The sequence below is a fragment of the Hylobates moloch genome, unplaced genomic scaffold, assembly GCF_009828535.3.
Source record: "Hylobates moloch isolate HMO894 unplaced genomic scaffold, HMol_V3 SCAFFOLD_18, whole genome shotgun sequence".
NCBI classification, from domain to species: Eukaryota; Metazoa; Chordata; class Mammalia; order Primates; family Hylobatidae; genus Hylobates; species Hylobates moloch.
In genome coordinates, this window is record NW_026652293.1 from 1,436,738 (window position 1) to 1,680,530 (window position 243,793).

General features: G+C 45.3%; 3 protein-coding genes, 3 long non-coding RNA genes, 1 other non-coding gene and 1 pseudogene across 11 annotated transcripts; 3 read left to right on the forward strand and 5 right to left on the reverse strand.

Annotated features, from left to right (window-relative positions):
- Nucleotides 1-19,986: 19,986 nt before the first annotated feature.
- Nucleotides 19,987-33,607, forward strand: BATF3 (basic leucine zipper ATF-like transcription factor 3). 2 transcript variants are annotated; one of them, XM_058430895.1, is made up of 3 exons: nt 19,987-20,034; nt 23,123-23,227; nt 33,084-33,607. In XM_058430895.1, the coding sequence occupies exons 1-3, from the start codon at nt 19,993-19,995 to the stop codon at nt 33,270-33,272; spliced, it is 336 nt and encodes a 111-aa protein (XP_058286878.1). In that variant the 5' UTR covers nt 19,987-19,992; the 3' UTR covers nt 33,273-33,607. The 2 variants fall into 2 exon arrangements, with proteins under 2 accessions (XP_058286878.1, XP_031993106.1); XM_032137215.2 differs by lacking the exon at nt 19,987-20,034 and adding an exon at nt 20,221-20,501.
- Nucleotides 27,840-27,943, reverse strand: LOC116458128 (U6 spliceosomal RNA). The gene has a single exon (XR_004245202.1). It is a non-coding gene; the product is annotated as a U6 spliceosomal RNA (small nuclear RNA).
- Nucleotides 33,608-62,369: 28,762 nt separating the features above from the next.
- On the reverse strand, nt 62,370-63,657 carry LOC116457949 (riboflavin kinase-like; annotated as a pseudogene).
- Nucleotides 63,658-63,670: 13 nt separating this feature from the next.
- On the forward strand, nt 63,671-80,145 carry LOC131381843 (uncharacterized). The gene is made up of 3 exons (XR_009210831.1): nt 63,671-63,806; nt 67,449-67,585; nt 80,010-80,145. It is a non-coding gene; the product is annotated as an uncharacterized LOC131381843 (long non-coding RNA).
- Nucleotides 80,146-84,089: 3,944 nt separating this feature from the next.
- On the reverse strand, nt 84,090-85,435 carry LOC131381884 (uncharacterized). Its single transcript, XR_009210911.1, has 3 exons — nt 84,971-85,435; nt 84,519-84,686; nt 84,090-84,210 (listed from the first exon to the last, which is right to left on the reverse strand). It is a non-coding gene; the product is annotated as an uncharacterized LOC131381884 (long non-coding RNA).
- Nucleotides 85,436-86,138: 703 nt separating this feature from the next.
- On the reverse strand, nt 86,139-88,411 carry GARIN4 (golgi associated RAB2 interactor family member 4). Its single transcript, XM_032136742.2, has one exon. The coding sequence runs from the start codon at nt 88,007-88,009 to the stop codon at nt 86,225-86,227; it is 1,785 nt and encodes a 594-aa protein (XP_031992633.1). The 5' UTR covers nt 88,010-88,411; the 3' UTR covers nt 86,139-86,224.
- A 4,001-nt stretch (nt 88,412-92,412) lies between these two features.
- ATF3 (activating transcription factor 3) lies at nt 92,413-243,508 on the reverse strand. Of its 4 annotated transcripts, none has more exons than XM_058430773.1 (5): nt 104,201-104,402; nt 98,117-98,159; nt 97,916-98,025; nt 94,939-95,046; nt 92,413-93,814 (listed from the first exon to the last, which is right to left on the reverse strand). In XM_058430773.1, the coding sequence occupies exons 1-5, from the start codon at nt 104,381-104,383 to the stop codon at nt 93,617-93,619; spliced, it is 642 nt and encodes a 213-aa protein (XP_058286756.1). In that variant the 5' UTR covers nt 104,384-104,402; the 3' UTR covers nt 92,413-93,616. The 4 variants fall into 4 exon arrangements, with proteins under 4 accessions (XP_058286756.1, XP_058286758.1, XP_031992636.1 ...); XM_058430775.1 differs by having other exon boundaries at nt 97,916-98,029; nt 104,201-104,330; XM_032136745.2 differs by lacking the exon at nt 104,201-104,402 and adding an exon at nt 243,380-243,508 and having other exon boundaries at nt 97,916-98,159.
- Nucleotides 196,992-197,830, forward strand: LOC131381850 (uncharacterized). Its single transcript, XR_009210839.1, has 2 exons — nt 196,992-197,184; nt 197,399-197,830. It is a non-coding gene; the product is annotated as an uncharacterized LOC131381850 (long non-coding RNA).
- Nucleotides 243,509-243,793: the final 285 nt, after the last annotated feature.

Here is a 243,793-nt window from a genome sequence, read left to right on the forward strand (position 1 = left end):
CTAAGAAGCCTGTGCTCCTTGAGGAACACCATCCGCAGGACAGGCTCCCTGCCAGGGAACACGTTGACTGGGGTCTCTGGGGTCTGTCTTACGGTCTTTGTGACCATCTCTTTGTGACCAGGTGCATGTACGGAGAAGTGGCTGGGAAATGGGCAGGAAGCCTGCGTTATTTTCCCTGCTGCATCCACCACTACTGAGTAAGCAGCAAATTCCTGGAACTGCTTTTACTGTTTTCTGTGACTCTTATTAGGAACCACACTCATGAGTCATACAACCAGTAAGGCTTACCAAATATTTGCCATGAGCAGAATCCTAAGCCAGGTCCCGAGAGGGCCCACATAAAGTCAGAACTGAAAGGAAGTCCCCAAAGTTATCTGATCCAGCTTCCTGCTTTCAGGTAGGTGAATGTCAATAAAGTGAGCTAGTTGTTAGAAGAAATATGCCTTGCGCTGAGCCTCTTAGAAGGCTCAAGGGATGCCCCAAAGTGGCAAAGCAATTGGAGAATGAGACTCACCTGCCAAGAGGAAATACACTGAATTGATTCACCCCTGAGGAGAGCAGGTTAAGGTGTGGTAGTTTAGTTCTGTAGGAAAATCATAGGCAGAGCTCAAGGCGAACGCTTCTCTGCCTCTGTTGGGGAAAGAACAAGAGGAAATGGGTTTGAAGAACAATGTGTAGGACCAAAAATAAACGCAAAGAACTGCCAGTCATCAGTGTTGTTAAGTCCTGGAACGCTGAAAGCAGTGCAGAGTCCTTCCTTAAAAGAAAAACAAAAACCAAACCTCAGGTATAATCTTGCCTAGACGCAAACCAAAAAAAGATCTAGGACAATCTCTCTAAGATCTATGTTATCAGCAGTTGTCTCTGGGTAAAGGGATTATTGGTAGTAACAATAACTTAATTATTTTCACTATGTATTAATTAAATATATAATTATTATTAATGATCAACAATTATTGCTGTTTTCTGAATTTTTTAATTTTCTGTAATGTCCCTTTTTATAATGAGAATCTTCATTTTTAGGAATCTCTTCTAGTCTTCTGTGACTTAAAAATTTATGATTCAGTTTTTAATAAAGTCTGGAATTGCCTGGTATATAAAATTGTATCCATGCAAAATATAAAAATTCATGGCTACTTTTATATATAGATATGTTGTATGAAACTTGCCTGAAATCACTTACTTTAAAAAATGACATAACATTCTAGCTCTTGGGAACTTTGTAAATAATAGTAATAATAAAATAATAATGATATAAAGGTGTATTTAGACTTATTCTTTGTAAATCCCTTTATATTATGCAGACCACTGAAACTATCAGCTAACAATAATTACTCCAAAATCTGCCATCAGCTAACTAGCTTGAAGATACAAAAGTTCAAAATTCAGTGGAGTGTTGCCCACTTTGACTCACAATAAAAGTCAGACTTTTTTTTTGAGACGGAGTTTTGCTCTTGTTGCCCAGGCTGGAGTACAATAGTGTGATCTCGGCTCACCGCAACCTCTGCCTCCTGGGGTCAAGCGATTCTCCCGCCTCAGCCTCCCAAGTAGCTGGGATTACAGGCATGCGCCACCACGCCTGGCTAATTTTGTATTTTTGGTAGAAACAGGGTTTGTCCATGTTGGTCAGGCTGGTCTCAAACTCCCAACCTCAGGTGATCCACCTGCCTCGGCCTCCCCAAAGTGCTGGGATTACAGGCGTGAGCCACTGCACCTGGCCAAAAGTCAGACTTTTAAAATAGAGTTTTTGAAATGCTCAACACCACTAATCATCAGAGATATGCAAATCAAAACCATAATGAGATACCATCTCATACCAGTAAGAATGGCTATTATTAAAGTAAAAAAAAAAAAAAGATGTTAGGTTTCATGGAAAAGGAATTCTTATACACTGTTGTTGGGAATGCAAATTAGTACAGTTCCCATGGAAAGCAGTTTGGAGATTTCTCAAAAAACTAAAAGTAGAATTACCATTCAACCCAGCAATCCATTACTGGGAATATACCCAAAGGAAAATAAGCCATTCTATCAGAAAGATACCTGTATTCATATGTTTATCACAGCACTATTCACAATAGCAAAGACATGGAATCAACCTAGGTGCCCATTAATAGTGGATTGGATAAAGAAAACGTGGTACATATACACCATGGATTACTATACAGCCATAAAAAAGAATGAAATCACATCTTTTACAGCAACATGGATGCAACTGGAGGCCTTTATCCTAAGCAATTTAATGCAGAAACCGAAAATCAAATGAACTATCATGTTCTTACTTATAAGTGGGAGATGAACATTGGGTACACATAGACACAAATATGGGAACAATAAACCCTGGGGATTCCAAAAGGAGTAGGGGAGGGAGGGAAAATGAGTTGAAAAACTACCTATCATGTACTATGTTCACTACTTGGGGGATGGGATTCTTAGAAACCCAAACCTCAGCATCATATAATTTACTCATGTGGCAAACCTGCAAACATACCCCCTGAATCTAAAATAAATAAACACACAAGTAAAATACATTTTTTCAGTTGCTTTGCTACTGATAGTTCATCTCCCACATCTAACTGACATGTATATGGAAATCACTTCATAGCATGAGTTTACCAGCATTCTGAATAATTTGTTCCTCCAATCTATCATATTAGTAATATTTCTGCTGAACAAGTTGGCAGTTTGTCCAATACACCACTTTTGGTGGATATAGTCATTTGAGATGGAATTTTAACAATGTTCACTACATGAGTTAGAATATTAATAAAAGAAGCCAGGCACAGTGGCTCACACCTGTAATCCCAGCACTTTGGGAAGCTGAGGCAGGCAGATCACCTGAGGTTATCAGAAGTTCGAGACCAGCCTGGTCAACATGGCGAAACTCCGTCTCTACTAAAAAGACAGAAACTAGCAGGGTGTGGTGGTACACACCTGTAATCCCAGCTACTCGGGAGGCTGAGGCAGGAAGGCGGACGTTGCAGTGAGCTGAGATCGCACCACTGCACTCCAGCCTGGGCGACAGAGTGAGATTCCATCTAAAAAACAAAAGAATATTAATAAAGGAGAGGCACTTTGCCTACAAGTCAATAAAATAGATGTAAAGAAACAATAAGACACTTCTGCTGAGTCACTGAGACCACCCAGTGGTTTCCCAGCTGTGTGCATTATGATACTAAACCATGCAGTCATTATACGACAGACGGTCTACAATCTGTTAAGAGGAAGAAGGCAATCACTTCCAGTTGGAATGATCAAGCAAGTCTCCATAGAGGGAGCATTTGAGCCACATTTAAAGCATAAATAGGATTTTGGTTGACAGCATTGTATTCAAAGAAAATGACATGGCCAAAAGCGTGGAGGGAGGAACAAGCTGAGCTGGGAAATAGGGAGGCATTGACGCAGCTGGATTAGGTAAATTTAAAGTGTGCCATATATGACTTAAAAGTCAGCCTAAAGTTTTGGATTATATTTGTCACAATATGGGGAATAATTGAAGAGTTTTGACCTAAGTGTGTGTCTAATTGCTTCTGGCACTGTCCCAGGTAGAGACACACAAGGAGAATTACCCATCTCTATTCAGATCCATTGGCAGAGGTCACTACATATGTAAAAACAAGAACAAAAACAAAACAAAAACAGGAAAAAAAATAAGGAAAAATAAAGCAATAAATTTGAATAATTATTAGGTTGGTACAAAGTAATCATGGCTTTTGCCATTACTTTTATGGCAAAAAACTGCAATTACTTTTGCACCAACCTCATGAGCTATATCATTGGTAAAGGATCAATGATATATTTTTAGAAGTACAATTAAGGGTAAAAACATAATTTGATAACCAATCTCACTAGAACTCAAGGAAATGCAAATGAAGATCGCAATAAGATAACATTTTACACCTCTTAGATAGGCAAACATTAACAAATCTGACAATGGTTGATAGAACCACTAGACAAAATATCAGCAAGTCTATAGATCTCAGCAACATCATCAACAAACAGGATCAAATCTATATTTATAGAACACTCCACCCAATGACAGAAGAATATACATTCATTTCAAGTACCCATGAAATGTATACCAAAATAGACTATATCCTAGGCCATAAGACAAACCTCAATAAATTAAAAGAATTAGAATCATACTGAGTGTATTCTCTGACCACAATGGAATGAAACTAGAAATCAATAACAGAAAGGTAAGAGGACAACAAGATAACACTCTTCGAAATAATCCATGGGTCAAATAGGAAGTTTCAAAAGAAACTTTTTATAAAATGCCTTGAACTAAATGGAAATGAAAGCACAATATATCAAAATTTGTGCTACAGCAGTGCCAAGAGGGAAATTTATAGTATGAAATGTTTCAAAACTTTCACCACAAGAACCTAAAAAAGAAGAGCAAAATAAGCCCAAAGCAAGCAGAAATCAGAAAATAGTAGTAAGAGCAGAAATCAATGACACTGGTAAAAAAAATAATAATAATAAAGCAAACCACTGAAACAAAGAGCTGATTCTTTGAAAAGATCAATGAAATTGACAAACCTCTAGCAAGTCCAATGAGGAAAAAAAGAGAGAAGACAAAGGACACTAATATCAAAAATGAAACGGGGACTATCACTAGAGAACTTGCAGATAACAAAAGGATAATAAAAGAATATTAAGGACAATGAAACACACATAGATTTGACACCTTAGATCAAATGGACCAATTCCTTGAAAAATACAAACTGTCACAACTCACCCAATATGAAATAATTTTAATAGTCCTATTACAGCTAAGGGATTTGAGCAATATAAAGAATTCAGCAGTATATATATATAAATTGGCCAGGTACAGTGGCTCACATCTGTAATCCCAGCACTTTGGGAGGCTGAGGTGGGTGGATCACCTGAGGTTGGGAGCTTGAGACCAGCCTGACCAACACGGAGAAATCTCATCTCTACTAAAAAAAAAAAAATACAAAATTAGCCAGGCGTGGTAGCGCATGCCTGTAATCCCAGCTACTCAGGAGGCCGAGGCAGGAGAATCACTTGAACTTGGGAGGTGGAGGTTGCAGTGAGCCGAGATTGTGCCATTGTGCTCCAGTCTGGGCAACAAGAGTGAAACTCTGTCTCGAAAAAAAAAAAAAGAAAAAAAATTTATAACTAAGCAGAGTTTATTCCAGGAATGGAAGTCCGGTTCAATTTTTGAAAATCAATGTAATCTACCATATTAATAGGCTAGAGAGGAAAAAATCACATGATCATATCAACTGATACAGAAAAAGCATTTGAAAACAAAATCAACAATAATTCATAATAAAAATTCCCAGAAAAGCAGGAATAGAGGGGAACTTCCTCAATTTGATAAAGGACAGCTACAAAAACCCCACAGCTAGTATTATTACACTTAATGATAACAGATGGAATGCTTTCCCCTCTAAGATCGGGAACAAGGCAAGAATGTCCACTCTCAAAAGTTTATTCAACATAGTGCTGGAAATTCTAATTGGTGAAATAAGGAAAGAAAATAAAAGAAAAAGTGTATAGATCAGAAAGGAAGAAATGAAACTGTCTTATTTGCAGATGACATGATTGCCTACACAGAAAATCCCAAGGAATGCACCAAAAACTCCTAGAACTTACTAATGAGTTTAGCAAGGTCACAGGACATAAGATGCACCTACAAAAATCAGCTGTATCTCTCTATACTAGCAATGAACATGTGGACACATAAATAAAAATACAATACCATTTGCAATCACTCAACAAAAAGCGGTTGGGTGTAAATCTAACAAAGCATGTATAGGAATTATTTGCTGAAAGCTACAAAACATTGATGAAGGATGTCAAAGATATAAATAAAGAAGAGACACAACATGTCCACGGATGGAAGACTCAATCTGGCCAATTCGCTCCAGATTTATACACATATTTAATGTAATTTCTATCAAAATCCCAGTAAGTAAGTAAGTAAAATCCCAAAATATATATACACAAGATTATTTTAAAATGTATATGGAAAGGCAAAGGAATTAGGATAGCTAAACCAATCTTGAAAAAGAAGAAAGTAGAGGGAATCAGTCATCCAATTTCAAGACTTATTATACAGCTACAGTGAAGACTGTGGGATATTGGCAGAGAGGTAGACACACAGATCAAGAACACACAGAATAGAGAACCCAGAAGTAGACTCACACAAATATGGCCAGCTGAGTTTTGTCAATGGTTCAAAAGCAATTCAAGGAGGAAAGATAAGTCTTTTCAACAAATGGTACTGGAACAATTGAGCATCCATGGGTAAAAGAAACAAACAACCGGCCAGGTGTGGTGGCTCATGCCTGTAATCCCAGCACCTTGGGAGACTGAGGCAGTAGATCCCTTGAGGCTAGGAGTTCAAGAGCAGCCTGGCCAAGATGGCAAAACCCCATCTCTACTAAAAAAACAAAAATTAGCCATGTGTGGTGGTGCATGCCTGTAATCCCAGCTACTTGGAAGGCTGAGGCGTGAGAATTGCTTGAACCCGGGAGGCAGAGGGTGCAGTTTGAGCCTAAATCGGACCACTGCACTCCAGCTTGGGCAACAGAGTAAGACCCTGTCTCAAAAAAAAAAAAAAAAAAAAAGGTAAGGAACATCCACCTAAGTCTCACACTTTATGGAAAAATTAACATGGGTCACACACTTAAATATCAAATGTATAACTGAAACATTTAGAAAACCTAGGAGAAAATCTTCAGGATCTAGGGCTAAGCAACGAGTTCTTAAATTTGACACCAAAAACATCATTCATTTTTAAAAATGGATAAATTGGATTCATTAAAATTAAAGATTTTGCTTTTTGAAAGATGTTAAAAGGATGAAAAGACAAGCTATAAAGTGGGAGAAAATATTTGCAAACCGTATATCTGACAAAGGATTAGTATCTTTAATATATAAATAACTCTTGGCTAGGCATGGTGGCTCATGCCTGTAATCCCAACACTTTGGGAGGCCAAGGCAGGAGGATTATTTGAACCCAGGAGTTCAAGACTGGGCAACAGAATGAGACTCTTATCTCTACAAAAAGTAAAACAAAACAAAACAAAACAAAATTAGCCAGGAGTGGTGGCACACAGCTGTAGTCCTAGCTACTTGGGAAGCCAAGGTGGGAGGATCACACAAGCCCAGGAGATTGAGGCTACAGCAAACTGTGATTGCACCACTGCAATCCAGCCTGGGCAAAAGAATGAGACTTTGAAAAAAAAAAAAAAAGCCTCTCAGAACTCTGAACTGTAAAACAGCAAGCAACATAATTATAACATGCACAAAAGACATAAACATTTCATGAAAGAGCATATATGGATGGCAAATAAACACCTGAAAAGATGTTCAACGTTAGTAGTCAATAGGAAAATGCAATTTAGAACCATAATAAGATATCATTACACACCTATCAGAATGAATAAAATAAAATATCATGACAATATCAAATGCTGGAGAGCATGCAGAGAAATTATATCACTCACATATTGCTGGTGGGAATTAAAAGTATACAGCCACTCTGGAAAACACATTGGCAGTTTCTTAGAAAACTAAATGTTCAACTACCAAGTGTCCCAGAGCATTTATCCCAAAGAAATGAAGACTTATGTTTACACAAAACTCTGTACACAATTTTTTTTTGAGACGGAGCCTCACTGTGTTGCCCAGGCTGAGTGCAGTGGTATGATCACGGCTCACTGAAACCTCCACCTCCTAGGATCAAGCAATCCTCCTGCCTCAACCTCCTGAGTAGCTGGGTCTACAGACATGCACCACCATGCTTGGCTTATTTATTTATTTATTTATTAGAGACAAGGTCTCACTATATTGCCCAGGCTGGTCTAGAGCTCCTAAGCAGATGAAATCTTCCTGCCTTGGCCTCCCAGAGTGCTAGGACTTACAAGCATGAGCCACCATGCCCAGATACACAAATGTTTATAGCAGTTTTATTTGTAATAGCCAAGAACCAGGAAACAGCCCAGATGTCCTTGATAAGGTTAAACAAACTGTGGTACATCCCTGCCGTATATGGAATACTACTCAGCAACAAAAAAGGGATAAACTATTGATACAGGCAATAACTTCCATGAAATCTTCAGAGAATTGTGAAGAAAAGCCAATCTCAAAAGGTTATGTGCTGTAGGATTACATTTATATAATGTTCTTGAAATGACAAAATTACAGAAATGGAGAACAGATTTGTGGTCACCAGGGGTAAAGGAGCGGGTAGGCAAAGCATGAGCAAAAAGTGGTTGTGACTAAGAAAGGGCAACAGGAGAGATCCTTGTGGTGATGGAAATGTTTTGTGTCTCAGCTGTATCAATGTCAATATCCTATCTGATTGTGATATCATACAGAACATAGGTTTGCAAGATTTTACCATTGGGGGAAACTGAGTATAGGGCACATGGGATTTCACTGCAAGAGAATCTACAAATATGTCAAAATAAAAAAGTTTAATTTTTAAAAAGTGTTAAAACTATAAACACGAAATTTAGGATAGACAGATGGGGGAGAAAGGGGCTGGAATAGTGAAGAGAACAGAGGTAAATAAAAGGGATTGTCGGTGTTCTGGTTCTTGGATTAGGTGATGAGTTTAGAGATGTCTGTTCTATTATTAACAAACAAATGAGTAATAAATAAACACAAGAAGTATATTCATGAAACAACGATGTCAGAGTATCAGGAACCAAGGATAAAGGTTAATCCAATTTTGCCTAAGTGAGGTCTATTGGAGGAAAATAACAAACTGGCTCTGCTCTTTTGAAAAGAAGACTGAGATGCTAATTTTTTTTTTTTTTTTTCCTGAGACAGTCGCTGTGTTGCCCAGGCTGGAGTGCAGTGGCATGATCATTTCCTCCAACTCCTGGGCTCAAGCAATCTCCTGCCTCAGGCTCCCAAGTAGCTGAGATTACAGGTGTGTGCCATTTTTCGTAGAGATGGGGTCTCACTATGTTGCGCGGCTGATCACAAACCACTGGGCTCAAGCAATCCTCCTGCCTGAGCCTCTCAAAGTGCTGGGACTGCAAGCGCGAACCACTGGCCTAAGGCTCTTTCTGCCCTAAACTATCAAAGAGCATGGGCTATTGTTAAGAAAGAAAAGAAATTTCTTGAAACAGCCCCAGGCATCCACTTTGAGTGTTGGGGAACTACCAAAGTTGTTAGTGTCTTTCTAAGGAAATCCACTGCTGGCCGGGCGCGGTGGCTCACGCTTGTAATCCCAGCACTTTGGGAGGCCGAGGCGGGCGGATCACGAGGTCAGGAGATCGAGACCACGGTGAAACCCCGTCTCTACTAAAAATACAAAAAATTAGCCGGGCGTGGTGGCGGGCGCCTGTAGTCCCAGCTACTCGGAGAGGCTGAGGCAGGAGAATGGCGTGAACCCGGGAGGCGGAGCTTGCAGTGAGCCGAGATCGCGCCACTGCACTCCAGCCTGGGTGACAGAGCGAGACTCCGTCTCAAAAAAAAAAAAAAAAGGAAATCCACTGTTGCCAGTAGAAGTCATTCGTGGTTTATTCATTCAGCAGATGTGTGACCAGGATTGTGAGCACAGCTTTCTGCCAGGCACAAGAAGTTGGAAATGGATCCAAGGAAATGCAAATTAGTTGTAGGTGGTAGTAGATCCTATGGGAAGTGAGTGAAATTATTTTTTTAAGTACGTCACAAATGGCACATATCTTATTCATGGTTTAAAACAGGATAATGAGCAATCTCTTCAGATACTACACTACTATAATTCCTATGGTGTGGCATCATTTAGGGCTTCAGTAGAAACCAGCATTGCATGACTTTAGCAAAAACACATTTTTGCTAGGTGCCTCTCCCTTAGAAACAAAATTGGGGAAAATAAGAAAAAATAAGTTATTGTTGGGTGTGGTCCCAGCACTTTGGGAGGCCAAGGTGGGTGGATCTCTTGAGGCCAGGAGTTCGAGACCAGCCTGGCCAACATGGCAAAACCCCGTCTCTACCAAAAATACAAAAATTAGCCGGGAGTGGTGGCACACCCCTGTAATCCCAGCTACTCTCGAGGCTGAGGTACAAGAATCGATTGAACCTGGGAGGTGGAGGCTGCAGTGAGCAAAGATCCCACCACTGCACTCTAGCCTGGGCAACAGAAAGTAATAATACTTTCTTAATTTTCGAATGAAGTATGCCACCATCATGCATGTAGAAGTCATTAAACATTCTCATGTGTACTTTGATAGTATGTGCTGGACCTCTTTTTGGGGTAACTCTTCTATCTAATCCAAATGTCACTTGCTGCAACATGACTATTTATTCATTATTGACCAATTAAAATTTTATTAAGTGCATGCTCTGCCTGAGTTTGAATCCCAGCCCAGTCACTTCTCTGGGTAATGTGGGCAAGTTTCTTCAATTGTCTGCGCTTCAATGCAATCATTTCTAGTGCTGGTTATTACTACAGCGAGCACTGAGTTGGGAGGGGCCAGCATAACGAAGACATTGCCTTTGTCCTCATATGGTTTGTAATCTAGGAGGAGGAGACAGATTTGTAAATGAAGAGTGTGTATATACATATTATAAAATCTGGAAGGATACACACAAAATTAATGACCAGAATTGAAAGTGATGATCATAGCTGGGCACGATGGCTCACCCCTGTAATCTCAGCACTTTGGGAGGCCAAGGCAGGCGGATCCCTTGAGGCCAGGAGTTCGAGACCAGCCTGGCCAACATGGTGAAACTCTGTCTCTACTAAAAATACAAAAATTTAGCAGGGTGTGGTGGCGGGCGCCTGTAATCCCAGCTACTCAGGAGGCTGAGGCACAAGAATCGCTTGAACCCGGGAGGCAGAGGTTGCAATGAGCTGAGATTGTACCACTGCACTCCAGCCTGGGCAACAGAAGGAGGCTCCATCTCAGAAAAAAAAAAAAAAAAAAAAAAAAGTGCTGATCACTTTCTATTTATCTTTAATGGTTAAATTCCATTTTATTCTGGGAATGCATTCATATATTTCTTTTAAAAAATGTTTTTCTGTACTTGCTTCCTTCACATATATTTCTTATTAAATAAAAACAAAATTTAAAAAACTTTATAACAAAGTAGAGTAGTGGAAAAAAGAAATATGTGGTTAATTCTACTTGATTGTCAAGGAAAGGCTTTCTGGAGGGAGAGATGTTGAAGCTACTTCTTCTTGAAAGAGGAGTACATGTTCATGAAGCCGACTGAGTTAGGGGTGGGGAAGGGATAAGCGTGGAGAAAAGAAGAGGGACCAAAAAAGACAAAAGCCATAGAGAGTAGAGACATCTTGGAGTGGTCTAGAAGTTCCCAAGCAGTCCTTCTATTTCATGAGCATGAGGGTGAGGCGAGTCAGGGGAAGGGAAAGTCAGAGCAGCCTCTACAGAAAGTGGGAGAGAAAAGCCTGCCAGATGAGAAGTTTGGATGGAGCAAATGTGGTGACGCATTTTGGATTATGCAGAACTAAGGTTGCCTGCCCCTTGGGGAATCCTGGGCTCCAGGGACACAGCTTCAGGGAGTCAATGTAGAACTGCCTGTGGAAGTTGGATGGGGGCGGAGGGTGGGGAGGTCCCCATCGTATATTTAGCTGTTCCTGATTTCTTCTCCTTCATCAGGATTCAACAAGTGATCTGAGAAACAAGCTGAGTTCTTCTGATCTTGAAATACAGCCCACCTAAAAATGTTACCTAATTAGGTAGTAGGATTTTCACACAGTGCTGACAGGACTCTTAATTGCAAGGCCATTTGGTAATATGTGTCCAATACCTTGCAAATACAAATATTCCTTATTCTCAGCAATTCTACTCCTAGTGATTAAACCTAATGCCTGTCTGGGTGCGGTGGCTCACGCCTGTAATCCTAACACTTTGGGAGGCTGAGGAGGATGCATTGCTTGAGGTCAGGAGTTCAAGACCAGCCTGGCCAACATGTCCAAACCCCATCTCTACTAAAAATACAAAAATTACCCGTATGTGGTGGCGCGCGCCTGGGATCCCAGCTACTCGGGAGGCTGAGGCAGGAGAATTGCTTGAACCCAGACAGTGGAGGTTGCAGTGAGCCTGGGTGAGACTCCGTTTCAAAAAAATAAACAAATCCCAGCACTTTGGGAGGCCAAGGCTGGTGGATCACAAGGTCAGGAGTTCAAGATCACCTTGGCCAATATGGTGAAACCCTGTCTGTACTAAAAATACAAAAGTTAGCCGGGCACGGTGGCAGGTGCCTGTAGTCCCAGCTACTTGGGAGGCTGAGGCAGGTGAGGCAGGAGAATCACTTGAACCTGGGAGGCAGAGGTTGCAGTGAGCAGAGATTGTGCCACTGCACTCCAGCCTGGGCAACAGAGCAAGACTCTGTCTCAAAAAAAGAAAAAAAAAAAAAAAACCCTAAGGCCGTAATCAGACAAGTGCAGACATATGTGAGTACAATGATATTAACAATGTTGTTTCATCATATGTAAAAATTAAAAACAGAATAGTAAGGACTTACTTAGAACATCTATGGCATATCTCTGCTATGGAAACTGTGCATATTTAAAATAATGACAGATGTATATTTATTGTCATGAAAAGATGCTCGTAACACTAAGTGAAAAAGCAGCTTAGAGTATGATTTCTTTTCTTTTTTTTTGAGACGGAGTTTGGCTCTTGTTGCCAGGCTGGAGTGCAATGGCGTGATCTCGGCTCACCACAACCTCCACCTCCCCAGTTCAAGCGATTCTCCTGCTTCAGCCTCCCGAGTAGCTGGGATTACAGGCATGCGCCACCATGACCAGCTAATTTTGTATTTTTAGTAGAGACGGGGTTTCTCCATGTTGGTCAGCCTGGTCTCAAACTCCCAACCTCAGGTGATCCACCCGCCTCGGCCTCCCAAAATGCTGGGATTACAGGTGTGAGCCACTGTGCCTGGCCTAGAGTATGATTTCATGCATGTAAGTACATATGTAGTATATACTTGCATAGAAAAAAGTGGGAACGCAATAAATGCCAAAATATTAGCAGTTATCTCTGTGTGGATGCTTGGATTATGGAGAATCTTTTTCTTCTCTATGCTTTTCAATTGATTTTAGATTCTATTATTATGGATAACCAAGTATCATAAAAATATGGACTGTTATGGCTCACATCTGTAATCCCAGCACTTTGGAAGGCTGAGGTGGAAAGATCACTTGAACCCAGGAGTTTGAGGCCAGGCTGAGTAACATGGCGAGACTCTGTCTCTACAGGAAATACAAAAATTAGCCACATGTGGTGATGTGCATCTGTAGTCCCAGCTGCTCGGGAGGCTGAGGTGGGAAGACTGCTTGAGCCTAGGAAGTTGAGGCTGCAGTGAACCCTGAGCATGCCACTGCACTCCAGCCTGGATGACAGAGCAAGACCCTGTCAAAAAAAAAAAAAAAAAAAAAGAAAGAAAGAGAAAGAAAAAGAAAAGAAAAGAAAAAAGAAAATATGGAAGGTTGTACAGTTAGCTATTAGATGCCGCCCATCTCTACCATAGTGTCACAGACTGTCGAACAGGGCTCTGAGTTAGGAAAGTAATTTTCTCATTCTAAAAAAAAAGTACAGGGTCAGGCAAGGTGGCTCATGCCTGTAATCCCAGCACTTTGGCAGGCCAAGATGGGCGGATCCACGAGGTCAGGAGTTCGAGAACAGCCTGGCCAACATGGTAAAACTCCATCTCTACTTAAAAACAACAACAAAAACAAAACACAAAAAATTAGCTGGGCGTGGTGGCGGGTGCCTCTAATCCCAAGTACCCGGGAGGCTGAGGCAGGAGAATTGCTTGAACCCAAGAAGGTGGAGGTTGCAGTGAACTGAGATTGCGCCACTGCACTCCAGCCTGGGCAACAGAACGAGACTGTCTCAAAAAAAAAAAAAAAAAGTACAGCAGATTACAAATTTCAAAAGCTGACAAACACCAAAAATATTAGAAAATCAGGAAAAATACTGTTTTAGTTAACTTCTCCACATACCTCTTTAATACTTTTTTCTTATAGTATACTTTTTAGCAGCATGCTTTTGTTCTCCTATTCATAAGACGATGATTCCATAATACCATTTTCTACAGACTAGCAAGATAATTCAGTCTTTCCATGTAATGTGTGAAAAATTAATGTAAAAAATATTCAGGTAATTTTGTTTCAGCTTCAGAACACATTCTTTATTGGTAGTGTCATATAATTTTTAAGAATTGTAGGGCCGGGTGTGGTGGCTCACGCCTGTAATCCCAGCACTTTGGGAGGCTGAGGCAGGTGGATCACCTGAGGTCAGGAGTTTGAGACCAGCCTGACCAACATGGAGAAACCCTGTCTCTACTAAAAATACAAAATTAGCTGGGTGTGGTGGTACATGCCTGTAATCCCAGCTACTCAGGAGGCTGAGGCAGGAGAATCGCTTGAACCCAGGAGGCGGAGGTTGTGGTGAGCCAAGATCATGACATTGCACTCCAGCCTGGGCAACAAGAGCAAAACTCCGTCTCAACAACAACAACAAACAAAAAGAATTGTCAGATTTGGAAAAAACCTCTATTTTTTTAAATTTATGAGTTGTAACATTTCAGGGTATTTCATATTTTCTTTTCCAGTGATTCATTTTAAATATTCTTAGAATTGATGACACTCATTAACCAATTTGTTATAAATGTCCTCACTGTGTTGGCATGTTATGAGCTTGGTATTATCCTCATCAATGTCAATATTTCATCTGAGAGCAGTAAGAATTGTAAATATTTTCCTATTGTGTTTATATGATCCATCCTTCCTCATTATTGAATCATCAAACAACCCAAAAGCCTGCTCATTGCTTCCATTTGACATTTATCTTTTTCTCTGAATAAACTATTGCTTCTAGTATAATCTGAAATATGTTGTTACAAATTGTTTATTAATATCAGAAACATTTCTGTTGATTTCAATTGCTTATCCTTAGGTCTTTCTTACATTTCATTAATTATATATATTTTTTTCTTTCAGTTCTTTAACACACACATACATTTAGAGATGAAAAAGGATGGTGCTCTTCATATATGAACAAATGTTTCACAACGCATTTCCAACAGCAGTTAAAAAGTCAAATATGCAATTCCAGATAACAAAGGAAAAAACCCCTCTGGGTTTTTCAAAATGCAATTTGTCACTGTATAAGCCGTATTGTTGCTTTCATTCCCGACAGGAGATAATTTGGTTTTGACTAGATGCAAATAAGAAATGAATCCTCTGTTTACAACTTAACACGTATGTTGATTTGAAGGATTTTCACAGACTGCTTCTGGGACTCCCCTCCACCAGCTTGATACGTATATGTCTGGTGTAGGGCAGTGTAGGATATATGCATGTCTCAGTACAATAGACGTTGTCGAGTGAATTAGCACAGTGGGCAGTCGGAATATTCCTGGAGGCCATACAAAATGTGTAGCAAATATGTGACTGTATACAGGGGTTCCTGAAACCCACATACCCTACTATATTAATGTATCTGATTAAATCTTCCTTTGCTGCGTCCCTCAGATGTCCATAGCCATTGCAATACCACTAGATATGAAGAGACTGGGGGATGTTGGGGTGAAAAGAAACAGTGGCCTTCACAGCTTATGGTTTAAATATCCCATTTTTGCGCATTTTATTAAAATATGTCACCATGCGGACACATTGCCAGGGCCCCTTCTGAGCTGTCGTGACAGGGGCCTGTGTAAGTGAGGTGCCCTGAAGCTTAAGCTCTTTAACTTCCTGGCAAATTTGCCTCGGCCTTCCCATTGCCAACATCTTCCAAGCCCCCATCCCGGCTGTCCTGGACTGCTGCTGTCATTTCCTGTTTCTTCCTTGCCCCTGTCAGTCTGTTCTTAACACAGCAACCAAAGCGATCTCATAAAAAACTCAAGTCAGATCACGTCATATCTCAGCCCAAAGGCTTCCAGTGTTTTCCATCTCATGTGCAGTAGAAGCAAGTAGCCCAGGAGGTTCCGCAAGACCTGGCTCTTACTGCCTTTTTGACCTCATCTCTGGGCCTCCACCCCTTCCTCACTCCACTCCAGCCACATGAGCCTCCTGCAGTTTCTGGAGTGGCCAGGCAGGCTTCACAGGGCTTTTGCATTTGCTGTTGGTGCAGCCTGGAGCACGTCCTCCAGGTATCCAAAGGGCTCCCTCTCTCACCTCCTTCCAGAAGGCTGGCTGGACCTCCCTATTCAAAAATGCACCTCTCCCCACACCTAGTCCCTATTCCCTGCTTTGTATTCTGCCATAAAATGTACCACCCTCTGACACACTACTAAATTTTGTTTATTGTCTGCCTTCCTCCACTGAAACGAGAGCTCCGGGAGGTGTGGACGGTTTTTTGTCCACTGCGGTATCCCAGTGCCTAGAACAGGGCCCGACACACAGTGGCTGACTTCCGGCAAACACAGCGGATTCTGCCTTCAGCTTTCTATTCTTCAGCCCCACCAGGAGCCAGCAGGACCACCTTCTAAGGAAGGGCAATGAGACTACAATGACTGAAAGGCCAATTTTCCTAAAAGAGAGAAGCAAAGGTGAACTAGTGACAGTGTTTGCTAGCACCGGAGTGATGCATTTTTATAAAGAGCCGTCTTTTGTGAAGTGAATCACCAGAGGATTTGGTCACTGAGCTATAAACCTCTTGCATCCCCTCCCCTCTCCCCAAAGATATAATCCAGGGTAATTGTGGTATTAATTGGAAATTGCCAAATCATATAATTTCTCTTCCCGGTTCAAGGAAAATAATACAAATAAAAAGAAAATAAAAGGCAGAAGAAAAGGAGACATTTGAAATGCTTATTCTTGTTTATCTTTTCTTCATTTTCATTTTTCTTTCTCCTTCTGACTAAAGAGAATAAAACAAACGAGAAGATAGTACAGAAAAGCAAGGAAAAGTCTGTGAGAAGTGCTGGCATTCTGGTGAGGCCAGTGAGCTTAGTGCCATACAAATATATTTATATCACTTACACATATGAAATGTTTTAAGATGCTAACATAATGAAAACAATTTTTCAACAAGTACAGGTAAAAGAAATTATAATGCCACCATTATAAGAGAAAGGCTACCATCAGGGTACGTTTTCTTCCAATCTTTTCTCATATGCATACATTCGTACATACTGTTCATGTCATAGATGTACTTTTTGTATCCTGATTTTTTTTCTCACTCTACTTCAGATCAAATAAACATTCCATGTGGCAAATTTGTCTGCATGTTTGTAATTTTTTTTTTTTTTTTTTAAGAGACAGGGTATCACTCTGTTGCTCAGACTGGAGCGCAGTGGTGCAATCATGGCTCACTGCAGCCTTGAACTCCTGGGCTCAAATGATCCTCCCACTTCAGCCTCTAGAGTGGCTGGGACTACAGGCGAGAGCCACTGCATCCAGGCTGCATGCTTGTAATTTTAAAGATGCATAACATTCTATCCTGTGGCAATAACATATTTTGTTTAGCCATTCAACTGTAACTGGACATTTATGTTGCTTACATTTTTCACCCTTAAAATGTTATTATGAACTTTTAGTGCATATAGTATTTTTCTCCCTAGTATTTTCAATGATCTTCCTAGGATGACTTTCTAGTAGTAGGAAAAGTGAGTCAAAAGTGATGACTCTTTTATGGTTCTTGAAAGTGACAGTAAAACTGCTTTCCAGCAGGTTTGTGCCAATTTACAATGAAGCCAGTGAAACATGTGAGTACTAGTTTCACCATACTCTCCCCAGCATTTGATATTACTACTTTTTATTTTGCTAATTTAAAAAGGATTCTTATTTTAATATGTATTTTCCTATATCTATTTTCCTTGATTATTTCTTCTGCTGGGAAATGCCATTTCATCTCCCTTCTCCAATTTACCTTCGTGGGTTGTCTCAATATTCTTCTTATTCTTTTTCATGGGCTGTATATTAACCCTTTCTCATATGCACTGTATTTATCCAATCTGTTTGTTTTACATTCCTGGTTGTACTGTCATTTAAAACAATTTAGCCCTTTTATGTAGTTCAGATCTTATCAAGTGAATTTCTCCTATTACATGCATTCTTGTAAAATCCTCTCCTTGTCTTATCTCCACAACTTTATTTTATTTTATTTATTTGAGATAAGGTCTTGCTCTGTTGCCCAGGCTGGAGTGCAGTGGTGCAATCACAGCTCATTGCAGCCTCAAACCCCTGAGCTTAAGTGATCCTCCTGCCTCAGCGTCCTGAGTAGCTGGGACTACAGGTGTTCACCATCACACCCAGCTAGTTGATTTCTTTTAATTTTTGGTAGAGATGGGGGTCTCACTATGTTGCCTATGCTTCCATGACTTAAATAAGAATTTAATTCTGCTTTAGCTCTCTGATTTTCATTTCTGTATCTAGCTATTTAATCCATTCATTTTAATGTATGATCTTTACATCAAATTGATCTCTGCCCTAAATGCTACAGTTAACCAAGACTAGATGTATTTGAAGAAACCCTTGCATAACACAAGACAGTAGACTATGCCTGTATAAAAAGTTCGTGTGTGCTGGGGCATGGTTCCAGGCTCCCTGGGGAGAGACAGGGAAGAAGCAGCCCCAAAGGACTTAAAATGTGATGTGGTTCAGTGAGAGAAGTGGGCATGACGAGAATAAAGCGTAGGAGTGCACGGGAATGTTCCCGAGGTGTTTCTACCTTGCCCTTTCTGTGCATAAACAACACTGGGGAATGAAGTCACTGCTGAAAATGATAACCGCTTGACCCAGAGGTTTTCCTAGCTCGTTAGAGTCCTTTTAGTGCTTCAGGAATGAGAACTCTCAGCTGACCTAGTGCAATACATATACTGAGCACCTGTTGAGTGTATGCAGCGTGCTATGCTAGGCACCTTGTGTGGGTACCTTGTGGGATGCAAAATAGTCCTGGGGCCACCACGAGTTAAGCTGAGTGATGAAATAACGGAGATCAATCCAGGCAGATAACCCAGCGTAGCGCTGGCTCTGCCGCGCAGCCTTGCTGGTGTGGAGTGTGGCGCTGCACCTCTAAATGGCTGCGTCCGCCCTGCGTCTCCCTCCCCACCTCTCAGTTGGCCGAAGCTTCTGATCACAGACAAGAATCTCCGCTCGCTTTCCCGCTGGCCGCCAGGCAGCCAAGTTCACTCAAGCTCTCTCAAAGCTTTTGCAAGAGTGGGTCTTAAATCCCGGCGGGGGGCACGTGCACTCATTTAAGACTTAAAAAGGAATCGGAAACACCTGTCCCCCATGCCCACTGCTGCCCACAAACCTGAAGACCCAAGCGACCGCACTTGGTAGGCACTTCTGCCCTTCTGGTCTGGTTCCCACCCGCCCATCCCGAGTCGCGGTTCTTTCCCGGTGCTCACGGCAGGCAGACCGCAGCCTGTGGCCGCTCGTGTTTCCTTCGCTAGGACCACATGTCATTGTCTTGGCTTCGCATCTTTTGACGGGCAGGCAGGTGGACAGGGACTTGCCCTACCTCAACCCGGTCCCCAGCTTGGCACGAGCGGATAAATCTTGAAAAAGAAAAATGATCTGGGCCATTTAACCGTGGCATGGCGGGTCCAGATCCCCAAACCTGCCACTAGTGACGTCCCACGTGGCAGATTCGCTCTCAGGGAAGCCGGTCACCGTTTTTGTCCGGGACATCCTCCCCATGCCCACCCTCCGCTCCGGGAATTCACCCTCCGGGCCGCCCCGCCTCGTTCCCTCCCACAGCCCGGCGGACCCAAGACGGGAAGGGCGGGCACTCCCTGCAGAGCCCCTGGGGCGCCCGTGGCTCGGGGTGCGCGGTGGCACTCGGTGAAGCCGGCGTCTTCGCCCCAGAGCCGCGGCTTCGGGGCCGCTGGAGGAGCGAGAGTGGCGCCCGGATGACTGATCGCCGCGGAGAAAGTCCCCCGGGACTGTGACCCCCGCGCCGGGGGCGGGCGCAGGGCGTGGCTGAGGCGCAGGAAGATGCCGCGATGGGACCGGGAAAAAAAAAACCACCGACCCCAAAACACCCTCTGTGTTTCTCAACCTGAGCTCCCCGGCAGCGGCCGAAGGACCCCAAAGGCTGCATGGCGCCCCCCTGGCCCCCACCGGCCCGGGCGTCGCCTCGCGTGGGTGGGCTTCGCGTTCCCTCCGGGGTTTCAGAGCCACCACGTGACTTCCACGAAGCGCGGGGCGCCGGCGGAAAGCCGCAGCAGGGGTGGGATTTGGGACCCCGAGGTGCGGAGAGAGGGCGGGCAGAGGAGGAAACGAGGCGGGGGTGGGAGAAGGAGGGCGGGGCAGACGTGGGACGGGAAGGACGGCTGCTGGGACTGGCGCGCGGGGACACCGGGCCGACGCGTGGAGGAGCGGGGAGAGCGGGAAGCCTGAGGGGGCGGGGCCGGCGCGAGGCCGTGGGTGCGGCACCAGGATGCCCGCGGCGGGACAGCGCCCGTAGGCAGCCCCACGGGCAGGGCGCGCGGGCGGGGCGGGCCGGGCTGGAGGAGCGCCCGGCATGTCGCAAGGGCTCCCGGCCGCCGGCAGCGTCCTGCAGAGGAGCGTCGCGGCGCCCGGGAACCAGCCGCAGCCGCAGCCGCAGGTAGAGGGCGAGAGGCTCAGGGAGGGCCGTGGGGTACGGGGACCCGCGCGCCGCGGGGGGCGAGGAGGTGGGTGCCGGAGTTCCGTGGTGGTGACCGCGGAGGTGCAGAGGTGGCGGGTGCGGCCGGAGACAAGCAGAGGTAGGGGCGTGGGGGCGTGGGGGCGATCCAGGGATCCTGGCGTGCGCACAGTGTCGGCGGCGCGTGGAATGGCTCCCGAGCCAGCTCCTGCGCCCTCTGGGGGAAGAAGCCCGAGGGCGCCGACGCCTGGCTGGGCCGGGCATGGCCGGTGCTCCCCGGCACGTGGGCTCCGCACTGCCCCAGGGGCCGCCCCATCCTGGCGCAGCCGGCGACTGCCACCCCACCGCCCGCGCCTGTAGCCCCTCCAGGATTCCCCCGGCGGGGAGAGGCTGCCGCGGGAATGGAGAACGTGGGACTGGTCAGCCTGGGCGGGGGGGACCCACAAAGGGCCGACTCCGCCCCCAGCTGGTGGAAACCCTTCGCCCCTTCCCAGTTCGCTGTCCCCTAGCAACGTTGACAGCGGCGCAGTCAGGAAAGAGACCAGGTTGGCCACAGGGACGGCCATCTGGAAACTTTGCCTGGGTCTTGGCCACCTGCCTTACGACGAAGACTGGGTCTTTTCATCCTTACTCCCCACCTTCCCAATTCAGCGCCCGGCACGTGTCATTAGGTGACGCTGGAGTGTCACAGAGATCTGAGTTTGGGCCTCGGCTTTGCCACGTACAGGCTGAGCAGCCTTGAGCAATTTGTTTAACCTCTCGGACCCTCCGTTTCCCCATCTGTCAAATGAATATAATAACATCAACCTCTCAGGATTTTTGAGACTGAATCAGATATGGTTAATAACGTAATACTATCTCTAACTTTTGCTCACCTCTTTCTGTCTTGATGAAATGTTTCTGCTGGGTTGGCAGGTGTGATCATGGTGGTGAGTCCGGTTTAGAGTCAGCTCCCCGAGGGCAGTATGCAGGCTGCTTTCTTGTGCTAGTGACTTTTTGATTACAGAGAGCAAAGAGGCATGAAAAGCACTATGCAGAATACTTTTTTTTTTTTTTTTAAAGTAGCAATTTCAACAAAGGCAGGTAAGTTCTTGAGGGCATACTGTGTGCTGGGAGCTTTAGGACAAAATCTCATTTCATCGCATCCCAATCCTAAGCATTAGGCTGTTAGCACCAAGTCTGCAGAGTTCACTGACCCTTTGTTTAGGGCTTGTATCCCCAGTGTCTAGAACAGTGTCTGGCACATGGTAGGTGCTCAGTTAATACATATTGAAAGAATGAATGAATTATGCTTACAATAAATGAGAAAACTGAAAATTTAGAGAATTTAAACCATTTACACAGTGTTGACATGTTGACACTAAGAGACAAAACTAGGATCTGTGTGATTCTAAAGCTAAAGAGCTGTCTTCTAACCACATGTTCCACTGTAATGTTCTGGTTTTGTTTATCAAGACTTCTTTGCCTCTCTAGAAGACTCTGTTTTCATACTTTGTTCCCTTAAGCTTCTATTTGCTATGTATGTTATTTATTCCCCTTCTTTTTATACCTTTATATTCTTGCATATCTGAACCTTCTTACCTGCAGTAACTTGGGAAGATGCATGTCTTATTTGGAATACAAGATGAGATCAAATGATAACTGAAAATATCCTTTTTTGTGTTATTAATATTTGCATTCCATGAATATTAATAACTGAGTAGTTTTCCTGTGTTTGTACCTCTTGGCTCTTAAACTCTGTAAGTGTGGTATTTTTCCCGCTTGGTGGTGTCTTCTCATGGGGTTCTAGAAAGCAAATACTGCTCTCCTTTTTCATGTTTTCTGTAGCTGATTGAAGTGTTTTTACCATGGTCGGTGCATTTTTCCACCTGCCTGTTTCATGATCACTCTTGGGCGATTTGACTGAATTTGGTTAAATCTTACATATAGCTAACAGCTTTCAAGACACATCAAAAATTTGCTTTCTGATTCACTCTGACTTCTGAAACAAAATGTCAGCCAAGCATTGTTCAAATGAGTACACTGTCAGTGGAGTTTAAGATCATTTGGTGTGTCTGTAGAGTTATGTGGTTGCAATTAGTTGTAAGTGTAATCATGATTTGCATGGAGTATCAAAAGTACCTTTCATGCATGGTGGTGTAAGGACTGGCAAACAGCAAGTTCCAGAGAGCAGATCTCTCCACTGCCCCCAGCCCCTGCCCAGCTTTCCAGTCTCAGATGGACAACATTGACACCACAGCTCTTCCAAGCACACGCCCTGTGGGCTAGAGGTTTATGAACGTTGGTTTGGAGACCAACAGACCTGAGTTCCACTTCCCACTCACCCACTTAGTGGCTGTAATACCTGGAGCAAGGTCCTTAACCTCTCGGAGTTTCTTATTCCTCATCTTTTAAACGGCAGTCACACCACACACTTCACACACTCACATGGTGAATGCTCCTGGGCAAAGGGCTATTGGGAGCCCATTGGTGTAACAACTAGTGCTGCTCTCTACTGCAAAGCAAATGATGAAGCTCAGTGAACAACGCTGAGTGATGAGACAGGGCAGAAAAGGGTAAGGCGAGGGGCCATGACATCACACCCACCCAATGTTTTCCCCCAGAGCCCTGAGGATGATGACAGGAAGGTCCGAAGGAGAGAAAAAAACCGAGTTGCTGCTCAGAGAAGTCGGAAGAAGCAGACCCAGAAGGCTGACAAGCTCCATGAGGTGAGACCGTGGTGGGGTCAAAAGCCACTTTAGAGCCACACAGCCTCTGCCCTTGCACGGGAGTGGGAGTGATGACATCACTGTTCTCTTTATCACGATTTCAGCAACACTCATATCTAATTTCTGCCAGGTCCTTCCAGCCCAGTGTTCTCACTGTTTGCTCATGGACGTGTTCATTTCTCCCTCATCCACTGAGTGCTTCTTATGCTCAAGTTTCTTTCATTATAAAACAAAACAAAGCCTCTTCTGGACCCTGATTCCCTTTCAAGTTCTTGCTCCATTTCTTTTCTTCCCTCACACCCTTGCTTCTCGTTTTGTTTTGTTTCCCTCCAAAGTAATCCCTTAACATCCTTGCTTCTTAAAAAAGAGTAGTTACACCTGTTGTCTCTGTGTCCCTGGTTCCTAGTTATTCCCCAATCCTCTGTGATTTAATTTCTGCTACCCCCTTTCCACTCAACACACATATATGCACACACAAACAAACACACACATCCACACATGTACCCAACGTGTGTGTGTGTACACACACACACACACACACACACACACATACACCCCACAGAAACTGCTCCCATTGCAGCCACCAATGCCCTGGCACTGCCCTGTCCAGGACTCTTTCTGGTCTCATCATCCTTTACCTTGTTAGAACATTCGACAGTTTGGACCCATCTCTTCTTAAAGCTTTCCCCTCTTTTGCTTCTAAATGACCACATTTCCTAGTTCCTGACCCTCTTCACCAATTTTTTTCTCCATTTCTTTGTTAGCCTTCTACCCCCTATTTCCTTACATGTTGGTGGTGACCAGTGTTTCAGACTCTACCCTTTTTTTTTTCTCACCCTGGAAGACTTAATCTATTAATCTGTTCTCCCAGCATCAGCTCCCAACATTGATTGCTCCAGGCAGGCCCTCTGTCCTGGACCCTAGACTCCATAACTTCAGCGTCTGCTGAGCTGTTTCCCCATGGGTCCACTGCAGGCTCCTGTGATGTACCACATCCATAAAAGAGTGTTATTGTCCATTTACCCTGAGACTTTCTCTTCTCATTGTCTTCAAACTGTAGTTAATGGAGCGAACTATCTTTCTCATCACTCAAATTAGAAGCCTAGGATTTATGCTAAGCCATTCCTTTTCCCTCCGCCCTCATGCATACACCTGCATGATCCTGCAGTTGGGACGTGGAGCTGCTCCATACCAGGAACTGGCCTCAAAAGCATCCAAGGATCTATCTGAGGAATGGGCCACCGTTCCATGTTCTTGTCTTTGTCGGGGTTGGTGTGCATAGTTGAAGATTTCAGTTTAGCTCTCTCCTGCCATACTTTCTTGTCTTTTTGAGACAGGACCTTGCTCTGTTGCCCAGGCTGGAGTGCGATGCCATGATCATGGCTCACTGCAGCCTCCACCTCCCAGGCTCAAGCAATCTTCCCCCCTCAGCCCCTTATTTTTGTAGGTTTTTTTTTTTTTTTTTTGAGACAGAGTCTCTGTTTGCCCAGGCTGGAGTGCAGTGGCATGATCTCAGCTCACTGCAACCTCCACCTCCTGGGTTCTAGCGATTCTCCTGCCTCAGCCTCCCGAGTAGCTGGGACTACAGGCGCCTGCCACTACACCCAGCTAATTTTTTGTATTTTTAGTAGAGATGGGGTTTCACCATGTTGGCCAGGCTGGTCTCGAACTCCTGACCTCGTGATTCACCCACCTCGGCCTCCCAAGTGTTGGGATTACAGGTGTGAGCCACTGCGCCCGGCCATTTTTGTAGTTTTTTAGAGATGGGGTTTTGCCACAGTGCCCAGGGTAGTTTCAATCTCCTGGACTCAAGCGATCCACCTGCCTTGGCCCCCTAAAGTGTTGGAATTACAGGCACGAGGCATTGTGCCAGGTCTCCTGCCATGCTTTTCTCAGCAAGGCCATTCTGGGGCATTGGCAACTTGGAAACTCTGAGGTGTGTTGGGGAGAGAAGAGGAAGAGGGCAATCTTAAAACTCTAACAATGAACAGAGAACAAATTTAGAATGCACGTACTCCACAGAGAGGCGACCTTCTGATATAAATTCACAGTGTGGCATAAATCATAAATGTCAGATTCTTTCCTGGAAGTAAGAAGGCTGGGCCCTAGAAAGAGACTGGGGTCTCTAGACTAGTGTCACAGAAGGTCCCTCCCAGCCTTTGTTCTGAAGAATTTCCACAGAACAATGGCAATGCCCTTTGCCTCCTTTCCTTCTCCCCCCTTGCTCCTGAAGCAATTGTGGTTCTAGCATCATGTTACCAAAATAGCCCCCAGAGGGGACCTGTGGCTCCCAGTTAGTGCATGGCCCTGCATTCAGACCACATGTGCTGCTGGATGGCCAAGGTGTTACTCCTGAAGAAGCTCCTAGTCCCAGCCAGGTGCATTAATATTTTTAAAAACTAGTTTTAAAAACATCAGTTGTAAATCTGGACTGAATATGTATCTGGAGGACAATATCTTGGACAAGATCTTTCATGGAGCACGGTCAAGTAGATCCATTTCGCAAATACCAAGGCCTTGCCATTGGGTCACAAAATACAAAGAAAGGAGGAAGATCTCATGCCTTGCCTGTTGGTGGGAAGCCTAGAATTTCCCAAGGAAAGGATGTTAATTTCCTACTGCTGCTGAAACAAACTCACACACATTTGGTGGCTTAAAACAACACAAATTTACTATCTTACAGCTTTGGCAGTCACACATCAGAAGTGGGTCACATTGGGTCAAAATGAAGATGGCAGCAGGGCTGCCTTCCTTCTGGAGGTTCTGGAAAAGATTCGTTTTCTTGCTTTTTCCAGCTTCCAGAGACTTCAGTGTTCCTGGGATTGTAGTCTCCTTCCATCTTCAAAGCCAGCAATGGCTGGTTGCGTTTTTCTCAGGCTGCATTACTCTGGTGCTGTTTCCATTGTCACATCTTCTCTGACTCCCCGACACCCTCTTTCACTTACAAGGACCCTTATGATTGCATTGGGTCTGCCTGGATAATCCAGGATAGTCTTCCCCATCTCACGCTTCTTAATCACATCCACATAGTCCCTTTTGCTATGTAAGGTGACATAGTCACAGGTTCAAGAGATTAGAATGTAAACTTCAGTGAGGGGCGAATCGATCATGCTGCCTGCCACAGAAGGTAATGTAAATACTCACGGAATTTGACTACAATATCAGAGAAGTACCCGTATGAAGCATTGGCTCTCTCGCACTTGCTGTCACTGCTGCATTTGATAACCGGGTGAACCAGGTGCCTGGGAGCTTCAGAGTGGTGCCACGTTTACCCCTATCTGACCTCTCTTGGAACTGTGGGGTGGAGACCTCTTCTGTAGGGTCCCTGGCCTGCTCTCCAACCCAGAGACTGTGTTGCATGACAGTCATGCCAGCTGCCCTTTTCAGAAATGGGGTGGGTTGATCTGAAGCCCAGACCCTCCATGGAAGAGCACCCCCTTCTCCTCTCTCTCGGTGGGGCTGAAGGAATGGGTCAGGATTACTCAGCACTGGCAGATCACCTCAGCAAGGCCAGCTTTATTGAGAAACACGGGGTCAAAGAGGCCAGGACAGCAGCCCCACCTGTATACAGACCCCAGAGCTGTAGCCCTCACCTTAGCCTCACTAGCTCCACACAAGTGTCGTTGGTCACAAGTGGGTGAGGAAGCAGACGACTGGCTTAGGAAAATGGAAATATATCCCAAACCTTCTGCAGAACCAAAGGAATATCATCTCTGAACCGAATCATTACTCACCACGTGAGTAATCCCTTCCCTGTTCCTTCCAGGAGGGCGTTGTAGCTGTGGGGACCATTGGATGACTAAATCTACTATTGGAGGCAAGTTATCTGGTTTAAAAATGGTGTAAAGAACCCTTTTGCCAAGCTCCAGTGAGCTGAGCACAGAGCCCCTTGCACACTGCTGCGGGCCATGACAGAAAGCCCCTTGGGACCCCTGGACCTCCCAGGCCAATCTGGGATGGGGACACCATGCATAGGAACCTCCTCCTCAAATCTGGAGTGAGGCCAGCTCATTGGGAGACACCAGAGGACCCAGAAAACAGCCACTGACAGCCACTGCCTGCTGCTCCCTGGAGACTGTAGCGCATCAAAAGGGCTTTCTTCATCAGTTCCTGTATCCCACACTGCAGGGATTGCATCCCTGAATATCTCAAAGTAACTCAAGCTCTTTACTTGCATTTCTTGAATATCCTGAGGGGGGATATTTGGAGCAAACTTGTTTGAAGTTTCCACTTTTTGGTCAGGCACAGTGGCTCATGCCTGTAATACCAGCACTTTGGGAGGCTGAGGCGGGTGGATCACTTGAGGCCAGGAGTTCAAGACCAGCCTGGCCAACATGGCGAAACCCCATCTCCACTAAAAATACAAAAATTAGCCGGGTGTGGTGGCGTGTGCCTGTAGTTCCAACTACTCGGGAGGCTGAGGCAGGAGAATCGCTTGAACCTGGGAGGCGGAGGTTGCAGTGAGCCGAGATCACACCACCGCACTCCAGCCTGGGCAACAAGAGCTTCCACTTTTCTCTCCTCACCTCACTCACATACTCCACCTGTACTTGAGCCTCTGGTTTTTTTGGGGGTTTTTTTTTTTTGCTCTTTCATCTTCCTGGGTTTTAAAAAAAATATGGAACACTTTATGAATTTGCCTGTTATCCTTGCTCAGGGGCCATGTGAATCCCTGTGTCATTTCAATTTTAGTGTATGTGCTGCCGAAGCGAGTACTTGAGCCTCTGCTGCCTCCAACACCCTGAGAAACTTGCCCCAGCTGTAGCTCTTAGGAGTTTTTCGGCCACCTCCCTTCCCTCCTTGTTCTCCATCTCCAGAGTCCTAGGAGTGTCCGTCAAGGCGAGACCTCTGTGGAGGGGAGAATGGGGGAAGAGGCTGCACAGGCCAAGCCAGAGAGGCAGGGGCTGGGGTTCCCCTTCACGTAGAGTTTTCTGGGCAGTGGTTGCTGGAAGTCAGACTACAGTGATGAGAAGCAGTTCTTAACATGTGTCTGTAGACCTCAGAATTCACTGTGGGCTTTCAAATCATCCCTTCAACCCGGCTCACACCTCCCATGGGGGATTTCGACCTGCATTCATCTCTGAACACTAGGCGCGTGCTGAAGTCCACACTGACAAATGAGAACCAAAGTGAACAGTCAGGGTCTCGTCTCACCCAGGCTGAAAGGTGGCTCAGAAGTGGGTCAGACTGGTTCGACCAGGCACCCCAAAGGTGTAAGACTGAGAAAGAATTTTGAGTCAGAAAAGGAAAGCAGCAGTGCCATCCTCAGGAGCCCCAAATGTCACAAACTGACAAATGACTTGGGCGATGTGATTGTGGTGTGTGTCGCCATGGTTTTTTCAGATATTGCATGTTCTAAGAGAGAGCTTCATGCCCCACGTGGCTTAGAAACTGATGATGACACTCATTTGTACAGCCCTTGCTGGTAACACAGTTTTTCTGCTGGGAAGTGCATCAGTGAAGGCTTGGGAGTAGAGTTATTCTGAAGTCCTGAGGTCTTATGGCCTCTTACTTCTGGTAACCATCATGGGGAAATCTGGCCCCAGGCACTGCCAACCAAAAGCAGAATTGTTGATGCTACAAGAGAGTTGCAGTTGACCTTGAAGTTAGGAGTCAGATCCCAAGTCTATGTGACCTTGGACAAGTCATTGTACCTCTCAGAGCTTCAGTTTTCTAACTTGTGAAATGGGGTCTGTGTGTGGCTGTGGCCTCCTGTTGGCCTGTTCCTACTTCTTTCTTTCTCACCTTAGTTGTCATATCTGGTCCCTGGTACCCACTTCTTTATCAGTCCTTGATCCTGTCTTCAGCCTCAGAGGCACCCTGGACCCTACGTATCCCACTCACCTTCTCCTAGAGGCCCAGAACAGGGTTTCTCAGCCTCGACACTGTTTATGCATGGGGCAGCATAATTCCTTGCTGTTGGGGGCCTGTCTTGTGTGCTGCTGGACGTTGAGCAGCACCCCTGGCCTCTAGCCACGTGATGTGGTAGCACCCCTGACCAGCTGTGATAACCCAAACTGTCTCCATACACTGCCAGTGTCCTCTGCAGACTGCCACAGTTGCCCTACTTGAAATCCACTGCCTTAGGCAGCTTAATTTCTGAGGCGGAGCTGGGATCCACAGTGATTTCACCACCTCTAATTTTTGGGTGTCTGCTTTGAAACTGTCCCCGGCAAATACCCAGAGAGGGAGCATAGCAGCCTCAAAGCCTCCCCTAGCAAAGGATTTGGAACTTGGCAGAATTCAAGCTAGAGGGGTCATATTTTTGGAAATAATGAAGGGTTTAATGTTCTTCGCTTGCTTTTTGTTTGCGTTTACTCCAGGAATTTCTTCTGGGTGTGAGGTGGGTTTCGTTTCCTCCCCGTTTGCTGCTATTCGGTGTTCTCTGGCCTCTTCTTTCTTCCCTCCCAGCTCCTCTTTTTATTTTCAAAGGATGCGTCTCACCTAAAGATTTTGACTTCTTCTCTTCTTGTTATTACCTCAGCTCAATAAAAGTCCCTCAGCGGGTTTATGAGTAATGCTTAAATCCTAGAAGAGAAAGTCCCTCTGGAGAAGGCAGATGAGGGGCCCGTGGGGCACCTGTGACGGGCAGCCCTGAAGACTCTGAGCAGGGGGTGGGGGAGGGCAGTGGACCTCAGGGGAGCCTCAGGCCACAGGGCTGCGCATGGCTTCCAGAGACAAAACTGGGAAGCTCAGAGCGTCTTGCTGCGGAATTCAGTATATGTAGAAAGGCAGCTTGGAGTATTCTACCAAAGGAAGGGGGCTTCCTGTCCTTTGGAATCTACTTAAAATGTTAGCATGTTGGAACTCTTCAAATGTACTCTCCATTTTACTTGAAAGTGAAGGGCATTTCCTGCTGCAGGGTAGAGTGTGTGTGTGTGTGTGTATGTGAAAGTGAATGTGGGGAGTGTGCGTGTGAGTCTGAGTTTTTGTGAGTGTGTGTGACTGTGTGAGGTGTGTATGTGTGTATGACTGTGTGTGACTGTGAGAGTGTATGTGTGACTGTGTTGGGTGTGTATGTGTGTGACAGTGTCTGTGACTGTGTATGGGAGTGTGTGTTTGCAGATGTGTGTGTGACTGTGTGTGTATCTGTGTGTGTCTGTGGTTTGTATGAGTGTGTGTGTGATAGTGTGTATGTGTGTGAGAGTGTGTGAGTGTGTTTGTGAGTGTGTGTATATGTGTATGTGTGTAAGAGTGTGTGAGTGTGAGAGTGAGTGTGTGTTTGCAGACGTGTGTGTGCCGCAGCTTTTCTCATCCCTCTGCTGCCTGCAAGATTCCCTTGACGCCTCGGCTTCCATCCCATCCTCCCATCCAGACTCTCCCCTTGCCCACGGAGGGCTTGTGGCTGGGTTTGTAGACAGAATTCTGACTCCAGAACTAGAGCTTGTCAGAGGTCAAAGGAGGGCATGAGGGCTTGGGAGTGGGAGGCAGGGAGGAGGATGGAGGCAGAATGGGGCCAGAGTACTGGTGAAGCCACATGGCCCCAGAACAGCTTGCTGCCCTGGAGAGTGCTCCAGACCACCCTGGGAGCCTGCCTGGGGAATGGCTCAGATAGACCCTACAGGCAGCCCCGCCAGACCCCTTGGTTCTTAAAGGGAGGAAGATGCTGAGAGTCCCATCTGAAAGGAAAGGATGGGGTTAAAGAAGAGACAGAGGATGAGGGCTGAGGAATCACTGAGCGTGTAGATGCTGGTGCTGTGGCGCATCAGGCCGGGGGGTAGAGGGGAGGAGTGGCAGAAGTTCCTAGGTCCTTTACATTTCTGATCTTTGGGGAGAGACATTACTTAACATGAATGAAGTTGAATATGATACAAAATAGAATAGAACGCATAATAAAAGATGTGGTTCCTGTGGGTTAGGGAAGCCTTCCTGGTGGTGGTGGGCTTGAGCTGGACCCATGTAGAAAAGGAGGAAGGCAGTCCAGTTGAGGATAACTGCACGAGCAAAGGGGCAGGGTTGAGAATTTGCATGTGTCTTTGGGGGCTAGAAGATCACATTTCTTTAGTGATACTCCCTTGAAATTACTAGTCAGAGAGAAAGTGTGATGAGTAACACAATTGGGCCCTGAGCTTGGGAAATGTGTGGTGTGCATGGTACAACAAAGCCTTACTATAAACTAGAAATGAACGAAAACACTTCAGCAAGATTTAAATGAGATTGCCAGCCTAGAGAGGGTCTCTACCGGCATGCCGTAGAGCTCTGCTGTTGGCTATTTATTGTAGAACTTATTAATGACTTGGATGAAGAAAAGGAAGACCTGCGTGTTAAATTAGTGGATGGCTTAAAGCTGTGTGCTGTCACCATTCATGAGATGATGCAATTGAGATTCCAAAAGATTTTGCAATTTTGCTGGTCTGGAAGATGTCCAAATAAGGAATGAAATTCAGTGGAGATGGATGTAAAATCCTACCCTTAAGCCCCGTAGCATCCATCATCATCCAAGGACAGACAGAGCAGCAGCACCTGCAGATAGAGCTTGCGTTTCTCTGCAGGCTCAGGGAGAATCCTCAGCAGCTTGGGCCCAGCACAGGAGAGGTCACTGCCACACATTTGCCCTTGGCATGGTCTCCAGAACCATGCATTGCATCCTGGGAGCAACATTTTCTGGGATATTCTGGTAAATTGGAGTGTGTGTTGGTGAGGGTCCACAGAACAGCAAAGAAGAGCCCGATGCAAGGAACTCAGAGGACCTGAGATGCTGTATCCTAACATTTCAAGAACTGCGATATTGAAAAAACCATTAGATCTACTAGATGTGGTTCTATTAAATGGAACCAAACCCAAAAGGTACATTTGAAAGTGAGAGCGTTTGGATCAGTTCAAAGAAGAGCCTTTTCTTTTCTTTTTTCTTTTCTCTCTCTCTCTCTTTCTTTCTTTCTTTCTTTCTTTCTTTTTCTTTTTTTTTGAGTTGGGATCTTTCTCTGTTACCCAGGCTGGAGTGCAGTGCTGTAATCATGGCTTATTGCAGCCTCGAAATCCTGGGCTCAAGCAATCCCCCTGGCAGAGCCTCTCGAGTGCCTGGGACTATAGGTGTGCATCACCATGCCTGGCTAGTTAAAAAAAATTTTTTTAGAGATGGGGTCCCACTGTGTTGCCCAGGCTGATCTCAAATTCCTGGCCTTAAGTGATCCTCCCACCTTGACCTCCCAAAGTGCTGAGATTACAGGCATGAGTCACCATGCCCAACAAAGAGGATTTGTCTAGTAGAGCAGCCCAGAAATGACAGAGTCTGTCCATTGAGGGCAGAAGTGCCCAGAACAAGTTGGATATAGATGTTTTCTACATTGTGTGGATTGGGCTAAGGGACCTCTCTGATCCCCTGCAGTTCTACACCTCTGTAAACCCTGCAGGAGAGGAAACTGAACAGGTGAGTGCTGGCGCAAAGCCAAGGCAAGGGATGTTTTCGTTCGTTTGTTAGTGCAATCAACAAACATTTGTTATGTTCCGGGTACTGTTCTAGGTGCTGGGGGTATAGCTGTGAACCCAACAGAGATCTTCGGACAGCACATCAGCATTTGCGGGGGACTAACTGCACAGGGGCATGAGGGAACTTTTTGGAGTGATGGAAATGTTCTGTGTATTGATCAACACAGGTGTATACATTTGTCAAAACTCACTGGATCATACTTAAAATAGATACATTTTATTTTATGTAAGTTATACCTCAATAAATTGTTTCTCCCAGTGGGAGGGGAGACACACTCATCAAATAGACAAATATCTGCATATCTGAGCGGTGGAGGGGACATGCGTAATAAGACAGCTTTCACGGGCAAGAGGCGAGCAGCGCGGCACAGGAGGACGGAGGAAGAGAACACCGCATCAGAAATGATTTTGCCCATTCTGTCTCCCCCAGGAATATGAGTGCCTGGAGCAAGAAAACACCATGCTGCGGAGAGAGATCGGGAAGCTGACGGAGGAGCTGAAGCACCTGACAGAGGCACTGAAGGAGCACGAGAAGATGTGCCCGCTGCTGCTCTGCCCCATGAACTTTGTGCCAGTGCCTCCCCGGCCGGACCCTGTGGCCGGCTGCTTGCCCCGATGAAGCCGGGGACACTTGGTCATTTTCATACCTGGGAGGAAGGCTTTCCCTTCACAATTGTATACAGGGGGCACCTGTGGCCAGGCCTCCTCCTGGGAGCTCCAGGACCAGCCAGCTGTCTTCCCTGCAGACTGGACTCAGCCCGACATCCACCAGGCGCCAGACTCTCAGAGCCCTTGTGCAGATCCAGCATGGAGACCGCCCTCCGGAGTGACTTCTCATCCACCCTGGCAGCTAGTAGGTTCTGCTGTTATGCAGAGCCATTTCCTCTAGAATTTGGATAATAAAGATGCTTATTGTCTCTCCCTTCTCCAGTTCTTGGAATTTAGAGGCACAATACACTTCCTTTTCCTGGAGAGGCCGTCTTCTGTCTTCTCTGGGTGTTCTGTGGCTCATGGGTCTTGCCTGCCTGCCTGGCTACTCTCTCACAGCCACATCCACGGCAGACAGGGGAGGTGGCTTTAGGGGGCTGTGGTGGAGCATAAGCCAGTGGGACTTCCTTGCCACTTCTAGGCCTTCAGAAGTCTTTGACCAAGCTAGATCACGAAGGTGCATGCTGGGTGTGATCCGTTTGTTTGTCATGCTCTGCACAGCCTTCCACCTTGGCCAACTCTCACACCCATGCTGGACTGACGTGGGAGATTTTCTATTCCAGGTTGGTTTTCTCAACTGCACCGTCCACTCCGAGGCCACTCTTGTTCTATAAGTAGGTGTAGGATATAGGGGAGAAACTTTGTATTAGTCTGAGTCACAATTGAGTGGAAAAATTTGTCTCCTTATTTAAACAAATATTTGGGTAGATGAGAAGAGGAGCAATTTCTTTTCAAAAAGCCCTGTCTGCCGACTGTCGTCTTTCGGGAAAATCAGAACCAAGCCAGCTTGAAGTTGGCCCCAGCAAGGAAAACCAATTGGGAAGACACTCCCCATCCTCCAATTCTCTTTTTCCCTGGAAGAGAGGTGGTTCTGGAGGGTGGAGCCATTCCATCATAAAGGGAACAAGAAATGGGAACAGAAAGGAAAGCGCTTGGTCGTAAATCTAGATGGTTAAAGAAGTAAAAAACAAGAAAGAAATAGAAGGCAGCCCCTCCCAGGGGTGAAGGACTTGCTGACTCTCGGCTACTCCTCTCAACCCCCCTTTCCTAGGGAGAGTTCCCCTTCCTACTGGAGGCCTGCCTGGTCTCTAACACTCACAGGCTGAAGGCTGCAAACATGCCCTTGTCAGGCATGTTGGAAGGCTGCTGTTAGAGAACAGGACTCATACCTGCTGGGAGTTTGGGGGCAGAAAGCATAATGCAAGGTTTTAGAACAAGAGACATTAAAATCATCCATTCTGACCCCTCCACTTTGCAGAGAACGGGCTCAGGTGCAGCCAGGGGAAGAGACTTGCTCAAGGTCCCCTGTGGGTGAGCACCAGAACCAGGCTAAGACCTCAGGTGGTCTCCCACCTGATCCTCTAAGAATTGAGTCAGGCTGATGTAACAAGGAGGTAATCTGGGTGCGGCTCAGCTAGTGTCTAAATGTGGCCTGTCCTTCCATCTGCATGGTTCAGATGAGCACCCTGTCTGTGATGGTAGACTTAGAGCCAGGGTCCCAGGGGTCTCTGCAGTGGTGAGTGGGAACACACAAAGTGTGTGCCTGGCACATGCAGGAGTTTTGCTGCTGCTGACTTTCAACTCCAGGAGTTTGTGGCCCCGCAGGAGTCTCAGCCTGATCCTGCAGAACTTCCAAGTTCTCCAGGCTTGTGGACCTGGACTCTGGCTGACCTGACTTCCAAAATCCAGCTGTCCCTGACTGTCTGCTGCCCTGCTCCGACTCTTGTGGTCATTGCTGTTCTACTGCCTGCTCCCCTACTCCACTGCTGACTCCAGGGTGTCCAGGCCTGCTGGCCCCATTGGCCTGCTTATCCTTAAGCCCTATCCAGCCTGACCTCAGGTGTAATCCCCAGGCTCCACGTCATAATCCTTGTTAGTCCCCTAGCTTCCATTTGCTGTGCGCCCTCAAGGCCTTGCCGTCCCCCAGCCCCTCTACTCTGGCTGGGAGGCTGGGGAGGAGAGGGTCCATGGGGCGTGAGGCAAAGGACTATGTCCTGGAGGTGACGGTGTATCACTTCCCCACAGTTCAATGGCCAGAACTTGGTCACCTGGCCCCATCCAGCTACAAGGGAGGTCAGGAAATGAAATTTAGCCAAGCGCTCAGTGGGAGGAAGAACTGGGTTTGGTGAATATCTGTCAGGCTCTACCATAAGATCCAGACGTTTCTCTCACCCCTTCACTGAAACTGCCTCCTTGGAGTTTACCAGTAAGCTCTGGTCACGAAATCTAATGGTCATATCTCAAGTCTTATTCTCCTTTACTTCCCAACAGCCTATGACAATGGCTTTTACCTTTGTTCTTTGTTCTACCTGCTTCTTGTCAGCCACCATCTAGCTCTATGCTGGTAACTTTCCCATCTGTACCCAGAGCCCAGTTCTCTCTCCAGGGGGCAGCCCTGTGGATCCATCCAGCTGCCTGTTAAGTGTCTCTCAGAGGATGTTTCACAGCACATCCCACTCAATGACTCACCGTGGCACAAGATACACTAATGATCTCATCATCTTCCCCTCAAACATGCTTCTCAATCTGTTTTTACCTGTTTAATCAAGGGTCCATCACCCACCTGGCTAGAAACCTATTGATTTCTCTGTGTTCCCAACTAATCTACCAAGTCCTGTCCATTGTGCCTCCTAACTGTCTCCCAGATCCAGCTACTTTGCTGCAATATGTCAATTGCTTTATCTGCGATCGAGAACTTTATTCAAATTAGCCACTGAATCAGGCATCCTCCTCCCTAGCTGCTGTGTTGAGCTTGAGGTTGAGCTTGAATTTTGGGAGGATCAAAACTGCCTCCACTTTCAATGTGAAAGCAATACATTTGGAAGCAGGGAACCAAAACTAAGGCAGCCCATGGTGCTGAGGGTCATGTCCCCTCCGAGATAACTGGAGATGGGACCAGAGTCCTGAAAAACAAATGTCCCCTGGGCTACTCCTACCTGAAAAAGTAAAAATTCTGCAGAGTATAAGCCTGAGAAGGTGCTGTATTCTTCCAGGAGGGACTAGGGGAGTACACAAGGTGCTGAGGACTGGATTTGCGTGGTTCTATTCGTACTGCTGCTGGGCACCAGGCCTTGTGCTGGGCATCTGCATCTCAAGTCTCAGAGCGGCTGCCTGCTGGGTTGAAGGAAGGAAGGCAGCCTGAGAAAGGCCCCCTCGGCATAGAAAGTGTCAGAGAGGGAGGAAGTCCTTCCTTCACACCCACGTAGCCACACCACTTCCTGTCCGCAATCCTGCCCTGTATTGCACCAGCCAGCCTTGAACCTTGGGGTTTCCATTCAGTAAGCAGGACCCAATTTTGACCCCAAATCTTGGTAAAGAATGATGACTCTAACAGACAGGAAAGCGAGAGTCCCAAAAGCCCCTCTCTTCTTTCCCACCAATGCTGGGGTCTCCGCCACCCGGGGGGTATTTACTGACACAGAGCTGTGGGCTTTGCCCCAGCAAGAACTAGAAAAAAAAAAAAAAAAGGGAGGCCCCAGCTCTCAGTGACACACCTTCCCTCTCTTGAGGTCCAGGAAGTCCTGGCAGGGTCATCCGTGCTGCCTGAAGGAGGCTTGTAGAAGACAGCCAGGGAGCAAAAAGAAAGAAGCAAGAATGGAGAGGAGGAAGGGAAGGAAAGAGGGGTGGAAAAGGGAAGGAGGGAATGGGGATCCTTGTTCTCTGAATCTAAATCATCCCTTCTCCTGGGAAGGTTTTGCTGAATCCACAGGAGGGTGTGCTGGGGGAAGTTCCCCCACACCCCCATAATGCTGCATAATTTGAGGTTTGAAGGTGTGGCCAACCAAGGCCCGAATCTTGAAACTGTTGTATGCTAGGAGTCAAGGGAACTTTTCTGGAGCTCCCGTTTGGAAATGGACCACCTTGTTGAAAGTGTCCCACCCTATCTATGTGAGACAAAGGACATAGGTGTGGTCAACACCACCACCATGGACATCATCACCATTAGCGTGACCCACACCAAAAGTTTGTATTTAGCAGTGGTAGTGCTCTTGGCGGGGTATGCTTGAAGGGCTTGAACCCTAAGTCCAAGGCTGTGTTCAGGACAAACTGCCCTTTGAAACAGCTCGCCTGCTCTCTTGGCTGTTCTAGCATCATCTTTTTCTGGTATGATATTCTTGAGAAGACCAGAAATACCATCACAGATCAGAATGAAGGCTACTAGCCCAGAATTCTAACCACAGCCCTGAGGGAAAGTGCAAGGGAGAGTCCATTGTTTGCATTCTACCACACCATCCTGAAAGGCCAGAGATGGGCTCTGGAACTTCCCTGATTTCCCTTAATAACCTGCTACTTACCTATTCATTTCTTAGTAGAGACTCCTCTGGAACTGGGTTAAGTTTTCAGTTGCCTTGTGTAGGATATAAGCTTCTGCTGTGCTCTGAATTGGCCCCTGTGTTGTCTGAACTTGGCGGTGACAGGTTCTTGGACAATGTGTAATCATTACTGTTGCCCAGAAGCCTGAGAGGAAGGACCATTTTCCAAGCATCCTCAGCTTTCACAGAGCTTCCTTAGGCTTTCCTTCAGGCTAATGGCAAGACCAATAAGTACCTTCCAGAATGTCACAAACCCAGAGAAGGCTCAATTCACCAGGCAGTACTTTCTGAAATTGAGAAAGCAAGAAAGTTTGAGAAACACCAGTGGTGGACAGCAACCTGAGGCTGAGAGTGGAAAGAATAAATGAAAGTACCTCCCAGAAGGTCTTTAATTGTTACAGCTAATTTGCAAATTAGCTGTAACCATTTGGAATATGGAATCTTTATTATTAATAAATTATTTATGCTAATCATAAATCATATTAATTATAAATATTTAAATATTATTAATCATTTATGCAAATTATAAATAATATTACTTTCAATAAACTAATAATTTTTATAGAAATAAATACTAATAATATAAAATAATTACAATGCTGATTAGTTATTAATTTACAAATTATTGTTCAAACAATGAAAGTTTAAGTACCCATTGTGTACATCGTGGTGAAACAAGACACACAAGGGAAAGACACATCCCTCACTCACATACACCTTAAAGGGCCCCCTTATCATACAACTTCTGAAATCTCACCTCCAGACCTGTCTCATTTTGATCAGAGGAAATCTAATGCTTTCCCCCATCTGGTCTGAATAGGGAACATGCCTACTAAGATTGTAAGCAACAGGTCAGAGAGTATTCATTCCTATATGCCTGGTTGCTTAGCACCATGCCTAGCACATGGTAAGCACTAAAAAAAAAAAAAAAAAAAAAAAAAAATCTGTGTGACTGACTGACTGAATGGGTTCTCCCTCCCTAGTTGTCTTCATCCCAGTGGAGCCTTCACCCCTACTCCAACCCCTACAAAATCGCTTTCATATTTGTGATATGAATTTCTCATTGTTGTTTCCCCATTTAAGAGCACGGACGTAACCTACCTTCTTTGCGCCTATAGTTCATCATCTAGGTCAGTTTGCCTGTTGTAAATGTGGAGTTCCTATAAATCATCAGTGACGTGGCTTAAGAAAGGCCTTGTAATAACAGTGATGAAAGTGACAATAGGTTGATGATGATGATGGAGATGCGAGCCAGAAACAGACACAGGACACAAATCTCTTCAGTTGTTAACTTTAATTTCATTTAAATGCTGTAAATATAGTTATCACATTTCTATCTGTTCTACATCATTACCGTGTAAGTCCTTAACATTTGCTTAGGATTACTTCATTTATCATGTGTACACAGAGGAGTTGGGTACAAAAATCACCCGTGGTCCTGGCCACAGGAGACAGAAAGCAAGAGAATTTGACAGGCTGGCCATGTAGGGAAAATGTGCAAGAGAAACTATGCATTGTCTAGGGGACACCCCTCAGGTTATCTGATAAGAGTCTTGCAGTGTCCTTGAGCTTTGACAACTCTGTTAATTGTAGCTGATTCATAACGACGCAAACTCATTATCTGTAGACATGCAAATTATGTCCTGCCCATAGATGATCAATTTATTTTCCTCCTCCCTCTCCCTTGGAAAGACCAGTTTGCCTCCATTTGCACATTCATATTGATATTCCAAATCTGGAAACATGCCTGTTTTTCAGATTATCTTTTGAACTGGTTACAACCGCTTGGCTCCCTCATTGATTAGTGATTTCCAATAAATAAAAGTCTTAACACTTGTATATTTCACGTATAAATAAGAGCATGATTTTGCCTTTTTAAAAAAATATATACTTAAACAGTGTCAAATGAAACTAGTGTTTTTGGAAGATGTTTATTTACCCCCAAGTGCATAGAGACACTGAGAAAGTCAGGGCATGATGTATTGACTGTGTAATTTCCAAGGAGCAGAGAGTCCCCGGGCCACCTCACCTGTTCTGCTGTCCTGGGCTGCCTTGTCCTGAATTAGGCCCTCATAGCTGCTATTCCTCCCCCTCATTTCTCTCCAACTCCTAAGCACCTTTAGGGCACAGGTTAGACACCGCTTCCTCGGAAGACTTCTGTGATCGCTGACAAACGTGATGAGAAGCTTTTCCCAGGTGATTCCCTTGACTCTGAATCACAGCATGCATCCCATTATGTTGGTTGGGTTTGTTTGTTTGTTTGTTTGTTTTTGAGACAGTCTCACTCTGTCACCAGGCTGGAGTGCTGTGGCGTGATCTTGGCTCACTGCAACCTCCGCCTCCTAGGTTCAAGTGATTCTCGTGCCTCAGCCTCCCGTTACAGGTGCGTGCCACCATGCCCGGCTAATTTTTGTATTTTTAGTAGAGACGGGGTTTCACCATGTTGGTCAGGCTGCTCTTGAACTTCTGACCTCGGGTGATCCCCTTGCTTCAGCCTCCCAAAGTGCTGGGATTACAGGCGTGAGTCCCCGCACCCGGCCATATTGTTGTTGTTTATTTAAGTAAATGAGTAAACAAATGACTGTATCCTGATGTGGAAGATGCCACAGCATCTTGCATCCACCTCTTCCAGTGTCTGGTGTCTGACTTCGAGGAGAAAAACGCCTTGGGCCTCAGTGAAGTCTTGGTGGTAGCGTTTCCCTTTCCTCTTCCTCCGTGGACGCATCACCTTCTTTCTTTATTATGTATTTCCACATGCTTGGGAACCCTTACTAACCACCTGTTCCACCTTTTCTTTTTCTTATTTTTCTCTTTGTCTTTCTTGTTTCCCTCCTTTATCCTCTTTAAATAAACTGCAGAACACATATTTGAACGTGTATTTGTGACCGAACACTTTGAAGGCAGCAAGATCCCAGTCTCTGCCTGTGCTCCCAGAGGACAGGGACACTTCATGGGCACAGTAAGGGAACGAGCAACTCCCTGAGCTTGACCTGTGAGTGACTTTGAAGCCAGTGTGAATAGGCCCCTCCCACCTCCAAAAGGAAACAGTAGCATGTGCTCCTATGAGGCATCTGACCCTGTAGAAACTAGGAAGGTAGAAAATTGTAGAAAACTAAGAGGCCCTCTGGACCCAGGGCTGACTGAGCAAATCTGTGCACTTCCCTGGACCAATTCTCTACATTAATAAGGAGAAAGATGACACATTTTAGAAATATCGGGACCCCCTTTCAAACGCGGATTCCAGAGATACTCTGCAGTGCAGCCCCATTTCACCCCAGGGCTGTGCAAACGTGGTTGGTGGTCACTGAAGCTTCTTTGCCTCCAGCTTATTGGGTAAGAAAATATGGAATCCTGTGTCTTTAAGAACTGAAACCATCTAGAAACAGGATTTGATACCCTGTAGGAGACAGGAGAACTTCCCTTTTACTGTTCAAGTTTCATCTTCAGTTATCAGGAACTTAGCAGGGGGCACCAGGACTTGGAGCTACAGCAACACAGGTCTGTGAAACCGCTGCTCTCTGGAGATGAATACTCTTCTTTCTTTTTGAATATACCTCACCACCGTGAAAAGTACGTTTAAGAAAAGTCCCTTGTTGACTCTGCATGTCCCATGGGTTTGCTGGAAAAGAGGAGCATCAGCTCTAGTCCCAGATGCTGGCCAGTCCCAGGCCTCCCCGGCACTCCCCTCGCTCATCACTACTCCTCTCTGCCTGGGGTCGAGCCACAGTCTGTGCTTGGTGGGAGGGCCAGCGGACTTACAGCAGGGTCAGAGGACTCGCTGTGGAAGGCCACAAAGTTCACTCAAATGAATGGTCCAGCCTACTCATTTTGCAGCCAAAGCAGTCGAGGCCTAAGATGCCAGCAGCATGCCTCCCAGGATGCTCAGTGTGCGTTGGGGCAGGGATCCAAGAGTCCTGACTTCTGTGCTATGGTTTTTCTGTCATTCCTCTGAGTTACCCATGCCCCTGCTTTTACACAGGCCGTGTTCCAGTGTGGCTGTGTTGGTATCTTGCTTGCCCCTGACCCCACACACCTGGTCCATTCCCTACCCTTCTTTGCTCATGCTCCCCGATTGCTGGCTTCCAATCGGCATTAGCCAGTGGGAGGCACCAGCTGGAGACTGAGGGGTAAGGAGGGTGGTGATGGAGGGTATTTTTTGTCTGCGCCCTCTTGATTCAGAGGCTTGGCCTGGCAGTGGCTGCATTCTTCCAGGGGCCTAGCTCCTCCTCCATGGCTCTAATCTCCACTGGGCCTCAGTAATACCATCCTCTTCCTCTGCCCCTTCCAGCCTCCATGTGGTAATAGCTTCCACTATGGAGAGCTCCTGTGTGCCTCCACATCCCTGGTCGGCTCCCTAACCTGGCTCTCATCCCTGGAAATATCCCTTTATTAAAATCTCTTCAGTGGAACACTGTGAGTAGAATCCTGGAACTGGGCTCCACTGGTCAAATTTGTTCCGGCATTCTAAACCAAGGGACAATTGTCTAGAGGCTAACAAAGTCCATGCTAAACAACAAAACCATGGAGAAAAGTGCTTTATAGTAGCTCAGAGCCCTAAGATTCAGCAGCTGTCCAACTAATGCTCAGAGCACAACTTCCTCAGCAGCAGGGTCTGCCCCATGGAGGCAAAACCTAAAGGGCAGCTGGGGTCAGCCTGTCTCCAGCTCTCTGCCCTGCCGGACCCACTTGGGAGGACTGAGTTTCTGAGCTCTCTGGAGGGCATATAGAGATCATTTTTCTCTCAACCTCCCTCTCATCCCCACTGCCATGTATAAAACTAATTTGCTTTCCATTTCCCAAATCCTGGAATATGAAATCACTACCCGCCCTGTTTCCCAAGCTGGAAACCGGAGTTAATTGGATTTTTTTCTTCCACCAAGTCCAGTTGGTGTTCATATCCATCCTGTCTTCCATCTGTTCTCCCTTCTCTGTCCCCACAGGCATGACCTTGTTTGAACCCGTAGTTCTCAACCAGGATCAAGCAGGGAGTTTTTTTTCAAAAGTCAGATGCTTACCTGAGCACCCAGATGCTGGCGCTGTTCAGTCATCTCCTTTGAGGAGCCTCCCTCGAGTCACCTAATCAGAGCTATTCTTTCTTCCTCTGTGCCATTGCAGAACCTCATGTGTGTCTCTGTCACAATCTTGGTCTTATTTTTTTCTATTTTAGATTCATTGTATTATTTTTAAAATTCTATGTAAATGTACACGTCAGAATCAGCTCGTCAATGTCTAAACACTCCAGCTGTTTTCACATAGGATTGTACTGAATCTATAGATCAATGTGGAGGAAACTGACATCCTGCTAATAGTGAGTCTTCACTATTCATAGGTGGTAATACATCTATTCATGTATTTAAATATTCTTTAACTTTTCTTAGTGATTTTTTTTTTTTTTTTGAGACAAGGTCTTGCTCCACCACCCAGGCTGGATGGAGTGCAGTGGCATGATCTCCTAGGCTTAAGAGAGTCTGTCACCTCAGCCACCTGAGTAGCTGGGACTTCAGGCGTGCACCACCATGCCCGGCTAATTTTTGTATTTTTAATAGAGATGGGGTTTCACCTTGTTCAAGACCCAGGCTGGGTCTTGAACGTCTGGGCTCAAGCCATCCCCCCACCTCGGCCTCCCAAAGTGCTGTGATGACCGACATGAGCCACCATGCCCAACCTCAGTTATGTTGTATAATCGTCAGTGTAGAAGTCTTACAAATCACTCATTAGACGTATGCCTAAATATTTCATGCTTTCCAAGGCTATTGTAAATGGGATTTATAAAATTTTAATTTTTCAGTTGTTTGTTGCTAGTGTATTCATTTTTATATATCACCCTGATATCCTTTAATCTTGCTCAATTCACTTATTAATTCTAGAAGGATTGGGATTTTTTTTTTTTTTGGATTCCATAGGATTGTCCATGTAGACAATCATATGCTACCTGTAATTAGAGAAAGTTTTACTTTTTCTTTCCAATCTTTTATGTCTTTTATTTCTTTTTCTTGCCTTAGACATTGCTAGGGGCTCCAGCACAATATTTCATAGATATGTTCAGAGCAGTTGTCCTTTCATTGTTCCCTATCTTAGGGGAAATCATTCAGTCTTTCACAATTATGTTGTTGGCTGTAGTTTTTTTCAGATTCGCCCTTTGTCAAGTTGAAGAAGTTCCTGTCTATTCTTAGTTTGCTGAGAATTTTTATCATAAAGTAATATTAATTTTGTCAAATGCTTCTTCTGCATCAATTGAGATGATTATTTGATTTTCTCTTTTATTCTGTGGAGAATTATTAATACTTGATTTTTTTTTTTTTTTTTGAGATGAAGTCTCGCTATGTTGCCTGGGCTGGAATACGGTGGCAGTTCACAGGCGTGATCATAGTGCGCTACAGCCTCACACTCCTGGGCTCAGGTGATCCTCCTGCCTCAGCCTTTCAAGTAGCTGGGACTACAGACATTGATTGATTTTTTAATGCTGAGTCAACCTTTCATTTGGTCATGCATATTCATTTTTTATATTGAGGATTCAATTTGCCAATATTTTGCTGAGAATTTTTGCATCTATGTTCATGAGGGATATTTGTCTGTATTCCCCTCCCCTCCCCTTCCCTCCCTTTCCCTTCCTTCTTTCGACAATCTTGCTCTGACGCCCAGGCTGGAGTGTAGTGGTGCGATCTTGGCTCATGGCAGCCTCTGCCTCCTGGGTTCCAGCAATTCTACTGCGTCAGCCTCCTGGGTAGCTGGGATTACAGGTTCACACCACCACGCCTGGCTAATTTTTGTATTTTTAGTAGAGACGGGGTTTCACCATATTGGCCAGGCTTGTCTCGAACTCCTGACCTCAGGTGATCCACCCACCTCAGCCTCCCAAAGTGCTGGGATTAGAGGCGTGAGCCACCGCACCCAGCCTATAATGTTTTTCTTAAACTGTTTTTGTCAGATCTTAGTATAAAGTTTTATTTTTTAACATTACAATTTAATTTTTGATCAAAACATACATAATTTAAAAATGCAATAGTGCTAGAAGGCTTATGGAACAATTAGAATTACTTTTAGCAACAAAAAACAGAAAACCTGAAAATATTTGTGCTTAAACAAGATATATATATACATATATTTTCCTATAAAAGCAGACTAAGAGGAAGGTAGCCAAGCTGGGAGCAGCTCCACTGTGTCATTAAAGGCCCAGGTTCATTTTCTTTTCTGTTCATCCTTAAGGTCACTTCATACTCCAAGATGATTGCCAGAGCTCCATCCGTCAGGTCCACATTCCAGGCCAATAGCAAGAGAAAGGAAAAGAAAAAGAAAAGGGTGTCTGCTCCTCACTTTTACAGAGGCTTTTCCAGAAGTCTCACATGACTTTTCTATGCATGCTTCATTGGGCGTCATTTGGTCATACGGCTACGTCTAGCTGCAAGGAAGGCTGGGAAGTGTAATCTTTCAGCTGGGGTTATTGCCCAGGATGCAGTTACTAAGGAAGAAGGAGAGGATGGATGTGATATTATGCTGAGCAAAAGGGGCCAGGACACAAAAAGAGTACATAGTATATGATTCTAATTCATAGAGACAGAAAACAAGATCTAACTTACAGTGACAGAAAGCTCATCATTGATTGCACACCATGATGGAATGAGACAAAGTACAAGGAAACTTTTTGGGATAATGGAAATGTTCTGTGTTTTGATTGTGGTGATGGTTATATGAGTATATAAATTTGTCAAAATTCCTCCAAATGTATACTTAAAATAGATGCATTTTTGCATATAAACTATACATCAATAAAGTTGATTTTTATAACTATGGAAAATCCCAATTCTGTAACATAACTACTCTTAAATTTTGTTCATTTTTCTTTGAGTCTTTTTTTTAATTTACTTATTTTTACATAGATGACATTGGAATGCACGTACTGACTACAGATGTTCGCTTTTCTCACTTTACATCGTAAACATTTTTCATGCTGCTATATTAATCTTCATAACCATAATTTTTAAATGACTATATAATCCTTTGGGAATTTAAAATATAATATATACAGACAGTTAAAAAAAAAGTCAAAAGTACCAAATATTACACGGTGAAAGTAATTCTTCTCCCAGCTCCGGCCTTTAAGACCCTTTACGTGGTGGCGCACGCCTGTAATCCCGGAACTTTGGGAGGCTGAGGTGGGTGAATCGCTTGAGCCTGGGAGTTCAAGACCAGCCTGGCCAACATGGTGAAACCTCATCTCTACAAAAAATACAAAAACTAGCCGGGCATGGTGGCGTGTACCTGTAGTCCCAGCTACCTGGGAGGCGGAGGTGGGAGGATTACTTGAGCCAGGAAGTTGAAGCTGCAGTGATCCGTGTTCATGCCCCTGCACTCCACCCTGGGTAACAGAGTGAGATGCTGTCTCAAAAAAAAAAGACCCTTTGCTTAGAAGCAGTGGCTATTCCAGGTTCTAAGATATACAACCAGCAATATTCTGTGCACATAAAGACTATACATGAAGATCGTTTCCTCTTATTTCAGGCACAAATGAGGTAATACTAGATACAGTTGGCCCTCTGTATCTGAGAATTCCACATCTGTGGATTCAACCAACTGTGAATTGATAATATTTTAAAAACCCAATATAATAGTAAATAATACAAATAAAAAACAACATGGTATAACAACCACTACATAGCATTTACATTGTATTGGGTATTATAAGTAATCTAGAGATGATTTAAAGTATACGGAGGATGTGCATAGGTTATATACAAATAGTATAAACCATTTTATATAAGGGACTTGAGCACTTTCAGATTTTGGTATTCTTGCATTGTTCCTGAACCAATCTCGTGTGGATAAGGAGGGACGACAGTATTTGCTTTCTCATGTAATACATCCTGGACACTATCTCATGTTCACACATTGAGACAGGCCCTATTCTTTTTAACTACTGCCTAATATTCTATGGCATGGATGTTCTATAATTTATTGAACCAATAATTGGTAAACACTTAGGGTTTTCCCAGTTCTTTTTCTATTATACATGCCACAAGAGGTAATGTTGAAGTTTTGAATCAGCTACCAAGTTATAATAGATGCTACTTTCTAAAGGCAGTGCTAGGCTGTATACAAAATTTACTACAAGAGAAATTTAAGACCGGTTACCTGACTGGTGAAACCTCTCAGTTACACTGAAGATATAAAAGAGTGGAGACAGGAGAAGATTGCAAAGGGATTCGTGAGGGCTTCCTCCTTCCCCTGATGTCAAGAAAGGGGAATCCAACAGGTAACTCAAGAAATGTCCTTGTTGCTCCTCCTGATCTGGAGGCCAGCTGCCAAGGTCAAGGTGTGTGAACCCACCCACTTGATCTGTTTTTGAGGCCAAACTCCAACAAGGTCTAGTACCGGCTGTCCTCAGAACACTGCCACTTGCTCAGAGAGAACCAGCCCTTCTAGCATCATTGGGAGCAAAGCAAAAACTCTGAAAGTCAGGTCATTGCCCCTGAGGACGATATCCAACAGGTGCTTCTTGAACTTCATTGTGCATTGAAAGCGCCTGGAGATCTTGCTAAATTGCAGCTCCTGGACCAGGAGAATCAGGAACTGAAGATTCTGCATTTCAATCAAGCTTCCAGGTGATGCCAATCCTGCTGGTCTGCAGACCAAACTTGGAATGTAGAAGACTTACAAATGCATCCCAAATAATACATTCCAAAGTCACTTTATAAAAGCATTCTTTTGAGTTATCTCATTCATTCAGAATAATTGAGGTAGGGAAGATATTCTGAAAATTTGAAGAAGTAAATCATTTAAAAATTGTAAAACACAAGTGCCTTTGTTTTATTTTTGAAGGCTATATATTTTCATTGCATGGAGTGATAGAGGTTGACAAGAAGGGGGTTCTGTGAATCTACCTCAATAAAGAGAAAAGCATTATTTGAAATTTCTAGGTCTGTTTTTTTACTAAACTCAAGACCCTTGAAACAACTTGAAAATGCCTAATTCTCTCCCATAGGCTAGAGGGCTACAGCTGATTTTTCATGCTAATAACAGCCATTTTTAGGGTTTTTTTTTTAAAAGCTCTCCTTTATTGTGTTGTCATGTATACATTGAATAAATGAGCAAATAGTTGAGTTCCTTTGCTTATAAATTAGTTCCCTCATAAATGGCACAAAAGTAAGCTTTGGTTCCATCACGAAGTTGTTACAAAGTCTGTGCACTGTCCAGAGGAATGACACTTTTCTAAGACCTGAGCCAGCCTGGCACCAGTTTCCTTCCCATGCCCCACATGCCCAAGAGTTAGCCAGGGCTGGGGGAGTGTGTTCTCCTGAACAAGGCTGAGCAATCATTTTCGCTGCCCCTGCAAAGACAGCTGGTAAGAGCCTGCTTATTATCACCTCCCCCTGCCTGTGCGGGGGTGCGGGTGGGTGAGGAGGGTTGGCAGGGAAGTGAAGAGGCTGCTTCTGGAGCCTGCTAGGTAAATTACTGTGTGGTTTCTCCCTGAGTCATCAGGGCAGGGATGAGGCTGGAGGAGCGGGGTTTTCCTACCAGTATTTGTGTTTTCTTTAGGTGTGAGAGGACACAGATGGCTCTGGCAACCAGGCCTACAGCTGCTGCCTCATTTCCATGATGGTTTACACGGCTGAGGCTTGGACACTCAAGGGTAGGCATTTTTCTAAGGTGTTTAGGCAGATTCCTCCTTTATGCATATATATGCAAGTAAGGAGTTGTTCGGGGTGAAGAAGGATCAGGGAACCCTGTTTTTGGCTGTTTCCCCATTTCTGCATTTCCACCAGCGGTGCCAGCTGCTGATGTCGTCCTAGCTGTGAAGTTGCAGCATGGAACCAGAGCCTACCCTACGGAGAGCTTTATGTGAGGCTCTTGGAGTTAGAGAGGAAGGATGTGAAGAGAACTACTGAGCACAGCCTTGGCTTTTGAGGAACAGACAGGCAGGAGCAGAAGCAAATACAGATCCTGAGAACCCCATGAAGGAGCTTCTGTGCAAATGGGTGTAGAGGGCACAAGGGTGGTGACCACGTAGAAAACTTGGGTGCTATGGCTTGGGGAAAAGCAGAGATGAATTCGCTGTGGCCTCTAGGTCTCAATTTCCTCCTGGTACAGTGAGACTAATAATACCTACCTTGCTCAGTTGCTCTGAGGATTAAATAAGATCATGAATGTAAAATGCCTAGAACAGTGTCTGGCTCTAAGTGGTATCTGTCATAATATCAATTATTATTAATGAGATGAAACCATGGAGCAACCAAGATCCTGCCTTGCATATCCTACTTCTTTGCTGCCTTTTCCTTTGTGAGAAAAGCCAGCCTTGAGCTCCCTTACTCCTTCCAACCTTGGGTTCTCTTTGGGATCTGCAATATCAACAAATGGCTGGACAGACTGCAAGGTGCCATCTGTGGCCCCCAAACGGGACAGGCCAAGGTGTGACTGAGTAGCTCACTTGAGGGTAAAACCTGGGACTTCAGCCTCAGGGACAGCATAACTTCCCACTCTGCAACCAGCAGGTTGTAATGAGTTGGGAAATTGGGGCTCCACGGTAGAGTAGAAAGAGCGCAGAACAAAACTGCTTTCAAATCTCGGCTCTGTCACCAGGTGTATGACTTTGAGCAAGTTGTTTAACCTCTTTGTGCCTTGGTTTCTTGATGTGTTAAATGGGGATGATAATAGTACCCACCTCATAGGGGTGTTGTGTGAATCAAAAGTGTTAACACATACAGTTGTCTCTCAGTATCTTTGGGGGATTGGTTTCTTTGGGTAAAGAGAACCCAAATACTGGCAGGAAAACCTCGCTCCTCCAACCTCATCCCTGCCCTGGTGACTCAGGGAGAAACCACACAGTACTTTAGCTAGCAGTCTTCACGGACATCAAAATCCAAAGATGTTCAAGTCCCTGATATAAAATGGCTTAGTATTTACATTAACTGATGCACATACTCCTGTATACTTTAAATCAACTCCAGATTACTTATAATTCCTAATACAATGTAAATGCTATGTAAATAGTTGTTATACTTTATTGTTTAGTGAATAATGACAAGAAAAAAATGTAGATATTCAGTAGAGATGTTTGGTTTTTTAAAAATATTTTCTATCCACAGTTGGTTGAACCCACAGACATGGAGGGCTCAATGTGTGAAGTACTTGGAACTGTACCTGGCCCAGAGTAAACCCAAGACAAATGACCAAATTTGGCTTTTGATAATTTTTGATTGGTGGGGGGTGACTAGGGTGTGAAGGATGTGTGGCCAGAGGACTGAGGACAGCCGGGTCGGCAGGCAGAGACCTCCACTTGCCATGGTTTATGCGTCTTTAGGGAAGGCAAGGACAAAGACGGTGGCTGGGTTGGAGAACGACGCGCTTGTGCAAAGTCAAACAAACCTCCCAAGGACTCTCACTAATATCCTAGGAGCTTCCACAGGATCTCAGGGCTCTGCCCAGGCCACTATCACCTCATCCTGCAGAGGGAGGATGGCTTGCATCTTCGTGACCCCTCTGTGAACCAGGCCTGCCAGCTGCAGCCTGTGCTGCCCAGCCCCGCTGGCCTGCTTCTCCTCGGGTATATTGGTGCATGAACCTTGCCCTGGGGATGTCTGATGTCTCTATCATTATTTTTCCTTCTTTCCATTTCTGCTTTGCTTAAAAAAACTTGCTGAATGATGTGTATTAATATTTGATAAGCTATCTTAGGTTATTCCTGGAATAGGCAGAGAATAAAGAAATAAACCACCTAGTTCCTAGAGTTTTTATTTAACTTTCTTAAAGTTTTTATAGCAGTGGTTTTCAAATTCCTTTTTTTCAGAGGATCCCCCTTTTAAAAAATGAAATCTTTTCTAGAAACCCTAACATATGTAAACAGCCGGATCAGGTTAAAGCAGGGAAAAGGACCTGAGCACCCACCTGCTGCTCACTCCCCGGCCACTCCCTGCCCGCCTTGCCTACTCCCTTGTCCCCCAAGGTGTCTTTACCAAGTCATATCTCTGAGGGACACTGTTGTAAACCATGAGTCCCTTCCATGGAAATCACACTGCAATGTTTGGTATGTCATTTTGGTGCAAAAATAAGGAAGTGAGATGGTTTCCTATGACCTTTTGGACAATTTCTAATTATTGCTGCTAAACAGCAATATTTATACCTGCTAGAATCATGTCTGCTATATAGACATTAACTGCTAAAGAATGAATATTAGTTAACCTCTAACAGGAAATAACAAAATAAATAAAAACAAAAGTCCTGTTTACCTTTCTATTACAGAAGATAATCATTTGTGAGTTTAAGAAACAATTGAGCTTTAATTATCATTGACAGAATGAAAACAAGTAACAGATGCAGATCTTCAATGTGAAATACAAACAAAATACAATTCAAAAGTGTTTAGAAACTGAGTTTTAACTAATAATTAATACAACCTCTACATCAGCTACCCCCAGTCTCCCCCAATACAGGGAATTCTCCATTCCTCAAATTGTCTCTACTTTCCCATCCTTTCACGTTTAACCCTCTCCTCAAATCCCAGCTCCTTCGTGAAGCCTCATGGGATCTACCTAGTCCAAGCCCACTGGCACTTTATTAAATACAAGTCTTCTCTATCTTAGGGTGTGGGCTTAGTCCCCTCAGTGAGGGGGCTGACGTGGCATCTGGGCCGCTTTCACACAGTGGTCAGCCTCACCGAGCACAGTGGACACCCAACCACTGCTCCTTCCATTCTCTCTCTCATCCTCCCTGGTACCCAAGACGGTGCTGCTTCTGAAAGAGTTAAACTTTATATGACTGTGTTGGTAGAAAGACAGATACATTAAATTCTCTTTCAACATCAAGTTCATTTTTCCTGATTTTAAAAGAAATTAAAATATTTACACAGGCCCCTAAAAGCATGATAGGCCCTTGGTGATCCTACTGTGCGTGTATATAAAGCTGTCACTTTACTAGCTATGTGGACTTGGGCAATTTACTTAACCACTCTGGGCTTTAGTTTTCTCATTTGTAAAATGGGGATAATGATAGCACCCAATTCGCAGAATTAAATGTCAGCTATGACTTGCCTGCATTGCAAAGTTAAAAATAGGGAAACACAAAGGATAATATCTTCTTGATTTCTTTTTATGCTCTGATCCAATATCAAATCTAGCTTTTCAACTTATTTTTGGCAAACATAAACTTCCTATTTCAAAGGAAAAGCACTAGAAAGAACAAATGAAACCAAACCAAAAGCTCTTCCGAGACATCCAAGGACTCTTGCCAAACAGCAACTTGATGAGTTCACAGTAAATGAATCAGAGACATATGGTTTAGATTCCCCACTCAAAGTCCTCAGGGGGAAACAGGAAGGCCGAGGACTCCAGAGAGCAGCTGGCCGTGTCAGCCCCACTCTGCCAGCTGAGCAAGAGATTACGATGCCCTGGAGCCCCTCAGGCATCTCCCGGATGATCCTTGCCCCTGGGCTCAACTCACGTTTCTCATTTGACTCTGTTTTCCCCCAGAAAGAAGATGTCACCCAGGAACCCTAACTGGAAACCGGATAGTTACCAGGGCACCCAAAACCCAATATTTGGTTATTACTTCATCCTTGACCTTCATTCCATTCATTCCCAGCTGCAGACAGTAGGATTTGTAAGGAAGAGTTAAGAGGGTAGAGGTGGCGGACTGTCGCTCTGTGATTGCTGTTTTCCAGGAACTCAGCTTGTTGCCAGAGAGATGTCACACACTAGAATGTTCCCAGTGACCAGCAAGGGAACTCTGGAATGACTCATGTGAGGACCTGCCCCAGGAAAGAGAGGGTTATGGCCTAAAACCCCACCACCCCCCTCATTGTATCAAACTGCATCCTTTCCAATGACAACTTCAGCCCCTCCCCTTCCCCCACCAGGAAGCCTCTCTAGATGAACCAGAAGCACTGTCTACCCCAAGCCACCCTCGCACCTCCAACGCTTCATTTGCATATGTGGTTAGCTTTTTAATGATATCAGAGCAATCTGAACAGCTTCAGCAGGGGGCCCTCTGGCAGAATTGAATAAATTGAATGGTTAAAGATCTGATTGAGGCCAGGTTTGTTGGCTCACTCCTGCAATCCCAGCGCTTTGGGAGGCCTAGGAGGGAGGATTGATTGAGCCCAGGAGTTTGAGATCAGCTCCAGGCAACACGATGAGATCCCCATCTCTAAAATATAAAATAAAAATTAGCCAGGTGTGGTGGCAGGCACCTGTAGTCCCAACTACTCAGAAGACTGTGGTGGGAGGATCGCTTGAACCCCAGAGTTCGAGGCTGCAGTGACCCATGATTGTGCCGCTGCACTCCAGCCTGGGCAACAGAGTGAGACCCTGTCTCAAAAATTAAAAAAATATATGTATGACTGAGAGCCAGCTTGGTAAAGCCTTCAGAGCCAATTTGTCCAGCAGTCAGTCAACACACATGGAATGATTGCACACTGGGGAACTGCAGTGCAAGACAGAGATGTGGAGGAAAGACCTGACTCTCAGAGATAGAAAAGTCAGGAAAGACACAAATAAAAACCCCAAAGAACTCCCAGACACAGACCTCTACAAACTGACTTGTTAACCTTCTGGGCCCGATCACAGCAGAAGCAAGGGCTCCATACGAACCTGGGTCAAGGTTAAGGTGCCGGGGCCGGGTTCTTCTCCTCTGCTCAAGCAGGCTTTATGCGGAGCACACTCTCTCTAGGACACAAAACAAGAACCATGCCCCCTCCACCCTGGCCCCCCTCACCCTCTCAGAAGGGGCTCCCTGGCCTAGCAAAGAGCAAAAGGCTACAGCTCTCACCACTCAAAGCTGGGCACCACTCGCCCCAAAGCAGAGATGTGGAGGACAGGACACTAGGTAGCTGCGCTAGCAGGGTTGCGCATGAAGCCAGCACCTGAGAGAAGACAGGAGGGGGGCAGAATTGAAGCCAGAGGCTGTGGTTTGTGGTGGTCACTATGGCCCATTCTAATTACTACGCACCAGGCGAGAGCCTGTGCTGGGTGCTCCTGAACATACAGATATGCAAGACACGGCCCTTGGGGGTGGGATGTCCTGTAGGAGAAATTAGCCAAAAACCCAAGGCTGCCTGCATTGAATGCCACATGATGGACACACACCATAAGTGTCGGAGGGAAAGAAATAATATTTACTGAGTACTTACTATGTGTTAAAGCACCTCTAAATGGTTTAGATGTATTTAATTTTTCCAACAGCCCATGAAGTGATTACTAGTATTATTTCCACTTTATGGATGAGAAAATTGAGGCTCAAAGAGTCTTAAAGAACCTGCTGGGTGTCACACAATTTTTCACGGTAGAGCCAGGTTTTCAACTCAAAATTCTACCTCTCCAAGTGCGCGCGCGCGGACCCACGCACATGCATGGTTTTCTTGATGGGAGAGGACTTTGGGAAAGAGAGGTGACACCAGGCAGGGGACTCTGGCTCCTACGCATAACTTATTTTTGACACATAGAGGGAACTTCGATGGCTACGTTTTCAAGCAGAGGGATGTCTTCTAACGAAGAGTTCATTTTCGATGTTTAGTTGTGCAGTCGTTAAGTCTGCGAGTTGCGATTCTGCTTCAGTTGTGCTGTGGGAGCGCAGTGGCCCAGGACTGGCTGGCCGGGCTGGGGAGGAGCCCAGGGAAAGAGGAAGGGAGGGCAGGGGAGGGGAGAAGCAGCTGTCCCCGGGCTGCCTGGGAGTCACTGGGGAGTCCTAGCCCGCCCTTGGGCCTAGGGCTCCCTGATGCGGCCTCCATTCTCCGCAGGGCCAGGGGGCGAGGAAGGAGGAGGCAGGGAAGAGGGAAGCTGGGGAGTGGGAGGGCGTCCTCCACGACCGCTTGGGTCCTCTGCTGGGCAGTCTCGGAGAGGGTCGCTGCAGGGCCCGGAGTCGCCTGGATCGCAGCGCCATCTCGTGGCTGCTGGCAGGTCTGCCTTGGGCCTTCTTGGCGCACATAGGAAAACAGGAGCGCTTCCCATCAGTGGCAGGTGCCCGCCGGCCCGCAGTGAGTCCCAGGGGGCTTTCTCCTGCGTCAGGGAGCCAGGAGTGGAAGGCAGCATGGGTGCTGGGGCCAGATTTGCCTGGCTCTGTGCTCCTGGGTAAGGACTGATTGTCAAGAGTGGGCCTTCAGTTCTACCCCAGGCCCTGAGGGCCTTGTCCTTTTGCTGGGAGCCTCCACCGTTCTCCCCTACTCCCTCCTGTCTTCTCAAAGGATAGCATAATGGAAGAAATCATCCTTAGAGTATGCAGGCCAGAACTCTGCCCCGTTGCTTATGAGCTGTTGTCCCCGCGTCTCTCTGAGCCTCAGCGGTCTTATCTGTTAAAGGGCATAATAACACCAGGAGGAGAACATATTGTAAAGCCTCTAGCACAGTGCCTTCAAGTAGTAGGAGCTTAATCCATCCTTGAAGGCGACATCATCAACAGTGGTTATAACAGGTCTCAATGTTGCGGAAGCTCATGCTTAGCAGATGGTAGGTGCTCTGGGAATATTGCAAACTAGTAGCGATGTCTTCTTAGCTCCAGCCCAAGAATGGGACAGTCCTAGTGCTAGATATTTGCCTAGTTTCATAGATGATAACAGTCCAGCTGGTCTTGCAAACCTAGTAAAAATAAGTGTCTATTCTACCCATCAGCCCAGGAGAATGCTCCAGTGTCACCAGTGACTCCTGCTCCCACATCTGCCTGCAGGAAGCCCTCTTGGAACAAAAGCATCTCACTTCTGGGAGGCATCGAGGTAGTGAGGGGAGAGGGCAGTGGTGTGGGTTACACAGACCTGGGGCTCCCTTACCAGGTGAGGACCTGGGGCAGGCCACTAACCTCTCCAAACCCCATGTTTGTCATCTGTAAATCAGGGATATTATTATACTTCCCACCTCTTTAGGCTTGTATGGAATTGAATGAGATTATTCATGTAAAACACTTAGCACGGTGGCTTTAGTGTGCATCAGCATCACCTGAGGATTTAAAATAATAAAATATGAGTTGCTGGACCCCACCTCAAGTTTCTGAAGCAGTAGGACCGTGGTGAGGCTCAATAATTTATTTGCACTTCTAATTTGCATCTCGGGGGATGTTGGTGCAATCTGTCCAGGAACCAGACTTTGAGAAGGACTAATTAGCACATACTAGACCTGCAATGAATTTTTTTTATTATACTTTAAGTTTTAGGGTACATGTGCACAACGTGCAGGTTAGTTACATAGGTATACATATGCCATGTTGATGTGCTGTACCCATTAACTCGCCATTTAACATTAGGGATATCTCCAAACGCTATCCCTCCCCCCTCCCCCCACCCCACAATAGGCCCCAGTGTGTGATGTTCCCCTTCCTGTGTCCATGTGTTCTCATTGTTCATTTCCCACCTATGAGTGAGAACATGCGGTGTTTGGTTTTTTGTCCTTGCGATAGTTTGCTGAGAATGATGGTTTCCAGCTTCATTCATGTCCCTACAAAGGACATGAACTCATCATTTTTTTATGGCTGCATAGTATTCCATGGTGTATATGTGCCACATTTTCTTAATCCAGTCTATCATTGTTGGACATTTGGGTTGGTTCCAAGTCTTTGCTATTGTGAATAGTGCCACAATAAACATACGTGTGCATGTGTCTTTATAGCAGCATGATTTATAATCTTTTGGGTATATACCCAGTAATGGGATGGCTGGGTCAAATGGTATTTCTAGTTCTAGATCCCTGAGGAATCGCCACACTGACTTCTACAATGGTTGAACTGGTTTACAGTCCCACCAACAGTGTAAAAGTGTTCCTATTTCTCCACATCCTCTCCAGCACCTGTTGTTTCCTGACTTTTTAATGATCACCATTCTAAGTGGTGTGGGATGGTATCTCATTGTGGTTTTGATTTGCATTTCTCTGATGGCCGGTGATGATGAGCATTTTTTCATGTGTCTTTTGGCTGCATAAATGTCTTCTTTTGAGAAGTGTCTTCTTTTGAGAACTTCTTTTGAGAAGTTCATATCCTTCGCCCACTTTTTGATGGGGTTGTTTGTTTTTTTCTTGTAAATTTGTGTGAGTTCATTGTAGATTCTGGATATTAGCCCTTTGTCAGATAAGTAGATTGCAAAAATTTTCTCCCATTCTGTAGGTTGCCTGTTCACTCTGATGGTAGTTTCTTTTGCTGTGCAGAAGCTCTTTAGTTTAATTAGATCCCATTTGTCAATTGTGGCTTTTGTTGCCATTGCTTTTGGTGTTTTAGACATGAAGTACTTGCCCATGCCTATGTCCTGAATGGTCTTGCCTAGGTTTTCTTCTAGGGTTTTTATGGTTTTAGGTCTAACATTTAAGTCTTTAATCCATCTTGAATTAATTTTTGTATAAGATGTAAGGAAGGGATCCAGTTTCAGCTTTCTACATATGGCTAGCCAGTTTTCCCAGCACCATTTGTTAAATAGGGAATCATTTCCCCGTTTCTTGTTTTTGTCAGGTTTGTCAAAGATCAGGTGGTTGTAGATATGCAGCATTATTTCTGAGGGCTGTGTTCTGTTCCATTGGTCTATATCTCTGTTTTTGTACCAGTACCATGCTGATTTGGTTACTGTAGCCTTGTAGTATAGTTTGAAGTCAGGTAGCGTGATGCCTCCAGCTTTGTTCTTTTGGCTTAGGATTGACTTGGCAATGCGGGCTCTTTTTTGGTTCCATATGAACTTTAAAGTAGTTTTTTCCAATTATGTGAAGAAAGTCATTGGTAGCTTGATGGGGATGGCATTGAATCTATAAATTACCTTGGGCAGTATGGCCATTTTCACGATATTGATTCTTCCCACCCATGAGCATGGAGTGTTCTTCCATTTGTTTGTATCCTCTTTTATTTCATTAGGCAGTGGTTTGTAGTTCTCCTTGAAGAGGTCCTTCACATCCCTTGTAAGTTGGATTCCTAGGTATTTTATTCCCTTTGACGCAATTGTGAATGGGAGTTCACTCATGATTTGGCTCTCTGTTTGTCTGTGATTGGTGTACAAGAATGCTTGTGATTTTTGCACATTGATTTTGTATCCTGAGACTTTGCTGAAGTTGCCTATCAACTTAAGGAGATTTTGGGCTGAGACGATGGGGTTTTCTAGATATACAATCATGTCATCTGCAAACAGGGACAATTTGACTTCCTCTTTTCCTAATTGAATACCCTTTATTTCCTTCTTCTGACTGATTGCCCCATCCAGAACTTCCAACACTATGTTGAATAGGAGTGGTGAGAGAGGGCATCCCTCTCTTGTGCCAGTTTTCAAAGGGAATGCTTCCAGTTTTTGCCCATTCAGTATGATATTGGCTGTCGGTTTGTCACAGACAGCTGTTATTATTTTGAGATACGTCCCATCAATACCTAATTTATTGAGAGTTTTTAGTACAAAGCGTTGTTGAATTTTGTGAAAGGCCTTTTCTGCATCTATTGAGATAATCATATGGTTTTTTGTTATTGGTTCTGTTTATATGCTGGATTATGTTTATTGATTTGCATATGTTGAACCAGCCTTGCATCCCTGGGATGAAGCCCACTTGATCATGGTGTATAAGCTTTTTGATGTGCTGCTGGATTCGGTTTGCCAGTATTTTATTGAGGATTTTTGCATCGATGTTCATCAAGGATATTGGTCTAAAGTTCTCTTTTTTTGTCATGTCTCTGCCAGGCTTTGGTATCAGGATGATGCTGGCCTCATAAAATGAGATAGGGAGGATTCCCTCTTTTTCTATTGATTGGAATAGTTTCAGAAGGAATGGTACCAGCTCCTCCTTGTACCTCTGGTAGAATTCGGCTGTGAATCCATCTGGTCCTGGACTTTTTTTGGTTGGTAAGCTATTAATTATTGCCTCAATTTCAGAGCTTGTTATTGGTCTATTCAGAGATTCAACTTCTTCCTGGTTTAGTCTTGGGAGGGTGTATGTGTTGAGGAATTTATCCATTTCTTCTAGATTTTCTAGTTTATTTGCATAGGGGTGTTTATAGTATTCTCTGATGGTAGTTTGTATTTCTATGGGATCGGTGGTGATATCCCCTTTATCGTTTTTTATTGAGTCTATTTGATTCTTCTCTCTTTTCTTCTTCATTAGTCTTGCTAGCAGTCTATCAATTTTGTTGATCTTTTCAAAATACCAGCTCCTGGATTCATTGATTTTTTGAAGGGTTTTTTGTGTCTCTATTTCCTTCAGTTCTGCTCTGATCTTAGTTACTTCTTGCCTTTGCTAGCTTTTGAATGTGTTTGCTCTTGCTTCTCTAGTTCTTTTAATTGTGATGTTAGGGTGTCAATTTTAGATCTTTCCTGCTTTCTCTTGTGGGCATTTAGTTCTATAAATTTCCCTCTACACACTGCTTTGAATGTGTCCCAGAGATTCTGGTATGTTGTGTCTTTGTTCTCGCTGGTTTCAAAGAACACCTTTATTTCTTCCTTCATTTCATTATGTACCCAGTAGTCATTCAGGAGCAGGTTGTTCAGTTTCCATGCAGTTGAGCGGTTTTGAGTGAGTTTCTTAATCGTGAGTTCTAGTTTGATTGCACTGTGGTCTGAGAGACAGTTTGTTATAATTTCTGTTTTTTACATTTGCTGAGGAGTGCTTTACCTCCAACTATGTGGTCAATTTTGGAATAAGTGCAGTGTAGTGCTGAGAAGAATGTATATTCTGTTGATTTGGGGTGGAGAGTTCTGTAGATGTCTGTTAGGTCCACTTGGTGCAGAGCTGAGTTCAATTCCTGGATATCCTTGTGAACGTTCTGTCTCGTTGATCTGTCTCATGTTGACAGTGGGGTGTTAAAGTCTCCCATTATTATTGTGTGAGAGTCTACTCAGCCAAAAAAAGCCAGATGGCCCGTCTCAAAAAAAAAAAAAAAAATCTTCCACTCCTGCTCTGAAAAAGAATTACTTAGTCAAAATTTATTTCAAGGCCTGAAAACATTCAGACTAATCAAAATGGCACTACTGTAACTTCTTTTTTTTCTTCTTTTTCTTTTCTTGCTTTTTTTTTTTTTTTTGAGACGGAGTCTTGCTGTGTTGCCCAGGCTGGAGTACAGTGGCTTGATCTCAGCTCACTGCAACCTCCGCCTCCTGGGTTCAAGTGATTCTCCTGCCTCAGCCTCCCGAGTAGCTGGGATTATAGGCACGCGCAACCACGCCCGGCTAATTTTTTGTATTTTTAGTAGAGACAGGGTTTCACTGTGTTAGCCAGGATGCTCTCGATGTCCTAACCTCGTGATCCACCTGCATCAGCCTCCCAAAGTGCTGGGATTACAGGCGTGAGCCATTGCGCCCGGCCTTGTAACTTCTTATAATAGATAATTAATATAAAACTTTGAAAAATGTAGATACAGTTAACTAACCTCTGTGCACCATACCATCCATCTTAAAAGCAATGGCTATTTAACAAAATGTAAGGTGACTATAAAGTATAAAAGAACATTCACACACTTAAACAGAACATAATTAACAGCAAGCTAGTCAGACAAAACAAACACAAATATTTTCACATTTTCCATGTTTGTTTTTAACTTTGCTTCATGAAGCCACTTATAATTGAGGCTTCTTTCAAGTATAGGATTTCTAATATTAAAAATAGTATTTTCTACATAGCTCTATAAAGAAATGAAAAGCCACAAGCTGCATTGTTTGCCATGAATTCATACACCAAAAAGTAAAACACAATCCAACTAAATTTATACATGTTTCCCTCTTCTCCAACAACTGCTTCAGATGTTTTTCTATGTACTCTCAAAATATTTTTATTAAAGTCAGTTCAAACTCATTTATGCAGATTAGGAAAAAATGATCCATAGTGAATTATTTTTAAAATTACCTTCTATATACTTCTATCCCTCCACCAAACCACCCACCAAATCTATTGCTAAAGTGAACAATAATGCAATATACTGTTTGAAGGGGCCCAACGCAATCTGTAATCTTAATTTCCTGAATATCCAAAGATTTCAACTTTCTGCCAATATCAACAAAAAGACTCAAGGGCCAAAAATCACAGTCAGTAGGAGGAAAAAAATCTACAGTGTGAAGATTGTTTAACAAAACCTATGCCTTTCTCTCAAGCTACAAGCATTCTTAGACTAGCATTAAATTACATTGTGTGTATACAACTACACCAGTTTAGATTTGTCCTGGAACATATAGTTACATTAAAAATAAATAATTTTCTAAGTATTTTATAGTTTAATTGGCTCTTAAATAGGCTAGAGGGAAAACAAGCGTGTGTGTGTGTGTGTGTGTGTGTGTGTGTGTTTTAAGAAACTGGTATATATAAACGAATGGCTATGTGTTCACTTAAATCTTAAGGAAACCTAAAGATGAAGTCTGTTGTGTCTTTGTTTTTCCTAAAAAAGGAAAAAAATCAAAGTCAAAAAAAATGTTAAAGTCTTATAAATATCTACAAGAACATCTACTCTGAAGAAGAAAGAAGTGTTATCCAACAAAAAGGAGACCTATAGATTCAAAAAACATTTATATTACTGTCTTAACAACAATAAAGGTATGCAGAGGGAGTCTAGACCACTTAGAACCGAAGCAGCTCTATACAAAAATGAAAATGGTGCAATGTTGTGACTGCCCACATAATGACTAAAGGCCAGGTGCAGTGGCTCAAGCCTGTAATCCAGCATTTTAAGAGGCTGAGGCGGGAGGATTGCTTAAGCCAAGAGTTTGAGACAAACCTGGGCAATGTAGGGAGACCTTGTCTCTACAAAAAATTTTAAAATTTAGCTGAGCACGGTGGCTCACCCTGTAGTCCCAACTACTCAGGAGGCTGAGATGAGAGAATTGCTTGAGCCCAGAAGGTCAAGGCTGCAATAAACCTTGATCACCATTATACTCCAACCTGGGTGACAGGGCAAGACCCTGTCTCAAAAAAATAAAAATAAAGGCCGGGCGCGGTGGCTCATGCCTGTAATCCCAGGACTCTGGGGGGCCGAGGTGGGCGGATCATGAAGTCAGGAGATCGAGACCATCTTGGGTAACACGGTGAAACCCCATCTCTACTAAAAATACAAAAAATTAGCCTGGCGTGGTGGCGGATGCCTGTAGTCCCAGCTACTCGGGAAGCTGAGGTGGGAGAATGGCATGAACCCGGGAGGCGGAGCTTGCAGTGAGCCGAGATTGCACCACGGCACTCCAGCCTGGGTGACAGATAAAATAAAATAAAAAAAATTAATTAATTAATAAAAGAAAGAAAGAAAATGACAAAAAACAAAATTTCACAAATGTCTTCATTCTTATATATTAATGCATCATATATCACAATATAAAGTCTGGAGTTTTCCCCTTAGGTTTATAATAAACTATAAAACTCCTATTTAATGTATTTACTTTTATAAGCCTTCTCTGTTTAGGAGTATATGCTATACAAGTACATACATGCTGGTTTTTTTCCATGAGAACTACAGTTCTCATCTCAAATTAGTGACTTGCCTCTTAACCCATACTTATATACATTTCATTTCCATTATAAGACACTTAATACCCTTCTAGTGGTACATTCTAATCAACATAGTTTGAAAATCTTGATTTTTAAATAAAGCTTTTTATGTATTTAAATAAATAAAACCTGTTAATAATTTAACAGTTGAAGCACAATGTAGTAGCTACGTTGTTTTGTTTAAACTAGTTCACAGCTGTAGGAAAATGTTTGATTTTAAAACTATAACCAAGGTGAGACTGGACAGCTGTAAGCAGTGAAATACTAGAATACAGTGAACGAATAAATAAGATTTTTTTTTTTTTTTAATCAGTGGCCATTCATTATTTTGCTTTAAGGAACCTGAAAGAAATGCTCTTCTTTTTTTTTTTTTTTTTTTTTTGAGACGGAGTCTCGCTCTGTCACCCAGGCTGGAGTGCAGTGGCGCAGTCTCGGCTCACTGCAAGCTCCGCCTCCCGGGTTCACGCCATTCTCCTGCCTCAGCCTCTCCAAGTAGCTGGGACTACAGGCGCCCGCCACCACGCCCGGCTAATTTTTTGTATTTTTAGTAGAGACGGGGTTTCACCGTGGTCTCCATCTCCTGACCTCGTGATCTGCCCGCCTCGGCCTCCCAAAGTGCTGGGATTACAAGCGTGAGCCACCGCGCCCGGCCGAAATGATCTTCTTTAAGTTTCAAATGTTCTGGTAAATGTAGGCGTTTCTTAGTTTCCTCAATATCACCTTGAATTGCCGAAATAAGTGACTCTAAAGAATGAAAGTTCTTTCAGGTCTGAGGTAGCCAAGGATGGACACATTGAAGATCTCGCCACGGAAGTCCTCTTTGAAGATACCCATGATATGCGTTTCCATGGAGTTCTTTGTTTTCGTAGAGTATGGGTTCCATCCTATCCTCATGATCATCTTACAGACATCTCCACTTCCAGCACTGGCCCAACCATAACAAATGCCAGTGCATGCATCAGCTGGAAGAGTACTACTTGTTCAGGAAAGTTCGCTGTGGCCGTGCCCAGTGCTTGGATCCACAGCACCTGGCCTGGGTAGAAGTAGAGCAGGTGCCTCAGAATGCAATCTGCTCGCTCGGGCACGGGCTGTGGCCCAGTCCACGCATGGCTCAGAGCCCCGCACAAGGCCGTCCATCGGGGAACAGGGCGTGAACTCTGTGCTGGTACAGACGCCCACGACACGCGGTGGTGGGTGGTTCCCTCACGCTGCCGACCCCAGGAATAGTTTCTGAGGCAGCTGGACTAGGGAGGACTGTGACCTGCACCTGCTTCTCCCACACACTTCTCTGATGGGGGTCCCCAGGGACGACACCGATGGGAGCAGAGGCTTCTCAGGGATGATTTGGAGGAGGAAGACAGAAGCAACAGGTGGTCTTGGATTGTGTAAGTTCTACTGTATTGACGCAAATCTTGGATTCTTCCGAAACACCTCCATTTACACTGAATCAAACACGTATTCGCACAGCATCAGTTTCACCACGCCTGAGGCCCCGGTCGGGGCGAGGTTTGCCTAAGCGTGCTTGGCAAGACCGCGCGCAGCCAGCGATGTGCATGCGCACACCCGCATCCGCACACCCGCATCCGCACACCCGCATCCGCACATGCGCACACAGCCCAAACGCGTGCAGGCGCACAGTGCCGCCTCTCAGCCAACTGGGAAGTGAAGTGAGACCAGAGCCGGATGCCAGGCCAGTGAAAGTCCTGAACTGGCTGCTCCTGGCTCCAGAGAGGGCAGATTCATAGGGTATGTTGAGGTGAAATCCTGGATTTTAATCTGAAAGGGGCTGGGCGGAGACCGAACTACACCGGTCACGGTCAAGAGATCTTTATTGGAGGTATCTAGTGGCACCACGCAAGGAGAAGGAAGAGAAGAGAGAGAGGGCTGCTGCTGTGCTGGGTTTTATATCCCTTGGGCCTACGTGGATTGGGCTAGGGGCGGCCCCAAGGGAAGGCGGGAGATGCTTCTTTCTGATTGGCCCTCCTTTGGCGGGTTCAGACAGTGCCCGGTCAAGGAGGGGAGAAGAACCCGGAACCGGCCCCATCTTAAGGTACGGCGCCATTTTAAGGTACCCCATGTTACCTAACATAATCTGTGCTAAGTGACCTCTTTGATGGAGGTTTCAGGGTAAGGTTCAATCCTTACACTTCATGACAGCCCTAGCTCCCACCCCGGCCATCATCTTAGGACACGTCAAACGTCCTCTCCAACAACCACTACAATTCAGACATTTCAGATATTTAAGTTATTCCCCTTGGTGCAAACAAACTCAGCAATGGTGGTTATTGCCTCATCTAAAAAGAAACATTCTCTTCTCAATTAAACTCATTCTTGAGTATTCCAATCCAGTGACTAGGCAATTTTAATCATCTTCTCTAAACAAACAGAAATTTCCGCCAGATTATCAGGCCCACTTAACTTCCTGAAGCCAGTCCCTGAAGGAGCATCACCAAGTCTCCTGCTTAGACCACCGGGCTTGAGGCAGCTCTGGACACCTTGGGCACAGTCCGGGGGAGTCGGAGAAGGGGGCGGAGGGGCGCCACCTCCTTCTGCCCTCTGGGTCGCTCTGTGTCTCAGTCCCCTTCAGCTGGAGCCCTCCCACTGCTCTCATACACCTCATACTCAGATTTCCAACTCAAATCCTCTTCCCCCTCTCTGGCCAGGCCACAGGCTCTTTCTTGTCTTGGTGGAGCCACAGGTGTGTGACAGCTTGGTCTCCATTTGCCCACGAAACCCAGCCTCCTCCTCACTGGCCCCTCAAGTCCTGCTCTCCTCAAGACTTCTTTCCTGACTATCCTGCCCCCAGTCGACGTTACATCCCAACCTTACTCTCTTCTCCACCATCATTAAGGAAGGCTTTTCTTGCCTACCAGACAACAGGCTTCTTCCCCGGGCAATTTATTTTCCCTAGCTCAAAGGTTACCATTCACCCTTGGTGTTTATTGACATGATTTCACTGAACTACAGATGTAGCATGTGTGGCAGCTGGGGTGTGGGGGAGAAACAAAGGTGGCCTATACCATCTACATGTGACATTCCTTTTAGTTGTCCTTCCCAGTTCGTTTGTTTCTTTGTTCATGCATCAAACATTGCCCATTTATCATTTGTCTGGTATTGTGAAAGACATTGGACTAAAATAAGATAGATAAGACACAGTTTCTCCCCTCAGCCCCCAAGGAAGCTGGGAGTCTAGTAGGACAGTAGTTAGAGGTTCACAGCAGATAGGTACAATACAGTGTAGGGAGTGCAGTGATAAGGCATTATGGGAGTGACGCAGAGGGGCTCCGAACCTGGGTGGGGAGGAGGCTCAGCTGAACGTTGAAGGATGAGTAGGCAATAGTCAGGGGAAGGTGGGGGCGGGGGAAGGGAGATCAAGGGATAGTGATGTCGCAGGGAGAGGGAACTGCGGAAGGCACCATGACGTGTGCTGAGAACTGAGGATAGTTTGGAGTTGCTGGAACTGAGGTTTGAGGCAGAGAGTGGCAAGCGATGAGGCCAGAACTGCTCTAACTCTGGGGGATACCATACATACTGCAGTCGTCATGATAGGTAGCCCCTGTTGTGCACAATTTTTGTGGCCTTAGTCCATGGCCCTGAATGTGGCTGAGAGGTAAAACTAAGCTTGGTGATAAGGACTACAATCTGATAAGGGCTGAAGAACTTGAACTTTAGCCTCATGCTATCCCCAGGTGACTGGGCCCCCACCAGGCTGTGTCCCTCTGGACACCCATATGCTGGTCTTTTCCTTCTCACCCCTTGCTCCTTAGATCACAGGCTGTTAGAACTAGAAGAAACCTTAAATGCCATCAAGGGCAATCCCCTTCTTTCAACAAATAAAACAACACTAAAACAAATAAAGGCCCAGAAAAGGGATCGGGTTTCCAGAAGTCACATAGTCTGTGGTAAAATCTTCCAGGTCTGTTCTTCCCCCAGACCCACTTACCTACTGGCAATATCCCCAACGTTCACCCTGCCCCCCAACTTCTCTTGGTGTTTTCTTTCAGGCATTTGGATATGGCTGAGGTTGACTTGCCAAATCCCCTTCCTAAACCTTATGGTTAATGAATTGGGGGTGGGTCCTGGCAGTTGGACAATGAGGCCCTGGGAGAGTTTTATTGGGGAACTGTAGGAAATGCACTTCCTTCCTCTTCTGAGCAAACTTCCAGAAGTGCCAGGTGCTCCTGGATGTGTGGGAAAGACCTGCACGCAGCCACTGGGTAGAAATTCTCAAAGGAAGTTTGGAAGAAGGGGAGCCTTGGGAGACACACAAATGTAAGGCAGCAGAGCTCCCAGCTTTAACATTTCTCCTCACCCCTTTGGGAAAGACTGCCAGAGACACCTGTACAGCCTGGTGTGTGGTCTGGGGTGACTGTAGAGAGGGGCAGTCAAAGGAAGAGAGACTTTCCTGTTGCCACGTACTTGGTAGTGTCCTCGGGGTTGGGGTGGGGGGGCAAACACTTGGAATTTCAGGCCATGATCAGGGAGGGAGCAGTGGTCCCCCCACCCCGCCTCAGTGATGCTGGGAGGGCTGGAAGGAGCCCAGAATGCTCAGAAGCCCCTGGTGCCTGTGCAGCTGTAGGCCTGGGTTGCACATGTATCAGTTCTGTGTATCAACAACAGGTGTTTATCCTTTCTTCCTCTATTTTCTCTCCCCTTGATGTCAGGCTGTCCTGTGACTTGTTTTGGCCAATGGAATATGAGAGCAACACTAGCAGGAGCTTTAAGTGGGTTTGTGTGTTTTGGCTTCATCTCCTGAGCTTTACTGGTCATGAGGAGAGCTTGTCCTGAGTGTCTGCTAGAGCTTGTCTTGAGTGTCTGCTAGTCCCAGGACGAAGACCCACAGCCTGAAGTAGAGCCACATCATCTGATGTGCAGGCTATTGAATGAGAAATAAATACAATTGCCATCTGAGATTTCAGGGTTGTTTGTTAAGCAGCATGGTCGGAGCAAACCCTAGAATACAGTTATTTTGAGAAAGACTGAAAACACAAACGACCAGTGACTTAACACAAAAAGGTTTTCTTCTCTCATGTAAAAGTCCAAAGGTAGGCCATCCAAGGAGTCACCGAGACCCAGGACCCTTCCAGCTTTCAGTTTCACCCTCTTCAGGTTGTGGCCCTCATCTTCATGACCCAAAGTGGAGTGAGTGATCAGGGTCCACATTGTAGCCAGCAGCAAGGAAGACTGAGGGATGGCAGAAGGACATGCCTGTCCCTTTAAGGAGACTTCCTAAAAGTTTTACACCGGGAGTAATTTTGAAAATATTTAACGACCAGTAAGGCATGGGTTTCAGCTAATCAGAACGAATGCCAGATATAAACAACAGGTACATCTCTACCTGGGCATGTGGGGTAACTATCAGCCCTGATCACATCTTTCCATTTACAGATCTCATTGGCAGATATTAGTCACATGACCACACCTAGCTGCAAGGAAGGCTGGGAAGCATAGTCTTTACTCCAGACAGCCTTGGATCCAGACACAAGTTGGAGATTCTAGTATCGAGGGAGAAGGAGAAGGAGAGGGTATTTACAGTGGGACAGCTAGTGTCTCTGCTACGCAATTAAAGACACTTAGCGACCGGGCGTGGTGGCTCACGCCTGTAATCCCAGCACTTTGGGAGGCCGAGGCAGGTGGATCACGAGGTCAGGAGATCGAGACCATCCTGGCTAACATGGTGAAACCCCCTCTCTACTAAAAATACAAAAAATTAGCCAGGCGTGGTGGTGGGCGCCTGTAGTCCCAGCTACTCGGGAGGCTGAGGCAGGAGAACGGCATGAGCCCGGGGGGCGGAGCCTGCAGTGAGCTGAGATGACGCCACTGCACTCCAGCCTGGGCGACAGAGCAAGACGCTGTCTCAAAAAAATAAAAAAATAAAAAAGACACTTAGCAAAGCTCTTGGTACAGGTCCATAAGCCCTTTCCACAATTTTAAAAAGAATTTTCCAAGTTTCTCTGAAAACTTTTATGAAAAAGTATTTTCATAAATCATTAGTCAGCAGAATCTGACCTGATGTGTCTATTCCATTTGTTGTGAATATTCATACATTTTCTGCAGAAATATAATGTGGTGATTATGAGGTACTGCCCTGGATCCCTCTACATACATACAGTATATATACACATACACACATATGCATGTACACAGTATTACCTTTACAAAATCTAAAAAAAGTCTGAACTTGAAGCACGTTTGCAGGGTTTTGGATAAATCAGGTGATCATACATCCCAGTTTTACAATTATAGTCCTGGTGAAATTATTGATAGCTCCCCCACCCCTCCTTTTCACTTTCAAAATTGCCTGGTTTGCAATGATAAATTACATGGTCAACCTGTGGATAAGGGATTGTGAATCCGTACAAAGTTAAGCTCTCAATAAACGGCAGCAGTTATTACCATTCCCAAGTCAAGCTCTTATAGCGCCTATGTATATACAAGAATATACTAAAATTTTTTAAGGTAGCCATTCAGTTCCTCACACCTAAACAGTACCCTCATCCGCATTTTGGCTCCATTCTTTATGAATTGGCTTCCAAGACAGCGTGGCAGCCAGCTTCATCCCAGCTGCCTCTGGGTCACAGGCTTGGAAGTAGTGAGCACCAAATCAAGGCTGTTTTATTGAAGCAGGAAAAGGACTAGCGCATTTTGAATGTTGACAAGCTTTTCTTTATTTATGGTGAATTTAAAAATAGGCCTGGAGATGACTTTTTGCAGCTGAATTCTACATTCATGATACCCCCTTTCCACAGTAGAGATGTGGGGAACATTCGACTGGGAAGTCTGTTTCTTGATTTGAGGTTCTTCCTCCAGGTTCCACAGTCAGGAGCTCAACTCCTGGGACAGGCGCCAGTGTCTGTCTAAGCAGGGCCAGCCCTGAGCAGCACTGTAGAAGGTCCCTTTCTGTTCCCTCCTCCCTGCATTCCCTCACCATCCCCGCTCGACTTACCCTCTTCCAATTTCCCACGGCAAAGCACAGTGTGATATTTCCCAAACTTGGCTCATCTTCACTTGCATCTGGGGTTGTACGAAAACACAGATTGCTGAGCTCTGCCCCCAGGAAAGTGATTGAGGAGGCTGGGGCCAAGGCCAGGAATCTGAATTTTTAACTGTCCCCTTGGTGATTCTGAAGAGCCCCCTAGATCAAGAAACACTGGGCTGGGCATGGCGGCTCATACCTGTCATCCCAGCACTTTGGGAGGCCGAAGTGGGAGGATCACTTGAGGTCAGCAGTTTGAGACCAGTCTGGCCAACATGGTGAAACCCCGTCTCTACTAAAAATACAAAAATTAGCCAGCCATGGTGGCAGGCACCTGTAGTCCCAGCTACTTGGGAGGCTGAGGCACGAGAATCACTTGAGCCTGGGAGGTGCAGTTTGCAGTGAGGCAAGACCGCGTCACTGCACTCCAGCCTGCTTGACAGAACAAGACTCCATCTAAAAAAAAAAAAAAAAAAAAAAAGAAACACTGGCATAGTGCAATGAGCAAGGGCTTTGGAATTAGACAAAGCTGAGTTCAAATCCAGCTTCTGCCACTGTGGTCATGGGCCATTACTAAGCTTCTCTGAGTTTCAGTTTGCCCATCTGTAAAAGGTGAAAATTGAGTAAAAAAAAAAAATGTATATATATCGTTGTTGTTGTTTTGAAGGGTAGATTTTGCTCTGTTGCCTGGGCTGGTGTGATCAGCTCACTGCAACCTTAAACTCCTGGGCTCAAGTGATTTTCCCGCTTTAGCCTCCTGTGAGTAGCTAGGACTACAGGCACCTGCCACCATGCCTAGATAATTTTTAAAATTTTTGTAGAGAGAGATTCTCACTATGTTGCCAATGCTAGTCTCAAACTTCTGGCCTCAAGCAATCCTCCCGCCTCAGCCTCCCAAAGTGTTGGGATTACAGGTCTGAGGCACCACACTCAGCCAAAACAATGTATTTAAAGATCCTGAAACCATAATTGGCAGATTATAAGGACTCAATAAATATTAATTCCCCCCAAGTCCTGAATCAAAATAAAGCATAATTGATTAATAAGACAGCTGTGGGTTACTCTTCCAGAGAGACCAGCCCAGCATTTAAAGGGGGAGGGACAAAGTGTTAAGACCAAGAATCAATTCTCTCGATGGGTACAGTGGCTCAACACCCATAATCCAAGCACGTGGGGCCGCAGTGAGCTGTGTTTACACCACTGCACTCCAGCCTGGGCAACAGGCTGTCTCAAAAAAAGAAAAAAAAAAAAAGAAAAAAAAACAATGAATTATTCTCTAGACCTTGGTGGAAATGTTTGAGGGGAACAGGAGAGACCTTCCTAGCCCCTGTAAATTATACCTAAAGGATTTCTCACCTTTTTTTTTTTTTTTTTTTTTTGAGATAGAGTTTTGCTGTTGTTGCCCAGGCTGGAGTGCAATGGCATGACCTCGGCTCACTACAACCTCCATCTCCCAGGTTCAAGCAATTCTCCTGCCTCAGCCTCCCAAGTAGTTGGGATTACAGGTGCCTGCCACCATGCCCGGCTAATTTTTTGGTATTTTTAGTAGAGACGGGGTTTCACCATGTTGGCCAGGCTGGTCTCTAACTCCTGACCTCAGGTGATCTGCCCGCCTCAGCCTCCCAAAGTGCTGGGATTACAGGCGTGAGCCACCTCGCCCAGCCAATTTCCTATCTTAATGGAAAAATTTTAAAACCTTTACTGTTTATTTTTCCCTTCTTGCCAATAATCCTTTTCCTGCCCCTCATTTCAAAATCAGATTGGTCTGATTCTATCATGCCAAAACTACAGGTTAATCTTAGCTTATATTTTGTAGAATGACAGCCTGCGGGAGAAAGGCTGATTAAGTCTGTTTCTTCTGTCATGATCATAGTGTAGTCCTTATATGATATTTACTCAGCTCTCATTGGCTTGGGGCAGGGATGACAGGATGCAATGGTGAGCTATCAATCACTGATAATGGCTTTGGTAGGCTTTCATGATGGCAACAACCATGTTCCATGTCCTCTAAATTCATAGCTCCACATACATGGGATGAAGCCACAGGTGGAAGTGATTCTTGGACGAAGGTGGTGGAGAGGACTGTTTTTGGCATGAATGCTGAAGAGGTTTCTCCAGCTCTCCAATAACAACAAAAGCAGTTTTGTCTCCCATGTTGTTGTATGCAGCCAACAAATATTTATCAGTTACTTGCTTGATTTTACGTTTTTGTATATGCAATTTCTCTAAAATCTTTAGGAATCTAAAGTTCTTGGTTCTAGGAATCTAGTTCTTGGTTATGGAAGAGGGATAGAGGGGGAGAGATGAAGTGTGAGATTAGATAACATTTTATAGTTCAACTTTTACATTTCTGCTATATTGTTTGGCCATATGGCTTAATGAGAAAATATGGTCTTTGGAGTTTGACATGCTTGGTTTCAGATCTTGCCCCCACCATGCTGTTATTGAGGATAAACTCTCAGTGGCATATCACAGTGAAACTTTATCTCATCTAAGTTGTAATCTAGTGCAGGGGGCAGAAGGCAGGATGAAGGATGCTCTGCTCCATGTAGTCATTCAGGGATCCAAGCTCCTCCCATCTTCATCACAGGGCTCCATGGTACCCTGGGTCATCCAGAGAGTGATGTGAAAAAGGGAAGCGGAGGTTCATCTGCAAAGTCTTCATGGGCCAGGCCTGAAAGTGGAAAAAAATCACTTCTGTCCCCATTTCAGTGGCCAGAACTCAGTCATGTGGCCTGCCTAACTGCAAGAGAGCTAGGAAATGTAGTTGAGCATGTGTCTAAAAATGAAGAGAATGGATACTAATGAGCATTAGAAGGTTCTGCCACAGCTATTCATCAGCTTTGTGACCTTGAGCAAATGACTTCAACTTTCTTAGCCTTAGTTCCCTCATCTGTATAATGGGAGTAATACAGATCTCGTGGGACTGTTGTGAGACTTAGAGGAAATAGTATACATGACGTGCTTGATACCCAGTGCACCCTTCCCATTTTAAATATACAGATGAGCACTTTTTCCTTCCTCTGGGCAATCTCAAATATTGACTAGTTGAAAGTTGGCCTTCAGCAAACTTTTATCTCATTAGGGGAATATGGATCAGCACACACAGCTCCTATGCCCTGGGAGTAGAGGGTTGAGTTTGAGTGATCTTTCAAGGAGGCAGCAAGGTGGTCCCTGAAGCTTGAGGGAGTTTTTCTTAAGGTCTTTTCACAACATATGTGAAGGTTTTGCTGAGCTATTAACTGAATAATCAGGAACAGTTGTTCTTTAGTTACCTTGAGGAAAGTACCAGAAGAAAATGACTTCCGTGGCAGCACCAAGAATTTATGTTAATAGAAGGAAAAAAATCTGATGAAACTACTGGACTATTACCAAGACTTTGGAAAGAAGAATCTTTCCTTCTCTTGAGATCTTTAAGAAAAGGTCAGTTTCTTTTTTCTTCTTTTCTCCTCCCTCCCTCCCTTCCTTCCTTCCTTCTTTTCTCTTTCTTTGTTTTCTTCTTTCTCTCTTTCCTTCCTTCCTTCCTTCTTTCTTTCTTTCCTTCCTTCCTTCCTTCTTTTCTTTTCCTTCTCTCTCTCTCTCTCTCTCTTTCTTTCTTTTCTCTTTCTTTTTTTTTTTGACAGGGTTTGGCTCTGTTGCCCGGGCTGGAGTGTAGTGGTGTAATCTCAGTTCACTGCAAACTCGGCCTCCCAGGCTGAAGTGATCCTCTTGCCTTAGCCTCCTGAGTAGCTGGGACTACAAGTGCCACCATGCCCAGCTAATTTGTTTGTGTTTTTGTACAGACTGGGTTTTGCCATGTTTCCCCGGCTGGTCTCGAACTCCTGTGCTCAAGCGATCTGCCAAGTGCTAGGATTACAGGCATGAGCCACTGCTCCTGGCCAGAAGAGGTCAGTTTCTATATTTTGGGGTCATTCAGCACATTTCTGTTTAGGATCAGAAGAACGGGCTGAGGCTTCAGGGGCCACCTTCATCCCTCCTGTCCTTTCTCGGAGTGGTCCTTTTCTCCCTTCTTCAAGAAATGAGGCACCTAAGCCTTTGTGGCTGAGTTGACCTACCCCTTAGCAATCCTCTGAGGTTTGCTTTATAGGAACCTCCAGAATGCCTAACCCCTGATCGGGTTCCAGAACAATGTCCCAGAACATTCTGTGCACTTGACTGGCCATATCCAGTGAGAGCCAAGTTCAAGAGGGTCAGTGTAGGGAGATGTAAGGGGAGAGGAGAATAGTGAAGTGCTGTCATGGGAAGTAAGATATAAATAAAATGACCCTGTTTCCAAAGAGGCAGTACAGCCCAGAAGATCTGTTCTCAGGCGTGCACATTGTTGGGTGGTTTTGACAGGCCGTGGAGCTAAACCAGAGCTCAGCGTCAAGACAGGAGAAAGGAGGCACAGGCTTGGCAGCCAGATACTTTTTCTTCCTCTGCCTTCTGTTGGGTGGCTTAGAGGATGCACACGGAACCCAGACTGCGCTCTTTCCTCTGAATGACTTCCAGCCACATCCCTCCCTGACCCCAAACTGAAAGCCATTCTATTTTAATATTTCTCTTGGGAAGTAGATTGCAAAATTTCCCTAAGTCTTCCCGTAAGGGGAGCCTCTGATTTCCAGTAAATCCAGGGTCACATAGTTTTCTATATTCATTTGCATTTGGTTTGCATAAATTAGCATGCTACCAAGTCCTGGACTCTGAGTGAAAGCAAGCCAGGGAATTAATGCAAAAAGGCTCAAGCTTCTGCGCCCCTGGAAAATGGCAGAGGAAGACAGCTTCAGCTTCAGAGCGCACAGCACAGAGTTGTAAGAAACAGGTCTCATCCCCTTGGCCAGCAGATTTTCACCCTGAGCCCACTGAGAAACCTGCCAGGGGGTCCTCTGTTGTCTGGACCCTGAGGCTTCATCCTCAATGTGTTGGAGCCTAGGAGAGAGGATTAGAGTTATGCGGTAGGTGTGGGAGTTGTGTTTGATGGGATAGGAGTTGGATGAGGAGGGATCCTCAGTTTTGGATAAAGGCAAAAAGGCAAGGAAGCCAGGAAAAAGCAAGGAATTGGAATAAAGACAGAGTGTGGGAGAAAGAGAGTGAGCTGGGTACAGAGGTGGGAGCAGATGTAGGAGGAGGAGGACAGAGAATCTGACTCAGGATTGAGACAGCCCGTGGGAAGTGGATCCCTAGCGTAGGAACAGGAGAGAGCCAGAGAGGAGAGGTGAGAGGGGGCAAGAGTCAGGGGTTAAGTAGAGGCAAGCCCGCAGGCAAGCACTGCATGGCTAGTTGAGAATGGAAAGGGGATGTGGTGATCCAGGAAGTTTCTGTTTGTTTTTTTTTTTTTTCTTTTTTTTTTTTGAGACGGAGTCTCGCTCTGTCGCCCAGGCTGGAGTGCAGTGGCGCGATCTCGGCTCACTGCAAGCTCCGCCTCCCGGGTTCACGCCATTCTCCTGCCTCAGCCTCTCCGAGTAGCTGGGACTACAGGCGCCCGCCACCACGCCCGGCTAATTTTTTGTATTTTTAGTAGAGACGGGGTTTCACCGTGGTCTCGATCTCCTGACCTCGTGATCCGCCCGCCTCGGCCTCCCAAAGTGCTGGGATTACAAGCGTGAGCCACCGCGCCCGGCCGGAAGTTTCTGTTTAAAGGCAGAGAGTGTATGGTCAGGCAGTTTCCCCAGGGGCTGTATCTATTTTCTTGTTTGTTCGTTTTTTTTGTTGTTGTTGTTGAAACAGAGTTTTGCTCTTGTTTCCCAGGCTAGAGTGCAACGGTGCAATCTCCACTCACCGCAACCTCTGTCTCCCGGGTTCAAGCAATTCTCCTGCCTCATTCTCTTGGGTAGCTGGGATTACAAGCATGCGCCATCACTCCCAGCTAATTTTGTACTTTTAGTAGAGATGGGGTTTCTCCATGTTGGTCAGGCTGGTCTCCAACTCCTGACCTCAGGTGATCCGCCCAGCTTGGCCTCCCACAGTGCTGGGATTCCAGGCACGAGCCACTGCGCCCAGCCTGTTTCTATTTTCTTTTGCCAGGCAGGTTATGTTAGACTGGGGCTTCCTGCTGGGGTCTGTCCTGGGACTGTCTGAGGTGTCACAAAGGGCCCACGGGTACAGATGACAGATTTGAAAGTGACTCCAGGCGCAGCAGGTGACAGCAAGATGGGACTCCAAGTTCTTTTTCTGGAAATTACAAGCTGCTCCACTACCCACACATGTAGCTCATTCTCCCTGTGGCCGAGACACTCCTGTGCCTGAGGGAAAGGCAATGCCTGCGGCAGAAGCAGAGCGGTCCCGCAGCCGGGGGAGAGAGTGGCACCTAGTATGGTACCCAATGCTCTAAGGCATGGAGCTTATTGACTGCTGACTGTAGACCAGCCACTCACCACAGTGTAGGTTGGAAGTCTTCTAAGGCCGTGCATTTTGCAGAGTTAGCCCATGGTGGGGCCAGGAGTGTGGGCTCCAGTGTCACCCCCTTGGGATTTAATCCTGGCTCCACCTCTGGGGGCCTTGGGTAAGTTCTTGTAACTCCTCTATGCCTCAGTTTCCTCATCTGTAAAATGGGAACAATAATGCCTACTTCATAGAGTTGTGGGGAAAGAACTAAGCACGATAATCCCTGTAGAGTTCTTAGAAGAGTGGCTGGCAGAGAGGAAGCACTCAGTAGAGGCTATGATGACACATGGCAGCCCTGATAAGATGCAATAGAAAGATTGCAGAGCTTGGAGAGAAACACCGGATGGGCCCCCAGTTGCTTGGCTCCGTGCCCAATCTGGCAGCTGCTCTTACAATTTCAACTTCAGTTGCTGCAGCCACGGCAGCACGCTGTGTGGATGAGGGCCAGGTTCAGGCTCTGGCCAACCACAGGTTGGGAAATGACACTGTTAGCTGATGATGTATCATCTGGTTTAATGATGTTTCTTCCTGTTTGAAGTTTTCCTTTCCTTTTTTAGGGGAGTATAAGGGAAAGAAATTGCGCCTTCCTTTCTTTGGAGAGAAGGTATCCATGAGCTGGAAGGAGGGACCCTGGCTCGAAGAAAGGCCCAGGCCCCTCCATAACTCGTTTCTACCACTCCCCTTCGAGGGCCCCTGGGGAAGGTTGGTCAGTCTTGAATCTGTGGCCAGGAGAAACCAAAAATCCTTAGTGGGGTTTCCCCCTGTCCTAGGCCTCCTGTCAGAGCTAGCGGAGATCTGCTGGAAGGAGGCCGGGAGGAGGGGATGTACGGATGCCATCATGCCTGGATGGAGGACCAGAAGGTCTTTATAACAAGTATTTGTGGAGCTCCTAATATGTGCCAAACTGTGGTAGACCTGGATAGCCAGAAACACGGCCCTAAAGGAGGTTGCAACTCCCCTAAAGGAGGTTGCAGGCTGTACCAATTAAAATAATTATTTCAGTCCCTTCTTATCAACAGAGTCATCCATGGAGACTATTTCTCCCCCTGCCCCAGGCACACAGAAGCCTTGAGCCTCTCACTGTGGCCCCACGGTGACAGCACACCTAGGTGGCACTCTCAGCTTATCACTGATTTGCAGAGCTGCTGTCTTGCAGCTAAAAGCAATGTGCTGGTGGATTTTAAAAAAAAGTTCTGAGAGGCTTTTTAGAAGGTCATTCTCCACATCACTAACTATTCAGATTCCGGAGCACGGTGCCAAGCCCCTCCATTAACTGCAGCCTTGCTCTTCCTCTCAAGATCCAGCCACTAATGCTATGGGATGGCTGGTGGCCCCACTTGGGCTCCCCCAACCCCCACCTCGAGCCCTGGCTTCCGCCTGTTTGGAGCTGTTATCAGAGGAAACAGACTTGAACATGACGGAGTTGCTGTCTCTTGGACCTGACCAGAGAGTTGTGTTTTCTTGGCCTATATCACCTCAGATTTATCCTCAGCCTGACCGCAGTCATTATCAGCTAAATTCACCATCTCTAGATGCCCAGGAGATTTCAAAAGTGGCCTGTAGGCTGCCAGTTGGTGTTAAGAGTTCAGAGAATCCCTGGACTTCAGCATTAGAAAGGAGCAGCTGCTGTGTCGGGGGTGTCAGGGGCTGCATGCAGGGGCTGTTGCACTGATCCCAACTTGCTCCATTCACAAGCCCCTCATCCATCTCTGAAGACTGGGACCAAAGCCAGGGCTGGGGCAGGCCTCTCTGGGCACAGGGGCCTGTTAGCATTGGTTTCATTCCTTCACCAAGAGGCCTAAAGACATTAGAATGATGAGGCAATTAATGTGAAAGGGAAACAAGCGGCTTTAGTTCCAGGCATTTGAAACTGAAAGGAAGCTGTTGACATTCTTTGAGACCCACTCTAGGCTATGATTTATGCGGTGCTAGCCAGAACTCTGCTACTGACTTGAAGTAGGACCTTGGGAAAGTCCCTTCTCTAGGCCTCAACTTCCTCATATGTAAAAGTGCATCTGGGATTAGTCAAGACCCTTCCAAGCCTGACATGCTACGGTCTAAGTGTCCCAGTAATCTCTCTGTCACCCAGGGATCAAAGATTTACGGATGTGTAGGAGAGATGGGGAGGAACGGACTAAGACATGTCCTTGTGAGTTTAGTTAACTAAAAGACTGGGGGAAAGAAAGGGAAGTAAGAAAATAAAGTGAAAAGGTGGAAGAAGGCAGAGTGTAAAAGAGGGAGATAAGGAAAGTGCAAAAGATAGAGATATCTGCTGCAATTTCTCAGTACTCTTCAGATACATCCTGGCCAGGTTTACTTTCTTAGGGGCAGGGTAGATTGTGAGGGTGTGGAAAATGGTATTTTTTTCAAAGAGAGTCACAATAGTATTGCTATCTCACATGCTCTTATACAATGTGATCTTGCCATTTCTCTACCAAGATAAATGCAGTCTAGTTTCTCTCCCTTTAAATCTGAGCTGGCCTTAAGACTTGCGTGAACAATAAAATGTGGTGGAAGTTATCCCAAGTGACTTCTGAGGCTTGGTCAGAAGCAGCTTTCCCTTAGTTACTTTGAGACATTTGTTCTGAGGGAAGCCAATCTGACTACCTGAGGCCATTGTGCTGGAGAAGCCACACATTGGCTTTCCTGTTGACAATCCTAGCTGAACCCTGCCTTCTAATCATTTCCCTCAAGGCTTATCAAATAAGTGAGTGAAGCTATCTTGGACTCTCCAGACCAGCCCATGCTGCAGCTAAGTGTTACTGATCAATTTCACTTTATACCACAAGGAGCAGAAGAATCACCTGGCTGAGCCCTACCCAAATTGCTGCTGTGTTTGTGCCTAGATTTTTTTATAAAACAAAACACACTGGAACAGGATGGTAGGAGATCTTTTTGTTTTTATTTTTTAAACCCTTTTTTCAAACAGCAATGAAAAATCCTTAAAAATGTATAAATAAGACTTCAAGATTTTAGAGGTGTGAAATTTCAAAAGAAATCTGGAGGCTTGGCGCGGTGGCTCACGCCTTTAATCCCAGCACTTTGGGAGGCTGAGGCAGGCGAATCACGAGGTCAGGAGATCGAGACCATCCTGGCTAACACAGTGAAACCCCGTCTCTACTAAAAATACAAAAAATTAACTGGGCATGGTGGCAGGCACCTATAGTCCCAGGTACTCAGGAGGCTGAGGCAGGAGAATGGCATGAACCTGGGAGGCGAAGCTTGCAGTGAGCCAAGATCGTGCCACTGCACTCCAGCCTGGGTGACAGAGTAAAAAAAAAAAAAGAAAAAAAGAGAGAGAAATCTGGAAGCCAACTTTCAATTTGCCCATTAAGGACTTAAGTACAAAACTACCATCTTCTATAGGTCATCATATTGTTTTCGCTTTTGTTTGAGACAGAGTCTCACTCTGCCACCCAGATTGCAGTGCAGTGGCACAATCTTGGTTCACTGCACCCTCCCCCTCCCAGGCTCCCAAGTAGCCAGGAATACAGGTATGCACTACCATGCCCAACTAATTTTTAATTTTTTTTAGTAGAGATGAGGTCTCAGTGAAGCAGTGTTGTTGTCTGCGGTAAATACCCAGGTTCATCATCTCGAGCCAAGAAGATTAAGGACATGAACACACACGAAGAGTAAGTTTAGGAGCAGAGGTTTAATAGGCAAAAGAAAGAGAAAGGAGAACAGCTCTCTCCCTTGAGAAAGAGAGGGGCTCCCAAAGGGAAAAACCCAGCCTGCGGTGGACTACACCCAATTTTATAGGCAGGCTTGAGAAGGCAGTGTCTGATTTATGTAGGGTTCACAGATTGGTTTGACCAGTATGATGTTTACATAGTATTCGGGGAAGGCTGCACGCCCCACCCTAATCTTATTATGTAAATGGGGTCTTTGCCTGGCTGGCGCCATATTGTCTTCTCCTTACTGTACATGTGGTTTGACAAAGGGAAGGGAAGATGGAGCTGCCATTTTGAACATGCCTAGTCCCAGGTAGCCTTTTCCTGTTGGCACAACTGCTAGCATTCACCTGTACAAGCTTCCAGCTTGCTTATCTATGTCTGCAGCTCGATTTTAGAGGCTGCTCTTTGTAGAAAAAAAAAAAAAACTATTTTAGGACTGCTTTTCATGAAAAGGAAAACCTTGCCAAGGACTCCCAGACCCTCACTATCTGCCTAAGTAATTTCTTCTTAACTCCTGTGTCATTACTATATTGCCCAGGCTGGTCTCAAATTCCTGGGCTCAAGTGATCCTCCCACCTCAGCCTCTCAAAGTGCTAGGATTACAGGCATAAGCCACTGTGCCCAGCCATATTGTATTTTTTAAAGTACATTTTATCATGAAAAAGGGAGAAAAGGTACTACATCCTACCAGAATGGCTAAAATGAAAGAGATAAACACTATCAAATTTTGACAAAGATATGAAACAACCAGAACTCTCATATATGCCTGGTAGCAGTGTAAAATGGCATAGCCACTTTGGGAAATAGCTTGGTAGTATCCACTAAAGCTGAAAATATGCATATATTCAATTCTATTCTTAAGTATATACCCTACAAAAATTTATGAGCATTTTTTTTTTTTTTTTTTTTTTTTTTTTTTTTTTTTTGCTCCAGTCTAGGGAGAATCAGTGATGTTTTAGTATCCACAAAGTGGAAATAACCCAAATGCCCATCAACAGCAGAATGAAATTGTACTATATTCACACCATGGAATGTTGTATAGCAAAGAGAATAAATGAACTATTACCAGAAAAGACATGGACAAATCTCATAAACATGATGCTGAAAGAAACCACAGTCAAAAAAGTACATTATTATGTGATTCCATTTATATATAGTGGGAAAAGGAAGCAACATTAATTTATGGTGTTAGAAGTTAGGATAGTGGTTACCCTTAGGGGTAGTGACTGAACGAGAACATGAGAGGGGTATTGGGGGTGCCATGATGTTTTGGTTCTTCATCTGGGTGCTAGTTGCATGGGGTTGCTCACTTTATGAAATACCATTGAGTGGTATGCTTTTGACCTGTGCACTGCTCTGCATGTGTGTTATACTTCAAAATAAAGTATTAAGATACAGGAGGAAGGACATAGCCTCAAAGCAAAGGACAGTTTTTTGTTGTTGTTGTTTGTTTGTTTGTTTTATTTTGTTTTGAGACAGAGTCTTGCTCTGTTGCCCAGGCTGGAGTGCAGTGGCGGGATCTCGGCTCACTGCAACTTCTGCCTCCCCAATTCAAGCAATTCTCCTGTCTCAGCCTCCCGAGTAGCTGGGATTACAGGCGTGCACCACCAGACTGGCTAATTTTTGTATTTTCAGTAGAGACAGGGTGTCACCATGTTGGCCAGGCTGGTCTTGAACTCCTGACCTCAGGTGATCTGCCTGCCTCAGCCTCCCAAAATGCTGGGATTACAGATGTGAGCCACCATGCCCTGCCAGAACAAGTCTTTAAAAACTAAATTTAACTTTATGAAAAGTTTTACGAAAAATGTACTATATGGGTCCACATTTTCCTCATCTCTCCTTGAAACAGTGTAAATTGCTTTAAGACAAGGTTCTGGGGCTATGCTAATGTCAGTGGGAAAAGAAAACAGGGGTGACAAGATTGGCATCAACCGATGCTGTGAGGAACAGGCCAGCTCTTTAAGGAAGGTGCCTCTCTGCTGCTCCTGGCTTCTGCACTCATGGTTCACACTGTGTTGTGTGCATGTCTAGGAAGATGCTTCCCAACCTTTTGCAGACCATGGCATATGCAGAAAATGACAACATTGGAATGGCACACTGGCATACCAGTTGGGGCTCCTTGTAGTCAATGCTAACTGGACACATCCTTCAGCCACCCCCAGGAAGAGAGAGATCAATACCTTGGCACATTTGTGGGAAAGCTCCCATTAGAGAGTGCGGGGAAGACACAGGCCTCCACGACACATTTCAGGCTCTCTAAACTGGCAAAGGGGAAGAGTCTGGGCTTCCTTTGCCCTTTTGTTCTCGAAGAGCCCAGCTGTGCACACCCCTCACCCCTGCACTATAGCTCCCGTTTGGGTAATGAAAAATCACAGGACTCAGGGGAGTTATGCAGCAATCGGGAATGGAGACCTGGAAAGCCACACACTCCTCCTTGCTTTCCCGTGAGCCTCTCTTCTTGCTGTCCCCTTTACAACCAACAGTCCCTGCAGGGGGAAGACACTCTGCTTTAGTCAGTTCCACCTCCCTTCCGGATCTCATCCTCCTTCCAGCCTAATTTTCCTCACACTCTCATGCTCCTTCCCACTGCCCTTCCCCCACCCCCTACTCTCCTCCAGCACATCACACATTGCGCCTGGGCACACTGAGCTTGTCTGCCATCTATGAACAGGGCCATGTCGCCCAAGCCCTTCTCTTTCCCTGTCATGCCATAGCCTCTTCCAGGAGCGCTCAGCCTGCTGTTTCCACTCAGACCTCCCCTCCTCTGCAAAGCCTCCTCCTCTGCAAAGCCTCCTTCTCTGTGCTGCCCGAGAGCCATCCCCCACTTGGGTTTGTGTTACTGCTGTGTATGGCAGTATCTTCACAGTGCCTGATTTCCCATCTTGGCCCATCGTAGATGCTCAACAATTGTTTCTCAAATGACCACCAGCCTGCAGAGGGACCCTGACATGAACTCCACCCCACCCCGACTCTTGGCAGCCACTCACTGTCCCCTTGAGTCGGGATCCCAGCCTCTCAGGGGACCTGTCTTGCAGCCATTCCATGCTCTGTCACCCCGCTGCCAGGAGACTAGAGCCACGCTGCCTGGATGACACTCATCTTTACCAGCTCACAGCTCTGCAGGCTGCCTGCTCAGGGGTGGCCGCCAGCTGAGGGCTTGAGCTGATTGCAGGTGAATCAGCACGCTGATTGTGGTGTGAAAAAGGGGAAGGGTGACTGTGTCCTCAGTCCTGGCTCCCCTCCTTCCAGCCCTGACCTGCAGTAACAGCACATGGCCACCAGAGGCTCTATTGGGCGACTCATGCCCCGCGGAGAAAGGCCCAGTGGGAGAGCATCTGACCCAGTTCTCAGCAGATGAGAAAGGAAGAGTTCGGGAGGCCTCTACTCTCAGAGGTCACCAGCGCTGAAGCCCCGCAGCCCCACCCGGCTGCCTTATCCTTGTGTTTTGCCCCTCATGGGTCTAGAAGCTGTTGTGTCACACCCTAACATCTTCCTCCTTGCTTGCCAAGCCCCTCTGCTTGCCGCCCCCTTTACAGAACAACAGTCATGGTAGAGGGAAGATGTCTCCACTTTTGTCAGTTCTGCCTCCTTTAGGAGAGTGTCAGGCCTAACCCATGTGTGCCCTGTCTTTCAGGGCATGGAAAAGACAATTGTCCTGTTTCATCTTTTCAACACCTCTTGACTCTCTCCCCCTGGTCTCCTAACAGCCAGCTAGGTTCAGGGCCTCCCATCTCTGGCCAGGATTAGTGCAATGGCTTTCTGAAGGGTCCCAGGCTCCAGGGAGCCCCTTGCCCATCAAGTCTCTACCCTGGAGCCAGACAGCCCTCACTCCCATCAGACATCAGCTTCCAGTGGCTCCGAAAGGCCAGGCATCCACACAGCACCCCACGGCCCCGAGATCTGGCTGCTTGATTTTCCTGCCCTGTGTCCCTCCTCTCCCTGGCCCTCTACCCAGCAATCTCCCCAACACACTGTGATGTTTCAAGCCTTTGTACTTTGCACACATTCTTCCCCATGGCCTAATTCCCTCTCTCCACCCCTCACTCCACAGCTCCTCCACCTTTACCCTTTCTCCCCATTCTTTCTTCACCGGGCACAGCCCTACTTATCCTGCAAAACTGCCACTTCTTCTGCGGAGCCTTTCCTGAGCCATGTCCCAGAATCCCTCCTCTGAACAAATCCTGTTCCCTAAACGTGCATCTCTCATTGTATCTGTCACTCAAGAGTTGCAGTAATTACCCACACGCCTGTCCTGTGTCCTCCACCGGCTCTGTACCTCCATGTGGGACCCATGGCCAGCACACATCAGTGGTGCCCAAAAGCTGTTGCATTGGAGTTGTTCCTTCTGCCCCATCACCTCCCACCTTGAGCAAGTCCTTTAGATGACCTGAACTCCAGTTTGTTGATCTGCAAAATGGAGAGATGTGAGAATCAGAAGAGAACACGTAATGAAAGGGTGTTATAAACTGCTAAGGGCTGTACAAATGTTTGTATTGCATTTTTGTCTTCCAGACCAGTGTTTACCTACACTTGCCTGTGTGGAAATCAGAAGATTAAAGGAATGCGATGTGATCTTTTTGTAATTTCCCCGGTTGGGTCAAGGGAAAAGCTGGTCAAGAGTAAACCATTAATTCATCTCCCTGCAGGCCCCCCAATCTTCTCTAGAATTCTGGGTTAATGATTCCGAGGTTGTTCTCCTCACAGAGCCAATTCATATCTAATCTTTGGCATGTTCCCCCCTTTATTAAGAATAACTTGACTCACTCCATTAATTCCTCATCCTGGGGTCAGGAGCCTTGTTTTACAGAAGGAAATGGTGGCTGTGTGTAGGTCTTGGGCCTTCTTTCTTTCTCAACCCACTTTCTTTCATGGATTCATGCCTACAATTCCCTCTATGGACAGAAGAGACCTCTCCTTACCTGCATAATGAAGTGTGTGACTTTTCTCAAAAGTAGCTTTAGGAATTAACTGTGGAGGTCCAAGTAGCAAGGATGCTGTGACCTAACTCGTAACCCCCTCACGTGTGGTTTGCTTTTGGAATCCCAGCAGAAGAAATTTCCCGAAGATCTGGTACGGAGAAACCATTCTGGGCCCGGCTTTTAAATGTTTTATTAGCAGCTGGGCGAGGACTGGGCTGCAAAGAGATGCAGCCTCCGTCAGAAGCGATCCCTGGTGGGGAGCAAGGCCTGGAATTCCAGGAGGGAGGTCTGTTTATAGCTGAGGCAGAGGCTGGGGAGCGAAGCCTGGGAGCCAGACATGGCTTAAGGGTGGTCTGGACACTCTTGAGATAAGACCAACTAAGGACTATGAGCTCATTGAAGTTCCAAAGCCAACTCACAGCAGCTCACCACCAGACATCTCCCCTGCCCCCACATTCCCTCCTTTCAATCCAGGAATTTTGGTGCTCATCTCTATAAAGTTTTAGACCATGGTGGTAGGAACCTGGTAAGTCTCAGGTTCTTGCGTTGCCCGATTCTCCTTGGATTTGCTGGGTTTGCCTCCTTCCCATGTCTCAGACAGGTCTTTGCATAAAGAAGTGGGCTGGTAGATCTGCAGAGGTCCCTCTGTGTGACTGGAGCAAGTTAACCTCTTGAGCCTCAGCGTCCTCTTCTGTAAAATAGGGATATCATTCTTTCTTTCCCAAGGCTTTTTGTAATAATGTCATTCTCATCTGATTCTTAACAAAATGGGCCTTTCAGACTTAGATCACTTTTGTGCATGCATAAAAATGAAAGCATTAAGGAGAAGGAATTGGTGAATATATGTCTGGAGCAATAACTTCATCAGAACTGTCACGGTGATTGTAGGACCATTCTGATTCCAGAGGTATTAAAATGCAAAGCACAATATTGAAATGCAAAACCCAACAAAATAATAAACAGCCTTGTACCTACCTCCTTGCTTAAGAACTGAAACAATTCCCAACACCACTGAAAGACTGTGTTCACCTCCTTGATCCAATCTCTTGCCTTTCCACCCCAGAGAAAACCACTGTCCTCAATTTTTTCCCACTCCCTTGGTTTTGTTTTACCAAACATGTATCAAATATGTAACATATTATTTGTATTTGATCTTGTTTGTGAATTGTCCTGTAGGTAGAATTATATCTTATTCTGCAATTTGCTTTTTAAAGTTTTTGAAAGAGCAAAACTTATCTATGCTAATACGCTAATATGTGTAGCTGCCATTTATTTGTCACTGCATATACCCCTCTCAATTCTGTTGAAGGAAATTTAGGCAATTTCTAGTATTATTTTGCTATAAACATTCTCATGGCTGTCTCCTGCAACATGTGTGTTTCTTGGGAGTATACTTAGGAATGGAATTGCTAAGTCTAGACAATGCTCCTCCTGCTCTAGTTGCCAACACATGCTGCTGCTCCCTTACTCCCTCCTGTGAATAGCGCAAGGGGGTGAGAGTTCTGTTCTTGCTTTGTCTTTGGATCTTCCAGGGTTGGGAGGGGGCAAGTTTATAAAAAAGAATGGGGAAAGGCCGGGCACGGTGGCTCATGCCTGTAATCCCAGCACTTTGGGAGGCCGAGGCGGGTGGATCACGAGGTCAGGAGATCGAGACCATCCTGGCTAACACGGTGAAACCCCGTCTCTACTAAAAATACAAAAAATTAGCCAGGAGTGGTGGCGGGCACCTGTAGTCCCAGCTACTCGGGAGGCTGAGGCAGGAGAATGGCGTGAACCCGGGAGGCGGAGCTTGTAGTGAGCTGAGATGGCGCCACTGCACTCCAGCCTGGGCGACACAGCAAGACTCCGTCTCAAAAAAAAAAAAAAAAAAAAAAGGATGGGGAGATGGTGGAGGTACAGCTTCCAAGCTTCCAAGCTTCCAAGCTCCCAGCCTGACTTTCAGCCATAGTCCTGGCGAACCAAAGCCAGGAAGGGGTTGAGGAAAGCTGGAGCACTCGTGTGGGCTGTGCTGAGCATGGGTGTGAGGTGGGGCTCCCCGTGACTGGATCCTGGGGCCTCGGCTGCAGCACAGTTGACATCACAGAATCCACTGTGAGGTCACTGCTGGGCTGTGGGACACAAAAATTCAGCCAGCAAGCCACTCTCAGATGTATGGTTCTTTATTTAAACGGCAGTAAAGAACGCTGGAATAGGCTCTCCAGGGACACTTCCATGAGCTCTGGGCCTTATTTAATGGGCTTCAAAGGTCAGTGTCTCCATGATGTCCGGTGTCATAGAACCAACCATCTCCAGCCCCTGGCCACCCTCTGCTGTCTCGGCGATGGCCATGTTGGTGCTCCTCTCCACCATCCTAGCCATGATGTCCACATCTCTGCCATGTGGCGTGCCCACTGCTTTTGTAGTAAGGTTGGCTCTGACGTTCCTCAGGAAAGAGCTGATCCTGCCAAGCCTCTTGCTGGAACCGGAACTGGTGGTCGATAAGCTCCTCCCAGATCTGTGAGAGGTCCTGGACTCCTTTGAGATGGGCGTGTGGCTGACAGCTTTATGCGAGTCCCCGTGCCTGCCGCTCCCCGGGCTGCCACAGCCTTTCTCCTTTTTGTCATCTCTACTGGCTCTGTGGCTGAATGAGGACCTGCTGGATGACTCTCGGGCAATTTTGTCCCCCCTTGTTTTGTGGTGGCTTTCACCTGTCCTGCTGCGATGGGGACTCCTTCCGAGAGCCCTGTCCTTTTCCCTTCTTTCCCTCCCCTCCTTGCAGGCTTCAGCACTGGCCTGGGTTCGCTCCCTTCCATGCTGTCCACTCAAGCTGCTCTTGCTCTGCCGGGTGGAGATGGGAGGTCCCGCTGCTGCATCTATGTCTGTTTCTGCAGCTGTCCTGCTGGTCAGTTCTACTCCTGCAATGGCCAGGTTCACGCGGCCCTCTCGGGAAAGGCTCATGGATGCGCTGGAAACATGTTCTGAGGACTTGCCTGCAGCCCCTGCCACAGCCACCTTCGTGCTGTTTGGAGCCATGCTGGCAGTGCCTGCAAGGGCCATGTTGCTTTTGCTTCCTCCTGCACCGATGGTGGCCGCCCCAGCTATGGCTGCGCTCACCTGTCCAGGGGCAGAATTGGCTGCTGCCACACTCAAGACACCTGCTACAGTGCCTGTTGCTGCCCCTGCAGATGCCCCTGCTGCTGCTGCCTCTTTAATCGCCCCTGTTGCTGGCTCCTCAGTAAGCTCTGTAGATGTTTTGGGGATAGATATATTCAGCACGTTAGTGGGTTTGTGAAAGTCATGTTGGAGTCCCTCCTCTCCAGCATAAGCAGCAGAGGTGGCCCCACACACCTCAGAGACCATGTGGAGGCTCCGGATGCTGGCCTGGTCCTGATCCCCCTTTCCTTGAAGATTCACGGCTCCCAGGCTTCTCCTGTCTTCCTGAAACACAGGTATCCACATCATGTCTTCAGCTGGAATGCCGCAGGTACTGCTGTTACTCTCCGTGGGTGGCTGCAAGAGGTAAATTAGTTTTTCCCAATAGGCAAAGAGGTCTTCCCGTGTGTCGAGAGCGGGACACAATTGCAGATAGCAAGATCTGCCAGTGGCAAACTTCAGGCGCAGCTGTTGTTTCTCATGGTCTTGAACAGAGATCCGTACAAACTTCAGGGGGAGGAGCCTGGTGAGCTCTAAGTTCTTTGCTGCCTTGTGTTTTTTTCTCTTGGTGGCCTGGCCATGTCCAGCATACTCTTTGCAGCTGGTGGCCGGTCGCGCCAGCAGCATGACATCTGGGAGTGGGAGGATGGGGCTGGTGCGTGCAACGCCCATGGTCACCATACGGACGCGGTTGTGCACATCAATCACTTCTCCCCTTTTGGTGATCTGGATAAAGTCGCTCTCAAATATCGGTGCATACTTGAATATATCGTACTCCCCCTTGTACAGTTGTTGCTGCAGTTTCCCCATGGTGGTGTTGAACATGCCCATGCTGGAGCCACTCTGGGCCGTATAATACGGCAGCAGAGAATCACCATTCATGGTTGTCTTTCAGCACAACGGCAGCACTGGTGAGGCAGGTCTCTGGGTCTTCCTTGGCCTCGGTGGCAGATGAGGGACCAGTGGTGCTCCTGGGTCACAAAGATGTCTCTGCAGCTGGTCTCTCAATCCCACCCCACCCCACAGGCCCCCGCTGTTGCCTCAGAGCCTCCCAGAGGCCGGGGTGGGGGTGGGAGCACGGATGATTGCTGTGGGGGGTGCTGTAGGGTGCCTGGACTCCAGACTCTTCCAAGACGTGGAGATGCAGTGTGGGCTCCAGAGAGGTTTTCTTCTGGGTCTAACCCCCTGACCTCCACCTCTGATTTTTTTAACTACAGTTCGTAGTCTCTGTCCCCAAGAGTCTACAAACTGTAGGCCTAGTGACAGGAAGTGACCACCCTCTCTGCCTAAACCCCCTGTGCAGCCATATTTATCTTCTGCTTCCCTTTGTGACCTGTTGCTGTCACATACCCCTTTGTTCTCATCCCCCAGGCCGGGGCCACAATCCCCTCACTAATAACTCCATTGCCCCCATAGAGGACAGCCCCACCCTGCCAGGTACTCAAGTGGGTGCCAAAATAAAAACTTTTCAAATGAGAAAATGTTGTATGGTTGCTTCCCCTTCCTCACCCCCAATTCAAAAGATTCAGCAACTAGGCAGGGTCTATAGGAACGCAAGATGATGGGATAAATTTGAACCATTTGAGTACACGGTTTAAATTTTTTTTTTAACCTAGAATTTGCAGTCTTGGTTCTTAGCTCACTCTTCCATAAAATCTCAGTTCATGCTGACAATGGAAATCTTTAGTAATAACCTCAACCTTTAATAATAACATGAGAGATTGCTTCTTCCAGGCGCCATACTATGTATCAAACTCTATTCCAGTTTGATACTATTGCAACTCTTCTCATCTTACAGGTAAAAAAACTGAAGTTGTGTAACTTACCTACATTCGTAGAACTCGTAGGCAGTGGAGGTATTATTTGAATACAGGTCTTTCTGCTTTTAAAGTCTTCCTTCTGAACCACTACAGAACTTACAAAAAAAGCTTGGGCAAGCCAAATAAGTTGCATAATTCTGTGTGTGTGTGTGTGTGTGTGTGTGTGTGTCTGTGTGTCTGTGTGTATGCATGCATGTTATGGAGAATCCAGGACAACCACTTCAGAAAGGGGCTGGGCTGAGTTGGGGATTAAATTATCCAGGGGGCCACCTCTATTCCTCTCCTCCATCATGTTTATACCAACATCCTGTGTCAGGGAGCCCAAATATTTTCTCAAGGTCCCCAGTGTTTGCCCTGTGCCTCTTCTTACCCCCTACCCTGTGAAATGCCAGGAGAAGAGGGTAGGATGGAAAGCGTGAGCTTACATTCCAGGATCCTCTCAAAGGCCCTCCTCTACTAACCTCTCTACTATGCAGAAGTAGTTTGGAAGCCATTTACATCCATGAGGAACAGATGCCACTATACCTCCTGCCTTGCCATGCCCACAGAGCGAGCCCAGGAATAAGTAATTTCCAAGCTGTTACCTGGAAGTTCTGAGAAGGAGCCCCTGCTTCCAACTCTCTTTTCTCCCAGCTTGACATTAGGCCTGAAATCCTCCCTTAGAGATTCAGTCCTTGAAGATAAAGGCTAGCTCTTTCTTAACATACACACACCTGTCTATCAACTGATGAATGGAGAAACGAAAAGTATAGTATCCATACAACGGAATACTATTCAGCCACAAAGAGAAATAAGGTACTATTACATAATACGCTAGGCTGACACTTGAAAACATTATGCTAAGTGAAAGAAGCCAGCCGTGTTGTGCGAAAGGCCACATATTGTATGATTCTATTTACATAAAATATCCAGTGCAGGCAAGTCCATAGAAACAGAAGATAGATTAGTGGTTGCCAGAGGCTGGAAGGAAGGGGAATGAAGAGTGACTCCTTAATGGGTACAGGACTTCCTTTGGGGACAGTGAAAAAGTTCTGGAACTAGATAGTAGTGGTTACACTGCATTGTGAATGTACTTAATGTCACTGAATTGTACACTTCAAAATATTACAACGGCAAATTTTTTGTATATCTTACCACGCACACACACACAAATGTATATACTCTTGTTTGAAACCATTGCTGTGAAAAACAAGCATAGGCTTCAGCTTTGGAAAGATCCACTGTGAGACCTCGAGCACGTTACGGAGCTCTTCACTTCCTCATCTGTAAAATGGGGATAGCAGTTGTTGTGAGGATTAAATGGGATAATACATGTGAAGTGTTTAGTGTATTGTCCTACTCAATAAATGTTAGCTTCTGTTAGCATTAGTCCTCAACAGTCCTTTTAACCTCAGTGTAAATTCCTTCCTGAAAGCAGTGTTTGATGAGATTGTGTTAAAATCTTCTGGAGTTAGAGCCACCATGAGAACACAGGATGCTCAGTGGGCAAATGTGATCTCCTTTCAGGCAGATTCTAATTGGAAACACTGTTCACGCCACAAAGAAACAGTACATGAACCCAACCAGAGGTATGGGACAGGGAAGAGAGGAGAAAGCTTGATATGGGTTGGAGTGTTGAGGGTTTATTCAAAGCCCATGGGGAGAAATTAGGATACAGATGGAAAATAGTATTTTTAGTTAACAGAAAATGGAAAGATTCCATTCCAGAACTCCTGTCCTGGGCCAGAACCCTTTAAAAGCTCTTGACTCTGAAACAGGTGTCAGGCCAGCTCTCAGGGAAAGCCAAGGGGGCAGGTGGAAGGCAAGAGAGAGGAGGGAGGGTGGCTTTCCACACCCTGGCAGTGTGACATCACCACTACCAACAGGAGACAGCTCAGTGCAAAGACACTGCCAAACCGGGTGCTTGATATTGGTGGTGGCCTCATCTAAGTTTATTCTCTCAGATCCCCCCACCTTCCCTTTCCTCTAAATGTGAAACAAAAGAAACTAAATGACTTGATGGTAAATGCATAGTCATCATCCTTTTTAAAATTAAAGTATCAAAACATAAACTTGGCTACATAAAGCAATTTTTAATGCATTTATGATAGAACTTCATTTACACTTACCATACACATCAAGTTTTCTTGCCATAGCCACCATCCGCCCCCAACTTCCTTCCTCTCTAATCCATTGTTGTCTCTGGCAGCTTACAAATTGTCTTGTGTTTCATAATGGCTGGTGGCTGGTGCCTCTACCCATAACTAGAAGGTAAATGCAAGGAACGTTTTCCCCTCCACCAAGAAAAGGAACATAGATTATCTCCTGAAAGAAGTGCTGAATGGTATTAACATCAGATGGCTCTTGACAGATTAAGAAAGACCCCTGATGTGCAATTAAGAGAGTAAAATGAAGACACCTGTGTCATAAGTGCTCATTTAAAGGAACCATACATGAGGTCCCAGAAGTAGGCACAGAATTCATGTGAATGAATCTGACATTTAACGAAGACAGTGCCTCTCTGAAGAACGGCACCAGTGGCGAGTGGCCAGTTTTTATGTCTAGCCTGTGAATGTTATAGAGAAGCACAAAATGCAAGGGGGCCTGGCTCTCTTGCAGGCCTAAGGAATCATATGCCCTGGAAATTCCAGGAATTCAGTGGAATGCCTTTCTTTGAGTTATCACACCCATGCTGTCTAAAATGGTTCTCTCTTTCTTCCTCCGGTACCGCTTCCCCTTCTTTTCTGATATGTATTTGCAACAATGAGACACACATTTAGACATGATAACAGATGTAACTCAAGTGAGTAACTCTCTGAGACGAGTTCTGCGGCAGAATGTTAGGGGTGAAAGGTTCAAGCTGAACAACAGGTGTATGTTTTAGGTGTTTGTACATTCAGAGAAAATAATTAAGGTATCTAGCAATTCAGACTTTATATCAAAATTCTAAACACCAAACTGTTGATCTAAAGGATATATTTGGTGCCACGTTTCAGGGTTTGTCAATGAAAAATTGTTTTTTTGTTTGTTTGTTTGTTTTTGAGACGGAGTCTCGCTCTGTCACCCAGGCTGGAGTGCAGTGGCGCGATCTCAGCTCACTGCAAGCCCCGCCTCCCGGGTTCACGCCATTCTCCTGCCTCAGTCTCTACGAGTAGCTGGGACTACAGGCGCCCGCCACCACGCCCGGCTAATTTTTTGTATTTTTAGTAGAGACGGGGTTTCACCGTGGTCTCGATCTCCTGACCTGGTGATCCGCCCACCTCGGCCTGTCAATGAAAATTGAGCATAAGGTGCCCGAGAGTGAGGAACAGGACTGAAAGCCAACTATCCCATCTAGTGATGCCCCAAAGAGCAAAGGATGACATCTGGAAAAGTTTAAAGCTAGGCACCCCCCATAATGGGGAGGGAAAGGCAGGGAATCGCTAGATCTCAGCAACTGACAGATTTAAATGAACAGAAACCAGCAGAACACATGTTTACCATGTCTTGGTTCCAATATTTATTATTCTGACAGGTTAGGAATACTAGGATAAATAAGTAATATTTTCTCTTACAGAAAATTGTAATGATACTATTGAGCACAATTAAACACTCTGAGAATTTCACAGAAACATCAGAATTTTAACAGACAGTAGCCAGCGTCCTTGTGGCCAGTGTGAGTGACTTCTCACAGCTGCAAACACCCTGGGCCAGATTTCTTAAAACAGCTACATGACAAAAACAATGCTATTGACATCCAATAATGCTAAAGCCAGGGCACCACCTGGGCTTCACTGACTGTGGTTTCCAAACATGTCTCCACTGACTGTGGTTTTCAACCACAAGGAAAATGGAATATTCTTTGGCTCTTCCAGCCTAGACACAACTCCTGACCTAAGTCATTGAGTGGAGAGTCCTAACCCTTTGGAAGTTGAACTTTCTGCTTTCTTCCTGTGACTTTGGAACTGAGTTTGCAACAGAGGACCTGCCATCATGCTGCCCATGGATTTTGTGCTAACACTGGGAGAATTCTGTTCTCCAGGGGCTGACAAGCTCTTCTGGCCACCTGAATATCTTGAGATACTGCACGTGGTGACAGCCCTGCCCCCCCAAACTCTTAGAAACCAGATCTGAGAAAAAGCATATAAAAGTCACATCAGTGTTGTGTGACACAAACATCAGAAGAGTACACTGCCTAGTTTTCTTGCACACGGAATTTCTGGACATAACAGCATATTTGCTAGAAAGCACAATCCTGGCCGTTGCACAGCTTCACTAAATGCTGTTCTCACTCCACATCCCCTACGAGTGACAATGGTAGCCACGGTGAATGAGATGGCCCCATCCCTCCCACCCAAGGTACAGACACTTCTGCATGAATCCTAATGGTGGGCATCCTGTTTTTTTGTAGAATCCAGATGATAGGCGGGCAGGACACTAGCTGGGGGCCATCTGGAACATAAGAATGGCCAGTGTGTTAAGGCCTAAATCCTGGAGTTGAGGCAAAGATGCACTTGCCTTGGTCCAAGACCCACTCTGGGGCAGAATGGGAAAGGCCCGCTGAATCACTGCAGGCCCTCCTGCCTTGATGGTTCTCTGCTGCTGGGATTCTAGAGGTACACAGGAAGACAGCTCTCCAATGGCTTCAGGGTTTTGGGTATAAAACGAGGATTCAGTGAGGACTCCCCAATTGCCCCCATACCACGACTGCTTAGCTCTGCAATGTTCCTTCTTTTATCTGTTGGATAAAGAGGTTTCTCTCATCTTCTGGAGTCCGCCCATTCTGAGCCCGGACAATACATGTGGGCCGATGAAGGTTGAGCATGTATATCAAATGCTGCTTCTCGTTCTTGAGCTCCTCAATCTGAGCCTTCAGTTCAGCATTCACACTTTCCAGCTTCTCCGACTCCTGGAGGACAAGCACCAGAGGTATCAAGAAAGGAAGCAAGGGCCAGTGAGGACGGGGTGGCCTGGGCTGCTGCCTGGATACAGGGGTGTACCTGGGACACCCTGGGGCTCATCAAGCTGGGAGAGGAAGATGGGAGATGGGAGAGCAGCACTGGGTTTAGGAAAATGCAGACCCTCTTCTTCAGAGAAGCCCTGGTGATGCCACAGAGGTGGCCTGTGACTCTGCTAATACTGAAGCTGCAGTTCAGATACCTCATTTGCATGAGTCAACAGCCCATATGCAGGTCTTCTGGACCCAAAAGGGCCTTGGGAGCTGGGGAGAAATCCAGACTTATGGTGGCTTAGTTGATTCTGAGTCACAGATCTCAATGAGAAGCTCATCTCCCCAGAAAAAATGTATATGGCAACACACAAAATTCCCTAATTTTCACTGATCCCCTGAAGCAATCAACAGAACTTTTGGGGATCTGTGGGACATGGGTTAAGACTCTGCCCTGGCCTGTCCACATTTGGAGGAGGGACACAGCCACTGGAAAGACTGCTGAGCACCACCGGCCACCCTGCTTGCCCACAAAAGTTATTTCCCCTAGTGTCTCTCAAGGCGGGCGGGCTGAACGCAGCCAGGGGCTCGGCTTGCTGGCTAAGCCAGGCAGAAGGGCTGTAGAGTTAGGAACCAGACAAGAATGTAATGCAAGTGTAACCACTGCTTGTGGATTAAGGAAATAACTTGTTTGAAGAGATTAATTAAAGGCTTTTCATAGTGAGCCAAATGAGAGCTGGCAGCTTTCTTTTCTCAGGAAAACAGTCAAGTGAAGCCTCTTTAACTGGGCTGGCATGTCCTGCAGCCTGGAAGCTGATGGACATGTATGAACCGGCCGAGGCTGCTGGGAGTCGGGCATCAGATGAATTCACACACCTGCTTTTATACATCCACAGTCACATCCATTGTGTTAACTGCTTTGCCACCTCCTCATTCTGCAACTGGCATTTCTGCTACCAGCTACAAGGCCCTTCTTGGGAAACTATAACCAAGTAGGGGATTTTCTAACTCTTCTTCTGATAGCCACATGAAGCTGGTGAGGACAGGCGTGAGCGAGAGGAAGGGTAAGGCTAGAAGGCACTCACTTTCTGCAGGCACTCCGTCTTCTCCTTCTTCTTGTTTCGGCACTTTGCTGCTGCAATCTTATTTCTTTCTCGTCGCCTCTTTTTCCTTTCATCTTCTTCAGGGGCTACCTATAAAATCCAAAAGGAACACATTTAAAGGGTAGTAAGAAATGCCACCTATCTCAAATACACTGCCTTTTACTGCCAGCAAAAGCTGGCAGACAAGGGCAATGCTAGCGCTAAAAGACCCCGAAAAACTAAAGCTCTAGGCTTTTGTGTGAAAACCCCTACACACACACACACACATATGCACACACACACGTGAGTGAACAACAAAAATCAAAGTTAAAATTATACCGGCAATATATTAGTAAATTAAAAGTTAGCCAATTTTAAAAATGCATTTGGATTTTGAGATGAGGATAATATGCAAATTGATAACTATTGGTACTGACTGTAATCATTTAAAGCTGAAACAGATTCTGTTTGGTAAACATCTCCTTTCTCTGAGAACCAGGAATGATCTCAGGATCATCACCTAGCCACCCTCTCCCAGCCTTTTCTTCGATTCAAGACCCAAGGGCAACCCCACTCACCTCTGACTTCACCTGGAGCATCAGAGCACCAGCTTCCCAAATTCGGGAGAAGCCCATGATGCTCCTGCAGAAAAGGCACCTAAGCTCATTCCCAACCAAAGTGGCATTAATCGGCCCACGCTGGGGTGCCACCTGCAAGTGGTGAACTAGGACAATCTTTTAGATCAATCCCACTACTCCTTGCCCAAAGGCTGCAATCATGCCAGTTTAGTAAGCGTGAAACACTTCCACTTGCCACCACGAAGAAAAGGCCAACAACATGGTGGAACCTCAGCTCTGACATCCTTAAGCCACTCTGGCATCGCCAGAAGCCGCCTCCCAGACTTCTCACCATGTTTATTATTCCAGGGGTCTTATGCAAGGTTGCCAAGTGTGGAACAGTGCAAGTGTGTGAGACAGAAGTGAACCTGGAGCAACACCTGGTCCCAAGGCTGTGAACATTGCTACAGGGAAGGGTGGGGCAGGCTGCCTGGTCCTTGCTCTACTGTCTGGGTGCTTGGGTCCTAGTAATGATAAAAACAGGGACCATCACACTCCAAGCTTCTTCAGAACAACTGGACACAGAAGGTGGCCTCATCCTGACTCATGGCTTTAAGTGCCATCTATATGCTGATAATTTCCAACTCTGTTATCTCTAGCCCAGACTCTCCTCTGAACTCCAGACTCACATATTCAACTGCCTGTTAGACATCTCCACAGGGGTCTGCAGAATAGGACAGACCTCCTGCTCTTGCCACCACCCTAACCCCTATAATCCCAAATCTCAGCAGCAAATGGACGCTCCATTCTTACAGCTATGCTGGCCAGAAAACTCAGAGTCACCCTTGAGTCTTCTCTTTCTCTCATACCCCACATCCAATCTATCAGCAAATCAGCTTTACCTTCATGTCAGATCCAAAGCCAACCACTTCTCAGCACCTGCACTGCTCCCTCCTGCTGCAGGCCCCCTGACTCACATGGATTCCTGCCACTGCCTCCTTTCTGTGCACTCAGCTTCTGTCTTACCCCTACTGCCCATTCTCAACATGACAGCCAGGGCGATCATTTAAAAATATAAATCAAGGCTGGGCATGGTAGCTCACGCCTGTAATCCCAGCACTTTGGGAGGCCGAGGCCGGTGGATCACCTGAGGTCAGGAGTTTGAGACCAGCCTGGCCAACATGGAGAAACCCCGTCTCTACTAAAAAAAATACAAAAATTAGCCAGACGTGTGATGGGCACCTGTAATCCCAGCTATTTGGGAGACTGAGGCATGAGAATCGCTTGAACCTGGGAGGCAGAGGTTGCAGTGAGCCAAGATCATGCCACTGCACTCCAGCCTGGGTGACAGAGCAAGCCTCTGTCTCAAAAAAAAAAACGTGTGTGCGTGTGTCTGTGTGTCGTGTGTGTGTGTGTCGAATCTTGTTGCTTCTCTGCTCAAAACCCTTCTGTGGTTTCCCACCTCACTCTGAGCACAGGGCTGCATCTACACAATAATAGTCTATAAGACCCAATATGACCAGCCCCTACTTATCTCCCGCCCCTATACTCTGCCCCACTGCACAGCCCACCAGGCACCAATACTCCCACCTCAGTGCCCTTAATTTCTTTTACCAGATACCCACGTGGCTTCTTCCCTCTCCTCTTTCCTTCTTCCTTTCCTTTTGACTTCTGCTCGAAAGTCACTATCAGTGAATCCTTCCCTAACTTCCTAACTTAAAACAGCAAACCCGGCTGGGTGCGATGGCTCATGCCTGTGATCCCAGTGTTTTGGGAGGCTGAAGCAGGAGGATCACTTGAGCTCAGGAGATTGAGGCTACAATGAGCCATGATCACCCCACTGCACCCCAGCCTGGGTGATGGAGCAACACCGTCTCTAAAAGCAAAATGAGTCTTGCCCCATCACCCAGGCTGGAGTGCAGTGAGGTGATCATGGCTCATTGCAGCCTCAATCTCCTGGGCTCAAGCGGTCCTCCCACCTCAGCCTCTCAAGTAGATGAGACTATAGGCATGTACCACCTTGCCTAGCTAATATTTTTGTAGAGATTGGGTCTCATTGTGTTGCCCAGGCTGGTCTCAAACTCCTGGACTCCAGCAATAATCCCACCTTGGCCTCCCAAAGTGCTGGGATTATAAGCGTGGGCCACCATGCCTGGCCTGAAAAGTTTTTAAACCCAGTATCCCCACCCCTACCTGTTCTCTCTGCCCCGCTCCCTGCTTTTTTCTCCTTTGCACTCATCTCTTAATGTATTTACGTATGTTATGTATTGTCTGTCTTCTCCCAGGAGAAGGTAAGCTCCCTGAGGGCAGTGGTTTTGTTTGTTTCACTCTCAACAACAGCCCCCTGCCTAGAACATGCCCAACACACAGTGGCTGTGAGCGAAACATGTGCCGAAAGAATGAACACCTGTGGTAGAACCCACCTCGGCTTTTGTGATGGACACCCCAAGGGGTCTGTCGCTGACAGTGACTGACTCCAGCGCAGAGGACATCCGGTGGCAGAGGTGCTTGTTCTGGATGGCAAACCTCAGCTCTTCCTTGACAAAGGGCGTCAGGTTAGCAAAATCCTCAAACACCAGTGACCCAGGAGGGGACAGGCAGGGGACGATGGCAGAAGCACTCACTTCCGAGGCAGAGACCTGGCCTGGGTGTTGAAGCATCATTTTGCTGAAAGACACATTGAAACCCAAACTGTTTCAGGGGCTCTGGGGCATGGGATCAAGTCCCCCTCCCCCACCAGACCTCCAACACCAGAGCCCCACCCTCAGAGAAAAGTCCCATAAGCCCTTGGATTTCTGTTCTGTTTTTATTTTATGCCATCCTCATCTTAAGTAAAACAGGTTATTAAAATACCCACAGCTCAGTGACATGGACAAAATGCCTATTTGAAATTTATAAGGGATGATGTTTCAGGCTACTCTGAATTCACAAGATCTATGAGTTTTGGCTGGTGTGCCTATGTGCAAATGTGGCCTCAAACAGTCCTGAAAGAGGAAGAACATTTTTTAAAAATCAGTGAGGCCATTTTAAAAATCATGAGTTATCTCATTGTCAGCCTCTTTTTCAAAGAGGCTTGACATCAAGCTGAAACTATCAGTGAGTGGAAGTGAAAGCAAAAGGTGGGGAACCCTTGAATTTAGCAAATACATCTCTGAAGCTTCTGCCCCGGAAGTTGGGCCCAAGCAATAGGAATAAGAAAGGTGACTGTAACCAGGTGCGTTTCTTCACCCCAGACTTTGGCAGGGGATGGGGAGGTGGATTCTTAAGGTTAAGGTTGGCAAAGCAAAAGGTCTTAAAGAAAAGTGAGGCACCGTATTGTGGGGGAGTTGTTCAGGCCTATGGTATAGGGATAGACTTAGGCTGGGTGTGGGGGCAGGGAACCCTGGGGCTGGCTCTGGCACTAAAGAGCAGTGACTTCAGCTAGTCATTTCAGCTCTCTAGGACCCAGTCTGTGTCTGGTAAATGACTGACAGCTCCTCCAATGCAAGCATTGAGTCTCCACCATTGCTTTACCCAGAGCCTGGCCCAGTGCCTGACTCGCCAAGCCTCACTGGCCAACTGAATAAATGAAGTGGGGATGGGGTCATCAAATCAAATGGCCCCCATGGTCCAAGGTTACCTTTCTCATTCCCATTGCTTGGGCCCAACTTCCGGGGGAGAAGCTTCAGTGATGTATTTGCTAAATTCATCTCCCTCTATTATTCTATAGCTCGGTGAACCCAAAAGGATGACAAAAGGAAAACAAAGAGTAGAAATAGTGACAGTTCCATGGCCCCAATTTGGAAGAGTCCCCCATAAGTCTTGGCCTGCTGTGTACTCCCTCCAGCAGTGGCCATTCCCCCTCCTCCCTGCGGTTGGTTCCCAAGGGACAATGAGTATAGGGATGAGTGTAGGATGAGTGTGGTCTGGGCATTCCTCTCAACTGGGGATCTGTGGTCATTAGCACAGTCCAGACAGAGAAGAAGCCCTCTGGCAAGTCTCGAACATTTAAGGAGTGCCTCCTTCATACCAGAAACCTTAGGGGCACTATCTCATTTAATCCTCATGAGAATCCAGTGAGTTAGGATCTAGCTGCCTTTTATAGATGAGACAACTGAGGTTTAGACAAACTAAGTCATTTGCCCAAATTCACAGAATTAATATCGGGCAGCATCAGGATTTGGAATTAAGTTAGTTTGGCTCCAGGATTCATGCCCTTAATTTGTACATTGCAAAAAACGAACAAATATTATTCTATATTACAAAAACAAACAAGTATTATGTTATATTGCACAAACAAAAAACCAGAGCAAATTTTTGGGGGCAGGCCTTAAGGTAGGTAGGAGGCCTGGAAATGAAGTGATGGAGGGGAGGCTAAGTAAAGATTCCTCAGGATAACTTGAACTCTGTTTAATGAACTGCTAATCTTCATGTCAGGATGCATACCCGGGATGCTTGCTACCTGCCTTCTGGGAGTGTGAGCAAGTGGGTCTCTTATCCACAAAATTCCCAGACTGGGGTCAGAAGATGAAGATTTGAAGCCCACTTACTCCGTTACGTGTTATCATTGTACCTCCCAGTGGCTTTTTCTCCTCTGTTAAAGAAGGCTTGTAATAATCGCCCTATTTTCCCATAATATCCTATGAGGAATTGAGGAACTAATACATGAATATGCCCTGGAAAACATTCTTTGGCCAGGAGCTCCATGATTACTAGGCCTCCCAGAGATCTCTCCAGCCCAGGGCTGACTCTCTGACAGAGGCTCTGTGGGGTCCCGGAGGGAGGGCGGCTGGTCACCCTCTGATCTCAAAGGCTTCTGAATAGAATACCCTGACTTCAAACTCCCTCTGGAGATCTAACATACACCAATGGAGGCAAGACTTCCAGGCCAATGAAATCTGCCCTTGACTAGTCAAAGAAACCCAGGCTATGTATGTAATTCTTTTCCCAAAGCCCTGTGTCATGAGTCAGAACTGAAGTTCTTCTCTCAATTTAATCCTATAATCTTAGGATGCTGGGAGGATACTTGTCGCTGTCAGGCAATAAACTCTGAGAAACTAGCCTTCTAAAGCCAGAGGCTTAAGATTCTCCCATGCATTCACGTTTCCCTTCCCTTTCCAACTTTATTAAAAACTCAGTGATTCAGGGATGACATTCAGAGCTACCACTGGGCTGGTCTTTGTTCGGAGGCCTGGATGGCTCCCTTCTACAAGGGTACTTTGAATTCCACTGCAGTAGAGTGTAGTTCCATTTTGCCACCCAACTAGGTTTATTAATGAGCTCTCAGGGCTTGGGGTCTGCTGTTTGTGGCTCCCACCCCCCACCCTTCTTCTTATGTAAAGTCAGCAGTCCCAATGAAAGAAGCTGAAGAATGTCAGTGGTATGGAATGCTTTTATGAAAAGCATTGGGTGGGCTTCCTTGGGGACATAAATGGTTGTAAAAATGTTAAAAGCCTTTCAGAAAATAAAACAGATGTATCTGTCGAGATTTGGGTTTTCTCGGCACTAGGCTAAAGCTTAACTTCTTGGGATACTTTCTAGTTATTCCTTTACTCAGTGTCTTGAGGTATGATTCAGCCTAGACTAAGGCTGTGTCTTCACAAGGAAATGAAGTTAAATCTTCAGACAATTTTTCAGAAAGTTGAGATCCTCAAACATCCTGGTCACTGAAAAACATTGTTTGGCGACCTCAGATCAGAGTTGACTTTCTATGCTGATCATAAAATTGTTCAGACTTGCTACCAAGAACTTGCATTTTGTTTCTGCTTGATTATTTCCAATCAGAAATCATGTTGTATCATTGGCAGTTTCATCATTTTCAAGAAAGTGAAAGTTTACTCATGTATTCCTTTAACTGGAAATTCAGCTCCCAGATTTTTATTTCCTAGTAGCTACAGCTACAATGAATTTTCACTTTTAATTTTCATCCTCTTTCCACTAAGCATTGCTCGCTAACCATCTTATGTTACTAGGAAGCCAATACTGGCCTTTCACTAATCTTCATATCTTGGTCTTCCTCCCAGACCTCTTGAAGAGGTGCAAAGCTGGGCATCAAGGGCCAGAGACAATGTTTCTAAGCCTATCAGTGCCACTCATAAGCTGAGCACCCACCAACAAATCACTTAGGCTTTCTGGGCCTCTCATTCTCTTCCTCTGTAATTTGAGATCAAAACTGCCTGCCCCAAAGGGCTGTTGAGAAGGACATATGAGATTTACATACACACTGGGTAGTCACTATTACTGTGACTCCATCTTCTCAGTTTCAGGAAAAACTCATTCTGTTGTTATCAATTCAATAAAGCCCTGTTAGTGAGGAATTAACTGGAACCTTCAAGACATTCAGGTCAGTCAGAGCCTCTTTTGTACTCTCATTGATCCCAGGTTCTTGACAGACCAGGTAGATTTCACCCCACTATTTGCTGACACCAGCATTTCTCCATTACATATTTGAAAGAGAACCAAATCTCAAATATAAACCATTTCTCCCTTGGAAAGCTTCTGAGGCATCTTGGCTATGTCCTTCCTCCTCCCCTGGCTAGGTAACACTTGAAGCCACTGGCCCTGTCCCATGCCTAGCCAATTTTAAAAAGGAAGGAATCATGGACTCTATCTGATGGAAATCATGCCCTCTCGATATTAGAATCATCTAGGTCAGATTCTCATTTTATAATGAGTACATTGGTCCAGGGAGGTAAAATTGACTTGCCTGAGGTCATAAAGCTGGTGAGTGGCCCAGCCCATGCCAAGCTGCTGACCACCCACCAACTGCTCATTTCGCTCCATCACCAATAGGTATCGACCGCCTCAAGGGATCAACCAACAAGGCAACCAGAGAACAGAGCCATTAGCCAGGTAGATAAGGGGTCAAGAGTCCTGGCACCTGGTACCAGCCACAGAGGAGACTTTGACAGGACTGAGATAGGGAGGGGCTATCAAAGACAAGGGCCACGGAGAAAAAGGAATTCTATAATGGCTAAAGGGCAAGGAGGAAGAGCGAGAGAAAAAGAAGGCTCCCAGCACTGCCACAGATGCTGGGTGCTGTATCTTATCCCCACTGCGGGCGTGGGGTGCTGCCTTCTTTGCTGTCTCTGAAACCATTCCGACAGTAACTGCAATCCTCACCCCATCCCATCTTTGTCCAGGATATCCTCAAAGCAGGAGCCTGTATGTTGTAGCATTATTCTACAACCAATGCTAGCTGCAAAACAATGGGGATAGTAATACCAATGTTTTGCCTTCACTTTAAGTTGCGGAGACAGAAACTTCGAATAGAAGATATGACTGTCCCTACAATGAAAGGGGTGCACTGAGAGAACATCCAGATTTTCTGGCTCTCCTTTTTATTCTGGAGTCATCAAGGATTTAGTAACTATTTTATTTGTAAGAAAGCATGTGTGACCTATGCAATGCAATTAGGGAAAAGAAAATGTTTAGGAGGAAAGGAAGTAGATGAGAGATGAAAATGGGGGTGGGGGGAGCAGAGAAGGAGAACGAATCCAGTGGAAAGAAAGCTGGTGAGGGAAAAGATGCTCTGCAGAAAAGTCCCCTTTCCCCCACTGTCTGGACACTGGTGAATGACATTAGATAGAGACCTACCCCATTCAAGTCCCCTCACTGGCTCCTTTTCTTCCCACTACACCACTCCAGAATCTGAAAATCTCCAGACAGAAAGGACCTTAGCAGTTATCTGGTCCAACCACTGCATTGTGCCCTCCAACACGTAGAGGGGGCCGGTACTGCCCATGTGCCCTTATTTCCCGGCTCGGTATACTGAGCCTCAGCTCAGCGACATCGATTGCAGTGTAAGCGGTCAGAGTCCTGGCACTAGACCACAAAGCCATTCTCTCAAATATCTGCACGACTGGCTCCACGCCCTCGCTTCCCCGCCACGGTGGGTCTCCCGCGGACCCGCCGAAGGAAACGCCAGAGTGAGAGTCCCAGGTGTGTGGGAGTCCCGGGCTCGGGGTTCGGACACCAGCCGGTGCCGGGAGCCCTCCCCGTCTTCCGCCCCGGGACAGCGCGACACCAGCGCTCGCCACTTCCGAACTTATCCCAGCTAACTTTTTCTCGGGGTTGCCTTCACGGTCCTGCCGCCAGCGCTACGGGTGCCCAGGGCGACCCCCAGCGGCCGCGCCCGCGACGCCGCCCGGCCTCCCGCCCCTTCCCCATTCATTCCTCTCGGCGCGTGGGGCAGCCCTCCCGCGAGCCTCCCGCCTTCGTGCCTCTCTGCCCATCCGTGGGGCAGCCCTCCCGCGAGCCTCCCGCCTTCGTGCCTCTCTGCCCATCCCGGGAAGGGCAGGCTCCCGCAGTGCCGTGTCTCGAAGCGAGGGATGGAGCGGGACGGCGAGCGGGGCAGCCTCGGACACCCCAGCGCACCCGCCCGCCCGCCTTACGCCCTCTCCCAGCCAGGCAAGGCAGCGCCGTCGGCGCAGAGAAGCGGCGCTCGAGGCTGGCGGCAGAGTGGACGCCCGACCTCCGTCACCGGGAAGCTTTCGCGCCCCGAGTCAAAAGAGAAAGTTAGTTCTTTCGCTTTGCGGGAAACTTTTCGAGGCGCCGAGGAGCAGCGGTGGCTTAGAAGAAGTTTAAGCCAGAGTTACTTCCAAGCCGGAGGCTGGGGGCGCGGATCCGGGGTGGGTCGGGGGTCGGCGGACTGGTTACTTAGAGGGGCGCGAAGGGAAGGAAGGCGAGCAGCCCTCGTCGCGCTCACTCCCTCGGCTTCCAGCGCTCACCTCCAGGCTCCGCTCGGGGCGGCCAGGGTCCGGAGGACAGGCGGGGTCTGGACGGGGGCGGGCGAGCACCGAGGACTCACGGCCGGCGCGCGGGCTGAAGGGTGCGCTCGGGCGGCGGCGAGCGAAGAGAGCTGTGCAGTGCGCGCCTGGCTGCGTGCGACTGTGGCCTGGAGAGCGTTGCATCACCCCTTTTATAGCCCTCGGGCTGGCGGCGCGGTCGTTTACTCCGTGTTGCCAGTCCCAGGCTGACGTAATGCTATTAATAGCTTCCCGGGAGAACCGGCCGAACGGAGCGGGGGAAGGGGGGTGGGGGAGGGGCCAAGGCGGGGCGGAAGGCGGGTGAAGAGTGGGGGCACTGGTGATGCAAGTTCGGGGAGGAGCCAGCCCAGGCGCGTTCCCTCAGCCTCGCTCACTGAGACACACACCAGCCCGCCCTCTCTCTCCATATCAGGACCGGAGCCGCCCGGGATAGCCGCCAGATGTGCGTACTCGCTGCTGCGTGTTCCAGGCATGACCAATGGTGCCCAAGCCAGCGGCATGACTCCACCGCGCTGGCATCTCTCCCTCCGCTAGGTTGAGGAGCGGGGGGAGGGGGGGCGGGGAAGGTGGGGAGGCGGGTCCCGGCCCCAGCCCAGACTAGGTGAGGCTGGGAAGCGGGCACGACCTTTCTCTAAAATGCGTGGTCATTTTCTGGAGCTTCAGGAAAATACCCCCTCCCCCACTGGCCTCCTAGTTCTCTAGCAGGGGCGGAGTAGGGGCAGAAGCGTTGGTCTGTGGTTTGGGGAAGGTGTCCAAAGTCACCCTTCGGTGTATCCACGCCGTTACCCGCCGGGTGTGACCTCCGCGGCGGGGACCGCGAGAAGCCCGCCGGTTAACACAAAAGCGGAGGGCAGCCCTCGGCTGGCACCGTGCGCCCGAGCCCGCAGCCCCGGACACTCCACATGGACGCACACGCAGGACAGCTCCGGGCTCCGAGACTAGGGCAAGTGGTAGGATCGTATCGGTTCGATTTTTTTTTTTTTTTAACTATCACAAAGCGTTTGAAATTGACAAGAACGTGTCAGTGAAACCAACAAGAGCGTGAAAAGATCGGAGTCCGGGAGGAATCAGAGGCAACCCCGTGGGAGGGTAGGAGGGGGCAGAAGCCAGCGGCCAGGAGGAGGGGGAAAGAGAAGGTGCTTTGGGGTCCGCGAACCTGCCCAGGCCTGGGGGTCGCCCCGCTCTCAGGCAATATTTAGGGAAAACCCATCTTCAGCTTTCACGTGTTCTTCTGCTCCCAGAGCCGATTGGGCTGGGACCGGACGGCCCGGAATGGGGACGCACTGACCACAGGCGGAACCAGCAGCAGAAATCCCCTCTGCCCTCAAGCCAGGGTGGCGGGAAAGGCGGGGCCCCGTGGTCCGAGATTCGAGCTGAGACCTCAGCAGAACTGGGTTTGAACCTTAAAAACGATTTCCTGGTTCTTATTCCCCGACCCCAACAATTTCTGATCAGAGAGCGGCAGAACCAGGAACCTTCTTGACTGCCCGTGGATGACTATTTGTGGGCACAAGTGTGGCCCGGGACTTTCGCACCTGCCTGGGAGGGAGACCTGCGCGGCCGCAGGGTGTGGGGACACGGCGAAGGACAGAAACACCTGCTCCTTTCCACCTGCCTCTGGGAGAGAGGCGACCGAAGGTCATAGTTTGGTAATTTGGGGTAGAAACGAGAGATGTCTGGAGCCCGGGTCTCACTTGAAGTCCCCAGTTCCCCCCACGGGGGTTCCTCGCCGCCAAGCCGGACCTCACTCAGACCACCCACCTCCCCACCGGCCTGGGAACAGGCGGAGGGCGGCCTCAGAAGTCTTCGCGCCCCGGCGGGCCCGGGAGCCCTGGGGTTCCACGCGGGATCCTCGGAGATCCTGCTGTGGACCTGACCCGATTTCCAGCGGCGTCGCGCGGGAAGTGCAGGGCGGGTGTTTTCGCTTTACTTTTCGCCCTAGTAACGGCTCTCCCGGCCCCACCCTCCGCTTCCACGCCCTCACCCCCGCGCGCCGCTCAGCACACCTCCACAACCCGCCTTCCCGCTGCAGTGCGCGCAGGTAAACCCCGGGCGTGTCGGAGCAACCCCGAGAACACCGGGCGGGATTAGGTGGAGGAGTGTTTGTGCATTTGAATGAAGTTATTTGGTATCTGTACTTAGCTATTTTATCTACTTATAGATTGTCCTGGAATCAATAGCACCATTATAAAGTGAAGCAAGGAGAGGAGAGAGAACACGTGAAGCTTTTTACTCTTTTTCTGCTGTGAAACAGAAATTTTGACCAGTTTACAGGTTGAACTATGATTCCATTAATACACCCAAGCCAGATCTGTGGAGATCTGGTCCTGTCCTTAAGGGGAAATTCAAATTAGGGCGTCAAGTAAACAAACAGCCAGACCGTCCTCCACAAAACAATGCAAGGGAAGGATAATTGGGGTGGGGGGAGAAGCCCCCAACACCCTGGTCGGGTTATTCTTATTACCATTGTGCCTCCAGTTCCTTTTATCAATCTTGCTTCATTCTAATTACTCTTAGTTTGGAATCTCCAAGTTACACCTGGATAGAAACGCTGTCAGCTGTTCACAGAAGTCTGATCCTGACATTCTAAACCCGAAAAGTGATAAGAATCTTGACAGAGAACTAAGTCCACTCCCCACTTGAATGAAACTCTTATCCAGGGAAAACGAAAACTACTCCTGCCTGCCTCCCTCGCCTCAGCCCCCAGGAGAACCGTGAAATGCCTGCTGAATTGAGAGACTGGAAAAGAACAGAGCAAGGCAGAGCCCCTGAGGTCTTTGCCACAGGAGAGTGATCAACATCTGAGTTCTTTGCATCCTCATTTTACCCTGACTTAAGTGAATGCCAGCAATGTCCAGTGTCCACACTCTCAGCGCACACACAGGCAGTGCCATGCAGGGGAGGGGACAGAAAAGCTTTCCACACCAAAACTCTTCTCGACGCAAACCAAAGAATGGCTGTCTCGCCTTAGAAGGAAGCCCTGGCTAGGGTGATTTCAGGGGTTAATCCTCAATGAAAGAGGGTTAAGCAGAGACTTGAAGATTGCTGAGGTTTTATGATGGTGAACTGCCTGGGGAATCCACATTCAGATCAGCCTTGGTATGTTTTGCTGAGTGAGATAAGAGTTGGAGACTTCATGCTGGGACATGTGCAAAAGGAAGGGAAAAAATTAAAAGGGGAGGGGAAGGAACTAGGCGACTAAAAACAGCCCACTCGTGGCAACCAAATCTAAACAGAAAAACATTGCAGGGAGCCAAACGCAAAATAAAAAACAAAAAAGTTCGAGACATTTAAAGGTTCTAGCAGTTTCTTAGTTCAGTGCACAGTCCCTTCCCACATTCCTCTGCCCCATTACTCTATTCTCTAAACCCTAAGACTGTATTCGTGCCCAGAATGCTTGAAACACAAGATAAGATCCGCCAGAGAAGCGGCAGAGTACTAGCAGCTCCGTCTGCCTGGCTCAACCTACTTCTGCGCTTTGGAACGGGGAGTGGAGTCGATTTTCTTATACTTTATTCTGTTTCCGAAGCCCACTCTTTCTACAAAGTCAGTTTGAATGTGGGGACTGCTAGTTTAATAGTGTCCAAAATCGGCATTGTCAGGAAACGGGGGCAGCATCACACAGTAGGCACCGAAGTGTGGAAGGCACTTGGATTCTGGATTCAGCACTTAGATGCTGTGTCACCTTAAGTAAGTTATTTCCTCAAATGAAAAATGGCACTAACAATAGCACCTAATGCGTAAGATTGTTGTGACATTTCTCTGAGGATGTGGCACCCAGTCAGCCCTCAGTAGTGGTATCATTAATTAATTATGAATCAAGAAAAGCTTTCTGAGGTACCCTTGAATCTCTCCAGGAACTCATTCAGTACCCCTTGTCAGTGGCAAATAGTGGACGAAATCAAGCGATCTCCAGGAATGACAATCATGAGGGGGCAGGAATGAGAGCCCAGGCAGACACTGATGAGAGCAGTCTTCGTTCCCCATCACAGCAACTCCACCACACACCTGGGGCTCTCCTCAATGTTGGGTGGCCCTGCCAAGTATACTGGGCTAGGAGCAGGGGATTTGGGTTCGGGGTCTGGTTCTGTCTTTGGTATTCTTGAGCAAGGCACTCCCCCTTTCTAAGGCTCCCAACTTTTCTGAAGTGAGGAGACTTGGGCTGAGCTCTGACAGTCCTGAATGGGGACCCTCTGCCAAAGCCACCCTATGAGCCTCTGGCAACTGTCCCTAACAGAGATGGGGAGAGAGAAGACATCATAGGTAAGGCACTAAATAGCACAAGGACAGACCCATTTCTGCAACCTTTCTTCCCCTCCAAAAACTAGAGTTAAGAAATGTTGTCCAACTTAAACACAGCCTGTCCTTCTCCCACCTCCAATACTTCCAAGAGTTTTCACCCCCATGGACTAGGTGCCTTGTGAGAGAGGGGCATGGCAGAACACCCCAGGCATGGATTACATCTCTGGGGACTTCTTGTGTGTAGCCCATCATCAACAACCATAGATATCTACCTTGGTCTACAGGGCCAAAACCCACATAGCAGATATTCCCATTTGAGAGATTGAATCCTGGAGACCCCAGAATCCAAGATGAAGTCCTGGAAGTCAGTGGATTAGCAAGACTCAGGAGACCTGGGATTCATCCACAGGTTTACCTCCAGTCAACTGAGTGAGTATACAAGTCATAAACACGATGCCTCAGTTTCCCAGTCTATAAAATGGAACTACTTAGCATTGGCTCCCCCTAGGTTGTTGTAAGAATCAAATGAGATAGTAGATGTGAAAGTGATTTGAAAATAAAAGATTCATTGTTTTAAAGATTTCTTTGGGGAAAGTTTTACTGTAATTTTTTTGTCATTATGAAAATTTGGGAAACAGACAAGAGAAAAATATTACCCACAATCTCAACACTATTAGCACTGTAGTGTGTTTCCCTTTAATCTTTTTTCTCATGTACATGATTTTAAAATACAGTTATGATTTTAGATTGCATGCACCTTTGAAATTTGCTCTTTTGCTTATTACCTCGAATGGTATATGGTCTTTCTTCTTAAAAATAGATCTTATTATAAAGTATAGCATATATACAAAAGATTATATAGAACACACACACACATATATATATATGTATACACATATACACATTTTAATAATCAAACACATTAGGAACCCACCACTCAAGAAGTAGACCTCTTTGCCTCCCAGAGGTAACCACTATCCTAATTCTTATTACCATAATTGCCAATGGATGTTGTATGATTTACCTAATCATTTCCCTACTTTTAGAATTTAGAGTGTTGCTAATATTTTGCTTGAATGCTATACAAATTTAAACCTTTTTATAAGAGAAGGGGCATGAAATACCATCATTGCTCAGGATGCTTAAATGGGGTTAAAGAATGAGTCTTGATGTCTACCTTCAAATGCCTCACAGGGCATATATATGGTGGAAGATGGAAGGACCCCCAAGTATTGTGACTACTTGTGCATTTTCCTTGTTTCCTAACATCCAAACAAAAAATCCTGCAGGCGCTTTTTCCTTTTTTTAAATCCCTGCCCCTCTCTACTTCCCGTCCTCTTTTATTTTCTCTTCATCTACCTTGAAACAGAAAATGTAGTCTGCAGCATGGGCTAGTGATACAGAATTACAGCAGCCAGGCTGTGCTTCTCCCCGTGCCTTCAGGCAAAATTCTCACTGTAGCTCGGGCGGCTCTAGCATCTCTATGCCAGTTTGGTGACATGAGTGGCTACCAGGTAGCTGGTCACTTCAGTCTGCACCTGAGCGAGTGCAGATGTTTGGTGGTGATTCTCGGAACTAAAAGACACCATAGCCAAAAGGACCCTAGAAGTTATTCACTTCCATCTTTCTCAAACCGGACATGAGCACACACAGGTGTACCAGGGCCATGAGATAAACAAAGGAGATCTTACTTGAGTGTCTGCCTTAAATAAAAAATCCTTAAAGTATCGTGTTATATTAAACATATATAGATACGTGGAATTTGAATGTAAGTCATACAAGGATTTCTAAGGAAAGAGAGAAGATATCAAATACACTCTGGGTCTAGCATCGGCTGCCAAAAGTTTTATTCCTGGGACCTTGAGAGGATTAGTTCCCTCCCTTCTTTCTAAGTGTAAAATGTTACTATGTAGCTTCTGGGTGTTCCAGGCTATGTACTAAGCCCTTTACATACAGTAAATGCTTTTAATTATTGTAACCACCCTTTGATGGACCGTAAACATCTCCATTTTATAGATGAGGAAATTGAGGCACAGACAGGGTAAATAACTTGCCAGAAGTTACCTAGCTAGTGAGCAGTAGAGCAGGATTCAACCCAGGCAGTCTGACTCCTGAGTCTGAGTGCACAACCACGATACTTACTACCTCCTGGCAAGTGCTCACGGGAGACTTGGGCTGCTCTCATGCAGTTCAGGCCCTCCTTTGATGGGTGAGGAAACTGAACTCACAGAGGAAATATGGCTCTACGTCATGTCAGAATCATGAATTCTCATACCGAAAGGAACCTTAGCAGCCATTGAGACTCATGAGCCCCTTTTTTGCCCTCCGCCTGGGGGATGCTGCTTTTGCTAAGAATAGGGCCAAAGTGAAAAAAGCTGATTGTAAGAAGAGCACCCTAAAACATTTCAGGGGCATCCTTAGCTAGTAGCTGGGAAGGCATACTGTCCTTGGGGCTGAAAAGGGGATGGTGCAGGGTAGAAGCCAGGGATGGCAGAAAGAACCTGTGGTCAGATAGAACTGAGTTCAAATCCTCCTTCTGCCACCGTTTATTTGGTTTTGAGAAGGTCCTATAACCTCAGTTTCTCCTGTAAAGTGAGGATAATATCAATTTCCTTATTTATATCTGTTTCCTTAATCATGGGATTAAGGAACAATTCACCTTTATTATGCATTGTGTACCTGTATCAAAATATCTCAGATACCCAATAAATATATACACCTACTATATACTCCCCAAAATTAAAAAACAATTCATCCTCAAAAGTGAAATTCAATAAATATTACTTTTTTCCCTCTTCACGCCTCACACTTGAAGCTACCAAGTCATATGGAAACCTGAGACACCAAAGTGTCTAGACCCTCATGGAAAGTTCCACCCCTCAGGCTGACTTACTGACTGATTTGAAAACAAATTTAAAAAAACTTGATGTGTGGCCAGGTCCTATTTAGTAATTACTATTTACTGAGCACATACTACATGCCAGGCACAATAGTAAGCACTTTAAAAAATACCCAGTATCTTATTTCATCCTTATAATAACCTGTGAGGTAGGTTTTTTATCTCGGTTTTACAGATGAGGAAACCAAAGCACAGAAAGGTTAAGAAAATTGCTCATAGGCACTTGATTTAAACACAGATCTAACTTATTTCAAAACTTATATTAAGCGATATTGTCCTCAAAATCTTAGAGAGAATGATGTGTGTTTACTTTTCTTTAGCCTTCCCGTCCTTGTTGAAAACGAGCACCCTCGCTTTACCAAAGTCTTGCTGAATGCACAGATGCTTCTGGATTGACCTTACCAGAAAATTCTTACTCCTGATGTCCCAGAGGATTCATGCTTAATAAATTCCAGATCTCTGTGCCCTCAGGGATACTTTCCCCCCTGCCAAATTTGCAATTATTTCATAATTTGCTTTAACCACAAACATAAGCCCTGTTATTGAATGAGTAAACTGAGTAGGGCTTTTTGGACTTTTATTCTTTTCCCAAAATACGATGAACTTGAATCATCAGATGATGAACTTGTACTTGAAACTAGAGTGGCCGAGGGCAAAGTGAGTCACTCCAGTGAGTTTATGCCTATCAATCAATGCATCAAATTGTGTCCTTTACCAGACACTGCTCTCAGCAGTCTACTTAGACACCTTGGGGTTACAAGGGCAATATAAGAGCATTTCTTGACCTGAGGAGTTAAAAATCTTGTTTAGGTGGCAAATTAGTATACATGAAGCAGATGTCCAGCAATATAGTAGGTATTTTATATATATATATATATATATATATGTATGTATGTATGTTTAGTCCTCCAACATTTTAACGAGCGCCAACTATACACTGGATACCATGTCAGAAGCTACAGGTACACAGTGATGCATATCTGCCTTCCAGGTGCCCACAGCCCACAGGGAGACAGACTTGACAACAAATAGTTACAGCTTGATGCAGCAAGGGCTAAAGTGGGGCAGGACGGCTCTGCCCAGGAGAGCTGGCAAGAGCTGATGGCTGAGGTGACTGTCAAGCTGGATGTTGAGCCGACCATTTTCTAGGCAAGGGAAGTGGACAGGCATTCCAGGCACAGAGAAAGTCAAATGAAGAGGCTGTGAGTGCCGGGAAGGGGCTGTGCCCTGCTTATCTCTGTCTTTATTTCCAGCTCTTTGCACAGTTCCAGGCACATGCCAGACCCACAGTGAATATGCATTCAGTGGATGAAAATACGGAATGGAGAGAACATGCGGCGTGTTTGGAGAACAGTGAGGCAATTGCCGAGCAGGAGTATTTGTGGAAGGGAGGGGACATTAGGGAAGCAAGTCGGGGAAGAACAGACTGTGATAGCCTTTGAAGATGTAATAATCAGTTTGGACTCTGTCCCCAGGGACAAAGGGAGGGGGTCTGTCAGTGGCAGATGGACACAAGCAGATGTTTTTCAGGAAGACTGCTGGTAGAGGGCTGAGGGTGGGCTGGATGGGAGAGGAAGATGCCCATGGAGGGCCATCAGGAGGCTGCAACACTGGTCAGGTGAGGCCATTGGAGGCCAGATGAACTGAGAAGATGGTGGTGTCCCCACTCTCATATGTTGTTCACTCAAAATAAAAATTATTCACAAAACACAATGCTCTTATGTGTACTGAAATTAAAATAGCCTTTTGCTCCTGGATCGTTTCATTGCAAAATTCAGGATTGCTTCACTAAAACTGAGCTTCCCTCACTTTTGGGGGCCCTCCCCATTACAGGTACCCTAAGCAGGCATCTGATCAGTCTTGGGAATACTGCGGTGTTGCCTCACCTGAGGCAGGGCTGGTAAGGAGAACAGGAGGGGATGATTTTGGGAAACTTCCAGGCAGACATCTTTGGATTTTGGCAGCAGCTTGGTATTAGGATAGATGTAGAGGGGAGGAATGCCCCTATCTCAGATGTTATAGAGCATAGCATTGGGGTGGGAAGGAACTGATTGGGTGTTGTAGGGAGTAGAAGTGGGAAAAGACTAATAAGTGCATTTTGGGACAAAATGCTTAGCAGTGAAATGTCAAAGAAGGGAATGGCCCCTAGCCATCAGCATGTTGGGGATATCGAAGTAATGGAAAGACTCAGAGGAGAGAGGAGAGAGAGGGAGGAAGGAGCGCCAGGTTGGGGCCCAAGGTGTAAGGTAGGAGTCAGTGTGGATTATTAGAAATTTACAGATAATTACCAAGTACCATGAAAATTTACCTCACTGGTTCACAGCTGTAATCTGTGCTTTCACTCAGGCTTTGGATAACAATATTTACCCCAGCTAGCTTTCTGATAAAGTGATTAATGAGAACCAGGAATGGTCCCTCAAGAACCAGGAAAAGCCAATGATCCTCAGCCTGACATAATTGAGAATTGACAAACTAGACACTTATTTAAATAAGTCTTTTTTCAGTGCTATGCCACTATCTTAGAAGATATTCACAAAGAGGTCACAACTTAGGGAATGCTGTAGAGATAATGTGAGTTTTAAATGCAAGATACATATCGTCTCACCCCAGTTAAAATGGTTTTATCCAAAAGACAGACAATAACAAATGCTGGTGAGGATGTGGAGAAAAGTTAACCCTTGTACACTGTCGGTGAAAATGTAAATTAGTCCAGCCATTATGGAAAACAGTTTGGAGGCTCCTCAAAAAACCGAAAGTAGAGCTACCATATGATCCAGCAGTCCTACTGCTGAGTATATACCCAAAAGAAAGGAAATGAGTATATCAAAGAGATATCTGCACTCTCATGTTTGTTGCAGCTCTGTTCACAATAGCCAGGATTTGGAGGCAACCTAAGTGTCCATCAACAGATGAATGGATAGAGAAAATGTGGTACTTATACACAGTGGAGTACTATTCAGTTATAAAAAAGAATGAGATCCTGTCATTTGCAACAACATGGATGAAACTGAAGGTCTTTATGTTAGGTGAAATAAGCCAGGCACAGAAAGACAAACATCACATGTTCTCACTTATTTGCAGGATCTACAAATAAAACAATTGAACCCATGGACACAGAGAGTAGAATGATGGTTACCAGAGTCTGGGAAGGGTAATGGGGGTGGGGGAAGGTAAGGATGGTTAATGGGTTACAAAAAAATAGTTAGAATGAATAAGACCTACTATTGATAGCACCACAAGGTGACTGTAATCAAAATAATTTGCTTGTACATATAGAAATAATTAGAAGAGTATAATTGGATTGTGATACAAAGGATAAATGCTTAAGGGGATGGATACCCCATTTCCCAAGATGTGATTATTCCATCTTGCATGCCTGTATCAAAATATCTCATGTACCCCATAAACATACACACTTACTATGTACCCATAAAAATTAAAAATAAATAAATTTTAAAAAGCAAGGTATATATCAACACAGAACAATCATAACTCAATAAAAGCTATAAACAACAAAATACATAGAATAAGGGAAATAAAGAAATTTCCATAAAATATTAAAAGTATTTAGTTGATGGAAGTATGGGTGAGTAACTTTTTCTCTCTTCTACTTATATATTTCTGAATTTTCCAATTGTTCTATAGTGTGATGTGTTAATTCTTAAAAGATGAAAGTATAAGCTTTCATGAAGGCAAAAACTAATATTACTGTGTGTCTTTCAAAGGGTGTATTTGCCTACTTTTTTCCAATCCTGCCATTAAGGGGTACTTAAGACTGAGATTCCATCCAAATCAAATCCTGGCTTAATTAAATGTATCAAGCACTCCTTGAATGCCTACCATGTACCAGGGGCTGAGATGGAATCCAGGAAAGAATAAAATCGTTTCTAAGGTAGGAGATGGAATGATGAATTAATCTTCAATAAGCTCAGTTTTTGTCCTGCTAAACCTCATAGTGACTTATATAAGCGAAACAGAAAGAAATCCAAAGTGTACTCATCTACACTGAGAACGCTGTGGTAAGTGGAAACAACACTGGGCCAAGGTTCAAGTTCTGGTTCTGCACTAGCTGAGAAACCTGAGGTCCCTCTCTGAGGGTCAAATTCCTCCTGTGTTAGTGAAGGAGGCTGTGCTAAGGGAAGGGCTCCAGAAGGCAGCAAGAGTCTCAACCTCTGCCACTTGCTGGCCTGGGACATTGAACATAAAGCTAGTATGACCCACCTTGCAGGGTTGATATGGGGCAGGGGGTGAAAAGATAGATGATTGCTAGATAGATGAATGGATGGATAGCTAGCTAGCTAGCTAGATAGATATAACTCAGTACCCAGAATATAACAACACATTAGTAAATGGGAGCTTCTATTATTATAAAGTCTGAAATTCCTTACAGTTCTTCAATTTGGTGATTATAAGCGCTGTGTCTACAGTCGATGATGATGATGATGAAGATGATGATCATGATGGTGATATTATTTTCTAAGAGCCCCTTTTTTCTTGCTGTCATTCCCTATTGACCAAGTTTCTACAGAAGAGACACATAAGAGACACATAGAAGTGAGTCGCCGAGGAGGCCCCATATTGTCTCTGTCTATGTTGGGCATGCCTTGCTGGACAAACCACGTCTTTCTCTCAATTTCCAACGCTTAGTCTCTGTTTTCTTATCTGAAAAGTTGCCCCCACAACTTCCTCACATAAAAGTGCTGTGAGGAATAAATCCATACACTTATTCCTCACGTATGTATTGAGTGCCTACTGCATGCCTGGCATTGTTCAAAGAGCTGGAAATCCAAGAATGAACAAAACAGAAAGAGGCTCCACACTGGGTACTTAGCAGATACCCCAACATTAATTTGTCCTCTTAAGCTTAATTTAAATGGAAATAAGACAGCAGTGGGAATTCAAAGAGATTCTCAATTCAGAAGAACCAGTGTTATCTCTTCAGCATTCCTTTAAAGAATTTGGGAACAAAACACTGACTGTTAACTAGCTCCCCATTCGTGTGCTAGAGGGAAGCCACCTTCTTTTTCCCCCTTCACATTGGCCTTGAAAGGGGACCCAGTGGGTGAGAGGGGACATTGTCCTTTCTTTCTGGCATATAGAGCCTTAGCTTTAACTTTCACATTCCCCACAGCACTCTTTTGCCTTGGCTCTGTTACATGTCCTGACATGTAGAACCAAAGGAAACACAAAGTGAAAATGAAACGCATGTTCCACCTGAGTCACTGTCTGTGTTTCTCTTTTATCACCAAAGCAATGAACTCCCACACAACTGAGGCTTGTTCTATTTAGGTTGTAAAACGTCATCTTTGTAATTAAAGCACACTATTATTGTTATAAAGTAAACAATTGGAAAACATGTTCTTAGAAACATCTCTCTGATTCATAAATATTTGGGTGGTGAAATCACAGAAGTGGAATGCTAACCTTGCTAACACGCTAGTGATAAAGATCAGTAGGCACTTATGTTACACAAGGGAAAGTTAGCCTTAGTGTGCAGTACAAAAGTGAGGTGGGAAATAGGAGTTATCTTGTAATGGCCATTTGGAATCATGGAGGTTTAAAAAATATAAACTTTTTTCTCATGTTAAATTTCACTTCACTTGTGTTGATTAATTCATTGAAGGAATATTTTGTTCCCACTCCACTGGGGCCACACCCCACAGGCACTTTAAGCCCCAACCACTTGAGGCGCTAGCGGTTTCATTTGCTCATCAAGCCTCTCCCATCCTACATTCTTGCCTGTGACGGAAGTTCTCCTCCTGCCACCCAAACCTTTCCATTTGCAAAACTGCTGTTTCATTTTATCTTTCCAAATCCAGTTTCGGAGTCACTTCCTTGTGTAGGTAATATAATGTTAGTCTCATCCAGGACTAGCCATGTAATTAGTGGGGCCTATTACAAAATGCAAATGTGGAGCCCCTTGTTCAGAAATTATTAAGAATGTCAAGTCAGTGACAGCAGAGCATTAAGCCAATGTGAAACTTGTCAAGGGTGGGACCGAACAGGTCATCTGGCTTATGAGGCTAGCCAAGGACACAACTTTTCTGTGTTCCCATACTTCTTAGAGAATATTTTTGTTTCTTGGCCATTCAGCATCTATCCATCCCAATTCGAGTAATGGTTTCCCAGTTTTCCTCTGAGAAAGCCACTTCCCTCACATTTGTGGTCCCTGTGCATTGGGTGACCAGTCAGACCAAACCAGGCCAGGGACCACTGTGGTTGGTCCAGGAAGGGGCTCAGGATCCATGTAGAGCCACTGTGCTGCGGGAGCACTGGCCTGGGGCTGCTGGAGGCAGCTCACTAGCTGGACTTGAAGGCAGGGGGCTGTAGCCTGGGGCTGCTGACGTTGCCATGGGCAACTGGAGAAAAAGGATAGAGCCAAGAGGCTCTACATCAAGCTGGGTGGCAGCCACACTTTCTGCAGAGTTTTCAGTTATATGAACCGGCAAATCCCAACGTTTTGTTAAGCCATTATTTACTGTTTTTTCTAAGGAGCCAAAGAGTCCTAGGGGCTACACATCTATTTGGTCTTTATATACATATTTTTATACATGTGTTTCCCTACAGTTTTATGAACTCCTTGGGAGTGGGTATCCTATTTTGCTCATCTTACCATCCTCAGTGGTTGACATATTATTAAAATACCCTTTTACTTTTTAAATAAATAGAATTGTCATAGTAGATGGCAAAACAATGATTGACAACCCTGCAATTATCCTCAACTTTCGTTGTGAAACTTAACCAGTCTGTAAAGTCGGATTGGCTGTGAGCCCCTGCACATGTATTCAGTTCAATACGTGCTAAGTTCAGGTGGCCAGGCAATCAACCAATGGGTTAATTCTGCTCATAGGTGCTGGCAACACTCTCTTCTTTCCCCTGACCTGTAGGCCTGTAAGGGGCCCAGTAGCTTCAGCCCACAAAGCACATGCACACCCATTAGCTCCTCTGCATCTCCCACAACCCTAAAAAGGGATCAGGAGGGGTGCTTCATCTCCATTTTACAGACTGGAGATTGAAATAAAGAGTCTGGGCAGTTTCAGCAACATGCTCTGTTTCTGTCTATAGACCCAGGCTCTCCTGTACCCGCTGCCACCCTCATCTGAGACTCTTCTGCCCTCTGTCTCTGCTCTGTCTTCTCCCTCCTTGCTCTTTGACCCTTCCACCCTAATAAGGCAAAATGTTTAAGAGGTAGAGTGACTTTTTAAATCTGACACCAGTAGTTATAAAGGCACAAAATAAGCAAAATGCCAACTCTGAAAAATTGTTAGGGTTTTTGTTTTCTTTTTTGTTTGTTTAGTTCATAGTCTCTTAATATTTACTTTTTAGAAATAAGTTATTTGTATTTAATTTTAAAAGAAAAATAATGAACCCCAGCTAGAAAGTTACAATAAAACCTTTTCTAGTCCTTGCCAGTCTTCCATTAAATTCATGAAGCATGTAGACTACCTGGAATGTGTCTTAGCCCTCATGCATCATTTCCCCAGGCCTCATCTGCAGGGGCTGCTGGCCAGCTGCTCGTCAGCTCCACCGAGCCCCGAACTGGAGGAAGTGGAATTTAACTTCACAGGGAGGGCTAGACCAGACAGAGGGAAGACTTATGCTCTGGGAGTGCTTAGACATTGGAACAGGCTACCAAGGCGGGTGGGTGATGATTCCTTCCAGGTGGATGTGTGTGCCTCTGAGTGAGCACCCATGTGCAGGCAACTCAAGGACTAATTGGAAATAGGGAGCCATCTTACATGAAATCTGAGCGCCCAAGAATTCCAGGAGTGGCTACTCAACATCACAGATTGAACAGGGACTTTGGGGTGTTTTAAAGATCTACAGAAAAATAAAGACAGCCCTAGGGCTGAGAATGGTGACTGATATGAATAGAGACACAGACACATAGGTATGCTTACAATCATTTACAAAGTCTTAAGAACACTTTTTTTTTTTTTTTTTTTTTAAGAGACAGGGTCTCTCTCTATCATCCAGGCTGGAGTGCATTAGGGCAATCATAGCTCACTGCAGCCTTGATCTCCTGGGCTCAAGTGATCCTCTAGCCTCAGCCTCCCAAATAGCTGGGACTACAGGCACATGCCACCATGCCTGGCTAATTTTTTAATTTTTTAATTTTCTTTTTTTTGGTACAGATGATCTCACTTTGTTGCCCAGGCTGGTCTTGAACACCTAGGCTCAAGCCATCCTCCCACTTCAGCCTTTCAAAGCGCTATGGTTACAGGTGTGAGCCACCACACCCAAGAACACTTATTTTTAAATGCCGTGTTATCAATGGATGTATCAGGCTGGCAGCACCCAAACCCATAGATCTGTTTTAATATCTCAAGAAGCGAGACCATCAGATACAAGGGCCTCTTGCTGTGATGTAATAGAAAGCGCACAGCCCACCAAAGTGGTTGAACCTGAATGCAATCAGGCCCCTAGATTTGACTGTTTGTTTTTGTGAAATTCAGAGGATACAGGAAATGGTTAAACAATGCTGAGGATGTAATCAGCCAAATCCAGAATGAGGGAAATTCTACAGGACAAATTACCTCATTTCTTCAACAAATAAATAGCATGAAAAATAAGGAGAAAGAATATGGTAGGTTAAAATAGACTTAAGAGACATATCACCAAATATAATGTGTGGACCTTGTTAGGATCCTGATTCTGTCGAACTAACTGTAAAATGATATTTAAAGACACACTTTTGGAAACGTGAACATAGATTAGCTAATTCGATGATATTAGAAAATTATTAATAAATTTTTTAGGTATGTTGTGATTATTATCTTAAAAGCCCTTAGTCTTTAAAAGGAATAAAATACTTAGATGAATGTTGAAAACATAAGTGAAATAAACCAGATTTTTAAAAATGTTGTATGATTTCACTTAGTTGAAGTGTCCAGAATGGTCAAATTCAGAGACAGAAAGTAGAATAGTGGTTACTAGGGGCTAGGTTGAGGGAGAAATGAGGAGTTATTGTTTAATGGGTACAGAGTTTCAGTTTATGATGCAAATGTTCTGGAGACAGGTGGTGGTGATGGTTGCACACAATGTGAAGTTACTTAATGCAGCTGAATTGTACACTTACAAATGGTTAAAATAGAACATTTTATGTTATGTACATTGTACCGCAATTTTAAAAGAAGTCCTTATCTGTTAGAAACCTACTCTGAGATGCCTATGATTTGCTTTAAAATACTCCCACCCGGCAGAGGTTGCAGTGAGCCGAGATCGCTCCACTGCACTCCACCCTGGGCAGCAGAATGAAACCCTTTCTCAATAAATAAATAAATAAAAATTTAAAAAATGCCTATCCTACCCTATCACCCCATAAAAGAAAACTGTGCGGAAGGGGAGATTAAATAAGATTGGCAAAGTATTGATAATCATTAAAGCTGGATTTCAGGTATATGAGGATTTATATGTGTACGTTTGCAAATTCCCATGATTAAAAAGTTTAAAAATGACTGCAGAATGCCTTACTGTCAAGGATAAAAATACAGTGCAAATCTGCCCACAAACGTAGCTGAGCCCAGCTGATCGGAGGAGTGCACACAGTGGACCGGGGCGGGGGGGTTGGAGAGCATTCCCCATAGCCAATCCTTGGCCATCGGGTGTCTAAAGAGCACCTACGTTTTCAAAACTATATCCTGACCTCTGCTCTTCCCAGAACATCTCAATAACCTTCTCAACTGGTTTCCTGAGCTTCTAGATTATATATTTTCCACAGACATAAGCCAAGATATCACTTTAGATGTTCTCCTTTGCAAGAGGAGCCTGGTGGCAGTTGTTGAATATAGTTGAGGAACAGAATGTCACAGGCTGGCGAGAACACTCAGGAGAGGTCCTCTCTGTCTAAAGAGCCTGGGGAGACTGCGGTGCAGGAGGCTCCGTTGGGAAGATGGGTCTTAACACATGCCGTTAAGAAGGTGGGGAAAAGCATTCCAAGCAGAGGATCAGAATATGCAAAGATATGGAAGCATAAAGGAGTATGTATCTCTCCAGAAAGGGAGAGCAGCCACATGTCCCTGGTACAGGATACAGGGGAAGAGGCGGCTGGAAAAGTTGGGATCAGATGGTGGACGGTCTTATGTGTATTGCTATGAATTGTATTCTTTCAACAAACTGAGAGGCTACCAAGAGCCATGTTCTTTGCAAAGACGTACAAGAAACCAGGCCCATGATAGAGGAATATTCTTCACTTCTGTGCAGTCTTTCCTCCTCATCTAAGTGGTTGGCGCACTTACCTTATAGTAAGAGCCATGAAAGTACATTATCCTGCTCCCCTAATGCTGCCCTTATCCATTGCTAACTTGGTAAGTCTTTCAACAGGAGACCCATTAAGCTTATATTACCATTCAAAGTGGTGCCTGGGAAATGTGCAATTTCTGATGGCGCAATAATACAGATGGCCATTGCAAAATGAGTACCCGCATTTATGGCTCCTGTGTTCATATTGAATTCAATTTTTGAGTATTTCCACCTGTTACGTTTTAAAAATTGAAGTAATATATGCACAAGATAAAAGAAATCAGATAATAAGGAAATGTTTATATTGAAAACTAGCAGGGCTCACCCCACACACATGCCACCTGCCAGAGACTACTACGTTTAACTGCCTCTTTTAAAAATTATTTGGATGGTGAACTTCCTAACTCCAAAAAATATGCTTATGTGAATTTTTAAAAACAGTTTGTTGGTCAGTTTAAGACATTCTTTTTTTCTTCTTCTTTTTTTTTTTTTTTTTTTTGAGACGGAGTCTCACTCTTGTTGTGCAGGCTGGAGTGCAGTGGCGCGATCTTGGGTTTAAGCGATTCTCCTGCCTCAGCCCCCCAAATGGCTGGGATTACAGGTGCTCTTTGGACTCACCTCTATAAAATTGAACATAATTTCCTATTCCCTTCCCCCAACTTTTTTATTTATAATTTAGTTCTTCTATGGTTTTCCTCTGTACACTTATATGATATACTTAATCTTCTATTTCTTCCTCCATCTAGAAAGTAACTTTTGACTCCCTAGTACATTAGCTGAGGATATCAGCACAGTTGCCTCCTTTCTGTCTCTCCCTTGCTCCCATTATCTGCTATTTGTACCTTTAATTTTGCATCAAGAATGAAAACATTTACAATGAGCTCTGTTTCCATTCTCATGTCTTCCTTGCTTTGTGGGTAGGTTGATTTTAAGAGTGGAGAGCTAATAGACAAGGTTTGCATTATTATGACTATGTCAACCCGGGATTGCTGTGATGCCGAGGAGTATGCTAGGATCACATTTCTCCACCCCGCCACAGTCACCACTCGTGGCCACTTCAAGGAGAATGTGCCTAGTGAAAGCAGAAAAACAGACTCTCTCTTATGACCTGGGTTCAAATGTTCAAAGTGATGCTATATTTTAGATGGCTTCGGGGTTGGAAGAATAATTTTGTTTTAAAAATATAAATATGTCTTCATATTCACAGAAAAAAGTATATACATATATTACTTATATTTTTGAAAAGGAAGTTATTGCCAAGTATGAAGGCGACTAAAATATGGCATCATTTTGAGCATTTGAAGGAGTGATTATGTGGATGGTGGAGGAAGAAAGCAAAATTTCAAAATGTCCAAAACGAGAAATAAATAGATAATGTCCAGATGGAAAAATCAGGAAATGAGCAGTACACACACATGATTTATAAACATGGAGAAGAAAGAGTGAAAGAATTGAAAGCAGTTGCCTTCAGGGAGTGGGAACAGGTGTGGGGTTGCATGAGCTGGGAGACTGTTTGTTTTCTTTTTCCATTATAAGCCTTGTAGTATTGTTAGAGTTTTTAAACTTTGTACATGTATTACTTTGATAAAAAGTAAATTTAAATTTAAAAAGAGAGTAATTGTCCTTCTCATCCTACCCACAAGGTAATTACTGCTGCCCCAATCTGATAGGCATGAGGCGCTAAAAAGAGACTCCAAAGCTCTTTGTGTGAAATGAATTTTGTGTCCCGGTGGTGACACCCTAGGGTGATGAGATGTGATTCTTTATTGGTAGACACAATGTCAGCAAACCTGTCTTTACTCTTGAGCCAACTGGTTCTACCTTTTCCCTGGTGGGAGCTGGTGGAAACATGCCAGGTTAGGGCTGTTTCTGAGCAGGGTGGGGAGTGGAGAACGTGCAGTTTCAATTCATCCCCTTGTTTTCATCCAATCCACACCCTGCCTGGAGTTTCCTAGTCCTAAGCCTCTTCTGTTGGGTTTCAATGTATCCTTAAAACAAGCTTCTCAAGGCGAGAGGGATAGACACCTGGCCGTAGGGGTAGAAGAAGCTACTGAGGAAAGCAAAATTGAGTCAGACTTAATGGCTGATTTTCCCTGTTCTCAACATCCCCCCTCTCACTCACCTCCCACAGTCACTGTCACCCCACATGGTGAGTCTCACAGGGGTCTACAGAGGGACTGCAGCCCCCCCACCGCCGCCCCAGCAGGTGCCTTGCTTGGACTGCTGCATTGCCAAACTAAGTACAGGCACCGTATCCCACACTCCCCATTCTCCACAATTCTGTTGACATCTCTTGTCTGCTGTTATCTGTCTTCCTGTCCTGTCTGTCCTTTAAGATAATTCGTTTTTTAAATCCCTGCAGTGTTATTTTTAGGGGACTTGGGAAGAAAGAGAGGAGATACACACGTATGTATGAGTGAGTGAATGAATGGTTAATGCTTCATTTTAACTGAAGTTACAACTGACTTTCAAATGGAAAGGCTGGATTTTATTCACTGTTTTCTGCCCTCTGTTTTAAGTTCATATTCTGGGGTATTTCCGTGTTAGCAAAACTTTGTCCCTTGACCAATGGCAGCTTCCCTGAGTCCAGCCTGTGGGCTTCTAAGCATGTGGGTTGGTCACAAGAGGTACAGACTAGAGGTTGTGGTTTGTGTCACATAACCCACCCCCATGGCAGCAATCCTGACTTCTGCAAAAGCCCACTCACAAGTCAGTTGTTTGGAATGCAAAACATATTTTCCCATAGAAACAATATCATAAAGGAATATTCTAGTTCTCAGGTCAGCTTTCCAAAAAGTCTGTCTAATGCAGATAAAAACTCATAGGTACAAATATTCTTCATTTATTAAGATATTCATCCCAAGCATTTATTGAACGCCAATTATGTGTAATTTAAACATGATATTATTATTGTAGGATTCTATCAAACACAATTTTTTAAATACATCACTTTCCTCTGTTTTTTAGCTTCCATTGTTTTTAACTCAGAAGCTCTTCTCCAAAACGTAATCTTCTCCCGCCTTCCCTCTAACTCACCCATTCCACTTTAAGAGAAAAAGGCAAAACTTGTGTCAGAGTCGGTGAAAATATTCATTCGTCAGAGACAGAAAGTCCCCAGAGCTTCTCTGCACCTGGAGGGCTCCCCTGCCCTGCGGAGGGCCCAGCCCAGCGTCACTTTCACAGTAAGAAGCTGCTCATTGTACTTCCCCCAGGGCCCTGCAGGGACTTGGTGAAATTGAGAATTGGCTCCCCATCAGTTATCTTTGGGATTCCTAAGGTTGCAGCACTGACCTAGACAAAAAGTCACTTTTTAAGGCTTAGCATGATAACTGTTGGTTATTTTTTGACTTCCCATAAAATTCAAAGGTAACTGGGGCATGTTGCCAGCTCAGCGCTTCACATGTTTATTTTCTCCGACATCAATTCATGTCTGGCTTCCAGAGGGTTGATGCTGTCACTCATGAGGCACAGGTGACAGCTACTTTGTAGTGGAGATTGGAAACTCTCACCAAATGAAGTTCTTTGGCACTTTCTCCAAAGTTATTCAGGGCAGGAATGTTATTCAAGATGGCAAACTCATACTGATTTAGTCATTCATTCATTCACCAAATACTCCTTTACTGCTCACTGCATGCCAGGCATTGCCCTTGGTGCCGAAGATGCCCCATGGAGTCACTGCTACGTCATTAACTCTGCACTTTGAGCAGCAAAGAGGAAGAAAGTGCCATGTCCTAAGAAGAGTATTCCCTCCCACTGGCTTGCCCCAAATAAAAATTCACCAGCTTAGGAGAAAGGGAGAAAGGGGAGAGGGAGACATAGGGGAGCTGCCTGTGTGGGTCCTCCTTCCCTAGTCAAGCTCTGGGTCAAGAGATAATAGAAACTTCACGACCAATTAGGGAACCCCAGGATGGAAGTGCCCTGAGCCCCCTTCCACAGGTAACTTCCCCCAGAAGCCTGTGTGAAGGTAGAAGAGGCATGGCTGAGTGAGGCATCCAGGCGGATGGGCTGAGGACAGACTCACAGTCTGGTGCAAAAAAAGGAGCCAGGACCTCCCCTGCCCACGGGCAGGACCCCGGAGGGTCGAGAGAGGCTGGAGGACCCAACAATTTTGGGAAAAGGAGAATGCCAAGGCCACTGGAGACCACAACAGATCCTAGGTCATTTGGGAGGAAGTCAGGAGGATGGGTGCCAATGACCAAAGGCCCAGGGGACCCCACACCTCAACAAAGCCACTATGGATAAAGAGCAACAACCATGGAGCAGGTGCCTCTCTCTTGGCACCACGGCAAAAGTAACCCTCATTACACACACACACACACACACATCCCTCTAGAACTGAGAGCCCCTCCAGGAACAATGGGAGAAAATCTGCCTAGGTCGATAACCAGAAATGACCCTGTAGCCCTTCATTTGGCTGAGTTTATCTGAAGAAGACTCTGTTTTCTGTGACAGAGGGAGGGTTCAGAAACTAAGAATTACAAAATATAATCTATTACAGTTTTGCACACGTGAATATGTGGCCTATGAAACTTGCTCCTGCTTCACGCACAAATAAATTTTTAAAACCACGTCTTCATAAATTCCCTGGGAAAGCAAACACGTGGTGAAACAGAGGGAAGTCCCTACATCGGATGGGGTGGTGTGAGGTGGCCCCTCCACGGAGGGCTCCCCTGATGGTGAAGCCTGAAGGAGAAGGTGCCAGCTATGCAGAGAATCCTAAGAAGAGGGCTCTGGGCAGAGGCAACAGCACCAGTCAAGGTCCTGAGGCACGAAGGGATTCAGCTGTTTGTGGAACTGAAGGAAGTTCGCCAGCACTGGGCATGGGGGCACGGCAGAGGGAGCCAGGCTGACTCTGGAGAGGTCAACAGGCAGAAGGCTCCAGCAGCACCTTTGCATCCCCAGGGCTCAGCAGCCCCAGAGCTGCCACACACAGGAGCCCCCTCACCTTTCACCACCCAGCTCTGCTAATAATCCTTCCTCTCACCATCCTGTGGATCAGCCTCACTATTCAGGCACTTCTCCCAGTCCCCTTAGAGGCCCCCCCACCCCCTCGGCACTCAGAACACATCTTATCTTGTAGGGTTTCTTTTCTCCTCCTTTTGGTATCTGACAGTTTGGAGAGGGGACACCATAAGGTGATCACAGGGCTGGAGAATGGGCAGCCACAGGGCTGTGTTTACCATGCAGATTCCTGAGTCTCTGTCCCAGGTATCCTCACACACAAAGCCTGCCTGGGGCCCTGCAATCTGAGTGACCAGAAAGTTCTCACAAAAGTTCCATCCAGGTGGCCCGGGAGCCGCACTTGGAGAGACTTCAGGTGAAAGAGAGAGGCCATGTTAGGCAGGAGGGGGAAAGTGAGGGGCAACTTTATAAAGAATTTTAACTCCAGCATAGCATGATGATGAATTTTATGTGTCAGCTTGACTGGGCCATGGGGTGCCCAGATATTTGGTCAAGCACGATTCTGGGTGTTTCTGTGAGGGTGTTTTGGATGGATGACCTCAGCACTTAAACTGATGGACCAAGTGAAGCAGATTGTCCTCCCCCTGGTAGGTGGCCTCATCCAGTTGTCTGAAGTCCTGAAGACAGTGAAAAGCCTGAGTAAAAGGTAACTCCTCCTGCCTGACTGCCTTTGAGCTAGGACATCAGTTTTTTCCTGCCTTTGGACTTGAACTGAAACATCAGCTCCTCCTGGGTCCTGAGCCTCCCAGCCTCAGACTGGAACTGCACCATTGGCTCCCCAAGCTTGCTGACTACAGATCTAGTGGCCCATCAACCTCCATAATTGCATGAGCCAAGTCCCCTACAATAAATCTCTTATACACGTGCATCTTATTGGTTCTGTTTCCCTGGAGAGCCCTGACTAACACAGGGAGTAACAGCTGTTTTCTGCTTTCGGGATGCTCAGAACTTTGTATTCCAGTGGGAGAAAATCTGTCCGGATGGTAAAAGTTGTTCATAAATACATATTGGTATAAGAAATCAAGAAGTGGTATGCAGCACAGGCCTCTTTGGGGGACTTTAAGAAATAATTATAGCTACTATTTACAAGTACTATGAGTACCCTGTGTGTGACAGGTGATATTTTATCTCCTTCCCCTGGTAAATACTTATGTAACGTCTGGCTTTCTTGCGTTTCACCTACCATGAGGGCAGAGATACGGTCTGTTTTGGTCATCACTGTATCTGTGGGAGAGAGCCCAGGATATGGTAGGTACTTGGTAAATACCTGTTGAATGCGTCAGTCTATGTATTTCTAATCTTTACAACAATGCCACATGGTAGATACTATGATTCCCATTTTAAAAAAAGGAAACTGATGCCCAGCGGCAGTGTTGTTATTCTCCGATTACTATGCCCCACCCCTTCCATCCACTTCCTGCCCTCCTCTGTGCCCTGAGGGGCTAAACTCTACAGACTTGTAACCTGCACTCCTGGCTAGGGAAGGAGAGAGGTCAAGGTTAGGACCTCTGTTCCAGGGTATTGTTCTGACAGTGGTCGTGTTTCTCCAGGGCCGCAGCCCCTGTCAGTTGGCCCTTGTCCATGATGCCAGCTTTTAACAAGATCCAGTAAAATATTCCCTCCTCTTGCCCTGTAGGCCTGGGTGGTGACGGCTTTCTGCAATTACTAGTTCCTCAGTGCTTCACCATCCCCTGTGGGTTCCTGTAATCCTGCCCAAGCCTCAGTTAATAGTCCCTTTGCTAAGCTCTCCTCAGTTAAACCTGCTGTGTGTGCCATCAGTTTCCTGCTGGCGTCTTGACTGATAAAGAGAAATGAAACTCGGGAGGCTGAAACAGGAGGATCACTTGAGCCCAGGGGTTCCAGAGTGTAGTGCACTGTGAGCATGCCTGTGAACAGCCACTGCACCAGCCTGGGCAGCATAGTGAGATCCCATCACTTAAAAAAAAAAAACAGAGAGAAATTAGGTAACAAAGTCACACAGCTAAAAAGCAGTGGAGGCAGGCTTCAGACACTGAAGTGTCTAGCTATGAAGCCCATGTTCATTTTGTTATACCTCATATTCTTCTCTCAGAAACCAGTTAGGAATGAGCCTGCCCCGTGACAGTCTACGCTCTCCCCTAGAACATTCCACAACCCTGGCATTCTTCAGCACTTTCCCTTTCCCTAGAGAGATGAAGGGTGGTACCATGGAAATAGGGCTCGGCCTTTTGCAACCCAAGAGACCTGGATTGGAATCCAGGCTCTGCTACTGGCTCTGTGACTCGGCAAGGGCTTGACTTCTCTGAGCCTCTGTTTCTCAGGGTGTAAACTGAGAATTATACTTCTGCGGGAGCTAATGAGGATTAAGTAAGCAGATGTATTCCTATCAAGAGCTCAGTCAAGCTGGCCTTTCCCCTCCTTTCTCCTAAGTGCAGGTCTCGTGGAAAGGCTGGAATACTTGCCTGAAATCATTCAGTCTCTGGTTTAAAAGTGCTGCTCAATCCCTCTGCAGGGAGAGATGTCAGGAGCTTGGACTGTTGGAAAAAATGCACAGGCATGTTTCAGAAGGTGGCTTCCAGAGCGCTCAGCGCAGGGGACGGACGCCCAAGCCTTCTTTCAAGCATTATTTTACTGACTTTCTTGCGACATGGCAAAAGGTGAATCCCATGACCAGTGTGTGTTTTCTCCAGCACTAATGACTGTGACTAAAATAGAGCTTCGTGGGGGAGAACCCACACAGCCCTCCCCTTGGAGAAGTTCTGAAGGCTGCCCTGCTTTGCTTTGCCAGGGTGCAATGGGTTTGAGAGCCATTGGTTGGCGACTTCAGTCTCTTTATAAGCCTCAAAATGTGCAAAAGAAAATGCATTCATACGAGCTCACCAATACAGAATTTACAGAGGCTGGCCTGGTTCCTTTCTAAAAGGTGGTGCACAAGGAAGGTTAACTTCTGAGGTGGGAAGGGTTGCCAGATAGAGTACAGGGCACCCAGGTAAGTGTGAATTCCAGATAAATCACAAATATAAGTCTGTCCCATTCAATGTTTGGGATACAGTACACTAAAAATTCTTTGTTTCTATTTGAAATTCATGCTTACCTGGGCCTGGTGCATTTTCATTTGCTAAATTTTGCAATCCTGTAAGTGAGGGGAAGGGAGATGTTTTACTGGCTTACAAAACATTGTTTTTCAAGCATTCTTCACACATTTCCGAACCTTCATTTTACTCAGAAACCAATGTGCTTGTTATGAATTGCTTTTTTATATTCATTAAAAGAGGACTCCAAATAGCATCCTCTTAACTGAGTTCTGATGTCTATTCCTCGAAAATAATAAAACTATATTTCCTTAAGAATATCAATTATATCCTTTATCTAGAAGCCATGTATCTGAAAACTTCAAATATCAAAATGCTGACAAGCTTTTGTTGTATCTGTGTGTAAGATATTTCACATGTATATATTAAGTATGTCTCTGGGTACTGAGTAATTATTTTATGACTTTCATTTTATGAAAATCAAAATCACCATTGTATGGTTTGCATTTTCATAGTATGGACCATAGTTTGTTAATGCCTCTATTTCTCTTCAAACCGTTAATAATTATACGACAAAGTAAAACTTTTTATTGCAGTGCAAGTGTCTAAGGAACCACAAACAGTTTTTGTATTTTAAATTCCATAAAACATTCTTCCGTTGACACAAACAACGTCAACAACAACAAAATAAAACTCCTACGACACCCATAAGGAATGCCATGGGGTCCATGCAGTTCACTCAGGGCACTGCTGAGCTTTTCTTACATATCTACTCAAAAAGTTCTTGGTTTTTTGACTTTCCATCTCAAGCAGGTAGAGGGGAACAAACTAGGAATATGGCTAGGACTTCCACTAAAGTCAGGTACACTGAGAGCATACGAGCAGAAACCCCACTGAGACACAAGACCAAGAACTCCAAGAGCCCTGCAGAGGCCAGCAGACCTGCGCACACACTAGCCCTTAGGCAGCACTGTGTTACTGAGACACATAATCATGTTGCATGTCCTCATGAAAACTTTAAATTATATCCAAGTCAAAACTTTTGTCTTCCCATCCCTCTCTGGAAAAAGTACCATAGCACTTTAAAATATACTATTATATGGCCAGGCGTGGTGGCACATGCCTGTCATCCCAGCACTTTGGGAGGCCAAGCTGGGCAGATCACTTGAGGCCAGGAGTCCAAGACCAGCCTGCCCAACATGGTGAAACCCTGTCTCTACTAAAAATACAAAAATTAGCCGGGCACGGTAGGGGGCACCTGTAGTCCCAGCTATTCGGGAAACTGAGGTGGGAGAATCACTTGAACCCGGGAGGTGAAGGTTGCAGTGAGCTGAGATTGTGCCACTGCACTCCAGCCTGGGTGACAGAGCGAGACCCTGTCTCAAAATAAATAAATAAACAAACAAAATATATTACTACAGTTTTGGGAATCCTAGACAATGTCACAATTTTCTCAGAAAATTAGAGTGCTGCAGATGTGGGATAATCACTGGATTTTAATGTTTGTCCTCAGTAGTGAACACAGAGTGAAGAATGATTATCATATATTACATAAGAAAGTGAAGGCTGGGTATGGTGGCTCACACCTGTAATCTCAGTGCTTTGGGAGGTGAAAGCAGGTGGATCACTTGAACTCAGGAGTTCAAGACCAGCCTGGCCAACAGTCTCTACTAAAAATACAAAAATTAGCCTGGTGTGGTGGTATGCACCTGTAGTGCCACCTACTCGGGAGGCTGAGGTGTGAGGGTCACTTGGGCCTGGGAGGCGGAGGTTGCAGTGAGCAGAGATCGTGCCACTGCACGGGCAACAGAGCAAGACCCCATCCCAAAAAAAAAAAAAAGTGGAAATTTGAAAGAAAACAGTAGTGAAAATGAAAGCATTCTTCCTCCCAATAGAGCTCACACTCTGTAGAGAAGAAGGATACAAGTAAGTAATTTATCCATCAGGAGAGCTTAAATTATGCTGTAGTAACAAACAACTCTACAACTATTTCTTTCTTTTTGTTTTTGAGACGGAGTCTAGCTTTGTTGCCAGGCTGGAGTGCAATGGCTCTATCTTGGCTCACTGCAAGCTCCGCTTGAAGTGATTCTCCTGCCTCAGCCTCCAGAGTAGCTGGGATTACAAGCACACAGCACCACACCCAGCTAATTTTTTTTTTTTTTTTTTTTTTAGTAGAGACAGGGTTTCACTATGTTAGCCAGGATGGTCTCAACCTCCTGACCTCATGATCCACCTGCCTCAGCCTCCCGAAGTGCTGGGATTACAGGCGTGAGCCACTGTGCCCGGTCTACAAATCTGTTTCTTAACCAAGGTGGTTTATTTCTCATTCACCCTACTCCATATAGGCTGGGATCTGCTGTTTTTCTCGGAGCCCAGGCTAATGAAGCAGCCATCACATCTGGATACAGCATTGTTATTCTACCATGAGATGCTCATTTTACAGAAGATGAATCCTGGATTTAGGGTGATTAGGTGACTTAACTAGGCAAGGGCAGAGCCAGCCCTGAAACCAAGATCTTTTAACTCTTACACCAATGCTTCTTCTCTTCTACAGATAAAAGTTGTGTTGTGTACTAGGCTGACTGTTCCCCAAGAGGGACTGGGAGTAAACAAAGCTCCAGATTAAACTCCAAAGGTTCAGTCCTTCAGTATTTGACATGTTAGCCATCATTCATTCACTCAGTTTACCATGTGTTGGCACTATTTTATGCACTGGGGATACGCTGGCGATGAAAAAAAAATATATTGCCCTGCTCCTAGTGCTGCTTAGAGTTTCATGATGGGGAAGGTACACGGAACTGAGTTTCCCAAGCTTGGAAAGGAAGGCTAAATAAAATGGCTCCAGAAGGCCAGGAGCCATGCCTGTAATCCCAGCACTTTGGGAGGCTGAGGCAGGTGGATTGCCTGAGGTCAGGAGTTCGAGACCAGCCTGGCCAACATGGTGAAACCCCGTCTCTACTAAAAATACACAAATTAACCAGGCATGGTGGTGCATGCCTATAATCCCAGCTACTCGGGGGGCTGAGGCAGGAGAATCGCTTGAACGTGGGAGGTGAAGGTTGCAGTGAGCTGAGATTGTGCCGCTGCACTCCAGCCTGGGCGACAGAGCGAGACTCCGTCTCAAAAAAAACAAAAAACAAAAAACAAAGCCTCCAGAGAGTTGCCTGGGGCTCTAGCTCCTAGAAGTTGCTTGCCTAGGGGTGTGGGAGGACACAGACACAGCCTGGTGGTTGGGAATGAGTCCGTGCCTGGGTCTGCTCTGTCCCTATCGTCACTGAGCAGCAGTTAACACTGAAATGCCCCCAGAGACTCTGGTTCTGGGTTGGGGAGCTGGAGGGCTGAATGGACCACTGCAATAGTGAAGAAGAGGGAGGGATGAACACCGAGTGAGGGAGAAAAAGACAGAAAACCAAACAAAACAAACATCACTTCCTGCTGAAATGAGCCTGCAAACTCAGCTTTCAAAATACATGAAGAAATCTAATGCTAAGGAAGACGGCCAACAAAGTGAACAGTCAGGACAGGATTCTACTCCCAGTTAAAGGTAGAAAAAAGAGCCAACTAAAAAAAACCTCAGAAATGATTAGTATAAACATTGAAATTTAAAATGCACCAGATAGAAAATTTCTGGCCTGGATAAAATTGAAGAAGGCATTAGTGAAGTGGAAAAGGGTGAGGAGGAACACACCCAGAATACAGGCAAAGAAGAGAAATTATTAAGAGACATGGAAGATTGATTGATCATATTGTACACTATAGATACATATCATTTCATCTGTCAGTTAAAAAAAGATTAAAGAGTTACATGAATTTATCTACAAATGAATAAAAATTAGTCTGACAGCAAGCAGCCTTCTCATAGATACCAACTCTCATGTAATAAAAATTCTGAAAGAAGAGAAAGGAGGAAATGACAGTGATGCAATATTTAAAAAGATAATGGCTGAGAATTTTCTAGAAGTGAAGATACATTGCAGCTGAATTGCAGAACACTATGGATAAAGAGATAATAGTAAGTTAACAGGTATCACCTCACACGTCAGAATGACTGTTATCCACAAAAGATAACAAATGTTGGTAAGGATGTGGAGAAGAGAAACCCTTTCACAATGTTGGTGTGAATATAAATTGGAACAGCCATTATGAAAAACAGTATGGAGGTTCCTCAAAAAATTAAAAAGAGAATTACCATATGATCCAGCAATCCAACTACTGAGTAATATATTCAAAGGAAAAGAAAACAGTATGTCAAAGAGATATCTGCACTTCTGGTTCATTGCAACATTATTCAGAATAGCCAAGATACAGAATCAACCTTAGTGGCCATTAACAGATGAATGAATAGAGAAAATGTGGCATATGTACACAATGAAATATTATTCAGCTGTGAAAAAAGAAACAAATACTGTCATTTGCCACAACATGGATGAATCTGGAGGACATTATGTTACGTGACATATGCCAGGCACGGAAAAACAAATACCACGTGATCTCACTCATGTGGGAACTGAAAAAAGTTGATCTTAACAGAAGCAGAGAGCAGAATGGTGGTTACCGAGAGCTGAGGCCGTGGTGGGGGTAGGATGGGAGTGGGGCTGGTGAGTTGAAGCGATGTTGGTCAAAGGATATAAAATTTCAGTTAGAAGGAATTAGTTTGAGATCTACTGTACCACATAGTGACTATAGTTAATAGCGATATATTGTATTCTTGAAAAATGCTTAACAGAGTGAATGCTAAGTGTTTCCAGCACAAAAATGATAACTATGTGAGGTAATGTACATGCTAATTAGCTAGATTTAGTCATTCCATGTTACAATTTTACTTTAAAAATCACATTGTACACCATAAATATGTATCATTTTATCTGTCAGTTAAAAAAAGGTTAAAGAGATAAATGAATTTACCCACAAAGGAATAAAAATTAGTCTGACAGCAGCCTTCTCACAGACATCAATAGATTCTAGGAGATAATAAGGGTAATATGTTCAAAGTGCAGAGGGAAAATAAATATCAGTCTCGAATTCTATACCCTGAAAAATAAAGAATTTCAGGCATCCAAAGATGAAGAGAGTTTACCAACCACAGACTGTCACTTAAAGAACTACTAAAGAATATTTTATTTTGGGCCGGGCTCGGTGGCTCACGCCTGTAATCCCAGTACTTTGGGAGGCCAAGGCGGGCGGATTACGAGGTGAAGAGATGGAGACCATCCTGGCCAACGTGGTGAAACCCCGTCTCTACTAAAAATACAAAAAAATCAGCCGTAATCAGATTTAATCTGATGTAATCAGATGTAATCTCATCTACTCAGGAGACTGAGGCAAGAGAATCACTTGAACCCGGGAGGTGGAGGTTGCAGTGAGCCGAGATCACGCCACTGCACTCCAGCCTGGGTGACAGAGCGAGACTCCGTCTCAAAAAATATATATATATATATTTTAATAACTTTTTTATCCTTAAAAACTTTAACTCTGGAATAAAAATAAGATGAGGAACAGGGTCCACATGTAATGAAAAAGTGCTGAGGTCTTTGCTGTGGTCAAAAGGACAAGTAAAGTTCTACTTAAGAAAAAAAATCAGTAAAAGCAAAATGAATAAACAAATAAAAACAGCACAATAAATAAGTAAAGTGTTCAACTTAAGAAACTAGGCAAGCACAATAGAGAAATCTAAACTAGAAATAAGAAAATAATATAAGAGAAGAATGAAAGAAATTATATTTAGGGAAAATGAATAAAACACAAAGTTAGTTTTTGAAACAACTTACAGAAAAAGATCAACCCTGAGCACAACCAATCAATAAAAAAGAGAAAAACACAAATAGAAAGTAGCAATAAAAAGGGATAGAAATAGATACAGTGGAGATTTAAAAATACATAAAAGAATACTATTAACTGCATCTGAATAAATATGGAAACAGGAGAAATAAACAATTTTCAAGAAAAAAATTAAAATTTGGTAATTTATTCAGATAAAACCAGAACTAAGCCTTAGCTACTAAAGAAATTAAATTATTAATCAAAAGTTCTTCCATCTCCAAAGACATCAGCCCCAAACATTTACCAGATTTTTAAGAAATAGATAAGCCCTGCTTTAAAAGACAAAAATTCTTTCAGAGGGTGGGAGGAAAAAGGAAGAGAATTTCCTAACTTATTTTTTGAGATATTAAAGCCAGACAGGGACAATCCAAATAAGGAAAATTATAACTTAATCTCATTTTTCATGTAGATACAAAATCTTAAAGAAAATATCTTGACCAAGTGGAATTTCATCTCAAGAATGAAAGAATAATTCAAGATTCGAAAACTTATTAAATTAAGAAATTAAAAAGAAAGGCCTTTTTCCTTTATCTTTTATCTTTGTAGTATCTCAATAAATGCAGAAAAGGTATTGACAGAATATAGCATTCATTCATGGTCTTAAAAATCTTAGCAAACTAGGTATAGAAGGCAACTTTCCTTACCTGACAAAGGCTATATATCAAAACTCTACAAGCAAATATTATATTAACTGGTACTATTTTAGAGACATTTTCATTAAAGTCAGAAATTACAGAAGGATATAAGTTATAAGCCTCTATTCAGCATTATACTGAAGTTCTTAACCGATGTAATATAAAACAATGGAAAAAGAGAAAGATTAGAAACTGTTTTTGTTTGCTGAAAATGTGATTGTCTATATAAGGAACTCAAGAACATTCACATACTCTTAGAACTAAAAACTGTCCAGCAAAGGTTGCTAGATACAAAAAGCATGCAAAAATCAATAGCATTCTTAATAGTAATAACTAATTAGAAAATATAATTGAAAAAGTCCCATTTATAATAGTAACAGAAATTACATGGCACCTAGAGATAAATTTGTTAAAAGGTATGAAAGACCTCAAAGAAGAAAACTATGAAAGTATTATTGAATAAAATACAAGAAGACCTAAATAAATGGAGAGAATTACTATGTTTATTGATTACAGTACTCAGTAATATAAAAATGTTAGTCATCTTGGTGGCACCTCTGGTGTAGTGGTATCATGCAAGATTCCCATAAAAATATTAGCCATCTCCATATTTATTTATAGATTTGATGAAATTTTCATATTAAAAATCCTCAAAATGTGTGTGTGTGTGTGCACAATTCCTAAGAAGCTAATTCTAAAATTCATGTGAATGGGCCAGGAAAGCCAAGAAAATTGGGAAGAAGAAGAAAAGAGGGTAGCAAGACTTGTCTTGTTAGATATTTAGACTTACTGAAAAGATTGTGGTAGTACTGGCATGGGAATAGAAATAGATTAATGGAACTGAACAAAAGCCCATAAATAACCTATATACACGAGGAAGCTCTGTACATGACTGAAATAGCCTCACAAAGCAATGGGAGGAAATCGTGAGACTGGGACAACTGGTTATCCTTACGGGAGTAAGTTAAATTAGATTCTCACTCACATCAGCCATAAAGATTAAAGACACAGATGTGAAAGGCAAAACTTTGCAACCTTGAGAAAAAACAATATATAGGAAGATACACTCATTACCATCAAGTACGGAAATATTTTTATATAAGATACAAACATACAAACAATAAAATAAGAGGGATACATTTGATTACATTAAGAGAAAAAAACTATGGTTAAAAAAGACAATACAAACAAAATGAAAAGATATTATAGAACAGGAGAAAGTATTTGCGATGAATATACCAAAATGAGAGGTATTTTAAGAAACAAAAGTTATATAAGCTTGATTATTTGATCACAGTGCAGCATAACTAGCTATTAATAATAGAAATTAAAACAAAAAATAATTAAATATAAGGACAGAAAATTAAAACAGAAATTAAAGTATAAGAACATAGTAGTTAGAAGATAATTAAAATAAGAGCACAATATATCAAAAGGTGTGAAATATTGTCAAAGTTGTACTAAAAGTTGAAGTTACAATCTTATTTGTTTTTATTTTCAAGGAAAGGAAAAATAAAAGCATTCAACCCAAGGGTTTATAAAAACAACAATGACAACAAAATCCCTAAGAAATCAGTAGACAGAAAAGACTAAAGGCAAAACCAAAGCTAACTGAATTAGGATATAGGAAAACTTATAGAATTAATTCAAGAGCACTTTTTCAAAAAAGTAATAAAGTAGACAAATATTAGAGAAACTAGAGAAGAAAAAAAAACCCTATGAATAATAAAATTAGAAATAAAAAAGGGAGGTTCAGCACCAGATAAGGAGGAGATATTTTAAATATAAGACAATACTTTGCAAAATTATAAATTATAAATCTGAAAACCTAGATGAAATGAATAGTTTGAAAATATATACATTATCAAAATTAGAAGTATAAAACCTACATATGCCAATCACTGCTGGAGAACTTAAAAAAGAAAAAAAGGAAAGATTTCCCTCCAGGAAAAAAGTGTGTCTAGGCCTAGAAAACTTTATAGGAGAAAAATCTTTCAATTCTTAAGGAATACATAATCACTATGTTTCAGTAATTTCAAACATTGACAAATATGGAAAATTTATCTAATTTACTTAATAGAAATAACCCTGAGTTAAAACCCTGAAAAAGACAGCTCAAAAAAAGAAGATAAGAAACCTATCTAAATTACGAACATAGAAAAGAAAATCCAAATTCAGGTAACAGTATCAAAATAACCCAAGGAGGGTTTAATCTAAAATAAAAAGATTTTATGTTTTAATATTTTTAAAATCCAGTAGTATAATATATTACATCCACAGGCTAAAAAAGAAAATCCAAATAAGATTCTCAATTAATGCAGGAAATACATTAGACTTCAACAGCTGGTCCCTATTAAAAAATAATTACAAATTTAAGAACTTTTATTAACATAACAAAAAGTGCTTATTTCAAACAGTCAAAGTCATCTTTAAGGATGAAATACTAAGGCAATATTATTAAAATCAGGACCAAAACAAACATATAGTTTGTTGCCATTTTTACTAAATTTTGACCTGAAAGTTCTAACCAATGAAATAGGACACTTATAAAAATAAGATACGCAAACACTGGAAAGGAGAAAATAGATTTGCAATTACTTGTACATGATATAATTACATTCCTGGAAATTCAAAAGAACAACTCAACTAAGAATTATTAGAATCGATGTGAGGGCCCAAGAAAACTGCTAAATATAAAAAAGACACAAAGCCAGTACCTTTTGTATATACAAATTTTCTGTATAAAAATTTGTATCTAGAAATTTGCTACATTGCTTTTCTATGTAGAACTATTATCCAATTAGAAAATATAACTTTTAGAAAACATCAAATGACAGTAGCCAAAATCAACAATGATGACATTGGAAACTTTTATGGAATGCCTTGGAAAAGCTATAATGAGAATGTGAAGGACCCATATAAAAAAATTATAAAATGCTATTGGGAAATGTAGAAGATTTGAATACTAAGCTTTATGGCAACAAAGTTAGTGCTTTGCAAATTAATTTGAATGGTCAATATAATTTCAATAAAAATCTCAATAGTATTCTTTCCAGAATTTCACAAAATCATTCTAATGTTCAACCAAAAAAATAATTAAGTATGAACAGCAAACAAATTTTTTTTTTTTTTTTGAGACTGAATTTCAATCTCGTTGCTTGGGCTGTAGTGCAACGGTGCAATCTCAGCTCACTGCAACCTCCGCCTCCCAGGTTCAAGCCATTCTTCTACCTCAGCCTCCTGAGTAGCTGGGGTTACAGGCATGCGCCACTATGCCCAGCTAATTTTATATTTTTAGTAGAGATGGGGGTTTCTCCATCTTGGTCAGGCTGGTCTCGAACTCCCGACCTCAGGTGATCCGCCGACCTCGGCTTCCCAAAGTGCTGAGATTATAGACATGAACCATCATGGCCAGCAACAAAGAAAATGTTGAACATGAAAAGGAATGATGAGATAGGGGCCTTGCCAGCTCTTAAATCATTTTTAAAAACAAGTATCAATAAGGGTATGGAATGACAAAAGAACAAGCGTAAAAATGTGAATATCAAGACATAGAATAGATATTCTGAGACCACAGTACATATGAGAACTTTATGGTAAATAAAGCATCGCAAATTAGCAGAGAATAAAAGTATTGGCTAGGCGCAGTGGCTCACGCCTGTAATCCCAGCACTTTGGGAGGCCAAGGCAGGCGGACCAGCTGAGGTCAGGAGTTCAAGACCAGATGAAAATGGCCAAAATGATGAAACCTCATCTCTACTAAAAAATACAAAAACTAGCCAGGCATGGTGGTGGGAGCCTGTAATCCCAGCTACTCAGGAGGCTGAAGCAGGAGAATTGCTTGAACCTGGGAGGCGGAGGTTGCAGTAAGCCGAGATCACACCACTGCACTCCAGTCTGGGCGACAGAGTGAGACTCCCATCTCAAAAAAATAATAATAACAATAATAATAATAATAAAAGTATTATTTAGTACATTGTTCTGGGTTAACTATTTAGAAAAAAATTAATTTAGAGATTTACCTCAAATCATAATCAAAATAACTTTTGATGGATAAAGAGATATAGTTAGATGTAAAATACATACACATTAAAATAAAATAAAGAAAAACCAGAAGCACATCAAAAAATGTTCAATAACTGTATCAAGGGAATGCAAATTTAAACTACAATAAGCTACCACTGCACACCCAACAGAATGGCTAAAATAAAAAAGTCTGACAACACCAAATGTTGACAAAAATTTGGAGCAACTGAATTCTCATGCGTTGTTGGTGGGAGTGTAAAATGGTAAAACTCCTTTGGAGAAAAAGCTGGTAGATTCTTATAAAATGAAATATACAATTATCCTATGCCCAGCAATTCCACCCATAGGTATTTATCCAAGAAAAATGAAAGCATATGTCTATAAAAAGACATTTACAAGAATGTTCATAGTTTCATTATTCATAATGGCACCAAACTGGGGACAGCCTACGTGTCTATCAATAGAGGAATAAATAAACTGTCATATAGACATACTATAATGAAAGCTTACTTTTAGTAACAAAGACACAAATTCCTGAAGCTCACCAACACAGATGAATTTCAAAAACATTATGCTGTCAAAGAAACCTTATGCAAAAGAGTTCTTGCTGTGTGACTCCATTCCATATAAAGGTCAAAAACAGACCAAACTAATGATGAAAAAGCTAAAATCTGTGGTTGCCTATATGGGTACAGTAGGAGTGAGAACCACCTGGGAGAGAACACGAGGGAGCTTTCTGGGATGATGGTAATTTCTATTTTTTAAAAAAGTCTATAGATATGATTTATATAACACATTTATTTTTTTATTATTTTTTTTTAAGATTTCTTTTTTTTTTTTATACTTTAGGGTTTTAGGGTACATGTGCACAACGTGCAGGTTTGTTACATATGTATCCATGATAACACATTTATTTAAAGTGTACAATTCATTGTTTTTTTGTACCCTCATAGATATGTGCAACCATCACCTGAAAAAGTCATACCGTTTGAGTTTTATATCTTGCTAGGCATGTGCATCTGTCGTTTGTCAAAACTCACTGAATGATCCATTTAAGATTTGTGCATTTCCCTGTAATTACATAAAATATGGAAATTTTACCTTTAAAAGCTGTTTTCTATTAGAAGAAAATATGAAATAATTTTAAAAGTTCTATATGGAAAAAGTCATTCTTCAGAAAAAAAATTGATAGATTCAGTTCCTTTAAATCTTAAAATCTCTCTGTGCCAAAAATATATCAATATAAGTTACATTCAAATGTAAATGTCAAGCCAGGGAATTATTATTATTTAAAAAAAAATAGATAGGGAGGTCTTTGTTGATATATTTTATATATGTATAAAACATTTTAAATCACTGCAGATATTAAGATTCCAACAGATGTACAGGCAAAGGCTCTGAATAGAAGATTCATAAACAGAAAACAAACTTGTTTACAAACATGGGGAAAATTTCTTTGTGTTTATAGAAATTAAAATTACATCAAGAGCAATATATATCAAAGACTATGATTTGTATATTATTTGGTTTATTTATTTTTGAGAAATATGTTGATTCTTTTTGAGGAATATATTTAAAGTAAATAAGAATTGCCATGAACATAGATTTGGCTACAATGATGTTTATTACAGTACTATTTACAATATTCATGAGTCAGATATTACGCAAATGTTTAACATAGAGTATTAGTAAGGGAAACTACAGTAAAAAAATTACATTAATTGGGACTCCTGTACAATCATTAAAAATTAAAAATTATGTTGTAGAAGAAGAAGAAGAATTATGAGGTGGAAAGAATGAAGTGGGAAGATGTTTACATTTCAAGTGAAAAAAAAAAGCCCCCCAAAAAAATGTATTGGTTCTATTACACTAGCTCTTTCCCCTGCGTCTCCACTGTGGACACACAGGCATTGAGCTTCTGTCTACTGTCTCCCTTCTCTTCTCCCCATTTCCCTTTGGAAGCCATTTCTGTCTTTCATCCTAGTAAGGAGGAAATAGGCTCGCGTTAGAAAAGTGGAAAAATGAAAACAAGAAGGGTGTACAACTCTGTTCTGGTTAACTTTTTTATTGGGGAAAAAGTATTGCCATGATTAAAAATTCGAAGTCAGAAAGTGTAAATGATGAAAAGTCTCTCACCTCGTCCTAGGCTCTTTAATCAGTTTCTCTTATCTCCTTCCAGACATACTTGTTAGAAAGACGTTTACCAAAAGCAACAAACAAACAAATGAAACACAAGATAATAAAAAGAAAAGAAGGCAGGGAGGAAAAAGATGGAGGGAGAAATGAGAAAAGGGGGAAGGAAGAAAGAGTAGAAGAAATAAAGAAAAGGGTGCCAGGGGAAAAATTCAAATAAGTTTATTCTGTAAGGGCTCTAAACAGCCAATGTTTATTTTAGAATATATGTTAAATATTTAGATCCTTCAGCAACCTGCTACTAACTTAAAAACCCTATTAAATTAATATTAAATTGTTTACAAGTATTTTTAAAATAAATAACCAGGATCAGAAGTAAGGAGCCTTTTTACTTGAGATGCCTTAAGGAATAGTCGTCCACACCCAAATTAGGATGCCGGTCCAACAAACGTTAATGAACCTACAGTAACGATGGAGTTGGGGAGGTGAAATTAGGACTTTCAATTTTGAGAGAAAGAGAGCAGTGGAGGTTGAGACATTAGAAATGCCCAAGCCTGTATTTACCCCCATCGGAAAATCAGCCTAGGACAGAAATACCAAATGACAGTCACCAGGAGGACACACTAAATTTGCTTTCTGGCATCATCTTCAAATATTTGGGATGGGACCACAGATCCTGACTCTCCTTAACGGCCATTTTGGATTTGCCATGAATGGACTGGCTTAGATTTACTACTTGAAGTAAGCCTAACAATAATTATTAATGGGTCCAGGAGGAAGAGATTATTCAATGCAAGTAGTCCACAAAAACACACCTGAGCCCCTTAGTTCAGGCTAGGTCGATGTTTTTGGTGTGCTCTTTCTCTGGGGCTCCTTCTTTTTCCATGATGCAAATGTGGAGCGTGCAAAGGATGTATACTCAAGGGGTGAGGCTTAATAAAATTGTGTTGGTCATTAAAGACATTCTTAAGTAAACAGAAATATATCTGTGTGTAATTCAGCTTGGTAGCTCCAAAATAATAACCAATTTGTTTATGAATAACTTATGTATAAATGAATGTATAATTAGTTCATGATTTTTTTCTTAACACATTAAAAAAATTATTGACCACTCTCCATGTGAATGACACCTTGCTAGATGCAACAACAAACCACAAGAGCAGAGCTCTGGCGTTTATAGCTTTTATCTCATTCGTTAAATCTGCAAATACTTACTGAGCACCTTCTATGTGCAGGCCCTAAGTTAGAAACTGGGGCTATAGTAGTGGGCAGACCCTGTCCCTACCCTACAAAAGTTCAAGGCTCTTCTTCTTGACATAGGCAGATAAAGTGTTATTAATATTCTCATTATGAGATGAGGAAATTGAGGCATTCCCATTCCAATATTCAGTTCTGGAACAGGACTGGAGCCCAGCTTTTCTCTCCTGAGGTCTAAATACGTGGCACGCTGTACTCCATGGCTCTCAGAACTTTTCCCATAATAATGAGACAAAGGAGCTTTAAGAAGACATTCCCCAGTCCCCCTCCCCATGGGCTTCTGCCCCCATCTTTAAAACTGGGGGAAATGATTTTTGTCCTTGTTCCTGTTTCAGAAGCAGCAGCACAACCTTAGACTATTATTACAATTATTAATACTGGTAACATTATAAAAAATAAATAATTTGCTAAAGTCTTTAAATCCACCTTTCCCTAGAGTTGAGTAAATGGAAAATAAGCTATAAAGATATTTTTTTCCTATAAAAAGATCAGACATCAAGGCATTCAGATAACAATGCTAGATCTGGATTGGTCCTCGGGGAACTCTTAAGTTCACCTGCCTTTTATGACATCTGAATCCTTTGCACAGAAACAGAGACGAGAGAGAAGGGCTGTTTTTCCTGAGAGCATTTTCTTATTCCTTCACTCATTGCAGCTGTTAGCAGCAGCTGGTTACTTGAGTGTGCTGAAATGCCCACTGCCGTGTAAACACTCTCTCTAACACCCTGCATTACTCATAGTTTGAAAATCACTTTGACTCCTGAAACATAATTATGTGAACGTCAGATGAGTCAGCAGGGGGACAGCACGCTGCTCCTACGGCAGCTGCACCTCCTGCCAACCTCTGAACGTCTCAGTGCCTGGGGCTTCAAAAAAAAAAAAAAAGAAAAAAGAGAGAAAGAAAGAAAAAGAAAACCCCTTTCTGTGGGCGGGAAGAGAAATTATATTTATGGCTCAAAGAACAGCTTCAAAGAAGTGGCCAATTTCACTTTCGCTGCAACGTGAAAGGAAGAGTTAAGTGAAATCGCTACCCCTAGGTTAATCTGTTTATGTGAAGAATAAACAGGAATTTGGAGACTTTCTCTAGGGAATCTGTGACTTTCCCTCAGAGATGGCTCAAGACAGGTCACTCTGGTCACTGTTCAGTCGTGATCCATTAGTCGCCGTACGAGTTTTTACTTTCCCGGGAAGTGATGCCAAGCAGTGCAGGAGGTGCATCCTCTTGGGCACCAATAGGAACCAGGAGGCTGCTCAATTTTCAGGGGTCCCCAGACCCTGGATGGGCTTCCCAGCGCGTGCTTTGCTCCAGCAGCATGACCCCCTTAGACAGTTTTGTGAGCTGTTTTCAGCATCATTTATAACCTCTCAACTGTTTCCCCTCCCTCGGCTGCTGGGAAAGGAACAGGAACTGAGCAGGACAGGGCTGGAGGTTTCTATGGCACGGCTGACCGTGACCTCCACCCCCTCTACGCCCTGGTCACAGTTCAACCTGCCAGCAACTCCAAACATCACCCCTCAGCCTGCCTTACCCCAGCCCCCCTGTCCAAACTCAGGGTGTTGCGTTACATCCACATCGTGCCTCTGAAAAGGCTCTCAGCTTCATCCTCACTGATGTCTCACAATAACCCATATTTTATAAATGGGAAAATTGAGTTTCAGAGAAGGGGTGTCCTTGTCCAAGGTCGCACAGCAAATGGCAGAGCCAGACACTCAAACTTGTGCCCTTTCTGGTCTGCCAACAACAGAACCACAGATCCACACTTAAAGGACAGAAGAGGACCAGTGGGGCTGGAAGAACCCCAAGTGCACATGTTTTTAACAGATGAGAGGAGTAACCAAAACCTAAAGAGAAACAATGACTTGCCCAAGGTCACACAGCTTTTACTTGGCAGAACCAGCTGCCAAACAAGATCTCCTGACCCTCGCTCCAGGGCTTTTCCTCTCTAACCTCTTTACTTCCTCACTCTGGACTTATTCCAGTTTAAACACAGGAAGAACCAGCTCTCCCCATATCCAGCCCATATCCAGTTAACCTATCCAGGTTACACTGCTGATACAAAGCATTCTATTCCCAAAACACAAGGGCCCCAGAACAAGCAGGAATGTCAAGGAGGAGAACACAGTAGAAGGAAGGGGTTAACCAACTCCAATGGCTTCCCATTATGAGTAATCAATGCCCTACGTTGACTACAGCACTGACTAGTGGTATCCCCAAACCATGGTTTCATCCTGGATGAGACTGAGACGGCATCGCTGCCCCACTGGGATGCCACAGGTGGTCCCACAGGTGTTATGTAACCTGCAGAGGGCTCAGTAAAAAATCCAACCTACAGATTCTGCAGCACCCTAACTCCAGGACTTTTCAATCCCTATCCCTCAGATCACTTCATTGGCTACCATATGCACCTAACTGTTCACTTTCCCACCCCTCTTCCGGGTGGCACCCACCCAGCAGGGCCACAGTGGGTACTCCCCTGGCTGGAAGCTTCCTGACCAAACACCTTTCTCCTGTAACATTTTTCCCACTTAGCCCCAAAGCCAGAGAAAAAGTCAAGACTCACATTTTGGGGCGAGGTGCTGAAAATCCTTAGGAAACAGCAGAGCATCCTATATAGAGGAGGATTTCTCTTCTTGTCACATCTTCCCATCTGATCCCATCCAATTTATCCTCAAGGCATGGTTGGTCAACTAAAGCTAACCCCACCTCTGCCCCACAAAGCAACCAACAGCTGTTACTATATTGAGTGGCAATATGATGTCATATCATAGGTGACTAACTCACCGAGGCCTCCCTACGAGCCATCATCTAAATATGACAGCCTTCCATCATCCTGACCTTTTCACGGGAGAAAGCTGAGTGAGGGGCTTGACACTGATCTGGGGCTCCAGTGCATGTCTGGCCTTCTGTAGCCAGCACCTCTGTGGACACACATGAGCAACTGAGGACACACATGCCCCCCATGCACAGATTCCTTTCCTAGTAGAAGACACTTCCACCCAAGACAGCTTTCTTCCCCTGGCCTGACTTTGAAAATAGTAGCCATCAGAATAGATAAGAATCACAGTCACAGGGAGGAACGGGGAGGCCTGTATATATTTACCATGCTGTATATCCAGGTGCTGGATTAGATTCTTTACCTACAGTTTTGCAGTTAGTTCTCGAAACACTCTGAGGAAGGCATTACAATCTCTATAAAGTTAGAGAAACTAAGATTAGAGGGGTAAGTAACTTTCCCCAGGTTACAGGGCTTGGCTCAGATTCCAGCCCAAATCTGTGTGACTCTACAGCGGAATGAACTCTACAGAAAGGTGTTACCACACCACTTGGCTTTTTTAAACGTCAAATTCATTGTGTAGAACAGTTTGAGACTGACAGCAAAATTGAGTGGAAAGTACTCAATTTCCCATATACTTCCTCTTCCCACACTTGTATAGCCACCTCCTTTATCAATAGCCCCCATCAGACTGGTACGTTTGTTACAATCAATTAACCTAATTAACAAATTATTAATACCTGAAATCCATAGTTTACAATGGGGTTCACTCTTGGTGTTGTACATTCTACGGGTTCGGGCAGATTTTTAAATACAAGTATCTACCATTATCGTATCATACAGAATAGTTTCACTGCCCCCAAAACCCTCTGTGCTCCACCTGTTCATCACCCCCACTCCTCAACCCCCGGTAACCACTGAGCTTTTTAGTCTCCATAGTTTTGCCTTTTCCAGAATGTCATATACAGTCATTTGTCACTTAACAGCAAGAATATGTTCTCAGAAACGTATCGTTAGGTGATTTCATTGTTGTGCCAACATCACAGAGTGTACCTACACAAACCTAGGTAGTATAGCCTACTACACACCTAGGCTGTATGGTATAGCCTATTGCTCCTAGGCTACAAACCTGTATGGCATGTTACTGTATTCAATACTGTAGGCAATTGTAACACAATGGTTAGTATTTATGTATCTAAACATATCTAAACATAAAAAAGTTAATAGTTTGGCTGGGTGCGGTGGCTCACGCCTGTAATAACCAGCACTTTGGGAGGCTGAGGTGGGTGGATCACGAGGTCAGGAGTTCGAGACTAGCCTGGCCAACATGGCGAAACCCCATCTCTTCTAAAAATACAAAAAATAGCTTGGTGCGGTGGCAGGCATCTGTAATCCCAGCTACTCAGGAGACTGAGGCAGGAGAATCATTTGAATCCGGGAGGTGGAGGTTGCAGTGAGCTGAGATTATGCCATTGCACTCCAGCCTGGGTGACAGGCTGAGACTCTGTCTCAAAAAGAAAAAAAAAAAAGTTAATATGTTTCACTACTATGTTATGACAACTATATCACTAGATGACAGGATTATTTGAGCTCCGTTATATCTGTTTTTTTTTTTGTTGTTGTTGTTGTTGTTTTGATACAGAGTCTCACTCTGTCACCTAGGCTGGAGTGCAATGGTGTGAACTCAGCTCACTGCAACCTCCGCCTCCCAGGTTCAAGCTATTCTCCTGCCTCAGCCTCCCAAGTAGCAGAGATTATAGGCATGTGCCACTGTGACCAGCTAATTTTTGTATTTTTAGTACAGACAGGGTTTCACCATGTTGGCCAGGCTAGTCTTGAACTCCTGACCACAAGTAATCTGCCCGCCTTGGCCTCCCAAAGTGCTGGGATTATAGGTGTGAGCTACTGCTCCTGGCCCATTATATCTTTTGGGACTCCCGTTGTATCTGTGGTTCATTATTGACTGAAATGTCATGTGGCACATGACTGTATGTCCATGTGTTTTCTATCCAACATCCATTCATACATCTAATATTTATTGAGCACCAAATAAATGGGATGAATGTTTGTGTCTCCTCCAAAAATTGTATGTTGAAGCCCTAACCCGAAGTGTAATGGTATTTGGAGGCACAGCCTTTGAGAGATCATTAGGTTTAGATTAAGTCATGGGGATGGTGCCCTCATGATGGAATTAGTGCCCTTAGAAGAAGAGGAAAAGACAGGAGAGCTCGCTCTCTCTTCACAGGCACAACACCAAGGAAAGGCCACGTGAGGACACAGCAAGAAGGCAGGTCTGCAACCCAGGGAACCAGTCCTCACCAGACATTAATCTGCTAGCACCTTGATCTTGAATTCCCCAGGCTCCAGAACTGTAATAAATAAATATCTATTGTTGACACCACCTAGTCTTTGGTATTTTGTTACAGCAGCCCAAATTGACTAAAACAAGCACTTACCATATGTTGATCTTAGATAACAAGTCCTTAGAGAACACTGAATCTGTTTAGGTAAGTTTCTGCACAGAGTTGCACCCATTACAGCACCTAATTCCATTAATAAATGCTTCCCCCGCCCCTTATCTTCACTATGACACTTAAAAAAAATTTCTGGCCAGGCACGGTGGCTCATACCTGTAATCCCAGCACTTTGGGAGGCCAAGGCAGGCGGATCACCTGAGGTCCAGAGTTCGAGACCAGCCTAACCAACATGGAGAAATCCTGTCTCCACTAAAAATACGACATTAGCCAGGCGTGGTGGCACATTCCTGTAATCCCACTCGGGAGGCTGAGGCATGAGAATAGCTTAAACTCGGGTGGCAGAGGCTGCGGTGAGCTGAGATCATGCCATTGCACTCCAGCCTGGGCAATAAGAGCAAAACTCCATCTCAAAAAAAAAAAAAAAAAAAATTCTTTAAAGATTGAGACGAGGTCTCACTATGTTGCCCAGGCTGGTCTCAAATTCCTGAGCTCAAGCAATCCTCCTGCCTCGGCCTCCCAAAGTGCTGAGATTAAAGGCATGAGCCACTGTACCCAGAGATACTTTTTGATTGGGGTTGGGGAGAGGTGGGTGGGGGTATAAACACAAAGATAGTGAGTGACTGAAAATATGAAGGCTGTGAGGCCATCTGCATAATTATCATCAAACTGTACTATAATATTTGTTACGTATAACAATATAGATATCAAATTATTGTAATTATTATTACAACAAACCATTATGCAGCACTTCCTGTGTTTTAGAACTTAAGCGTTTTTACATAAATGGTAAATCTACTTGTTGCCTGAAAAGGCTGTACAGGCTGAAATATAAATAGAATAAACCAAGTTTCAAATAAATTCCTGGAGGGCAGATCCAGAACAAGTTATTAAAGTGGAGTTAGAAATAATCAGGGTGCATTCCTAACCTATGAGAATGATGTCACGAAGGGCAAGTGCCATAATCCAGCCCAAGCCAGGGTAGCGTCTCCATTGGAGGCAGAGCTCATGGCCATTACTAAGGAGTTACTATGGAACTGATTCCAACAGGGACCCCTGAGCTTCCGGCACGCAGGGAAACCCCTCCACCTCTGTCAGGGCCCAGGCCATGTGTGTCTTGCTGCCCCACAGCTCTCCCTCCGCAAAAGTGGAGCTTTGCTTTGTGTCACACAGTGAGTCACAGGCACAGTTGGAAACTGACCCAGGATTCCTGTTCTTTTGCTTGCCGGGGCTGTTTGCCGGAGATCACAATCTTTCCACATTAGTGGCCAGTTACATTTATGGTTCTTAATGACATTTAATGGGGCTTCTGGGATAAAGAAATGATGGAGAATAAAGACTGGAAGATAAAAAATTAAAACTGAAATGACACACAAGATCTTTATTATTGAAGGTTTAAAAATGGCGATCCACTTCACCGTGTCATTCCACTGGGAAATGATTCCTGGGTCTGAGGAGGAACAACTCCTCACCTGTCTTCAAACAAGGTGGGAGGGAGAAGGAAAGAGGAAGTGGGAATAGCCGGTGGTCATCAGAAATCGTGTTCTCCAATTCTTCCCTATGATTTCATGTCTATATTTACTTCATGTCATTTGTCTTCCCTTCCATCGTATATATGACATGTTCCCGTTTGCCATGCATGTTCATGCCCTTTGTCCTACCTGCGTCTTGTAACAGTAGTGTGTGTGTGATCCATGGAAAAGAAGCAGGCTGGAAGTCAAGTGACTAGAAATCTCTACCCCTAACAGGCCATGGGACCCCGGGCAGGCCACCTCACCTAGACCTTAGTTATAAAACAGGGGCTTGCCTGGTTGGCCTGGAGGTAGTATACCGCTCTAAGTTTCCGTGTGTGTGTCCGCCCCCAATACAGAGGAAGAAGTTCCTGTCCCCACAGAACCCCCATCCTCCCCACCCCCAACAATACCTGAGGCTGCTAGCAGTTTTCTCTCCTGGGGAGCACACACAAGGTGTTTGGTCACAGGCACTAGGAAACCTGTAAGAACAGGAAGAGCAGCGGACAATGCTTCTATCAGCATGAGGGGCACGAGCTGGGGACACCAAGGAGAGAGCTTGTTGGTGGCTGGAGACTGGGGAGGGGAGAGGAGTCAGCTCTAAACATCCCTCAGGAATGAGTTGGAGGCGGAAGGTTCTTCCTGTACACCTGGCATGTGTAGCCTGAAGAGGGGGCTGCAATACTTAGCCAAGTACCAGTAGTGATTGTCAGATATAACAGTGACAGTGGCTCACTCACTTTGCTCCATTTCCAGGACACGGTCACCATCATTTTGCTCAAAATTTTGAGAAGTTGTTGTTGTTTCCAATTGGTTTTTGGCACAAGCATGCTGTTCCGATAGGAAACCTTCTGTTGTTTTATGCTCGAGTGGGGACGATGAAAGAGGAGATAACCAAGTGTTTCTTCTGCACTTGGGCAGATCTGGTCGCTGGTAGGCCAGGTGATGACTCTTTAAGTAGAATGTCTTCTCGAGTTTCCAGAAAGGAAACACAGAGTCAAGGGTGGGTCTGGCAGGGCTGGGACAAAGGGGAGCCAAGTGGGGTGCCTAAGGTGCAAAACTGAAGGCGGTGCTCATGGTCAGGCCCTGCAAGCACAGGGTGGGTGCCTGATGCGATGCCTCCTCATACACTTTCCCATGTCTGGGCCCTGAGGCCGGCCACCTCCATCTCTGGAGATCTGGTCTGGCGCGGGGTACCTGCTGAAAGGCACTGAGCTTGTGTTCCAAGAGGAAAAGTTGTTTCAAGGGGACTCACATGCACAGAGTGAGACACACATTTCACAGCCCACCTTCATCACCAAAACCATGGACTTTGGAGTCTGATGAGCTGGGACTGACTTCCAGTTCGCCATTCATTAGCTGTGTGACCCAGGGAAACATGCTTAATCGTGTGCCTCGATTTCCGTCCTCATCAGTAAAATGGGGAGGACAGTACCTACCCGAGAGAAGAGGACTAAACGAAAGGGGGACGGAGGATCATGAAAACACCCGGCACAGAGCAAACCTCAGTAAATTGTGAGTTCCCTGTGAGGTCGTGATGTTATTTACGATCACGTGTTGGCCAGGGATCCTGGCCTCTGGAAACTTCCATTGGCAACGTTAGCACAGTAGGAGGGTTTGGAGATCAGTCCACGAATTTGCCACCCAGCGACACTAACTGGTTTCTAGTCACACCACTAATGACAGTTTAGACACAGTCAAAACAGTGATAAATGGGCCTAGTTGGCCCAAGTTGATGGATTCATAAATACTTAAACTACAGCGTTTCTCTGACAGCAGAGGCCTCAGACAGCGTTTCTCTGATAGCAGAAACGCTATAAGCAACGGGTTAGGGAGTCAAGGGCCATAGAAAACTCTTTCTGACACTGGGTTCAGGATCAGAGGGCGACGGAGATGTCAATCTGGTTAACCAAGGAGGGCTTCCAGGAGGAGGTTCTGGGACTTCAAAGAGCCTCCAACTAGGCTCAGTTGTTCTTCCATTTTCATCATCCTCTCAACAGTCAACTCTCTTTAAGTATAAAACGGTACAAGATGGGCTGTCAGTCTGCAGGTAGGTGAGTGGAGTCGTCTCCCTAGATGTTTCACGATCCCAGGCCTGGTCCCTTTAAGGCATCGAAACTCAGAACATTCTATCAGCTGCATCGGCCTCCCCGTGGCGCGCTTACGTCACCCTTCGGGGAAGCGGCTGACGTCAGCGCGTTCTTGGCGAGTGGGGCGGGGCCGGTGACTCACCCGGACCGCGCCTCTTGCTCCCCGCCCCCGCATGGCCGCGCGCACGTGAGCGCGCGCTGCGCGGGTTGCTAATTTTAGCTGCGGCTGCTTTCCTGGGGTCCCGTGAGGTGAAGGCGGGTGGAGGGGACGAGGCGGGCAAGGAGCGCGGCTCTCCTCGTCCCTTCCTGCCCCGCCGTGGGTCTTCCTCGAGGACCGGGCCCGGCCCGAGGGGTGGGGGGGCCCGCGGGCGACTCGAGGTGCTGGACCTAGGGGTCTCTCGGTGTGGAAACCCCGCCTCTCCCTCGGCCCTGGACACAGTCGGCGCTCAGTAAATGAATCGAAGTTTCTTCCTGGACGGCGACCCTGGGCTTTCGGGAGAAAGCCCGAGGGGCAGGGTTCTGGAAGGTTCCCTGGCGGCTGGGGTGCGGTGCGGGCTGAAATCCGAGCAGGAGCTGGGCGCGGCCCTCGGGGACCGACTGTGGGGGACGGCGCCGCGGGAGTGGGGCAGGTGCGGGGCTGGACCCTTGGGGCCACCGCGTAAGCAGTTGGCGGGGCCGTGGGAGGGACAGTGCCCGCCCGCTGTGAAGGGCGGTGGCCCTTCTAGGGTCAGGCCAAGCGCAGAGGCCTGAAGGTCACCGGGTGAGGAGCTAGCGCGGATGCCTCGGAAGCAGAGCGCCCCGTCCCGAGCCCTGCGCGAACCAGTATGACCTTCCAGGAACCAGATGAGAGCTGCGTTTTCAAGAAGCAGTGCCAGACACCTTGGGAAATCGACACTCTCCTGTCCTCGGGGGGGGGTGGGGGTCCTGGAAAGAAGCTCCGTCAGCGTAAAGCGAACTCTGGTTTTGACTTTGCAGAGGGATCCGCGGTGTCACAGTGACCCGCATTCCTGTCATTGGTGTGGTGTGTTTCACAGCCATTGCCTCCCTAGGTAGACTGTAAAACGGCGTTCGCAGAGCCTTTGACCTCGTAAGATTATGTTGGAAATTACACGATAGTAAACATAATGATAAATAGGGAATGTTAAATGGTAGTATGGAAACATTTTCTAATGGTTGCATCCTTAAAATTTTCTATTTCAAGTTTTTAAAGGCTATATAGCCTTAAAAAAAAGCTGACCGTAGGAAAATGGTGGAAAGAGTCGTGGAATAAAGGTAGCTTTGGGGATTATGACATGAATAAATGACAGAAATTGGTATGTGTCATTTTCCTTTGTTTTCCAAAAATACGACAATGTCCTTTGTAAATTGGAAGTTTTTCAGATGTGAATGTGGAACCTGCAAGATTTTTAGGGCTTTATATCCATCTTAAAACTGGTTTTAAAGGATTGGCAGTTACAATCTAATACTGGTATTTGTAACAAATACATCCAGAGGTAGGCATACTGGTTTTTTAATGTTGTTACATAGCAACAAAGGTCTCTTTGTCCCAATTTGTAGGACAAAGTTGCAACCACATTTTCCTCAACGTAATGCTTATGGGGGGAGGGTCTTACATTGATTTGAAAGCAGGTTGTATTAGGGTTCTCCAGAGAAATAGTACCAATAGGATATACAGGCATACCTCATTTTATTGTGTCTCACTTTATTGCACTTTGCAGATAATGTGTTATTTACAAATTGGTACCGTTGGTACTGTGTTTTCCAACAGCATGTGCTCACTTTATGTCTGTCAACATTTTTTTAGCAAGAACATGTTTAAATGAAGGTATGTACTTTTTTTAAAGTCATAATGCTGTTGCACACTTAAGACTACAGTGTAGTGTAAACATATATGCACTGAGAAACCAACAAATTTGTGTGGATCCCTTTATTGTGATATTCACTTTACTGCGGTGGTCTTGAACCAAACCTGCAATGTCTCTGAGGCATGCCTGTGTGTGTACATAAATGATTCATTATGAGGAATTGACTTACACAGTGATGGAGACTGGCAAGTCCCAAAATCTGCAAGGTGAGTAAGCAAGCCTGAGACCTAGGAGAGCTGATGGTGTAGTTCTAGTCCAAGTCCAAAGGCAGGAAAAAGCCCGTGTCACAGTTCAAAAGTAGGAAGAATTCTCTCACTTTGGGGAGGGCCAACCTTTTCATTCTATTCAGGCCTTCAAATGATTGGATAAAGCCCACCTACATTATAGAAGGCACTCTGCTTTAGTCTATCAATTTAAATGTTAATCTCATCCCAAAACACCCTTACAAAGATAACCCCAGAATAATGTTTGACCAAAATATCTGGGCACCCCATAATCCAGTCAAGTTTGACACAGAATTAACCATCACACTGACCGATCTGATTTCTAAAGATCTTGGCCTTAAAACTGTGACTTTGGTCTCTAAGGCAATTATGAGGGTGAGTTCTTTGTAAATGGTTTCTTGGATGTATTTGCTTCTACTGAAACCTTAGTAGAGAGGATCCATCATTTAATTACCTCTTCCTATGTTCTTGATAGTCTTTATTTTTTAAATCTAGTTCAGTTGAATATAATAATTTCTTTCACCTTTTTTAGAAGCTGAGCTACAGTTATGTTTTAGGAAGCTAGTTGCTCTATCGAGTAATCTATCAAGTCATGTTGATCTATCAAGCAAGTTAATCAAGTAATGAAGCTAGCTGGTATTAAATAATTCTTTGTTTTTAACTTAAATATAGGGCTTTGGGTATATAATATAAGCATTATGGTAATATTCTGGAAGTTTAAATTATTGCAATGATTAATGGCATTAGAGTGTTATTTTCTGTTTAACATATCTTTTAAGATAGCATTGCTTTAGCAACATTGTAGTCAAATATTTTGCAGTCTAAATCCTTATTTTAAAAAATCTCATAACTTTTTATATCCTATTTAAAAGTATTGATATTGATATATTGGTTTGGATTATTAGCTTTATAAATAAATACAATCACTGGACCTCTGTCAGTCCCAAAAACAAAACTTGTTTTTGCACCTAAATTGTTTATTTTATTTTATTTTAATTTTATTTTATTTTATTTTTAACTGAGTAAGATTTCAGGCCTTTTTAAAAAGTCATGTTTAGTCAGGTATAATTTACATGGAGTAAAATTCACCCTTTTAGGTATACAGTTCTGGAATTTTGACAAACGTAGTCATGTAATCATTACCACAATCAAGACAAAACATTTCCATCACCCCAGGAAGTTCCCTTATGCTCCTTTGCAGTCAATACCATTCCTGAAAATAAAATTTTAAACCAAATTAATAGAACTTTCTAAAAACATGTCTGATTCATGCCACTGTCTGTCACCATCATAAATGGACTTATTTGGTCTCAATGTAGAATTCACAAGTTATCACATCAGTCGAATAATTCTTTATATTCTTGCTGATTTAGTCAAAGTGAATCATTCAATGCTCAATGGATGGCTGCATACAAACATTTAAGCCTTGAAAGGATACAGCACAGCAGGGGACTATCATGATGACTGTTAGATAGGATTTGGTATTTAGGATAACACCAAAAAACTGAAGCGTATTCCTTAACAGGAGCCCTGAGGGACCAAATTGATTCAAATCAAACAAGTCAAAGCTTAGGTAAGTAATATAGGCAGCTCAACAGTATTTGAGTCCAGTTGGCCATAATCCTTATTCAAAGTGTGATGGAAATTAAGGACCACAGCTTGCTATAGAATGATCTGATTTAAATAAGTATCCAGTTTTGTCATTAACTTGATAACACAAGCCTTAGTAACCTGGAGACCCACTAGTAGAACATAAAGATTAGAAAACCCTGGAAAAGCCAAGCTTGCCATCCACCACTCAGGATTCCTGCAAACCAACTGTTAGCTGCTGCCGTGGACACAGCATGTGTTCCTTTCCCTTAAGACATTTCCTTCATGTATTTGATGGCAGTGTCTAAAGAAACAGCAGTTTCAGCTTTGTTTTTAGTTAAGCTTCCTCTAGTAACAAAATTAGGGGAGAGATAGGCACAATATTGAGTTCTGTCAGTACTATCTATAGGCCTCCAATTTGAGCAAAAAGGAGCTCTAAGGCCACATGATGTTCCAGTAAATGTTTTTTCTTAAAACATATATGCTGGCCGGGCGCAGTGGCTCACACCTGTAATCCCAGCACTTTGGGAGGCCAAGGCGGGTGGATCACGAGGTCAGGACTTCAAGACCAGCCTGGCCAAGATGATGAAACCCCGTCTCTACTAAAAATACAAAAATTAGCCAGGCGTGATGGCATGCACCTGTGATCCCAGCTAGTCAGGAGGATGAGGCAGAGAATTGCTTAAACCCAGGAGGCAGAGGTTGCAGTGAGCCAAGATCACCCCACTGTACTCCAGCCTGGGTGACTCCATCTCAGAAACAAACAACAACAACAACAAGTATATATGCTATCATCCACCTTTCAAAGGATGACTTCTGCCCATTTGAACCTCTAGGAGTTCTGTTTAGCCACAAAGTCCAGGATTTTTCCCCAATTTATGGATTAGTTTCAAATTCCATATGACCGATACGCTACTACTGCCAAGAGTGAACCCTCAAGAACCTCATTGGAATCATTCCTCCGTGGAAACTAGCTTAACTTCATAAGCCTAACAGTTGCTCTGGTTTTTTGCTACAGCATAAGCCTTACCTAAAGCCATCCATAGATTATGGTTCCATGGATTTTCCTGTAAGGAAAAGGAAGTAGTTGGGACATAAGGAAACAGAGGAGAAAGAAAAAAGATAGACCACAGTAAACAGTTGCCACCTGAGAATAACAAGACTTCAAATGTTCATAGTTAAAGATCTGATGAGAGTTCATTATGATGGTAACACAATTGAGAAGGAAATTTGGTTATTTCTGTTGCATGTAACATTTTAAGATAGTAACCAGAATTATGACTGATAATGTTATTCCAGAACTCTCAAATGTCTATGAATTTCATACAATTTTTGAAACATATTAATAACACATTCATACAAATATAATCCAAAGAAGGTTTAGCATTACTTATTTGGCAATGCTTCCCGTATAATTTAATATACCAAGTAAGCCCAATTAGCTTAATATTTCTCTTTTCATAAGGAGAAAATCAACTTACAAAGGCAGATTAATGGGAGAAAAAGCATACAAACTTATTAGCATGCAAAGGGGGACTATCACAGAGTGATTACGCCACCATGCAATGGGGCACAGATGCTTGTATATACCCTTCTTAGGAGAAAGGGAGATGGGGGAAGTGTAGATGATTTTAGGGTAGTAGTAAATGAATTTTGGGGAATTCAATAGGCATGAGGAACATACAATGGCCTGAGACAAAGTCTGTTGGGCCCGCAGAGTAGACAATGTTTTGTGACAAAAGTCTGTCCAAATTTGTTGACAAACTTCCGTTTTTCTTCCTGTGATATGAGTTCAGTTACTGAAAACTCAGGAAAGGGACCACAGGTAATTGTTTTCTTCTTTGGTGGGTCCAAACTTTAGGCAGATCAGGGAACTTCAGAGAACAGATTCGTCTTGTGCTCTGGGAGAGAGAGTGCGGAGAGGGGTGGGGCATTTCAGAGAGACCTTGAGAGACTTCATCTGAAGTTCAGCATGTTAAAGTGCCATACTTTAGGGTGTTAGTTTCTGAACCCCAGCACCATTGAAGTTCAGGAAATGCCACCCCAAAATATGTATATTGGTATATATATATATATATATGTATATTGATTACTTTGAGCTAAAGGCACTTGAAAAATTGCAAAACGGAGAGGTTCTCTGAGTTTCCCTCCATTTGCCTAAAGACACATCCTACAAAATGAAGTCACTTGTTACCGAACCTCTGATGATTAACGCTTATCACAGGAGAGGAGGCCAGAAGTCCACCACACCCAGACCCTGTCACAAACCATCATCTATTCGTCTAAGGACTCATTCATCTTTCCCTAAAACCATTGACTCTGAAGATCTTTCATTTCTTTACCTGCTGGTCATTTTACCCATTCCAGTAGCGGAGTTGAGTCAAGGGACCCTTGCCCTTTTCTTTCTTTCTTTTGAAACAGTTTTGCTTGTCACCCAGGCTGGAGTGCAATGGCGTGATCTTGGCTCACTGCAACCTCCGCCTCCCAGGTTCAAGGGATTCTCCTGCCTCAGCCTCCCAAACAGCTGGGATTACAGGCACCTGCCACTATGCCCGGCTAATTTTTGTATTTTTAGTATAGACAGGGGTTCACCATGTTGGCCAGGCTAGTCTCGAACTCCTGAACTCAAGTGATCCACCCATCCCCACCTCCCAAAGTGCTGGGATTATAGGCATGAGCCACCGGGGCCCTGCCTGACTATTGCCCTACACGATTATTAGCTAGGTTGCTCATTGTAATCTCCGTCTTTTGGCTTTTATAATAAAATTTCTCCACACTGTGGCAAACAGAGCAGACTGAGTTTGGGGATCCCTCTCTGCCAACCTTGGTTTGGCAGTGGCTGTCTTCCTCTACCTAAGGCCACCCTGCCCACACAACTATAGCTCTCTCTGGCTTCTGAGAAGAGCTCTTTCCCCTGGCCTTTTCAGACCTGGGGGTGGAAAGGCTTCTTGCTCTAAGGACTCCCTGGCTGTTCCACCATTTATAGTCGGTTTTCCTTAACCCCAGCCTCACGTTTGTAAACAGTCACTTAATTGAATCATTTATATCACACTTGAGGAGTTTACTCTTGTAAGCAGGGCCTAAAGCATCCTTTCCCATTCATGTCTATCATTCCACAGAACAAGTTTCATTAGGGACTGTGGAGCAATGAAAAACACTTTCATGTTTGGTTTGGTTTGATTTTGAAACAATTAGGTTTGTGCAAAAGTAATTGCGGTTTTTGCCATTACTCTCAATTCCTAATAATAACCGTCTCAATTCACTAGTTGGGAAGCTAAAAGTAGTGCTTGCTTTGGCACCACATATAGTAAAATTGGAACGATGCAGAGAAGGATGACACACAAATTCGAGAGAACTAAAAAGTAGAAAATGTAGCAAATGAGAAAATAGAGAATACTTCAAGTCTTTACTGTAGCCATGTAAGTGGGGAAGAGAGGAGGCGAAGCAAATATGAAGGGGAAAGTGACACTTCCATAAAGGTAAAGAGACAGGACAGGGGACAACAACAACAACAACAGAAGCACCAAGGCTTTGGAGTGTTAATTAAATGATTTAACCGTACCCTGCTCTCATCAGTCTTTGAAATGCCAGTTCTTTATCTGCTTTTTACCCTCGAAATCTTCAGAAATTACCTTTAAATAGGATAGCACACCTGTCCCTGGTAGGGGAGAGAAGAATTGTCTTTTAGAATGCAGATGCAGGTGGCTGGAACTGGCCTGTGGGCTCAAGGGGAATAATTGCTCTCTGATTTTTCTTTTGGGTAAATACAGGTTTTCATATATTGGATTTTCTCAGAATGAGAAAAGAAAGAGTGACAATGAAGAAAAATGAAACAAGATGGAGAAATTGAGGACGATAATTGTTTATTGAACCAATGATGAATGAATGAGTAAATTGTGAGGGCAAAACACCAAAAAATAGTGACATCATTCTACAACCTACAATATATGCCATTTTGTCATATGTCACTCATAATAAAAAGAGAAAGGAACGGGTGTGGTGGCTCACACCTGTAATCCCAGCATTTTGGGAGGCTGAGGTGGGAGACTCTCTTAAGGCTAGGAGTTCAAGGCCAACCTGGGCAAAATAGCGAGACCTTGTCTCTACAAAAAAAAAAAAAAAAAAAAAAAGGCCAGGTGAGATGGCTCGTGCCTGTAATCCCAGCACTTTGAGAGGCCGAAGCAGGCAGATCACTTGAGGTCAAGAGTTCAAGACCAGCCTGGCCAACATGGCGAAGCCCTGTCTCTACTAAAATTACAAAAATTAGCTGGGCGTGGTGATGCATGCTTGTAATCCCAGCTACTTGGGAGGCCAAGGTGGGAGGATCCCTTGAACCTGGGAGGCAGAGGTTGCAGTGAGCTGAGATGGTGCCACTACAATCCAGCCTGGGCAACGGAGAGAGATTTCATCTCAAAAACCAATTCGCTTGTATGGTGGGCATGCAGCTATAGTCCTAGCCGCTTAGAAGGCTGAGGCAGGGGGATCATTTGAGCCCAATTCAAGCTACAGTGAGCCATGGTGGCAACACTGCACTCCGGCCTGGGCGACAGAGCGAGACCCTGTCTGCAAAAATAAAAAGTAAAAATAAAAAAAGGAAAAGATTAAGGAAGTTATACAAACAACACAGAGAAAATCCGTATCTAAATGTTTGAAAACAATAAGTGAGAATGCAAACGTGTTAATTGGATATACTACATAGTAATAAAGTTCAGTAAACAGTGGCTCAAAGTTATATGCCTGCTCTGATTTTCTAAAGTTGCTAAGTAATTTGACCAGTACTATGGTATTAGAGCAGCTAAATTATGAACATAATGAAACAAAGAGTGCTACTTTTTCTTGCCCAATGCACACAGAAAAGAGAATTTTCTATGTATGCCCAGCCAAACTGTCAAGAGTGAGGGTAGAATAAATAAAATATTAAATAAGCCAGGTGTCAAAAAAATTGCTTCTTTTTTGCCCTTTCTCAGGGAGCTATGGAGGGGGTATTCTATCAAAATGAAGGAATAAATTAAGAAGGAGGAAGGCAAGGGATGCTGGAACCAGGGGCTTCAACTAATGCTACCAAAGAACAGAGAATAATCAGAAATACTCGTCACATGGAAGATTGAAATAAAAATTTGGAGATAGGGGAAAGAAAAAAAATAGGTAAGAGAATGGAAGCCAGAGATAAGAGGAAAAGAAATGCATACTCTGAGCCTATACAGTTTCAAAAACTGGATGGCAAATCTGCCTCTCAGGTTTCCTAACATCCAAAGCCAAGGGGAAAATATGCCCAGTTACAAGTTGCATAATATCCTTTACAGTTGATTCCCAAAAGACCTCCTCTGGATCTTATGAAAAAGATCCTTTGCTCTAAGCCTTATCCCTACAGTCAACTATTGTGTTTCATTTTACTGTTTCTTGTAGCATACCTTATGGCCCCCAAAGCATTGTTAAGTAAACGCAATTCTATAAGGACTCAATAGGGATCTCAGAGGTGGACCAAGGGCATGTGAATGGTTGGTCAGGTATTTTGAATTGGCATCCCACAGACTTCACAGGAGGCCAGGAGGAGGATGGCTGTGGCAGGTTAGGCTCTCTAGTATCCTGAACAATTTCACTCTTGCCCCAAACTAGCACCCTGTAAGCAAAACAAAGCGTTCTTAACTGCACTTATCCTCCTTAGGGCACAGTTTAGCAGCTGTCTGGTTACTGGAGCATGTTCATTTGGGTTCTCATGCCTCACCCTGCCCCACCCTATCCCACCCCAAATAGCTCACTGGAGTGTACCTTCCTACTTTCTTTTCTCCTTTCTTTCTTCCTTCCTTCCTTCCTTCTCTCCCTCCTTCCTTCTCTCCTTCCTTCCTTCCTTCCTTCCTTCCTTCCTCCCTCCTTCCTTCTCTCCTTCCTTCCTTCCTTCCTTCCTTCCTTCCTTCCTTCCTCCCTTCATACCTCCCTTCCTTCCTTCCTTCCTTCCTCCCTTCATCCCTCCCTCCCTCCCTCTCTCTCTCCCTCTCTCTCTCTCTCTCTTTCTTTCTGATGGAGTATCACTCTGTCACCCAGGCTGGAGTGCAGTGGCGTGATCGTGGCTCACTCCCACCTCCGCCTCCCGGGTTCAAGAGATTCTCCTGCCTCAGCCTCCCAAGCAGCTGGGATTACAGGCATGCACCATCACACCTGGCTAATTTTTGTATTTTTAGTAGAGATGGGGTTTCACCATGTAGGCCAGGCTGGTCTCAAGCTCCTGACCTCAAGTGATCCTCCCACCTCGGCCTCCCAAAGTGCTGTGATTACAGGTGTGAGCCACCACTCCCAGCCACCTTCCTACTTTAATTTCTAAGACAAATTTTGGTAAATAAAATTTACTAATGTGTTACAGTTCCAATAATGTTTTACTTCTTTTAGACTAGATTACCTGGCCCTCCCATTAATCCAATTCTGAACACAATCTAAATGGAATGCTTTCTGATTATCCTTCTTCCACAGGTAACACTCAGCCTATCATGCCCTCAAGCAATCTGCCATAGCATTTATTTCCTGCAACCAGGCTTCTATTAATAAGTGACATTGCATTTAGTTAAACGCAATAAAGTTTGGACAAGTAATCAGAATTTTCAGTTACTGATCACATATCATCTCCATAAAAAATGATGAGAATTCACTGTACAGCTTTGAAAAAGTCAACCCCTTATCCTTTCATTTGGTATACTTTCCATTAATAGTTTTTGAAAAACCAAGTATAATTTTTCTGATCAATTCAGTGTTGGACATTGTTTAACCTATAGTTCACTAGTTGTTAAATAAGCATTGGAAAGAAATACATTATTTCTTTGCCATTGAAAATATTATTGGCCAGGTGTGGTGGCTCACTCCTGTAATCCCTGCACTTTGGGAGGCCGAGGTGAGCGGATCACCTGAGATCAGGAGTTTGAGACCAGCCTGACCAACATGGAGAAACCCCGTCTCTACTAAAAATACAAAATTAGCCAGGTGTGGTGGTGCATGCCTGTAATACCAGCTACTGAAGAGGCTGAGGCAGGAGAATCGCCTGAACCCAGGAGGCAGAGGTTGCTTTGAGCCGAGATTGAGCCATTGCACTCCAGCCTGGGCAACAAGAGCAAAACTCCATCTCAAAAAAAAAAAAGAAAAAGAAAATGTGATTATATTATTTCTTTGCCATTGAAAGTAATGGCAAAAACTGCAATTACCTTTGCATCAACTTAATACTTTTAAAATAGCTTCAGAACTAATCTCTAGGAAGATAAAATTGTGTACCATTAACGCTTCTATGCTTAGTAGGTTATGTTTAGTCACAGAAAGATAGCTAAGTCTCTCTGACATCCTAAAATTAAAAACCTTAAAAGATTTCTGTTTGTATAGTATTAACTTCTCTTTGCCAGGAAGCTTATTAATTATCTTTCAGAGTAACAAACTACCTGCTTGCCAATGACGGTCCACTTATATTACTGTGCTAGAATTTCTATTGTCTTTAACAAATGCTTGATATCAAAGACTAGAAAATGCTATGGTAGTCCAATAGCATTCATGGTAACATTTTTATTCTGACCTGAAATAAATTGCCATGTATTAAATGAAACGGAGACTCAGGAAAAATATTTCTTCACAGTTAAATCTACATTTAGCATTGCTATAAAAATAAATGTAACCAGTTCTTTTATTTATCATAACTACTATTACTTTTTAGCTCTCTTTAAAAACAGAAAAATGTTTTTCTCAAACTTGATGAGATTTATAAACAATGATCCATAAAGTACTAACTGAAGTGTTCCTATAAATAGAACCATCATAAATTTAGAAATAATTTTTATAAGTGAGAATATGTCACAAATGTTGAAGTTTTTTCTTCATAAAGTTTTTTTTCCAAATTTAACAGACTATTTTGACTTTGGAAAAATCTATGCAATAAGAATATAATTTTCATTTGTTTGAACCTTGTATTTTCTGCATCCAGAAGCTCTCAAATTCTGTGCTATGTAAAAAATGCCACTTAATAGAGAAACTAGTTAACTTGTATGTAAATCTATAGCCATAGGATATTAATAGAGAAAAACGGACTATTGCCTTCCGTTATTCCATCAGTATTCAAAAGTATATACTAATGCTTCAATTTAACTGGCTAAAGACTCTTGTATATATTTATGTCATCCAATTATGGGGAGAACCTATATTACTCCTTGTTTGACTGACTTAGTTTCTCAGTGTTAAATTCATTTTATGGATGGAATAGAAACAAAATATTCTTAAACTTTTTAGAAACTGGAAATTTGAAGAATCGCTAACTAAATGTTTAGAAAGGTTTTGCTTTCTAAAATTCAACTGTCCAGTTAGCTGTACTTTTAGCATATGACACCAAATCTTCTTGTTGCCCAACTTACTTACATCTTCCTCTAGACTGTGAGCTCCCTGAGTGGGAAATTATGGCTTTTCATATTTAAATACTTAGTGCTTAAGAAGCAGAAAGCACTCAGTAAATTCTTGTTGAGTGAATTTGACTACAAGGTGAATTATAATCAGCAGTATTTTGAAATGAATCAAATAAGGCTCTCTACTCTTATCCTTTCTCCTACAATCTCTATTTTATACCCAATAGGCATGGTCTGTTTTTATCTATATGGTGTGTGTGTGTGTGTGTGTGTGTGTGTGTGTGTGTGTGTGTGTGATGTGAATGTTTCAATGCCACCCTTACAGTCTTGGATCAGAAAGATTTAAGGGACAGCCATGATTTTCCCACTTCTAAAAGAAATGTTTTCACATAATTTAGATGTCCATTAAACACTTTCCCCGGTAAAGATACATGATTCCGATTCCTTTGTGTTAGATGTGCAATTTTATACAATTAGAAGAGAGAAAAGATGAACATAAAATCATTTTGTTAAAGAGAGTGTTGCCATGGGATGGAGCAAACATCAGATGACTGGAAATAAATGCTCTATGGAGGGAGGTTCAGTAGTACAACCCAGGCACTGACTGGGGAGATCTGGATTCTAGTCCCATGCTCCTCTGACTTGCTGTGAGAGCTAGACTAGCCTCTGGGTACCTCTTTGTTTCTTCATCTGTAAGATGAAGATGCTTCATGACCTTTAAGATTCTTTCCAATTCTGTAGTTCTGTGCTTTGAATAACTTCTAAATAACAGAATACTTGAATTGCCAAAATTTAGGCCTTCAGCCTTTTTTTTTCTTTGCTCTATTGTGCCTTCAGTAAATCATTATGATGCAAACGTGAGTTTTTCAGAATTTCCATTTTTCAGATGGGAGTCTGAGCCGCCTGACTTTGAGTCATGTGATAGATTGCCTAACCTCATCTTAGGCAGCTAGCTCCCTTGGAGGAGGAAAACAAGCTAGACTCCTCAGGACAAAAGAGCTTATTCTGCATCACTGCGATGCTGGCTCAATCTGTTATTCACTAATTTTTTTAGATCAAATTGAGTAATTTCACTGTTCAGATTTTCCTCCTGCCTGTCTTATATGCAAACAAACCAATGTTTTTTTGGAACAAATGCAATGTAAAAATCACTGTTCACGCTTCCTGGTATTCCAAACTCCTTCCATAATTCCTTTTACCCTCCCCAAGTAGCTCCCAACTTTTGTTCCCTTTCCAATATTAGAGCATTCTCCTGGATTCTTGATGTTTACCCACCTTTTTTCTACCCTGAACCCTGGATCTCCACTCCTTCCATCACCATTTTAAAGGCTTACAGATCCCCTAGATAAAACACCAGGACATCAAACATTGCAAAATGACATAGATACTTCAAAAACTTTCTTCTCTAAAGGAAAATTAAGAACTTGTCTTCTTTGAGCAGTATATACTACCTGATTTATAACCATCATCTAACACCATTACATATCATACTTTAATTTTTAAGATAAACAATAAATACAAGTCAGAATAATATTAGAAACAAAAAGGATTAAAAGAGTACCAAATTGAAAGCAAAGATTTGGTTGTGGTACAGGCTCTGCCACTTGAACCAAGCAATCTGTAAGAGCCATCCCCTCAGAAAGTCTGTGATTCTGTGACCTACTACCTCTGTACCTACACATGGATGATAGAATCCTCCAGAATCACAATACAAATCCAGGTGACTCTTCTGTTAAAGAAGGGAGGAAGGAAACTAATATTTTTGAGAGCAGAATATGCCCCATATCTGGTGTTGATCATAATACAGAATTATCTCGTTTAGGTGTTTGTTTTGTCCTGTTTTTTGAGATGTCCTGCAGGCTGCAGTGCCGTGGAACGATCTTGGCTCACTGCAACCCCTGCCTCCTGGGTTCAAGCGATTCTCCTACTGAGCTCAGCCTCCCATGTAGCTGGAGTTACAGGTACATGCCACCATGCCCGGCTAATTTTTGTATTTTTAGTAGAGATGGGTTTTCGCCATGTTGATCAGGCTGGTCTTGAACTCCTGACCTCAAGTGATCTGCCCTCCTCGGTCTCCCAAAGTGCTGGGATTATAGGTGTGAGCCACTGCACCTGGCCTCATTCGTTTTTTAAGAACTTTAGCAGATAAGCCTGTTCCCTGTGTGATGACATAGAAATATCTTCAAGCTGAATTGTTTTTAAAAATGGTAAGATACATATGAGCATCCATGGCATAATCTCATTAATGAAAAAAAAAGTAGGTCTTGCATATGCCTAGAAAATTCTGGAAAGCTACGCAAGAAAATATTAATAGTAGTTAACTCTGATAAATATTATTGGGGGTTAGGAATAAAGAGAAGATTTTTACTTTTTCATTTTATATTCTTTTGCACTTTTTAGAAAAACCCAGGGCAGGCACTAATCTTGTTCTTATATCTGCTTTAGGAGAAAGGAAACAAGAGGAGGCTTTGAAGATCTAAGAAAATCAGTATTTGTAGTGTAACTTATTTTATTGTTTTGTTCATCTGTGATGAGAATGATATTAAAGTATAAGAAAAGACATTTGCCTAACTATAGATAAACTCATAACGTTTTCTTTTACAGGAATAAATGGGGAGATACTAAGTTGTCTTTGCTCTGCCTTTGGAATGTAACTTTCAATTTTTTTGGTTAATGTAGATCAGAGATAAATGAAAGTGGATGAAATAAAGACTTGTGTGTGCAATGTGATGCAATTACAATCATACTTCACTTAATGACAGGGTTATGTTCTGAGAAATGCATCATTAGGCAACTTTGTCATGAAGTATCCTAGAGTGTATTTACATAAACCTAGATGGTATAGCTTACTACACACCTAGGCTATATGGTATAGCTTATTGCTTCTAGTCTACAAATCTGCATGGCATGTTACTGTATTTCTTCTGAAAAGGAGTTTAGATAACCTCTAAACAAAGTATTTGATTCAGATATAATCACAATTGTGAGGGGACATTACAATAGAATTTTACCATTCTCTAGAAAATAGCTGATATGCACATATGTAGGGAACTTGGAAGTATTAGTTGCCAAGATCTAACTAGGGCAAGGCTGGAGTTACTGATGATCTTCCTCACCACAGATAACTTTCTTTTAGTAATGAGAATTTTCCAAGTTTTTACAAGAAAGAGGGAAAATGTGTTTACACTGAGAACTATAATGTATGAAAACTTTAGCAGTAGGTTATCTAATCCTTTCCACTCATTATACTAGTAAGAAAACAGACTTAGAGAAGACCGATAACTTGCTAGAGATCACACAAGCTAGTTCCTAGGAAAACCAGGACTTGGTCTAGGTCTCTGACCCTGAATCCAGTATTTGTTTCCATGTGCTCTGCTGCCATGGCCACTTTGTTGAACCATTTAGAACCTGAATTCCTGATCAGGACCAAAACCACACTGGGTAGAGGAACATCCTTACTTCCAAACAAAACAAAACCTAACAAAATATCCAATGTTGTGATGATGATAATTTCTATTTATGAGTTCTATTATTCTATGTCCTGAAATAGTACAAATAGTCCAGAATTTAACTAGAACACCATCAGTGGAAGCCACCAATTTTTCTCTCTCTTTGTCTCTCTCCCTTCCTCTGCATCTCAGCAAGATAATATTCTAACCCCTCCATCCCTCTTCCTTCTGTCATTGTTTATTCTTTCTTTATAAAAACAAAAAACCTGTAAGCACTTTATAATCCTTCTCAGTAAAATATTCTAATACACTACAGCACTTAAATCAGAAAATTCTTTGTGAAGTCTAACCTAGAGGACTCCAATGGAAACCCCTTTCAGATAAGTATATATGTATCAAAAGAACACAGGAAAACTAGAAAACTTCCAGTGAACAAAAAAGGGATGTCAACCATAGAAGGTAACTTCACTTGGCTTCGTGCAGACTGTATAAGGAACTGAAACACAAAAGAAAAGGCACAAAATCTGGAACTTAGGTCAAATCCACCAAGAAGAGAAATGAAGCAGGGCAGAGCAGAAGGCTCCGTGTCAGAGAAGCATTAAACCCAAAATGGGAAATGAAAGTCAAATGACAAAAGACAAAGGGAAATTAAACATTCTTTCCATAAGGAACTAGAGGAAGAGGAAGGAAAATATTGCCTTATTAGGTGTTGGAGGAGGACGTACATACTCACCAGCCTGGTCAACACAGATTCAGACGGAGTCACACTGCTCTATGGGAACAGGTGGGCTGCCTGTCTCCCAAGAGGGCTTCCAGCCTGCCATTTGTTACTCTTGGGGAATTATTTCAAAAAGCCCCAGTTTCCTGAACTTTAAGTTGAAGGTAGTAATGGTGCCTTCCTACAAGGTTATTCTAAAGGGCCAATCATACGTTGTTTATAAAGCACTTAGCACAATGCCTGGCACATAATAAATGCAGGGTAAATAAAAACTGTTATTAATAGCATTACAAACTTGTTAATCCACATTTTTAGTTTTTCCTTATGCTATTATTTATTTATTTTTATTTTTACTTTTTTTTTTTTTTTTTTTTTGAGACAGAGCCTCTCTGTGTCGCACAGGCTGAAGTGCAGTAGCACGATCATGGCTCACTGCAACCTCCAACTCCCCGGCTCAAGTGATCCAGCCTTCCAGGTAGCTGGGACTACAGATGCGTGCCACCATACCAGGGTAATTTTTATATTTTTTGTAGAGACAGGGTTTCACTATGTTTCTTATGCTGGTCTCGAACTTACGAGCTCAAGCAGTCCTCCCGCCTCAGCCTCACAGGTGTAAGCCACTGGGCCCAGCCTTCCTTATGCGATTATTTATTATAGACATGGTATGGTATAAAGACACAGGTAACTGCCTTCCCAGTGTATAAGGCCATCGTTTCTAATAATCTGTTTTAATCAACACCCTGATGATGGACCATTAGTGACAAATTTTACTATCTCAAATTCATAAACAGGGAACAGAGGTGGCTTAAGCCATTTCTCAATGAGATATAGCAAAGCAGTGGCTTAGCTGAATACAAGACCTGCATCTCAGAGTCCTGTACTGTGGCCAGGAGGTCCTGCTAAGACAAAAATAGTCATTTTGTTATTTTACATTCTTATTTACCATCTGTATCATGTAAGCAGTAATTTAGACTGATTTCATTATAGAAAATCTACATTTGCCCTATGGCATTAAATATTTTTTTAAAGGAATGCCTAAAGCACCACTAATGTTTGCAAACTAAGGGCAGCAAAAGTTGAAGGGACGGAAGCATGCAATTTTAAAAATTTGTTCATATTATCACAAAACAAATCACTCACAAGTGATATACTCATTAGAAAAACTTCCTTCTATATTTATCATTCTAAAAAACTGTATGTCTTATTTAGCCTCATTTTCTGCCCCTCTGCAATACCAATATAAATACCAGTGATATTAATGGCCGGCAGGGCACAGGTGGCTCACACCTGTAATCCCAGCACTTTGGGAGGCCAAGGTGGGCAGATCATCTGAGGTCAGGAGTTTGAGACCAGCCTGGCCAACATGGCGAAACCCCGTTTCTACTAAAAATACAAAAATTAGCCAGGCGTGGTGGCATATGCCTGTAATCCCAGCTACTTGGCAGGCTTAGGCGGAAGAATCTCTTGAACCCAGGAAGGGGAGGTTGCAGTGAGCAGAGCTTGCACCACTGCACTCCAGCCTGGCGACAGAGCAAGACTCCGTCTCAAAAAAAAATTAATAAAATAAAATACATAAATAAAATAAATAATAGCCATTATTTATTCCTGCTTCCTTAGCATGCCCCTTCTCTCTCTTTCAGGTCTCCGGCTTTCAGTTGTAAGATACTACATTGAAAAAGGGTGTAAATTGGTAAAGAGATTACAGAGTAAGCATTTACCCATCCCATATACTTCGGTAGGGACCAGAAAGGCCAGAAAACTAGAGACTGAAGCCATCCAGATTAGAGGTTTCCAGATTCATAGTGCTGGGCTCAGTAAAATTTCAAAAAATTGGGGGTGGATTGGCATAGAGATAATTAGAAAAACTTCCTTCCATGTTTTACTCTTACTTTTGCCATGTAAGGATATTTAAACCAACAATTGCTACCATATACTGACAACATTCTTTAGTAAAAGACAGAGTGTGTCAACTTTAAGAAAAACCTGGTAGGCAGGACAAAAATATCAGAGTCAAGGCAGTTCACAAGAAGTGACCAATGATCACTTTAAACCATCTCACATGTATGCATGGGTGTTTACTCAATTATTTCAAAAAATAGTTTCTCCTCATTTTGCTGGAGACCAGTAAAAATGGACTGGCCTAGTTCTGTGGACTGCTGTTTGGGAGCTGCTCTACAGACTGCTAACTAATCCATTTGGGGGCTAGGTACATGTGAAATCCAAAATCAAGCAGATGACCTTCACTGAGGGGTGACTCTAATTCCAGGCCCTGTGCCCAGTGCTTTGCTTGCCTGAGGAGGGGTGAGCTCCCCGTCGTGTGTGAGGAGAGGAGCCTGCTCCTGCCTTTGTCCGATGCTGATCACCACGACAACCACCACAACCCAGGAAAGCTCACTGGTGAGTTGCTCTTTCCAAAAACATGACCACCATGTGAAATTTTAAAACTCCGACATAACAAAGCCGTGAGCAGCCTTTTGGAGGCTGCTGCAGCAGAATCTAACCACACTGGGATTCGATGTTCTTCTTTCACAAAGGGACAGAAAGTTGCCAGGTTTTTGGGCATAAGCTTCTGTGCCGTGTGACAAAGCACTGCTTTGACCATTGTGCGGGGCCTGGTCTGAGACCGCAACAACCAACCAGTTAGGACAAACCAAAAATAGCCCCGTCTTCTAAATCAAGACAGGCGGAGAATGACCACCCTGAGTCACCCAAGTTCAGTTGTTACACATTTTATTTTTGGATAGCTTTAGTGGGCACCAAAAGTGTTTCATTTGCTGGTTCTCTCCAACGAAAGTACACAGAAAGGAACTAAGTCATGTGGTTCTGTTTGACTTACCATTAAGGCTGCAACTAGTATGGATGATGTGATTCCTCAGCTCTGGAAAGCCCACGCTAATTGTTTGGGATGGTATGTCTCTTTAACGTCCTAAATTGCCAAAAAGATCTTGGCTCACAATCTGTTGCATAAGCAATTTTGCTCCCAGGAATGCATGCATGTTATCATTTCAAGATCTTTGTTGCCATTCAAAGTGACAAAACACAAGTATATGAGAGGCAGGTGTGGAATAGAATGGAATAAAGAGCTTATTTGCCTTATTTGGGCATTTTTCCTTTCTATTTAAGATATTCAGTTAATTTTATGTGTTTATAATTTGCACTGTAAATCTTCTAAATGTATTTCATCTTATCAAATGTATTACTATCATCCTTAAAAATGATTTTCATGCATACATGTAATCCAAATTATTCACCATCATCTGGTCCTCCTACCACTCCAACCTTATATTTTATTGTTCTCCTTCCATTCACTGCTCCTCATTATCCTCTTTGTTCTTGTAAAATGCCAAGATCATTTTCACCTTAGTGTCTTTGCATTTGCTATTTCCTCTGCCTGCAATGCCTCTGTGATCTTTATATAGCTGGTTTCTTCTTGTCACTTAGGTCTCTGTTCAAATATCATTCCTTGGAGAAGCCTTCTCTGACCACTTTCGCTGAAATATCCCATCTCCATAAGTCACTCTCTAATATATCATTTCATTTTGTTATCTTTATAGCATTTATGAATATCCTTTTTCTTTTAAGATGGAATTGCACTCTTGTTGCCCAGGCTGGAGTGCAGTAGCACGATCTTGGCTCCCTGCAACCTCCTCCTCCTGGGTTCAAGCCATTCTCCTGCCTCAGCCTCCCAAGTAGCTGGGATTACAGGGGCCTGCCACCACGCCAGACTAATTTTTGAGACGGGGTTTCACCATGTTGGCCAGGCTGGTCTCGAACACCTGACCTCAGGTGATCCTCCCGCCTCGGCTTCCCAAAGTGCTGGGATTACAGGCGTGAGCCACCACGTCCGGCCATGAATATCTATTTTTAAAAATCTTGTTCACTTATTTATCAACTTGTTGTTTGTTTGCCCTCTCTAGACAGAAAGCTCCACAAGAATAGGGACTTTGTCTTGTGTTTTTTTTTTTTGTTTTTTTTTTTGAGATGAAGTCTTGCTCTGTAGCCCAGGCTGGAGTGCAGTGGCACAATCTCGGCTCACTATAACCTCTGCCTCCCAGGTCAGAGTTCAAGTAATTTTCCTGCCTCAGCCTCCAGAGTAGCTGGGATTACAGACACATGCCATCATCCCCAGCTAATTTTTGTACTTTTAGTAGAGATGGGGTTTCATCATGTTGGCCAGGCTGGTCCTGAACTCCTGACCTCATGATCCACCCACCTCAGCATCCCAAAGTGCTGGGATTACAGGCATGAGCCACCATGCCTGGCATCTTATTCTAGTTCAAGGTTCTCTGCCTCAGTTCCTGAGTAGTGGGATACAGGTGCTGCCACCACACCTGGTAATTTTTTTGTTTTTTAGTAGAGACAGGGTGGTCTCAATCTCCTGACCTTGTGATCCGCCCACCTCTGCCTCCCAAAGTGCTGGGATTACAGGTGTGAGCCACTGCACCTGGCCGTCTTGTTTATTCTTATAGCTCAATGCTGGAATAGTGTTTGGCATACAGCAATACTAAATAAATATTTGTCAAATGAATGAATAGATGATGAATGAAAGGATAGACGAATTCATGAGCATTTCCATATTTTGTCAACTTTTCCCAGAGATTTTGTGTCTAAATGGCACAAAGGCTAATGTAGGTTCACCAATTCTCTTGATAATTTTATCAGTAAAGATAGGCCAAATGACTCATGATTTAAGTTATCTGGCTTGGCACTCTATAACCAATCCTATCACCAAATAGTTGCCAAATCTCCCCTTCACTTAAGTTATGTGGCTCAGTTTGACAGAGCAATCTAATAAGTGTGCAAATGATGTTTTAATATAAAAAGAAATGATTAGATGCAATTTCATGATTTAGAATAGACAAATGTTTTTCAGAAGTATTTATTTCAAACCAACAGCTAACATAATAATTGCTAGTAGGAAAATTAAAAAAAAAAACCCACTAAGGCCAAAGACTTATTCTTCCCATTTTTAAAATATTGATCTGGAAGTTCTAACCAATGCAATAAGATAAGAAAAAGAAAGAAATGATATAACTATTTTGATGTACAGACAAAAATTATCTTTATAGATAATGATAATCTATCAGGAAAGCTCAAGATAACTTTTTTAATGGACCAAGAATGGAATTTAACAAGGTAGAGTTAAAAAGTGATAGCTTATAGAGCAGCAATGGTTGCTTAGGAAACTACAAAGGCCAAAACACAGCTAAAGAATTTTATGGAGGCTGAGCACAGTGGCTCATGCCTGTAATCCCAACACTTTGGGAGGCCGAGGCAGGTGGATCACTTGAGGTCAGGAGTTCGAGACCAGTCTGGTCAATATGGTGAAACCCTGTCTCTACTAAAAATACAAAAATTAGCCAAGTGTGGTGGTGTGTGCCTGTAATCCCAGCTACTCGGGAGGCTGAGGCAGAAGAATCTCTTGAACCTGGGAGGCAGAGGTTACAGTGAGCCGAGATTGTACCACTGCACTCCAGCCTGGGCAGCACAGCAAGACTCCATTTCAAAAAAAAAAAAAAAAGAAATTTATGGATGTTAATATACCAGCTATATACCAGCTATAGGTTTTTCTTTTCCTAAGATCCAAACATGGCATTATCTTAAACTGAGGAATATAGCCATGGATTTTAATTTAATATATATTTTCCTATGAAAAAGCATATCTTATCACTTGTTCATTTGGCTAATATTTATATTCCTCCTCTATTTGTAGTTCCATACTAAGAACTATGGAGAAAACAAAGGGAAAAGAAGAAAACATTTCCTCTGCTTTTAAAGATTTTATAATCCAGGCCAGGCATGGTGGCTCATGCCTGTAATCCCAACACTTTGGGAGGCCGAGGCAGGCAGATCGCTTGAGCTCATGAGTTTGAGACCAGCTTGGGCAACATGGCTAAATCCCATCTCTACTAAAAATACAAAAATTAGCCGGGCCTGGTGGTGGACACCTGTAATCCCAGCTACTTGGGAGACTGAGGCAGGATAATTGCTTAAGCTCAGGAAGTGGAGGTTGCAGTCAGCCAAGACCAGACCACTGCACTCCAGCCTGGTCAACAGAGCAAGACTCAACCTCAAAAAAAAAAAAAATTTACAATCCTGTTGGAAAGAGATATTGTAATGTATACATGCAAATGACTAGAAAAACATTTCTGACAACAATTATTTTTCAGCAATAAGCATTTACTTATTACTGACAAAAATAAGAAAATACCTATTAAGCATCTGTAATGAGAAGGTTCCTTTGCAAGTTGTATGCAGAGTGGTGAGTGGACTTACTATAAATATAAATAGAACCCAGTCCTTGCCATTGGTGCAAGATATTAGGGGAAATAAGGCACAAATCTTTAAGTTATAAAGCCATTAAGCTGAACTTTGAAAGAGGAAAGAAGCCTTTCAATGAACAGACCACATGGGATTCCAAGCGGAAAGCATAACTTTGGGTAAAAAAGCATGGGACGTGTTTGTGAACACGGAGTAATTCTGTTTGGCTGGAAGACAGGTAAACATGAAAGGGGATTAGGAGGTAAGACCAGAAAGAAAGATGGGAGGTCAGGCCTCAGATGGGGTCTTGAATTCTTTTTTGTTTTTTTTTTTTTGTTTTTTTTTGAGATGGAGTCTCCCTGTGTTGCCAGGCTAGAATGCAGTGGTATGATCTTGACTCACTGCAACCTCCGCCTCCCGGATTCAAACGATTCTCCCACCTCAGCCTCCCAAGTAGCTGGGACTGTAGCTGGGACTACAGGCTCACCACCATGCCCAGCTAATTTTTGTATTTTTAGTAGAGACGGGGTTTCACCGTGTTGGCCAGGATGGTCTGGAACACCTGACCTCAGGTGATCCTCCCGCCTCGGCCTCCCAAAGTCCTGGGATTACAGGCGTGAGCCACCGTGCCCAGCCTTGAATTCTTTACTGCAACTAATATAAGAAAGCGGCCTTACAGGAATATTCGTCTGACAGCCGCATTTGGGCTGAGTTGAAGTGTGGAGAGACTGTTAGGAGGGGCTGTTAGGAAGCTTGAAGAACAGGGAATAGGGACCTGCACTATGCTGGAGAAGCCTTGAGAGGCACTGCAGATGGGCTTGACACTTTGGCATCCAGACAGTGCTTGGCCTTTAGGAGATAGTCAATAAATATTCATCAAGTGAATGAATGCTTTTTCTGTCCTCCCTTGAAAATAAGTTCTCAGAGCAGCATCTAGCTTTCTTTGAAGCACTATTTACATGTGATCATCAACTTATTTGTGAGATTGTTTGCTGAATGTCTTTTTCTCCCGTTAGACTATAAGCTCACCAGGGGTAAGACCTTATCTCTCTCTCTCTCTCTTTCTCCTCTCTTTCTCTCACTCTCACTCTTGCTGTTTTTCTCTCTCTGCTTTATTTTTTCCACACTACATCCCCTGAGTCAGGCATATAGTAGGCATTCAGTGAATGCATGTTGCCTCTGTAATTAGTCAACTCATTAAATATGGGCTTAAGAGAGATGGAGGAGTGAAAGACGGTTCCATTTTAAACCTTATTTCAATGTTAGTGGCTTATGTTCTTTACAAATATTAATAGGGAAGCTAGGAGGAGGAGCTGGTTGGAGGGACAAGATTATTTGTTCTCATTTTAACCCCTGTATTTGAAAGACTAGGCGAATTATCTAGATGAAGCCATCTAGCAGACAATTGAAAATATGAGCCTGAGCAACATGGCAGGACTCCATCTCTATAAAAAACAAAAAACAAAAACAAAAATTAGCTGGGCGTGGTGGTATATACGTATAGTCCTAGCTACTTGGGAGGCGAGGTAGGAGGATCACTTGAGCCTGGGAAGTCGAGCTGCAATGAGCCATATTGTGCCACTGCACTCCAGCCTGGGCAATAGAGCAAGACCCTGTCTCTAAAAGAAAAGAAAATATGGGCTGGGCACGATGGCTCATGCCTGTAATCCCAGCACTTTGGGAGGCAGAAATGGGTGGATCACCTGAGGTCAGGAGTTCGAGACCAGACTGGCCAACATGGTAAAACTTTGTCTCTACTAAAAATACAAAAATTAGCTGGGTGTGGTGGTGCATGCCTATAATCCCAGCTACTCAGGAGGCTGAGGCAGGAGAATGGCTTGAACCCAGGAGGTGGAGGTTGTAGTGAGCTGAGATTGTGCCATTGCACTCCAGCCTGAGTGATAGAGTGAGACCCTGTCTCAAAAAAAGAAAAGAAAAGATGAAACTAGAACTCTGTAGATAATTTGGTCTAGGGATAAAGATCTGGACTAGGATAACATCTGCATGGAGGTGTTGATTGAAATAGTAGGGGTACTTGAGATCATCAGAAAGGAAATATAGAAAATGAAGAAAAACAGAATTGAGGAGAAATCTTGGGACACACCTGTGTTTTGTTGTTGTTGTTGTTGTTGAGACAGAGTCTCGCTGTCGCCCAGGCTGGAGTGCAGTGGCGCGATCTCGGCTCCCTGCAGGCTTCGACACCCGGGGTTCACGCCATTCTCCTGCCTCAGCCTCCCGAGTAGCTGGGACTACAGGCGCCCGCCACCTCACCCGGCTAATTTTTTGTATTTTTAGTAGAGACGGGGTTTCACTGTGCCAGGATGGTTTCGATCTCTTGACCTCATGATCCGCCCGCCTCGGCCTCCCAAAGTGCTGGGATTACAGGCGTGAGCCACCACGCCTGGCCACACCTGTGTTTTAAGTAAGGCACAGATGAGCCAACGAGGAGAGAGAAGTAAGTTAGTGAGACGTGAGAGGCAAACTGTTTTCCAGTCACTCCAAAGATAAGGGAAGAAAATTTTCGTGAACAGAACAGCTGTATCAAACTCATTAGGAAGATTAGCAAGGATAAAATTCAGGAAAAGCTATTACATAGGAGTGAGCAATTTCAGAGTTTGCATAAGTGTGGAGGCAGCATGGGAAGTGAAATCAGATTTAAATGGACAAGGTATGAGATAAAGGCAGTAGATACAGATTACTCTCTCAAGAAATTTGGTGGGAAGGGGTGGGAGGAGACAGAAAAGAGGTGTCTGACTTGTTTTTTGTAGACGCCCATTATTAGGTAAATAATTTGCCCAAAGTATTGAAACTACACACCAGTCCAGGTTAGGATCTGTCTGTCACATAACTTCCCATGACATGTTCTGTTCTTGAGGGCCAGTCAACAAACAGTTGCTAATGACCTCCTAAAGCAGCAGCGGAGACTGGGAGCTGTGAAAGGAGATGCAGAGGTGCAGACATAAGGGGTGACAAGAGACGGTAGGTGGGAAAAGACCACATATGTAACAGTCACCTTTCTAGAACAGGAGGAAGGAAAAGAACTGTGCCAAGGGTGGAGCCAGAAGTAATCAACTGGGTTCACCAACGTCATTGACCATTGTCCTGTGCCAGGTTTGGTATCTGGGTAAAGGAAGAATTGGGAGAGGGATGAATCAGGTCTCTGCCTGAAGGTGGGATCAATCTACTTGTTACAGATGGAGAGTGTCCAGGTTCTTGGCATTTTGAACAAAGAATTGGACAAAACCCACAAAGCAAGGAAAGAATGAAGCAACAAAAGCAGAGATTTATTGAAAATGAAAGTATCCTCCACTGGCTGGAAATGGGCCCGAGCATAGGGGCTCAGGAGTCCCCTTAGAGAATTTTGGGGGGTTTAAAAACCCTCTAGAGGTTTCCACTGGTTACTTGGTGTACACCCTATGTAAATGAAGAGGATGAAGTAAAGTTACAAAGTTACTTACTCCGCCTGCGCCCTACGTAAACGGAGAGGATATTTCCTGTCATAGCTGAAGTGTTTCCATTTGATTTAGTTCTAGAAGTCCTTATGCTCTCTGTCTCCAAACCCTATTCTCCTGCCTCATACTGACAAGTTCTTAACTGGAATAATGAGGGGCTGGAATAAAAGGGGAGGTATCCATCCCTAAACTGAATTTGAAGGTTGGCTTGAAGGAGTCAGAATGAGTAAGAGAAGGTAACCTTCAGCCTGGGGACAGACTTGAAGACAGCGCAAGCGTGAGGACTGCCTTCTGTGGGCAGTGAAATTGCCTGGCTGCAGGGGCCTAAGGGCAAAGGAGGTTACAAAAGTGATCTTGAAAGCCATTCGCTGACCTGCGGAGGGAGCTACCCCTCCTTAAAGGCTGAAGAAAAAGTTTATTTTCTGCTCCTTCTCTGCTGCTCCCACACTGTTTCTCTGAGCTGGAGGTGGAAATAGACTTCTGTGTCATGATCACACTACTAGTTAAGAAAACATTTTCCACCAAAATAAAAAAAAATAAATACAATCTCATAAGATCCAGTCTTCATAGATCTTCACAACGTATGATATTCATGTGAAGGACACTTTCTAGACCATGCAACATCCGGCCACTCACCTTTTTAGAATAGGAGGAAGGAAAAGCTCACCATAGTCATCAGAATCAACCCACTCTCTCACCCACTGACTGCAAGGCAGATGCAAACAGCCTTCCCAGATGCCCTGTCATCTTGTGTCATCTTTGTCATGAGACCAGGGACGGTGTCCCTCAAAGACACATGTGACTTCAGACCTTCTCCTGCCACGTAGCCCTCATCATCACAGTTGTAGTTTTAAAGAAACTGGTTGAACTTTGTCCTTCTTAATACCACTTTACATCAGACCCTTTTCTTAGGAGCCACTTAATTTCTAATACTCAGCTTGTTTACTCCATAACGAAAAGCCTAAACATACAAAGAAAATAGGCCTTCCAAAACTTAAGGAGAGCATAGTTACAAAGAGTGACTTTATAATTCTACAAAGTGCTGTTACTTCCTGAGGGCAAAACAAAGGGAAGCAGAAAAAGGAGATCCACTGAGGCTGAGGACTGTAGGTGCACATGGCAATTTAGAGGACCAGTGGGAATTCCTTTCAACTATGATATTCCAGAATGATTATCCTTGAGTTTAATGCAGTATTTTGCACATCTTCCCTGATTAAAAATTTACTAATAAGTGCAGATTTGCAGAAAAGTCCCGAGGGCTTAGAAACTGTGTAATCAGTATGAGATATTCACAGAGGAATGGCAAAGGGTCCTGTCATCCAAGGAGTCTGTAATAACCATGAAATGGATGGGCTAACAGCTGCTCTCTGGAAAATCATGACCACTCCAACAGAGGGGTCAGGCTCTTGAGTTTTGAAACATCCACAACGTGACATTTCCATCCACTCTGGCTTGGAAACTAGCTTCTGGAAGCTCTCTGTTTAGAAATAGACAAGTTCAGGTTCACTTGGGAGTTTTAGTCTATAAAATCAGGGAGCAGATATAGGAAAATGCCTAATATCTAGGAGCAGAAACAATATAGTCTTCTTAGGCATCTCAGTGTATTTATCTCATCTGGCCTCTAGAAGGGGCTAGGTGGGTGTGTATTTGTTTTTATTCTTCAAACTTACCAATTTATATCAATGGCTCAAGAACAAATGGTGTAGTTGTGCTATGGTGATAAGCACTCTGGAGATAGATGCAAAGAACAGTTTCTTTCGGCATAGTTGTTTTTGGCAACTGTAGCCTTGTGGCTCAGGTATGCAGGTTGCTGTGAATGAGACGAGTGATACACTTTGTTAAAACTAGCCACTGTTCCCAGGTAGAGTTTGGATGTGGAATTCCTTAACAGAGACTGAAACCAGGAAGCATTCTCACTTTCATTTACAACATGGCATTTCCTGATTCCTTTACTTTATTTTTTTTCTCATTTGATTGTACAACAAAATGCAGTCATGTTTTGGTATCTGTGGGGGATTGGTTCCAGGACCTCTGCAGATACCAGAATCCTCAGATATAAAGTCCCTGATATAAAACGCGCATCCTTCTGTACACTTTAAGTCATGTCTGGATTATTTGTAATACCTAATACAACGTAAGTTCTAAGTAAATCGTTTTTATACTGTATAGTTTAGGAAGTAATGGCAAGAAGAAGGTCTGTACATATTCAGGACAGGCGTGCTCTTTTTCCTGAATATTTTTTATCTGCAGTTACTTGAATCCACTGATGCAGAACCCACGGGTAAGGAGGGCAGACTTATTTGGGATAGTCAACCATGGAGACTCAAGGTTCTTCCTGACTTTGTGTTATGAGTTTTTCACAGGTGCTCCATGTTTTACAGAGGAGGCAGGACCAGAGGGAAGACCACACATGCGAGAGGAGGTCATAGACCCATGTTAATCCCTCAGTCATTCACCCTGCCCAATCACCACTAACCTCTCCATTCCACAGACTACCCAATGACCTTGTGCTATTTATTTTCTCCCCAAAATTGGTGCTTGAAGTTTATTTTAACCCAATTTCACCTAGATACAAGTGTTATTGAGAAGAAAGCCCATTTCTAAACATGAGAACTTGAATTTTTCTTTAATGACTCAAAATTTATCATTTATTTGATACACTTGCTTTTTCTATATATGCTTACTCTATATATGTTAAAACAATGATTAAAGTAAAACATGAACACATTCCCCTTTTTAAAAAGTATTAGAACATCACAGATAAAGCTAAGTGCTCTTTTCCTATAATAACATAATCACTCCTTATCTCCACCTACCTCCTTTCCATTTCTTTCTCTCCCTCTCTCCAAAACTGCCACATATAATCAGCTTTGTATGCAGTCTCACAGTCCTTTAAAAAAAGTGCTTTTACATCTGTGTATGTCCAAAGGAGATATGCATTATTGATTTTTATTTTTCAAGAACTTGAATTTTTCATACTGCCCAAATCTAGAATTTAGGAACCAATGGAGATGTAGAAGGGGTCAGGTTTGCTCTGAGTGAAGCTTTCCCCATTCTCAACAAAATAAAAAGGGGGCAACTCTTGGGTTTGCTTCAACCACTGGGTCAAGTCTGGGGTCCTAGGGCTTTATCTTACCACCCACTTCAGTGTAAGCTTGATAAATCCACAATGGGAGTCTCTGAGAGATTACCGAGGCTCTCAGCTACTCAGTTTCCACCAGTGTACAAGTGGGAGCAATGTTCCTCCTCTCTTGTGGTTATGATGAGAATCGTGAGCCAAGGTGTTTGGCAGTGCCTGCCACGGTGCTTCTCGAGAGCCTGCTTTGTCTGAGAGCCTCGGTAATCTCTCAGAGACTCCTACTGAGGATTTATCAAGCTCACGCTGAAGTGGGTGGTAAGGTAAAGCCCCGGGACTCCAGACTTGACCCAGTGGCTGAAGCAAACCCAAGAGTTGCCACCTTTTTATTTATTTATTTTTATTTCTATTTATTTATTTTTTTGAGAATGGGGAAAGCTTCACTCAGAGCAAACTTGTCCTCTTCTACATCTCCATTGGTTCCTATACTCTAGATCTGGACAGAACGAGAAATTCAACTCTTTGTCAGCTTCTCCTTGAGCTGCTGAAGGCACTCTTTCTCCAGAAAGGTGCTTGTGGTGCTGCAAGTGCAGAGTGACACATTGTCTTAGCATCCCGAGAAGTACGGCTAATGGGAAATGACTTCAGTTTACTGCATCTTCTAGTAATCCTGTGATGCCATCACAAAACAAAAAGCACGTGACTACTCGTAAGCCCACTGCACCTGAAAAAGCAATTGGATTCTACTCGGAAAAACAAGCTGTAAAGCTCATCGCTCTGATCCAATAACGTGGCCCTGCAGAGTGGCATCATCCGCCCAGAGACGCAGAGAGGAGGAGGGAGAGCACTTGGGGAGGCAGCTGCCCAGCTCTCCAGACACTCAAGCCAATAAAAAATTCATAAGGAGATGTTTTATAGCCAATGTCTAATACCCCTGCTGGGTCACAAGCCTATCTGAGCCAATCAATAGTATTCATCCTGCTGAAAGGAGCTAGTGATTGCATGTTGATGAGAACTGGGAGGTTTTCCAAGCCAAGGCCAGTTTCTGGTTACTTGGTATGTGTCACCCTTAAAAATATAGAACTTATTTTGAAAATGGAACCCAAGACCTTCTAAAAAATACAAAGTGGGGAGAAGGAGAGATACTTTTTAAATCTAGTGGGAGGGGATGTTCGAATTCTTTTTAAGTCAACCCAAGGACTACTTTTAAACTGGAACAACATTTTTTGTTTCAATCCAGGTGGCCATTCCTTATATATGATTTCTTTTTCTTTAGCTCCAGAATTTTTTTAATAACACTTAAATAACAGCATCTGTGATAAACCCCTTCAAGTACAAATGGGAATACATGACAATGGAGTCATAAGAACGAAAGTAAATGGAGTCAACTTTGTCATTACATACCACTACATTCCAGGTTGATTTTGTCTCTAAAAGCTTTTAAAATCATAGCAACTTCGACTTGAGTTGCTTTCTTAAGGGTTTGCTTTCTACATAGGCAGTGACAGAAGGGCAAAGTGAGGTAGAGAGACAGCAGGATGAGACTTAGGGGCTGTGTGCTCACAGGTCTGCCGAGGATTTCAGGGAAAACCACACTTTGCCCTGGTCAGATGGGAACAGCTTGGGGAAACCTAAAGCTTTCACATGTGTGTTCCAGGCATGGGTAAATTATAGGCCTCCCTGAGGTCTTCAAAGCAGATCACATTGGACATCATCTCTTCCACTCCCACCAAAATTGTTTTAACAAATTTGAATGTTGAATCCTTGATGTTGAATTAAACACCAAGAGCTCACAAACGGAAAGTCTTGGGAAATCAACTTGTGAGCTGGCAAGACAGGAGAGGAGGAGGGTCCATGGGATGAGGAGAGGTTCATTCTTTCCCTGGCAATGGTATCAGGAAAAAGCTGTTAAGACCTCTCTTCACAGCTGTAAAGGCACCATTCAATGTGTTTGAAATACAGAAAAGTACAATCAGAAAACTAAAATCATTCATGAGCCTCACATCCTGAAAAATCCACTTAACAAGATGGTGGATTTTCTTGTAGACACACACACACACACACACACACACACACACACACACCCCTCTACCAAATTGGCATCTTGGTATATACAGTTTTATATTCTGAGTTCAATATATATTTATTTTGTAATCATTTTCACGTCTCAAAATAGTCAGATGTGGCATTTTATTGTCCAGCTAGAACTGTACTAAAGGAATGTGTCATTAGGCGCCATTCCTCTATTGACAGAGAGACCATGCATTTTGAAGCCCTGCACTTTGTTGATGCAGGCCTATGGCATGGCGTGCCTGCCCTCCCACCTGTGTCCGGTGAACCCTGCTTGATGTTTCATTCCAATGCCAACCATGCTGAAGCCTGCTCCATTTCCCTGGTTGGAAATCATCATTGGGGAATCAGGGATTTTGGACCTTGGAGGCTGACAGGCTTGGGCTCCATACCTGGAGCAATGCTTACCAGCTGTGTGACCTTGGGATTCCTTTTAACTAAGCTTCAGTTTCCTCACCTATAAAGTGAGGATAATACTCCTTACCTTCAAGTGTTAATATAATGATTGAGAGGAATGTATGTGTTCATTTTCTCCCCTCCACCCTTTTTTGGTTTTCTGGTTTCTCTCCAGAGCAGCTATAGAGTAGTGGTTAAGAGCTTAAGTGAGCTTGAGCAAATAGCCTAGTCTCTCTGTGTCTCAGTTTCTTCATCTGTATTATGGGGATAATAGTACCCATCTCTGCAGGTTTTTAGGGAGGATTAAATCAGATGCTCAATGTAAGACCTCTTTTTTTTTTCTATGAAAATGCTTTAATGGAGGTGTCTTCACAGCATGCAATGTGAAGACATGAAGACCAGCAAGTGCACACACAATGAGAGGTGGCTACCAGAGGAGAGTTTGTGGGTGAATGAAGAGTTCTCACCGCTTCCACCCTTTGCTCAGTAACAGAAGATGGCCGGGCGCGGTGGCTCATGCCTGTAATCCCAGCACTTTGGGAGGCAGATCACGAGGTCAGGAGATCGAGACCATCCTGGCTAACACAGTGAAACACCGTCTCTACTAAAAGTACAAAAAAATTAGCCAGGCATGGTGGCGGGCGCCTGTAGTCCCAGCTACTCGGGAGGCTGAGGCAGGAGAATGGCGTGAACCCCGGGGGGTGGAGCCTGCAGTGAGCCGAGATCACGCCACTGCACTCCAGCCTGGGCGACAGCAAGACTCTGTCTCAAAAAAAAAAAAAAAAAAGAAGAAGAAGAAGCTTGCTCCTCCTCAAACTATCTCTCCTTAGCCAAGGCATCCTGGTTCTGTTGGTGCCTGGCACAAGTAGGAGCAGAATCCACGTTGGTTCTTCTCTTACAGGCACTTGCATGGGTGTCCTTTTATTGTCATCAGAGTGTGGCTTTGCAGTGGACAATAAGGTCTTCCCTGTTGGCTGCCTCTTGGGGTCTCTGTCTGGTGAGCTTCTCAGTAACCCAATATCTGGGACTGGGCCCTTCTTCCCTGCTGGCTATACCCTACAGAGGGCTCTGGTCACCCAGACGTCCTTGCAATCCCTGCTTGATGGATACCCTGTAATGGAGGAGCCCTTCTGAACTAGTAGCCTGAAATGGGAAGAACCTCCTTAACCACTGCTCAGTAGCTAGGTATCAAACCAAAGAGGAAAGTCTGGCTGTGAGAGAACTGCCAGAGAATGGATTCTTTTCCCGGAAGAAGGCCCTGAGAAGAAGGCTCTCTCCAAAAGTGCCACGTACAATCAGCTTTGTACATAGTCTCACAGTCCTTTTAAAAAAATGCTTCTACATCTGTGTATGTCCAAAAGAAAAATGAATTATTGATCTTTATTTTTCAATAACTTGAATCTTTCATACTGTCCAGATCTAGAATTTAGGAACCAATGGAGATGTAGAAGGGGACAGGTTTGCTCTGCGAAGCTTTCCTCATTCTCAAAAAAATAAAAAGGGGACAACTCTTGGGTTTGTTTCAACTACTCGGTCAAGTCTGGAGCCCTAGGGCTTTACCTTGCCACCCACCTTGACCCCTGAGTGTCCAGGTAACCTCCACTTGCTCACCTGGCCTCCCTGGGTCTCATTTCCTCATGGGCAACATGAGAGTAACTCTCCTACCTTGCGGGATTCTTTTTTTTTTCTGTTTCCGTGAGTTCACGTGAAGCACCTGCAGGATAATTCCAGGTCTGCTCCCGTGGCTCTGAGGCTGCTGGGAGGGGGTTAGAGCCACAGCTGTGCTGTGACCTGGCCAGTACCGGTGCAGGGGAGGCAGAGCATGCTGCCGCTCGCTTAGGAACCCAAGCAGGTCGCTGGCATCAGGCACCAACCCTAGCTGGCAACTGAGGCTGCTGCCTCTGGCCTGCCTGGCTTAGAGGCTAGCCAGACCTGGGCCTAGCGGAGGATTTAGCAACTGAGCTGGGAAAGTAGAGAGAGACTGAAAAGTGAGGAGGGGGCTAGCATCAGAGGCCAAAAGGATAGGAAACCAGGCCGGGTGAGGCTTGAGCTCCCAGCAGGATCCTCAGGCAGGAGATAAACGTTTGGTCTTCTGTTTCTCAAGGGCAGGTTTGGACTCTTCATTTGTGGGTGGTGACTCATCTCCACAAGGAGTTCTTGCGGCTCTATGCTGGTGTGCCCCACGGTCACTCAGATCTCCGTTCTCACACTGTTGTATTCACAATGGCTCCCTAATGCCATAGCAGGCCCGCAGCCCGGTCATTTTCAGGGGTGGGAGGTGCTTATCCCTGCACACACATTCCTTCTTCTCACACCCAGCTGGCTGTTCTCTTCGGAGCTTTCTCGTTGCCAAGTCCTGTCCTCATATCCTGGTATTCACCTTTATTGGAAAGTACATCATGTTCAGTATTATCCAGCTTATCCTCCAAGCCTGTCATTCACACTTGCATCTCAGGGAGATCTGGCAGCACAGCACCTCCTACCCTCTCACAGCTGCCGTCTGACATAGTCACCTCTGCAGCAGGCTGTGTGCTTAGTCGGGCTGGGGGTTGCGTTTATTCTTCTTTCTGTCCATCGCAGATTCTAGCTCAGTGCCTGTCCCATAGCAGGTGCTCACTATACCGTGGCTGGGTGCAAGAAAGAGGAGGAGCTGGGCCAGGCACTGCGGAGGGGCCACCCAAAAGCCTCTCCCGGCCTTCTCCCCTAGCCTTCTTCTACCGGCGTGGAAACAAAACCTCAATTTCCCAACTACTCTTGCAGCTAGTGAGACAGCTCTGGCCAATAAGCTGTAAGTGGAAGCCTTCGAGGAACACCTTCTTTCCAGAATAAGAGGTAAACTTCTCTAAGAGAATGCCTTGGGTCCTTTTGCCATCCCCCTTCCTCCCACCTGGAATGCAGATGTAATGCCCGAAGGTGCAACAGTCATCTTGCAACCATGAGGCAGCAAGCCACAGTCAGACTGGCCAAGGGAAAAAGAAGAAAGAACCTTGGTTCCTGATGGTGAACTGATGACCATTACTCCCAGGCTGACCAACTGTGTGGAGGTTTCCCAAGATGTTAAAACAGGAATGATCCTGGGCAAATTTGGACATTGGTCACCTTACCCCAGCCCTGGACTTACTGACTCCAGAAACATGTTATACAGTGAGAAAAATAAGCCCCTATTTATCCCAGCCATCCAGTCAGGTTTCTCCACTATTTGTAGTCAAAAGCATTCCTGCACATGAAAAGTTGTTATTTCTAAAATTCAACAAACAGGCACATAGAGAATTGTAGGTCACAGGTGCCAGCTGGCTTCCCAGAGGTTATCCTGGTTGAGTCCAATAATGTTTCTTTGTAAAAGTTTAATTATACTCATTTTACAGATGAAAATAACTGAGGCACCAAGAAGTTTGGCCCAACTGGAATCTAAATCCTGTACATTTCATGCCATGCCCTTTCCCTCTGCAAAGCCACTGTGACTCATTTACTTTTAATTCAATATGTGATCATCTAATGTTATCCCAGGCATGGTCCTCATGCTTTTCCGTTGAATAAAATTACTGTGAGACACAATCGCTGCCTTCCTTTTTATGATTTCTTGACACCAGGAAATCCTAGTGATCTCGCTTGTCTTTATGTGGTTGAATAATAACGAATAAGTGCATGTGAGAACGATTTACATAAATTTAGAGAATTTTTAAAAAAGTTATTGTTGTGGCCAGGAGCAGTGGCTCACACCTATAATCCCAGCACTTTGGGAGGTGGAAGGGGGCAGATCACTTGAGGGCAGATCACCGCCTGGCCAACATGGTGAAACCCCAACTCTACTAAAAACACAAGAATTAGCCGGGCGTGGTGGCACACACCTGTAGTCCCAGCTACTCCGGAGGCTGAGGTGGGAGGATGGCTTGAACCCAGGAGGTGGAGATATATATATATATACACACACACACACACACACACACACACACACACCGTTGAATGGCTCAAAATGTACAAAGGAGAAGGTGGTAAAATGCCTCCTTCACGACGCCTGTTGTTTTACTTCCATCGGTTTTAAATGGATAGTTTTGATTGTGGATAACAGTGACAGTTCCGTAAATTTGTATTCCGTTTTTGATATTACAGAATACCTTCAAAGACGCTGTCATTTTCTCTTTCCAGTCGGTTGGGAAAGTTTTCTTCAGATCCCCTTCATAGTCACAGATCTACCCCTGAGCCCCTTCCGCCCTCGCTCCTGAGGTTGACTTCCCCCTGGGTCCCCTGCCCCTTTTGTAGTGATGCTCCTGGGGCCTCCTGGGTACAGCTGTAGGCTTTTCTCCCTCTCTGCCCTAAGAACAGGCCTCTCCCAGAAGATGCTGGGGGTGGGCCGCTGAGGCTGTCCTGCTCCTGTAGGAGTGCAGCAGGGGAACCCCTTCAATCAGCGTACCTGACCCTCATTTTCTCTTACAGGGTACATAGTTATTTACATTTTGCCCTTTAATGTTCGCGAAGATTCTATAATAGCATATAGTTTATAATCGCGTGGAAAGATAGTTATTACATTAATTGAAAAAGCATACTATTTCAACTGCATTAAGTAACCAAATTAATTAATTGAATTACTGCAATTATACTAATCGGAAAACATCTAGGTGTATGTATATCTATATCTATATATCATATAATTAAGACCCTCAACAAAACCTATGTTTAGAAAAATTCCTGGAAATAACTTATTCTTTCCTCCCTCTCACCCCAACTGTACCTCTTCCCACAGATTCTCTTGTCTCAGTTGAAATCCACCCAGCTTCCCAAGCCAGACCCCTTAGCATTATCACCACTGACTCCTTTTCTTAGACTCCCACCACCAGCACCCTCACCACCCGCCAATCCTACTGTCACTAAGGCATGTCCATTCTACCTCCTTAACCTCTCTCCAACCCCACAGCTGCCACCCTACTCCAGCCCCCACCATCCCATACCCAAGTTTCTGCAACAGCCTTAAAACCAGCCTTCCAGCAGCCTCCAGTCTTATTCTGCTCCAACCATTCTTTACATTTCAGTCAAGTTTCTCTTTCTTTAAAAAAAAAAAAAAATCTTGCAACACACCCTGCTTAAATTAAAGGTTTTAATTGTATCCTACTGTCCTCAGGAAGCAGTTGAATTCGTTTGGAGTTCTGGCCCCTGCTCGCTTCTCTGACCTCCTCTCTTGCCTTTCCAGATTCTGCTCATGGCCTTTGAGCTGCTGCTGAACCACTTGCATTGAGCCCATGCTGTCTCTCCTCCAGCCCCTGCACAGGCCGTTCAGCATACTCTGCACCCTACCCTCGATGAACTCCTCCTGATCCTCCAGGTCTCAGCCTCACCGACTTCAAGGAAATAGGTTAAAACAAAAATGTCAACCAAGTCAGCTGAATAGCGATGATGTGTTTTCACTCTCATGTATATATAACTCAGTCAATTCATCGATCATTCATTGCAGAATCATTAATTCTGTACAATTTATTAGGCATATTTCATCCAGTGGCCCAGGGCACCACTGGTTCGAGGTGAACCTATAGTGAGAGTATCTTTTTGCAGACTTACTCATTCATTCATTCCTTCAATATTTCCATCTTTTATTTATATTTATTCAACAAATACCATACAAAAATTAACAGAAAGGAGTCCCTGTTCTCAAGGGGCATGATCTGGTGGAGGACACAGGCTCACTAACAAAACATCGCTCCACGTGGTTAGTGCCATAAAGAGGAAGACAAAGCGCCACAGTGGGTCAGAGACAGTCTCAGGGTAGACTCGAAGTGGAAGTGGCAGGAGAGAAGAGTTTAACAGGTAAATGAGGCATGAGAGATGGGGGACAAAAACACAAGGAAGGGAAGCTCTTTCCAAGAGAGGAAATAGCAGGTACAAAGGCTGAGAGTTAAAACCTAGCTTGTACAAGGACCCAGGTAATGTATGCAGAATGACCAGAGTGCCAGGAGTGTGGGCAGGGTGGCGCTTGGAGCCACGCACCCCCAATACCCTTCTGCTGCTTGGTAACTCCTCCACCAGACTGGAAACCCTTTCTCCTTCCTCTCTCTCTAAGTCCTACCCATCTTCAAGACCTACTTCCTTCACGAAGCCTTCTCAGACTAGGTACCAAGCAGATGAGCATTCAATTCCATTCTGTTTTGTACATGACAATTCAAAGATTTGATAATAAACTTTACCTTCGTGACAAACTGTAAACTCCTTGAAGGTGGAGACTGTGATTTACACTTTTTTTTTTTAATTTTTTTTTTTTTTTTTTTTTGAGACGGAATCTTGTTCTGTCACCAGGCTGGAGTACAGTGGAGCAATCTTGGCTCACTGAAACCTCTGATTCCCAGGTTCAAGCAATTCTCCTGCCTCAGCCTCCCGAGTAGGTGGGATTACAGCCGCACCATCACGCCCAGCTAATTTTTGTATTTTTAGTAGAGACAGGGTTTCACCATGTTGGCCAGGATGGTCTCGATCTCTTGACCTCATGATCCACCCACCTCGGCTTCCCAAAGTGCTGAGATTACAGGCGTGAGCCACCGCACCCGACTGATTTACACTTATTCTTACATTCCTCTGGGCATCTGGGTAAGAAACCGAGTATTGCTCTGTAACTACTCATAGAGACAACACCAGCCTGGACGCTCTTAAAGTCAAAGTCCTGGACAATGCCCATGGACCCAACATCAAGCAGTGGTTGGTGAGTCTCTTAATCTATACCTCTCATCCGTCTTCATGTACCTGCTGTAATATTGGATCGTAGGTTTGTGGTGAGCATCAATTAGACGCCTTAGCCTAATTTTCTCATTCTTGGAGAAGAGATAAGTAATAATGTTATGGAATTTAAAGGGATTCTCATTAGAAGTCTCTACATTTAATCAACCTTTGAATTTTGTCTTTTGTTTTCTTGAGACAGGGTCTCACTCTGTTGCCCAGGCTGGAGTGAAGTGGTGTGAACATGGCTTATTGTAGCCTCAACCTCCTGGGTTCAAGTGATCCTCCCGCCTCAGCCTCCTGAGTAGCTGGGACCACAGGTATGCATCACTACACCCAGCCAATTTTTTAATTTTTTGTAGAGATGGAGTCCCACTATATTGCTGGTCTTGAACTCCTGGGCTCAAGTGTTCCACCCTCCTCAGCCTTGAAAAGTGCTGGGATTACAGGCTTGAGCCACCATGCCCAGCCTGAATTTATTGTTGATTAACTTTTCACCTACGGAAAGTAACAGCTGTTGCCATCTGTGAAGACCTGGACTCCTAGAAGAAGCACGGCTTTGTTCCATCCTTGTGACCTTGGGCAAGTCATCTATGCACTTTTAAACCAAAGTTTCCCCAATCTTTCAAATTGGGCTGATAATACCTCACAGGGCTATTGTAAGGAATAAATGTAGTAATGGATGTGAAATTAATTGGTAGCATATGAAGTGTTATTTTAAACATCAGAGAGTACTTTAATCTTTAGCATTCAGAATCCCAGTGCAAAATTCCCTTTCCACAGGGAAGTGAGTGAACTGTACTTATTTTAAGGAGAGCGGGTGTTCATCATCTCATATGTGGGAGATCTAGGAAATCATCTTCTCAGGCAATCTATACATGTTGGAATAATTATGTCTGCCTTCCTGAGGATGGCAGGTTCTCTTGGCAGATGGAGCACAGACTAGGTAAGGAGCCCTGCCAGGTGCACCACCCCAAGGGCATGGCACCAGCTGAGGAAGCTGCCCAGGCTAAGCTCTTAGAACAGTAGCCTGTCCCAGAGAGAATTCTGTATTCCAGGCTGTCCTCATCAGAAAGAGGGTTCTGCTTAAATTTGTCAGGGGAGGGTGGTTAAACAACACGAACAAAAAAAGTGGGCCCCAAACCAAGGACCCTAAAAAAAGGAGGCGAGGACAGAACTATGGAAGGAGAGAACAGTCTTATGTACACAGCAAACACCAAGCTAACCTGCAGTCAGAGGCCTGAACTCGAAGCCTGTCTCTGATACTAACTGGCTGTGTGACTTTGGGAAATTCACCTGTCCTTTCTGAGCCTCTGTAAAACTCTGTGTAACATGAGCATAAAAATTCCTAGCTTTTGATGTTATTTAAGGATTACATTTGTGGGAAAGAGTTTGACAAATTGAAAATGCTATATGACTGTAAGCTGACTATAAATTATATACTATATAATAAATTACTTTACTATAATAAAGTAATCATTCGGACAGCCCATATGACCTGTGTGTCTCTGGGCCTCCAGGGAGTTGTCCGTTAAGAGGCCTTAAGTGGAATTCCAACAACCCCGTGGACTGAGAAGGCATCTCCTGCAGGTGAGGAGTGTGCATGAAAGCCAATTGGTTTCCACTGGTAACTCAAAGGCCAGCCCCCGGGAGAGCTTGCCATTGTTTCCGATGTGCATCCCCTCCTGGGGGGCACTGCTGCATCCCCCTCATTCCTACCTACACCTCACACTTTAGGGTTCAAGGCCCTTCCTCTTGCTCTACCTTTTTTTCGACTTATTTTTATTTATGTTTTATTATTGTTTTTTAATTCTGGGGACAAGGTCTCACTCTTCCCAGGCTGGAGTGCAGTGGCATGATCATGGCTCACTATAACCTCAAACTCCTAGGCTCCAGTGATCTTCCCACCTCAATCTCCCATGTAGCTGGGACCACAGGCATATACCACCGTGCATGGTTAATATTTTTATTTATTGTACAGATGGGGTCTTGCTATGTTGCCCAGGCTAGTCTTGAACTCCTGGCCTCAAGCAATCCTCCCACCTTGGCCTTCCAAAGTGCTGGAATTATAGGTGTGAGCCATCACACCCACCCTTCCTTATCTTTTTGATCCTCCCAATAAACCTGTAGTTTAGCAGAGCAGACAACAAGCCCTGCCTTCACCTACACACACTTTTTATAAATGACTTTCCTGAGCCCACAAAGCTCAAAAGGACAGTTGGAGACCTTTAGCCTCTGCAGCCCGGAACCGACAGCTTGGAGGATCAGCTGAGATTTGAACCCAGATTCCTAAGAGTCTTGCTCTGCTCATAGCCCAAGCTGCTGCCTTAGGGGTAAACAGGACCCCCATTAGCACAAAATTCCCTGGCAACCTTGACTAGGCCTGGACACCTGCTTCTACCCACAAGTGTTTATTTTCTTGTGTTGTTTCCAAGGGGACCAGTAGGCACTTGCTCTCCCGCTTTGGTCCTCACTCCCCATGTGTAACTGGGGAGCCCTGTTGGCCCCGATCGTGATGCATGGGCTTCCTCAGGCAAGCAGGCAGTGACTGAAGGCCTGCCAGCCGCGTGGGCCACTCCTCTGCAGCATCGCACTCAGATGCGATTAGGCCCGTGTGTCACAATGCTTGGCAACAGTTCCGGGAGACAGGAGACCTTTGCTCATGCCGTTGTCCTGTCAAGTGACTACAATTTCATTTGGCGGTCGGCTAGCTTGGCCTTTTGCATCATCCTGTCCTGCCCCCTCCTCCCTCAGCTAATGGTTAGTCCATCATTCCAGATTGTTGAGGGGGCACCCTGGGTGGAAGTGTGAAGTTCCCATGTCTTTCCCCCTAAAGCAATTTCAGAATGATCACTCTGGTTAATGAAAAACTGCTACATATTTTAGGAGGGAGACTTCCTGGGAATTTCCTGTTCCTGCCGTGGTAGACTTTAACCCCAGCACCAGGCACTCTGAGCTAGCTGTAGAGCAGGATAGGGATTCAGATGCTCATTCATTCAACAATTTTTAGTTTTAGTTTTAGTTTTAGTTTTTGAGACAGAATCTTGCTCTGTCACCCAGGCTGGAGTGCAGTGGTACAATCATAGTTCACTCTAACCTCTGCCTCCTGGGCTCAAGAGCTCGTCCCACCTTAGCCTCCCAAGTAGTTAGGACCACAGGAGTGCACCACCATGCCCAACTAATTTTTAAATTTTTCATAGAGACAGAGTCTCACTATGGTGCCCAGGTTGGTCTCAAACTCCTAGCCTCAAGAGATTCTCCCTCCTTGGCCTCCCAAAGCACTGAGATTACAGGTATAAGCCACTGTGCTTGGCCCATTCAACAAATTTTAGTTGAGCACAATCTACATGCCAGTCACTGCTCTAGACACTGGGAATACTGCCGTGAATGAAACAGATTAAAAGACTTGCCCTCATGGGGCTGACATTCGGGGGTAGGGAGGGGAATGAAGAGAAGAAACAGGTGGCCAGATGCGGTGGCTCACGCCTGTAACCCCAGCACTTTGGGAGGCCAAGACAGGCAGATCACCTGAGGTCAGGAGTTTGAGACCAGCCTGGCTAACATGGTGAAACCCCATTTCTACTAAAGATACAAAAAATTAGCCGGGCGTGGTGGCACAAGCCTATAATCCCAGCTACTCAGGAGGCTGAGGCAGAAGAACCGCTTGAACCCAGGAGGCAGAGGTTGCAGTGAGCTGAGATTGTGCCATTGCACTCCAGCTTGGGTAACAAGAGCGAAACGCCGTCTCAAAAAAAAAGAGAGAGAGAGAGAGAAGAGAGAGGCAAACCAACTAAAAAATAGATATGTTACAAGATTCTGGGAAGAAAAATAAAACAGGGGAGAACCTGACCATAGAGGATGGTGTGCCCAGCACCCACACAGTACCCAGCAGAGAGCAGGTCCCTGACTCTAACTGACCTGGCCAGCTCCTCAGGGTCAGGTCTAATTTCCCCACACCCCAGGCACAGCAGGTGAGGGGCTACTAGAATGGAAAGAGCCCCTAGAATCAACCACCAACACTGATGGCATAAGTATCCCCAAAGAGCCAGATTCCACCCAGTGTAGCCACCTCCATCCAACCCTGCCAGGATGTCCTCTCTTCCACGTCTTCCTCTGTCCTCCTCCAAATCCTGGCTACCTGAACCCAGCCATTAGGACCTGCACAGTCCAGCAGGGAGACCAACCAGTGAAAAGACCATGACAGTACAGAGACGAACAATCTGCAGGGCCTGTGCAGGGGCTGTGGGAGCCTGAGGAGGGGGAAGCAGTTTTTGTAGGGTTCTGCCCTGTGCGTCGTAGGATGATAAGCAGCATCCCTCATCTCTTCCCACTGGATGCCAGTAGCACCCCACCCCCAAACTGGGACAACCAAAAGTATCTCCAGACATTGCCAAATGTCCCCTGGATGGGTTGGGGGCAGGGGGGCAAAATCAGCCCTAAGTGGAGAATCACTGGTTTAACTCGAGGTCAGTTCAACTTATTTTACCAAGAAGCACCTTTTATTTATTTTGGAACTTTTATTAATGCTGCATGTAACCTATATTATTCTCAACACTCTGGGAAGTGCTGATTTCCAGATAAAGCTCGTGTTCCCTATCCCAGGGCGCAGGACCTTGGGATCTGGGCCCTGCCTGGCCCTCTGGCCACACCCTGCTTCTCTACTTTTGGCTTCAGTAAAGGCCAGCCGTAGTTGCCTTCAAACACTGCATGTAGCCTTCTAGACTCAGGCTGCTTCTGCTATCTGGAATGCTCTTCCCACCCGTCCTCGCCTGGCTCACTGATTCATTCTTCAAGTCTCCACTTGGGGCATCATCTCATCAAACCACCCTGAAGCCCAGACAGGGCTGAGCTCCCGTAGCACCTGAAGCACTACGGTCCTACGGTATGCATAGTTTGAGGTTATGGACCCAATTCTCTACCTGACCCGCAAGGCAGAAACCCTGTCTTTTCATCATTGTTAGCTCCAGAATCTGATAAATTGTCTGGCACAGAGTAGATGCTCCATAAAGGTCAAAATGAACTGAAAAGTAAATACAGCTTTGGAAGGCCAAGGCAGCAGGATCACTTGAGGCCAGGAGTTCAAGACCAACCTGGGCAACACAGCAAGACCCCATCTCCACAAAAAAAAAAATAAAAATTAGCCAGGTGTGGTGGCGCATGCCTGTGGTCCTAGCTACTCGGGAGGCTAAGGTGGGAGGATCACTTGAGCCCAGGAGTTGGAGGCTGCAGTGATGGTCGTGCCACAGCACTCTAGCCTGGAAGAGCGAGATTGGGTCTCGAAAAAGAAAACAAAAAACAGAAAACAAAACAAAACAAACAGAAAAAGAAAAGAAGGAAAAAAACAAACGAGAGAAAAGTAAATAGAACACAAAGATGAGTGAGATAAAGATACAGGGAGTGAGGGGCGGGAGAGCGCAGGCTAAGGGAGGGAAGGAGCCGAGGGGTATCTTCTTCATGCAACATGGGAAGAGATGATTAAGTTGCCTGCTCCTGCTCCTCATTCTTTCCTCCTTCCGGCTAAACAGTCCTAGTTGCCTTAACCTTTAATCTGACATCCATCTCATTTTCCAACCGTCTAATCACCTTCGTCATTGGCATCACTCCGTGCCTTCTCCACATTTTCTAGAGCTGCTTTTGTGTGTAAGACGATGCGTTCAGAGCCGCAGGAACACACAGCCCCAGGAGGACGGCCTCCACTTAACCAGCTTGATTCCCCAATTCCCTGAGCCTCACGTCGCCCGACCTGGTGGCTGTTTAGAGCAGCCCTGCCTCTGGGCACCGGCAAGTTATTTTCACAGGGAAGCTAGTGGAGAGAGTGTAATTGGTGATTATGCTAATTCCTTCCTTTTCTGTGTCAGGGACTGCCCCGCAGGGAGGCCAGGCTCCCTGGCGGGTGTGTGTGAAGATCTAGCAAGTTCTAGGCCTCCTTCCTCCACAGCAGGCCTCCAGCTGTGCGGAGACAGCCCACAGGTGAAAGGACCTCCCCAGGGTCACCCTCGGAGGGAAGACATGGCCCGCGTGCGGGGCGGGGAGGGGAGGCATTGCACCCTGGCTTCTGGAACCCCAAGCTTAAAGCATCCCCCCACCCCGCAGCTCCCTCTCGGGGCGTCGGTGACGGCAGAGGAGGCCAGTCCCTTAGCAGCTCTGAAATCCTATGACATAGGCCGGGTCGCCGCAGGGCAGCCTTGGACCGCCCGACCGTGGCCCCCCGGGCGGTCTGTAGCATCTCGGACCCGTCACCGCTGGGGCAGGCGCTGTCCTGAGCCCCTCGCAGGAGGCCGCCTGGTGAGCCGCGGGGCCCCTCCGCTTCTTCAGCCCGAGCCCAGCACAGTCCGGCGGCGCTGGCTCCCGCTGTTTCTGGCTGGGGCCGGCGCCTCCAGTCCGCGGGGGACCTGGCGGGGTCGCGCGGCCCGGAGCGTGGAGACGGAGGGGCGCGGGGCAGGGCGGCGCGCTCGGGGGGCCCACGTGGCGGGGGCTGGGAGGCCGCGGGGTCGGGCAGGGCACTGCGGGGACCTTGCCGGGTCCTCTAACGAAGTCCCGGCTTCGTGGCCCGCACACAGAGGTGGCGTTGAGGTGTGGAGTCTTGAACACGCTGCCCAGGCTGATGCCACCTCTGTGTCCCCAGGACGCGTGGCGATAGCAGGAGAGGCCCCTCCCTGACCCCCAACCGCCCCCAACGCAGAAGCTCGAGGAGGCTCCGGCCTGCTTGGTGAGAGGCCCAGAGGCTGCTGCAGGTGGAGAGGGCTGCGGCGCCCGCGGTGGCGGGGAAGGGTCATTGGGTCCGGATGTGGATTCCAAACTGCCCCGGGCGGCTTTCTCCTCCCTGCTGGAAGGCAGTAGGGCAGCAGCACACAGGCGGGCGCCAGGGCCGGCGGGGGCAAGGGACGGGCGCTGTCTGTGACTCCTTTGCCTCTGGAAAACAGGGACGGCATGAGGCCTCGTCTGCAGCAGCGTCGCATGCACGAGCGAGATGTGCAATGTCAGCTCCGGAAGCGACAGCTCGGCTGCCTCACTGCCTGGCCTGCGCCCTCCACGGGGAGTCTTCCTTCTGCCTTCCCCGTCACACCTCCTCGGCAACTGTCCAGAGCCAGGGAGTGAGCTGCCTGGGAAGAATGCAACGACAAAAATACTTAGCCGCATCCGGAACTTCCCTGGTGGCAGCTGGTCCCCGACCGTGGGCTTCCCCTGGCAACTGTTGTGTTGAATGAATTCCGAGTCTGACTCTGGCTCTGGCACGCCCCTGGGGGGGTCTTGGAGAAGTCACCCAAACTCTCAGCCTCAGTTCCCACCCCTGTCAACTAGGGCTAATAATACCTCCCCAAATGCCCCCTGGGAGTATTAAATAATATAATGTCGATGGCCACCTTTCTTTACTCAGAAGGACAATGAGAGGATAGAGTGCCACAGGAAGGACACAGGGCGCCCAGTAGCGATGCTGAGCGAGCTGCCGGGAGGCACGTGGCGCTTGCCTGGAGACTGTACACCAGCGAACAGCCACTCAGGGGCGCTTGCTGGGCGCTGGCACTGTGCTGAATCTCTAAGCAAGCCCCATGAGTTAAGCATTATCCCCATTGCGCACATGAGGGAAGGAGACCCTAGAGAGACTAAGGAAACTGTCTGAGGTCACCCAGCACCAGGATTCAAACCCTAGCTATCGGCTGCCAAGGCCCCCGCTGCCAGCCACTCCATGGTGCTGCCCGCTGGGGGTGAGGTGCCAGGGTCTGTCCCAGCTGGGCTGGAGGGGCAGAGTCACTAATTCTTCCCATATGATCTCCCTGGGACTCCACTCCCTCATCTGTAAAGTGGGCATGATCATGCCAGCTCAAAATGGATGTTGTGACATTGAAGTGGTGGTCCTCACCCCTCTGCAGTGCTCAGCAGGAGACACTTTATAAACAGAGGATTACCTCTGCTGCCTTGAGCCAAATGGCTTGCCCTGCCAAATTGTTGGAATGGTTCAGAGACAAGTGTGCTATTAGGAAGAAATTTATGATGCTTCATTCAGAGTGAGTCACTGAATCCCTGCGGTGAGGGGCATCAGCTAACTGGGGAACCCTGGCCCTAGCTGCCTTGGGTCTGGCTACCTCCCCACCAGAGGGCCAGTGGTGGCCAGTGACGCAGGTAGGTGAGGACAGTTGGAGAGGGCAGGCAGCCTCCAGTAGGGGAGGAGGTGGTGCCTGCAGTGGATCTGCTTAGACCTCACACTACGCGCCATGGGCTCCAGAATTCCCTTTCTGCTTGCCACCGAGTGTCCCAGGATGCCCAAATGAGGCTCCAGGCCACTCTTCTGCTCTTCTCCACCACATTTGCTCAGCCGTCCCCAGGACTGGGTCAGCCAACAGATATTTCAAAGCGTTTGGGTGAACCCTCTTCTCTCTGCCTTTGAGTCACAAATGAGGACAATGACAAATAACTAAACTTCAGGGGCAAGAAGTTTTAGCTTAGATGTTGCAGTTCTGCTGGGATTTTTTTTTTTTCCTTAAAAACTACAAAACACTATGTTCATGAGAAGGATCTCCAGCCTTACAAGTTGGTCATAAATGTGACTGTATGAGAAAAACCAGTGTAAGAAAACACCTTCCAGAATCTCGGGTGATCTCCTTAGACAGATGTCACTGCAACTCGCCAAACAAATCTGATCCTTCCCCATCTGCTCCCGGGGGCAGTATGAGGGATTTCTTTGATATGCCCAAACCCAGAGGTTAGGATGGAGTATTCACACAAGGCTCAGGACACACATGGACAAGGTAAGAACCAGCTCCCTTCACTGGTGGTTGCCCTTCTAGTTATCCACATTTTCCAAATGGCTAATGGCCAGGCAGGTTGTAAAAGCAGGTGGCTAGGCAGTGAAATGGGGTCTGTAATGTCACTCACTGTGAGGCACACTCCCCTCCCTGACTGTATGAGAAGAACCAGTGTAAGAAAACTGGTGTAACCACCAGAAAAAAAACCAAAAAACAAAACAAACAAACAAACGAAAAACCAGAAAGAGCCAGGAGAGCCCCTCTGGCTCTTTCTCAGATCATGTTGACTCCTCCTTTAATCTTAGCCCCATGAGGCTCACCCACGGGACACAAGTTAATAACCAGAGCTGTAGATGTAGAGACGGGCACACCTGGGAGCTGATCACCTGAGAGTGTGAAAAAGAGTAGAAGAACCCTAAAGAAGAGACAAAATGGCTTTTCACACTGCGGCTGGTCCCTGTGGGAGAAAACGCACCCCACACCTGACGGGTGCTATTCATCACGATGGCCCTGTTGGAGCCGAGCTCATGCTTGGTGCCGGACCTAAGAAATCAGGGATGCACACAAAGCGTGTTCTGAGCATTTGTGATGTGCCAGGCATGCTTCTAGGTGCATTTTCTGCTTGAATTCTTTTGATCCTCACAGCAGTCCTGTAAGGTATTACGTGGCGGAGCCTGGATTTAAATTAGACTCTTTCTCAAATTCCATCTCCAGTGGTTATATTATTAGAGACGCGAATTTGTTCCCCAAAAAACACTTAATGGTACTACTATTATTCGATCCCTTTCCCAGTGCCAGACAGTGTGCTAAGTATGCGTTTTACATACGTTAATTCATTTATTATATGCAAAACCACTTTTTTTTTTTTTTTTTTTCGAGACAGGGCTTCCGTCTGTCACCCCGGCTAGAGATAGTGGCTTGATGGCAGCTCACTGCAGCCTCAACCTCCTAGGCTCAATCGATCACCCCATCTGAGCCTCCTGAGTAGCTGGGACTACAGGGGCACACCACCACTCCCAGCTAAATTTTTGTATTTTTAGTAGAGATGGGGTTTGGCCGCGTTTCCCAGGCTGATCTCAAACTCCTGGGCTCAAGTGATCCACCCACCTCAGCCTCCCAAAATGCTGGGATTACAGGCGTGATCCATTGTGCCCAGCTGCAAAACCACAATTTATAGCTAAGGAAGTTGAGGCTCAGAGAGATTACTTACCCAAGGTAATAGGGCTAATAAGTAGTGAAACTGCGACTTGAACCCAAGTTTCTCCAATTCCAAATCCTTTAATGATAATTAGTGCGTTCTGCTTCTTTCCCCAGTATGAGGTTATGGTATATGTATTTGTATCTACCTAAAGCCATGAGGGTTTTGTTAACAAAATTCTATAAAAGGTCTTATATGAGCATACAAGACACAGACCATGGTGGTGTGGGGCCATACAAAGAGCATGGGAAGACCTCCTGCTATACGTGGTGGATTGGCATTCTGCATGTATTTTTTCTCACTTTCTTATAGCTTTTTCATAAAGATAGCTGCAATAATTTCTCCTATTCCTGAAACAAGCCTCTTTACAATGATAAAAAGTCTTAAACCTGATCTGACTTGCTTTGACAAACAGAATTCAGTGGAAGTGATGTTGCCTTTAACTTTTTGGAACACTGCCCTGAGACCACCCTTTAAATAAGCTAGTCTAGCATATTAGAAGATGAAGGACCAAGCGGGGAGAGCTGAGGAACCCCAACCAACAGCCAGCACCAACTTATATTTTCCAGGCCAGCCAATGATAACCGAATGCAGCAGTATGAGTGAACTCAGGTTGAAACCAGCAAAGAGGTCACCCAGTCAGTTCCTAGAATCATGAGAAATCATAAATTATAGTTGCTTTAAGCTATGAAGTTTGGCATGATATATTACGTAACAATGGATAACTGATACATCCTTCCAAATCCCACCTCACTCACTCCCCTGCAAAAAAAAAAAAAAAACACCCCACTAATAATGGAATTACAAAGCCGTTGGGTCAAAAGGATGAATAGATAAGAAGATAACCACTGGGAAGGAAAGACTTCCAAACATTTTTATAGATGGGCAGGTAGGTAGAGGAGCAGTCTCCACATAAAGCTGAGGAAGTCACACCCCACATGCATACAAGAGAACTGTATGATGAGAAGTGAACCAAGGTGCTCCACGGAATCTCCAAAAAGTTGCTGCTTAAAGGCACCAGGTACCACAGAAAGCAGGGGTGAGCCCCAGGGCTAAGCAATAGGAGGCCACCCCCTCCTCTCTTTTTGCATGGAAGAGGCCAGAAATTTATTATCTGGAGAAGTTGACCTGGAGATGCTCTGAGTCAAGTCTGGAACTCAAGACACTAGTCACAGCACAGCATGACAGTGACGCAGGAGTTTGAAAAATGGGACAGTAATTTTAAGATATATATAAACTATGGGCTCTCAGATTCTTTGGCTGTTCCCAGAACACTAGCAGCTGGGTGTCACTGCCTTTCCAGGCAGGTAATTGGAAGATTCTCCTCTAGATAGATTGAGCTTCTTCTTCACCCACATCCTCCACTCTTAGAAAAGATCTCCACAAAATGTTACTTGAAGATTCTCAGTAAAACAGCCTTCTAGCCATCTGGTCACCCTACTATGATGCTCACTAACTTACAAGACTTCCTCACTCTTAAATATGAAGGATCACCGGATATTTGAAATGAAAGAGACAGGTCAAAACAAACAGAAAGGCCAAGCGTGGTGGCTCACACCTGAAATCCTAGCACTTTGGGAGGCCGAGGCAGGCAGATCACCTGAGGTCAGGAGTTCAAGACCAGCCTGGCCAATGTGGTAAAACCCCATCTCTACTTAAAATACAAAAATTAGCCGGGCGTGCTGGCGGGTGCCTGTAATCCCAGCTACTCGGGAGGCTGAGGCAGGAGAATCGCTTGCCGGGAGGCAGAGGTTGCAGTGAGCCGAGACTGCGCCATTGCACTCCAGCCAGTGGGGCAAGAGTGAGCCTTCGTCTCAAAAAAAAAAAAAAAAAAAAAAGACTCAGAAGAATCAGACACCAAGAATATACAGTAAGTAGAAAAACCTTAAAAAACAAAAAGGAAGCTATAAATTAGTAATCTTGGAAAAATACGACATAAAAGGAACAGTCAGAGAAGAAAGCTCTTTGAAGCTTAAAATATAACTAAAGCAAAAAAAAATTGAATAGAAGCTGCCCAGTACAGGGAGTTTAAAAAAAAAAAAGGTTCACACCAGAGCACATCAGTATCAAATTTTAGAACCAAATGATCAAGAGAACATCCAGAAAGTCCTAGAAAGAGAAACACACCTAATAGACAAAGGAATGAAAGCAGGAAGGGATCAAACTTCTCATCAGAAGCACTAAACAGAACACAGTGGAGAAATGCCTTCAAAATTCTGAAGGAAAACGATTTTCAACTCAGATTCAACCCAGATATAAAATTCAACCCAGAATTTTATATCCAGCCAAATGATCAATCAAATATGAAAGGAAAATAAAACCATTTCTGGAATACAGGACTCAAAAACTCAAAATCATGAAAGAGGAAGCCAAGGCATCCAGGAACATGGGTGGCAAAAGATAAGTAAAATCTCAGGGCAGGGAGATAGTAGCCAGCTCAGCCTGAAACAGTAGGACAGAGAACTGGGGAGGGAAGTCTTGCCGAGTGACGATGGGAAGCACTGGTAAATTATATGGCATGTATAAGTAGTGGGACATTTTATTGCTATACCTTTGATAGACCCAATAAAGGAATTGGGGGAAATTGCAATCAGTAAGAAATGGGAAAGGGAGTGATGGTGTCTTACTTATTCCAGGAAAAAAATTGTCTGAGAAACGGCACTTAGCTAAACATTTTGAAATCTAAAGTAGGGCCAGGCATGGTGGCCCACGCCTGTAATCCCAGCACTTCGGGAGGCCGAGGCAGATGGATCACCAGAGGTCAGGAGTTGAAGACCACCCTGGCCAACATGGTGAAACCCCGTCTCTACTAAAAATACGAAAATTAGCTGGGCGTGGTGGCAGGTGCCTGTAATCCCAGCTACTTGGGAGGCTGAGGCAGGAGAATCGCTTGAACCGGGGAGGCAGAGGTTGCAGTGAGCCGAGATCATGCCACTGCACTCCAATCTGGGCGACAGAGCGAGACTCCATCAAAAAAAAAAAAAAAAAAAAAAAAAAAAGACAGAAAGAAAGAAAAAGAAAAAGGAAACAAATCTAAAGTAAAGACAGAAAAAGACATCTGCCTAGTGGAAAGTGGCTGCTTCAGAGGAGCAGGGCACAGGAGGGAAAGAGTCGGGGCTGTCAGCTGCTGGTTTTTCTGCTCTGCCTTTTAGCCCTATTTGATTTTTAACTACGGGTATGGGTCATCTTAATAAAATACAACATTAATTTTTATGCAAAAATAAAGGGCATGGGCCTGAGAGTCATTGCCTGGATTCAAGTCCCACTCTGCAACCCTTATTGGTGGCAGAGCCTGGGTCAAGCCACTGGTCTTGCTGAGCCTCAGTTTCCTTATCTGCCTTGTAAAATGGAGGTGAAGATGAAATATAAGTGAAATACAAGGCGTACATGAAATACAATGAACACAATGACCGTTAAGGGCCTGGCACAGGATATATGTTTGGTAAATTATAGTCATTGTGATTTTTAACATTTTTGAGAAATTCCAGGGTATAAAATGAAAGCAAAATTTCACTGTCCAGCGTTTGGGAGGAGCCGAGAAAGGCTGGTAGAATGTCACCCTTGCATTCGTCAGTAGGTTCTCTGGCTGGTAAGCAGCAGATGTTCTGCAGCCTCCCACCCAGCCCCTCCATACCAGTCAATAGTGATGTCATAGTCAGCTTTCAGAGTGGGTTATGAGGAGCTGGGATTCGGCAGAGAGTGGCTTTTCACATAAAGGCCCAATTCATACCCAGGGACATGCTGGAGGGTTTTCCTTCTGATACAATCATCCCATACAATAAGCCACCTCCAGGGGATGGATCAAAAGCAGCTCCAAGCTGGGCATTTCGTGCAAAGCTGGAGGAAGGCAGCCCCAGGCTTAGCTGGGGGCTGGGGAGCACAGTGGAGTCAGGCAGAAAGGTCCTGCCCCTGACCTTCCGAGGTCCTGGGCTCCAAGCAGCCAACAGTGGTCTTATGCCCCACCCAAGGGACAGGGCTCTGTGGAAGGCCTAAGGCTGAGAGTGCTGACCCCTTAACCTTCATATATGTACATGTATATTTAAACAAATGTATTGAATGGGGAAATGTCTAGAAAGAGATATACTTTAAAATGTTAACCATAGTTCTTTCCGGATGGTGGTATTGGAGCTGATTTTAATTTCTTTTTATTTATCTCTATGTTTCAATTTTTGTACCAGGATTATACATTCCCTTTGAAGTTTTGATTAATAATAGCAATAATAAAGTAGGAGGTGCTGAATCCCTGAGAGTGGGGAAGGCAGGAGGGAAAGTTCCAGGGCCCCTAAAAGGAACAAATGACAGCCTGAGAGATTCCTTAACAGCAGGGAACATGTCACTCCTCTTCCAGACAGAATTCTTAGAATTCAGAGAGGCTGAGGGTTGGGGTGTGCGCCAAGGCAGAATAATAGAAAACAGCTAATGCTTCAGTAACAGTGCATGCAGTGTGCTGTTCTATTCTTTAACTCCTTTAATCCTCCCAATGACCTCATGAGATAGGGTCAGTTATTCTCCCTACTTGACAGATGAGAAACTGGGGTCCAGAGAAGATAAGCACTTGACCAAGGTCCCTTCTGGAATGAGAACCCAAGCATCCCACTGTAGGCTCTGGGCTGGTAACTGCTATGATTTAATGGCAGCAGCAAGATTATAATCAGAGAGAGGGAGAGAAATGCTTAAATCACAGGGGTTATCACTCTTTTCTGAAAGAAAAGCTACATTTTATTTTCTGGAGGTCTTTACTAGTACCCCTCTTTCTGTTTTACTGCCTAGGCCCCCAGAGAGGAGAGCAAGGTCGCAGCCATGGACTTAGAAATCAACCACCACAATATAAAGGAATGAATTAATGGTATTTGCAGCAACCTAGATGAGATTGCAGACTATTATTCTCAGGGAAGTAACTCAGAAATGGAAAAACCAAACATCATATGTTCTTGATCATAAGTAGGAGTTAAGCTATGAGGATGCAAAGGCATAAGAATGACACAATGGATTTTGGGGACTCAGGGGAAAGGATGGGAGGGGGATGAGGAATAAAAGAATACAAACTGGGGGCTGGCCATGGTGGCTCACACCTATAATCCCAGCACTTAGGGAGGCTGAGGCAGGTGGATGACCTGAGGAGTTTGAGACAGCCTGGCCAACATGGTGAATCCCCGTTTCTACTAAAAATACAAAAATTAGCTGGGCGTGGTGGCACGTGCCTGTAATCTCAGCTACTTGGGAGGCTGAGGCAGGAGAATCACTTGAACTTGGGAAGCGGAGGTTGCAGTGAGCCGAGATCGTCCACTGCACTCCAGCCTGGGAGACAGAGTGGGACTCCACCTACAAAAAAAAGAAAAAAACTACAAAACTGGGTGCGTGTATACTGCTAGGGTGATGGGTGCACCAAAATCTCACAAATCACTACCAAAGAACTGACTCATGTAACCAAACACCACCTGTTCCCCAGTAACCTATGGAAATAATTTTTTTTTTAATTTTACATACGAACACTTAAAAAGAGAGAGAGAGAGAAAGATCAATCACTGCAACCTGGAATTTACATTCCACTGATACCTTCCAAGCACACCCCACTGGACAATTTTTAAATGCATTCACAATCCCTGTCTATTTAATCCTTACACATACCCTGTCGGGTCGACCTTGACACTTGGTTGGCCCCTTATCACCCTTCTTGTGCTTGTTTCATGTTTCTCTTCCCCATCAGACTGTAAGTTCCCTGAGAGCAGGGACCCGGTGCCCCTTGTTTGCCTTGTATCACAGGTGTCTGGGACTTCGTCCTGTGCTACCCTGATTGTAAACACGGGCCCCGTTTTGCCAGCAAGGAAACTCAGGCTCAGAGACGTTAAGGATCTTGCTCAAGATCCCATACTGAATAGCACTGGAGCTGGGCTTCCAGGCTGGAGTCTGACCCTATGAACCGTGGCTCACACTCACCCTTCTAGATAGTGCTGTTTCAAGGCACATGTATCAGAAGAGGGGTACACCTGTGGCCACCTGGGAGCTGCAGTAATGGCCAAACCTTCCCAGTGGGCAGCAGCTGGGGTAGGGAAGGGGCAGCCAGTCCATGAAAGGGCTGAGTGCAGAGTGAGGCCAAGAAGCATCACTGACAGGAGGTGGCAGGGACTCTGGGCTAGACATCCAAATTCTGGCCCTACTTAGGAAACACGTGACCCTGAGCATCTGCCTCTTCACGGATAGGTCAATTTCACTGACTAAAAGTAAGAGACAGCTAAACCCTCGTATGGCGATTCATACAAGTGAGTTATTCTGAGCTTTAGTTTCTCATTTGTAAAATGGGAAAAATCCCTCATGGGGTTGTCATGAGGATTAAGTGAATTAATACTTATAGAGTACTTGGTACAGTAACTGGTCCACAATAGTAGGAGGTTGGGAGGAGTAACAAACAGCACCAAACAGGTAAATATCCACAGAATGGAGTGTGCATGCCCACACACCAGCCACCTCAACATTCCCAGTTACGAAGAGTGAGAACATGTATGGAAATTCCCGGTGATGGACCCATTAGCCAAATGTTCTGTATCAGCCTTTACTGCATAAAAATCCACCCCAAAATTTAACCGCTTAGAACACTCATTCTTTTATTGCTCATAATTCTTAGGGTGGCATCGGCTGGGCAGTTTCTGTTTGTCTCACCTGTGTTCACTCACAAGGCTGCAGTCAGCTGGGAGGTCAGCTGTGGGCTGGTTGGTCATGGGCAGGTTTCTCAACCTCAGCGCTGCTGACATTTGGGACCGGGTAACTCTCTGTTATGGGGGGACTGTCCCGCCCGTTATAAGATGTGAAGCAGCATATCTGACCTCTGCCCACTAGATGCCAGTAGGACAGCCAAAAATATCTCCAGTCATTACCAGATCTTCCCTGGAGGACCAAGTTGTCCTTTGGTTGAGAATAACTGGGAACTAGTGGAACTCAACAGGCCTGACTTGTCTTTGCTCCCCCTGGTCTCACCTTCCAGTAGGCCAGCCTGGACTTCTTCCTGTGATAGCAGAAGGGGTCCCAGCAGCAAGAGGGAGCAAGCCCTGATGCACCAGTGCCTGTCAAACCTCTGCTTGTATCACATGTGCTGACGTTCCATTGGCCAAAACAAATCCCATGGTCAAGCCCAGAGCCGGTGTGGGCAGGGCCTACACAACGATGTGGAAACAAGGAGGCGTCTTGATTGGGAGCCATTGCTATAACCATCTTCCACAGTCATTTTTCCACCATGACAAGGATCCGTGTTGCCAGTCCTCACACGGTACCAGGGAAGGCGCCACGTAACCTCAGGCTCCCTATCGCTCTGTGAGCTCATCTGCATAATAAAGGAGGGGCTTATTCTGAGTGGTCCCTGGGCTCTGAGACATAGCTGATCTCACACAGCCAGTGGGTGTCACCCCAGGGGAGTGCTGGTCCTAGCACAACCCAAGCTGGTGTCACCTGCCCCACTGGCCCTTCCAAATGGCCTTCCCAGACTGCAAAACCTGGGATTTAAAAACGGGAGCAGTCTAAAATACCTTATAGTCCTATACTATCTTGTAGTTCTCAAAAAGCTTCCCCATACTCTCTGAGGTAACATCCATATTCTCTGAGGTAACACAATGTTTAAACCCCCAAGCTACAGTGGCTTACTACAATAAAAAAAAAATTTTTTTTTGAGATGGAGTCTTGCTCTGTTGCCCAGGTTCGAGTGCAGTGGCACAGTCTCAGCTCACTGCAACCTCCACCTCCTAGGTTCAAACAATTGTCTAGCCTCAGCCTCCCGAGTAGCTGGGATTACAGGCTCCTGCCACCATGCCCAGCTAATTTTTGTATTTTTAGTAGAGACAGGGTTTCACCATGTTGGCCAGGCTGGTCTTGAACTCCTGACCTCAAATGATCCACCCACTTCGGCCTCCCAAAGTGCTGGGATTACTGGCGTGAGCCACCACGCCTGGCCCACAGTAAAATCTGATGTAGTCCACTGCATGGTGTAGCTGACCCTGGCTGTGGGGAGAAAACACTGTGATTCAGGAGCCCAGCCTGAGAAGACATTCCCCTTTTCCACACTCTGAGCAATGACATCCTATGGCCAGACAAGAGGAAAAGGCCGAGGACCACACAGGAAGCACTGTGAGTGGGACAGGCCCGGGAGTGGCCACCTCCCTCTCCCCACATTCCATAGGCCAGACCTCAGCGGACATGGGGCAGGAGGCTGGAAGTGAGAAAAAGGAACTCAGGGTTCCTCAGAGAAGTTTCTGCCATGAAAACACATTTCCTCCATGCGTCCCCACGAGATCTCTAGAAGGAGGGCATGTTCCTACATGTGCCCGGCTGTGGCCTCAGTGTGTGGACAGAGTAGAGACTGAATCTAAAAGCCAAGATAGAGCTTCTTTGTGTGTCATTCTACCTGATTCACACACACACGCCTATGTATGTATGTATGTATGTATGTATGTATGTATGTATGTATGTATGTATGTATCTAGACCCTGCAGGATTTCTTTAACTTCTGTGACCTGGCTTCTGGCATGCTCACCTCATCGGTTTCTTGTGTGCTCTGGGCTGAGGCCTGGCTTGATTCCATGGAGTGTGGTATGGCTGGGAAAGGGGGCTGGGAGGAACCATTTCTCTTGGTAGCACTCCTGCTGTCCCCTGCTCAGGCTCAGGATGCCAGCGCTGTCATTGCCCCTCCTTCTCTTCACCCTTGAGATCTGGGTGATTTCATCTCCTCAATCCTCCTGCCTCAGCCATCTCCTCCATTTCCACTGCCACTACTCCAGACCACACACCATTACCAACTCCGATCCACCTTCCTCCCAGGCTTTGGAGTCAAGTCTCAGCCCTGCTGCTTGTTATTTTCACTGTGAGCCTAGCAATAGAGAAAGGCCTTTAGAATGTGCTAATAAGGAGAGGAAGCAACTCTGAGTGCTGCAGGGAGGTGGGTTGGGGCAGGCAGGGAGGAGACACTTCCTAGAGGAGGTCAAGAGAGCCAGGCCTTGAAAAGTGCTTGGAATCTCGGCAGGTGTGGTGGTGGGAGGCAGTTGGGGAAGGCAGGAGATGTGATGCCGCATTGTGGTTCCGGGGGGTCAACTGGTATATTGCTGAAGGGCAGGATTTCCACTGGCTCATCTCTGCCTTCCCAGGTGAGTTCCCGTCTGTCCTGCACCATGCTGAGTGTCACAGGGCCACTAAGCATCAGGGGTACCATGCCAGTGCCCTGCCCTGTGGTATCCCCACCTCCCCACCATCTCCCTGGGTCATGCCCATGGTGCATACTTCAAGAGTTTCTATTAAATAGGTGTAGGCAGCCCACAAAAGGACTCCTGGGCCTGGTTCAACTCTGTCAGAGGCCTTCTCCTCTCTGGGCCTTGGTTTTCCCAACTGTCAAGTGAGTTGACTTCTAAGGCATAAGAAAGCCCTATGCCAGGAGGGTGAAGCCCACACTACAGAATCAAGATATCTGGGTACAAATCTCCAGCTTTCTGAGTAACTTTGGGCAAGTAAATTAATATCTCTAAGCCTCAGTTTTCTTGTTTGTAAAAGACGCTAATACCCCAAAACCCAGTCAGAACGCCTTAAGTAGGAGCCAAAGAATTCGGTTGCACCAAACTTGGAGTCTCCTTATGGTGAGGATAAAGAAGAGATGCAGAGCATGGAGCCAGTTCTGTTACATCTAAATTCAATTATTATGAGTTTTATAGTTGGATTCTTGTGGATAAAATGTGTTATATGTCAAATCCTTGACACAGTGTCTTAGTCTGTTTTCTGCTGCTATAACAAAATACCACAGACTAGGTATTTTGTAAAGAAAAGAAATTTATGACTTCTGGTTCTGGAGACTGGGAAGTCCAAGAGAATGGCACTGCCATTTGGCAAGGGTCTTCCTCTTGTGTCATCCCATGGCAAACAGACAGAAGAGCAAGAGGACATGTGTGTAGAAGAGAGAGAAAGAGAGAGAAAGAAAGGGAGAGAGAGCATGCTTTTATAACAAAGCCACTCCTGAGATAACTAAGCCATTCCCATAATAAGGGCATTAACTCATGTATGATGATGGAGCCCCCATGACCTAATCACTTCTTAAAGGCCCCGCCTCTAAATACTATTGCAATGGTAATTAAGTTTCAACATGAGTTTTGGCAGGGACATTCAAACACTAGCATACAGTAAGTGTGCAATGAAAGTGACTAATTAGTGGTAGAAAGCCAAGAGCTTCCCAGCTGAGCTGAAGTATGGGCACACTGAGAAACAATTCAAGATTCCATTTGGAATCAGGTCAGGCTCAGACCCTGGCAGGGCCAAGCTGGCACTCTCAGTCCCGGAAGCCTGCAGGCCTGGCACTCCAGCTGTTTCCAGCTGCTCTGTCCATGATTAGATCCTCGAGGTCCTAAGGAAAACCCTGACCTGGGCATTACCTCTGGGCAGGCAAAGAAGAAAGGTTTTTCAAATTCTCAAGGTGTTGGGGGGAAGAGAATAGAGAAATCAGTTAGAGACCACTCTGCTCCTTTTTGTTAAAAACGCTCAGAACTATGTTCATGGTTAATAACCCAAGCAGTTATTCCCCTTTTGGTTTCCGTCACAAGAGAAAACTTAAGCTTCTCTTTGTCCAAGGGGGAAAGGAGTGTCAGGACACAGCCGGCTCCTGCCTCTCCAGCCCTAGTGAAGCACACCCCTCGTCCTGCCAGCCTGGGGCCCTCTCCCCTCCACAGGGGGAGCAGGGCTGCCAGCCTCCTACTCCCCACACTCCTCATTGTGACCAGCTGTGGATGCCAGCATACCAAGGGACACCTTAAGTTAGGAGCCTGGGTCCCAGGAGCATCCCAGAGAAAAATTGGGAGGGGACCCTGGAGGCCCTTTGTTGTAGACAAACTGAAGCCCATGCTTCCTCGGCTGATTCTTCTCTCCCGCTTTGCTGGTTTCTTCTCACCTCCTCACCTCCTTTCTGAATGTTGATGTGCCCCAGAGCTAGTGCTTGGACACACCCACATGGCCCATCTCAGCGATCTCACCCAGGACTGTGGCTTTATGTAACATGTATAGGTACATGCAGATGACTTTCAAATGTGTATGTCCAGCCCAGACCCTCTCCAGAACTCCGGACTCATTCATCCAACGGCCCACTCATGGCCTCCACGGGGAGGTCTAAGAGGTATCTCTCACCTCACAGGTCCAAAACAGAGTTCCTGGTCTTTCCTCCTCCCACAGTCTTCTCTACTTGAATTCATGGCATTTCCATCATTGCTCATGCCAAAAGACTTGGAGTCACACCTGGCCTCTGTTACTCTCATCCCCACACCCAATCTATCAGCGAAACCCTCGGCCTGCATACAGCTTCTGACCTCGTCTCCCCACCTCCCCCACCACCTCTGCCTAGTCTGTAATACTCTCCTTACAGGTCTCTCGGCCTCCACGTTTGTGCTTCTGCAGTCGGCTGTGAACTAACTCAGCAGCTAGACCACCCTGGGAAGGCAAAAGTCAGCAGAGGTCCCTCCTCAGCTCAAAGCCCTCCAATGGTGTCCCTTTCCATTTGGAGTAAGAGCCAATGTCATCACAACAGCCCATGTTCCCTCTCGCTTTCAGCATCTAGCACTGTCTCCCTGCTCACTCTGCTCCAGCCACAGTGGCCTCAAATCCACTAGGCAACACTCCTCCCTTGGGGCCCTTGGCATTGGTGTCTCCTCTGCTTGGGACCCTTCCTCCCGGTGTCTGTGTGGTTACCTCCCTGCACTACTGGGCATTTCACGTCTTTAGTCAAATACCACGTTTTGGCCAGGCGCAGTGGCTCATGCCTGTAATCCCAGCACTTTGGGATGCTAAGGTGGGCAAATCATTTGAGATCAGAAGTTCGAGACCAACCTGGCCAACACAGCAAAAACCCCGTCTCTACTAAAAATACAAAATTTAGCCAGGTGTGGTGGCATGTGCCTGTAGTCCCAGCTACTTGGGAGGCTGAGGCAGGGAAATCACTTGGACCCGGGAGGCACAGGTTGCAGTGAGCTGAGATCGCACCACTGCACTCCAGAGCACCACTGCGACAGAGCAACACTCCGTCTCAAAAAACAAAAACAAAAACAAAAAACAACAACAACAAAAAACACCTTTTGGTGGGGTCTTCTCTAACCTCCTTAATTAAAACTGCACCCTTCTTCTATACCCTCCGTTTGATTTTTCTCCGTGATATTTATCACAATCAAACATACTACATGCTTACTGTATTTTGTTTATTGTTTGTCTCTTCTGACTTGAATGTAAGTTATAAGTTATCTGAGAGTAGAGATTATTGTCTCACACATAGCAAGTGCTCAGTAAATATTTGTCAAGTGAATGAATGAACAGAAATCAATGGCTCTGGTGTATCTGTATTGACTTTTCCCATGAATACAATTGCACTTAGCACATCAAGCTGGGTGCCAATGAATAGAAGGACAAAAGAAACACCTTACACCATCATATTCAGTTGTTCCTTCAGTTGAGGGATGCTGAGGCCCAGCAAGAGGGAGGATATCGTAAAGCATCACAGCACGTTGCCTTTAGAGCTGGGACTGAGACCTAATCCCCAGGTTTCCCAGACAGTGCCTGTCCTCTGGTCCCCCTCCCACCCACGATCACAGAAAGGTCACTGCTTTCTGACAACAATTTTCAGTCTCCTGAACTATAAATTTAGAATGAGGAACCTACAGAAAACAAGTAAATTAGGTATGAGGAGGGGGTATTTTTAGCTTCACTGGTTTCCAAGTGCATGCGTCTATACAAAGCTCTGTAAGGATGCCTATATATAGGCATACTTATCAGAAAGCCAGCTGAGTGAGTGGTGGGTCGGCTTTTCTGGGGGTGGCTGAGTGAGCCTGTTGCAACACCGATGGTTTTGAGCCAGAGTGGCTAATTCCAAGGAACTGGCGCTGCTTGAGTCATCTGGAAGCTCAACACCTCGCTTCGGGAGTCCAGAAAGAGTGGGAGGAGTTAGATCCTTTTTTTCCTTCTCAATCAGCCAGAAGCACCAATGAAACCCCAAAGTCTACCCAGCTAGTAAATGAAAAAAGCTTTTATGGTCAAAATCTCCCTAGTGCTCAATTGTTCTCTCCTTGGGGGCAGATGGGGATTCTGAAGCAGGGGCCTGAGCAGAAACCTGGGGCTTCTGCACCCCTGATTGACCCGACAAGCCTCTTTGGGGCTTTGGTTCTTTTGGTTACCAGGACATTTCTCAGATTTCAGACCAAGCCTGAGCGAGCATGGAGCACTACCTTCAGCCAGGCACTCTGTCCACATATGTGAACTCGTTTCATACAACTCGACTAGGGAGATACTTTTATTACTTTTATTATTGTCCCCATTTTACAGTTGGAGAAAGCAAGGCAAAGAGCAGATGAGTAACATGCCCACATCTCACAGCACAAGGGCAGACCCAAGCAGTCTAGCTCCACAGCGGCTTCCTGGAACTATCAGCTTATGCTGACTGCAGGGCACGCAACCTGAGTCAAAGTCCAAACTATATGCAGTCTTCATTCCTTCAGCAAATATTTACTGAGCATCTACTATATGTAGGGCATTTCTGAAGCTCTGAAGTTCATGGCTGGATCCAGGGTTGGATGCTGCAAACCTTTGGCTGGACACTGAGCTAAGTAATGCATGTGGAACAATTCCACTGGCTGTTTGTGGAAACTGAGTGAGGGCAGGGCTGGTTCCTCTCCTTTGGGGCAGCCTGAGCGAGTTATCCTGACCCATGCAGTAGAAATAGAGGCTAGTTCCCCCTGTGCAGAGCAAAAGCACCAAGCACTGAGGTTGGAGGAGACTTCTGTCCTCATGTAGCTTATGTTGGATAGAGTGTGGGGACACGGGAAATGAACACAAACAAGTAAACAATATACTTTAAAATGGTTATAAAGGCTGTAAATTAAATGTAACAGGGAAATGAAACTGTTATGGGTTGAACTATGTGCCCACAAAAAAACTAAGGGTTCTGCATGAACCCCTAGTACACTTATTTGGAGATAGGTGGTGTTGTTGTTGTTGAGACAAAGTCTCGCTCTGTCACCCAGGATGGAGTGCAGTGGCGTGAAAAGATAGGGTCTTTACAGAGGTAATCAAATTAAAATGAAGTCAGTAGGGTGGGCCCTAATCCAATATGACTGGTGTTCTTATAAAACGGAAATTTGGAGACAGACATGTGCACAAGAAGAATGCATATGAAGATAAAGGTGGAGACTGAAGCAATGTGTCTACAAGCCAAGGAACACCAGAGATTGCCAGCAAACCATCAGGAGCCAGGAGAGAGGGCTGGGGCAGATTCTCCCCACAGCTCCCAGAGGGAACCAACCCCGACCTTAGACTTGTAATCTCCAGAATGGTGAGACAGTTCAGTTCTGTTGCTTTTAAGTAACTCAGTTAGTGGCACTTTGTTACAGCAGCCACTGCAAACTAATATAGGGACAAAGGTGTCAGGGGAAGAACAGGATTTTGGCTACCAGACTGGGTAAGATCTATCTGAGGAGGTGACACTGGGACTGAGACCTGAATATTGAGAAGGAGATGGTCGTAGGAAAAGCTGGGGAAAATCCACATCCTAGAGATGGAAACAAACCTGCCATATCTGCAGCAAAGCTGGAAGGTGTGTGTCTGGAGCCAGGTGAGGGAGGGTGGACAGGTTCAAGGTGAAGGCAGAAGTAAGGCAGGGCCCCGGCACAGGTAGGGACTTTCATGGGACATGCTGGGAAACCAATGCAGGGAGTGGTTTTAGGCAAAGAGTGATGCGAGACCCTACTTTCCCCTTGAAAAGATCCCTCTGGCTGCCCCATGGAAAGTGGACTTGAGGGTGAGGCAGGGGAAAGCCGGCAGGGGAAATCCGGCTAGGAAGGTGAGGCTCAGGTTCAGCTGCAAAGTGATGGAGGCTCAGATGAGGGGTCTGGCGGAGGAGCAGAGAAGTGGTCTGGTTGGTGATAAACTCTGGAGGCAGAACTCCAACAGGACCTGCTGGTGGACCCACCGTGGGATGAGACAAAAAGAGAGTCAACTGTGACCCTTACGATTTGGTCTGAGCAACGGAGTGGACAGCGCTGCTTTTTACTGTGGGATAATGAAGGGGTAGAGTGGAGAGTTGTTCTGAAGAGGGACAGCCGGCCTCCATCCAAACATGACTTCTAAAATGAGGTCAAATTGAAGATTGAAGAAACAGAGCTCCTGTCCTGGAACTCACAGCCTGAGGGACACAGATGTGTAAACAATAGCAATACAACGTGTGAAGTAGCTGGTGACACTCACAGCTGTGGGAGTGATTCTGGGGAAGTTGGACAGAAGAAGTTTTTGTTTTGTCAAAAACCATTTCTAAGTTTCGTAAGTGCTGCAAAAATAGTACAAAGAATTCCCGATACCCTTCACCCACTTTCCCCAAATGTTAACATCTTACACATTTACAGTGCATCATCAAAACCAGGAAATTGACATTAACTACAACCTGATTCGAATTTTGTCAATTGCCCCACTAATATACTTCTCTGACCAGGAGCCAATCCAGGATCACATAGAGCATTTAGTTGCCAAGCTTCCTTGTTTCCTCTAGTCTGGGATAGTTTCTCAGCTTACACTTACACTTTCATGACCTTCAAACATTTGAAGATTACTGGACACTTATTTTGTAGAATGTCCTTCAATTTGGGTTTAGCTGGTATTTCCTCAGGTTGTGAATTATTTGTTTATTATTATTTATTTATTTATTTACTTATTTATCTATTTTGAGACAGGGTCTCGCTCTATCGCCCAGGCTGCAGTGCAGTGGCACGATCTTGGCTCACTGCAACGTCCGCCTCCCAGGTTCAGGTGATCCTCCCACTTCAGCCTCCTGAGCAGCTGGGACTACAGGCACACTCCACAGCACGCTACAGCTAATTTTTAAATTATTTATAGAGACAGGGTCTCCCTCTGTTGCCCAGGCTGATCTCAAACTTCTGGACTCAAACGATCCTCCTGCCTCAGCCTCCCAAAGTGCTGAGATTACAGGCAAGAGCCACCACGCTCAGCCGGATTTTTTAAGAGCACCACATAAGTTTATGTTGTGCCTTTCTTGGGGCATTATATCAGATGCTACATGAGGTTGATATGCTCTCTTATTTATTATGTTAACTCTGATCACCTGGTTAAGGTGGAGTCCGCCACATTTTTGCTACTATAAAGTGACTACTTTTCTCTTTGCAATTACTAACCATCTTATGGGAAGGCGCTTTGAGATAATGTAAGCATCTTGTTTCTCTACATTTTCGCTCATCTGTTTCCATTGATGATTCTTGCTTAACACAACTATAATGGTAAGTGTTTGCCAAGTGTTTTCTATTTCCATCATGCCTTCTAATTCCTACTAATTATAATCCTACTTTAAGGAAGAACAACTGTCCCTTCTTGCCTGTTTATTTACTTATTCGAATATTTACCTCTATTGGTATAGACTCATTACTTCTTATTTTATCCTTAAATGCTGTAAGTTATAATCTATTGTGATCATTATTTATTTTGTGGCTCCAACTATCTCATTTTTGGCCATCAGCAGACCCTGTAAGTTAGCTCGTGGGTTCAAGAGGAAAGTTTTGAGCAGGGTCATGAACAAGCCATGGGGGCTTATTAGAGAAGAGGAAGAGGAAAGGCTTCCAGGCCTGAGGGAGACTTGAGGACAGGCGGCTCTCCTCTGAGCTGGCCGGTCCTCACTATGAGGGCCAGGAGGATGCAGCCACACACCTTGCTCGGGTGGACAGAGCTCCACAGAACGCCATGTCCGTGTGGGCTTCACCACCAGCAGGACTTCCTCAAGGATCTTCTGGAGCTGCAGCCATGAATTCCCAGCACTCACGGTGTTAGTGCATCCACCTGGATTTGCTTAGGAGAAGCCCTCCACCGTGTCCATGAACCCCGCCCGCCACCTCCTGCCTGCCGTTGCTTTGCCAGACTGGATATCACCCAGGGCTGTGGTGTCCCCACAGCTCTGCCTGTGTCTGAAGGGTGTTTCCTGGACTTCTCTGCCTGAAGAACTTGTACTAGGGGAGGCTCTCAGAGCTATCAAGTGGCAGAGCCATGTGTCCTACAGATCATTCAGCACACTGGCTACTGTTTTGACTTGTATGTTGTCACTTTCTCAATCCAGGGCCTCTGTGAAGTCTTGAGTGGATGCCCAATAGGCTAAACAGAAGGGAGTGGGTGGAGGGGCTGGAGGAATAGCAGTTGCAGGACCATCAGTCTGGTCAAGGCCCCAGTTGACAGGGATAGAGCTGGGCCCTGGAGGGAAAATGGCTTATCTAAGGTCACAGGGACAGTTGGTGTCTAAGCAGAACTAAAAGCCAGTGTCCATGTCCTTCTCACCATTCCACATTCCCAATCCACTCTGCTTCTTGTTTATCAGCTACTGATGAGGCCACAGCCCGGGTGTACGGGTCCATTTCTCTTGTTTCCCCTGCAGGCAGAGAGATGGAGGCCAATCTTCTGGCCCCTTTCTGGGCCAGGGCCTCTAGGCATATGGACAGCACTGACCACTTGCCCACAGGGAAGGGGAATGTCCTGGGTCACGTAGCAAGCACAAGGCTGAGGGCAAGTCTGGGATCACCTTGCAGCCTCTCCACTGTAGGCCCGTGACCTCACCCAGACCAGCACTAAGCCAGCCACCTCTTCTTCCATCTCTTCTTCCTCTTCCTTCAGTCCCAGAAGGGAAATAGGGCCCTTTTTTTTCTTTTTAAATTTCAAATGAAGGGCTGGATGCTGTGGCTCACAGCTATAATCCCAGGAACTTGGGAGACTGAGGCAGAAGGATCGCTTGAGGCCAGGAGTTTGAGAGCAGCCTGGGCAACACAGCAAGAGCCCATCTCTATTTTTTTAATTAAAAAAATTAAAATAAATAAATAGATTTCAAAGTAAGCTTACAGTAGGTTAAACATTCACATGATTCAAAATTCAAAAGATACAAAAGTTATGCTGTAAGAAGTCTCCTTTTTGACCCTATCCTGTGGGCACTCTCTTTCCAGCTGTGGTTAGTCTCTCCTGCAGCTTTCCAGAGATGTCTGCATAAGGCCTCACAGATGGTTTCTGTAAAGGGCCAGGTAGAAGATAAGTTCAGCTTTGAGAGCCATAGGCCTCCTCTCACAACTTTTCAACTCTGCACGGTAGTACAAAAGCAGCCGCAGATGATACCTAAACTAATGAATGTGGCTGTGCGCCTGTGAAATTTTTTTATGGACACTGAAATTTGAATTTCATGTAATTTTTCTATATCACAAAATATTATTCTTGGCCAGGCGCAGTGGCTCACACTTGTAATGCCAGCAGCACTTTGGGAGGCCAAAGCAGGCAGATCACCTGAGGTCAGGAATTCCAGACCAGCCTGGTCAACATGGTGAAACCCCATCTGTACTAAAAATACAAAAATTAGCACGCGCCTGTATTCACAGCTACTTGGGGAGACTGAGACAGGAGAATCCCTTGAACTCGGGAGGCGGAGGTTGCAGTGAGCCGATAGCCACTGCACTGTCCAGTCTGGGTGACAGAGTGACACTCCGTCTCAAAACTATATGCATAAATAAATAAATATTATTCTTAATTTTCCCTTAAACATTTAAAAATGTAAAAACCATGCTTAGCTCAAGAACTGTACAAAATATAATATTTCAATGTATGGATAAACCATAAGGTAGTTAAACAATGTCCCATTGATGGACATTTAGGCTGGTTCTAGTTTTTTGCTATCACGTCTAATACTGCAGTGAATAAACTCACCCACACATAATGTTATGTGCAGGTAATGTATCTATAGGATAAACTGTGGGACGTTTGATCAAATCTGAACAGCCTTCCAGGCTCCTCCACCTCCTTTCTCATCTTGCTCCCTTGGTACCTGCCAGTTAACATCAAATGTACTGAGAGCCTCACAAGTTCTAGCCACCTTGCCATTCTCCTTTCTCATTTCTCATTCTAACCAGCCAATAGCCCAGCAGGACTGGTTTCTTCTTTCCTCATGTCACATAAACCCTGGAGTCTGGTGGACCAGAGCTTGCGTTGCAGCTCCTCACCACACCTCAGTTTCCCAGGCTCCTTCTACCCTTTTGCTCTGCCATACTTAGGATGTGATGTGACTTCCATCTTCGAGGTTGCCATATGGTCGTGACATGGCCGCTGTGGCTCCAGACATCATATTCTCATCCCACAGAACAAAAGAGAAAAGAGGGTAAGAGGCCGCAGAGCACACATCCGGGGAGTCAGCCTCCTTTAAAGGGCTTGCTCGGAAGTTATCCCCAGATGCTTCCATTTTCATCTCATTGGCCTTACCTGTGACCCATGAGCCCCTGAATGCCAGGAAGCCTGGGAAGTTTGTTAGCTGGGCACGTTGCTCCCCAGAGCAAAATTGGGATTCTGTCAGTGAAGAAGTGGAGGAAGTAGATACAGGATGGTTAGTTAGCTGTCTCTACCACAGTTGGGATAATCTGGAAGACTTCGTGGAAGAAATGGGCATCAGTAGAATTCAGACAAGAACTTAGCACACGCCAAGAACTCTATTGCGTGCTGGATAGGTCAGGGAGGGGAGGCTCCTTCTGTTAAACTCACATGTGAGGGAACAGTTTCAGTTCCCATTTCGGGTATAAGGAAAACAAAACCTAGAGCTGTCCACTCACTCACTCAGGGTCACACGGCAAGTAAACGGCAGAGTCCAGCTTCCAATTCCAAAACCCAGCAGACTCTGCTGGGCTCACCTCCCCATTCCAATGAGTGTATGTAGAGGGGAAGGATAAAGATTCCAAGACAGGGAAGCTCACCGTGTATTTCCAGGACACACTGATGGGCACTAGGCCTCAGAAGGGAAAGGAAGAGCAGAGTCTCTGATTGCTCAAAGCAGGAATTTCTGAACACAGAGAGATCTTATTTACTCATGGGATAATTCCCAAAAGGATTTAGTCTTTTTTACGTTTAAAAAATAAAAGTCAAAAATGAAGTGGAAAATGGAAGGAGACATTTTGGTGGTGGGGCGGGGGGAGTTGAGAGCCTTCTGTTGGAGACCCCGGAGGCAGGGCAAGGCAGGGGGTGGGAGGCAGACCCCAGGCTGGGAGGCCGGGACTGGTGAACAGGGGGCGTCTCTGCTCAGGACCAGCGCCCTCTGCCCTCGGGTAGCAGCCAGCAGTGGCTGAAACCCGCCAGGAGCCGGGCAGAGGCCAGACGGGTAAGGAGTGTGGCCGGGCTCTTCTGAATCCTGGGGACCTCCTCACCTTGGGTGAGGTGCCACGCTTCTGCTCTCGGGGTCATCTTCATGCCTCAGTGAGTGGAAAATTGCCTACCACCACAGGCATGTCACAAAGCCCAGGGCCTGAGTTTCACCCCAGACTTGGCAGCTCAGGGGGTTAGAGAATGTAAGAGGGACAGCGGGAGGGGTGGGGATCCCTGGGCAGTAGCTATGGCCAAGCACCCACCACCACCCCCCATGAACAACAGGACCCCAGGACTGCAAGCAGAGTGAGTTAGGGTCAGATGCGACCAGATGGGTGACCTACAAGTTAACCTCTCCGACTGTCACCTTCTGAATCTAAAAACCTAAATAACTAATCCTACCCTGTGAGGTGACATATACAGAGAGCCAGAAACCTAGCAAGTGCTTGGAACAGGTAACACACTAATTTGACTAATGTAGCTATTCTCTTTGTTGTTAACATTTTGCTGTTTGGTAGATGACGCCCCATTAACTAAAATCCAAAAAATGGAAAGAGGAACAGGTCAGTGGGGGTGCCGGGGGAGCCTGGAGATATTGGTTATTTCAAAGAGAAGATGGAGCCCATCCTTGACCTCAGTCAGTTAATGCATACAATGGTTGAAAATGGAAAACAGAACAAACCATATTCCAGTGCTGTACGGATTCATTAGTAAACAGGGATTTGTTAAGCCCTCCTGATGTGCTCAGCATGACTCTAAGCTCTCTGTCAAATACAAGAGAAGTAGAAAAGTAGAAAAAAACCCAGCTAATGCATCCACTCGGAAATTGTGGCAGAGGAATTTTCTGGACACTATCCACACACACTTTTAAGAGAATTTTGTAAATGTTACATATTTCGGATGAAAATACTTTTAAAATGTGCTACACGCATCCCTGGCATCTTAGAGTCTATTGAACATATTTGTTACAAACATCATCTATTCTGCTGTCTTGTAATGTGATGACGGCCTTGGGGGTTGTGGCTGTTTGCTGCCCAACTAGGTAGTCCCCGGGTGTTACTTTGTCTTTGCATCTACTTTTATACTTGTTTCCAGGCATTCCCTCACCACTAGGCTTTCATGTGTGAGTTTTCCTTGCTGTTTTTGAGTTGCCCTTCGAGTACTTTCACTTTATTGCTTCTAATTTGCTCTGAGGTTAGAGATCAGATATAAATGATTCATCTATTGATAGCACATCTTGGCCCTAAAAGGAATTAAGGGGACTATAATGATTTCCTAAGTACTTACTATGTGCCAGACATTTGACCAGCTGTTTTGCAGCCATTATTTCATTTTTCACAACAGCCCTGGGAGGTGGGCATTTTTATCTCCATTTCAGAGATGTGTAGACTGAGGCTCAGAGAGTTTGAGCAACTTGCCCAAAGTCGCACAGCCGCTAGTGAGTGGCCGGGCTAGAATTCAGTTGCACTGGGAACATCCGTGCTTTTCCCACTGTGTGGCATTGCTGCTCCAGTGTTATGGTAGATTACATGCTGTTCTCTATCGCTTGTTATTGCGTTGGGCTGTGGCAGTTTTATTTTCCTGAGTAGAACATAAGCCCCTTGAGGACAGTGACCTGGCTGTCCACTTATGAACTGCCCACATCATTGGGCCCAGTGCCAGGATTTCAGGTGGTCAACAGCTATTTTGCAAAGAGTGGGAGTCTGGAAGAATGAGGGCAAGAGAGTGGTGTAGGCTATAGCCTGCTCCCATCGCAATGCCTCATTACCTTTCTGCTTCCTAAAATTCGCAACTTGTTACCAGGCATTTTCTGAACAGAATGCTTTGTCTGCATAAATCCAAACCCTTCCTTTGGCTTAAACCAGTAATCATTAAAGCCTCCACGTGGGCCACTCTGGTCTGGGATGAAGGAGTGGCTGGCTCAGGCTGCCTGCCTCTCCCTGGGGGCAGACATGGAGGCCAAGCTCACACAAGGAGACAGCAGCCCAGTAGGGAAGACTGGTGTTGAGTTCAGGATTTTCGCTGAAGAAATTCTAGAGCTGGTGCCTCTGAGAAAACCCTTTCATAGAGAGTTTCTTTCCTGGAAGGAGAGTGGCTGAAATTGCAGTGGAGCTGACTTTCCGGCCAAAGCAAAAAGCAGGCCAGCATCCCAGCAGAGCCAGATTCTGCTAAGTAATGCTTGCTCTCAATCTTTGCTCTGTGGCTACAGCTTTGTGTTCCATCACATGACTTACAGAGTTTATTGTGACATGACAGTTTCTGTTGTGTCTTCGTTGTCCATCAGAAACACTGAGCTCAGTGGGGAAAGCCCCCTTGTGGCCAGAGATGTTTGTGAGCCAAGCATTTCTCCGGATGACATCACACCCTTGCTGATTGCCCAGGTGTTTCACGGCCTCCGAGAGCTGACACGGAACTTGCATCATTTCTGATGCTTGGCTCTTTAATTTGTTTGTTTTTGGTAAATAGTAAACCTGGACTGGGGTGGGGGAAGTTTCCAAGATAACCAGATTGTAAACATATTCTACAGAAAATTTGGCAGGACTTGGACCTGGAGCCATCTCGTTTCTTGTGGGCTGACACCCTGAGGCAGAGGAACTGATGGTGTCCAGCCCCTCTTGTGTCAGTCCTGGAACATACTTAAGATTCTGAACCTCTTTGGGTCAGCCACAAAGGCCCGGGGCCAGGCCCTGCTACCTCATATGCTTTTGTGTACCTCTTTTCCCCTTTCCCCTCGTCAGGCTGGCTGGTACCGGAAAACCCTAGATTCCCCTCCTTCCCTCTGCTTCTGTCCATTTATTTTCCTGGAATCAAAGCACAGCCTTGCACCCACATACTCACTTTGGGTCCATGAGCAAATCATTTCACAGGCCTGTGGAGGGCCAGGACGGGGGTGCTCTGCAGAGCTCCCACCTCCTCCATGACCTTACAGGAGAGGAGACAAAGGCTGGCAGGGCAACTTCCCCAAGTACCCAGAATGAACTACTTAACCCTGGGCAGGGCTCTGGAATGCTATGCTTCAGCCTACACATTGAACATGAACTTGGGCTGGACCACTGATGGTTTCTGAGCAGGAGTGCTGGGACCAGAGCTGTGTGTTAGAAAGTGGATTCTGCCCGGGCGCGGTGGCTCACATCTGTAATCCCAGCACTTTGGAAGGCCGAGGTGGGCAGATCACCTGAGGTTGGGAGTTCAAGACCAGCCAGACCAACATAGAGAAACCCCATTTCTACTAAAAATACAAAATTAGCCGGGTGTGGTGGCGCATGCCTGTAATCCCAGCTAGTCGGGAGGCTGAGGCAGGAGAATCACTTGAACCCAGGAGGTGGAGGTTGCAGTGAGCCAAGATTGCGCCACTGCACTCCAGCCTGGGCAACAAGAGCGAAACTCCATCTCAAACAAAAAAAAATAGTGGATTCTGACTCTGCAGGGAGGAGGACGCGAGGGGACAGAGCTAGGAGACAGAGACTAGTTAGAGGCTGCCTGTGGAAAACACTACTAGGCCACAGTTGACAGGCCTTTGTCACCAATGGGCTGGGAGGAGGAGAGAGGCAACACAGTCCCCCAGGGCATGACCCCAGGGGGTCCTGTGCAAGATGTGACCTCAGCCAAGGGCACTGGCTGTGGGGAAAGGAAGGGAGGCCCCTGTGAGAGGTTTGCCGTCTGAGCCTCCTTGGACATTGGCAACAGGCTGAATATAGAGAAGGGCTTTTACCTGGAATGCTGTCAGTGCTTTAGGGAAGAAGAGACATTTGGTGTAGGGGGTGAGTGTGCTTAATCTTAGGGGCGGGTGGGACATATTGACATCTAGATGATCAGTTGGTCATTCCACAGTGTATCGTGTATCAGAACATCACAGTGGCCAGCACAGTGGCATGCACCTGGCGTCCTAGCTACTCGGGAGTCTGAGGCAGGAGGATCACTTGAGCCCAGGAGTTTCAGGCTGTAGTGGGCCACAAATGTACCACTGCGCTCCAGCCTGGGTGACAGAGCAAGACCCCACCTCAAAAAAAAAACACATTGTACCCCATAAATAGATGCAATTATTGTTTGTCAATTAAAAATTAAATTAAATTAAAAAAAAAAAGATGTCCAAGCCAAGTGCCCTGCATAGAAAGTGCCCAATAGCACTGGAAGAGTAACAGCAAGTACTGTAGAACTGAAAAGCATCAGGCAGAGAAGGCTGAGACGGCCAAGCATGTAAGAGAATGCAGTGCCCTGGCCCCCAGCGGTCACCCCAGGACCCAGATTGTGCGTGTGAGCACGGCGCCACACTTGGTTAAAGCTTGCTGGGGAATGGAGAATTCTGGTCCATTCCACCAAACCCCATCCCCTCCCAGAACCTACCTCCCAACTCCTTCCCTACTGATCCCTGTGATTCCCGATCTGTGCTAGGACTGGGACCTAATAGGACTGTTCCCATATGTGCCCTGCCCCCTAGCAGACCAGGTGCTTTCTGAGCCTGGAGCCCTGTCCCCCTTCTTTCCTTCTTCTAATTCCCCACAGTGTCCAGGACAGAGCCCATATGTGCTGGGGGCAGGCGCACCATAGGATACTCAGACTGTCCAGACAGGGTGCCTGAGGCCCCATTTCCTCCCACCAGGAATTTGTGCCAGGTCCTGCCAGCATAGACAGTGACTTCCTTGACTTCCTAGTTTGGACAAGGTCGATCAGCTCAGGTGGCTGCATGGTTCCCCCCAGGCTATTTACCTAACCTGCTGCAAATAGACCAGATGCCTGGATTCTGGGTGAAGGGGCAGGAAAGGGTTGTTTTTATTCAGACCTGCTCAGCCCACCTGTCCCAGAGGCTCCATGTTATCAAGTGTTTTCCAGTTCCTATGGCGACCAAATCACAGAGCCAGGATGTGTTATTGTTCTGGGCAGAAAAGGGAAGGGCCACACCATAGGACTGACGTCCATTCGTCCATCCGTCAGCCAGCCGCTGAGTCACCCAGCCATGGTCTGGTGCGTCCACGCAGTCACTCCTCTGTGGTCTGAGGCTCCCACAGGCCTTCTCTCTTTGGCAAGAGGCTGGTCCCCTGTCCGTGACTGTCAGCAAGCATGCAACGGAGCACCCCTGCTGTGCCACATGTTGCCCTGGGCACTTCGGGGAGGCTAGCAAGGTGGGGAGGGAAGCTACTGAGGGGGGCACAGTCCTACACTTAGGGAGTCAGAGCTTCTGGGGAGGCTTGGCCCCTGTCCTTTCAGAGCACACATATATATTCACAGACAGTTTCTAGGGCACCTGTCGATTGGCTTTACTCAGTGATCTCAGCCAAGCCACTTGACCTCTCTAAGCCTTCATCTCTTTATGCACAACATAGGGAAAGAAGTACTATTTCATCAGATGGTCATGGGAAAGAAATGAGAGTGCCAGTGAAGTGCTTAGCACCATAGCCAGCATTCTACAAAGCACTCAATAAAGAGCCGTGTATGGTTATTGCTGATGGGTAGATGGCCACACATCTCTGGACTACCTGAAGGTAAATCAGAGGGAGCTCCTGCTACTCCCCCAACACATGTGCCACCCACCTCACCTGCAGGACAGCCATGGGAGGCCACCATGCACACAACCAGCCCCATCGCCCACCATCGGAAGTTGAAATAGAAAGCTTCAACTGCGCAGACATAGATGAAGACAGAACAAGAGATTTGACAGGTCAACCAAAGAGGTGGGTCAGCACAGGTGGTGAGGACCAAGGAGGCCGGCAGGCAGGCATTTCGAGAGTATCCCGGAGAGGTGCTCAGGCCTCCCAGGTGCGCAGCACGTATCTCCGGGCTTCTCCTAACTCCCTTACTTCAGGACTGTGCTGGCCAAGCACCTTCTGATGACAGTTTGGCCTTCTGGGTAGAATTCCCTACCGGAGAACAGGTGCTGATGGGTGAACACAGCCCACTGGGTAGCTGGATCCTCACTGTGAGCGACTGAATCAGCACTCTGATATTTACACTTGGGCTGCAGTGTGAGTCACCCCTGAACTCAGCCACCTTCAAGGCTCCTAACCAACTTGGATTTCTAGGCCTACAAAGTGGAAAACTGGCCCCTGGAATGTGATGACTACAGGGAGGAAGTGCCCTCTAGGGAAACCCCCCCTAAAGAGGAGCCTTCCCCAAGGGGAGCCCCAGAATGCACCCAGGGCCATTTTCCATACTGACCTCTGCTACACGCTATAGCCAGCCCAGCTAAGGCCACTTACCCTGGGCTGGCCCTAATGCAATGCCTTTCAGACTATGGATCAAGACCCATAAGTGGGTCACGGAGTCACTTTAGTAGGTGGGATGAGCATTCTTTAAAAAGTCCACAGAATACAATAACATATTAGAGGGCAGGGTGTGATGACTCATGCCTGTAATCCCAGAACTTTGGGAAGTTGAGGTGAGTGGATCACCTTAGGTCAGGAGTTCAAGACCAGCCCGGCCAACATGGTGAAACGCCATCTCTACTAAAAATACAAAAATTAGCTGGGCATGGTAACGGGCGCCTGTAACCCCAGCTACTCGGGAGGCTGAGGCAGGAGAACCACTTGAACCCCGGGAGGCAGAGGTTGCAGTGAGCCAAGATCGCACCATTGCACTCCAACCTGGGCAACAAAAGTGAAACTCTGTCTCAAAAAAGAAAAAAGAACAACATATTAGAGTGTCTCACAGCCAAGTAAGGGTGAGTATTACTTCATGAATCATTGGTGTGTATATATATATACATATATGTGTATATGTATGTGTGTTGTATGGGTGTATGTACACACACATAATACATGGATAAACTTGAGCCAATGCCCCGAAATAGAAAAACAGCACATTCTAATCGAATAGTTTCTCGGAGCATTTGATAGAGGCTATTTACAAAGACGGGTGTGGGTAAGTCATAAAGGACAGTGGGGCTCACTTATCACCTTTAGGCTTGAAGGCTTGAATGAAGAAAGTGTTTTCAGAACTTGGAGACAAGAGAATGATGTGGAAAGAGCAGCGATCATCAGGTGAGGGACCAGCCAGCCCATGGCAACCCCATTGGGGAGTAAGTACTTCCCCCTTCTCCCTCTCTCTGCAGTCCTGCCAGGCCTGCCCCCCCACTGAACCCAAGGGAAACTGAGAGCAGGGGAGCCAGGGAGGAGGTCGTTCAGTGGAAACATCCAGTATATAATGTGTGCACGGGATGCAAGGTAAAGTGCAAGTGTTTTTCACTATGGGTTTCAGTTAATGACTTTTTTTTTTTTTTTTTGAGACAGAGTTTCGCTCCCTTTGCCCAGGCTGGAGTGCAGTGGCGCAATCTTGGTGCACTGCTACCTCCGCCGCCCAGGTTCAAGCGATTCTCCTGCCTCAGCCTCCCAAGTAGCTGGGAGTATAGGCACACACCACCACGCCCAGCTAATTTTTGTATTTTTAGTAGAGATGGAGTTTCACCATGTTGGTTAGGCTGGTCTCGAACTCCTGACCTCAATTGATCCATTTGCCTCAGTCTCCCAAAGTGCTGGGATTACAGACATGAGCCACTGTGCCTGGCCAGTTAATGACATTTGTAAAACAATACCCTAGAGGCCCGTGTCTGACACCGAAGTTACTGCCAGGAAGAAGCCAGGCACTTCTGAATGCCCCAGGTCAGGGTCAGCCATGCTCGGGAAGGCTTTGGGTGGCAACGCTAATGCCAACCAGGAAACGGCAGCTGAGAGGGAGCTCGCCACCACATTCTCCAGATGTGCCAGTGCTAAGCAGCCACCTTCACCCAGACACCACCCAATGGCCCTGAGCCCTGCCCACAGTCTCCATGGGCCAGGGACCGAGGGTCACAGGCGCGAGGAAGGAGTGGGAGGGTGAGTGGGAGAGAGGAACAAAGGGGCCTGTGGTCACCAACACCCACACCACGCCAGGCGGTTGCCTCAGCTCCTCAAGGACAAAGGGCAGAGTGCTATTTCTAGCTCCCTGGAGGAGCAGGAGAAAATGATGCCCTTGTATTCCGCACACTTGCGGTTGGCTCACTCATCCTTGGGCTACTGGTTGTGGTTCTGGGCTCCCACCATGCTGTCTCTAAGCCTCCGTGTCCACAGCCCACATGACTGCTTGAGGCTTGGTCACATGCTGGGGATCTCACGTGTTCCTGACCAAGCGTGGCCAGGCTCAAAGGCTGAGTGACCTGGTGCCAATGGCTGGGCCCAAACACATGTATGGCTGGAGAACCTTAGACCATCAACCACAAGTCCACTTCACACCCTTGCCAGGTGGCCCAGTCCAAAGCTGGGTGTGGAAGGACCGCAGAAGAGTGACTCTTCTGGAAAGGAAATAAATTCCTCTAATGATTTAAAAAAAGGGAGGGGGGACAAGAATAATCCATGGTCAGGATAACAGAGAAATCTCATTTTCCCTTGTTTCCTAGGGCAATAGAATGCAACTCTGCCCTTCACAGAGTCAGGATCCTCCTGGGTTACTCATCTGCCCTTAAGGACCAGTTGTTTATTCAAGAGTTAATCAAGTTGAGAGCTGTTTGCCCTTTGAACATTCCTCCTCCTTCAGAATCTCTCGGTTTCTCTCTGCCACGCGCCTGTCACTGGTCAGGGCTGGAAGAAGCCTCGAGTCCACAGGTAAAGGTGGCTCCTGGGCTGTGTCCTCTCCTCCCCTCAAACCCACAGGGCGTCGGGCTGGATCCTCCAGCCAGATCCTGAAGACGCCCTGGGGAAATGGCTCACCCATGCCACATGTTTGAAGCCAACCAAACAGAAAATAGTTGCTTTACTATTTAATCAATCTTAACCAAGACAGGATTAAACAATGTAGTAAGCGAGGAAGTCCAAGAGGACCAGTCTCTTCCGGTTGCCTGTACATCAGCTTTGACCAATGACCCACTGAAACTAGCGTCCGTGTCAACATCTGGCTCCCATCACTTACAGCCTCACTTCATTCTTCCCTGCTCTGCCAAGATGCAAGCGGTACCAACTCCCTCTCTGCACCTTGCACCTCCGACCACACATGATCTCTCCATGTGGTGTCTGCCCCAATAAATTGGAGAGACCCGTCAGACAGCAGCAGCTTTGCCTTCTTCACTTTATTTTGTCCCTATCATCTGCAACAGTGCCTGAGCTGTGATAAAGGCACTGTAAAATATGTACAGGGTGGACTGAGTGAGGTGGCTCATGCCTGTAATCCCAGCACTTTGGGAGGCTGAGGAGGGCGGATCACTTGGGGTCAGGAGTTCAAGACCACCTGACCAACATGGTCTCTACAAAATACAAAAATACAAAAATTAGCTGGGTGTGATGGCACGTGCCTGTAATCGCAGCTATTCAGGAGGCTGAGGCAGGAGAATTGCTTGAACCCAGGAGGCAGAGGTTGCAGTGAGCCGAGATCTCACCACTGCACTCCAGCCGGTGCAGCAGAGCGAGACTCCCCATATCAAAAAAAAAAAAAAATGTACAAGGTGAAAGAATTAATTAAATATTCATTACAGCTAAGTTTTTCCAGGTAAAGAATAAAAAAATGAAGAGTCAGCATGACTTTCAAAACTTATATTTTTTTTGGCAGTACAAACCTTTCCTTCCATGCATAGCTGCATTTTTATAAAACAAACAAAGCAAAACAAAACACCTTTCTTATTCCAAGAAAATCTAACCTAAGACCCAAAATAAATTTTTTTCTTCTTCTTTTTTTTTTTTTTTTTTTTTGAGACAGAGTCTCACTCTGTTGCCCAGGCTGGAGTGTGGTGGTGCAATCTAGGCTCACTGCAACCTCCACCTCCCAGGTTCAAGTGATTCTTGTGCCTCCGCCTCCCAAGTAGCTGGGATTACAGGCACGCACCACCATGCCTGGCTAATTTTTCTGTATTTTCAGTAGAGATGGGGTTTTGCCATGTTGGTCAGGCTGGTCTCAAACTCCTGACCTCAAATGATCCACCCACCTTAGCTTCCTAGAGTGCTGGGATTACAGGCATGAGCCACCACACCCAGCCTAAGGCCCAAAATAAATTTTTAAAAAGCAGCATACTTAAGTAAGGTTGCCATGTTTAGCAAATAAAAATACAGGAACAAAGGAAAAATAGAACGGTTTATCTACTCACGTAACGCTTCTGACATCAAATGTGTGAGGTTTTCACACCAAGCAATTCTCTAAGTCTCTGAGGACACCGAGTGTCCTACAATTTAATTCAATTCTGACACTACACAAAGTCAACACAGACCCCACAGGCTAAGGACTCAGTCCCTCAAGACTGCGCCCACTTCCGACACCAATCGCAAGTACTGGGTCCCTAGGTTATCTACACTTGGCTGCAAATCAGGAGTTCCCATGACCCCTTCCTCAGGTTCAATAATTTGCTATCATGGCCCACAGAACTCAGGGAAACACTTTACTTACTATAATGGATTTATTATAAAGGATATTATAAAGATACAAATGAACAGCCAGATGAAGAGGTACTGTATATATCATCTCAGCTACCCAGGAGGCTGAGGCAGAAGCATACCTGAGGCCAGGAGTTCAAAACCAGCCTGGGAAACGTAGCAAGACCCCATCTCAAAAAAAAGAGGGAAGGTACTGTACATAGAGGGAGGTCCAGGGTCCCAAGCACAGGAGCTTCTATTCCATGGAATTGGGGTGCACCACCCTCCCAGCATGCAGATGCATTTGCCAACTGGAAGTTCTCTGAGCCCTGTTATCTAGGGTTTTTATGGGAGATCCACTATGCAAGCATGATTGGCAAAAATTATTGACCATTGTTAAGTAACTCAATCTCCAGCCCCTAACCCCTTCCCAGATTTGGGAGGGAACTGAAAACTCTAATCATTCTTTGGTCTTTCTGGTGACTGTCTCCCAACCTGAAGCTATCCAGGGGCCCCCAGCCACCAGTTATCTCATTAACATATAAAAAGACACTCATCACTCTGGAGATTTCAAGGGTCTTAGAAGCTTTGCGTTAGGAACTGGAGACTGAGACCAAATAGTACAAGAGATGCTCCTACCTCCGTAATCACTCAGGAAATTACAAGTGTTTAGGAGCTCTGTCCAGGAACTGGGGATGAAGACCAAATATCTACTTCTTATTATACCACAATGTCACACAGGACATCCAGCTGTTTTAATTTTTAAAAAAATAAAAAATGTGTAAATATCCCAAATATTACATGGGACCTATTTATACTAAAATTTTATCTGATTTTTAAATGTAACTGAGTGTCCTCTGTTTTATCTGACAGACCTCTACCCAGGGCTGTGCATGCCTGGGGTCCCAGAGGTGCCTGGGGTCTGTGCAGTCCAGTTTCTACACCACAGTTTTAGGGAAAAGTGTGGCTCTCTCATTCTGCTTCCCTCTCCTGTCCCTGGAGCCATTCTGCTCCTGAGTGGAGCTAAGTCTTCCTTCCCCAGCAGCAGCGCCTGACACCCCAGCATCTGTGTGCTTCCAGGGGAGGAAAGTCTGTGAAACAATGGACTCAGTTTCCTGAAGCATTGGAGTGTTTGCTTTTTTCTTTCTTTTTTTTTTTTTTTTTCCTGAGACAGGCGTTCACTCTGTCACCCAGGCTAGAGCTCAGTGATGCGATCTCAGCTCACTGCAGCCTCAACCTCCCAGGCTCAAGCGATCCTCCCACCTCAGCTTCCGGAGTAGCTGGGATTACAGGCGTGAGCCACTATGCCTGGATAGAGTGTTTTCTAAGGGTCAGAATAACTCCATACATAGCCAACATTTATGACAAACAACTATATCAGTTCACACAATCACTTCAAGTGAAACAGATTGCTTCATACCCTGTTTCCACAGAGGTCCTCCTTCTCCCTGATGGATGGCCGCCTGTCCTGGGCAGGCACATTATAAAACTGCAGCTGCCTTGCTTTCCCCTTCCTGCTCCCCAGCCCTCTCCTTCTGGAGCGAACAAAGGAATGACCACACTCAAACCATTCATCCTGGTTCTGTTGGGTGGATACTGGTGACTTCTGTGGGAACCGGTGCTAGAGATGATGGGGCAACTGACACACCTCTTTGTCTTCACTCCCCTCAGCCCAACAAAGCAGCAAAAGGACTTCTTGGATACTCAAATGAACTCATGAGTGCCTTCCAGAATGAGCTCATTCTAGAAAGGGAACCGGTGAATCCCGCAGAGGACATCTGTTGATTTTTGTCTGCCTACATTTGAGTCCTTCCTATGTGGAGGAGTCCTCCAGGGGGTGGTCTCGACAGGAAGCAGACAGTCTTCTAGGGCCCATGTTTGACCCAGGCTCAGCCCGTGGGATGCTCAGGCTGGGGGCTTTGACTCTCGAGGAGAGACAGGTAATTAGAGATGGTGCACACCTGCAGTCCCAGCTACTCAGAACACTAAGGTGGAAGGATTGCTTGAGCCTGGGAGGTCAAGCCATGGCAGTGGGGCCGAGAGTCCAGCAGTCCATGGTAACTGGTAGCAGAACTCACATGGGCATCCTGACCCCGAGGCTGAGTGGCTGTGACTAGGTTCTTAGCTACCCGGCCTTCAGGGCGGTCCCTGCCCATTTGCCCGAACCTGGTTTGCCAGATACGAATCAATTATGTAAATCATCCAATATTCTTTCTCATCAGCTCGTTCTTAGCTTGAGTTAGCCAGAGTGAGTTCCTGCCGTTTGCAGCAAGAGCACTCACAGATACTATCTACAGGTTGTCACACTTCATCCCTCTCACTCACTGCCCCACTCCGTGGTGATGTTAAATAAAATTTATAGGAGCCTATTGTTTTGGACTGAGGTCCTGCACTAGGCCCCAACAGACCAAGCCAAAATGGAGTCACTTATGCTAAGTGCTGCATAATCAAACTGAAACTTTATGAAGCAGGAAAATCCCCTAACAGATCATGTTTTCCTAAAAATAGGAGATTTATGGCAACCAATTGGAAAGGGCCCAGTCAACCTGAGCTGGCAAGATAAGACAGTCCTCTTTCCTTTAACCCTTATAAGGAAAGCAACCTGATGTTAACTCATCTGCTTTTTTGTGGTATTCTGTTTCCTTGTTCCTGTTCAAGCTACCTTACAATGGATATGTCGTGCCGAGTGGAACTCCCTCTGTTTTGGAAGATATGCTGTCTGATTCCTGGATCACTAATAAAAGCCAAGTAGGGCTGGGCACAGTGGTGCATGCCCGCAGTCCCAGCTGCTCAGGAGGCTGAGGCAAGAGGATCACTTAAGCCCAGGAGTTCAAGATTGTAGTGAGCTATGATTGCCCCATCGCACTGCAACCTGGACAATAGAGTGAGACTTTGTCTCAATTAAAAAAAAAAAAAAAAAAAGGTTGGGTGTGGTGGCTCATGCCTGTAATTCCAGCACTTTGAGAAGCCAAGGCTGGCAGATCACTTGAGCACCAGACCAGCCTGGGAAACATGGTGAAACCCCTTCTTTTACAAAAGAAATAGCTGGGCTTTACGGTGCGCACCTGTAGTCCCAGCTACTCTGAAGGCTAAGGTGGGAGGATCGCTTGAGCCTGGGAGGTCAAGGCTGCAGTGAGCTGAGATTGCACCATTGCACTCCAGCCTGGATGACAGGGCAAGACCCTGTCTCAAAAAAAAGGAAAGCCAATTACCTGTTTCACTATGTTGAAATTTTATTTTTTAACAGTGCCCTTGGCTGGCCAGCTCTGTGCATAAAAGTTAAGATGGCGTGGCAGACGCCAAGAGACCCACGAAAGGGCTGTGCAGATTCCAGGAGTGAGATGTGGCCATGTCGGGAAGCACAGAGCAAGAAGAGCAGGTCTGGGGTGTCCCAGGCCAGATACTTGTCTACCCTCTACTGCTCTCTAGTGGCCAGAGTCGGGAAGCTGGGCAAACCTTTCAGCTTTCCTCCTTAGAATAACGTCAGAGCAAGTGGGAGCACAGAGGAGAAGCTCCCGGCTCTACAGGTCAGAGGACACAGTGCTTCCACTGAGCGTCATAATTCTTTATAATGGGGCCAGACCAGCTGGTAGGGCCGTGACAGGCAAGGTGCAGGGAATGACATGGGCAAAAGCATGGAGACTTGAGATTATATTGCACCATCAGAGAATGCAAATTATTTGGTAGGACCAGAAGGTAGGGTGTGGAGAGGGTGGTGAAGAATGGGTCTGAGACCAGTGGAACAGAACAGAAGCCTCAGAAATAACACCACACATCTACAACCATCTGATCTTTAACAAACCTGAAAAAAAAAACAAGAAATGGGGAAAGGATTCCCTATTTAATAAATGGTGCTGGGAAAACTGGCTAGCCATATGTAGAAAGCTGAAACTGGATCCTTTCCTTACACCTTATACAAAAATTAATTCAAGATGGATTAAAGACTTAAATGTAAGACCTAAAACCATAAAAATCCTAGAAGAAAACCCAGGCAATACCATTCAGGACACAGGCATGGGCAAGGACTTCATAACTAAAACACCAAAAGCAATGGCAACAAAAGCCAAAATTGACAAATGGGATCTAATTAAACTAAAGAGCTTCTGCACAGCAAAAGAAACTACCATCTGAGTGAACAGGCAACCTACAGAATGGGAGAAAATTTTTGCAATCTACCCATCTGACAAAGGGCTAATATCCAGAATCTACAAAGAACTTAAACAAATTTATGAGAAAAAAACAACCCCATCAAAAAGTGGGCAAAGGATATGGAACAGATACTTCTCAAAAGAAGACCTTTATGTGGCCAACACACATGAAAAAATGCTCATCATAACTGGTCATTAGAGAAATGCAGATCAAAACCACAATGAGATACTATCTCATGCCAGTTAGTATGGCGATCATTAAAAAGTCAGGAAACAACAGCCGAGATGCTGGAGAGGATGTGGAGAAAAAGGAATGCTTTTACACTGTTGGTGTAAACTAGTTCAACCATTGTGGAAGACAGTGTGACAATTCCTCAAGGATCTAGAACTTGAAAGACCATTTGACCCAGTGATCTCTTTGCTGGGTATATACCGAAAGGATTATAAATCATGCTACTATAAAGACACATGCACATGTATGTTTATTGTGGCACTATTCACAATAGCAAAGACTTGGAGCCAACCCAAATGTCCAACAACGATAGACTGGATAAAGAAAACGTGGCACATATACACCATGGAATACTGTGCAGCCATAAAAAAGAATGAGTTCATGTCCTTTGCAGGGACATGGATGAAGCTGGAAGCCATCATTCTCAGCGAACTATCACAAAGACAGAAAACCAAACACCACATGTTCTCACTCATAGGTGGGAACTGAACAATGAGAACACTTGGACACAGGAAGGGGAACATCACACACCGGGTCCTGTCGGGGGGTTGGGGGCTGGGGAGGGATAGCATTAGGAGGTATACCTAATGTAAATGACGAGTTGATGGGTGCAGCAAACCAACATGGCACATGTATACCTATGTAGCAAACCTGCACGTTGTGCACACGTACCTTAGAACTTAAAGTATAATAAAAAATAAATAAATAAAAAAGAAGAAGAATGGGTTTGAGAGATGGCCTGAGGCTTTGCCTAGAAGGGAGTTTGGAATGCATCATAGACCACTGAAAGCCTTCCAAGGGTTTAAGCAGGAGCTAGTATAGGGATTCCTCCTAGAAAGAAACATTATCAAATTTGCACTTTAGAAAGATCACCTTAGCAACAGTGTGGAGTATGGAATAGAGAGTCTAGTAGCTGAGGCCCTGCCCTAAGCCACATCAGTGGGGACAGAGAAAAGAGAACCCATTCATCCTTTATTCATTCATCTAAGATATATGCCATGCATGCTGGAATTGCAAAGCTGCACCCAGAAACCCACATTCTCCCCTTTCTGCACAATGTGGAAGAAAGCCACGGACCTGCCCACATACTTGGAGCCCCAAAATCTTGACCATCGCTGGCAAGAGTTGGAGCCTGATTTGTGTGGACAGTTCGGCTGCTTTATTTTTTTAGCATTGATAACTGGCATACTGATTAGGTAATAACTCTTAAGAATTGAATACTACTACATCGGCATTTTATAGGAATAAGGAAATTGAGGCATAGCAAGGCAGATTCCACCCAAGGCCAGCTGGCTCCTGAGTCTATCCTCTTAACCATTTGCTATTCCTGCCTCTTTGTGCCAATCACACAGCAATGCTCACAATGCTCAGAACAGCTTTGGGGAGTGTTTTGCCTCTAAATGTCCTCATCTTGTTCTCTAGCCTCATTCAACCTGTTTCCTGTTCTCTGGAAGTCATTTTATGGCAAAATAAATCCCAACGAAATGTTAACTCTGAAGACAGGCACCTCCTGCCTTCTCCCCTGGACCCCCCTTTCTGCTTGGAGTCCTGGTGTTTGCCAGTGTCTGTATTTTCAGAAGGTTAATGGGTGCGGGATCCCACATTAGGACTCACAGGGAGGGCTCAGCCTCTGACCTTAGAAAATTCAGGTCCCAGGGGGAGTCAAGACAAATGAACTATTCAGTCTGTTCCTTATTCTAGCTATCAGCATCTTCAGCTAACCTGGTGTTTTTTAATGTAGTTTGAGAGTCTCTAAATGGATTTCATGACCCACTAACTAGCATCTCAAATCACATTTTATTTAAATGAAATGGAATGAAATACAAAACACGAAGTGTATTGCATATAGTACAATTCATAATTGTTTCAAGAAAATTTCTGTTTTAGTTGTGTGTATCTGAGTGTATATGTGTGTGTGTGTGTGTGTGTGTACCCACTTGATTACAATACAAAATACATTTCTTACTGTGAGTCAAGTCAAAAAGTTAAAGCACCACATATCTTAATATTTTCTCCCTCTAGCTTCACAATAGTTGTTTGCAGCAGTTTTACAACCTATGGTTTGTTCAAGGAAATACAAAAAAAGAGTTTTGATCCGCAGACCTGTGAAGGAGCAGAGGAGCCAGGCTGAGCCAGCACACGAGGGAAGCCCTTCACTCCAGACACCGCAGCGGAGCCAGGGCTGGCCAAAGGGCTGCACGGACTATAACTGGCTCACGCTGAGGGCCCCGCTCCTCACCTGCCTGTCTTAAGCCACCTGTTCTCTCTCTCTCTCTCTCTTTTTTTTTTTTTAATAGAGATGGCGTTTCGCTATGTTGCCCAGGTTGGTCTCAAAACTCCTGACCTCAAGCGATCCTCTCACCTCAGCCAACCAAAGTGCTGGGATTACAGGCATGAGTCACTGCACCTGGCCCAGTCACCTGTTCGTGAAAACCCCAAGGCTCGCTGCTACCCAATCCGAGGTCAAGACTGCAGAAGGCGTGCAGATGCCCTCTTGCCTATTCAGCTGTTGCCCACTGAAGCCTGGTCTGCAGCTCCCACTGCACCGCTCAGGCTGCCAAATGGGGAGGAAAAACCATGGAGTGGTCGTAAGCTGTTCTTCCGCAGGCTCTTAAGCATTTGTCTCTAACCAACAAGGCCTGGCATATGTATTGAATTTATTTATTTATCATTATTATTGTTATTTTAGAGCTGGAGGTCTTGCTTTGTTGCCTAGGCTGGTCTCGAACCTTCTCACCCATTGCTTGGACCAGCTGGCAGCCCACAGGTATACCCCAAGCAATCCTCCTGCCTCGGCCTGCCGAAGTGCTGAGATTACAGGCATGAGCCATCACGCCTGGCCTTGAATGCATTGAACTTATTCTTCCGCGTATCCCAGGCACGGACCCACTTTCTGTGAATGGGAGAGTGGTCTGGCCAGGGCTCACTGGCCTGTGGGTTAGCAGGACTGATTTGGCTGCTTCTTAGAGGCCCCTCCAACCAGAGCTGCATCTTCATTCAGGGAAGACGACCTTCTCCAAAAGGGCCCCTCTCCAGACCCTACGATCAAAGGTATGCCTCTGTGTGGAAACCACATAAATGCACTCATCTTTCCTCCACAAAACTGAAACTCCTGACACCCCCCACTCTCCACCATCTGGGCAGGGTGGTTTTGTTTTTTTCCAAGAAGCAAATATTCTAGAAGTCAGAGAGAGTGGGGCCCAGAATCAGGCAGCCTGGACTCTCATCTCAGATCTGCTTATGAGAGAACGCCTGTGGGCAGGTTGTTTAGCCTCCCCAAGGGTCAGCAGCCTCCCCTGTAAAGTGGAAGATAATAATAGCTCCTATTTCAGCAGGTTACCCCCCATGAGAATAAAATGAGGTAATACAGGGAGGCAGGTAATCCAATACTCAGCATATAGTAAGTGCTCACTAAATACCACCTACCATCATCGTAATGACTGTGGTTATTATGACAGTCTCCAGGCAGCCCCAGAGTGGCCATAGGGCCCCACAGGGCCCCTCCTGGTTGATTCCCCAAATCCACTTCTCCATCACCCTCACTGACCTTCTCCCACTGTGAGGCCTCCTGCCTTTCACAGGAACTGCCTGCTGTCTCACCTCTTCGTAGCCCACCTCTCTTCTGTACCCCAAGGCTGGCTTTGAGTGACGCTGGCTACACAGTCCTTGCCACAGTATGAACAAGATAATGTGGGGTCTGGCATGAAAGGACCTGGGTTAGAGTCCTTGCTCGGCTGCTGCCTGTAGGGAGGCATGGCTTTGTCCTTCAAGTAAATCAGGATGGACCGGAGACGGGTACCGAGTCTGAGACCCCACCAACGAGGATGGTCTCACACATCCTGGGGCCAGGGCCTAAGGGTTGTGATCATGGCTGCTTGCTGCAGGTGGAAGTAGCAGCTAGTGTCCGGCAGGCAGAAGGATGCATCCTGGGGCTGGGGCGTGGAACCGGGAGCAGGCAAGCAGCCTCTGTCCATCTCCCGGACAGAGTTCAAGGGACACACAATGGGAGCAGGACCTCAGATTGAGGGAACTGAGGCTGGAGCCCAGACACACAACCTGGGAGGGGAGAGTTTCTGTGATGTCTTGTTTTTGTGGAAAAGTCTTGGATGCACACACTGGTAGCTGAAGGTTCACCATCTGCGGAATCCACATGGGGATAGTCTGTGAGCACCGGTGATGATGAGCCCAATGCGGGGATTCGCTGCAGCGACCCATCTGGACCCTGAGTCCTGAGCCCTGGGTCAGCCTGGAGGGGTTGAAGCCCTCCCTGCTAAGGCCACTGTGTGGGGAGGGGCTGTGCTGGTCCTGGGGGCTTCCTGCCTGAAGATGGGTATGGGCCAGTCGGCACAGAGCCTGCAGCTGGCTCCGCACTCCCAGAGCCAGGAGGCGGGCATGGTAAATAGGATCACCGAACACTCACTGTATACTAAGAGACGTTTGTCCCCTGAGCCCCCTTTTACTCTTCTAGAAGGTGGGAATGGCGATGATTTCCAATACGTAAGTTCATAGGCACGTTACTGAAATGAATACAAGGAGTGGTTTGCAAACAGCTAAACTAACGTTCTTATAGTGTCATTAATTATCCTTGGGGTAAGTACAGAAATCCTTTCAGTGTTAAGGATCTTACAAGAATCACTACAATCTAAAGATAATACAACAAATTGGGAAAGTTACAAAGGTTTCTGAAATCAGAAAAGGCTTCTGAGCAAGAACGGCATTGATTATTACTTCAGCCATGGTGGAGATGAGCACCTGCATGGAGGAGGAGGGGGCACAGTCATTTTGGCTCCAGACTGGCAACAAAACAGGGCTTTGAGTTCTTCTGAACCAGGTGACTGCCGGCCCCAGGGCTTGGCCAGTGTTCAGGGATGGGGTCTCAGTGGTCAGTCAGAACCACAGCCTGAGACCTCCCTGCTCTGAGCCAATCCTAGGGTGTCTGGGGAGGGCCTTCGGCCAACATGGGCAAGGTCAATGGTGGAGAAGGGGAGCTGGGCTCAACACCACCCTTGGGATTAAATGAGCTGAGGCAGGGAAAAGGGCATCAAGCCAGCACTTCTCATATGTTGAAGAGATTTTTGAGATGTTGCAGTTATTTTCATATCTCCCCATGCCTTCCACCCTCTCAACAAGTCTGCCCAATTATTATCTCATTTTTTTATTATTTTATTTTTATTTGCAACAGTTTCACTCTGTCGCCCGGGCTGGAATGCAGTGGCACCATCTTGGCTCACTGCAACCTCTACCTCCCGGGTTCAAGCAATTCTCACACCTCTGCCTCCCGAGTAGCTGGGATTACAGGCGTCCACCACCATGGCTGGATAATTTTTGTATTTTTAGTAGAGACGGGGTTTCGCCATGTTGGCCAGGCTGGTCTCAAACTCCTGACCTCAGGTGATTCGCCTGCCTTGGCCTCCTAAAGTGCTGGGATTACAGGCGTGAGCCACCGTGCCCAGCCCTATTATCTCATTTTTAACTGAAGAGACGAATAAGACTCAGACAGAGTGATTTGCCTAAGGGCACACAGCAAGCTAATGGCCAAGTTGAGACGAGAGTCTCTCCCTGTTGTGTTTGGAAGGACGGAGTCCCAGGACCGGGGCAGGAACAGACCTGGGCTGCAGGTAGGAGCTCAACAGAGTTCAATGGACTGGAGCCTGGCAGGTCCGCGCCCAAAGGCAAATGGAAAATATCTCACTGGATTAATACAGCATCTGGTGGTGGCAGGTGAGAGATATGTCCTTTCTTTTTTATAGTTTTCTGTATCGATCTGGAATTTTGTATAAGCAAGCTTTCCATTTACAATCAGACAAAATAATCAGATTATACTCCAGGGGTCAAGGGGGTGGAGATCCCACCCACACGTGGCCAAGGTAGGGCCCTTCACCCACCAGCAGCTGCCCTTGTGGGCAGGTCTCCGGTCTCGACATACCAGAGCCCCCCGGAACACTCTTTTCCTGAGACGACTTGCAACCTCCAGTTCTCTCAGCTCAGCCTCCCTCTTGGCAGTCACGGCTGCCCTCCCTCATCCCTCGAGGGTTTTCCAGCAATCCTTTGCACACAGTTCCTTGGCAGAAGATAGCGGGATCACATGGCTGAGTGACGGTGTTTTCTGACTCACGGAATGGAAAGAAACACTACACACAAAAACAGCACACAGGGCCTCTGGTGCGAGTTGGGCTAACTACTCGGTGTGGGACGTGATTCATCCGAGACTGCCTGGCGAGTGCACGTGCTCGCAGGCCAAGGGCAGCGCAGCACTGAGCTTCTCAGGCCCAGGCCCCTCCCACACAGACCAATGAGTCCAGCGGCTCTGCCGCAAGGGTCTGGGGCTGCCATGGGCCAACCGAGAGGTGTGTGAGGAGATTGCAGACTGGCTGGAGATGGAAGGTGAAAAAATGAGAAGATCCAGGTTGGGAAAATTTGAGGAAGAAAGTAATCAGACAGGTGTGGGCAGAATAGGGTCAAACTCTCCTGCAGACCGGGACACAGGCTCTGACTTCTCCACACCACACCCCAGGCCCACCAGGTACAGCAGACACATGCTCACCATCGTCGGAAAGGTTCTAATAAAACATTGATGTATTTATTATTATTTTATTTATTTATTTATTGAAATGAAGTCTCATGTTGTCACCAGGCTGGAATGCAGTGGCATGATTTTGGCTCACTGCAACCTCTGCTTCCCTGGTTCAAGAGATTCCCCTGCCTCAGCGTCCCGAGTAGCTGGGACTACAGGCGTGCACCATCACTCCTGGCTAATTTTTCTGTGTGTTTTAGCAGAGATGGGGTTTCACCATGTTGGCCAGGATGGTCTCAATCTCCTGACCTCGTGATCCGCCCGCCTTGGCCTCCCAAAGTGCTGGGATTACAGGCGTGAGCCACCACACCCGACCAATTGATTTATTTTTAATACAAAGGCCAGTCACTATCTAAGTCCTTGAGCTGTGCTATCCCACTTGATCATCCTAACAGCCCTGTGAAAACATCAGTGAACCCATTTTGCAGATGAGAAAATTCTATCCAGAAACACAAAATAAATTGCCCAAGGTCACACAGCTACTAAAGAAAATTCTAACCCAAATCATCTGGCTCCAGAGTCTGCTTTAAACACAATGCCTCTCCACAATGCCACCTAGAGAGCTCCTACTGTGGTCCAGACACTGTCCTTCACATACATTACTGATTTAATCCTCACAGCAACAGTGCAATCAAAGTATTATTGCCCCATTTTATTATTTATTTATTTATTTTATTTTAATTTTTGTTTGTTTATTTGTTTTTGAGATGGAGTCTCACTCCGTCACCCAGGCTGGAGTGCAATGGTGCCATCTCAGTTCACTGCAACCTCTACCTCCCAGGTTCAAGAGATTCTCCTGCCTCAGCCTCCCAAGTAGCTGGGACTGCAGGTGCCTGCCGCTACGCCCGACTAATTTTTTTGCATTTTTTAGTAGAGACGGGGTTTCACCATGTTGGCCAGGCTGGTCTCAAACTCCTGACCTCAGGTGATCCACCTGTCTCAGCCTCCCAAAGTGTTGGGATTACAGGTGTGAGCCACCGTGCCCGGCCATCCCATTTTAAAGATAAGAAAACTGAAATTCAGGCTGGGTGAAGTGGCTCATTCCTGTAATCCCAGCACTTTGGGGGGCTAAGGGGGGGTGGATCACCTGAGGTTAGGAGTTCAAGACCAGCCTGACCAACATGGCAAAACCCCATCTCTATTAAAAATACAAAAATTACCTGGGCCTGGAGGCACACGCCTCCAGTAATGCTAGCTACTCAGGAGGCTGAGGTAGAAGAATCACTTGAACCTGGGAGGTGCAGGTTGCAGTGAGCTGAGATTGTGGCACTGCACTCCAGCCTGGGCAACTGAGTGAGACTCAAGAAAGGAAAGGAAAGGAAGGCGAGGAGAGGAGAGGACAGGAGAGGAGAGGAGAGGAGAGGAGAGGAGAGGAGAGGAGAGGAGAGGAGAGGAGAGGAGAGGCGAGGCGAGGCGAGGCGAGGAGAGGAGAGGAGAGGAGAGGGGGAGGGGAGGGGAGGGGAGAGGAGGGGAGGGGAGGGAAGAAGAAAAGGAGAAAACTGAAGTTCCAAGAGGTTAAGTATGTTGCCCAAAGCCACCAGCTAGTAAGCGGTGATGTGGAGACTCACCCAACTCAGGTAAAGTCCATGATCTTCACCACAGCGTCTGTGTTCTTGTCACTTTCTGGGATGGTGTTTCTCTCTTCTGAGTCCTCCACCCCCTCACCTGTGGATTGGATTAGTTGGAGTTTGCCTGAGTAGTAATGGCCACTTGGTTGGTTTCCATGGCCTGGCGTGTGCTGTAGCTGTAGGAGAGGGCTGCCTGTGTCCGTGAGAACAAGGAAGCCTTCAGGAGAGAAATCAGCCACTGCCACACTCCAGTCCTTTAGGAGGCAGTCAGGCTGCTGACAAAGGGAACTCACGCTCCTCCCACGCATTGCCTGGACCAGCTGGCAGCCCACGGGGGTGGCTACAGGCAGCCTCCCCAGCAAGGAGGAGAGGGATGGAGGGCTGGCTGGAGGAGCACATGGGGAGCACTCCTCA

What these genes read in the sequence shown, in the direction of transcription:
- BATF3 (XM_032137215.2), top strand. Translation starts at nt 20,418, where the DNA reads ATGTCGCAAGGGCTCCCGGCCGCCGGCAGCGTCCTGCAGAGGAGCGTC. An exon ending in AGCCGCAGCCGCAGCCGCAG is followed by an intron (nt 20,502 to 23,122) that starts GTAGAGGGCGAG and finishes GTTTTCCCCCAG; the next exon opens with AGCCCTGAGGATGATGACAG. An exon ending in AGGCTGACAAGCTCCATGAG is followed by an intron (nt 23,228 to 33,083) that starts GTGAGACCGTGG and finishes TGTCTCCCCCAG; the next exon opens with GAATATGAGTGCCTGGAGCA.
- GARIN4 (XM_032136742.2), bottom strand. Translation starts at nt 88,009, where the DNA reads ATGAATGGTGATTCTCTGCTGCCGTATTATACGGCCCAGAGTGGCTCC.
- ATF3 (XM_058430773.1), bottom strand. Translation starts at nt 104,383, where the DNA reads ATGCAACGCTCTCCAGGCCACAGTCGCACGCAGCCAGGCGCGCACTGC. An exon ending in GCCCCGAGCGGAGCCTGGAG is followed by an intron (nt 98,160 to 104,200) that starts GTGAGCGCTGGA and finishes TGTGTCTTTCAG; the next exon opens with CAAAATGATGCTTCAACACC. An exon ending in AGACGGAGTGCCTGCAGAAA is followed by an intron (nt 93,815 to 94,938) that starts GTGAGTGCCTTC and finishes CTTGTCCTCCAG; the next exon opens with GAGTCGGAGAAGCTGGAAAG.